This window comes from Coregonus clupeaformis, chromosome 16, assembly GCF_020615455.1.
Source record: "Coregonus clupeaformis isolate EN_2021a chromosome 16, ASM2061545v1, whole genome shotgun sequence".
Lineage (NCBI taxonomy): Eukaryota > Metazoa > Chordata > Actinopteri > Salmoniformes > Salmonidae > Coregonus > Coregonus clupeaformis.
In genome coordinates, this window is record NC_059207.1 from 24,483,520 (window position 1) to 24,723,393 (window position 239,874).

Genomic DNA, 239,874 nt, shown 5'->3' on the forward strand with positions numbered 1-239,874 from the left:
AAGTTCAGCGTTATAGCGCGCTTGAAGTTTAAAGGTAATTTCCAATTGACCCGACATATGCAGGTTTTACCATGAATGCAGTCTCCATGAACAGAGAACATTGCCGTTACATTTCAATCACACTATAGCGCTGAACTTCGGCATTACGGATTTAATTTGGCCCTAAAACAAGGTCATGAATGAGCAGCATTAGGTCAAAATGAAATATGAATATTCTTGGACAAATACAAGGAGATATTTTCTGGAAAGTATCAATTTATTTTTAATAAACAGGACGGACAAACATAAATGACAATCCAGCAAAGCCCCAACCCAACCCACCCTGAAATAAAATACAGGACACAAACAAATTAGGAAATATGCTTCTTGTGGCACATGCAAACTGTGGAATCACTGCCTTACGGTAAGTTTTACTCAAACGTCGCAAAACATGCGCCACATCACCACAATTAGATTCACGCAACTTGGAAGAGAGCTTGATTTTGGCTGCTTTAGGGCACGCCGCTATATTTGACACAAGTTATAATGCGTACCGTGATCTGAATGCAAAAAAATGTGGCATGGAAAAGTGTTGCAGCACAAGTTAAGATGCCAGGTTGGTTAATATAGAATTACAGTGCTTTGCAAAAGTACTCATCCCCCTTGGTGTTTTCCCTATTTTGTTGCATTACAACCTGTAATTTAATTAGATTTTTATTTGGATTTCATGTAATGGACAGACACAAAATAGTCCAAATTGGTGAAGTGAAATGAAAAAAATTACTTGTTTCAAAAAATTCTAAAAAAGAAATAACGGAAAAGTGGTGTGTGTATATATATATATTCACCTGCTTTGCTATGAAGCCCCTAAAAAAGATCTGGTGCAATATAATTAGTTAAATAAAGTCCACCTGTGTGCAATCTAAGTGTCACATGATCTCAGTATATACAGTTGAATTCAGAAGATTACATACACTTACGTTGGAGTCATTAAAACTCGTTTTTCAACCACTCCACAAATTTCTTGTTAACAAACTATGTCCAAACTTTTGACTGGTACTGTAAATGTAGAGATATATAGAGAGAGATATAGAGATATATAAATACACACATACACACAGTATATACAGTGCATTCGGAAAGTATTCAGACCGCTTCCCTTTTTCCACATTTTGTTATATTACAGCCTTATTCTAAAATGGATTAATTTGTTTTTCCTCATCAATCTACACACAATACCTCATGACAAAGAAAAAATAGATTTTTTAGAAATGTTTGCAAATGTATTAAAAATAAACTGAAATATCAAATTTACATAAGTATTCAGACACTATACTCAGAACTTTGTTGAAGTACCTTTGGCAGCGATTACAGCCTTGAGTCTTCTTGGGTATAAGGCCATAAACTTGGCACACCTGTATTTGGTGAGTTTCTCCCATTATTCTCTGCAAATCCTCTCAAGCTCTGTAAGGTTGGATGGGGAGCATCAATGCACAGTTATTTTCAGGTCTCTCCAGAGATGTTCAATTGGGTTCATGTCTCGGATCTGGATATACACACCCTCGCAAGGCTGCCGGCCCAGACGGCATCCCTGGCCGTGTCCTCAGAGCATGTGCAGACCAGCTGGCTGGAGTGTTTACGGACGTATTCAATCTCTCCCTATTCCAGTCTGCTGTCCCCGCTTGCTTCAAGATGTCCACCATTGTTCCTGTACCCAAGATAGCAAAGGTAACTGAAATAAATGACTATCGCCCCATAGCACTCACTTCTGTCATCATGAAGTGTTTTGAGACACTAGTCAAGGATCATATCACCTCTACCTTACCTGCCACCGTAGACCAACTTCGATTTGCTTACCACCCCAATAGATCCACAGACGATGCAATCGCCATCACACTGCACATTGCCCTATCCCATCTGGACAAGAGGAATACATATGTAAGATGCTGTTAATTGACTATAGCTCAGCATTCAACACCATAGTACCCTCCAAGCTCATCATTAAGCTTGAGACCCTTGTTCTGAACCCCGCCCTGTGCAACTAGGTCCTGGACTTCCTGATGGGCCACCCCCAGGTGGTGAAGGTAGGAAACAACACATCCACTTTGCTGATCCTCAACACAGGGGCCCCACAAGGGTGCGCGCTCAGCCCCCTCATGTACTCCCTGTTCACCCATGACTGCGTGGCCAAACATGCCTCCAACTCAATCATCAAGTTTGCAGACAACAAAACAGTATTAGGCTTGATTACCAACAATGACAAGACATTCTACAGGGAGGCGGTGAAGGCTCTGGAAGTGTGGTGCCAGAAAAATAACCTCTCACTCAACATCAACAAAACAAAGGAGATTATCGTGGACTTCAGGAAACAGCAGAGGGAGCACCCCCCTATCCACATCGACGGGACCGCAGTGGAGAAGGTAGAAAGCTTCATGTTCCTCGGCCAACACATTACTGACAAACTGAAATGGTCCACCCACACAGACAGTGTGGTGAAGAAGGCACAACAGCGCTTTCTTCAACCTCAGGAGGCTGAAGAAATTTGGCTTGGCACCTAAAACCCTCACAAACTTTTACAGATGCACAATTGAGAGTATCCTGTCGGGCTGTATCACCGCCTGGTAGGGCAACTGCACCGCCCGCAACCGCAGGGCTCTCCAGAAGGCGAGGTCAGTACAGGTATATCAAAGCTGGGACTGAGAGACTGAAAAATAGTTTCTATCTCAAGGCCATCAGACTGTTAAATAGCCTTCACTAGCACATTAGAGGCTGCTGCCTATATACATATATTAGAAATCACTGGCCACTTTATTAAATGAAACACTAGTCACGTTCATAATGTTTACATATCTTGCATTACTCATCTCATATGTTTATATTGTATTCTATACTATTCTACTGTATCTTAGTCTATGCCGCGATGATATTGCTCGTCCATATATTTATATATTCTTAATTCCATTGCTTTACTTAGTGTGTATTGGGTATATGTTGTGAAATTATTACTGCACAGTAGGAGCTGGAAACACAAGCATTTCGCTACACCCGCAATAACATCTGCTAAACACGTGTATGTGTTAAAGAACTGATTGAGTCACTGCTTGACACCAACAAACGCCCCATAATATCTGTCCTTCTGCCCTCCCTAAATCGTGGCATTGAACGTTTCAGCAGACTTTTAGCCCCCCATAACTGGCTACGAGACTATTGCAGCTCTGTGGGTGTAACATTTATTGGCAATTTTGATACCTTCTGGAAACAAAGCTCGTATTAAAAGGAGGATGGGATCCACCCAAATCATTTGGGTTCCTGGATCCTTTCACAGCATTATATGGCTGCGTTGAGACAATTACTGATCAATGACCTAAGCCGAGCTCAGTTAATCCCTACCATTATGTCACTGAGTGTTCATAATGCTTCAGCAAATGTACATTATCCCAGGGGCGTTGGAAGACACAATATAAGTAACCTAATTTATGTTTAAGAGACCACTGCAAAATTATCAGTTACTATTTATAGGTATGTGTTTGGGTAAAAATAACATTTATTTGTTTTATTCTATAAACTACTGACAACATTTCTCTCAAATTCAAAATAGAAAATATTGTCATTTAGAGCATTTATTTGCAGAAAATGACAACTGGTCAAAATAACAAAAAAGATGTAGTGTTGTCAGACCTCGAATAATGCAAAGAAAATAAGTTAATGTTCATTTTTAAACAACACAATACTAATGTTTTAACTTAGGAAGAGTTCAGAAATCAATATTTGGTGGAATAAACCTGATTTTCAATCACAGCTTTCATGCGTCTTGGCATGCTCTCCACCAGTCTTTCACATTGATGTTGGGTGACTTTATGCCAATCCTGGCGCAAAAATTCAAGTAGCTCGGCTTTGTTTGATGGCTTGTGACAATCCATCTTCCTCTTGATCACATTCCAGAAGTTTTCAATGGGGTTCAGGTCTGGAGATTGGGCTGGCCATGACAGGGTCTTGATCTGGTGGTCCTCCATCCACACCTTGATTGACCTGGCTGTGTGGCATGGCGCATTGTCCTGCTGGAAAAAACAATCCTCAGAGTTGGGGAACAATGTCAGAGCAAAAGGAAGCAAGTTTTCTTCCAGGACAACCTTGTACGTGACTTGATTCATACGTCCTTTACAAAGACAAATCTGCCCGATTCCAGCCTTGCTGAAGCACCCCGAGATCATCACCGATCCTCCACCAAATTTCACAGTGGGTGTGAGACACTGTGGCTTGTAGGCCTCTCTAGGTCTCAGTCTAATCATTAGACAACCAGGTGTTGGGGAAAGCTGAAAAATTGACTTATCAGAGAAGATGACCTTACCCCAGTCCTCTACGGTCCAATCCTTATGGTCTTTTGCAAACCTCAGCCTGGCTCTTCTTTGCTTCTCGTTGATGAAGGGCTTTTTTCTAGCTTTGCACAACTTCAGCCCTGCCCCTAGGAGCCTGTTTCAAACCGTCCTCGCCGTGCACTTCAACCCAGCTGCCGTTTGCCATTATTTTTGTAGGTCACTTGATGTCATCCTACGGTTGTTGAGTGACATTCAAATGAGTTGGCGGTCATCCCAGTCAGTAGAGAGTCTTTCTCGCCCTCTGCCGGTCTGTAGCTTTGTTGTCCCCAATGTCTGCTGCTTGACCTTGTTCTTATGAACCGCCGTCTTTGAAATTTTAAGGATAGAAGCAGCCTGACGCTCACTGTATCCCACTGCCAGTAAAGCCAGAAATGAACCCTTCTTTTCCTCACTCAAAACTTTCCTTTTCAACTCTTTTGAATGGTCAGTAGTTATTTAACACTGTTTTTGCCATCCAGCTGGTCCTATTGCAAGAGGATAGTGATGACCACAGCAGTGGTTTTTATACTTTTCCTCGTTAAATAAGATTTGGTTCATGTGATCACCTAATCAGTACCTAATTCAGTAGAATGAGGTGTGCCTGTGTTGGAATTCAACAGACACTGGAATGGAATGGCTGTCATACATGTAGAGATGCTAATTTAAGAAAAATTTGCAGTAGTCTCTTAATTTTTTCCACAGCTGTAAATTAACGTGGGCTATTTTAGCACTTTTCTCGGATGCTTGATTGTTTTCATTGGGTTACTCCAGAAAGAAGGTTGATTAAGTAATTTACTTGCTAGTAACAGATGACTGAATATCTCTGAAACTCAGTAGATAATACTATTGATGATACAGTGGTAGCAATACATTGTTATAACATTTACAGAAAAGACAGAAATGCCAATGGGGGCATTAAGAACCATGTTCCTGTAAAGCTTAGAGAGGATCTCATGTTAAATACTGTTGAAGTAACATGGTTACAGGTTCATCTGCCTCACCTAAAGCCCATTCTGGTGGGAAGCTGCTATAGACCACCAAGTGCTAACAGTTAGTATCTGGATAACGTGTGAAATGCTTGATAATGTATGTGATATCAACAGAGAGGTATATTCTTTTCTGGGTGATTTAAAAATGGACTGGCTTTCATCAAGCTGCCCACTCAAGAAAAAGCTTCAAACTGTAACCAGTGCCTGCAATCAGTTCAGGTTATCAGTCAACCTACCAGGGTAGTTACAAACAGCAGAGGAATTAAATCAACATGTACTGATCACATCTTTACTAATGCTGCAGAAATGTGCTTTAAAGCAGTATCCAAATACATTGGATGTAGTGATCACAATATAGGAGCCATATCTAGGAAAACCAAAGTTCTAAAGGCTGGGCCTAATATAGTGTATAAGAGGTCATACAATACGTTTTGTACTGATTCTTATGTTGATGATGTAAATAATATTTCCTGGTCTGTGGTGTGTAATGAGGAGCAGCCAGACGCTGCACTTGACATATTTATGAAATTGCTTATTCCAGTTACTAATAAGCTTGCACCCATTAAGAAAATGACTAAAAACTGTTAAATCCCCTTGGATTGATGAGGAATTTAAAAATGGAATGGTTGCGAGGGAAGAGGCAAAAGGTTTGGCAAAAAAGTCTGGCAGCGCAACCGATTGGCAAACATACTGCAAATTGAGAAATCATATGACTAAACTAAATAAAAAGAAGAAGAAACTATACTATGAATCAAAGATAAATGATATAAAGAATGATAGTTAAAAGCTTTGGAGCACCTTAAATGACAATTTGGGCAAAAGGGCAAACTCAGCTCTGTCATTCATTGAATCAGATGGCTCCATTCATCACAAAACCCGCTGATATTGCCAAATACTTTATTTATTTATTTTTATTGGCAAGATTAGCAAATTTAGGCATGACATTCCAGCAACAAACGCTGACACTACACATCCAAGTATATCTGACCAAATTATGAAAGACAAGCATTGTCATTTTCAATTCCGTAAAGTAAATGTGGAAGAGGTAAAAAAAAATGATTGTTGTCTATCAACAATGACAACTTGGATGGAAATTTACTGAGGAAAATAGCGGACAATACTACCACTCCTATTTGCCATATCTTCAATTTAAGCCTACTAGAAAGTGTGTGCCCTCAGGCCTGGAGGGAAGCAAAAGTCATTCCGCTACCTAAGAATAGTAAAGACCCCTTTACTGGCTCAAATAGTAAAGCCAGCGTGTCTATGTATGCGGATGACTTTACACTATACATGTCAGCTACTACAGCGACTGAAATGACTGCAACACTTAACAAAGAGCTGCAGTTAGTTTCAGAATGGGTGGCAAGGAACAAGTTAGTCCTAAATATTTCTAAAACTAAAAGCATTGTATTTGGGACAAATCATTCACGAAACCCTAAACCTTAACTAAATCTTGTAAGGAATAATGTGGAAATTGAGCAAGTCGAGGTGACTAAACTGCTTGGAGTAACCCTGGATTGTAAACTGTAATGGTCAAAACATATTGATACAACAGTAGCTAGGATGGGGAGAAGTCTGTCCATAATAAAGCACTGCTCTGCCTTCTTAACAGCACTATCAACAAGGCAGGTCCTACAGGCCCTAGTTTTGTCGCACCTGGACTACTGTTCAGTCGTGTGGTCAGATGCCATAAAGAGGGACTTAGGAAAATTGCAATTAGCTTAGAATAGGGCAGCACGGCTGACCCTTGGATGTACACAGAAAGATAACCTTATTAATATGCATGTCAATCTCTCCTGGCTCAAAGTGGATTGAGAGATTGGCTTCATCACTACTTGTATTTGTGAGAGGTATTGACATGTTGAATGCACCGAGCTGTCTGTTTGAACTACAGGCATACAGCTCGGACACCCATGCATACCCCACAAGACATGCCACCAGAGGTCTCTTCACAGTCCCCATGTCCAGAACAGACTATGGGAGGTGCACAGTACTACATAGAGCCATGACTACATGGAACTCTATTCCACATCAAGTAACTGATGCAAGCAGTAGAATCGTATTAAAAAAACTGAAAGAAATACACCTGATGGAACAGCAGGGACTGTGAAGAGACACAAACACATAATAACATACACACCATACACACACGTACATACGGATTTTGTGTTGTAAATATGTGGTTGTAGAGTTGTGGCCTGAGGGCACACACTTAATGTGTTGTGAAATCTGTTGTGAATGTTTCGTAATGTTTTTTTTAAATTGTCTAAACTGCCTTAATTTTGCTGGACCCCAGGAAATGGGGATCCATAATAAATACAAATACAAATACCTAACATCGTAACTAACCTATTGAAGTATGAGTTACCATACCCGGTCACATGGATGGCTAACACTACATATTCCGTCTATCACTACAGATTTAGGTAAAACAGCTTTTAATGTCTTCACTTATGGAAAAATCTTCAGAACTATTCAGTATATGGGAATTAAAGATGCGCTAATGGTTTTGTAAAATTTCAGCCAGAAGTTTTGAAAGTAGAGCTCACGAGTCAAAACGGTTCCCCGATAAATTATTTTTTAACTACTATTTTTACTGACTTGAGAGTCATGATTTGTTTTTGAGTGACTGATTCATTTGAGTCGTTCGTTTGACCTGCTGGCCGCAATGAGTCCTACGGCAGGATTTAATATCCGCTCCTCCGGTTCAGCGGCTCCACAGATGTGCTTTGACCAACAACTGTCTGTCATATATGCGCACGGGAAAATAGATCATGCTGCAGACAGCATAAAGAATAATTGATTGCATAGTGCAAAAATGAATGCAATTCATTTATTATTGAATGATATGATGGACACAGCTATGTAGAACTAAAGCATTCCCAGCCGCTGCTCAACAAACTCGAGAACGAATCGTTTCGGGGGGGCTGCAAATTCGCAACTAGACGTTTCAAATGTATCAAGATATAATCGTATTTGTATGCCTAGCAATCAATTGTTTAAAGCATACTTTTACAAGTCTCAGTCACTTTTACAGATGAGCACTGCATAAATACATCAAAGACATTATATACAAAATTACAAATAAGAAAAACACACATTTATCAACATAGAGGTCTCCGATCATTATGAACGGACCCAGGGGGACCCAAACACCTAATTTCAGATAGCTCAAAGTTGTTACACATAAAGTGTGCAAAAAAACTAAAAGCAGCATTACCCAACTCTGTGGAGACCTCCAGTGTTATCCAAGCCTGAGACCGGGTTTGGTAATTTGTAAGTCTAAATTGAATTAATAGGAAGTTTCTGCATGAGTGCTTTGTAGATCAACACAAGAAAATGCTTCTCTCTACATATACAGTAAACAAAGAGGCCCAACTCACTTTGATACAAAACACAATGGTGAGTTCTGAATGAGAGGTTTGTAGAATTATGCCTGTTGAGTATTCAGTTCATCATTCGCCGGAAGGAGGGTCCTGCATGCTCTGGGCATTACTGACTCAAATTAACGAAAATTAGTCGAAAGATTCATTCTTTTGACTGAACGAGTTGAAACTTCCCATCACTACCCCATATTGTGGAATACAGTGGGGGAAACAAGTATTTAGTCAGCCACCAATTGTGCAAGTTCTCCCACTTAAAAAGATGAGAGAGGCCTGTAATTTTCATCATAGGTACACGTCAACTATGACAGACAAAATGAGAAAAAAATATCCAGAAAATCACATTGTAGGATTTTTTATGAATTTATTTGCAAATTATGGTGGAAAATAAGTATTTGGTCAATAACAAAAGTTTCTCAATACTTTGTTATATACCCTTTGTTGGCAATGACACAGGTCAAACGTTTTCTGTAAGTTTTCACAAGGTTTTCACACACTGTTGCTGGTATTTTGGCCCATTCCTCCATGCAGATCTCCTCTAGAGCAGTGATGTTTTGGGGCTGTCACTGGGCAACACGGACTTTCAACTCCCTCCAAAGATTTTCTATGGGGTTGAGATCTGGAGACTGGCTAGGCCACTCCAGGACCTTGAAATGCTTCTACGAAGCCACTCCTTCGTTGCCCGGGCGGTGTGTTTGGGATCATTGTCATGCTGAAAGACCCAGCCACGTTTCATCTTCAATGCCCTTGCTGATGGAAGGAGGTTTTCACTCAAAATCTCACGATACATGGCCCCATTCATTCTTTCCTTTACACGGATCAGTCGTCCTGGTCCCTTTGCAGAAAAAACAGCCCCAAAGCATGATGTTTCCACCCCCATGCTTCACAGTAGTTATGGTGTTCTTTGGAAGCAACTCAGCATTCTTTGTCCTCCAAACACGACCGAGTTGAGTTTTTACCAAAAAGTTATATTTTGGTTTCATCTGACCATATGACATTCTCCCAATCCTCTTCTGGATCATCCAAATGCACTCTAGCAAACTTCAGACGGGCCTGGACATGTACTGGCTTAAGCAGGGGGAACACGTCTGGCACTGCAGGATTTGAGTCCCTGGCGACGTAGTGTGTTACTGATGGTAGGCTTTGTTACTTTGGTCCCAGCTCTCTGCAGGTCATTCACTAGGTCCCCCCGTGTGGTTCTGGGATTTTTGCTCACCGTTCTTGTGATCATTTTGACCCCACAGGGTGAGATCTTGCGTGGATCCCCAGATCGAGGGAGATTATCAGTGGTCTTGTATGTCTTCCATCTCCTAATAATTGCTCCCACAGTTGATTTCTTCAAACCAAGCTGCTTACCTATTGCAGATTCAGTCTTCCCAGCCTGGTGCAGGTCTACAATTTTGTTTCTGGTGTCCTTTGACAGCTCTTTGGTCTTGGCCATAGTGGAGTTTGGAGTGTGACTGTTTGAGGTTGTGGACAGGTGTCTTTTATACTGATAACAAGCTCAAACATGTGCCATTAATACAGGTAACGAGTGGAGGACAGAGAAGCCTCTTAAAGAAGAAGTTACAGGTCTGTGAGAGCCAGAAATCTTGCTTGTTTGTAGGTGACCAAATACTTATTTTCCACCATAATTTGCAAATAAATTCATAAAAAATCCTACAATGTGATTTTCTGGATATGTTTTTCTCAATTGTCTGTCATAGTTGACGTGTACCTATGATGAAAATTACAGGCCTCTCTCATCTTTTTAAGTGGGAGAACTTGCACAATTGGTGGCTGACTAAATACTTGTTTCCCCCACTGTATACATACACTTTTTTTTTAATATATTCACCTTTATTACTTTCCAACCCCACCACCCTTTCCCTAATTGGAGTAAACTAGTGAACAACAATGCTTAGGCCTCTACTTACAGCTTATACTTACTATATACATTTTATGGACACAGTCAATTTGACAATAATTATATTTTGTTTGTTTTTTCTCCTAAACTTCTTCTACTCTCAACCTCTTCGATCATTTTCATGATGTCCATCCGGTTTGCTTCTATATGCCATATCTTTCTAACTGTGCTCTTTCACAAAAGCTCCTGTGGTGGCCGAACAACGATGCTGAGATGTTGTGTTGACAAGGAATCCGCTGACACTGTACTTGATTATAACTTTTATTACATCAAGGATTTCAGCATCAATTTACAGATTTCTGCAGAATCTGGACAGCAACTAACCCAATCTCAAATATGATCACTCTCCTCGTCCCTTTGTTCAAACATGGTATATATCCTATGTAACATAAGATGGCGTGTTTTGAATACACCAATCCCTGGCCTCCACATATCCCCATCCCCACTATCTTAGGGGGCCCCTATAGTAATACTTTCCAGATGTTTCAGCAAAGCAAAGTATAGTTCATTTAACCAACAATATGAAAACCTCAGCCAAAGCTATAAATGTTCAGATACTACATATTTCCCCCCTTCGAGACTAATTAAGTCTCGAAAACAAAAAGAACAGGATTATGACAAATCTTGTGTAACTTTAGCAATAAAACCAAGTTTATGGAGTGTTAACAAATTTTTATGATGTGTAAACTAATTGTTATGGAGTGTAAGAGCGAAAAACCTGTCTGGCAGCTTTCTTTCCAAATATCCATCAATCAATCAAGACAGTAAAATTCTCTAACGGCCCCTCTGCCTCAGGCGACCACCTAAGTACTCCAGATCAATTTATAAATCTTTATCAATGCATTTTAAGCTATGATGCAATCAAATACACATTAAAGCCTCAGAAAAAAATATACAATCAAAAACCCATCCACATTCAGGCTGGTCGACCCATCAGACCCTCCTGTGGATTCTCTCTATCCCTGCCTAGACCCAATATCCCTAAGCGTCAAAGAAAAAACAAAAACATCTGAGGTCCCCACATGTACCCAACAACAGAAAACATCATTCTTCAAAAAATTAATACAGAAAGAATATGACACAAATTATGTATTACACATGTTCATATGTCTATATATATAATTGCAGACACTACACTGCAGCTCTTCAACAGTGTCGACTTTCAATGCAACGTCAATGATGGAATCTGAACATTTCCACACCGTCCTTGTTCAACTTCCTCAAGTCCATTCATATTGTCCATGTTTGAGTATTTGAATCCCACTCTACACATTCCCCATATGCTTTTGGAAGAAAAGAAAAGACAAACCAGTATCTTTTGCAAAGCAACACATGAAAATTAAAACATCAATATCAGAAATTATATATAAAAATTATATATATAAATGAATCACATTCCATTTCCCCCCTTTGATTCATAAGAAAACACTAAATATCACAACAATATGCAAAGATTATGTGAAAATTATCACACAATCAGATATTCAACATTTCCTAGAGTTACTTCAACCCTAGTTTTTGTAACGTTTTGGTCTGACTTTTTTCCCAATTTTTCAAAAATCAATTTCACTGATTTATCCACAAAACTCTTTCCCATTATCTGAGGATATTCGATCGGGAAATCCCCACCTGCTTATGACTTCTTTACACAAAAACTTTGCAACCGACTGAGCTTCTTTTCGCTTGGTTGGACATGCCTCGGGCCATCGTGAAAATCTATCTACAACCACCAGCATTTATCTTTTCCCTTCAATTGGTTTTATCATATCAACAAAGTCGATAACCAACTCACGCATAGGACCTCTCGGTGTTGGAATGTGACCAGGAAGAACAGTCACACCCCTGCGAACATTATTTTTCAGACAGATTGTGCACCTGCCTATGACATAGTCAACCTTTTCAAGCAAATATGGTGCCCAAAAACCATACTCCTTTGTGATCTTTCTCCTAACCTCCCCCCTTGCAACATGAGCTAACCCATGTGCTTCCTTAATCATCAGGCCTAATAGGTCTAGAGGCGCTACTATCAACCCCTCATGGTTTCTCCAAAGACCAGTAGCATCTTTGACGGCACCTCGCTCTAGCCATAACTGTTTGTCAATCGTAGAAGCAGCTTCCTGCATCAAAATCACATCCTTAAGTGTAATTTTGTCTTCCAAGTCCACTCCATGAGTGACCAGAAAAACCTTGCCCAATTTGTCCGCTCCTGTGACGGCTTTTGCAGCTTCATCAGCAGCTTTGTTCCCTTGTGTGACTTTTGACACATCTGTTTTATGAGCTGCACACTTAGCTATCGCTATCTCTTTAGGCTTCATCATAGCATGCAACAATTTCATTATTTGCTCATTATGTTGTATCGGAGAACCATCCGTTCTCTTAAACCCTCGACCTTTCCACACTGCTCCAAACAGATGACATACACTATGTGCATATGCAGAATCAGTATATATCTTCACTCGCTTTCCTTCTGCTAACAAACACGCTTCTGTTAGCCCCACAAGTTCAGCAAGTTGTGCGGACGCAGGCTGTGGTATAACTTCAGCCTTTTCAACAACAAATCCAGTTCCTTGGGCTTTAACTACTGCATAGCCAGCACACAATTTATCTCCCACACGATAACAAGACCCATCAGTCCAATACTCCAGGTCTGCCTCACATAATGGAAGGGCTTGCAAATCTGATCTAAGCCTCTAGTATTTCTCTGCTTCTTGAACACAATCATGTGGCTCACCATCCTCTGAAGTTGGCAAATTCTCAGCTGGATTCATCATATCACACCTCACTAGGGTGACATCTTCCTGCTCTAAGAGCCTATGATAGTCTCTGAGCCTAGGCATAGTCAATGTATATTTTCCATAGTTCAGAAGATTTCTGAGACTATGATGGGTAAGAATTGTTACTGGGTAACCCATCGTAACAGATGATGCTTTGTCATACATTGAATATACTCCCACCATTGCTCTGTAGCACAGTGGTAGCCCTAGTTCTACTTCTGAATAGGCAGTAGAGTAGTAGGAAATAGGTTGAGGATTCGTCCCTGTACCTGTCGGCTGACAGAGAACTGCACAAGCATATTTACCTCCAGTAGAAGTAGACACATATAGCAAGAAATTCTTAGAGTAGTCTGGTAGTGTGAGTGCAGGTGCCTCTTGTAACCTCTGTTTGATCGTTTCAAATGCTACAAGGCCTTCCTGTGTCCATGAAAGATTGCTATGGATTTGACCATTCCCAGTATCCTTAACCATAGCTCTCAAAGGTAACCGTTTCTTTTGGCACTTCTACCAGACAGCCGTCTGGCGTACATTTTATTGTACAATTCAATCTACACAATGCATCTCTTCCCAACAATGCAATAGGTGTATGTTCCTATACCAGTATGGGTATTGTAGTTTAGAGATTTTTATAGCAGAGCTCAATTGGTTCCATAAGAGGAATCAACTGTTTCACTCCCTCAAATCCAATTGTCCAAATCAGTTGATTGGACATAGGGAGATGTGTAGCATCTTCAGGCCGAACACAGTTGAAAGCAGCTCCGCTATCCGCCATCACTTCAAATGGTCGGTTGTTTACTTTCACCTCTATTTTGGGCTTTTCCAGTCCTGATGCTACCAGCTGACACCCCCCTTTCGGATCTTCTGGGCACCTCTAGAATCCTGGCTCCGGGCCCCTATAAGGGTTCACCGGTCCTCCAAATCATCTTGACTAGCCCCTGTATCTTCCTCTGAAATTTCCTCTGGTGTTTCCTCCTGGCCCATTACACTCACGGGCAAAGTGACCAACCTGTCCACAATAATAACACACTTCTGAAGATTGCTGGAAGTATGGATTAAATCTTCCTCCTCTTCCTCTTCCTAAGCCTTCTCGTCCTCTTCGTCTCCAATTCTGTGTCTGTCCGGAAACTGGCTATGGATATGAAACAACTGGTCCCACTAGTGGTGGCTGGGACAATTGCAGTTGGAACTGGTTCGGTTGAAGCTGTAGCAGTGATTGTTGATTTGGTGAACACTGATTCTGCATAATTAAAGCCTATTTCTTCTCCTTCTTCTTATTCTCCACCAGTTGTATTTGATTGAGTTTTCTGAGAGTTTCTTGGTCCTGTTCTTTCTGGTTGTGTTCCTTTTTCCTGTATAGATCCACTTGATGGGCTATATGATCTGTATAGACACCTTTTGCCATGCTTCCAAGTCCAACCACCTCTGCCAGTTTGCTCCTTACTGGTGCGGGCAGCCCCATCTGCAGTTTAGCTCGCAAAATTGACTGCTCTATTTGACTCACATCTGGATCATTTCCAGTAATATTTCTCCACACTTGATGAGCTCTTGACACATAGGCTCTCGGATTTTCTTGTTGTCCTAGTGGGTCAATCAGAATGTTGTCAGGATGCACATTTGTTGGAAACATATCTTTCAGTGCTCTCCACAGCCTATTTCTACTTGCAGCTAACAACTCAGGATCATTCACTGCAGTCTCCATATATCGATTAAGTGCAGCTCTCTGAAAAATGTCTTCCATACCTGGAATCCCAAGGAGATTACCAAAAGTATCTTAATGTCTCCTATGGCAGACTGTGTTCCCACCGTAATTTCTTCCAACTTAGAAATCCAAGGATATGCTCCATCTTGAAGAGTAGGCAGCTTCTCAAGTATATCTGACATATCGGTATTCTGCAAAGGCTTATACTCCAGGTTCTGTCCTCGAATTATCACTGGCATCATCTTCTTACTTGTGCTCCCTTTTCTTGGCCGCAATGTATACCTCCTATCCAATTTTTGGGATCCTTTTTTCAGCAGTTTTTCCTTCTGTATCTTCAGCGTCTTGAGTAGTTCTTCCAATTCTCTTACTTCTTCTAAATTATTTGCCTTATCCAAGCATGATATGCATCGATCCATATCTCTTTCTATTTATTCTGTGCTAGTCATTGTAGGATAAAATCCTCTTGAACATGAAGCACCTTTAATCTCCAAATATTCATCGCTGTCTCCATCTTCACTTTCATCAGAGCTCGGATCTCTTGTATCCTTCTTCTTCCAACTTCCATCACCCCTTCTTTCCGCTCTGGCCAACCTCTGTCTGATCACAGGGTCATATCCACCCATGATCTCTTCTGAATCACTCTGATCATCATCATCATCATCTTCAAATTCCATCCTCCTGAACCTCACTCTACCTTTAGTTTCCAGACATGTCGTTTTCTTCTTACTTTTGGAGTTCGGATTCATCTTTATGGTCGTTCTCTCTCTATTATTCGTTCATCTTCATCTCTGATGCAATAATCACCCTCCTGAATGATCACTGGAAGCTGAGGATAGACGTCCTTAAACTCTACTTCTTCCTCGTAAGGTGGGGGTCTTTTTGTTGAATCCTTATGTGAGAAAGGTGTATTGACTTCTGCCATTAGTTTTTCTGTTACCTTCGCCTCTTTTGCCATTTTCTCTATACCAGGGTTCTTCAATTCCGGTCCTGGAGGGCCGAAACACTTCTGTTTTTTATTTCTACCTGGTAGTTAATTGCACTCACCTGGTGTCCCAGGTCTGAATTAGCCCCTGATTAGAAGGAGAGGATGAAAAACAGAGGTGTCTCGGCCCTCCAGGACCGGAATTGAAGAACCCTGCTCTATACCTTTGTCTCTTTTATCTTTTGTATCTTTTATCAGTTATTGTCCCTCATTTTCAAACAACTTAAGAACATCCAGCTCTCTTTGTCTCTTTTCTTTACGCTGTTCCCCTTTTTTCCCTTCTTTTGATCTGCCTTTATACGTCGACACAAGCACTTGCATTATCTTAATTACTTCTGGGTTAAGAGTCCCTTCCACTGGCCATGGTTGTTCAATGTCAGGCCAACGTTTATTCCATTTTCCAGATAACCTTGCAATACCATTCACTAGAGGATTACTATTTTGTACTACATCAACAGGAGTAATTGCTTTCATAGTTTTTATGTCCTTTATGTCCTTTTTTTTATATTCCTTTATTGTGAATTATTTTATTATTATTATTATTTAAAACTAATTAATTTGTAAACCAAAAAATACTTTAAGCTATGTAGCTTATCTTTCCCTCCTTATTTCATTATATATATATTTTTTATATATAAATATATATATATATAATTATTTTTTTTGCCACTAATCCAATTATTGATAATAACGTCCTCCCGTGGGCTCATAGATTTTAACAATTTTTAAAACGAATGCTCTCTATACAATCATAACGTCCTCCTGGGGGCTCATAGTGTCACGCCCTGGCTCTGGGGACACTGTTATGTTGAGCCAGGGTGTGTAATTCTATGTTTGTATTTCTATGTTGGCCTGAGTGACTCCCAATCAGAGGCAACGAGTGTCAGCTGGTTGTCTCTGATTGGGAGCCATATTTAACTGTCTGTCTTTCACTTTGTGTTTGTGGTTTCTTGTTCTTGTTTGGTTTGTGTTCAACCGTAGACATCACGTTTTCGTCTGTTGTTTGGATCGTGTGATCATTCTAATAAATATAATGTTCGCATTCAACGCTGCGCCTTGGTCTCTCCCTGACGATCGTGACAGAAGAAACCACCAAAACCGGACCAAGCAGCGTGTCCAGGAGCCATCGCTAGCCGATCTCCGTGGCAACCTCGACTGGGTCAAGCCTAGTGAGGAGCAGAGAGGGTGGACTTGGGAACAGTTGAGGAAGAGCTTCGACTGGGTCAAGCCCATTGAGGAGCTGAATAGCGGGAGTTGGAGACAGAAGAGCGAGATTTGGGAACAGTTGAGGAAGAGCTTCGACTGGGTCAAGCCCATTGAGGAGCTGAATAGCTGGAGTTGGAGACAGAAGAGCGAGAGTTGAGCTAGAACGATAGAGGCCTGGCCCACGGGGAGGAGAGACCCCCAGAAATTTTTTAGGGGGGGGCTCACGACGTCGGGGCAGCAGGAGGCCGCGATAGAGCGGTCCAGCGGGTTGGCAGAGGAGGCCGCCACGTTACGGGGGACACTGGTCGAAGAGGGGATGGAAGGTGGAGAAGCACAGCGAGAGGTACTGGGGTGTGTTACCAGTCCGGTCCGGCCCGTTCCAGATCCCGATGTAGGGCCAGTGGTGTGTGTCCCCAGTACGGTCCGGTCTGTTCCTGCTCCCCGCACCAAGCCAGTGGTGCGCTTCGTCAGCCCGGCTCGGCCCGTTCCTGCTCGGCCCGTTCCTGCTGAACTATTTTTCCGTAGTTCCTTTTCCATTCTATTCTGTTATTTTATTCCTTTTTCGTTTAATTTTTTTCAAGCCAAATATCCCTGGGCCCAGTGTTTTCAATTCCTATATATATCCCTGGGCCCAGTGTTCCTAATTCCCGACACTCCCCCCTGTATGCGTTGTTTCCAACGCAAACAACTTTAGAAATTTAGAAAGGATTCTCATCCCACAGCAAATAACAGCAAGGCGCACACACAAGTTCTTAACGGTGCATCCCCCAAAGCGCACACAGCCACACGAACTGACCAGCGCCCAAAGTTGTGAGAAAGCTCACCTTACCTGCCGGCCTCTGTAGCAGTAGTCAGCTCGGAGCCCATGATGCAACGCTGAACAGACGCAACTCGTCCCAAAATCCTCATCGCCAATTTCTGTGGTGGCCGAACAACGATGCTGAGATGCTGTGTTGACAAGGAATCCGCTGACACTGTACTTGATTATAACTTTTATTACATCAAGGATTTCAGCATCAATTTACAGATTTCTGCAGAATCTTGACAGCAACTAACCCAATCTCAAATATGATCACTCTCCTCGTCCCTTTGTTCAAACATGGTATATATCCTATGTAACATAAGATGACGTGTTTTGAATACACCAATCCCTGGCCTCCACATATCCCCATCCTCACTATCTTAGGGGGCCCCTATAGTAATACTTTCCAGATGTTTCAGCAAAGCAAAGTATAGTTCATTTAACCAACAATATGAAAACCTCAGCCAAAGCTATAAATGTTCAGATACTACACTCCCAACCTACAACCTATATACTTATTATGGATTACTAGGAACTGGATTGCTATATTAGGCAGCTCTAGATGCGAGGGGAGAATTAATGTATTTATATTAACTGTAAAGATTATAAAAAGGCCATTCGGTAGCTAGCTAGGTTGAAACTACTGGGGAAGAGCTAGCTTCATAGCTAGCTAACTCCCACCATCAGCTGAGTTCATCAATGTAGCTAATGTTAAGTTTCTAGAAAAATATATTTTCTAGTATATAAACGCAACATGCAACAATTTCAAAGATTTTGCTGAGTTACAGTTCATGCAAGGAAATCAGTCAATTGAAATAAATGTATTAGGCCCTAATCCAGGGATTTCACATGACTCGGCAGGGGCACAGCCATGGGTGGACCTGGGAGGGCATAGGCCCACCCACTGGGGAGCCAGGCCCAGCCAATCAGAATGAGTTTTCCCCACAAAAGGGCTTTATTACAGACAGAAATACTCCTCCCCCCTTAGACGATCCTGCAGGTGAAGAAGCCGGACGGGGAGGTCCTGGGCTGGCGTGTTTACACATGGTCTGCGTTTGTGAGGCTGGTTGGACTTACTGCCAAACTTTCTAGAGCAACATTGGTAGAGAAATGAACATTAAATTATCTGCCAATAGCTCTGGTCGACATTCCCGCAGTCAGCATGCCAATTGCACACTCCCTCAAAACTTGAGACATCCGAGGCAGGACATTTCCCCGCATCCAGGTTAAGGCACCCCATGTCAGTGTCGGTAAGTTATGATTGCACACATCACTCACAGTTACGACGAGCACAGGGTCAAGCTGCAGTGCAGCGCCCCTGGATGGAGAGCATGTTGTGGTACTAATGACATTCTCAAGGGCCCAAAAGTAGGGGAATGTCTTTAGGACATGAACCCAGCAGCCCTCCAGTTGCCAGATCAATTCCCTCCTATTTTCCTGCGCCTGGCCTGGGATTCGAAGCAGCCACCTTTCGGTTATAGGTCCAACTCCTTAGGTGCTGAGCTCCCTATTGATACTATTTGAAGAACTAATACTCCACTCATTTGAGTGGAGAAACCCTATGGACCACAAACCTGTCTACTGGAGTAACTTCCTGTCAGAGAGACCGTGAGTAGAGGGTTAGACAGGAAGCCAATGGGAGGTCACGGGTGAGAGCTTAGAGGTCAGAGTGGGTGAGTTTGTTTAACATGTGCCCCGGGTGGGTGGAGTTTGCACATTTTAGACCATTCTATTGGTGCTTACGTGAAATATCCACCAACCTGGGGCATCGGGCCATGCAAAACTAATTTGCCCAGTAAGAGCAAAGTTACAGACATGAAGATACAACTTGAACCACAGAGTAAGGCCGCCTTCAACTCAAAATGCGTATAATGCAAGTCCGAAACAGCGGTGTGGTAAGGAGAAACACTGCTCTACATTTACAATGGATACGTCTTTGAAACCTTTCTAAAGGACGGTACAACACAACGCTAGGACCTCCCCCAACACACCCCTCTCATTGAAAACCAATGAGTTACTGGGTATTTTACACATCCATTTGTCTGATTTGAAGGCCTCCTTATAGTCCTCAATAATCACCAATTTAATACTTGTTACACGTTAACCTAATCATTCCCAGCTTCCAATTGGCTCATTCATTCATTCATTGCCTCCTCTCCCCTGTAACTATTCCCTAGGTTGGTGCTGTAAATGAAAATGTGTTCTCAGTCAGCTTACCTGGTAAAATAAGGGTAAAATAAAATACAATAAAATAGACTTGCTTGCTCTTTCTTTCAAGCACACTCAGTACTCACTATCAGAGAGGGCTCCTCAGAGGAGGAAGGGGAGGACCTCAGTGAATTTCATAATAATACAAATTATAAAATATTTAAAAAAGTTATTATTTTTAGGTAAAACTATATTAACTATATTCACATAACACAAAATAATTGTTTAAAACACACTTTTGCAATTAAGGTCTACAGAAGTCTCAACAGCACTCTGCAGGGTAACACCATGGTGTAGCCAGAGGCTCATGGGTCTCACCCCCTTCCATAGACTTAAACAGTAATTATGACAACTTTTAGAGTACATCCCCAACCTATCAGAGCTCTTACAACATGAACTGACCAGTTGTCCACCCAATCAAAGGATCAGATAATTAATCTAGTACTGAAAGCATAAACTACAGCTAGCTAGCACTGCAGTGCATAAAATGTGGTGAGTAGTTGTCTCAAAGAGAGAGAAAGACAGAAGTTGAACAATTTTGTACAAATTAATTTCTTCCAAATTGAAGGAGAAGCAAGAGAGAGATAGAGAGAGATTTCATTTTTCACTTTCAGTTTCACTTACAGCAAATGCAGCTAGCTAGTTTAGCCTACTCAAACAGAGGGATGCTATGTTAGCTAGCTGGCTATGACTATCTAACACAATACTGGAACTCTTCCAAGTCAAGGTAAGCTTTTGTTTTTACAAATGTATTGACGCCGGGGCCCGCCAGCGTAAGTGCTAAACTGCTTACTGACTCTAACGTTATTGCATGATTCTAGCGGGTTTACTAGCACGTTAGTTCTATTAGCTATGTCGATGTTACACACACAAATATGTATGGTCATATTTGTTATGTTTTATTTCTTTTTTTTATGTATCATTTTCTAGGCCTCCAAGGTATTTGCATTTAAAGTAATGTATATGATTGCTGCCACTAGGGGGAGCTGTGACGTCAATGGGGAGCGTTAGTGAGATCGTGAGGTCTTGGAGGTGAGTTCTTCATTCTTGGAGAATGCCTACTTCTGAACACTACTAATGTTTCTCCGTCTCATCATTTTACCTTGTTAATTCAGGTAGGTAATGTGCAAAAGTGCAATATGACTCCCTAAATATTGAGGTAACATGGTTAAGTACATAGTCCTTGAGTCTGGTGATGTTTGAAGGAAATTGAAGGGAGTTTTAACCGAGTTAAAAACTGGTTGGTATTTTCCCAATTGTAAGTAATGGGGGTTGGCTAGGTTTAAATGTAAGAGAAAGGATTACGATGGCGTCCGAAGTTTTTGTACTTTTTTTCAACAATGTTTTAGATCCTATTTGTTTTATTTTCTATGAACAAAGGCTCAGTTTAGTTCAGGTAATATATGTAAATATGTGATGTCACAATAAAATGTGTTAATATTTGTACAAAGATAGTGTTCGCTAGCTTACATTATAAGTTTACTTTTAATCCGTCTATCTGCATATTTCAAGACATGGCTTATGAAGGTGCCGTGAGATACCCAATGGGTAGGACTGCATTTCTCTTGTAAATCATTTTGAAAATGTATGCTTAAAAAATTTAATTCAAATGACCCCCCTCCATCGTTAAGACAGTGGACGAATCAAATGTATTATTATCTAAACATTGAAAAAAATTGGGCTACAGAAAGAAACGAAATAGTACAATTTGGCATAAAATATTACAAGCACTGGAGAAATTCAAAGGATGAGGAAGAAGATGTATGTGAAGAAGAATATTATTGTAAGACGGGCAGGCTGGGTGTGGATATGGGGGGAATGTGGGTCTGAGCAAGTGTGATGTCATTTTTTGTAGAAATGTATTTACGTAAATGTTAAGTTGTCTATTGTCTTTGTCTATGTCTGATTTGTAGTGTAAGAAAAATAAAATCGTACAAAAAAGTCATATCAAAACGTGCAAACTACAGTTCGGGTAAAGTTGTAAGGACAAAACATAATTAGCTAGCTAGCTTGCTTTCAAAGATGAGAGATTGCTAGTGAAATTAGTTCATTCCTCAATTCTGCACGTCTGTGTTTAGCAGAGTAAGATTATTTGTATTATTATTTATGGCATCAAATTTGAAAACTAATATTGTAGTCGTCTACATGCCATTTTCTCCTAGCCTAGCCTACCCATCCCAGACCCCCCTGCTTTGCATGGCCACAGAAGTGAAACCATGGCAGGACAGACACCTTCTTCTCCACGGAGAATGCTTGAGAACGTATGTCATTGTCAAGTTCATAGAATTTAGGCTATACATTGATCCATGACAGACAGACAATGTGACTATTCAATAACTCCACCCACTGTGTTTCTGGCGTCAACACATAACAACAATTCAGATTCTCTGAAGTTTGTACAGAAAAATGCAGTGTACTCATTCATTTGAGTAGCTTATTGTGAAGGTAGGCCTATGTCACTGTAAATAACATCATAACTAACACACGCCCAGAGAACTGAGAGAGGATTCTCTCTCTCCCAAAAAATGCAAATCAGGTCACTAACCCTGCCACCTAGGTGAAGTAGAGTAGGGTCAGGACTACAACAAGGCTGGACAATCATGGGTGGCTTCACCTGCGTGTTGATGTACACAGTGGGTAGGAACCCGACAGCACTGTCTTGACTCTATACAGAGAGAGAAAATCCCTGCCTGATTCTTAGTTCTCAGTGGGCTAAACTGTACCGAACAAAAATGTAAACGCAACATGTAGAGTGCTGGTCCCATTTTTCATTAGATGAAATAAAAGATCCCAGAAATGTTCCATACGCACAAAAAGATTAATCATTTCAAATGTTATGCTCAAATGTGTATACTGTACATCGCTGTAAGTGAGCATTTTATCCTTTATCAAGATAATCCATCCACCTAACAGGTGTGGCATATCAAGAAGCTGATTAAACAGCATCATCATTACACTAGTGCACCTTGTGCTGGGGACAATAAAAGGCCAGTGTGCCATTTTGTCACACAACACAATGCCACAGATGTCTCTAGTTTTGAGGGAGTGTGCAAATGGCATGTTGACTACAGGAATGTCCACCATGAGCTGTTTCCAGAGAATTTAATGTTAATTTCTCTGCCATAAGCCGCCTCCAACGTAGTTTTAGAGAATTTAGTAGTACATTCAACTGGCCTCACAACCCCAGACCATGTGTAACCACGCCAGCCCAGGACTTCCACCTCCATACATGCTGAGGAGCATTTCTGTCTGTAATAAAGCCCTTTTGTAGTGAAAACTCATTCTGATTGGCTGGGCCTGGCTCCCCAGTGGGTGGGCCTGACTCCCAAGTGGGTGGGCTTATGCCCTCCCAGGCCTACCCATGGCTGCGCCCCTGCCCAGTCATGTGAAATCCATAGATTAGGGCCTAATGAATTTATTTAAATTGACTGATTTCCTTCTATGAACTGTAAGTCAGTAAAATCTTTAAAATTGTTGCATGTTGCGTTAATATTTTTGTTCAGTATAAAAACAGCTAAATGGTAATGTATGGTCCGGATCCATGACAGACATAATGTCAATTCAGCAACCTACCAATGTGTTTCATGTGTCTAACAGGACTGAGGACTCCTGGGCTGTGTGATGCAGACCAAGGAGGACAGAGGTTGAGCAAGCAGCAATAATGTAATATTGACATAAAGTCCTATCCCACATTGGCATTTCACTTGTTATGGGGGTCCTTATGAGCACCACTGAAATTAGAACCATGTCTGTGCTCTAACGAGCCAATACGTCCTCCTCTCTTGGCTATTAACCAATTACAGTTTGCACATTCTGTTACAGGAACAATGGTGTTATTGTTCTGAGAATACAAGTTAACTTGTGATTTTGCATTCCATACACATCAACAGTGTAATATCTGGATGACGTTTGATAATACTAAGTAAATAATAAGGAACATACAGTAGAATTACATGATACAGTATGTATACATTGTCAGATGTTTATTGATAAGCGATGCATTTGGTACAGATTATGATTTATGATTTGACCATGTGACAGCCTTATTCTAACTGGCTCATCAAAACAATGTGCAAGAAGTTGGGCTATTGTATTAGTAATTAGCTTTATTGATATAAAAGTATTGGTCAACATTCTAGCTAGTGTCCATCATAGTTGTTTTCCTTGGCTCCCTACAAAAAGCTTTAGGGCCAACTGTTACAGTGGGGGAAAAAAGTATTTAGTCAGCCACCAATTGTGCAAGTTCTCCCACTTAAAAAGTTGAGAGAGGCCTGTAATTTTCATCATAGGTACACGTCAACTATGACAGACAAAATGAGCATTTTTTCCCAGAAAGTCACATTGTAGGATTTTTAAGGAATTTATTTGCAAATTATGGTGGAAAATAAGTATTTGGTCAATAACAAAAGTTTCTCAATACTTTGTTATATACCCTTTGTTGGCAATGACACAGGTCAAACGTTTCCTGTATGTCTTCACAAGGTTTTCACACACTGTTGCTGGTATTTTGGCCCATTCCTCCATGCAGATCTCCTCTAGAGCAGTGATGTTTTGGGGCTGTCGCTGGGCAACACGGACTTTCAACTCCCTCCAAAGATTTTCTATGCGGTTGAGATCTGGAGACTGGCTAGGCCACTCCAGGACCTTGAAATGCTTCTTACGAAGCCACTCCTTCGTTGCCCGGGCGGTGTGTTTGGGATCATTGTCATGCTGAAAGACCCAGCCACGTTTCATCTTCAATGCCCTTGCTGATGGAAGGAGGTTTTCACTCAAAATCTCACGATACATGGCCCCATTCATTCTTTCCTTTACACGGATCAGTCGTCCTGGTCCCTTTGCAGAAAAACAGCCCCAAAGCATGATGTTTCCACCCCCATGCTTCACAGTAGGTATGGTGTTCTTTGGATGCAACTCAGCATTCTTTGTCCTCCAAACACGACGAGTTGAGTTTTTACCAAAATGTTATATTTTGGTTTCATCTGACCATATGACATTCTCCCAATCCTCTTCTGGATCATCCAAATGCACTCTAGCAAACTTCAGATGGGCCTGGACACATACAGCAGGGGGACACGTCTGGCACTGCAGGATTTGAGTCCCTGGCGGCGTAGTGTGTTACTAATGGTAGGCTTTGTTACTTTGGTCCCAGCTCTCTGCAGTTCATTCACTAGGTCCCCCCGTGTGGTTCTGGGATTTTTGCTCACCGTTCTTGTGATCATTTTGACCCCACAGGGTGAGATCTTGCGTGGAGCCCCAGATCGAGGGAGATTATCAGTGGTTTTGTATGTCTTCCATTTCCTAATAATTGCTCCCACAGTTGATTTCTTCAAACCAAGCTGCTTACCTATTGCAGATTCAGTCTTCCCAGCCTGGTGCAGGTCTACAATTTTGTTTCTGGTGTCCTTTGACAGCTCTTTGGTCTTGGCCATAGTGGAGTTTGGAGTGTGACTGTTTGAGGTTGTGGACAGGTGTCTTTTATACTGATAACAAGTTCAAACAGGTGCCATTAATACAGGTAACGAGTGGAGGACAGAGGAGCCTCTTAAAGAAGAAGTTACAGGTCTGTGAGAGCCAGAAATCTTGCTTGTTTGTAGGTGACCAAATACTTATTTTCCACCATAATTAGCAAATAAATTCATTAAAAATCCTACAATGTGATTTTCTGGAATTATTTTCTCTCAATTTGTCTGTCATAGTTGACGTGTACCTATGATGAAAATTACAGGCCTCTCTCATCTTTTTAAGTGGGAGAACTTGCACAATTGGTGGCTGACTAAATACTTTTTTTCTCCACTGTAATTCCAAAATCCCCATGTGCTGTGTGTGTGTGTCCTTGGGCTTAATACCCTAAATATTGGATGCTGCCTCGTTTTATGGTGTTTGCTGACTAAGTATTTAGTTAGCTAACTTTAGCAAGTAGATTCCAATCAACTCAGGGTATCTATTAGAATTTATTTCCCAATTAATTTGGTTATCAAGCTACTGGGTTTCCCAAGTTGTTTGGTGCTTACTGGTCAAGCCGGCTAGCTAGCTAAACAGACGGCTCTGCAGTTCATTGCTAAAATAAGTCTCGGAATAGCCAATAACAACACTGGACTGGCCAAGGGCAGCAATTTGACAGTTCGTCCATCACTCCAGTAAAAGAGACCAATCTAAGGTCTCTAGACACACACCCGCCTTTGAGGGGGTCAAGTGCAAGTGGGGGGGGGGGGCTTGAGGTGAGGAGGAGGATTACTTAACATACTGTTTGAAGAGGTACCGTTTCAGATGTTTTCTGAAGATGGGCAGGGACTCTGCTGTCCTAACTTCATTGGGAAGCTGGTTTCACCATTGGGGTGCCAGGACAGAGAAGAGCTTGGACTGGGCTGGATCCGTAGGTGTGGGAGGGCCAAGAGATCTGAGGTGTCAGAATGGAGTGCTCAGGTTGGGGTGTAGGGTTTGAGCATAGCCTGAAACTATAAATCACTGCTAGGCAAATCCCCGCCTTATCTTAGCTCATTGGTCACCATAGCAACACCCACCCGTAGTATGCGCTCCAGCAGGTATATCTCACTGGTCATCCCCAAAGCCAACACCTCCTTTGGCCGCCATTCCTTCCAGTTCTCTGCTGCCAATGACTGGAACAAATTGCAAAAATCTCTGAAGCTGGAGACACTTGTCTCCCTCACTAACTTTAAGCATCAGTTGTCAGAGCACCTTACCGATCACTGCACCTGTACACAGCCCATCTGAAATTAGCCCGCCCAACTACCTCATCCCTATATTGTTATTTATTTTGCTCATTTGTACCCCAGTATCTCTATTTGCACATCATCTCTTGCACATCTATCATTCCAGTGTTAATATTAATTGTAATTATTTTGCACTATAGCCTATGTATTGCCTTACCTCCATAACTTGCTACATTTGCACACACTGTATATATATTTATTTCTGTTGTATTTTTGACTTTGTTTTGTTTTACCCCATATGTAACTCTGTGTTGTTGTTTTTATCGCACTGCTTTTCTTTATCTTGGCCAGGTCGTAGTTGTAAATGAGAACTTGTTCTCAACTGGTTTACCTGGTTAAATAAAGGTGAAATAAAAAAAATAAAAAAGGGAGGGGCAGTTCCTCAATCATCAATTAAAGATCCATTAGCAAATCAAACTTCAATTCAAACTTTATTTGAAGTGCATTTAAAATAGTAACACACTTAAAACAATAAAATGAAAAAACAAGCACAGCAATAAAGCGATCAAATGTTATCAAAGAACATAAAACACAAAGGCATCATTGATTAAAAGCTAAAAAGGCTGGTTGACAAATGGGATATCAACACCTCAAGCAGTTTCACAGTACAATGCAAAGCTCCATATAAAAAACTGATAATAAAATGTATAAAAAGTATGAAAAACGTGATAAAATAGATAAAAACAATGACGCGCCAGATGCTCTCAGCTCGCACTTCTACTTCAATTCTGCTTCCAGGTTATTGGTGTTTCTTAGGTAGATAACGTCAGTGCCTGATTGAAAGTGACACTGTAAATGTGAATAAATAAGTAATGATCGATTGATTTGTGTTCTGTCGGAGCTGGCTAGCTAGCTATCATCGGGTAACTTTAGCTTCTGGGTGGAATGACGCGAGTTAGCCTTTTATGCATTAGCATAGCGATTTCTGCCATCATTAGCACATTAGAGGCTGCTGCCTATAGACATAGATTAGAAATCACTGTCCACTTTAAGAAATGGAACACTAGCGCCTTTAATAATGTTTACATATCTTGCATTACTCATCTCAAATGTATATACTGTATTCTATACTATTCTACTGTATCTTAGTCCATGCCGCTCTGACATCGCTCGTCCTTTTATGTATATATTCTTAATTCATTCCTTACTTAGATTTGTGTGTATTGGGTATATGTTGTGACATTGTTAGATATTACTTGTTAGATATTACTGCACTGTCGGAGCTAGAAGCACAAGCATTTTGCTACACCCGCAATAACATCTGCTAAACACGTGTATGTGACCAATAAAATGTGATTTGATTTGATTAGTCACGAGCCTGTTAGCTAGCTAGCTAGTTGTGAATAGCTCGTGCGGATGGCTGAGCTCATGCATGGCTCACGGCTAGTGTAGCATGCATAATTTACACTGGGGAGCCAGGCCCAGCCAATCAGAATGAGTTTTTCCCCACAAAATGTCTTTATTACAGACATAAATACTACTTTATTACAGACATACAGCATACATTCTTTTCAATCCTTGTCATATGAAGAGAAATTATAGATAAAACCTGCTCATCGGCCATTGGACATAAACATTACACAACAAGTTGGAAATCGCTAATTTAACAATGAGTGGTTTGGAAGGAATCAGTGGACGATTCTTGCCATTCTCCTTCGACCTCTCTCATCAATGTGCTGTTTTTACCCACAGGACTGCAGCTGACTGGATGTTTTTTGTTTGTCGCACCATTCACGGTAAAACCTAGAGACTGTCGCGCGTGAAAAGCACAGGAGGGCGGCCGTTTCTGAGATACTGGTCACTCGTTAGGTCACTCGTTTTGCCCATTCTATCGTTCAATTGATCAGTAACTGAATGCCTTGATGCCTGTCTGCCTGTTTTATAAGTCAAGCCACGGCCATATGACTCACTGTCTGTAGGAGCAATCTATTTTCGTGAACGCGGTGGTGTACCCAATAAACTGGCCACTGAGTGTATATCGCCACACATACTGTCAAACACAAATCATGCAAACTTTAGACGATCTGTATTTGGTATTCTATAGTTAACAGTTCCAATGGTGTGTATAACTAAGTAGGTAAAAACTCAAGACATGTAGCTAAGGCATCTTGATTTTTATTTTCCCTGCACCTACAAGTCAAAAATATAAACAAACAAATGACAATGCAAAGAGAGAATTGTAAACGTATCACACTAGGGTTACAAAATCCCGGGAACTTTCATTCAATTCCATGGTTTTCCAGAAATCCTGGTTGGAGGCTTGAGGATTTCCTGCTTATTCCCTCCTGATTCCGGGACCGCTCCATCCGGGATTTCGCGAAAACCAGGGAATTTATTGAAAGTTGAAAGCATTACAGAGGCTGTTAATATAATCATTGGTAATGAAATCAAATAAAATGCAGCATCCTACAGTCACATACAGAAGCAGATGGAGTTATAGTACAGGGAGGCCCATTCAGACATGCACGTCATGCAGCTCCTCTGTGTATGCAGGGAAACAATGATACATCACACTGTAAACACTCCACATATAGAAAATAGCCAATCATTCAAATGCTACATCTTTTTTTCTCATAGAATATATATATATTTTTATTTTAAGAATAAAGTTCAACATAGATTACTGTACAGGAGCTTGGGATGCTAAATCAAAACCAACATAAGAAACATTGACTGAGACGTCCCCAAAAAAACATACTAACAAAAATGAAAATCACAGCAGAACAATTCCAAGTGTTTTTAATCAAGCACAAACCTAATGAGGGATATGTTTGTTGTCACTATATACAAAAATTCAAATATGTATCTGATTAAATAAATACTACTGTAAATTGCAACTGTCTCGTCACACAAGCCAAGCTACATTTCTGATAGTGCACCCCCGCCCCCTCCCGCTTCCCCCCCATTGCGGAACATCTCCCCTCTGACCCCCTTACTTTGAGTAAAACGTGCACTGCTGTGCATTTGGATAGAGGCTACCCGTGACCCTGTCTAGACATGACCCTGTCTAGACGTGACAGTCAAGCTGCATTTAAATGCAAGTTGAGTTATCATTTTAAATCACAGGCCTCCTAAATGCTAGCCAGCATGCAAAAAATGTGGCTATAGCTATATAAATGATGTAAGTATATTATTATTTATGCTAGCCCGTTTGCAATCCTGTTAGCTTGCTGTCTATAGTTAGAGTAGCTGGCTGGCATCGTCCTCTTTTCCCTTTGCCACTGTTTGCAGAATGCTTAATGGCATTTGAATTAAGCGCAGGAAAATTATATCTGATTACAATGTGGACACAGTAGACATATTTTAAATGTGAGGGAAAATGTACCTGTTACGATTGTAATATTTTGTTGTCTCACCTAGCTATCTTAAGATCCTTAACCGGAAAAAAAATACATTTAAAATATATTTTTAGATAAAAAAATGTGGATACATGTGAAATAATTATTGGCAAATACATTTCAACATATATTATGGGATGTATTAAAAATGTATTTATAAATGTGTGTAAAATATATATCACAATAAAAATACATTCTGAAATACATTAAACAACGTATTTTAGAACATATTTTCACATGTATTTATCAATATACATGTATTTGGAAATGTCTTGTGAAATACAGTATATAACATTTGACTGTATTTGTAAGAAATATATGTTCACATTAAAATGTATGGCAAATATAAAACATTGGCCAAATCATATTGTAATGAAATGGTGACTGTCTTAACAATGGAGCTCTTTAGTATCACATGCACTTACAGTGCATTCAGAAAGTATTCACACCCCTTGAGTTTTCCCACATTTTGTTGTTTTACAGGCTGAATTTAAAATGGATTAAATTGAAATGTTTTGTCACTGTCCTACACACAATACCCCATAATGTCAAAGTGGAATTATGTTTCTTGATTATTATTTTTTTCCAAACTAAAGCTGAAATGTCTTGAGTCAATAAGTATTCAACCCCTTTGTTATGGCAAGCCTAAATAAGTTCATGAGTAAACATTTGCTTAACAAGTCGCATGGACTCACTGTTTAACATTATTTTTTGATTGACTACCTCATCTCTGTACCCCACACATACAATTATCTGTAAGGTCCCTCAGTTGAGCAATGCATTTCAAACACAGATTCAACCACAAAGACCAGGGAGGTTTTCTAATGCCTCGCAAAGAAGGGCATCTATTGGTAAATGGGTCAAAATAAAAAAAAAGTTATTAATTACACTTGATCCAGTGAGTCACTACAAAGTCCTTCCTAACTCAGTTGCCGGAAAAGAAGGAAACCGCTCAGGGATTTCACCATGAGGCCAATGGTGACTTAAAACAGTTACAGCATTTAATGGCTATGATAGGAGAAAACTGAGAATGGATCAACAACATTGTAGTTACTCCACAATACCAACCAAATTGACAGAGTGAAAAGAAGGAAGCCTGTACAGAATAAAAATATTACAAGACATGCATCATGTTTGCAACAAGGCACTAAAGTAATATTACAAAACGTTTGGCAAAGCTATTCCCTTTTTACGTGATGTTTGAGGCAAATCCAATACAACACACCACTTTTCATATTTTCAAGCATATTGGTGGCATCATCATGTTATGGGTATGCTTGTAATCATTAAGAACTGGGGAGTTTGTCAGAATAAAAAAGAAACGGAATGGAGCTAAGCACAGGCAAAATCCTAGCAGAAAACCTGGTTCAGTCTGCTCAACACCACACACTGGGAGATGAATTCACCTTCAGCAGAACAATAACCTAAATCACAAGGCCAAATCTAAAATGGAATTACTTACCAAGAAGACAGTGAATGTTCCTGAGTGGCCAAGTTACAGTTTTGACTTTAATCTACTTGAAAATCTATGGCAAGACCTGAAAATGGCTGTCTAGCAATGATCAACAACCAACTTGACAGAGCTTGAAGAATTTTGAAAAGAATAATGGGCAAATTTAGCACAATCCAGGTGTGGAAAGCTCTTATAGACTTAACCAGAAAGACAGCTGTAATCACTGCCAATGGTGTTTCTACAAAGTATTGACTCAGGGGTGTGAATACTTACGTAAATTAGATATTTCTGTATTTCATTATCAATAAATTTGCAAACATTTCTAAAAACATGTTTTCACTTTGTCATTGTGGGTTGGGTATTTTGTGAAGATGAGTGAGAAAATACATCTATTTAATCAATTTTGAATTCAGGCTGTAACACAACAAAACTTGGAATAAGTCAACAGGTATGAATACTTTCTGAAGGAACTGTATGTCAGTTTCACTAAGACTGCAGAACTGGCAGTGTACAAGTTCAACCTTTATTGACAGAGTACAACATCACACATGAACTGGCATGACACTTTCTCTCATGGGTAGCCCAAAGAGCTCTAACCCAAGGCCACGCCTCCAACACATGCTTCCAGATCCTCGAATAGGCTGCCGCAGCTACAATATATTTTGTCAAAATGTATTTTTATTGTACTTGACACATACCTAAAGCACTAAAATGCATTTAGATGACTACAAAAATTAGTGATTTTTTCATTATTTAATTAAGCTTAAGAGAGGCACTTACTATTGTCCTAAAAATGTTTTACCTATTGAGATGGGAAAATGTGTTGTACATGTGCTCTTTATGACAGAATGTAAAACTTTTGTAAAATCAAATGTTTTACTTTACTCACCATAACAATTAAAATTATATCACTAACCACGTACGCATCCACAGTTTTTTTGCGAGTAAAGTCATACCGTATAAAAAAAATGAAGACAGCGGTGATGGAAACAGGAAGTTTCGGTACAATTTTATGAATGTCGACAAAAAATATGTTCGTTGGTGGGATATTTTTGTGTCTGTAAAATTAATTATGCGAGAAATGGCGGTGGAAACGCCTTTATGTGCAAATATTTATATAAAATAACCATCATATCGAAGTAAACTACACGCAAAGATATGGTGTGTGGTCCTCCCACTATGACTCGGGAAAACATGCAGTTTATTAGGCTACAGATGAAATAACTTATGATGAACTTCACAGGGTGGTGAAAGTGATCTTGATGTTCCTTTCCAATAAATATTGAGGGTCTGATTCTGTTGACATGATGATCAATGCTTGACTGCCGTTTGACAAATACAAATATTTATCCATAAATATTCTTGCTCTTATCCATAATAATCACATAATGTAGACTAGCCTACCAGCACAGCATACCCGCACTGTATCTGCGAGCTGTTGGGTAGAGCGCATGTGCCAAGGCCAGAGTAGGCACACAGTTTTTGTGAGAAAACTATCGGTAGAGTTGAAAATGCAATGGAAACACATTGAACTTTAGATTTTTATTCGGTACATGAAAACTTAAGTGAAAAAGTACATTTTGTGTGCACTATGTTATCACTCACTGATTTTTATCCGCAACAAGTCTGTTTGGTGGAAACACACCAGTGGTGGGAAAATGCAAATTTTGTCTTTATGTGGATTTTAGAATATTCACATGAAAATCTGTCACCAATTGGTTGGAAACCTAGCTAGCACCAAAGTTTTGGCTTGGTGGCCCCAAAAACATTCTCTATTGATCAATACGTAAAGAGTAATTTAAGAATCCTCTGAAGGGACAAACTATGTCATATGCCGAATTAGGAACCACTTTGGCCACCGTGTAGACTAGATGTCATACCATGCATTTCTGGAATTGTCAGGCGTTACATGCATTTTAACAAAGATGTAAATGTATGTACATTTAAGTTAAATATATTGAAAAAAAAATGTATGGGATGAATGCACTCATATAAGTCGCTCTGCATAAGAGCGTCTGCTAAATGACTAATATGTTAAATATATTTTTTTTAATCAAAGTGAAGACGCACTGATGAGTTCGAAATTCCATGATCGGAACACAAGAGCTGCATTAACTGACATGTCTAGACATGGCCTGTATGTAACCTCTAAAGCAACCTCTATCGCTTCATGCAGACAGCTACTGTCAGACTCATGCAGATGACTGGACTAGAACACTCATGTGACCATGTAAAGCCAATGAAGCTGAAGACAAAATTCAATTTTCGAGGACAATAAAGGATTCCCAGCTAGCACATAATCTCCCCATAACGTTCCCTTGAGGTTCTCCTTTGGTTATTTGAAAAATAACTTTCCCACATCGTTCTGGGAACCAAAATTTGTTAGCTGGGTTTTCATTTTTCAATAAGGAGCAAAGTGCAACAGGACCACATATTCATCAAACTGCATAAGGAGTGGTTGTTGTAAAGCTGTGAACAGGCCCTGCTGAACGTGCTACAAGTGTTGCTGTCAGATAAAGCATGGGAATGTCTGGGCCACTTCTCTTTAACCACCTCACTCCATGGCAGTACAATAGTTTTATATGGGTGAATCTCAATTGTATATACTTGATCCCACAGCGATCCTATTAAATTCTATGTAGTTCTAAATAATTACATCCTTGTCATTTCTCCTTGCCTCCTTCCGAGGGGAGGATCTTCTGTTCCAAAGTGCTTTGAGAAGGAGATGAGGATTTGAGGAATCAAGGAATTACAATTGATATTTACCCAATGATTCCATACCATCTGAATGAGCAGATACATTCTTATTAGGGATCTACAACCTTTACCAAAGAATGCCACAGATGGAAATTTGCTAACTTGACAAAGTATTTTAAGAGGGGGAAATACTACTTGTTCATCTGAATTGATTGGCTTTGTTGTTAGAACATATGGAGGACTGGGAATCTACCTATAGAACAAACCGATAATAAAGGCACATTTGAAGTGTCTAATTCTCATCTTTCATATAGACTTGCAAACTACAGAGTTGGCAGAGCTTACAGGACATTAGACATCACAACTTTTTACTGAATGTGGAGTACCGGAATGTAATGTATTCTTTCAGATACCAGTTTGTACCATGTGAGTTCAAGATTAATATTTAATTATTCATGAAGAGCAATTTCAACAACACGATGCTCATAAATGGTAGACTGTTACAAACTAAGCTTTTTAATTTATTTATTTTATTGTCATATACACCTGTTAGGTGCAGTGAAATGTGTTGTTTCAGTTACTGGCCCAACGATCTAACCGCTAGGCTACCTGCCACCCAGTTGGCTACAGTACCTGCCGCCCAGTTTATTTTTTGAGACAGTTTTTGGACAGTAGCTTGGTTGATGAATAAATTCTAAATGAAGCACTACGTTTCTCATTACTAGAGTCAGACTGAATCTTAAAGGGATTTTCTATTTACCACTAACATTACATTTTTGTGTAAATGTTTAATCCATTAAAAGTGTAGCTATACATGTTTAATATGTTTAGTAGTAGTAATGTATGAGTTGATTCCGGCAGGTGTGTTTGAAACTCTACCCCCATAGATTCCATCCGACCCTCCTAATAAAGTGATTTATGATTGGCAGATGGTGATGCATAGTGGTTGTGTAGTCTTCAGAGACCAAAGAGAGTGAAGCATGTTAACATGCAGGAGTCAGGACCAAGGCCAAATAAACACTAAAACGCCATTTAGGATCATGCAAAGTCAAGTGATCACCATTTGGTGTGAAAGCATGGGTGCTTCAAGTCAAGGACATGGCACAGTAAAGCAGCATAGCGTAACATACACAAGTGCAGACACGCCTCTGTTAGAGCTATACATGCTACATTTCATCTCCTTAAGATACACCTTTTACCATTTTTTAAAGACAAAAGGGTGTGTCTCAGTGGCAACCTATTCCCTAAATAGTGCAGTCCTATATGGGGATCAGGGTGCCATTTGAGATTTTCCCAAAGATTGTTCAATCTCCACCAACTCTGATTTGATCTGCTGGCAGAAGGACCATGTTTCATGTCAATGATGTCACGCTCCTGGGCGAGGGATGATGAGGTCACGCAATGACACCTCACTTCCTGTTTACCCTTCCTCGCAGAAAGCAAATTCAAAAGATCACTCCATCATCATCATCTCAAAACAACAAGGATTTTCTCTCTACATTCCTTCTTAATTCTCTCTCTCTCTCTCTCTCTCTCTCTCTCTCTCTCTCTCTCTCTCTCTCTCTCTCTCTCTCTCTCTCTCTCTCTCTCTCTCTCTCTCTGCCATAATCCACTCTCTATCTGTCGTTCATTATCCAAGGTATGTAGGTGTGTTGCCCATATAGAGGGACAGGGTTGCCAGGTTCCCGTTGCTCGCGGTGACTGCCCCTCAGGCCGGTAGGCGGGGCTCTATCTTGAGAGAGAGGTCATAGAGAGTGTCTTCATCCATGATCAGAGTCTTGTCCAACAGGTACTGAGTCACCTAGAGAGAGGGCAGGGGGACACACTGAAGCAAAATAGACTAGGAAAATAGCCATTGGCAATATGAAAAGTGTCTAGTAAGTAAGTAGGCGTACCTTAGGCTGGTGTTCTATCCTGTAGGGTGTCTGCTGGAACTGGCGGATCTCTCGGATGATGTGGGAGATCTAGGAAACACAACATTTTCAACACAGCTCTTCATCACATATCTCAGAACACAATTCAATCAATGGCAGATCAATGGAAACAGCAGTCCTGCGGCTTTCCTGAACGTGTTCATGCTGTATTCTATGGGATGAAAGTGGTTTCACATTGGTATGCAATGTGTGTCAAATAAAATAAAATGTTATTTGTCACGTTTCGTAAAACAACAGGTGTAGACTAACAGTGAAATGCTTACTTACAGGCCCTTCCCAACAATACAGAGAGAAAATACAGAGTGCCTGCGTGTGTATGTGTTTCTGTGTTTACCATCCTCATCTTGGAGAAGTTGACCAAGCCCTCGTCAGTGAAATTAGGTGTTCCTTCCTCGATAAAGGCTAGGTCAGTCAGGTACATACCCAGGTAGGGCACACTGGGAGGGTTACAACTGGGGAAGTAGGAGGGAGACAAGAAGAGAGTTGGGGACATAACACCTCCCTCACTGAAAAGAAAGGACTTGATGTAAGTTTTCATCAATAACATTTGTGTCTCACTTTTTCAGGGTTTCCCTCAGGTTTTTGAATCTCCCTTCAGACGACACAGTCTTCTGCAGCTTGTCCATCAGAGCTTTAGTCTGTCAAAACCAAACACACCTATGTCAAATGTGGCTGTTCTAAAGTCAACAAATAAAAATAATAAAAACTCCTGCACACTGGTAATCTTGATGCTTTCAACAATTTAATGGATCTTATTTAGCAACGTTTCGGTCTCAAACTACTTTCATCAGGGTCTGAAATCAACCCCTCACCCCTACCCCTTTCCCTAACCCCTAACTGTTTAGCTCCACCCAGTCTTCCCAGTCGATATTGGGGAGCTTTCCCCGTTTACACCAATTCGGGCCCTTTAGATCTGAGAACAGATCTTCAACAAAGCGTTATTAGCAAAAAATACATTCAAATGCTCTACCTTTCTCCCAAAGTTTGCACTCGTATACTTCCCTTCATGGATTGAAAAGGAATGGACTGTTGTGAGGAATATGGTAGGAACTCCCTCCAGCCATGCTTGCACCAATCCAATGCTTAAAGCCGATTGACGCGCCCGTGTGTCACACGGTGATGCCATTTTGAATATTGAATAGCTTCCTGTGTGTTTAATGCTAGAGATTTACCTTATTGCAGTGGCTGCAGCCTAATACCCTCTTTCCACCGATATAAAGCTTGTGTCTATTCCATAACATGGGGCTTATGAAAGCTGTGATTTTCTACACATGAGAGGATCCGGACAAGAAAATCATCATAAACCTGTCTGTAAGACCCGAACCGTTTGAGCTACAAATGAATAAGTCACCAATATCAAATGGCGAGACTTTCACAAACACAAAGTTATTTAACGACGCACACAAGCTTCAGGGGAGTCGTCTGAAGGTAACCCAGTACAGGGCTGTAAAAATTGCACAATGTGCATAGGGGTTAAGTACCAACGAAGAAATTAAAATATTACAAAAAATCCCTGAATTTTCTTAAATAGCTCAGATATAGGACAGACACTTCAAAACCTTATTACTTATGATACATTTTTTGACTGTCTGTTTTGCCATGTACAAATGTGTTATTCAATGAGTTTCTGTGGGCTATAGCAGTAAAGGCCAAATTCAATGTTTCATCAAATATTTGTAAAATATATTTTTATATAACTTAAAATCAAATGGTTAATGATCAATTTTATGACCATCTGAAAAAATGCCATATGTTAGCTTAGTAGAAATTGCAATATAAGGGCGAGGGAGAGTGAATGAGTGCAGACCTCTGGAGAAGGTTAGAGAATCAGAACAATTTCCCACCTGTTTGCAGACTTTGGCCCATGTCTTCTTCAACCTGTAGATGGCGCTGCGGTTCAGAGCTGAGGTGATCTCTAAGACTCCATTGTAGTTGTTGAGGCAGCGGCAGATGTCTGCCACAGCTACCCATTTCTCGATGGAGTTGGCCCTGGAGCCCACGTCTGTATGGGTCATGATCTGAGACGCCACCAGGTTACTCATCTAGAGGAGGGGGAGAGGGAAAAAGACAGAGAGAGAGAGAGAGAGAGGGAGAGAACGAGAGAGGGGGTGGGAAGCAGAGAGGAGATCAGTAAAGAGGAGACACACTCACTTTAAGTATAGCCCACTGGGCACAGACGTCAGTTCAACGTCTAGTTTTTATTTACATTTGGTTCAGTTGTCAATTAACCTGAATTCAACGTGAAATCAACAAAAAATGTCACCATGTCATTGGATTTGGGTTAAAAGTTGGGAGGAAAAAATACAAAATGCCCTTAAGTTGATGACTTTTTGAAAATCCAATCAGTTTTCCAGGTTGATTCAACGTCATCACATTTATTTTTTTGGTTGAAATGATGTGGAAAGAAAGTTGATTCAACCAGTTTTTGCCCAGTATGAGGCCTCCAAATAAAGTAAAGACACATTCGCGCGCGCGCGCACACACACACACACACACACACACACACACACACACACACACACACACACACACACACACACACACACACACACACACACACACACACACACACACACACACACACACACACACACACACACACACACACACACTCACACTCACACTCACACTCACACACCCACATACACACACACACACACACTCTCACATCATTGAAGTGCTGGCTGGTCTTCATGATGTAGGGAGTCCTCTCAGACTTATCCACCTTCATCCAGCCCTGCCCCAGGAACTCTCTGACAGAGAGACAACACATACTGATATGAGATCATCACTACACAGGAAACGACATCATCACTTTAGGATATGAGGTGACAGACTCACTCGTAGGGGATACTCCTGAAGACGATGTGGTCCAGTAGTGTGATCTGTTCAGCCAGCTCCATGGCAGACAGAGACTCAAAACACTCTGACCTAGGACACTCCACCTGGGAGAGAACATACACACACCAGCATGAGACATACATACACACACACGTATGCACGTGCTGTACACACACACACATACTCACACACGCAAATACAAACACAACAGCAACATCCATTCAGCTGTAGAACAAAGCGATTCAACAACAAAACAGCCAGCCTATCAGCTCTGACTGACAAGGGTTCAGTGAAAATCTGTACATGTGTGTTCACAGAAAGGAGAAATAAAAGATTCAGTAATTTATCTGAGATAATTAGTTGCCATGGACTCTGGTGGCTGGTGTGAGCTGATTATTCACAATTAACACACAAGGTAATTAAACCAGAAAAAAAAGAAGAAAAAAACATGGTGTGTGTGTGTGTGTGTGTGTGTGTGTGTGTGTGTGGAGTGTGATAGAGAATGAGTTCCAGGCAGAGGTATTTATTTATCCTAATATATTTTTTCCACTGTGAGTATCTCACATCACCGAAAGCTGTTTATGTTTTTCTCTCTCTCCTTTCCCTTCTATATCTCCCTTCTTATTCCTCTCCTTTCTTGTGGCTCTCCATTTTTCTATCTCTGTTCTCCCCTTTCCTTCATCTTTCTCTCTACCTTCATTTACCCTCTTACACTCAATCTCTTTCACTCTGTCTCTGACTATCCTATGGGTGGCCCATTGAAAATTATGGATGTAGCCAATGCTTTTTCAATCTGTTGTCGGATGACAGACAATGGCGGTGATTTAACGTCAAACCATGTACAATATGTCCACCTTTGAACGTATGCAACTCCGAAAGAAGTCGAGATTATTTTAACTTTTGAACGACAAAAACGCACAACGAGTAGGTCATATATGATTTAATCCTTATTCATGTGTCTCAGTGTGGCCATACACTACTTTAGGAACTGTAATGTTGATTTAAAAAAAACAGCAGATGGTGCCTAAATCTCACAGACTGGCAGGCCTATTTATATCAGAGCTCAACTATTGTATAGCCTTAGTACAGATCACAGGAGGCTGGTGAGGGGAGGAAATATCATAATAAATGATGGAATGGAATGGATTAAACACATGGAAATCACGTGTTTGATGTGTTCAATACCATTCCATTGATTCCATTCCAGCCATTACTATGAGCCCTCCCTCCCTAATTAAGGTGCCACCAGCCGCCTGTGGTACAGATCCAACATCAGTTACCCTTCCTAAATCTTAACCTTTAGCACGACCTTAGATCTGCTCTATATCCTACACTGTTAGGGTGGGTTGCACCAACATGGTTTAAATTAATCTTAGATTACACCTAATCTAGACTTTGTAAATCTAGGTTTATAATTATATTATATTTAAGACTGGATTAAGGTTAAATCACTATACACCAAGTCGATATTCACATCATAAGAAGGAATTCCCCTCGACCACGCCCACAAATTGGGGAAAACAAACATTCTTTCCCATTGACCCCCATTGTAAAAGAGCCAACTTCGTCGACGATTTCCAGTTTACAGAAATAACAAATCGTGCCTAAAAGATGCTGTTGCTGTTCAACGTACATGTAGCCAGGTAAAACAAATCCCAACCTTCGGTTCGCAATGCTCCCACATAGGGAAATAGAGCCTGGAAGACCCCTGTGGCTTCAGGCTATTCAGTGTAGGAGAGTGAGAAATGTAGGGACCCGGTCTCCAAGTAGGCTACACTTAGCTATGTGTGTGGAAAACATTTAATCACAGGTAAGACATTTAGCTTGTTTAGTATAGTCTGTTTGTAAATCCACTCACTACTTGTAGCTGTATAGTCAGTTTGTTTGTGTTGTTGGTCTTGGCTATCGTAATGTTCCGGTTGGTAGCTAGCAAGCACTCACTCACGTGGCTGCTAGCACCGTCATGAAAAGGGGCATGAGGGAAGCCCTACAATATAAAACAAATCTAACTAGTGAAAACACTCGGGATAAGTCAATGTTGAAAAGTAATCTTTATACATGTTTTACTTTTCTCAAATGTAGTTATGTAATTGACTAAAACAAGCAGCCAACAAGAACATTTAGTTTGAAAAAGGTCACGTTTTTGACTGGAGCCAATGGGGTGACCTAGGTACAGTGGGGGAAAAAAGTATTTAGTCAGCCACCAATTGTGCATGTTCTCCCACTTAAAAAGATGAGAGAGGCCTGTAATTTTCATCATAGGTACACGTCAACTATGACAGACAAATAGAGAAAAAAAAATCCAGAAAATCACATTGTAGGATTTTTAATGAATTTATTTGCAGATTATGGTGGAAAATAAGTATTTGGTCACCTACAAAATAGCAAGATTTCTGGCTCTGACAGACCTGTAACTTCTTCTTTAAGAGGCTCCTCTGTCCTCCACTCGTTACCTGTATTAATGGCACCTGTTTGAACTTGTTATCAGTATAAAAGACACCTGTCCACAACCTCAAACAGTCACACTCCAAACTCCACTATGGCCAAGACCAAAGAGCTGTCAAAGGACACCAGAAACAAAATTGTAGACCTGCACCAGGCTGGGAAGACTGAATCTGCAATAGGTAAGCAGCTTGGTTTGAAGAAATCAACTGTGGGAGCAATTATTAGGAAATGGAAGACATACAAGACCACTGATAATCTCCCTCGATCTGGGGCTCCACGCAAGATCTCATCCTATGGGGTCAAAATGATCACAAGAACGGTGAGCAAAAATCCCAGAACCACACGGGGGGACCTAGTGAATGACCTGCAGAGAGCTGGGACCAAAGTAACAAAGCCTACCATCAGTAACACACTACGCCGCCAGGGACTCAAATCCTGCAGTGCGAGACGTGTCCCCCTGCTTAAGCCAGTACATGTCCAGGCCCGTCTGAAGTTTGCTAGAGTGCATTTGGATGATCCAGAAGAGGATTGGGAGAATGTCATATGGTCAGATGAAACCAAAATATAACTTGTCGTGTTTGGAGGACAAAGAATGCTGAGTTGCATTCAAAGAACACCATACATACTGTGAAGCATGGGGGTGGAAACATCATGCTTTGGGGCTGTTTTTCTGCAAAGGGACCAGGACGACTGATCCGTGTAAAGGAAAGAATGAATGGGGCCATGTTTCGTGAGATTTTGAGTGAAAACCTCCTTCCATCAGCAAGGGCATTGAAGATGAAACGTGGCTGGGTCTTTCAGCATGACAATGATCCCAAACACACCGCCCGGGCAACGAAGGAGTGGCTTCGTAAGAATCATTTCAAGGTCCTGGAGTGGCCTAGCCAGTCTCCAGATCTCAACCCCATAGAAAATCTTTGGAGGGAGTTGAAAGTCTGTGTTGCCCAGCGACAGCCCCAAAACATCACTGCTCTAGAGGAGATCTGCATGGAGGAATGGGCCAAAATACCAGCAACAGTGTGTGAAAACCTTGTGAAGACTTACAGAAAACGTTTGACCTGTGTCATTGCCAACAAAGGGTATATAAGAAAGTATTGAGAAACTTTTGTTATTGACCAAATACTTATTTTCCACCATAATTTGCAAATAAATTCATTAAAAATCCTACAATGTGATTTTCGGAAGAAAGAAAATCTCATTTTGTCTGTCATAGTTGACGTGTACCTATGATGAAAATTACAGGCCTCTCTCATCTTTTTAAGTGGGAGAACTTGCACAATTGGTGGCTGACTAAATACTTATTTTCCCCACTGTAACCACAGGTTTTTTTCCCCACAGGCAGGACTATAGAGGGCATGCAGCTGACGTACAACGCCTCCTGGCGGCCATGTTGGAAGAGCACCGCATTAATTATTCCAACAACAACAGTCGAGTGGCTACCCCAAACTGCATGGTAACAGTGCCTAAAACTAGTTGATTCATCACCACGGTCATTTTTTGTGGAGTATTTGGCTGCTCTAACAAGGTAAGAAAGACAACAGGAAGAAATATGTTTACAGACTCCCCGCAATCATGAAACACCATTGGTGATACCAATGAGATAAGACTCAAGAACAGTCCGAAAAGCAAAGAAACCTTTTTGCCCATCAAGACCTGAAACCAGACAGCTGTCAGTACAGGGTCTGCTATGATCATCACTGGTAAGTCAAGTCTAATCGATTTTGAGTTTAGTTTAGTTGTTATGCTAACCAGGTGTTAAAAACAACACTACAGTAAATTAGCCAGCTAGATAGCTTGTAGTCTAGCTATTAGTATGTGTTGCGTGAGTTTCAAGTTTTTGGGAAGCTATTTATTTACCATAATAATGCAACTTTATAACAAAGGATTGCATGCCTCCATCATCACATTTGCAGACTATATGTAGTCCACTATTCCTAATGTGATGAGTAGATGGCATAGTGATCCTTTAGGCTATTAATAAGCGTGTAGTGGCATAGGCTTATAGGCTATATCAGAGACGTTTCTTTCCTTTGCACAGGAAAAATGTGGCCTTTGATAAACATTTCATGCATCAAATCAAATCAAATTGTATTTGTCACATTTGTAATTTTTGCATTTGTATTTATTATGGATCCCCATTAGATGGTGCCAAGGCAGCAGCTACTCTTCCTGGGGTCAAGAAAAATTAAGGCAGTTCATACATTTTTTTAAACATTACAAATCATTCACATATTTCACAATACACTGTGTGCCCTCAGGCCCCTACTCCACCACTACCACATATCTACAGTACAAAATCCATGTGTGTTGTGTGTGTATAGTGCGTATTATATCGTGTGTATGCATGTGTCTGTGCCTATGCTTGTGTTGCTTCACAGTCCCTGCTGTTCCATAAAGTGTTTTATTATCTATTTTTTTAATCTAATTGTACTACTTGCATCAGTTACTTGATGTACACTGCTCAAAAAAATAAAGGGAACACTTAAACAACACAATGTAACTCCAAGTCAATCACACTTCTGTGAAATCAAACTGTCCACTTAGGAAGCAACACTGATTGACAATATATTTCACATGCTGTTGTGCAAATGGAATAGACAACAGGTGGAAATTATAGGCAATTAGCAAGACACCCCCAATAAAGGACTGGTTTTGCAGGTGGTGACCACAGACCACTTCTCAGTTCCTATGCTTCTTGGTCACTTTTGAATGCTGGCGGTGCTTTCACTCTAGTGGTAGCATGAGACGGAGTCTACAACCTACACAAGTGGCTCAGGTAGTGCAGCTCATCCAGGATGGCACATCAATGCGAGCTGTGGCAAGAAGGTTTGCTGTGTCTGTAAGCGTAGTGTCCAGAGCATGGAGGCGCTACCAGGAGACAGGCCAGTGCATCAGGAGACGTAGAGGAGGCCGTAGGAGGGCAACAACCCAGCAGCAGGACTGCTACCTCCGCCTTTGTGCAAGGAGGAGCAGGAGGAGCACTGCCAGAGCCCTGCAAAATGACCTCCAGCAGGCCACAAATGTGCATGTGTCTGCTCAAACGGTCAGAAACAGACTCCATGAGGGTGGTATGAGGGCCCGACGTCCACAGGTGGGGGTTGTGCTTACAGCCCAACACCGTGCAGGACGTTTGGCATTTGCCAGAGAACACCAAGATTGGCAAATTCGCCACTGGCGCCCTGTGCTCTTCACAGATGAAAGCAGGTTCACACTGAGCACGTGACAGACGTGACAGAGTCTGGAGACGCCGTGGAGAACATTCTGCTGCCTGCAACATCCTCCAGCATGACCGGTTTGGCGGTGGGTCAGTCACGGTGTGGGGTGGCATTTCTTTGGGGGGCCGCACAGCCCTCCATGTGCTCGCCAGAGGTAGCCTGACTGCCATTAGGTACCGATATGCGATCCTCAGACCCCTTTTGAGACCATATGCTGGTGCGGTTGGCCCTGGGTTCCTCCTAATGCAAGACAATGCTAGACCTCATGTGGCTGGAGTGTGTCAGCAGTTCCTGCAAGAGGAAGGCATTGATGCTATGGACTGGCCCGCCCGTTCCCCAGACCTGAATCCAACTGAGCACATTTGGGACATCATGTCTCGCTCCATCCACCAACGCCACGTTGCACCACAGACTGTCCAGGAGTTGGCGGATGCTTTAGTCCAGGTCTGGGAGGAGATCCCTCAGGAGACCATCCGCCACCTCATCAGGAGCATGCCCAGGCATTGTAGGGAGGTCATATAGGCACGTGGAGGCCACACACACTACTGAGCCTCATTTTGACTTGTTTTAAGGACATTACATCAAAGTTGGATCAGCCTGTAGTGTGGTTTTCCACTTTAATTTTGAGGGTGACTCCAAATCCAGACCTCCATGGGTTGATACATTTGATTTCCATTGATCATTTTTGTGTGATTTTGTTGTCAGCACATTCAACTATGTAAAGAAAAAAGTATTTAATAAGATTATTTCATTCATTCAGATCTAGGATGTGTTATTTTAGTGTTCCCTTAATTTTTTTGAGCAGTGTAGAATAGAGTTACATGTAGTCATAGGCTCTATGTAGTACTGTACACCTCCCATAGTCTGTTCTGGACTTGGGGACTGTAAAGAGACCTCTGGTGGCATGTCTTGTGGGGTATGCATGGGCGTCCGAGCTGTGCGCCAGTAGTTCAAACAGACATCTCAGTGCATTCAACATGTCAATACCTTTCAGAAACACAAGTAGCGATGAAGTCAATCTCTCCCCCACTTTGAGCCAGGAGTGATTGACATGCATTAAACCATGTGAATATATAAAATGTCATTTGGAATGTGTAAAATACAATTGTTTATGATATTGTAAACATACTGAACTTTAATACTAGTTAATACTAGTTGTTGTATGGGTGAAATGAAAAGTATTTTGTCATTGCTTTGCCTAGCCCCATTGAATAAAAAGTATTTCTTATAGCCCAACTATTTTCTTTCTTTTACAATTCCAACACATTTAGCATAGACACCGTAATTGTTGTGGTAGTCTTAGGCAAACCATCTTCATTATCACAGTAGCACCTCCAAGTGCCACTCAGACCTTCTGGGAGAAAAGTACCTGGCATTGAACTAGGTGGTAGTAGTTGTGTGTATGTTTTAAGCTAAGGATTCAATCATCTCCCGCTTCCATACATTTCTCCAGCTAGATTACAAGGGTTGGATTTGCACTAAACAATTTAATGTCAGCACAAGGCATGTACAAAATCCAGTATAATGATTAGCCTCACATACATTGTATCGTTTTTAAATTGAGAACATACAGCTGAACAATATGTAAACAATGTATGAGTTAAGCTATTCTCTGCTTCAGATGCACAATGTCAAGGGCTGCATTGCAAATACCCATAAGGCTAATGCCATCATACTGTAGGCCAGTGGTTCCCAACTCCGATCCTCGAGTACCCCAATTTACCCAGTTTATTGTAGCGCCGGACAAACACACCTGATTCAACTTGTCAACAAATCATCAGGCCCTCTGAGTTGAATCAGGTGTTTGTCCGGGGCTTCAACAAACATGTGTGCTGTTGGGTGTACTCAAGGACTGGAGTTGAGAACCGCTGCTGTAGGCCTATGGCTGCATTGCCGTTGCATGCCAATATCAGCTGCAAAATGGATTCACAAGGCTGATATCCTGAAAAAATAGTGACAATCAAATACAACTAATTGGAGAGCTTATGACTGAACAAAAAGGTAATGTTCATTTGAGAATTCAACACAGAAACAGACAAATTAGAGACATATTCCCTTCCCCTCTTTATTGAAGGATTGTGATCTGTGATTAATCAACATTGACACTAGTTCATCTTGAATAATAGTTAAGTTAACAATTAAAACAAGTTTAAACACTTAACTTCAACGAATCAACACTATTTAATATAATTTCAAAGTGTACAAGTAAGCTAACTCATATGTCAAGACATTTTAGTAACAAGTAGGCTATTATTACTAAAGCATAATTTCAGGTGAACAAAAAAAAGTTAACAACATAGGTTTCGATTTGATTTATTAAGATCCCCATTAGCCGACGCCAATGGTGACAGCTAGTCTTACTGGGGTCCGACATATAACAAAAAAGACATTACAGACAAAATACTTTACAATTTAAATACATTTAAAAACATTAACATGTAGTGTGTATATGCATCAATCAGTTACACATACATGTCAGTCAGTGGAGGCTCCTCAGAGGAGGAAGGGGAGGACCATCCTCCTCAATGAATTTCATTATTATTTTTTAAAACATTAAAAAAGTAATCCCTTTTAGATAAAACTATACTAAATATAATCACATGTCACCAAATAATTGATTAAAATACACTATTTTGCAAAGAAGGTCTACAGTAGCCTCAACAGCACTCTGTAGGGTAGCACCATGGTGTAGCCGGAGGACAGCTAGCTTCCGTCCTCCTCTGGGTACATTGACTTCAATACGAAACCTAGGAGGCTCATGGTTCTCACCCCCTTCCATAGATTTACACAGTAATTATGACAACTTCCGGAGGATGTCCTTCAAACAATCAGAGCTCTTGCAGCATGAACTGACATGTTTTCCACCCAATCAAAGGATCAGATCATTAATTTAGTACTGAAAGCATAAGCTACAGCTAGCTAGCACTGCAGTGCATAACATCTGGTGAGTAGTTGACTCAAAGAGAGAGAAAGACAATAGGTTAATAATTTTAAACAAATTAATTTCTTCCAAAATGAAGGAGAAGCAAGAGAGAACTAGAGAGAAAGATTGTCATTTTTTTTCAGTTTCACTTACTTAGCTAGCAAATTCAGCTACCTAGTTTAGCTTACTGAAATACCCTACTCAAACAGAGGGATGCTATGTTAGCTAGCTGGCTATGACTATCCAACACTGGAACTCTTCCAAGTCAAGGTAAGCTTTTGGTTTTACTAATTTATTGCCACCGGGGCCTGCCGGTGTAACTGCTAACTGACTGTACACTGTAACAATACTGCATGATCGTAGCGGGTTTACTAACGCGTTAGTTCTATTAGCTATGCTGACTATGACGTTACTTTAGCTTATATGGTGACAACAATGTAGGCTATTTGTAGCGGTTTGGGTTGAAAAAGTAGTTTTGCCTGGTCACATACAGCTGATGTGTTGTGCATTAAAATCCAAAAGCGAAGGGAAGAGGTGAGAGAGCGAACTGTGTTTACGCGTGATCAGGGGTGTATTCATTTCGCTGATTCTGTTGAAAAACATTTCTTAAACGGAAGCAAATGGAACAAAACGGGGATAAACATAGTTGAATTTGTCCAATAGAAACTCTCGTTTGCAACTGTTGAGTATATCAGCTAGATGCAGGCAAGAGTGTGCAAGGCGGTATTGAATGTCATTGTCTGTCAACTGTGTCACTGCCATGTGTCACTGTCTGTTAACTCAAATTTGTCTCTCGACCTGTGTGCACCTACGTTGTAAACTTTCATCTATAGGCTAGGTTGTAGCAACCTCATGATGGGTATACGGAACATTTGAATATTATGTAGTAGCTTAAACCTATCGCTGTTACATTGAACTGGGTGAATGGAATATGAATGACATTCATCCAATAAGGCCAAGCTCATGAAAAAAAAATGGTTCCCCCTCACCTTAAATGGCACTGACCGCCACTGACGTCAGTACATACACACAACAAGTAGGTCACATGGGGGAGAGGCGTTGTACCGTGAGGTTTTGCTTTATTTGTTTTTTAAAACCAGGGTTGTTGTTCACTTGCGCTTTATAAGATGGAAGGGAGTTCCACACACTCATGGCTCTGTATAACACTGTACGTTTCCTTGAATTTGTTCTGGACCTGGGGACTGTGAAAAGACCTCTGGTGGCATGTCTGGTGGGGTAAGTGTGTGTGTCAGTGCTGTGTGTAAGATGACTGCAAACAATTTGGAATTTACAACACATGAATGTTTCTTATAAGTGGACCTGGGGACAGTCAGTCTTTCCTCAACTCTTAGCCAAGAGAGACTGGCATGCATATCAATACATACACACAAACTATCTAGGTCAAATAGGGGTGATGCGTTGTGCCATGAGGTGTTGCTTTATCTGTTTTTTGAAACCAGGTTTGCTGTTTTTTGAGCAATATGAGATGGAACAGAGTTCCATGCAATAATGGCTCTATATAATACTGCACGCTTTCTTGAATTTGTTCTGAATTTGGGGACTGTGAAAAGACCCCTGGTGGCATGTCTGGTGGGGTAGGTGTGTGTGTCAGAGCTGTGTGTATGTTGACTATGCAAACAATTTTCAACACTTTCGTGTTTCTTATAAATAGAAGAAGTGATACGGTCAGTCTCTCCTCAACTCTTAGCCAAGAGAGACTGGCATGCATAGTATTAATATTAGCCCTATGATTACACTGAAGAGCAAGATGTGCCACTCTGTTCTGGGCCAGCTGCAGCTTAAGTAGGTCTTTCTTTGCAGCACTTGACCAAATGATTGGACAATATTCAAGATAAGATAAAACTAGAGCCTGCAGAACTTTCTTTGTGGAGTGTGGTGTCAAAAAAGCAGAGCATGTCTTTATTACGGACAGACCTCTCCCCATCTTTACAACCATTGAATCTATGTTTTGACCATGACAGTTTATAATCTAAGGTAACACCAAGTAATTTATTTTCCTCAACTTGTTCAACGTCCACACAATTCATTACCAGATTCAGCTGAGGTCTAGAACCTAAGGAGTGATTTGTACCAAATACAATGCTCTTAGTTTTAGAGATGTTCAGGACCAGTTTATTACTGGGCATCCACTCCAAAACAGACTGCAACTCTTTGTTAAGGGTTTCACTGACTTCATTAGCTGTGGTTGCCAATGCGTATATGGTTGAATCATCAGCATACATGGACACACATGCTTTGTTTAATGCCAGTGGCAGGTCATTGGTAAAAATAGAAAAGAGTAGTGGGCCTAGAGAGTTGCCCTGCGGTACGCTACACTTTACATGTTTGACATTAGAGAAGCTTCCATTTAAGAAAACCCTTGTATTTCTATAAGATAGATAGCTCTGAATTCATGATATGGAAGCATTGTATTTGGCCAAACACAATTCTTTCCAACAGTTTGCTAAGAGCTGGCAGCAAGCTGATAGGTCTGCTGTTAGAATGAGTAAAGTGCGCTTTACCACTCTTGGGTAGCAGAATGACTTTGGCTTCCCTCCAGGCCTGAGGACAAAGACTTTCCTCTAGGCTTAGATTAAAGATATGACAGATAAGAGTGGCTATAGAGTTAGCTACCAACCTCAGTAGCTTTCCATCTATGTTGTCAATGCCAGGAGGTTTGTCATTATTGATCGATAGCAATCATTTTTCCATCTCTCCTACACTAACTTTACAAAATTCAAACTTGCAATGCTTTTCTTTCATTATTATTATTTTTTTTATATACATGAGTACGATGGCTCACTGTTAGTTGTTGGCATTTCCTGTCTGTTTGGCCACTTTGCGAATGAAGTAATCATTAAAATAATTGGCAACATCAAAAGGTTTTGTGATGAATAAGCCATCTGATTCGATGAAAGATGGATTTGAATTTGTCTTTCTGCCCATAATTTCATTAAAAGTACTCCACAGTTATTTTTCCATCATTCTTTATATCATTTATCTTGGCTTCATAATACAGTTTCTTCTTATTTTTGTTAAGTTTAGTCACATTCTTTCTTAATTTGCAGTAATTCAGCCAGTCAGATATGCAGCCAGACTTATTAGCCACTCCTTTTACCCCATCTCTTTCAGCCATACAGTTTTTCAATTCCTCATCAATCCATGGAGCCTTAACAGTTCTATAGCCAGTTCCTTAACAGGTGCATGTTTATCAATAATTGGAAGAAGCAATCTCATAAATTCATCAAGTGCAGCGTCTGGATGCTCCTTATTAATCACTTCAGACCAACAAATATTTTCCACATAAGAGTCACAGCAAAATATTTTGTTTGATTTCTAATACACTATTTTAGGCCCAGTTTTTGTAACTTTGGCTTTCCTGGATATAGCCACTATATTGTGATCACTACATCCAATGGGTACGAATACAGCTTTAGAATAGAGTTCTACAGTATTAATAAAAATGTGATCAATACATGTGGATGATCTTGTTTCTGTAGTGTTTGTAAACACCCTGGTAGGTTGATTAATAACCTGAACCAGATTACAGGCATTGGTTACAGTGAGAAGCTTCCTCTTGAGCGGACAGCTTGATGAAATCCAGTCAATATTCAAGTCCCCAAGAAAGTAGACCTCTCTGTTTACATCACATACACTATCAATCATTTCACATATTATTTAGATATTGACTGTTAGCACTTGGTGGCCTATAGCAACACCCCAAAAGAAAAGGCTTTAGATGTGCCAGGTGAACCTGCAACCACTACACTTCAATAACACTTGACATAAGATCTTCTCTAAGCATTACAGGGATATGGCTCTGAATATACTGTATACAGAAACACCTCCCCATAAGCATTCCTGTCTCTTCTATAGATTACATATCCTTATCCTAATTACCGAAGTGAGTCTCAGAAATGGCTAATATATGAATTATCTGATGTTAGCAAGTTATTGATTTCTTGAACCTCATTTCTAAGGCTACATACATTAATATGGGCTATTTTCATCCCTTTCATGGGTCGCTTATCAGAGATAGACTGTTCTGGCCCCTGTAGTTGGGTTTAAGTTCCTTTAGGCTATCGTGTAATTCCATTGTTGACCACTTGGGGGCCACTGTCCTGTATTGATGTGTGTTGTTCGTTTAATGCGCTAAATCCTGTAGAAGAAGAATTGTTACATTCCAAAATGGTGAAAGTCACACTTTGGCGCTGCAGACGTTATCAAACTCCATCCTTCTTGCTATCATTTTGTAGAAGCATTGTCTGTCAGTAAAATTAATCATAACATATTTGGCATTCAATTCATGATGATATTTTGTACGGCTGATCGTTTTAATGAGATTTATGAATCTTCTTGATGGATATCTGTTCAGTGCATTTGATCTTGATGTTTTGGGGAATTATTTACATCCGATTTAATGCATAATGCTGCATATTTCTGTTTTATGGACATGTATACAAATACATGCTGTGTTTTATTAAGAATATAGCCTAGTCTTCAGCTAGCATACAATAAGTCACATTGTTCTTTTCTTTCTATATTTCAGTTATACTCATTTCAGTCACTATTACTGTACCTATGAAGCGCTGGCAATAAATCATCCTTCAACACTACAGTAGCTGTACCGGCTTTATCTACAGTGGGGAGAACAAGTATTTGATACACTGCCGATTTTACAGGTTTTCCTACTTACAAAGCATGTAGAGGTCTGTAATTTTTATCATAGGTACACTTCAACTGTAAATCCTGAAAACCACATTGTATGATTTTTAAGTAATTAATTTGCATTTTATTGCATGACATAAGTATTTGATCACCTACCAACCAGTAAGAATTCCGGCTCTCAAAGACCTTTTAGTTTTTCTTTAAGAAGCCCTCCTGTTCTCCACTCATTACCTGTATTAACTGCACCTGTTTGAACTCGTTACCTGTATAAAAGACACCTGTCCACACACTCAATCAAACAGACTCCACCCTCTCCACAATGGCCAAGACCAGAGAGCTGTGTAAGGACATCAGGGATAAAATTGTAGACCTGCACAAGGCTGGGATGGGCTACAGGACAATAGGCAAGCAGCTTGGTGAGAAGGCAACAACTGTTGGCACAATTATTAGAAAATGGAAGAAGTTCAAGATGATGGTCAATCACCCTCGGTCTGGGGCTCCATGCAAGATCTCACCTCGTGGGGCATCAATGATCATGAGGTAGGTGAGGGATCAGCCCAGAACTACACGGCAGGACATGGTCAATGACCTGAAGAGAGCTGGGACCACAGTCTCAAAGAAAACCATTAGTAACACACTACGCCGTCATGGATTAAAATCCTGCAGCGCACGCAAGGTCCCCCTGCTCAAGCCAGCGCATGTCCAGGCCCGTCTGAAGTTTGCCAATGACCATCTGGATGATCCAGAGGAGGAATGGGAGAAGGTCATGTGGTCTGATGAGACAAAAATATAGCTAAAGACCCCTGGTGGCATGTCTGGTGGGGTAGGTGTGTGTGTCAGAGCTGTGTGTAAGTTGACTATGCAAACAATTTTGGATTTTCAACACTTTCGTGTTTCTTATAAATAGAAGAAGTGATACGGTCAGTCTCTCCTCAACTCTTAGCCAAGAGAGACTGGCATGCATAGTATTAATATTAGCCCTATGATTACACTGAAGAGCAAGATGTGCCACTCTGTTCTGGGCCAGCTGCAGCTTAAGTAGGTCTTTCTTTGCAGCACTTGACCAAATGATTGGACAATATTCAAGATAAGATAAAACTAGAGCCTGCAGAACTTTCTTTGTGGAGTGTGGTGTCAAAAAAGCAGAGCATGTCTTTATTACGGACAGACCTCTCCCCATCTTTACAACCATTGAATCTATGTTTTGACCATGACAGTTTATAATCTAAGGTAACACCAAGTAATTTATTTTCCTCAACTTGTTCAACGTCCACACAATTCATTACCAGATTCAGCTGAGGTCTAGAACCTAAGGAGTGATTTGTACCAAATACAATGCTCTTAGTTTTAGAGATGTTCAGGACCAGTTTATTACTGGGCATCCACTCCAAAACAGACTGCAACTCTTTGTTAAGGGTTTCACTGACTTCATTAGCTGTGGTTGCCAATGCGTATATGGTTGAATCATCAGCATACATGGACACACATGCTTTGTTTAATGCCAGTGGCAGGTCATTGGTAAAAATAGAAAAGAGTAGTGGGCCTAGAGAGTTGCCCTGCGGTACGCTACACTTTACATGTTTGACATTAGAGAAGCTTCCATTTAAGAAAACCCTTGTATTTCTATAAGATAGATAGCTCTGAATTCATGATATGGAAGCATTGTATTTGGCCAAACACAATTCTTTCCAACAGTTTGCTAAGAGCTGGCAGCAAGCTGATAGGTCTGCTGTTAGAATGAGTAAAGTGCGCTTTACCACTCTTGGGTAGCAGAATGACTTTGGCTTCCCTCCAGGCCTGAGGACAAAGACTTTCCTCTAGGCTTAGATTAAAGATATGACAGATAAGAGTGGCTATAGAGTTAGCTACCAACCTCAGTAGCTTTCCATCTATGTTGTCAATGCCAGGAGGTTTGTCATTATTGATCGATAGCAATCATTTTTCCACCTCTCCTACACTAACTTTACAAAATTCAAACTTGCAATGCTTTTCTTTCATTATTATTATTTTTTTTATATACATGAGTACGATGGCTCACTGTTAGTTGTTGGCATTTCCTGTCTGTTTGGCCACTTTGCGAATGAAGTAATCATTAAAATAATTGGCAACATCAAAAGGTTTTGTGATGAATAAGCCATCTGATTCGATGAAAGATGGATTTGAATTTGTCTTTCTGCCCATAATTTCATTAAAAGTACTCCACAGTTATTTTTCCATCATTCTTTATATCATTTATCTTGGCTTCATAATACAGTTTCTTCTTATTTTTGTTAAGTCTAGTCACATTCTTTCTTAATTTGCAGTAATTCAGCCAGTCAGATATGCAGCCAGACTTATTAGCCACTCCTTTTACCCCATCTCTTTCAGCCATACAGTTTTTCAATTCCTCATCAATCCATGGAGCCTTAACAGTTCTATAGCCAGTTTCTTAACAGGTGCATGTTTATCAATAATTGGAAGAAGCAATCTCATAAATTCATCAAGTGCAGCGTCTGGATGCTCCTTATTAATCACTTCAGACCAACAAATATTTTCCACATAAGAGTCACAGCAAAATATTTTGTTTGATTTCTAATACACTATTTTAGGCCCAGTTTTTGTAACTTTGGCTTTCCTGGATATAGCCACTATATTGTGATCACTACATCCAATGGGTACGAATACAGCTTTAGAATAGAGTTCTACAGTATTAATAAAAATGTGATCAATACATGTGGATGATCTTGTTTCTGTAGTGTTTGTAAACACCCTGGTAGGTTGATTAATAACCTGAACCAGATTACAGGCATTGGTTACAGTGAGAAGCTTCCTCTTGAGCGGACAGCTTGATGAAATCCAGTCAATATTCAAGTCCCCAAGAAAGTAGACCTCTCTGTTTACATCACATACACTATCAATCATTTCACATATTATTTAGATATTGACTGTTAGCACTTGGTGGCCTATAGCAACACCCCAAAAGAAAAGGCTTTAGATGTGCCAGGTGAACCTGCAACCACTACACTTCAATAACACTTGACATAAGATCTTCTCTAAGCATTACAGGGATATGGCTCTGAATATACTGTATACAGAAACACCTCCCCATAAGCATTCCTGTCTCTTCTATAGATTACATATCCTTATCCTAATTACCGAAGTGAGTCTCAGAAATGGCTAATATATGAATGTTATCTGACGTTTTTTATTGCGGTTTTGGAGCAGTGGCTTCTTCCTTGCTGAGCGGCCTTTCAGGTTATGTCGATATACAGGACTCGTTTTACTGTGGATATGCAGTGGGGAGAACAAGTATTTGATACACTGCCGATTTTGCAAGTTTTCCTACTTACAAAGCATGTAGAGGTCTGTCATTTTTTTTCATAGGTACACTTCAACTGTGAGAGACAGAATCTAAAACAAAAATACAGAAAATCACATTATATGATTTTAAAGTAATTAATTTGCATTTTATTGCATGACATAAGTATTTGATCACCTACCAACCAGTAAGAATTCCAGCTCTCACAGACCTGTTAGTTTTTCTTTAAGAAGCCCTCCTGTTCTCTACTCATTACCTGTATTAACTGCACCTGTTTGAACTCGTTACCTGTATAAAAGACACCTGTTCACACACTCAATCAAACAGACTCCAACCTCTCCACAATGGCCAAGACCAGAGAGCTGTGTAAGGACATCAGGGATAAAATTGTAGACCTGCACAAGGCTGGGATGGGCTACAGGAAAATAGGCAAGAAGCTTGGTGAGAAGGCAACAACTCTTGGCACAATTATTAGAAAATGGAAGAAGTTCAAGATGACGGTCAATCACCCTCGGTCTGGGGCTCCATGCAAGATCTCACCTCGTGGGGCATCAATGATCATGAGGAAGGTGAGGGATCAGCCCAGAACTTGTTATGTGGGCAGCTTGTCTCTCCCTTTTCTGTTTCCCTTCCTCCTTGTTTTGTCCCCTCTGTGTCTGTTGTATCTGTATGTGTGTTTGTCCCCTTTATGTGGGTGTGTCTGGAGTGGATCAGGGGGCGTGCTCAGGATCTGCCTCTCCTGTGCAGCTGCGGGTTGTTTCCAGTGATTCCTGCCTACGCAGCTGCATCCTATTCTCTAATCAACCTGCACTACTAATTCCGGGGCATGGCTCTCCACCGGCGCCAGATCGTTGTTCTTACCAGAGCGGTAACTTGGCTCACCAGTAAAGTTATTTTGTCTTTGTCTTCAGCCTGGCTCTCCACTCTCCTTAACCTGTCATTTGTTTTGTCTTTAGTTTCGGACATACCTCCCAACCTGCCTGCCTTCCTGCCTGTCGGCCTGCCTGCCTGCCTGCCTGCCTGCCTCAGCCTCTCCTTCCTCCGGAGCCGACTAGCCCACTCTGTTCCTTTACTTCAGTTGTTTTTGGACTAAGACAATTTTAACTTTTATTAAATATTTTTGTTTCTTCCACTCCCTTTGTCGTGTTTGTTTCTCTGAGTGCTGGGTTGAACCATAGCCTAACAGAACGATCTGGCCATGGACCCAACAGAGAGACAGCACGGGGCAAACGAAGACAGCTTCCAACAAGCTATCCAGGCTCAAGGAACGTTGCTAGGACAGCATGACCAACTGATTCGGACTCTTTTGGAAAATAATCATCAACTGCTGAACCAGGTGACTCAGTTAACTACACAAGTCTCTAAATTGTCTGTTATCAGTTCTCCATCTCTCTCTGACCCCCAGTTTGATGCACCCCAAGTTGGTTCCTCAGACATGATGCAGGCTTCGTTCCATCGGGAACCCCCTGTCACGTCGCCTGAACCGTTCAATGGAGAATTGGACAAGTGCCGGGATTTTTGCTTCAGTGTGACTTGATTTTTCGGCAGAGACCACTGTCATTTTCTACTGATTCCTCTAAGGTACATTATGTTCTGGGGCTGTTAAGAGGGAGAGCTCTGGTTTGGGCTGAGGCTGTGTGCTCAAATCAAACTTTGACTGGATTGACTTTCGCTGATTTTTCTGCTAAATTGAAGACTGTTTTTGACCATCCTGACCATGTGGGTAATTCCTCCAAGATACTTTTTAATTTGAGGCAGGGTTCTAACAGTGTGGCTGAGTACTCTATTGAGTTCTGGACTTTGGCAGCGGACTCCAAGTGGAACAATGTGGCACTTCAAGGAGCATTTCTAAACGGTTTGAATGAAGCCATTAAGGATGAACTGGCTGCTCGTGACGAGCCACATGATTTACATTCTCTCGTTTCCCTGTCCATTAAGCTAGACAACCGGTTGCGGGAGAGGCGTCGGGAGAGAGGCGGTCGGCCGCATCTAGGAGGACGAGTTCCCCAGCCTTCAACCACTCGAGTCTCGCCTCCCCGGAGCCGGCAGCTTCTTATTCCTGATTCCATCCCGAGCACAGAGGAGGAACCTATGCAAGTGGGTCGAGCTCGACTACCTCCAGCAGAACGGCAACGGCGCCTCCAGGCGGGTGAGTGCCTGTACTGTGGAGACGCCACACACATTCTGGCTACATGCCCTAAGCGGCCAAAAGACAAGGCTCGCTCGTAACGGTGGGTCTACTTGCGAGCCCAGAGTTAGATCCTGAACCCATCATTCCCCGATTACAAGTACCTGTAACCTTACGTTTCCAGAGTCAATCCCTGCCACTCTCAGCTCTCATAGACTCAGGTGCAGAAGACAACTTTATTAGCCACCAGTTCGTTACACAAGCTCGTATCCCCATGGAGCCACTACCTACCCCCATTCGGGTCACAGCCCTTGATGGGCGCCTCCTCGCGGAGATAACTCATCAAACCACCCCCGTTTCCCTAGTGATTTCTGGCAATCATTGTGAAAGCATTCAGCTAAGAGTTATGTCTGGCTCAGCTACCTCCCTAATCCTTGGCTTCCCCTGGTTGGCTCTTCACAACCCACAAATTGATTGGACACGTCACACCATTCTCAGTTGGAGCACTAACTGCCATTCAGAGTGCCTTAGGTCAGCGGTTCCCCCCACTAAGTGTAACCCAACTCATCCCTCAGCTCCTCTTGATCTGTCATCTGTCCCCAAAGAATACCATGACTTAGCGGAGGTTTTCAGTAAGGACAAGGCTCTGTCTCTACCACCACATAGGCCTTATGATTGCCCTATTGAACTGCTTCCTGGTGCTCCCTTGCCCTCTAGTCGCTTATACAATCTGTCCCGACCGGAAAGAGAGGCAATGGAGCAGTACATTGGTGATTCTCTGGTCTCGGGCATAATCCGTCCCTCGTCGTCTCCTTTGGGTGCAGGTTTCTTTTTCGTGGAAAAGAAGGACAAGTCGTTACGCCCCTGTATCGATTTCAGGGGTTTAAACAACATAACTGTTAAAAACAAGTATCCCCTTCCACTCATCAACTCTGCTTTTGAACCTCTGCATGGCGCCACAGTTTTCTCCAAGCTCGACCTCAGGAACGCTTATCACCTTGTCCGGATCCGTAAGGGAGATGAGTGGAAAACCGCTTTCAACACTCCACTGGGACATTTTGAGTATTTGGTCATGCCCTTTGGGCTCTCAAACGCCCCTGCTGTTTTCCAAGCCATGGTGAACGATGTTCTTAGGGATTTTTTGAACCGTTTTGTCTTTGTATACCTGGATGATATTCTTGTTTTTTCCAAGTCACCCGAGGAGCATGAGTCACACGTCCGTCAAGTCCTTCAACGGCTCTTGGAAAACAAGCTGTATGTCAAAGCAGAGAAGTGTGAGTTCCACAAACAGTCTACATCGTTCCTTGGTTTCATCATTGAGAGCGGGCAGGTGAAGGCGGACCCCGAGAAGATCCGGGCAGTGACGGAATGGCCCATACCCACCACCCGTAAGCAACTTCAACGATTTTTGGGCTTTGCTAACTTCTACCGTAGGTTCATTAAGGGGTTTTAGTAAAGTGGTGGCACCCCTTACTAGACTCACATCCCCAAAAGTCCCTTTTCTGTGGTCCCCTGAGGCGGAGCAGGCGGTAGGGGTTTTGAAGGAACTGTTTTCCACCTCCCCTGTGTTGATACACCCCAATACCTCTCTGCAGTTTGTTGTGGAGGTGGACGCGTCGGACTCAGGTGTGGGAGCCGTCCTCTCCCAGCGCTCCCCCCACTGACCAAAAGCTTCACCCCTGTGCTTTTTTCTCCAAAAATTGTCACCCACAGAACGGAATTACGACGTTGGAAACCGAGAACTGCTGGCGGTCAAGCTAGCACTGGAAGAATGGCGGCACTGGCTGGATGGAGCTGAACTGCCGTTTGTGGTCTGGACAGACCACAAGAACTTGGCTTACATCCAAGCCACTAAGAGACTCAACTCACGCCAAGCCAGATGGGCCCTGTTTTTTAGTAGGTTTAACTTTATTCTTACATACAGACCGGGGTCAAGAAATGTTAAACCAGATGCTTTGTCCCGCCAGTTTGCTGACCCTTCGGAGACCAGCGAGCCTGAGGCAGTCCTGCCTTCCTCATGCGTCGTGGCGGCTGTTCAGTGGGAGATCGAGTCTCTTGTGAAGACTGCACTTGCCACGGACCCGGGACCAGGTGATGGACCTCCCAACCTACTCTTTGTTCCCGAGACGGTCCGGTCTCAGGTGTTGCAGTGGATTCACACCTCCCGTTTTGCTGGTCACCCTGGGATGAGACGCACGTTGACGCTGCTTAGGAGACATTTTTGGTGGCCTTCAATGGAAACTGACGTTCGGGCTTTTGTGGCAGCCTGTTCAACCTGTGCTCGGGGCAAAGCCTCCCATCAGTCCCCTTCGGGGCTGCTGCTACCCCTCCCAGTTCCCAGCCGTCCCTGGTCCCACATAGCCATGGATTTTGTCACCGGCCTACCCAAGTCTGAAGGTAATGATACTATACTTACCATTGTGGACAGATTCTCTAAATCTGTTCACTATATAGCATTACCAAAATTACCGTCTGCCAGTGAGACAGCGGACCTCCTAGTCCAACATGTATTCCGTCCCCATGGAATACCTGTGGACATCGTATCTGATAGAGGCCCACAGTTTACTTCCCGTGTTTGGAAGGTTTTCTGTTCTGCTTTGGGTGCTTCCGTTAGTCTGTCCTCAGGGTTTCATCCCCAGACCAACGGTCAAACAGAAAGAGCCAATCAAGACCTCGAAGCAACCCTTCGTTGTGTGGCTGCTCAACATCCATCATCCTGGGCCAAACATCTGCCTTGGATAGAGTACGCCCACAACTCCCTCACCACCTCTGCCACTGGTCTTTCACCCTTCGAGGTTACCATGGGTTATCAACCCCCTCTGTTTCCTGCTCAGGAGAAGGAATTGGCTGTTCCTTCGGTTCAGGAGAACCTCCGCCGCTGCCAGAGAGTGTGGCGCGACGCTCGGAAGCGTTGCCTGGACCACCGACAGGAACAAGATGACAGCGGATAGGAGCAGGACTCCCGCACCTGTGTTTCATCCTGGTCAAGAGGTTTGGCTGTCGTCTAAGAACGTACCTCTTCGTACCAAATCACGCAAGCTGTCTCCTCGGTACCTGGGTCCGTTTGTGGTGGAGTCCATCATTAACCCCGCTATGCGTTCGTTTGAAGTTGCCTTCAGCCATGAAGATACACCCTACTTTCCACGTCTCCCAACTGAAACCTGTGTCCTCCAGCCTTTTGTGTCCGCCGGCTGTTCCACCTCCACCTGTTCGTCTCATTGACGACCATCCGGCCTACACCGTCAGTAGGCTACTGGACTCTCGGAGGCGGGGTAGGGGTCTCCAATACCTAGTCGATTGGGAAGGTTATGGACCAGAGGAGAGGTCTTGGGTCCCTAAGCGTTTTGTGTTGGATCCTCAGTTGATCACGGACTTCCATCACGACAACCCTGACAGGCCTGGTGGGTCGCCAGGTGGCGACCATTGAGGGGGGGGTACTGTTATGTGGGCAGCTTGTCTCTCCCTTTTCTGTTTCCCTTCCTCCTTGTTTTGTCCCCTCTGTGTCTGTTGTATCTGTATGTGTGTTTGTCCCCTTTATGTGGGTGTGTCTGGAGTGGATCAGGGGCGTGCTCAGGATCTGCCTCTCCTGTGCAGCTGCGGGTTGTTTCCAGTGATTCCTGCCTACGCAGCTGCATCCTATTCTCTAATCAACCTGCACTACTAATTCCGGGGCATGGCTCTCCACCGGCGCCAGATCGTTGTTCTTACCAGAGCGGTAACTTGGCTCACCAGTAAAGTTATTTTGTCTTTGTCTTCAGCCTGGCTCTCCACTCTCCTTAACCTGTCATTTGTTTTGTCTTTAGTTTCGGACATACCTCCCAACCTGCCTGCCTTCCTGCCTGTCGGCCTGCCTGCCTGCCTGCCTGCCTGCCTGCCTCAGCCTCTCCTTCCTCCGGAGCCGACTAGCCCACTCTGTTCCTTTACTTCAGTTGTTTTTGGACTAAGACAATTTAAACTTTTATTAAATATTTTTGTTTCTTCCACTCCCTTTGTCGTGTTTGTTTCTCTGAGTGCTGGGTTGAACCATAGCCTAACAGAACTACACGGCAGGACCTGGTCAATGACCTGAAGAGAGCTGGGACCACAGTCTCAAAGAAAACCATTAGTAACACACTACGCCGTCATGGATTAAAATCCTGCAGCGCACGCACGGTCCCCCTGCTCAAGCCAGCGCATGTCCAGGCCCATCTGAAGTTTGCCAATGACCATCTGGATGATCCAGAGGAGGAATGGGAGAAGGTAATGTGGTCTGATGAGACAAAAATATAGCTTTTTGGTCTAAACTCCACTCGCCGTGTTTGGAGGAAGAAGGATGAGTACAACCCCAAGAACACCATCCCAACCGTGAAGCATGGAGGTGGAAACATCATTCTTTGGGGATGCTTTTCTGCAAAGGGGACAGGACGACTGCACCGTATAGAGTGGAGGATGGATGGGGCCATGTGTCGTGAGATCTTGGCCAACAACCTCCTTCCCTCAGTAAGAGCATTGAAGATGGGTCGTGGCTGGGTCTTCCAGCATGACAACGACCCGAAACACACAGCCAGGGCAACTAAGGAGTGGCTCCGTAAGAAGCATCTCAAGGTCCTGGAGTCTCCAGACCTGAACCCAATAGAACATCTTTGGAGGGAGCTGAAAGCCCGTATTGCCCAGTGACAGCCCTGAAACCTGAAGGATCAGGAGAAGGTCTGTATGGAGGAGTGGGCCAAAATCCCTGCTGCAGTGTGTGCAAACCTGGTCAAGACCTACAGGAAACGTATGATCTATGTAATTCCAAACAAAGGTTTCTGTACCAAATATTAAGTTCTGCTTTTCTGATGTATCAAATACGTATGTCATGCAATAAAATGCAAATTAATTACTTAAAAATCATACAATGTGATTTTCTGGATTCTCACAGTTGCAGTGTACCTATGATAAAAATTACAGACCTCTACATGCTTTGTAAGTAGGAAAACCTGCAAAATCGGCAGTGTATCAAATACTTGTTCGCCCCACTGTATATGCTAAGCTTAAGAAGGGGACTCTTTTGCGAGGGCAGAATATAGACATAATATGGAAAAGAGCAAACAAAGCAAGATAAAAATATATACATTCAGCAGTCCATTAATCAGTTGGTGTGTGTGTGTGCTGTGGAGCTGAAGCTATGAACCCATAGGCTTGGCTCTCTCATCGCTTCCAGGCTTTTGGGACAATGAGCCTGTCATAGCAGATGTAAGCAATGTCCCCTCGTTTTCTGGCAGCTTTCATGGCTGAGATAAGTTCTTTCTTATTCTGGCGCACAGCTTCAGGATAGTCCTCTTTGAGAAAGATATACATTCCTCTCAAGTTCTTGGCTCTTTCCAGAACAGCTACCTTGTACTTGAACCTCAGGAACTTGACCACTATCGGGCCTGTCACCTGAGTCGGTGGTGGGTTTTCCAGTCCTGTGGGCGTGCTCCACCTCAATCTTCCTGTGGTCCATCTTCAATTTTTCTGAGATAATTTCCCTCACTTTGTACTCAGACTCCGTCCAGGTCTCATGAGGAGATTCTGCAATTCCGTCCACAACAAAGTTTTTCCACCCTATTGTCCTCCGTCACTGTTATCATGGATTCACATACAGAACTGATGTCCTCTCTCAGTGACTTACAGATTGCTGTCATCTTGCCGTTATCCTGTTTGAACTCATTGAGCTGACCCTGGGAGAACTGCAAACTGTTCTTCAGGTCCTGGACCACTCTGGTCAGGTATTCCATTCATTTATTAGTTGACTCCAGCAGTATTTGGACAAAACACTTGAAGCTATTTTCGTGTTGTTGGAACAACTGTTTGTAGAACTGTTTTTGTTTGTTTAAAAGATCCTTCACCGGTGATAGAGAGACACCACTGTCCTCAACGGTACTCCCACTGGCTTGGTCTTTGTCATGGTAACAACGTAGGTTATGTTGATGTCTAGACAGCCACAAGCCCGGGACAATCCGCTCCACTGATCCCTGATCTACGGGGGGAGCAGACTTCTGTTCCAGCCCAGCAATAGCACACTTGATTATTAACTAATTAGGTTTGATACATTGAATCATGTGTGTTAGTGCTGGGCTGGAACAGAAGCATGCACACCCAGCAGGGTTGGCCTGCTCCAATTGTAATAGGTTTATACATTGTGTGTGACTTTTAAACTGTATTTTTGTTCACAAAATGTGCTAACATCCATGGTATACAAGGATGTACCCTTATTCTCTTGGGACATTCATTGGGACCTCTTCATCTGCAGACAGGGTTTTACGGCTCTCTGTATCTGAGGACAGAAAACATCACAAAAGAAACAGGCTGTATTACCCTCAAATTAGGCAGCACTGAATATTATGTTGTTATATCTCTCTGTCCTCAGTTTTTCTCGCTAGGGACTGGAACTGGAGAGTATTTTCATAATGTCCTCCCACAAAGGTACCTGCCCTATCCAGAGAAGCCTACTCTCCCTTCTGAAAGCTGGAACTGCTAGCTAATCCGTTCACCTTCTTCCATGGCTGTTAGTTAGCTACCTATCTACAAATGCATGAACAGTTACAATAATAAATACATCAAGAAGCTAGCTAACTAGCTAATTTGAAGTTAGCAAGCTGGTGAAATTTAATTCACTTAGCTAGCTATACAGTATGTAAAGTTAGCTCACTAGCAAACATTACATTAGCAGCTCATTTGAGTTAACCTGCACACCAAGGTTCTGTAGCAAGCAAGCTAGCTAATGATATCATTTCAAAATATATTTACTTACTTGAAAAGGTTCTCCCACTGCCTCCGTTTCTGAATCCTTAAAAAAACTAAATAATTCCCGAAGTTTCCGGTGGTAGCAAAATGCAGCCAGCCATGTGGACGATTGGAGAACTTCCAACAGACTGACTTTGTTCTTCCAACATGGCGCCTGGTGCGGTTGCTAGGTGATTTGTGACGCAACTGCAAGCCCTCGATGATTAGTGACACGTGTCATAATGGCTTCACCATAGCAATATGTTCTTATTCTATTTCTATGGAAACAAATTAGCACTAATCCTTGCTAGCTTGCTAGATAGCAAAGTGAGTTTTCACTTTGGGCTAATGGTGAAATTAATTGTCAAATTAGTAAACTGGCTAGTTGAGTTTTACAAACATGATAAAACACAGGAGCTAAAAATGTTAATCACAATGAATATAAAGCACATACACTGACATTTGATTAACTTGAAACCTGTTAAACCGAGCGATTGTTTTGTACCAGTTCCGCAGAGCTTAGCCTAAGTGGTCCTACTGGGTTAATTTCGGTCAGAAAATAGAAAGTGATATATCATTTGAAAGCAACAGCACTTGCCTTTTTGGAAATCTAGCTCAAATATTACAGCTGGCAATGTCATACAGTGGGGAAAAAAAGTATTTAGTCAGCCAGCAATTGTGCAAGTTCTCCCACTTAAAAAGATGAGAGAGGCCTGTAATTTTCATCATAGGTACACGTCAACTATGACAGACAAATTGAGAAAAAAAAATCCAGAAAATCACATTGTAGGATTTTTTATGAATTTATTTGCAAATTATGGTGGAAAATAAGTATTTGGTCACCTACAAACAAGCAAGATTTCTCGCTCTCACAGACCTGTAACTTCTTCTTTAAGAGGCTCCTCTGTCCTCAACTCGTTACCTGTATTAATGGCACCTGTTTGAACTTGTTATCAGTATAAAAGACACCTGTCCACAACCTCAAACAGTCAGACTCCAAACTCCACTATGGTCAAGACCAAAGAGCTGTCAACGGACACCAGAAACAAAATTGTAGACCTGCACCAGGCTGGGAAGACTGAATCTGCAATAGGTAAGCAGCTTGGTTTGAAGAAATCAACTGTGGGAGCAATTATTAGGAAATGGAAGACATACAAGACCACTGATAATCTCCCTCGATCTGGGGCTCCACGCAAGATCTCACCCCGTGGGGTCAAAATGATCACAAGAACGGTGAGCAAAAATCCCAGAACCACACAGGGGGACCTAGTGAATGACCTGCAGAGAGCTGGGACCAAAGTAACAAAGCCTACCATCAGTAACACACTACGCCGTCAGGGACTCAAATCCTGCAGTGTCAGACGTGTCCCCCTGCTTAAGTCAGTACATGTCCAGGCCCGTCTGAAGTTTGCTAGAGTGCATTTGGATGATCCAGAAGAGGATTGGGAGAATGTCATATGGTCAGATGAAACCAAAATATAACTTTTTGGTAAAAACTCAACTCGTCGTGTTTGGAGGACAAAGAATGCTGAGTTGCATCCAAAGAACACCATGCCTACTGTGAAGCATGGGGGTGGAAACATCATGCTTTGGGGCTGTTTTTCTGCAAAGGGACCAGGACGACTGATCCGTGTAAAGGAAAGAATGAATGGGGCCATGTATCGTTAGATTTTGAGTGAAAACCTCCTTCCATCAGCAAGGGCATTGAAGATGAAACGTGGCTGGGTCTTTCAGCATGACAATGATCCCAAACACACCGCCCAGGCAACGAAGGAGTGGCTTCGTAAGAAGCATTTCAAGGTCCTGGAGTGGCCTAGCCAGTCTCCAGATCTCAACCCCATAGAAAATCTTTGGAGGGAGTTAAAAGTCTGTGTTGCCCAGCGACAGCCTCAAAACATCACTGCTCTAGAGGAGATCTGCATGGAGGAATGGGCCAAAATACCAGCAACAGTGTGTGAAAACCTTGTGAAGACTTACAGAAAACGTTTGACCTGTGTCATTGCCAACAAAGGGTATATAACAAAGTATTGAGAAACTTTTGTTATTGACCAAATACTTATTTTCCACCATAATTTGCAAATAAATTCATTAAAAATCCTACAATGTGATTTTCTGGATTTTTTTTTCTCATTTTGTCTGTCATAGTTGACGTGTACCTATGATGAAAATTACAGGCCTCTCTCATCTTTTTAAGTGGTAGAACTTGCACAATTGGTGGCTGACTAAATACTTTTTTTCCCCACTGTATATCATTCCTGTAAGATGAAAAATGAAGGCATAACACGCTGCACAAGCCCTGTGCTTTTAAAATGGCTGTGTTCTGTTTTTTTTTGTATCCTTTTGAAATGGTAATTAGCGACATATTTTATTTCAACCCTACGTCCAACCAGCTTCACAACCGCCGACCACGTGTAACCACGCCAGCCCAGGACTTCCACATCTGGCTTCTTCATCTGCGGAATCGTCAGAGGGGGGGAGTATTTCTGTCTGTAATAAAGCCCTTTTGTGGGAAAAAAACTTATTCTGATTGGCTGGACATGGCTCCCCAGTGGGTCGGCTTGGCTCCGGACCTATGCCCTCCCAGATTAGGGCCTAATTTATTTCAGTTGACTGATTTCCTTATATGAACTGTAACGCTGCAAAATCTTTGAAATGGTTGAATGTTGCGTTTAATATTTTTGTTCAGAATAGGATCCATATAAAACTAGGTTTAAAGTTTTTGCAACAACATTAATAGTTAAACCTTGATTTAACCCAGTTTAAGAGTTAATCCATGTTGGTGCAACCCACCCTTAATGTGTTAGTGAATAGATCAGTTTTCAGACAGAGATGAGGGCAGTTTCCCATCCAGTGGAGGCAGAGGGGAGCAAAAATATCCAGCGTCACAATGGTAAAATGTAAACACAACTGGAGACACCCGTCATTTTTGACTACATGTTATTATTGACACGTCAGCGCTAATGTACCTAGCAAATTAGTGTAGAAGCAATTGCTAACTAACTGTAAACAATTGTAAGAATCTTGGCTAACTGTGAGGTGAACAATTCACTTATTTATTTAGTTAACCTATCTGATCAAATACTAAAACTTCTGAAATATAGCTAACTAAGCCAAACACAGTTCTCCTATTAATGTACATTATAAGAGGTTGGCGAGTGACGTGATTGATGGAGAGAGGGGTAGGGGGTTGGACAGAACTCTGACTGGCGTCTCTCTACTGGATGGTGCTAAGGGGTTGGTTATCAGAGGAGGGTGGACACTCTTACCAAGGTGAAGTGTAGTAGGGGACTGCTTCACTTGCAAGTTCAGAAGAGGTATCAGTTCAGTACAAAGGGGGCAGAGTTCACCTGGGCTAAGGTGAATTAGAAAGGAGGGATGTCCTAACTACAATGATCAGCTCATATTTGGTGATGCACAGGTGTGTATTCACTAGGAACCAAACGGAATCAAACGGGACAAAACGGTTAGGGACTAACATGAACTTGTCCAACAAGAAAGCCTTGTTTTCGTTGCAAAATGTGTTCTATTTTACGACTGTGTGCACTAATGAATACACCCCATGTCTTAGATAGAGAGGTTTGTGGGTAAATGAGAGGGGTTGGTGGATAGTGTTGTTTTCTCACCATCTGAAGGATGTCTTCTATCCTCAGCTGGGCGTCTGCTTCCTGCTCATCCAGAGAAAGGGTACTGCAAAAACGTTTAACCTGATTGGTCAATACTAGTCATAAAAATAGATTAGTGATCTACCAAAGTACATGACATGTAATTGTCCAGGCTGCTGTCATACAATTAAAATGTTAATGTTTAACCTGAATAATAGGCTGATAGTGTCACTATCTGTTTGTTTTCTATGTTTTTTGTTCTAGATCGTTTAGATCTATGTTGGCCAGGGTGGTTCCCAATCAGAGGCAGCTGTAGCTGGTTGTCTCTGATTGGGGACCATACTTAGGCAGCCTGTTGGCACCAGTTAGTTTGTGGGATCTTGTTCCGTAAGGTTTGTTTTGTATTAACCTAGGACTTCACGTATCGTTTGGTTTGTTGTTTACGAAATAAAATGTATGCTTATCACGCTGCGCCTTGGTCCGTGTCTTCAGTCGACGATCGTGACAGATAGGGACTCTACCATAGTACACTACATGACAAAAAGTAAAAGACACCTGCTTGTCGAACATCTCATTCCAAAATCATGGGCATTAATATGGAGTTGGTCCCCCCTTTGCTGCTAAAACAGCCTCCACTCTTATGGGAAGGCTTTCCACTAGATGTTGGAACATTGCCTTGGGGACTTGCTTCCATTCAGCCACAAGAGCATTAGTGAGGTTGAGCACTGATGTTGAGCGAATAGGCATGGCTCACAGTCGGCGTTCCAATTCATCCCAAAGGTGTTCAATGGGATTGAGGTCAGGGCTCTGTGCAGGCCAGTCAAGTTCTTCCACACCGATCTCGATAAACCATTTCTGTATGGACCTTGCTTTGTGCATGGGGCATTGTCATGCTGAAACAGGAAAGGGCCTTCCCCAAACTGTTGCCACAAAAGTTAAACGCACACAATCGTCTTGAATGTCATTGTATGCTGTAGCGTTAAGATTTCCCTTCACTGGAACTAAGGGGCCTAGCCCGAACCATGAAAATCAGCGACAGACCATTTTTCCTCCTCCACCAAACTTTAGAGTTGACACTATGCATTGGGGCAGGTAGCGTTCACCTGGCATCCGCCAAACCCAGACTGCCAGATGGTGAAGCGTGATTCATCACTCGAGAGAATGAGTTTCCACTGCTCCAGAGTCCAATGGCGGCGAGCTTTACACCACTCCAGCCGACGCTTGACATTGCGCATGGTGATCTTAGGCATGCTTGGCCATGGAAACCCATTTCATGAAGCTCCCGATGAACAGTTCTTGTGCTGATGTTGCTTCCAGAGGCAGTTTGGAACTCGGTAGTGAGTGTTGCAACCGAGGACAGACAATATCCTCGGCGGTCCCGTTCTGGGAGCTTGTGTGTCCTACCACTTCGTGGCTGAGCTGTTGTTGCTCCTAGACGTTTCCACTTCACAATAACAGCAGGGCAGAAATTTGACGAACTGACTTGTTGGAAAGGTGGCATCCTATGACGGTGCCACGTTGAAAGTCACTGAGTCTTCAGTAAGGCCATTCCACTACCAATGTTTGTCTATGGAGATTGCATGGCTGTGTGCTTGATTTTATACACCTTGTCAGCAATGGGTGTGGCTGAAAAAGCCAAATCCACTAATTTGAAGGGGTGTCCACATACTTTTGTATATATAGTGTATGTGGCCAGCAGCTGCATGTGTGTACGTGTTAGTACATGTTTGTGTGTGTGTGCGTGCATGCGTGTGTGTGTACCTTAGTATATTAGCAGTAGCTTTTCTCTCCTGTGGCAGTAGGTCTGGATCTCTGAGTATCTCCTCTAAGAGATAAATCACTCCCATCTTCAACTCACTGTTCATCTCAAAGTCCTGAACAACACACACACACACACACACACACACACATCAGAGATGCACTTAAGAGATAATGCCAGAGAAGCCGGTGTTTGGAGGATACAGTGCATTCGGAAAGTATTCAGACCCCTTTACATTTTCCACATTTTGTTATGTTACAGCTTTATTCTAAAATGGAGTTTTTCAATACCCCATAAAAATGAAAAACAGAAATACCTTATTTACATACGTTTTCAGACCCTTTGCTATGAGACTTGAAATTGAGCTCAGGTGCATCCTGTTTCCATTTATCATCCTTGAGATGTTTCTACAGCTCTATTGGAATCCACCTGTGGTAAATTAAATTGACTGGACATGATTTGGAAAGGCACACACCTGTCTATATAAGGTCCCACAGTTGACAGTGCATGTCAGAGCAAAAATCAAGCCATGAGGTCGAAGGAATTGTCCGTAGAGCTCCAAGACAGGATTGTGTCGAGGTACAGATCTGGGGAAGGGTACCAAAAAATGTCTGCAGCATTGAAGGTCCCCAAGAACACAGTGGGTGAAGTTCGGAACCACCAAGACTCTTCCTAGAGCGTGCCGCCCGGCCAAACTGAGCAATCGGGGGGGAAGGACCTTGGTCAGGGAAGTGACCAAGAACCCGATGGTCACTCTGACAGAGTTCCAGAGTTCCTCTGTGGAGATGGGAGAACCTTCCAGAAGGACAACCATCTCTGCAGCAATCCACCAATCAGGTCTTTATGGTAGAGTGGCCAGACAGAAGCCACTCCTCAGTAAAAGGCACATGACAGCCTGCTTGCAGTTTGCCAAAAAGCACCTAAAGGCCTCTCAGACCATGAGAAACAAGATTATCTGGTCTGATGAAACCAAGATTGAACTCTTTGGCCTTAATGCCAAGCGTCACATCTGGAGGAAACCTGGCACCATCCCTACGGTGGAGCATGGTGGTGGCAGCATCATGCTGTGGGGATGTTTTTGAGCGGTAGGGACTTGGAGACTCGTCAGGATCGAAGGAAAGATGAACGGAGCAAAGTACAAAGAGATCCTTGATGAAAACCTGCTCCAGAGCGCTCAGGACTTCAGACTGGGGCGAAGGTTCACCTTCCAACAGGACAACGACCCTAAGCACACAGCCAAGACAACGCAGGAGTCTCTGAATGTCCTTGAGTGGCCCAGCCAGAGCCCAGACTTGAACCTGATCGAACATCTCTGGAGAGACCTGAATATAGCTGTGCAGCAACCAATCAATCAATCAAATTTTATCATCAGCGGATATATCCTCCAAACACCGGCTTCGAGGGCATTATCACTTTTATACAACGGGTTACCAACATTTTCAAATAATGATTGACAAATGTTCATTAAAAACATTATTTTGATGAAGTTATTCATACTATTTAATCCTTCCACGAGATATAGTCCCGACACAAATCTAGGGTTGCTACCCAAGCCGGCTGGTCGTTCGTTCTATCGGTTCTGTTGCTAGAGACGCGACCCAGTAATTAAGTATTTTTGTCTAAATGTTCTATTGCCATACTGACTGGCAACGTTCTTATCCCTTGCTTGCTAGCTAGTCAACTACGGCTAACTTACAGTCACGTCAAACAGTGCAGCCAGAATAACAGCAAAGCACCTGCATTTGCATTTGTTTAAGCTGTTTTCTGGTGACATTTATTTGTATACATCCATAACAATGAGCTAATAAATGTGCTCTCTTGTCGGGGCACTGTTGTTCAGAGGAGCTAGCCAACAAAACAGCTAACACAATCACTTCAAACTGAAGCTGGAAAGACTGCAAACTAGCTGCATTCATTTAGTTTGACCTGTTTTGTATTGACATTTCTTTGTATATATCCATAAACATTATGCTTTCATGATTTCGACTGGCTGAGAAAAGCTGCCTGCCTGTCTGTCTCGTCCCGACTCCCGACCACTACACATTTATTACTATGGAACAGCTGGAGATGGAATTTCAATATTGAAACAATGTTGCAAATGTCAGAGAGACAGACAGCAAGGTTTATACAAATCTCTGCTATTGAAAACCAATTGCTAAAAGAAATGGGAGATAATGTCTAGATGCTTTTTACAGTGGAGATCAAGTTTATACATTGTCTGGCTGGGCTGATGAAACAGTTGATTGTGCAGTGAGATGGAACAGAGTAAATAGGCATTTCAACATCATAGCTTTAGCCGGTGGTGACTTGTGGAATAGACACCGGCTGGAATGGATTAGACCCACCCGTTGTATAAACACACACATGCGTGTGTCTGTGTGTTGTCATATTGTTGTTGTCATATCTGAGGTGAAGTTTAATGAATAAACCATACGATTTCATGTGTTGGATTTGACAGACTGTAATCCAGCAGCCGTTACACACACACACACACACGTTTGTTTTACTATCCTTGTGGGGACCAAACAATTGATTTCCATTCAAAATCCTATTTTCCCTAACCCCTAACCCTAAACTTAACCCCTAACTCTAATTCTAATTCTAAACCTAAGCCTAAAAAGCTTATTTCCTTGTGGGGAACGGCGAAATGTTCCCACTTGACCTAACCCTACACTCTTAGAAAAAAAGGTGCTATCTAGAACATTTACATTTACATTTCAGTCATTTAGCAGACGCTCTTATCCAGAGCGACTTACAGTTAGTGAACACATATTTTTTTTATACTGGCCCCCCGTGGGAAACGAACCCACATCCCTGGCGTTGCAAACGCCATGCTCTATCAACTGAGCTACATCCCTGCCGGCCATTCCCTCCCTTACCCTGGACGACGCAGGGCCAATTGTGCGCCGCCCATGAGTCTCCCGGTCGCGGCCGGCTACGACAGAGCCTGGATTCGAACCAGGATCTCTAGTGGCACAGTTAGCACTGCGATGCAGTGCCTTAGACCACTGCGCCACGCAGTGGTCTAACCTAAAAGGGTTATTTGGCTGTCCCCCTAACCCTAACCCTTTCTGGTTTCATGTAGAACCCTTTTGGTTCCAAGTAAAACCATTTTGGGTTCCATGTAGAACCCTTTCATCAGAGGGCTCTACATGGAATCAAAAAGGGTTTTACCTGGAACCAAAAAGGGTTCTCCTATGAGGACAGCCGAAGAACCCTTTTGGAGCCCTTAAACCTAATTCTAAACCTAACCCCTAAGCCTTCTTCCCCCTCAGGAGATATGGCATGGGCCCTCAGATCCCTCAGATCCTCAAAAAGTTCACCATTGACAGCATCTTGACTGGCTGCATCACCGCTTGGTATGGCAACTGCTTGGCATCCACTGCTTGGCATCCGACCGCAAGACGCTATAAAGGGTGGTAAGGATGGCCCAGTACATCACTGGGGCCAAGCTCCCTGCCATCCAGGACCTCTATACCAGGCGGTGTCAGCGGAAGTCCTGGAAAATAGTCAAAAGACCCCAGGCCAAGCCATAGACTGTTCACTCTGCTACTGCACGGCAAGCGATACTTGAGCGCCAAGTCTGGGACCAAAAGGCTCCTGAACAGCTTCTACCCCCAAGCCATAAGACTGCTGAACAGTTAATCAAATGGCTACCCGGACTTTTTGCATTGAGCCTTTTTTTGCACTGACTCTCTTGCACTGACTCTATGCACACTCACTGGACTATACTCACACATACTTACACTGACACTCCAACTCACACACAAAACACACACATACATATTGATGCTACACACACACACAAACACACTTTTATACTCTTCATATAGTCATTGTAAATAAGAATTTGTTCTTAACTAACTTGCCTAGTTAAATAAAGGTACATTTCCACCGGTCTAATGTCCATTGCTCGTGTTTCTTGGCCCAAGCAATTATTTTCTTCTTAATGGTGTCCTTTAGTAGTGGTTTCTTTGCAGCAATTCGACCATGAAGGCCTGATTCACACAACTTCCTCTGAACAGTTGATGTTGAGATGTGTCTGTTACTTGAACTCTGTGAAGCATTTATTTGGGCTGCAATTTCTGAGGCTGGTAACTCTAATGAACTTATCCTCTGCAGCAGAGGTAACTCTGGGTCTTCCATTTCTGTGGCGGTCCTCATGAGAGTCAGTTTAATCATAGCGCTTGATGGTTTTGCGACTGCACTTGAAGAAACTTTCAAAGTTCTTGAAATGTTCCGTATTGACTGACTTTCATGTCTTAAAGTAATGATGGAGTGTCATTTCTCTTTGCTTATTTGAGCTGTTCTTGCCATAATATGGACTTGGTCTTTTACCAAATAGGGCTATCTTCTGTATTCCCCCCCTATCTTGTCACAACACACCTGATTGGCTCAAACACATTAATTCCACAAATTAACTTTTAAAGCACACCTGTTAATTGACTACCTAATGAAGCTGGTTGAGAGAATGCAAAGCTGTCATCAAGGCAAAGGATGGCTATTTGAAGAATCTCAAATATAAATATATTTTGATTAGTTTAACAATTTTTTGGCTACTACATGATTCCATATGTGTTATTTCATAGTTTTGATGTTTTCACTATTATTCTACAATGTAGAAAATAGTGAAAATAAAGAAACATCCTGGATTAGGTAGGTGTGTCCAAACCTTTGACTGGTACTGTACAGTGGGGAGAACAATTATTTGATACACTGCCGATTTTGCAGGTTTTCCTACTTACAAAGCATGTAGAGGTCTGTAATTTTGATCATAGGTACACTTCAACTGTGAGAGACGGAATCTAAAACAAAAATCCATAAATTGTATGATTTTTAAGTAATTAATTTGCATTTTATTGCATGACATAAGTATTTGATCACCTACCAACCAGTAAGAATTCTGGCTCTCACAGACCTGTTAGTTTTTCTTTAAGAAGCTCTCCTGTTCTCCACTCATTACCTGTATTAACTGCACCTGTTTGAACTCGTTACCTGTATAAAAGACACCTGTCCACACACTCAATCAAACAGACTCCAACCTCTCCACAATGGCCAAGACCAGAGAGCTGTGTAAGGACATCAGGGATAAAATTGTAGACCTGCACAAGGCTGGGATGGGCTACAGGACAATAGGCAAGCAGCTTGGTGAGAAGGCAACAACTGTTGGCACAATTATTAGAAAATGGAAGAAGTTCAAGATGACGGTCAATCACCCTCGGTCTGGGGCTCCATGCAAGATCTCACCTCGTGGGGCATCAATAATCATGAGGAAGGTGAGGGATCAGCCCAGAACTACACGGCAGGACCTGGTCAATGACCTGGAGAGAGCTGGGACCACAGACTCAAAGAAAACCATTAGTAACACACTACGCCGTCATGGATTAAAATCCTGCAGCGCACGCAAGGTCCCCCTGCTCAAGCCAGCGCATGTCCAGGCCCGTCTGAAGTTTGCCAATGACCATATGGATGATCCAGAGGAGGAATGGGAGAAGGACATGTGGTCTGATGAGACAAAAATAGAGCTTTTTGGTCTAAACTCCACTCACCGTGTTTGGAGGAAGAAGAAGGATGAGTACAACCCCAAGAACACCATCCCAACCGTGAAGCATGGAGGTGGAAACATCATTCTTTGGGGATGCTTTTCTGCAAAGGGGACAGGACGACTGTACCGTATTGAGGGGAGGATGGAGGGGGCCATGTATCGCAAGATCTTGGCCAACAACCAAGATGAGAACCTCCTTCCCTCAGCCAGGGCATTGAAAATGGGTCGTGGCTGGGTCTTCCAGCATGACAACGACCCGAAACACACAGCCAGGGCAACTAAGGAGTGGCTCCGTAAGAAGCATCTTAAGGTCCTGGAATGGCCTAGCCAGTCTCCAGATCTGAACCCAATAGAAAATCTTAGGAGGGAGCTGAAAGTCTGTATTGCCCAGCGATAGCCCCGAAACCTGAAGGATCTGGAGAAGGTCTGTATGGAGGAGTGGGCCAAAATCCCTGCTGCAGTGTGTGCAAACCTGGTCAAGACCTACAGGAAATGTATGCTCTCTGTAACTGCAAACAAAGGTTTCTGTACCAAATTTTAAGTTCTGCTTTTCTGATGTATCAAATACTTATGTCATGCAATAAAATGCAAATTAATTACTTTAAAATCATACAATGTGATTTGCTGGATTTTTGTTTTAGACTCCGTCTCTCACAGTTGAAGTGTACCTATGATAAAAATTACAGACCTCTACATGCTTTGTAAGTAGAAAAACCTGCAAAATCGTCAGTGTATCAAATACTTTGTTCTCCCCACTGTATATACGCTGGTGCAATTCCGTTTATTATCTATCCTGATTGCCTAGTCACTTTTCCCCCTACCTACATATACATATTACCTCAACTACCTCGTACCCTGCACATTGACTAGGCATATAGCCTTGTATATAGCCTCCTTATTGTTATCTATTTTGTTACTATTTTTTATTTTTATTTGCACATTTTCTTACTTTTTACATTTAAGTCATTTAGCAGACGCTCTTATCCAGAGCGACTTACAAATTGGTGCAATCAACTTAGGATAGCCAGTGGGACAACCACCCTTTTTTTATTTTGTATTATTATAATTATAATTATTTTTATTTATTTTTTGGGGGGGTGGGTAGAAGGATTACTTTTATACTATTCCAGGTATTCCTTGAAGAGGTAGGGTTTCAAGTGTCTCCGGAAGGTGGTCAGTGACTCCGCTGTCCTGGCGTCGTGGGGGAGCTTGTTCCACCATTGGGGTGCCAGAGCAGCGAACAGCGTTCACGGTAAAGTCTACATCTGTTGTATTCGGCGCATGTGACAATTACATTTGTATTTTGATTTGTTTTGACCTCTAAACCGCCTCTACCGCTTCACCCTCACACTCACGCTCTCTCTCCTTCCACCTTGCTCGATCAGACCTCTACAGTACAGTAAACCTATGTCTACCCCATATCCCCCGCATTCCCCTCACTTTCTAAAATATCTCACTGATCTCACCTACCCACATCCCTCTAAAACAAGGGTGTCAAACTCATTCCATGGAGGACCTAGTGTCTGCAGGTTTTAGTTTTTTCCCCCTTTCAGTTAAGCCAGAGACAACCAGGTGTGGGGAGTTCCTAACTAATTGGTGACCTTAATCAATCAAGGACAAGGGAGGAGCGAAAACCTGCAGACACCCGCGGAATGACTTTGACACCTGTGCTCTAAAATCCCCTCTCCTCCCCCAAACCTCTCCCTCCCCTCCTCCAATCCTCTGCCTCTCCTCTCACTCCCCTCTCCTCCAACTATTTAAAAGGTCAGTTTTAATAAGCTCTCTGTCTGTCTGCAAACAGAGCTTTGGCATTATTCAAGAAAAATATATAAAACAGATCAATGCAATTAGTCTAGTAAAGCTCCAAGCAGACAGAACCAACCAATTACCCTGCTAGTCACTTCATTTAGAGACAGACTAAGAACAAGGGAATGCATTGAAGGGTGTATGTGTGTGAGTTTGTGTGGCATTGTCTGGTGTGTGTATGTGGCATTGTCTGGTGTGTGTGTGTGTGTGTCTGTGTTTGAGACCAGTGAAGTGGCGAAAGGGCAGAGAGGTCTATCAAACATAATACCCTAATGAGACAACATATCTATACATCATACACATACAGAAATTGTCCGTAGAGCTCCGAGACAGGATTGTGTCGAGGCACAGAACTGGGGGAAGGGTACCAAAACATTTCTGCAGCATTGAAGGTCCCCAAGAACACAGTGGCCTCCATCATTCTTAAATGGAAGAAGTATAGAACCACCAAGACTCTTCCAGAGCTGGCCAAACTGAGCAATCGGGGGAGAAGGGCCTAGGTCAGTGACCAAAAACGTGATGGTCACTTTGACAGAGCTCTAGAGTTCCTCTGTGGACATGTGAGAACCTTCCAGAAGGACAACCATCTCTGCAGCACTCCACCAATTAGGCCTTTATGGTAGAGTGGCCAGACGGAAGCCACTCCTCAGTAAAAGGCACCTAAAGACTCTCAGACCATGAGAAACAAGATTCTCTGGTCTGATGAAACCAAGATTGAACTCCTCTTTGGCCTGAATGGCAAGAGTCACGTCTGGAGGAAACCTGACACCATCCCTACGGTGAAGCTTGGTGGTGGCAGCATCATGCTGTAGGGATGTTTTTCAGTGGCAGGTACTGGGATCGAGGGAAAGATGAACGGAGCAAAGTACAGAGAGATCCTTGATGAAGACCTGCTCCAGAGCGCTCAGGACCTCACACTGGGGCAAAGGTTCACCTACCAACAGGACAACGACACTAAGCACACAGCCAAGACAACGCATGAGTGGCTTCAGGACAAGTCTCTGAATGTCCTTGAGTGGGCCAGCCAGAGCCCGGACTTGAACTCGATCGAACATCTCTGGAGAGACCTGAAAATAGCTGTTTAGCAACGCTCCCCATCCAACCTGACAGAGCTTGAGAGGATCTACAGAGAAGAATTGGAGAAACTCCCCAAATACAGGTGTGCCAAGTATACCCAAGAAGACTCGAGGCTGTAATCGCTGCCAAAGGTGCTTCAACAAAGTACTGCGTTAAAGGGTCTGAATACTTATGTAAATGTAATAAAAAACTGTTTTTACTTTGTCATTATGGGGTATTTTGTGTAGATTGATGAGGGGAAAAAAAACATTTTTAGAATAAGGCAGTAACCTAACAAAATGTGGAAAAAGTCAAGGGGTCTGAATACTTTCCAAAGTGTGTACAGACCTGGGAGTGTTTTGAGACCCAGTGTCGAAGTACGTTGAGGACTCTGTTAGTAGCAGCTCTTCTGATGATAAACTCCTTATCACATGTCCTCTCTGAGTTATTAAACACTGGTGGAGAGAGGAGAATAATTAGTGTATGTTATTGCTTGCATGTGTGTGTGTGTGTGTGTATGTGTACCTGGGGGAGAGCCATGTCCTGCTGCAGCTGTAGCAATAGCGAAGGCTGAGGCAGGAGAAACAGAACAACGAGAGTTCTCCCCTGACTGGACTAGAGAGAGAAAGAGAGAGAGTGTGTGAGAGAGAGAGTGAGAATAGTTATCCATTCACAAGCACACACAGCATTTCCACCTTGTGCTAACAGAATGTTCCCGGTCCCAACCTTTCTTTCACCATCTGAGCCAATCTACACCTCTCAGCTGCCCTACATATAGACTGCTTTAATGTCATCCAAACAGACTGTTGCATTAAGCCAGGTCCAAGGAAAACTGTTACCAGTCTAACCAACGCACACACACACACACACACAAACAGGAACGTGCACACATATGCTCACACAAACACACATACGCTCACACACACTCACGCACACATGCACACACTGTGGTCTTTGTGGGGTGGACTAGGTGTATCTGAGCTATGTGTTGACCTAGTGCAGAAGTGAAAGCACCAGGGCCAAGGCTCTCTCTCCCTCTCTATGCCCCAGCTGAGTGGCTTGCCGATGAGCAGGGCTCTGCCCTGTAGGCTCCTCTGGCTCTGAAGCTCCAACCAGTGACTTGGGCTTGTTTCAATTAAGTGTGAGTCATAGGGAAATAATCCGCTCGGAATCTGGCCTCACTAAACATTCATTCCACTGAGGATATGTGCCACTGGAATGAAAGCTAACCCAAACATGCTTCAGCCCAAAACATATGCCTTACCCCAAGACACCTCATCAGGTGACTATCCAGGGAAATAAAGAAAAATGTGCTTTTGTCCTGAAAATAAATTCAGATCAATGCAGACACAGACTTCTCCTTTTTCTTTATTTTTCCTGGGATAGTCACCAGTTGAAGTGTCCTTAGGTAAGGAATATTTTTTGGGATATATACCACTGCTTTTCTCCTTACTTTCTCTCATCTTTTGCACTATAGTGGAGAAGATGAGAGAGGAAAGGAGAGAAGGAGGAAGGGAAGAGGAGAGTGGAGTGGAGGAGAGAGGGATTTTGAGAATACATGACATTGGTAATGAGGAGATTTTGTATTTGAATGTATTATTGATCCCCATTAGCTGCTGCCAAGAGAGCAGCTACTCTCCCTGGGGTCTTCCTGGGGCAGTTATACATTTAAAAAACATGACAATACATTCACAACATATTTCACAACATATTAAGTGTGTGCCCTCAGGCCTCTACTCTACTACCACTTATCTATAACACAAAATCCATGTGTACATGTCTGTATAGTGCGTATGTTATCGTGTGTTTGTATGCACGTGTCTATGTTTGTGTTGCTTCACAGTCCCCGCTGTTCCATAAGGTGTATATTCATCTGTTTTTTTAATCTAATTTTACTGCTGGCATGAGTAACTTGATGTGGAATAGAGTTCCATGTAGTAATGGCTCTATGTAGTAGTGTGCTCCTCCCATAGTCTGTTCTGGACTTGGGAACTGTGAAGAGACCTCTGGTGGCATGTGTCGTGGGGTATGCATAGGTGTCTGAGCTGTGTGCCAGTAGTTCAAACAGACAGCTCGGTGCATTCAACATGTCAATTCCTCTCACAAATACAAGTAGTGTTGAAGTCAATCTCTCCTTTACTTTGAGCCAGTAGAGATTGACATGCATATCATCAATGTTAGCTCTTTGTGTACATCCAAAGGCCAGCTGTGCTGCCCTGTTCTGAGCCAATTGCAATTTTCCTAAGTCCCTCTTTGTGGCACCTGACAACACGACTGAACAGTAGTACAGGTGCGACAAAACTAGGGCCTGTAGGACCTGCCTTGTTGATAGTGCTGTTAAGAATGCAGAGCAGCGCTTTATTATATACAGACTTCTTCCCATCCTAGCTACTGTAGTATCAATATGTTTTGACCATGACAGTTTACAATCAAGTGTTACTCCAAGCAGTTTAGTCTCCTCAACTTGCTCAATTTCCACATTATTCATTACAACATTTAGTTGAGGTTTAGGGTTTTGTGAATGATTTGTCCCAAATTCAATGCATTTAGTTTTTGAAATATTTAGGACTAACTTATTCCTTGCCACCCATTCTAAAACTAACTGCAGCTCTTTGTTAAGTGTTGCAGTCATTTCAGTCGCTGTGGTAGCTGACGTGTATAGTGTTGAGTCATCCGCATACATAGACACACTGGCTTTACTCAAAGCCAGTGGCATGTCGTTAGTAAAGATTTAAAAAAGTAAGGGGCCTAAACAGCTGCCCTGGGGAATTGCTGATTCTACCTGGATTTTGTTGGAGAGGCTTCCATTAAAGAACAGCCTCTGTGTTCTGTTAGATAGACATTTACATTTACGTCATTTAGCAGACGCTCTTATCCAGAGCGACTTACAGGAGCAATTAGGGTTAAGTGCCTTGCTTAAGGGCACATCGACAGATTTTTCACCTAGTCGGCTCGGGGATTAGAACCAGCGACCTTTCGGTTACTGGCACAACGCTCTTACCCACTAAGCTACCTGCCGCCCCAGAGAGATAGGTAACTCTTTATCCAGAATATAGCAGAGGGTGTACAGACATAACACATACATTCTTCCAGCAAACAGACTATGATCTACAATGTCAAAAGCCGCACTGAAGTCTAATAAAACAGCCCCAAAATATTTGTATCATCAATTTCTCTCAGCCAATCATCCGTCATTTGTGTAAGTGCTGTGCTTGTTGAATGTCCTTCCCTATAAGCATGCTGAAAGTCTGTTGTCAATTTGTTTACTCTAAAATAGCATTGTATCTGGTCAAACACATTATTTTCCAAAAGTTTACTAAGGGTTTGTAACAGGCTGATTGGTCAGCTATTTTAGCCAGTTAAGAGGGTTTTGCTATTCTTAGATAGGGGAATAACTTGTGCTTCCCTCCAGGCCTGAGGGCACACACTTTTAAGTAGGCTTAAATTGAAGATATGGCAAATAGGAGTGGCAACATTGTTCGCTATTATCCTCAGTAATTTTCCATCCACGTTGTCAGACCCCGGTGGCTTGTCATTGTTGATAGACTAAAAAATCACCTCTTCCACACTTACTTTACGGAATTCAAAATTACAATGCTTGTCTTTCATAATTTGGTCAGACATACTTGGATGTGGTGTCAGCGTTTGTTGCTGGCATGTCATGACTAAGTTTGCTAATCTTGCCAATGAAAAAATAATTAAAGTAGTTGGCAATATCAGTGGATTTTGAATGCATGAGCCATCTGATTCAATGAATGATGGAGCGTAGTTTGCCTTTTTGCCCAAAATTTAATTTAAGGTGCTTCAAAGCTTTTTACTATCATTCTTTATGTAATTAATTTTTTTCATAGTATAGTTTCTTCTTCTTTCAAATAAGGAAATAATAAGGAAGCAGAGAGTAAAGGAGTGACCAAAGGTGTCTGGAAGAGAAGGGATGAGGAGGAAAGAGTAGGGTAGAGTGTCAATGATTGGATTACATGATATGGACACACACACCAGAACTGGGCATAAAATGGTTGTATTTTATAGTTTATTTGAAAATACCACCTTTTCAAATACTCAGTATTCAAATATAGTCTATATAGGAGTTTCAACTAAAAGGCAACTATTTTCTTTGATATTCCACTACAAGTCTCAGAAAACCAAATAATATTTTTAAGATTTAGAAGACCTCTTAAACAACCAAATAATATTTGAAAGTATTTGAATATATGCAAATATTTGGCTGAAGAACCAAAAACTACAACAGTTAGTTGAATTAGTCTAAATATATGAGCATTAGCACATGGTTTGGAAGGCTCTCAGGTATTACTTTTAATATAGCCTAGATTTAAATACATGAGGGACATGGAATCACCTCAACGTTAGAGTAAACCACTTTGCAGCTTCAAAATGACGAACAAATACAGTGCCTTCAGAAAGTATTCACACCCTTGAATTATTCCAGATTTAATTTAAAATGGATGAAATTTAGATTGTGTGTCACTGGCCTACACACAGTACCCCATAATGTCAAAGTGGAACTATGGTTTTACAAATTTTTTGAAATTAATACAAAATGAAAAGCTGAAATGTCTTGAGTCAATAGGTATTCCACCCCTTTGTTTTGGCAAGCCTAAGTAAGTTCAGGAGTAAAAATAGGCTTAACAAGTTATATAATAAGTTGCACGGACTCATGATTTTTGAATGACTACCTCATCTCTGTACCCTACATACACAATAATCTACTTAGCATTCGGAAAGTATTCAGACCCCTTCACTTTTTCCACATTTTGTTACGTTACAGCCTTATTCTAAAAGTGATTGAATAAATGTTTTTCCTCATCAATCTACACACAATACCCCATAATGACAAAGTGAAAACAGTTTCATTTTTAACATTTTTGTACATTTATAAAAAATCAAAAACAGAAATACCTTATTTACATAAGTATTCAGCTATGAGACTCGAAATTGAGCTCAGGTGCATCCTGTTTCCATTGATCATCCACCTGTGGTAAATTCAATTGATTGGACATTATTTGGAAAGGCACACACCTGTCTATAAAAGGTCCCACAGTTGACAGTGCATATCAGAGCAAAAACCGAGCTATGAGATCGAAGGAATTGTCCATAGACGGAAACCACTCCTCAGTAAAAGGCACAGCCCGCTTGGAGTTTGCCAAAAGGCACCTAAAGGACTCTCAGACCATGAGAAACAAGATTCTCTGGTCTGATGAAACCAATATTGAACTCTTTGGCCTGAATGCCAAGCGTCATGTCTGGAGGAAACCAGGCATCGCTCATCACCTGGCCAATACCATCTCTACGGTGAAGCATGGTGGTGGCAGCATCATGCTGTGGGGATGTTTTTCAGCGGCAGGGACTGGGAGACTCGTCAGGATTGAAGGAAAGATGAACGGCGCAAAGTATAGAGAGAACATTGATGAAAACCTGCTCCCGGGCGCTCAGGACCTCAGACTGGGGTGAAGGTTCACCTTCCAACAGGACAACAACACTAAGCACACAGCCAAGACAACGCAGGAGTGGCTTCAGGACAAGTCTTTGAATGTCCTTGAGTGGCCCAGCCAGAGCCTGGACTTGAACCCGATCTAACATCTCTGGAGAGACCTGAAAATAGCTGTACAGTGATGCTCCCCTTCCATCCTGACAGAGCTTGAAAGGATCTGCAGAGAAGAATAGGAGAAACTCTACAAATACAGGTGTGCCAAGCTTGTAGCGTCATACCCAAGAAGACTCGAGGCTGTAATCACCGTACAAAGGTTCTTCAACAAAGTACTGAGAAAAGGGTCTGAATACTTATGTAAATGTAATATTTCCGTTTAGAAATTGAGGATGGATCAACAACATTGTAGTTACTCCACAATACTAAACTAAATTAGAGTGAAGAGAAGGAAGCCTGTACAGAATAAAAATATTACAAAACATGCATCCTGTCTGCAATGAGGCACTAAAATAAAACTGTAAAAAATGTCCTGAATCCTGCAGATCCTATTTACATTTACATTTTAGTCATTTAGCAGACACTCTTATCCAGAGCAACATACAGTTAGTGAGTGCATATATTTTCATACTGCCCCCCTGTGGGAATCGAACCCACAACCCTGGCGTTGCAAGCACCCTGCTCTACCAAATGACGGAAGCAAAAGTTATTCCCCTACCTAAGGATAGTAAAGCCCCCTTTACTGGCTAAAAAGCAGACCAATCAGCCTGTTACCAACCCCTTTGTAAACTTTTTTGAAAAATTGTGTTTGACCAGATACAATGCTATTTTAGAGTAAACAAATTGACAACAGACTTTCAGCACGCTTATAGGGAAGGACATTCAACAAGCACAGCACTTACACAAATGACTGATGATTGGCTGAGAGAAATTGATGATAAAAGATTGTGGGGGGCTGTTTTGTTAGACTTCAGTGCAGCTTTTGACATTTTCAATCATAGTCTGATGCTGGAAAAACGTATGTGTTATGGCTTTACACCCCCTGCTATATTGTGGATAACGAGTTACCTGTCTAACAGAACACAGAGGGTATTCTTTAATCGAAGCCTCTCCAACAAAATCCAGGTAGAATCAGTAATTCCCCAGGGCAGTTGTCTAGGCCCCTTACTTTTTTCAATCTTTACTAACGACATGCCACTGGCTTTGAGTAAAGCCAGTGTGTCTATGTATGTGGATGACTCAACACTGTACACGTCAGCTACGACAGTGACTGAAATGACTGCAACATTTAACAAAGAGCTGCAGTTAGTTTCAGAATGGGTGGCAAGGAATAAGTTAGTCCTAAATATTTCAAAAACTAAAAGCATTGAATTTGGGAGAAATCATCCACTAAACCCTAAACCTAAACTAATGAATAATGTGATAATTGAGCAAGTTGAGGAGACTAAACTGCTTGGAGTAACCCTGGATTGTAAACTGTCATGGTCAAAACATATTGATACAACAGTAGCTAGGATGGGGAGAAGTCTGTCTATAATAAAGTGCAGCTCTGCATTCTTGACAGCACTATCAACAAGGCAGGTCCTACAGGCCCTAGTTTTGTCGCACCTGGACTACTGTTCAGTCGTGTGGTCAGGTGCCACAAAGAGGGACTTAGGAAAATTGCAATTGGCTCAGAACAGGGCAGCACGGCTGGCCCTTGGATGTGCACAGAGATCTAACCTTAATAATATGCATGTCAATCTCTCCTGGCTCAAAGTGGAGGAGAGATTGACTTCAACACTACTTGTATTTGTGAGAGGTATTGACATGTTGAATGCACCGAGATGTCTGTTTGAACTACTGGCACACAGCTCGGACACCCATGCATACCCCACAAGACATGCCACCAGAGGTCTCTTCACAGTCCCCAAGTCCAGAACAGACTATGGGAGGTGTACAGTACTACATAGAGCCATGACTACATGGAACTCTATTCTACATCAAGTAACTCATGCAAGCAGTAAAATTAGATTTAAAAAACAGATACAATTACACCTTATGGAACAGCAGGGACTGTGAAGCAACACAAACATAGGCAAAGACACATGCATAAAAACACACGATAACATACGCACTATACACACACGTACACATGGATTTTATGTTGTATATACGTATGTGGTAGTAGTGTAGGGGCCTGAGGGCAGACACTTAATATGTTGTGAAATCTTTTGTAAATGTATTATAATGTTTTTAAAAAATTATAACTGCCTTAATTTTGCTCAACCCCAGGAACAGTATGGTGATCCATAATAAATACAATACAATACAATACAAGGCATTATGTTTGGCGAAAATCCAACACATCACTGAGTACCACTCTTCAAATTTTCAAGCATGGTGGTGGTTGCAACATGTTATGGGTATGCTTGTCATCGGCAAGGACTAGGGAGTTTTTTAGGATAAAATGAAATGGAATAGAGCTAAACACAGGCTGAATCCTAGAGGAAAATCTGGTTCGGTCTGCTTTCCAACATACACTGGGAGACACATTCACCTTTCAGCAAGACAATAACCTAAAACAAGGCCAAGTATATACTGGAGTTGTTTACCAAGAGAACATTGAATGTACCTGAGTGGCCTAGGTACCGTTTTGACTGAAATTGGCTTGAAAATCTGATCAACAACAACTTGACAGAGCTTGAAGAATTTTTTTAATAATAATGTGCAAATATTGTACAGTCCAGGTGTGCAATGTTTTTAGAGACTTACCCAGAAAGACTCATAGTTGTAATCGCTGCCAAGGGTGATTCTAACATGTATTGACTCAGGGTTGTGAATACTTATGTAAATTAGATCTGTATTTCATTTTCAATAAATTTGCAACAATTTCTAAAAACATATTTTCACGTTGTTATTATGGGGTATTGTGTGTAGATGGGTGAGAAAAAATATGTATTTAATCCATTTTGAATTCAGGCTGTAAGACCAACATTTGGAATAAGTCAAGGGGCATGAAAACGTTCTAAAGTCACTGTATATTTTCATAATGATTGAGACATAATTTAATACAGTAAAACTTGACATCAAGTTCTTATCCATGCGTAGTAACTTTGATATTTACAATAGCAACATGGATGTTACAGAGGACTTTGGAAATTGCTTCATAATTGCACAATAATGGAGTTATTGCATAAGTGGAATAAATAACAATCACTATTCCTCTTGTGCTCTTGTGATTACAAAAACTCTCAGCTCATTATACAATTAAAATGCAATTACCAAAGTCTTATGTAACAACATGCTAATAAAATGTTGCTCCAAAAGTAATTACAGTTTTATCAAACAGGCACAAGAACAGTTTAATGTTAAGTGTTACTGAGAATACTAACAGTATGGCTATTAAGTGTCGAAAGGAAACAAAATATCCCAAAACTGCCTTCTTAAATCAACTACAGCCAAGGTAGGTGGAAAATCATGTTAGTTTGTATTCTGAGTAAACTTTAAAGATGGTATAGTGTGTGTTTGAAATAAGAACACTTGCCCTCAGATGGACAAAGAGGTTTGAAGTGGATTTTGCTAAGCATTCAACTTGCAGTTTGCAATGTTTGCAAATTGCTTAGAATTTCTCAGCAGTATTTTCAGGTATAACTAAATTAATTGCAGCTTTTGAGCTTTTCAATGGCACGTTGAAAGAGTCATACAGAATGTTAATTGGTTTGAATTCATTATTAATGTATTATGTACACATCTGGGGCAATGGACATTTACAGAATGTTCAAAGAAGTATTGTGTAGATCAAATATGACTGTCATATAGATTGGAATAGTATAGGAGATTGTGTTTGCTATGTATTCTATTTATATCTTCAACATACAGTTCCAGATACAGCCCTGACATTAGTTGAAGGCAGCAAATCAAATAGTTTCTGAAAAGTAGTCACTTCCTGAGATATGTATTTAAATATTGTTGAAAAGTCGTTGCTTTCTGAGATCTGTATTGAAATAGTTTAAAAAAAGTTGTCATTTTGGGGGATCTGTATTCAAATAGTTAACTATTTGTACACCCCCCCACACACACACACACCCCCACCCCATTTTTTTTTATAATAGTTACTTTCCACAAAGCACAGTTTAAACTATAGCTGTCCCAGGTCTGACATACAAACACGCACACACACACACTTACCTCCAGGCTGTCTGTAGCGGAAGTGTCTTGGGGTGGAGGGGGAGCGGCAGGGAGAGACTTCTCCTGATTCACTGTTCTGAGGTGACTCTGGGCTGAACTTGTCCATTGAGACAGACTCCAAGACAGCTAAGCAGAAAATGAAACACTATTGTCACTCACACAATGGCAACAACAACGGCTTCATATAGAACAGTGAGTCCTCTTGCCTGGCTGATCTAGCGGTAATGCTGCAGCCTCCAGCACACACATCTACTGTGACGGCATAGATTTGAATCTGGCATACTGCCCTTTGTCACAATCTCTATCGTTCCTCACCGTCATCCTCTATCAGTTCAATAAAATCAGAAAATACCTTTTAAAACAGAAAAGTGAATCCTTCACTCACACACACTCTCTCACACAAATAAATACTTGGAGTACACGGGGAAAATGTAGGGGGGCCCTCAACAGCATTCTGACACCAAATCACTTCCCCGTAACTGTCTTCATAGACCCAGATGACTACAGAACCACTTTAGATTAATCTCCTGTGTGTGCGTCTGTGTGTGTGCAGTGTCCACCCAGCCAATAAGCAATAAGCGATATGCTTAGGAGTGTCAAAATGATTGACACTCCTAAAGATTCGTATAAATAAAGTAGTCAAAAGTTTAGTAATTGGTCCCATATTCCTAACACGCAATGACTACATCAAGCTTGTGATGCTACAAACTTGTTGGATGCATTTGGAGGAAGTTTTGGTTGTGTTTCAGATTATTTTTTGCCCAATAGAAATGAATGGTAAATAATGTATTGTGTCATTTTGGAGTCACTTTTATTATAAATGAGAATAACATGAGAGAAAATGGAAACCTGCATGCTGCTCTTGCTAGTATCACTGTTCTTTATTAAGCTTTACGTATCGGCCTCAAGCGGTCAAAGAGGGGACCAGGAACTACAGCAGGACGCGGTAATTAACCTCTCCGGAAAAAAAACTCACAAGTCTCAGTCTTATATAAGGGCCTCTCATTTGTACCTACATGTACAGACAAATCATTCGATACGAACGTAGATTCGTTTAAATTCTTCGCAAGATTAAACTTAGATGTGTTTTCCCAAAATACTGCTTCTGGCCTAGAAACCCAACAAAGAACTATTACTCATTTTAAGCCTAAAAGCAAATTCTGTCCTATGGTTAACGACTCCTCGATTAATACCTATTGTAGGTTAGTCAAACAAGAAGCTTTGTCTGTATGTACGAGAAAAACTAACCATATTCAGAAAACCTCACCAGGACAGAAGAACAGGCACTCAATTAACTAATGAAAGACTAATCTTTGTTTATCAAACCTGCAGACAAGGGGGGTGCTGTGGTCGTTTTAGACTATGAAAAATACAAAGAAGAGACAACTCAGTAATGAACGTTTATATAGAAAACTGAGTGTTCCTCGCTCAACTTTTTTCATTCAACTTTTTCACCCCGTACACTTTAGTACCTGCATGCCAACAACCGAGCCAGGCTTCCAAGAGCTCAACTCATACAACACTCTCTATAGAACTACTAAAGGAAAGTCCTTATTTCCAGCGTGTGAGTGTGACTCCAATTGTTGGCCAGTACATGCTGTAACTGTATGTTTTGTATCCCCCACGACTACAGACACTGGGGACACGCCCGTCACAGCTCTGAGAGGCTACCCCAAACGCTAAGACGCAGCCGGGCCGGTGCGTAGCAAGGAACAGCCGGCAACCTGCCACTGACAACTGACCCAGCCATCACCCGCCCCTCTGTGCGTCTCTCTTGCTCTCCACATTCAACGAGAGACAGACAACAACACAGTTGGACGGGGCGCTGGTAGGGGCGTCAGCAAAGGCAACGGGAAATGTTTGTTCCCTTGGACTGTCGGCGTTCAGCAGTAAAACCTCATTTGAATCAGCTGGGGACCCGCGTGCTATTAAGTGTATAATCTGCGACATGTTCGTAGTTGTCATGGGGAAAGGTCAGATTGATACCTTCATTTGTGAAAATTGTATTGAACGTGATGCAGCTAAAGAAAGTATTATTACTCTTCATGAAGAAATTAAAATTTTGACCAAGCGCCTTGAACTGAATAAGGATTCCATGAGACTATCGGCATCTTTAAATGCTTCCTATCAAAACATCCAAGAGGATCATAATGGGACCTTCGTGGATTATGATCAATTTCCGCCACTGCTGCTCATTGTCCGCCACTGCTGCTCATTGTCCGTAAATGAGTGCATGTCGGAAACAGAAAGAAGGACAAGAATTGTTCTAGGCGTGCCTGCCTTCTTCCCCCGCGTCCGGACTTTCCAATCGCTTTGAGCGCCTGTACCAGCTGTCGTCTGCCAGGGACTTGGGTGTTCCCTCCATGGCTGTGGATGTCCCTCCAACTACCTCTCCCTGTCCTAGTCAATCAATCGCCTGGGCACAGCCTGGACCACCCAGCCACCCTCCGCTGGGCCATGCTCTCTGGATCAGAGCTCTGTCCCTTTGGCTGTTGTGGCCTGCACACAGCCGGCGTCTCAGCAGCCCTCTTCTCAGGTTAGTTCTGTGGCTCTGGCCTCGCAATCAGCTTCTAGGCACTGTAGAGGCCGGATCATTCCGGCTGTTGTGATAGGGAGTTCGATGGTGAGGCATATACAGTGGGGAAAAAAAGTATTTAGTCAGCCACCAATTGTGCAAGTTCTTCCACTTAAAAAGATGAGAGAGGCCTGTCATCTTCATCATAGGTACACGTCAACTATGACAGACAAATTGAGAAAAAAAAATCCAGAAAATCACATTGTAGGATTTTTAATGAATTTATTTGCAAATTATGGTGGAAAATAAGTATTTGGTCACCTACAAACAAGCAAGATTTCTGGCTCTCACAGACCTGTAACTTCTTCTTTAAGAGGCTCCTCTGTCCTCCACTCGTTACCTGTATTAATGGCACCTGTTTGAACTTGTTATCAGTATAAAAGACACCTGTCCACAACCTCAAACAGTCACACTCCAAACTCCACTATGGTCAAGACCAAAGAGCTGTCAAAGGACACCAGAAACAAAATTGTAGACCTGCACCAGGCTGGGGAAGACTGAATCTGCAATAGGTAAGCAGCTTGGTTTGAAGAAATCAACTGTGGGAGCAATTATTAGGAAATGGAAGACATACAAGACCACTGATAATCTCCCTCGATCTGGGGCTCCACGCAAGATCTCACCCCGTGGGGTCAAAATGATCACAAGAACGGTGAGCAAAAATCCCAGAACCACACGGGGGGACCTAGTGAATGACCTGCAGAGAGCTGGGACCAAAGTAACAAAGCCTACCATCAGTAACACACTACTCCGCCAGGGACTCAAATCCTGCATTGCCAGACGTGTCCCCCCTGCTTAAGCCAGTACATGTCCAGGCCCGTCTGAAGTTTGCTAGAGTGCATTTGGATGATCCAAAAGAGGATTGGGAGAATGTCATATGGTCAGATGAAACCAAAATATAACTTTTTGGTAAAAACTCAACTCATCGTGTTTGGAGGACAAAGAATGCTGAGTTGCATCCAAAGAACACCATACCTACTGTGAAGCATGGGGGTGGAAACTTCATGCTTTGGGGCTGTTTTTCTGCAAAGGGACCAGGACGACTGATCCGTTAAAGGAAAGAATGAATGGGGCCATGTATCGTGAGATTTTGAGTGAAAACCTCCTTCCATCAGCAAGGGCATTGAAGATGAAACGTGGCTGGGTCTTTTAGCATGACAATGATCCCAAACACACCTCCCGGGCAACGAAGGAGTGGCTTCGTAAGAAGCATTTCAAGGTCCTGGAGTGGCCTAGCCAGTCTCCAGATCTCAACCCCATAGAAAATCTTTGGAGGGAGTTGAAAGTCCGTGTTGCCCAGCGACAGCCCCAAAACATCACTGCTCTAGAGGAGATCTGCATGGAGGAATGGGCCAAAATACCAGCAACAGTGTGTGAAAACCTTGTGAAGACTTACAGAAAACGTTTGACCTGTGTCATTGCCAACAAGGGGTATATAACAAAGTATTGAGAAACTTTTGTTATTGACCAAATACTTATTTTCCACCATAATTTGCAAATAAATACATAATAAATCCTACAATGTGATTTTCTGGATTTTTTTTTCTCATTTTGTCTGTCATAGTTGACATGTACCTATGATGAAAATTACAGGCCTCTCTCATCTTTTTAAGTGGGAGAACTTGCACAATTGGTGGCTGACTAAATACTTTTTTCCCCCACTGTATCTGTACCTGGGGCAAAAGTTCAGGATATTACCAGGTTGCTTCCAGAGGCTCCGCGTCAGTCAACGGGGGCTGATACTGTCATGGTTCATGTGAGGTTGAATGACATTATGAAGGGCAGCTCAGAACAGCTGAAGATTAATTTTTAAGAACTGATTGGGTCAGATCTAAAGAAAAGAGAGAGAGAAAAGAGAGAAATGCCAAAGGTGGAGGTGTGGCTGTTTATATTCAGAACCACATTCCTGTAAAGCTTAGAGAGGATCTCATGTTAAATACTGTTGAAGTAATATGGCTACAGGTTCATCTGCCTCACCTAAAGCCCATTCTGGTGGGAAGCTGCGATAACATCTGTGAAATGCTTGATAATGTATGTGATATCAAAAGAGAAGTATATTTTCTGGGTCACTTAAATATTGACTGGCTTTCATCAGGCTGCCCACTCAAGAGAAAACTTCAAACTGTAACAAGTGCCTGCAACATGGTTCAGGTTATCAATCAACCTACCAGCACAGGAATGAAATCATCAACATGTATTGATCACATCTTTACTAATGCTGCAGAAATTTGTTTGAAAGCAGTATCCAAATCCATCGGATGTAGTGATCACAATAGAGTAGCCATATCTAGGAAAACCAAAGTTCCGAAGGCTGGGCCTAATATAGTGTATAAGAGGTCATACAATACGTTTTGTAGAGATTCCTATGTTGTTGATGTAAATAATATTTGTTGGTCCGTGGTGTGTAATGAGGAGCAACCAGACGCTGCACTTGACACATTTATGAAATTGCTTATCCCAGTTACTAACAAGCATAAACCCATTAAGAAAATTACTGTAAAAACTGTTAAATTCCCATAGTTTGATGAGGAATTGAAAAATGTTATGGTTGAGAGGGATGAGGCAAAATAAATGGCAAATAGGTCTGGCTGTACAACCGATTGGCAAACGTACTGCAAATTGAGAAATCATATGACTAAACTGGATAAAAAGAAGAAGAAACTACACTATGAAACAAAGATAAATTACATAAAGAATGATAGTAAAAAACTTTGGAGCACCTTAACTGAAATCTTGGGCAAAAAGGCAAACTCTGCTCCATCATTCATTGAATTAGATGGCTCATTCATCACAAAGCCCACTGATATTGCCAACTACTTTAATTATTTTTTCATTGGCAATATTAGCAAAGTTATATGTATATAGCAAGTATATCTGACCAAATTATGAAAGACAAGCATTGTAATTTTGAATTCCATAAAAGTGCGGAAGAGGTGAAAAAACGATTGTTGTTTATCAACAATGACAAGCCACCGGGGTCTGACAACTTGGATGGAAAATTACTGAGGATAATAGTGGACAATATTGCCACTCCTATTTGCCATATGTTAAATTTAAGCCTACTAGAATGTGTGTGCCCTCAGGCCTGGAGGGAAGCAAACGTTATTCCCCTACCTAAGGATAGTAAAGCCCCCTTAACTGGCTCAAATAGCCGACCAATCAGCCTGTTACCAACCCTTTGTAAACTTTTTGTAAAAATGGTGTTTGATGGTATTTCACAGTAAACTAATTGACAACAGACATTCAGCACTTACACAAATGACTGATGATTGGCTGGGAGACATTGATGATACAAATATTGTGGGGGACTGTTATGTTAGACTTCAGTGCAGTTTTGACATTATCAATCATAGTCTGTTACTGGAAAAACGTATGTGTTATGGCTTTACAGCCCCTGCTATATTGTGGATAAAGAGTTACCTGTCTATCATAACACAGAGGGTGTTCTTTAATATAAGCTTCTCCAACAAAATCCAGGTAGAATCAGGAATTCCCCAGGGCAGCTGTCTAGGCCACTTAATTTTTTCAATCTTTACAAACGACATGCCCCTGGCTTTGAGTAAAGCCAGTGTGTCTATGTATGCGGATGACTCAACACTATACACATCAGCTATCACAGCGACTGAAATGACGCAACAATTAACAAAGAGCTGCAGTTAGTTTCAGAATGGGAGGCAAGGAATAAGGTAGTCCTAAATATTTCAAAAACGAAATGCATTGTATTTGTAATAAATCATTCACTAAACCCTAAACCTCAACTAAATTTTGTAACGAATAATGGGATAATTGAGCAAGTTTAGGTGACTAAACTGCTTGGAGTAACCCTGGATTGTAAAATGTCACGGTCAAAACATATTGATATAACAGTAGCTAGGATGGGGAGAAGTCTGTCCATAATAAAGCGCTGAATCTGCATTCTTAACAGCACTATCAACAAGGCAGGTCCTACAGGCCATAGTTTTGTCGCACCTGGACTACCGTTCAGTCGTGTGGTCAGGTGCCACAAAGAGGGACTTAGGAAAATTGCAATTGGCTCAGAACAGGGCATTACGGCTGGCCCTTGGATGTACACAGAGAGCTAACATTAATAATATTCATGTCAATCTCTCCTGGCTCCAAATGGAGGCGAGATTGACTTCATCACTACTTATATTTGTGAGAGGTATTGACATGTTGAATGCACCGAGCTGTCTGTTTGAACTACTGGCACACAGTCCAGAACAGAGTATGGGAGGTGCACAGTAATACATAGAGCCATGACTAAATTGAACTCTTTTTCACATCAAGTAACTAATTCAAGCAGTAAAATTTGATTTAAAAAATAGATAAAAATACACCTTATGGAACAGCGGGGACTGTGAAGCAACCCAAACATAGGCACAGACACATGTATACAAACACACGATAACATATGCACTATACACACGTGTACACATGGATTTTGTAAGGGCACACACTTAATATGTTGTGAAATATTTTGTAAATGTATTATAATGTTTAAAACATTTTATAACTGTCTTCATTTTGCTTGACCTCAGGAAGAGGTCTTGACAGAAGCTAATGGGGATCCATAATAAATACCAATATAGGTGTTCCAAAGGAATATTAGCTCAAATCTGGAGCAAGTCTTATTAAACAACCTTATCTCAAAACCTGAATATGAATACCTTTGCTCCAAATGTGCCATACATCCATCCCTGTACATTTTGCCTAAATGACACAAACCTAAAACACAAGGCAATTATCCAGGCAGACCAGTGGTCGCAGGAATAGGCTCAATGCTAGAGCCATTGTCGAACTTTGTATACTTTTTTATTAAATCTCATATGCAAGCATTGCCATCACATGTGGAAAACAAGGTCTCACCAATAACGGGACAAACAGTAGACTATATTTTGGTCACATTAGATGTTGAGTCTGTACACCAGCATTCCCCACACGTGGGTGCTGGCAGCCCGAGCACACTACCTGATAGACCAAGATAGTAACGAATTCCCACCAACAAACTTTATTCTAGAGCTGGCTGAATATGTTTTGATGTATAACTATTTCAGGTTTGATGATGAATACTACCTCCATACGAATGGAACATCGATGGGCTCCACATTCGCTCCAAGCTATGCTAACCTTTATGTTGGTCTATTTGAAGAACATTTTGTTAACAATGGAAATGAAAATTATTGAATAAAATCCTGAAGTGGTTTCGATATATTGACAACACATTTTGCATATGGGGAGGAGTGGGAGAAGAGCTGTCAGACTTGTTGACATTCCTCAATGACATTGACCCTAATCTCAAATTCACTATTGAATGTGCCACTAAACGTGTTCCTACCTCGATATGTGGAATGAGAAATCAAATAGAACCCTATTTACAACTCAGTACAGAAAAGAAACAGACAGAAATACTCTGTTACAGGGGGACAGCTTCCACTCAGAGCCATTAAAAAGAGGACTTCCAAGACGTCAGTTTTTCAGGCTGCGCCGTATATGCCACTCCACAGAGGACTATCTAGAAAAAGCAGCGGAGATGCGCAATAGGTTTCTAATAAGAGGCTACCCTCCACAATGCATGGATGAAGCTCTTAATGTGGCACTAGGGAAAACACGAGATGCACTGTTACAAAAAATACCCATTAGATCTAAAGAACACTCAGTAATGTTCACCACCACATATACTTTGAACTCGCTCAAAGTGGGAGATGTTGTCAAGAAACACTGGCATATTTTATCATAGGACCCAGCTTTGCCAGCTGAATTTAAGAACCCACCACTTATTGTATATAGGAGAGGTCACAATTTACGTGACAAGTTGGTCCATGCCAACCACCAGCCACAAAAGAAAATGAGCCAGGCTCTTCTAAGCCCTCTTCCAAATGGTTGCTATAAATGCTGAGGCTGCGCACAGAGCAACAATATGAAGTGTGAATATTTCTGCCACCCACATACAGGAAAAGGGTTCCAAATAAATAGGCATTATTACTCCACCCATGGTATCTAAATGATTAAATGTCCATATGGATTGTGTTATGTACCTCTCGTTCTCTCAAACAGATAATTAGTGAACATAAAAGTTCAATCAGGAGAAACAACAGGGATTATTCAGTCGCAGTACATTTAATGACCAAAAACATGACATTTCTACCTTTAGATTTTGTGGCATAGAGAAAGTCAAGGAGGTGATATAATTAATACTGTGAGCAAAATTGAATGTTTTTGGATTTTCACTCTCCAGACATTATTCCCTAAAGGTCTTAATGATGAAATGTCAATGAATGTTATGTTGTAAATGTGAACATGAACTAATGCCTTGTCGTTAACCTTTTCAGCCTACTCTGACATTTTTATCTTGCACTGTACTTACATTTACATTTTAGTCATTTAGCAAACGCTCTTATCCAGAGCGACTTACAGTTAGTTTTATTTTTCATACTGGCCCCCCTTGGGAATCGAACCCACAACCCTGGCGTTGCAAACGCCATGCTCTGCCAACTGAGCTACATCCCTGCCGGCCATTCCCTCCCCTACCCTGAACGACGCTGGGCCAATTGTGCGCCGCCCCATGGGTCTCCCTCTCTCTTCCAGGTTACTGCCTCCTGGACTCCGGGGAGAATGCAGTCTCCTCTGGGATAGAACAAAGAGCCCCTCGGTTCTAGCAGGCCGTGAGGACGTCTATCCAGTAGCAACCTCTCACTACCTCCAACCCTCCCGTGTGCTGCCATCCTGGCAGCTTTATGGGCCCTGTATGGCTGGTGAGCAATCAGCCCCTTGATTACTGACCAGCCTCAATCAGCCCCAATTAGTCCTGGCCGGAAGACCCGTCGAGACCTGGCACGTCCAGCAGAGGGAGCCACCGCCGCGTGAAATAGACTCCGTCTGTCACCAGGCCTCGAAGAGTCTCCCCATGGTGTCTTGTCCGCAGTACGCCACAAAAGCTAGCTTTTCTTCAATCCAGATGCCCAGATATTTATAAGTGGGGATATGATCAATGAGGGCACCATCCAATGGACATATGCATAAATTATCTGATTCATTTTTACCTGAATTGGAAAATAACATACCTGCATAAAGTACCAATTTCAGTTCAACAAAGGCTTTCTACAAGGCAATAAAGGCAGACTGGAGCTCCAAAAGAGCCTGGCCAACCGTGGGGGCAACTGTGTCATCTGCATACAGGTGTCGTAAAAAAATTTTTTGCATTGAGACCAATATCGTGGTCAAAAGTTTTGAGAAGTATTGGTCTTCAAAAAGTTTGCTGCTTCAGTGTTTTGAGATATCTTTGTCAGATGTTACTATGGTATACTGAAGTATAATTACAAGCATTCCATAAGTGTCAAAGGCTTTTATTGACAATTACATTAAGTTTATGCAAAGAGTCAATATTTGCAGTGTTGACCCATCTTTTTCAAGACCTCTGCAATCCACCCTGGCATGCTGTCATTTAACTTCTGGGCCACATCCTGAATGATGGCAGCCCATTCTTGCATAATGAATGCTTGGAGTTTGTCAGAATTTGTGGGTTTTTGTTTGTCCACCCGCCTCTTGAGGATCGACCACAAGTTCTTAATGGGATTAAGGTCTGGGGAGTTTCCTGGCCATGGACCCAAAATGTCGATGTTTTGTTCCCCAAGCCACTTAGTTATCACTTTTGCCTTATGGCAAGGAGCTCCATCATGCTGGAAAAGGCAATGGTCGTCACCAAACTGTTATTGGATGGTTGTAAGAAGTTGCTCTCGGAGGATGTGTTGGTACCATTCTTTATTCATGACTGTGTTCTTAGGCAAAAAGGTGAGTGAGCCCACTCCCTTGGCTGATAAGCAACCACACACATGAATGGTCTCAGGATGCTTTACTGTTGGCATGACACAGGAATGATGGTAGCGCTAACCTTGTCTTCTCCGGGCAAGGTGTTTTCCGGATGCCCCAAACAATCGGAAAGGGGATTCATCAGAGAAAATGACTTTACCCCAGTCCTCAGCAGTCCAATCCCTGTACCTTTTGCAGAATATCAGTCTGTCCCTGATGTTTTTCCTGGAGAGAAGTGGCTTCTTTGCTGCCCTTCTTGACACCAGGCCATCCTCCAAAGGTATTTGCCTCACTGTGCGTGCAGATGCACTCACACCTGCCTGCTGCCATTCCTGAGCAAGCTCTGCACTGGTGGTGCCCCGATCCCGCAGCTGAATCAACTTTAGGAGACGGTCCTGGCGCTTGCTGGACTGGTCCTCTGTAGCTCAGCTGGTAGAGCACGGCGCTTGTAACGCCAAGGTAGTGGGTTCGATCCCCGGGACCAGCCATAAAAAAAATGTTTTATGTATGCACGCATGACTGTAGGTCGCTTTGGATAAAAGCGTCTGCTAAATGGCATATTATTATTATTATTATTTCTTGGGCACCCTGATGCCTTCTTCACAACAATTCAACCTCTCTCCTTGAAGTTCTTGATGATCCGATAAATGGTTGATTTAGGTGCAATCTTACTAGCGGCAATATCCTTGCCTGTGAAGCCCTTTTTGTGCAAATCAATGATGAAGGCACGTGCTTCCTTGCAGGTAACCATGGTTAACAGAGGAAGAACAAGGATTTCAAGCACCACTCTCCTTTTAAAGCTTCTAGTCTGTTATTCTAACTCAATCAGCATGACTGAGTGATCTACAGCCTTGTCCTCGTCAACACTCTCACCTGTGTTAACGAGAGAATCACTGACATGATGGCACCTGGTTGTTTTGTGGCAGGGCTGAAATTCAGTGGAAATGTTTTTTGGGGATTAAGTTCATTTTCATGGCAAAGAGTGACTTTGCAATTAATTGCAATTCATCTGATCACTCTTCATAACATTCTGGAGTATATGCAAATTGCCATCATAAAAACTGAGGCAGCAGACTTTGTGAAAATTCTCAAAACTTTTGACCACGACTGTAGACAGTAAAAAGTACAGGACGTAAAATCAACCCCTGCGGGACACCTTTTGTAATATCAAAGAAACCTGACTTAACACCATCAGAAGAAACACATTGTGTCCTGTCTATCAGGTAATTTTCAAACCAAATGCAGGCTGCCTGACTCAGACTTTTAACGAATAGAAAATGAATGGTCAACAGTGCGAAAGCTTTCGACAGGTCTATGAAAAGGAAAGCACAATGCTTCCTGTTGTCCATGCTATTTACAATGTCATTTATCACCAAAGAAGCAGCAGATATAGTGCTATGACCTGGCCTTGAAACCAGACTGAAGGACTCTTTAGAATACATTTTGAAGCTAGAAGATATCTTAGCTGAGTGTTGATTAAATATTCAAAAAATTTCGCTAGGCAAGAGAGTTTTCGAGATCGGGCGATAATTATTCATGTCAGAGGGGTCGCCACCTTTGTGGAGAAGAAGCACATGGGCAATAATATGTGTCAATGCTTCCACAATTAGGGGAGCAGAAAACTGCAGCAAGAAAAGATCAAGCATCATCTTCCATCATGCCAACTAGAGGCTGGGAGAAGGAAGAGCAGTCAAGTGACTGACCAGGGTCAATTAAACCACCATTTATTTCAAATAAAAGGCCTGCAGAGATAAAATGTTGATTAACAATAGAACCGCCAAGAAGGTCAATCTGACCGTTTCAATTTTGTAATTTCAATAAAAACCTTGAACCCACCCGTCCCTGACTTAAAAAAAAATATTTGTATTTTATACTCTAGCAGTATGTTGAGATAAATATCATAAAAGACAAAAACTTGTTGAACATTTCACCTCAAAGCGCCAAGACGGTCAAAATGACCGTATGCATATATAACCGTAAAATAGCCGGGTCTCGAGGAGTATCAATAGCCTTATAAATCCATTTAACTAGAAAGGCCTGGCCTCGTTGGACACCCCTTCATGCCAATGTCATTTGGTTGTGTTTATGAAGGTGTTAGGTAACATTAGAATATGAAATGTAAAATATTTGAAAGATAACATTTTCATTAGTTAATGTTACTGTGGGCAATGTTTATAACGACAAAACAAATAATAAAAAAAAAACTACAATGAAGAAAATATCTGAGATCTCAGTAGCCTAAACATCAGTATCCGTCAAGTGTGCTTGTGAATAGTGAAAATCAGCACAAAGGCAGTATAATGAATATAAGTGTCATATGACAGCGGTCAAAAATAGTCTATTATTGTCAGTTATTGGACACATTGTTATCCCTTGTCCTACCATTCCAAAAATGACATGCCCTCCTAAAATGCTCTCTGACATTCTAGTGTTAATATACACAATCACAAATAAATCCATTAATATTTTGTTTTAGGAAGGTTATAAAAAACATGATACATGATTTATTTCAAAAGAACAAAATAGCATGTTTTGAGTTGTATTTATCTGTGCTTAGTAGCCAAGGCTATGGCTGTGCCATGCCAATGACTGCCCTACCACAGTCAACACACATATATTTTACAGTAAGAATATAATGGAATATAACAGACAAAAATAGAAAGGATATTTTTACCAAATGGCTATTGCTGATCACCAGTAGCCTACTCACATTAGGAACTCATATGGAGCCATGGTTATTCCAGTAAAAAGTTATATTTTGAAACCGAGACCATCTGCGAATTGTTTGGCAAAAATAGGTTCATTAGAAACCTTGGAATCTGCTCTTTCTGATAGGGTATAGCAATTAAAACGTCTGGCCTGCATGGACTTCTGTGGGATGATATGGAAGAAGTGCTATTTGGTAAGCTCAGTTCCCTTCGTTGTCAATGCACTTCCCTTCGTTGTCAAAGCACCCTGCACTGAAAATCAGTCTCTTTATTCTCTATTTGACAATTTATAATATTGTCACCCATCAGACTATTGACAATTTAATATTGTCTTTAAGCCACATCTATTATTATTATACAGTGAGGGAAAAAAAGTATTTGATCCCCTGCTGATTTTGGACGTTTGCCCACTGACAAAGAAATGATCAGTCTATAATTTTAATGGTAGGTTTATTTGAACAGTGAGAGACAGAAAAACAACAACAAAATCCAGAAAAACGCATGTCAAAAATGTTATAAAATGATTAGCATTTTAATGAGGGAAATACGTATTTGACCCCCTCTCAATCAGAAAGATTTCTGGCTCCCAGGTGTCTTTTTTACAGGTAACGAGCTGAGATTAGGAGCACACTCTTAAAGGGAGTGCTCCTAATCTCAGTTTGTTACCTGTATAAAAGACACCTGTCCACAGAAGCAATCAATCAATCAGATGCCACACTCTCCACCATGGCCAAGACCAAAGAGCTCTCCAAGGATGTCAGGTACAAGATTGTAGACCTACATATGGCTGGAATGGGCTACAAGACTATCACCAAGCAGCTTGGTGAGAAGGTGACAACAGTTGGTGCCATTATTTGCAAATGGAAGAAACACAAAATAACTGTCATTCTCCCTCGGCCTGGGGCTCCATGCAAGATCTCACCTCGTGGAGTTGCAATGATCATAAGAACATTGAGGAATCAGCACAGAACTACACGGGAGGATCTTGTCAATGATCTCAAGGCAGCTGGGACCATAGTCACCAAGAAAACAATTGGTAACACACTACGCCGTGAAGGACTGAAATCCTGCAGCGCCCGCAAGGTCCCCCTGCTCAAGAAAGCACATAAACAGGGCCGTCTGAAGTTTGCCAATGTACATCTGAATGAGTCAGAGGAGAACTGGGTGAAAGTGTTGTGGTTAGATGAGACCAAAATGGAGCTCTTTGGCATCAACTCAACTCGCCGTGTTTGGAGGAGGAATGCTGCCTATGACCCCAAAAACACCATCCACACCGTCAAACATGGAGGTGGAAACATTATGCTTTGGGGGTGTTTTTCTGCTAAGGGGACAGGACAACTTCACCGCATCAAAGGGACGATGGACGGGGCCATGCACCGTCAAATCTTGGGTGAGAACCTCCTTCCCTCAGCCAGGGCATTGAAAATGTGTCGTGGATGGGTGTTCCAGCATGACAATGACCCAAAACACACGGCCAAGGCAACAAAGGACTGGCTCAAGAAGAAGCACATTAAGGTCCTGGAGTGGCCTAGCCAGTCTCCAGACCTTAATCCCATAGAACATCTGTGGAGGGAGCTGAATGTTTGAGTTGCCAAATGTCAGCCTCGAAACCTTAATGACTTGGAGAAGATCTGCAAAGAGGAGTGGAACAAAATCTCACCCAATATTTGACAGTACATGGCCCCATCCATCGTCCCTTTGATACGGTGAAGTTGTCCTGTCCCCTTAGCAGAAAAACACCCCCAAAGCATAATGTTTCCACCTCCATGTTTGACGGTGGGGATGGTGTTTTTGGGGTCATAGGCAGCATTCCTCCTCCTCCAAACACGGCGAGTTGAGTTGATGCCAAAGAGCTCCATTTTGGTCTCATCTGACCACAACACTTTCACCCAGTTCTCCTCTGACTCATTCAGATGTTCATTGGCAAACTTCAGACAGCCCTGTATATGTGCTTTCTTGAGCAGGGGGACCTTGCGGGCGCTGCAGGATTTCAGTCCTTTACGGCGTAGTGTGTTACATTTACATGTATATTTTAGTCATTTAGCAGACCAGTTGTTTTCTTGGTGACTATGGTCCCAGCTGCCTTGAGATCATTGACAAGATCCTCCCGTGTAGTTCTGGGCTGATTCCTCACCGTTCTCATGATCATTGCAACTCCACGAGGTGAGAGCTTGCATGGAGCCCCAGGCCGAGGGAGAATGACAGTTATTTTGTGTTTCTTCCATTTGCGAATAATCGCAAACAACTGTTGTCACCTTCTCACCAAGCTGCTTGGCGATGGTCTTGAAGCCCATTCCAGCCTTGTGTAGTTCTACAATATTGTACCTGACATCCTTGGAGAGCTCTTTGGTCTTGGCCATGGTGGAGAGTTTGGAATCTGATTGATTGATTGCTTCTGTGGACAGGTGTCTTTTATACAGGTAACAAACTGAGATTAGGAGCACTCCCTTTAAGAGTGTGCTCCTAATCCCAGCTCGTTACCTGTATAAAAGACACCTGGGAGCCAGAAATCTTTCTGATTGAGAGGGGGTCAAATACGTATTTCCCTCATTAAAATGCAAATCCATTTATAACATTTTTGACATGCGTTTTTCTGGATTTTTGTTGTTGTTATTCTGTCGCTCACTGTTCAAATAAACCTACCATTAAAATTAGACTGATCATTTCTTTGTCAGTGGGCAAACGTACAAAATCAGCAGGGTATCAAATACTTTTTTCCCTCACTGTATGTGTGAAATTAGTTTCAATATAGTTTAGGTGTAGTTTGGACGGGCCAGCTGGGCAGACAACGGTTGTCTTACAGTCAGAAAATACACTATTGTCTTATTTTAGTATTTACAGTCTATGCGCTTCTGGATCAATCAATACATTTTCTGACTGATTACAATTTACGTTTAGTGTCCTGAGGTTTCTATGGACCTATGTTAACATACAGTGGGGAGAAGAAGTATTTGATACACTGCCGATTTTGCAGGTTTTCCTACTTACAAAGCATGTAGAGGTCTGTAATTTTTATCATAGGTACACTTCAACTGTGAGAGACAGAATCGGAAAAAAAAAATCCAGAAAATCACATTGTATGATTTTTAAGTAATTCATTTGCATTTTATTGCATGACATAAGTATTTGATACATCTGAAAAGCAGCACTTAATATTTGGTACATAAACCTTTGTTTGTAATTACAGAGATCATACGGTTCCTGTAGGTCTTGACCAGGTTTGCACACACTGCAGCAGGGATTTTGGCCCACTCCTCCATACAGACCTTCTCCAGATCCTTCAGGTTTCGGGGCTGTCGCTGGGCAATACGGACTTTAAGCTCCCTCCTAAGATTTTCTATTGGGTTCAGGTCTGGAGACTGGCTAGGCCACTCCAGGACCTTGAGATGCTTCTTACGGAGCCACTCCTTAGTTGCCCTGGCTGTGTGTTTCGGGTCGTTGTCATGCTGGAAGACCCAGCCACGACCCATCTTCAATGCTCTTACTGAGGGAAGGAGGTTGTTGGCCAAGATCTCGTGATACATGGCCCCATCCATCCTCCCCTCAATACGGTGCAGTCGTCCTGTCCCCTTTGCAGAGAAGCATCCCCAAAGAATGATGTTTCCACCTCCATGCTTCACGGGTTGGGATGGTGTTCTTGGGGTTGTACTCATCCTTCTTCTTCCTCCAAACACGGCGAGTGGAGTTTAGACCAAAAAGCTCTATTTTTGTCTCATCAGACCACATGACCTTCTCCCATTCCTCCTCTGGATCATCCAGATGGTCATTGGCAAACTTCAGACGGGCCTGGACATGCGCTGGCTTGAGCAGGGGGACCTTGCGTGCGCTGCAGGATTTTAATCCATGACGGCGTAGTGTGTTACTAATGGTTTTCTTTGAGACTGTGGTCCCAGCTCTCTTCAGGTCATTGACCAGGTCCTGCCGTGTAGTTCTGGGCTGATCCCTCACCTTCCTCATGATCATTGATGCCCCACGAGGTGAGATCTTGCATGGAGCCCCAGACCGAGGGTGATTGACCGTCATATTGAACGTATTCCATTTTCTAATAATTGCGCCAACAGTTGTTGCCTTCTCACCAAGCTGCTTGCCTATTGTCCTGTAGCCCATCCCAGCCTTGTGCAGGTCTACAATTTTATCCCTGATGTCCTTACACAGCTCTCTGGTCTTGGCCATTGTGGAGAGGTTGGAGTCTGTTTGATTGAGTGTGTGGACAGGTGTCTTTTATACAGGTAACGAGTTCAAACAGGTGCAGTTAATACAGGTAATGAGTGGAGAACAGGAGGGCTTCTTAAAGAAAAACTAACAGGTCTGTGAGAGCCGGAATTCCTACTGGTTGGTAGGTGATCAAATACTTATGTCATGCAATAAAATGCAAATTAATTACTTAAAAATCATACAATGTGATTTTCTGGATTTTTGTTTTAGATTCTGTCTCTCACAGTTGAAGTGTACCTATGATAAATATTACAGACCTCTACATGCTTTGTAAGTAGGAAAACCTGCAAAATCGGCAGTGTATCAAATACTTGTTCTCCCCACTGTAATAAATGCATTCATTTAGCAATTTATTATTAATTATGAAATATTTACACAATTTAAATATCAACGACCGTCATGGCCATTCTAGTAGTTATGAAATTCCGGGTCACCGAGTGTTAAAAGCTTCACTTATCAATTTTTTCTCAGTAAAGATGCTAGACCTTGACACAACTTGCTTAGGCAGGGAGGAAGATGAAGATACATTTCCACACTTCAGTGCATTAACTCTTTTCCAAAATTTAGACGGATCACCAGCAGAGTCTGAGATAGCACTTAGAAAGTAGCATGATTTAGCTTTCTTAATTGAGGATGTGTATCTATTTCTCAATTGGCTGAAAAGCTGCCAATCAGCTACAGAGTCAGTTTTTCGAGCCTTGGTCCTGATTTCTCATCATAACAAGATCTGAAAGTTCTATAGAGAACCAAGGATTTGTTATTTTTTTTTACTCTAAGGCATTTAAATGGAGCATGCTTGTCTGCCAAAGGGATAAAAATAGATTAGAACAATTCTAGAGCTAATTCAGGCATGCAGGTCACATAGAAATGTGATTTTATAGATCTTTCATTCTCATTGAAAGCACGTATAAGAAGCGGTAGATCTGTTCTATGTGAGCTATTTCTATGCTTCCCGTTCTTAAGTTTAGTTTTTGCGTCTTTTACTCGGTTTTGTAGACCAGTTTCAAACAGCTGAAAATACAATATTTTTGGTTTTCGAAAATATATTTCACAGCAGTTTAGATGGTACAATGATTCTCTACACAATGACTGCTTGTTTTGTCACATAAACTGAAATTAGGCGAACTATTCTAATTTTACTAACCAGGAATTGTCAGAGTGATTTCTGCATAGTGCATCTGTGGTCAGTTCATCCAGTGCTATTATTTACAAATGTAAATACCATGAATATGGATACCACCAATGTTTTCAAATCTCTTTGTCACGGATTCAGCCGAGGCTGCCCCTCCTCCTTGCTCGGGCAGGCTTCGGCGTTCGTCGTCACCGGAGTACTAGCTGCTACCGATCCATGTATCTATGTTCGACTTGTTTTGTCTTTATTGGTCACACCTGTTTTCCATTATGTAGTTATGTCTCCCCTATTTAACCCCCTGTCACACTGTGCGTTGTGTGTGTTTGTTCATGTTTCGGCTGTCGTTAGTGTGCGGATTTGTTCCCTCCCTGCATGGAGGTTGTTGTTCTTTCTTTTACCTTCGAGTAAACTACACCTTCTGATTAGCTCTGTGTCCTTCGCCTGACTTCGCCTACCGCATTACACTGACGCCTTGACACTCTTAGAGGGCTGTTACACATAAATATGTGAAGTTTAATGTCAAATATGGTTGCATGACACAAGCCCTGGTATTCTGGTTCTCACTGAGATTTGGCTAAGTGATGTGCTAGACACCTTGCTTAAGCTGATTTGCTTGATCCTTTCTTGCTGCAGCTTTCTGCTACCCTGATTGTGGAATCATTGACCATTTTTTAACCTGCCAATTATCTTGGGTGATATCCCCAGTGTTTGGAAGGCGGCCCATGTGCTCCCTCTCCACAAAGGTTTGATCAATTTTCAGTTTAGATCTTTCCTAGAAATGTATTCCAAGTTTTCATCAATCTGGTTTCAGGCCAAGCCATAGCACCTTCTCTTCTGTATCCTTGGTTTTAAATTATGTGTTAAATTGTATGGTTTTAATGATGTGCTGCCCTCTTCATTGACCTGTCAAAAGCTTTTGACACTGTTGACCACTCTTTATAAATTCAAAGATTGTCTTCAGAAGTGCCTAGATCTGGCGTCATGTAATTGGTTTAAAGATTACATGACAAACAGGACACAATGTTAATTTTTTGATGGTGTTAAGTCAGGGATCCTTAATATTACGAAAGGTGTCCCACAGGGGTCGATTTTAGGTCCAGTACTTTTTACTGTCTATAAAAACAATAATTGTCTATCTGCAAATTGTTTTACATTCACTATTGCGTATGCTGTTGCCTCCACGGTTGACCCGGCACTTTCGGAGCTATAATCTACCTTTATTGCTTTGCAGAAAGCCTTTGTTGAACTGAAATTGGTACTTAATGTAGATAAAAACATTTTAAAATGTATGTGATGATTTATGCATATGTACAGTACATTGGATGGTGCCCACAACCCCACTTATAAATATCTGGGCATCTGGATTGAAGAATAGCTATCTTTTACAAAGCATATTGATGAGTTAGTTAAGAAGTTGAGAATAAAAATGGGCTTCATGCCTCTACGCTAAATAACAGAAAGCAGATAATTCAGTCAACATTCCTGCTGGTTCTAGACTATGGCGATACAATCTACACTGAGTGTACAAAACATTAGGAGCACCTTCATAATATTGAGTTGCACCCCATTTGTCCATCAGAACAGCCTCAATTAATCTGGGCATGTACTACAAGATGTCGAAAGCATTCCACAGGGATGCTGGCCCATGTTGACTCCAATGCTTCCCACAGTTGTGTCAAGTTGGCTGGATGTCCTTTGGGTGGTGGACCATTCTTGATACACATGGGAAACTGTTGAGCATGAAAAACCCAGCAGCGTTTCAGCTTCTTGACACACTCAAACCTATGTGCCTGAAACCTACTACCATAACCCATTCAAAGTGTCACACCCTGGCTCTGGGGACTCTATATGTTGAGCCAGGGTGTGTAGATTCTATGTGTTTATGTTCTGTGTGGGAGTTCTAGTTGTGGTATTTCTATGTTGGCCAGAGTGGCTCCCAATCAGAGGCAACGAGTGTCAGCTGTTGCTGGTTGTCTCTGATTGGGAGCCATATTTAAACAGTCTGTTTCCCTTAGTGTTTGTGGGATCTTGTTCCGTTTGGTTTGTTCCGTGTTGGTTGTTAACCTAGGACGTCACGTCATCGTTTTGTTGTTTTGTTTGTTCTTATTATCACTAAAGATAATAAAGATTAAATATGTTCGTTCATCACGCTGCGCCTTGGTCTACTCAGTTCAACTATCGTGACAGAAGATCCCACCATACCAGGACCAAGCAGCGTGTCCAGGAGCAGGCAGCCTGGACGTGGAAGCAGATAATGGACGGGCAGGGGTCCTGGACCTGGGAGGATATCCAGGCCGGGATGGATCGCCGTCCATGGAGTGAGATGGTAGAGGCGCGACGGAGAGAGGAGCAACGGCGTCAACAGTGTCGTCGTCGGACGGACGAGAGGCAACCCCAAAAAATTTTTAGGGGGGGCATACGGCATGGGCGACGGGGCAGCAGGAGGCAGCTACAGGGCGTAGTAGGAGGTTAGGTGAGGAGGCCACCAGGTTAAGGGGGATATTGGCACAGAGGGAGCAGGAGTTAGTGGTGCAGAGGGTTGAGCTATTGGAGGCGATAAGGGAGAAGGTGAGAATTGAGGCACGGCAAGAGGAACTCGGTAGGCAGCTGAGGGAGCGGAGGGTTATGACGAAACCCAGACCCGCTCCTCACACCAAGCAAGTGGTGTGCGTCACCAGTCCGGTCCGGCCCGTTCCTGCTCCCCGCACTAAGTGGATGGTGCGCGTCGCCAGCCCGGCCCGGCCTGTTCCTGTTCCTCGCACCAAGCCTAAGGTGTGCGTCGCCAGCCCGGCCCGGCCTGTTCCTGCTCCTCGCACCAAGCCTATGGTGTGCGTCGCCAGCCCGGCTCGGCCTGTTCCTGCTCCTCGCACCAAGCCTACGGTGCGCGTCGCCAGCCCAGCCCGGCCTGTTCCTGCTCCTCGCACCAAGCCTACGGTGCGCGTCGCCAGCCCAGCCCGGCCTGTTCCTGCTCCTCGCACCAAGCCTACGGTGTGCGTCGCCAGCCCGGCCCGGCCTGTTCCTGCTCCTCGCACCAAGCCTACGGTGCGCGTCGCCAGCCCGGCCCGGCCTGTTCCTGCCCCTCGCACCAAACCTACGGGGCGCGTCGCCAGCCCGGCCCGGCCTGTTCCTGCCACTTGCACCAAAGCTACGGTGCGCGTCGCCAGCCCGGCCCGGCCTGTTCCTGCTCCACGCACCAAGCCTACGGTGCGCGTCGCCAGCCCGGCCCGGCCTGTTCCTGCTCCACGCACCAAGCCTACGGTGCGCGTCGCCAGCCCGGCCCGGCCTGTTCCTGCCCCTCGCACCAAGTCTACGGTGCGCGTCGCCAGCCCGGCCCGGCCTGTTCCTGCCACTCGCACCAAGCCTACGGTGCGCGTCGCCAGCCCGGCCCGGCCTGTTCCTGCCACTCGCACCAAGTCTACGGTGCGCGTCGCCAGCCCGGCCCGGCCTGTTCCTGCCACTCGCACCAAGCCTACGGTGCGCGTCGCCAGCCCGGCCCGGCCTGTTCCTGCCACTCGCACCAAGTCTACGGTGCGCTGCCGCCAGCCCGGCCCGGCCTGTTCCTGCCACTCACACCAAGCCAGGGGTGCGAGTCGTCAGCCCGGTAAGGCCCGTTCCTGCTCCACGCACCAAGCCAGGGGTGCGCATCGTCAGCCCGGTACGGCCCGTTCCGGCTCCACGCACCAAGCCAGGGGTGCGCATCGTCAGCCCGGTCCGGCCCGTTCCTGCTCCACGCACCAAGCCAGGGGTGCGCATCGTCAGCCCGGTCCGGCCCGTTGCTGCTCCACGTACCAAGCCTGGGGTGCGCATCGTCAGCCCGGTCCGTCCGTTCCTGCTCCACGCACCGAGCCAGGGGTGCGCGTCGTCAGTCCGGCACAACCGTGCCTGGGTCACCGGTGCCTGGTCAGGTACCGGTCAGCTGCTCCACACCGGAGCTTAAGCAATCCGCTCCTACGATGTCCAGTCCAGCTCCAGCCAGCGGGGCCAGACCGGACCAGGGGCGCTACGGGGGGATTATTGGAGGGTGGTGGGCAAGCCCGGAGCCGGAACCGCCTCCGAGGAGGAATGCCCACCCAGCCCTCCCCTGTTTGGCTCATGTTGAGGCGCGGTCGCAGTCCGCGCCTTTGGGGGGGGGGTACTGTCACACCCTGGCTCTGGGGACTCTATATGTTGAGCCAGGGTGTGTAGATTCTATGTGTTTATGTTCTGTGTGGGAGTTCTAGTTGTTGTATTTCTATGTTGGCCAGAGTGGCTCCCAATCAGAGGCAACGAGTGTCAGCTGTTGCTGGTTGTCTCTGATTGGGAGCCATATTTAAACAGTCTGTTTCCCTTAGTGTTTGTGGGATCTTGTTCCGTGTTGGTTGTTAACCTAGGACATCACGTCATCGTTTTGTTGTTTTGTTTGTTCTTATTATCACTAAAGATAATAAAGATTAAATATGTTCGTTCATCACGCTGCGCCTTGGTCTACTCAGTTCAACGATCGTGACACAAAGGCAATTCAATGTTTTGTCTTTCCCATTCACCCTCTGAATGGCACACATACACAATCCATGTCTCAATTGCTTCAAGGCAACAAAAAAGAAATCATTCTTTAACCTGTCTCCTCCCCTTCATCTACATTGAAGTGGATTAAACAGGTGATATCAATAAGGGATTTGTATTTATTAGGGATCCCCATTAGCTGCTGCCCTGTTCTGAACCAATTGCAATTTTCCTAAGTCCCTCTTTGTGGCACCTGACCACACGACTGAACAGTAGTCTACGTGCGACAAAACTAGGGCCTGTAGGCCCTGCCTTGTTGATAGCGTTGTTAAAAAGGCAGAACAGCTCTTTATTATGGACAGACTTCTCCCCATCTTAGTTACTGTTGTATCAATATGTTTTGACCATGACAGTTTGCAATCCAGCGTTACTCCAAGCAGTGCAGTCACCTCAACTTGCTCAATTTCCACATTATTCATTACGATATGTAGTTGAGGTTTAGGGTTTAGGGAATGATTTGTCCCAAATATAATGCTTTTAGTTTTGGAAATATTTAGGACTACCTTATTCCTTGCCACCCATTCTGAACTAACTGCAGCTCTTTGTTAAGTGTTGCAGTCATTTCAGTTGCTGTAGTAGCTGACGTGTATAGTGTTGAGTCATCTGCATACATAGACACACTTGCTTTACTCAAAGTCAGAGGCATATCGTTAGTAAATATTGAAAAAAAGGGGCCTAAACAGCTACCCTGGGAATTCCTGATTCTACCTGGATTATGTTGGATAGGCTTCCATTAAAGAACACCCTCTGTGTTCTGTTAGACAAGTAACTCTTTATCCACAATATAGCAGGGGGTGTAAAACCATAACACAGACGTTTTTCCAGCAGCAGACTATGATCGATAATGTGAAAAGCCACACTGAAGTCTAACAAAACAGCCCCAACAATCTTATTATCACCAATTTCTCTCAGCCAATCATCAGTCATTCCCTATAAGCATGCTGAAAGTCTGATGTCAATTTGTTTACTGTAAAATAGCATTGTATCTGTCACACCCTGATCTGTTTCACCTGTCTTTGTGATTGTCTCCACCCCCTTCCAGGTGTTGCCCATCTTCCCCATGATCCCCAGTGTATTTAGGAAAGAAATTCCACAAATGTACTTTTAAGAAGGCACACCTGGATGTTTGTTCCTGACGCTGTCCGCTCCACGCTCCTGGAGTGGGCCCACTCCTCCAGGCTTGCCTGCCACCCGGACTCCCGTCGGACCCTGGCCTTTGTGCGGCAACGCTTTTGGTGGTCTACCATGATTCCTGACGTCTTCGCGTTCATCGCCCCCTGCACGGTCTGTGCACAGAACAAGACTCCTCGGCAAGCTCCGGCTGGTCTCCTCCAACCTCTGCCTGTTCTTCACCGTCCCTGGTCTCACATAGCCCTGGACTTTGTCACGGGTCTTCCCCCGTCTGATGGCAACACCACCATCCTAACAGTTGTGGACCGATTTTCAAAAGCCGCCTACTTCATTCCTCTCCCCAAGCTACCCTCCGCCTAAGAGACGGCCCAGCTCATGGTGCAGCACTTCCAGTGGACATGGTCTCCGATCGGGGCCCTCAGTTCTCGTCCCAGTTCTGGAAGGCGTTCCGCACACTCATTGGGTAGTCAACCAGCCTGTCCTCCGGTTTCCACTCTCAGTCCAATGGCCAGTCGGAGCGAGCCAACCAAGACCTGGAGACGACTCTCCACTGCCTGGTCTCCGCCAACCCTACCACCTGGAGCCAGCAACTAGTGTGGGTTAAATACGCCCGCAACACCCTTCCCTGCTCTGCCACGTGTCTTTCGCCCTTTAAGTGTTCCCTGGGTTAATAGCCCCCGCTCTTCCCGGAGCAAGAGGAAGAGGTCGGCATACCCTCTGCCCAGATGTTTGTCCACCGCTATCGTCGTACCTGGAGGAGAGCCCAGTCGGCTCTTCTCAAGACCACCTCCAGGTATCGACGACAAGCGGACCGCCACCGGACCCCAGCTACCCGGTATCGTCTCGGCCAGAAGGTATGGCTGTCCACCCGAGATCTGCCCCTCCGGGCGGAGTCCCGCAAACTTTCCTGCCGGTTTATTGGTACAAGATCATTAGCCCCTCTGCTGTTAATCTTCTATTGCCCCGTACCCTCCGTATACATCCCACTTTTCATGTGTCTAGGATTAAACCCATGTCTCACAACCCTTTGTCTCCTGTTACCTGTGTTCTCTGTTTGTCTGTTGCCAGTTCGTTTTGTTTCGTCAAGACTACCAGTGTTTTTCCCCTTGCTCCTGTCTTTCTCAAGTTCCTGTTTTCTAGTTTTCCCGGTTTTGACCATTCTGCCTGCCCTGACCCTGAGCCTGCCTGACATTCTGTACCTTGTCACACCACCCTGGATTATTGACCTCTGCGTGGCCTGACCCTAAATAAAAACGTGCTTGGTGATAACTCAATCATATTGGTGTTAAAAAGAAAAAGAAAAATAACACCTTTGGTAGGTTAGCAATTATATTGCACATTTGTGGAATCATATATTGTACATCTTACCATAGAAGAAAGTGCTTAATCTCATCATAACTTCTCAATTAAGAAACATGCCGTTCTGTTCCTTTTGGACTCTGATCTGGATTACTGACCTCTGCCTGCCCTTGACCTGTCTTTTGCCTGACCCCTGTTTTTGTAATAAACTTTTGTTACTCCGACGCTGTCTGCATCTGGGTCTTCTCCTGAAACGTGATAGTAAACTTCTGGAAAAAATGGTGTTTGACCAGATACTAAGGGTTGGTAACAGGCTGATTGGTCAGCTATTTTAGCCAGTAAAGGGGGCTTTACTGTTCTTGGGTAGCATAATTACTTTTGCTTCCCTCCAGGCCTGAGGGCACACACTTTCTAGTAGGCTTAAATTGAAAATATGGCAAATAGGAGTGGCAATATCGTCCGCTATTATCCTCAGTAATTTTCCATTCAGATTGTCAGACCCCGGTGGATTGTCATTGTTGATAAACAACAATAACTTTGTCACCTCTTCCCCAGTCATTTTACGGAACTCAAAAGTTCAATGCTTGTCTTTCATAATTTGTCAGTATTTGTTGCTGGCATGTAATGCCTAAGTTTGCTTATCTTGCCAATGAAAAAGTAATTAAAGTAGTTGGCAATATCAGTGGGTTTTGTGATGAATGAGCCATCGGATTCAATGAATGATGGAGCCGAGTTTGCCTTTTTCCCCAAAATTTAAATAAAGGTGCTCCAAAGCTTTTTACTATCATTCTTTATATCATTTATTTTTGTTTCATTGTATTGTTTATTTTTTATGTTTATTTAGTTTGACATGATTTCTTAATTCACAGTATGTTTGCCAATCGATGGTGTCACGTCTCCCTCCGAAGCTGCCTCATCTCCTTGTTCGGACAGGTTTTGGCGTTCGTCGTCACCGGCCTTCTAGCCACTGCCGCTCCTCTTTTCATCATTCCATTTGTTTTGTCTTGTTTTTCACACACACCTGGTATATATCCCCTCATCAGTCTCTGTATAATTATTCCCTCTGTTCCCCCCATGTCTTTGTATGTTATTGTTCCACGTGGAGGTGTTGCTAGCTCGTGTTGAGCTGTATGTTACTTTTATTGCCGGGATATGCACCCGTGTGTTTTGTTTTCCCAGTACGCATTTAAGTCGCACTGTATTTGGTTTACGCATTGCTGTGGACTGCTGTATTGGCCAAATAACACTATTCTTTGATTCACACCTCCTGCGCCTGGCTCCGTCCTACTCATCGTGTTACAGAATAACACTCCCAAACAGCATGGAGTCAGCAGGAGCAGGGAATATGCCTGGAGTCATTAAGCGGGTCCGGGAGCATTCCACCATGTTAGCCAGCTTGGGCGAAGCAATGGATCGGGTTCTCCAGGCCGTCCAGCTGAGCGACCGGATCCAGCCACCCACACACCAGCAACCAGGGGTATTCACCTGTCTCTACCGAGGGAATTCGACGGGACAGCTGCCCGCTGCCAGGGTTTCCTCATGCAGCAGGACCTCTACTTCAACACCATCAGCCCTGCTCCATCGGATCGGGAGAAGGTGTCCGCCCTCGTCTCCTGCCTCTCGGGGAAAGCCCTGGAGTGGGCCAACGTGGTCTGGAGTGAAGGAGAAGACGCGTTGGACAGCTACAGAGAGTTCACTCGCCTCTTCCGTGCAGTTTGATCAACCCCCCGAAGAGAGGCGGGCGAGCATCTGTTCCATCTGAGGCAGGGGACGAGGACCGCGCAAAACTTTGCCCTGGAGTTTAGAACCCTAGCATTTTCGGATATAAGTTTCTAATTTAGTGAGGAAGTCATTTTTATTGCAAGTTAAAGCGTACTGTTAGTTAGCTAGAAAACATTAGCTTGCTGGCTCGCTAGCTAATGTTATGTGTATGATCTGTGTAGTAATATTATTTGAATCAGAAACCATTTGCATTGCTAGTTATAGCCTAATGTTAGCTAGCTAACATTGAACCTAGTTTGTTAGCTTTAGCTACCTGCATATTCATATTACAGCTATGACTATGTTTGTATTGGTAGTAGTATGAGTTGGGATTATGCCAGTTCATTGTTTAGCTAGCTAGCTACCTAGCTAGCTACATGTTGTGATGTCACGAGAGGCTACACAGCTTTCAGCGGGATTGCTCAAGTAGTGCAAGGAGACCAGGTTCAACCAAAACAAGGATTTTATTAACGGTCTTGGGAAACTAACGAAAGTATAACACAATACTGTTCTCTGGTGGCTCTTAAGGGTTAACAGTTCAGGGATGTCTCTTCCACATCCAAAATCATAACTCTCCCTCGCTCAAATAACTTTTCCCCAGTCTTACTGTCTTCCACGTTGCAGCGAGTGGCCAACCCAGCAAAACGTCCTTCCAAATGTCCCACACGTATTTCCACAGGTGCATATATCCAAAGGTGAGTATTTCCCAAAGGTAAGTATCTCCAAATCCTTATATTCCTCATGGAAGTGGACGTGCAGCACTCTTGTCCTCCAGAGAGCCCAGGTTGGAGACTGTGTCTCTTCACTTCCCAAACCTTCAGCTCATCAGCTCCTCATTTGTTTCAGCTGCGTGGGAAGATTGGCCATAGAGGGGTGGAGTTCCCGACCATACCAGCAGATGGAGCCATAGCTGTCTGGGTTTGCAGCCACCTCAGGGGGATGTAACGTCCCTCCAGGACACAGCCTCTCGTGACATCACACATCCCCCTCCTCGGGACCGACGTCCTCGTCGGGGTAAAGGCAGCGAAGAAGGCATCACGCCGGGAGAGGGCGTCCGCATTGCCGTGGTGCTTGCCAGACTGCTCTCTCTTCAACTCCTCCAACTCTAGGACCAGGGACTCAGCCTCCTGTTGTCTCTCCTTGAGTTTCTTACTGAACGCATCAGCCTTGGTTTTAGCAGAGTTTAGCTTCTGTTGAGCAGCTTTCAGTTCCTTCTCTCTCTCTGCCTCCGCATTCTTCATCTTGTTCTCCAACACCTTGTACTTCTCCTCTGCCTTCTTCTGGACCTCCTTACTACTGCGCAGGGTCTCCTCACACTCCTCGATGGTCCTGCGCAGCCTCTCCAGCTCCTCCTGTTGCTTAGGGAAGGAGCTCTGTTGGAGTTTAGCCTGGAGGATATCTAACTCTTCTGTCTTCATGTCTAACTGTTGCTTTAACAAACGATACCTCTCAGCGGTCCCCCTCCAGACCAGACAGTTCTTTGTCCAGATTCTGTAGCTCCGTCTCTGTGTCGGTCTGGGCACCTGCCATCCCTATCAGAGCCCGGGCGGGAGTGAGTAACTCGGAGGATTGCACCGGAGCCTTCCCAGGATGAGTCTTGCCTCTCCGTTTCCGAGGTACTCGGGTTATCCTCTCCTGAGACTCTCTCCAGAGTGGGTAAAAGGCTGGGCAGTCTCGTCCAATTAGGACAGGGACGGGGAGGGAATCAACCACCCCCGCCGTCGTGTGTATGGTTCCCCGTGTGCTGGTCATTGTAAGTTCAGTAATGGGGTATTCTCTGGTGTCCCCATGGACACAGGAAACTGGGAGGACTTTCCCCGGGGTCAGACACGTTGGGCCCACCAAATCCTTACGCACCAGGGTGGCCCGGCTACCAGAATCCAGTAAGGCCTCCACATCATGGTGAGTCACAGTTACCGGGCAGGTGGGGGGTCGATCTGGGCCGCCATCTACGACTCCCAAGAGCGAGGCAACACGGTGTGTGGGTGCTGAGCTGGAGGACTCCGCAGTGGGCATAGGTTCATCGGCTGGTTTCCCACACTGCCAGGAGATATGTCCCATCTCCCCACACCGGTAACACTGTCGAGTTTCCCCCTCCTGGTGTACTCTTCTTGGACCCACCTGGTTTCTGGCTCCCCCTGGAGCCGGGATAAGTCCTGACGTGGCTGGGTTCGAGACCTTGGGGTCCTTTGGACGGGTTCTTTTCATTTGTGGTGGGGCCGCACTCCTGGGGTCTTTTCGGGAAGCATTCAGCATCTCCGCTGTGGCCTGGTACTTTTCCACAGCTTCCACGGTCAGATCAGCCGTGGTCAAGGCCTGTTGACTGATGAACCGTTTTGCCTCATAAGGCAGGGCGCGTAGGTAACGATCCACCACAACGGCCTCCACCACCGCCGCTGCTGTATTCCTCTGCGGATCCAGCCATTTCCTTGCGATTCGGACAAGTTCATGCATCTGCGCCCGAGGAGGTTGGTCTGGTTGGAAGGTCCAGCTGTGAAAGCGCTGGGCCATACCAAACTTTGTGAGTCCATATCTGCTGAGGATCTCAGACTTCAGGGCATCATAGTCAGTAACCTGGTCAGGGCCCAGGTCCCGGACAGCATTCAGCGCTTCCCCGGTTAGAAAGGGGGCTAACAGACCAACCCACTGTTGCTTGGGCCAGGCTTCCCTAGTGGCCGTGGCCTCAAATGCATGCAGGTATGCCTCAATGTCATCGGTAGCTCCCATCTTAGATATAAAGTCACTTGCCTTTATTGGGCGGGTATTTTGGACCACCCTCTGTCTCTGCAACTGCAATTCCTCTGCCTTCAGAAGGTTGGCTTTCTTTTGCTCCTCCAAGAGAGCCACGTTTGTTTGCATCTGGGCTTGCTGGCCAGCAACAAGGGGCTTTCAATATGTCCTCCATTTCAGTCGGCGGGGAGCCTACGGCCAGCTTGGAAAACTGGGTGATCAAACCTTCGGTATCCTCCTCTGACATGCACTATTAACGCTTGAGCGTGCCCGTATTCTCCACCATCTGTGATGTCACGAGAGGCTACACAGCTTTCAGCGGGATTGCTCAAGTAGTGCAAGGAGACCAGGTTCAACCAAAACAAGGATTTTATTAACGGTCTTGGGAAACTAACGAAAGTATAACACAATACTGTTCTCTGGTGGCTCTTAAGGGTTAACAGTTCAGGGATGTCTCTTCCACATCCAAAATCATAACTCTCCCTCGCTCAAATAACTTTTCCCCAGTCTTACTGTCTTCCACGTTGCAGCGAGTGGCCAACCCAGCAAAACGTCCTTCCAAATGTCCCACACGTATTTCCACAGGTGCATATATCCAAAGGTGAGTATTTCCCAAAGGTAAGTATCTCCAAATCCTTATATTCCTCATGGAAGTGGACGTGCAGCACTCTTGTCCTCCAGAGAGCCCAGGTTGGAGACTGTGTCTCTTCACTTCCCAAACCTTCAGCTCATCAGCTCCTCATTTGTTTCAGCTGCGTGGGAAGATTGGCCATAGAGGGGTGGAGTTCCCGACCATACCAGCAGATGGAGCCATAGCTGTCTGGGTTTGCAGCCACCTCAGGGGGATGTAACGTCCCTCCAGGACACAGCCTCTCGTGACATCACAATGTCTAAACAAAAGACTCCACTTCGGCCGGATTATAACATGACCCATCAAGTTAGCCAGGTGTGTCTGGGGGTGATTACGGCCATCTATTGTATTTCATGAACATGTGTATATGTCTAGGTCTAGACAATAGTGACCTATCCACTTAGCTAGATGTGGCAGGGGGGAGGGTTATAGCATTTCCTTCACATGACATCATCTAATTGATAAAATATTTATAAAATATTTTCATCTGGACACTTTCTGTTTTTGATATTGCTACTATCAAGTAACCATTTCACTGTACAATTTACACCTTCTGTATCCTGTGCATGTGACAAATAAATGTAGATTTTATTTGAGCGTGTGTTTACCACATGGCCTCACGTGAATTCTTAAAGAGATGGGTGGGGTTAAGGCTTAAGAGGGTGTGAAAGATGCTGAATGGGTATAGACAAAGAAGAGCTCTCCAGTAGGTGTACCTAAACATTCAAGGGCCATTTTCTCAAAAGTGGGGTTACAAGTTTATCAACTTTCAAAGCAGAATTACTTCCCCATTGTTCCTCAACTGCAGTGTATGATATTCCAGTCTACACTTTTATCCAATGTAAAAAACACAATTTCAAATTGTGCTACATAAGACCAAATCGAGGCGGTCGGTCACAAATACTAAACTTTTGACTACTTCATTTATAAGAATCTTTAGGGCTGTGAATAATTTTGACCCCTACTCTTTTCAGATGTATTTATTTATTACTTGTTAAACAAAATCTCTTCCTCTGCAATTGTATTAGAATAAAATAATATAATTTCAACAAGAAAAAATAGCATAAAATAGAGCTTAGTATTTTAATTATTTATTTTATACAGTCATTATTGCTAATATTTATGAAGGGTATCAATAATTTTCGGACCCCACTGCTTCTGTTTTACCATTTAGAAATTGTATTTATTTAACCAGGTTAGTCTCGTTGCGATAAAAATATTTCTTTTTCAAGAGAGAAAGAAAAGCACTTTATGTATCTAGTCCACCCATGTGATGAAGTCTTAAGAATTTCGACAAATTCACTTATAGTGTATCAAAGTAGTCAAAAGTGTAGTATTTGGTCCCATATTCCTCGTATGCAATGACTCTACAAACTCGTTGGATGCATTTGCAGTTTGTTTTGGTTGTGTTTTGGGTTATGTTTAGCCCAATAGTAACTGAATCTCAAATATCTAAAATGCTGGAGTATAGAGCCAAATGAAGACATTTTAGCTTCACTGTCCAAACACACATGTAGGGGAGTAAATACATGTATTTATTTTAAGAACTCAGCCAGGGTGTCAACTCACTGTTGAGAGTTAGAATGGTAGAATACAAAAGGCGGTTTAATTAATTAAAAATGAAAAGCTGAAATGTCTTGAGTCAATAAAGGGGTTGAATACTTGTTGACTCAAGACATTTCAGCTTTTCATTTTTAAGTATTCAACCCCTTTATTATGGCAAGCCTAAATAAGTTCAGGAGTAAAACAAGTCACATAATGTTTAACAAGTGATTAACAAGTCACATAATATGTTGCATGGACTCTGTGTACAATAATAGTGTTTATCATGATTTTTGAATGACTGCCTCATCTCTGCACCCCACACATACAATTATCTGTAAGGTCCCTCAGTCGAGCAGTGAATTTCAAATACAGATTCCACCACAAAGACCAGGGAGGTTTTCCAATGCCTCGCAAAGAAGAGCACCTATTGGTAGATGGGTAAAAAAAAAGCAGACATTGAATATCCCTTTGGGCATGGTGAAGTTATTAATTACACTTTGGATGGTGTATCAATACACCCAGTCACTACCAAGATACAGGCGTCCTTCCTAACTCAGTTGCCGGAGAGGAAGGAAACCGCTCAGGAATTTCACCATGAGGCCAATGGTGACTTTAAAACAGTAACATCATGTTATGGGTATGCTTGTAATCATTAAGGACTGGGTTCAGTCTGCTTTCCACCAGACACTGGGAGATGAATTCACCTTTCAGCAGAACGATAACCTAAAACACAAGGCCAAATCTACACTGGAGTTTCTTACCAAGAAGACAGTGAATGTTCCTGAGTGGGCGAGTTAGTTTTCACTTAAATCTACTTGAAAGTCTATGGCAAGACCTGAACATGGTTGTCTAGCAATGATCAACAAATAATTTGACAGAGCTTGAAGAATTTTGAAAAGAATAATGGGCAAATGTTGCACAATCCAAGTGTGGAAAGCTCTTAGAGACCTACACAGAAAAACAGCTTTAATCGCTGCCAAAGGTGCTTGAAGTATTGACTCAGGGGTGTAATACTTATGTAAAATAGATATTTCTGTATTTCATTTTCAATAAATTTGCAAAAATGGGGGGTTAGGGGGTATTGTGTGAGAAAATAAAATATATTTAATCCATTTTGAATTCAGGCTGCAACACAACAAAATGTGGAATAAGTCAAGGGGTATGAATACTTTCTGAAGGCACTGTATGTCAGTCACTGACAGTCACTCAATTAGCCCATTTACATTTCTTTGTGGGGGATTGCTAGGTAAGGTAGTCTAGCAAGCTATCTAAACCTTGTAGTAATCATGGCCAAATTACCGAATGGGCACACGCCCAGGGGTCCTAACCTGATTTTGTTAAACACTCTCACTCAGATATCATATGAAAATGGCATAAGTCATGTCAAATCTGTAGAATTGCAGAAGATTTGCTTTGTGTGTGTGTGTGTATTTGTGTGTGTTTGTGCGGGAGGGCCTGTCTGTGTGCATTCGTGAGTGTGTGTGTCTGTGTGTAGGTTCGTGCCTGTCTGTGTAGCACTTGGTTGACATAGAGCTATAATCAAAATGTCCACCCCCATCCTTTATCTCTGAATCCAAAGTCAAACATTGGTATTAGTGTGGCGTCCTCACACTGCAACACACATAGACACTGTAGAGGGAACAGGAACACTAATTTCAGTTTGAACTCAACAGAGGTCAAAATCTACTTTATCAGTTTTACGCATAGTAAACATTTACATTTTAGTCATTTAGCAGATGCTCTTATCCAGAGCGACTTACAGTTAGTGAGTGCATACATTTTCATACTTGCCCCCCGTGGGAAACGAACCCACAACCCTGGCGTTGCAAGCGCCATGCTCTACCAACTGAGCTACATGGGACAACTTCTAAAAACAACTGCTAGTAACAACCACAGTTGTTGTAAAAAAATCAATTCATTCATCCATTCACACTCTAGTCTGCTTGTACTGTATGCATGAGTCCATTGGAGCAGGCTGAGAATGAACAGTGTTTCACCAAGTGAGTCTCTCTCATATGGACATATGCCCTGGTATGACACAGAGATAGAAAGAGAGACAGAGAAACAGAGAGCGAGAGAGAGAGAAGGCAACTGTCAAATAAGCCATTAGTAGGAACACCAGCAGGCTGTCCTTTCTCTTCCTCCCTTATCTCTCTCTCTCTCTCTCTCTCCCTCTCTCTTTCAAGCATCTGTTTTGTTAGCAGTCACATTGGCGTGCGTTTCATTCAATTAACCCCTGGGCCACAGGTGGTTCTCTATCACTGACCCTCCGTTCTGGGGCTGAAACAGCCAGGGGGAAAGGTCATAAAACACTCACTCTCTCACTCTCACTCTCTCTCTCTCGTTCTCTCAGACAGACAGACATACGGATTGACAGACAGCCAGACCACAGGCCCTAGCAGGTTGACTGCTGTAGTCTACACTTGTAAATAAACTGACTAAATGCCTGTAATGCTCAGGGAATCCAGTTAGTGTGTGCATCTGTGCTGCATGTGTGTGTTTAGATAGCCCTTACCTCTGCGGATGCTGCGTCTCAGTTTTCCACAGAAGGCGTCAACACGAGGCAGCTCCTGCCCTTCTGTAGTGGGGGAGGGACTCTGTTCGGGGTAGGACAGGGGGAGAAAGGGGGGAAGGGGGGCCTGATCTTGGGGGGTCTTGTTGCCACCTGGAGGGGGCGAGGAGGAGGTGGGAGGGGGAGAAGTGGTAGTGGGGGTCTGGGGGGTAGAGTTTTGGGGGGTGGAGGGGTGAGAGGTAGGGGTGTGGAATGTCAGGGTTTGGGTTGAGGTTGGACTACTGACAGCGGACTGAGAGAAGGAGGAGGGGATAGAGTTGATGTTAGTAAGGTCCAGCCCCCCCACCCTAGCACTGATGGGGGAATGCAGAGAGAGTTTGCGTGTGCGGACAGGAGAGGAGGTGCGGGAGGAGATGGAGAGAGGAGGAGGACCGGAGAACTTGCGGCAGAGACGGGGGGACTTGTCATTGGTGTGATCACCACTTCGGTTGTTCTGATTGGTGGCAAAGAACAATTCCAAAGACCTGAGAGAGACAGAGAGAGAGAGAGAGAGAGAGAGAGAGAGAGAGAGAGAGAGAGAGAGAGAGATGACATTTGCATTGAGTCATTGTGAGGAAAGCATACATCAATACATTGACTGTTTTGAGACAGGAGATGCTATTATCATCATGCCAGGGTGAACAGAACCATCAGAACTACAGATAGATCTATAACTCAGCCTGGGTGGAAAATGGGAAAATAGGTTACATGAAAGACCATGCAAAGAGGTTGAAGAAATGAGTGAGAGTAGTGCTGAGCGATTAGAGCTTTTTGAAGTCGGTTCGGTTTCGGTTCGATTATTAAAAATAATCAAGATTGTCGATTTTTGAAACATGAAATGCACTATGCATTTTGTGGGTTGAATGCTGTAACAACACAGAATAAAAAATAAAAAAAAAGTCCCATAATGATAGTGACTGCTCATGACTGCTTATCACTTATTAACCATCCGTTATTCACATTACTTTACTTTAATAAAATATTTCAGTTGTGTATATTACATTTGTTTTATTTAATGTATTTTATTTCATTCCAAGTCATCTCATCTCTATAGAGCTGCTACCTATGCTGTCTGACAAAATCATTATTTTAGTAGTTCTTTAAAGTAAATAAGGCATACTTACTTTTAAGACTGCTGAATACCAATACCTCAAGAAGCAACTGCTCTCTATGTATCCCCTCTTGATCGCATATTCTTCTGTCTCTTATGTAGCAGGCGCAAAAGAAACACAGACCGGACAAGCAGGCGCACAATGGATTATTGTTATTGTAGTTAATTATCACGTTTTCTTCACTAAACTATGTAGAACATTGGCCTGTTGGAAACTACAACTCCCTGCTACATCGCACAGTTCGGGCATGATCTGATTTACCTCTAGAGAAACTGCAGCGAAATTTACACATTGAGCTCACAGAAAAAAATGAACAAAATGGAATCAAAATAATTGAACCAACGTCAGTCAATAAGTTCTTTAAAAACCAAAAGACAACCAACATTTCTGTTAATCGCTCAGCACTAAGTGACAGAGAGAGAACGAGAGAGAGAGAGAGAGGGTTAGCAAGACAAGAGGAGGGAGTGAGAAAGAGCCCAGTGGTCTTTTACAGACGGAAGATGCTAGAGGGAGGGAGAAAGAGAACTAAGGACAGAGATGTTGAGCGAAGGACACGGACAGGGTCTTCTCTAAAAGGTGCAGTGAAAAGATGCTAAAGTGAGGAAAGATGAGAAAGAGCGAGAGAGAGGGGAGAAGAGGAGAGAACACAAGTGAGAGGCAAAGAGAGAGGTACTTGGATGGGTCCAGGGACAAAAAGAGAAAGAGCAAGGGTTAAAGCAGAGGGGGGAGAGAGAGGCAGGTTGTGTTACTTGGACTGATCCAGGGCTATCTTCCTGATCTTCAGGCTGTAGTCAGGACAGATGGACGTGATGGACAGGCGGTCAAATGAGTGGTACTGTACCCTGTGGAGGGGGGATGGAGAGGAAAGGGGTATAACGGATGGAGGGGTGAGAGAAGGGGATGGGTGAGGGGTGATCGGGTGAGGATAGGAGGGGATGAAGGGGTGAGAAGAGGGGATGGGTGAGGGGGGATGAAGGTAATGGGGTGTGGATGGGAAAGGTGGAGGATAGAGGAGTGAAGGTGTGGACAACATCTACATTTATTTATATATAATTGACAATGATCACAGGACCAAATCCTTTTCATGTTGAAAACTGTACGTGTGAATGCTGTCATTTCTTCGGATGGGGCCACAGTGTCTCCGGACCGCTCCTGTCTCAGCCTCCAGTATTTATGCTGCAGTAGTTTATGTGTCGGGGGGCTGGGGTTAGTTGGTTATACCTGGAGTACTTCTCCTGTCTTATCCAGTGTCCTGTGTGAATTTAAGTATGCTCTCTCTAATTCTCTCGTTCTCTCTTTCTCTCTGAGAACCTGAGCCCTAGGACCATACGTCAGGACTACCGGGCATGCTGACACCTTGCTGTCCCCAGTCCGCCTGGCCTTGCTGCTATTCCAGTTTCAACTGTTCTGCCTGCGGTTACGAAACCCCTACCTGTCCCAGACCTGCTGTTTTCAACTCTTAATGATCGGCTATGAAAAGCCAACTGAGAGACCTGAGCCCTAGGACCATACGTCGGGACTACCGGCCGTGGTGACTCCTTGCTGTCCCCAGTCCGCCTGGCCTTGCTGCTATTCCAGTTTCAACTGTTCTGCCTGCGGTTATGGAACCCCTACCTGTCCCAGACCTGCTGTTTTCAACTCTTAATGATCGGCTATGAAAAGCCAACTGAGATTTATTCCTGATTATTATTTGACCATGCTTGTCACTTATGAACATTTTTGAACATCTTGGCATGGTTCTGTTATAATCTCCACCCGGCACAGCCAGAAGAGGACTGGCCACCCCTCATAGCCTGGTTCCTCTCTAGGTTTCTTCCTAGGTTTTGGCCTTTCTAGGGAGTTTTTCCTAGCCACCGTGCTTCTACACCTGCATTACTAGCTGTTTGGGGTTTTAGGCTGGGTTTCTGTACAGCACTTCGAGATATTAGCTGATGTACGAAGGGCTATATAAAATAAAATTGATTGATTGATTGTCATTATTCTCTGGGGTGAAGTTTCCCCTATGTCAGTTTAGGCTGCTGAGAGGAGGAAGGCTCATAATAATGGCTGTAACGGCACAAATGGAATGGAATCAAACATATGGAAACCATGTGTTTGATGTATTTGATACCATTCCACTGATTCCGCTCCAGCCATTACCACGAGATCCGTCCTCCCCAATTAAGGTGCCAACAACCTCCTGTGCCCTAGGTACAGATCTAGGATCAGCTTCCCCTCCCCCAATACTAACCTTAACCATTAGTGGGGAAAATACAAAACTGACAAAAGATCAGTGTCTAGGAGCAACTTCACACTACAACCTGTTATATACTGTAGGTGTGTGTGTTTGTGGGTTTCTGCTGTTCTTTCTGGTCTATGTTCTCTGGAAATGAGGTCATACAGGAGTTAGCCTGGAGTTAGCCCACACACACCTGCTCTGGACACATGAAAAGGATAGGAAAAGATGCACAGCTTTTCCAGTTGAAAGGGTCATTAGGTCTGGGCAGGAAAATGCATACACACACACAAAACACCGTCTGACATATAAGTCTTTGCCAAATGATTTTTTTTTCAAGCATCTGTTTTGCTAGCAGTCACAAAACACCAATAAAACTGGCTAGAGAGAATAACAGGAGGAATAATGAGGTGAGAGTTTAGAGAAAACTCAACCCTCTGTAACATGAAAATGTGTGTATGTGTGTTCGCGTCTGTGCACGCTTGTCCGTGAATGTGTGCATGTTTTCTCTCTCTTGTGTATTACCTGACAGGTATAGAGGTGAAAGGTTTCTTGTAGATGTCAGCCAGTTTATCCATGACCACGGCAGCGGTAGTGAAGATGCGGTAGGTGTGGAGGAAGGTGTTGAGGAAGTCGATGGAGAGGAAGCGCAAGTCCGTCAGCCTTTCCAGCAGCCGCTCCACGCTGGCGTAGCGAATCTGGGGGACCTTGCAGGAGTTGAGCGTCTTGCTGAAGCAAATGTCAACATCATCTTTATGGAGGCGCATATCAGATCTGATGGACACACACACACACACACACACACACACACACACACACACACACACAAGCAAGCACTGGTGATCTAATCAGTGGGTTGCTAGGATTACTCACACAGAAGTTTTAAGCATGGATAAACACTTAAAGATGCTGTAAGTCATGTCAGAAGCTAGCAGATTAATTACTTACCGACAACAGCTGCAAATTCCAATACAACTACATCACATTATGAAATTCACTTTCCTTGCTTTGTCTAACAACACTATAAATCAATCAATCAAAGGAGTTTTGTGGGTCAGAATGCAGTATTTATTTTGTTTCATAGCACAAACGTTTGCTAGCATGTTTTTCACACTGGCTTTAGCCACAGAGGGGGCAGGCCGGCCCTGGCAAGTGCAGGGGGGTTGCCTAGCCACACACCCCTCGGATGGAGTCAACATCTGCATTGCGCGACAAATTCCCATGATTTGTGAATCTGTTCAGACCCAACAGCTAGCGCGACAGCTAAAATGGCTTTGAAAAAATAAGATTTCAGCTAATAGGGAGAAGCATCTAACAAAATAACCACATTATGGAATTCACTAATCATAAACTATTTACATATAATATAACTTTCGGTACATTTGTGGACAAAATTCTTACTTAGCCTTTAAATGTCCAAAGAAAATAGCCAAGAAATCTGCATAAAAAAATAAATAAACAACACCACCAACTAAGGAGGTTCAGTCAAAAAAGCAGTGGCTTTTACAATAGCTGTGTTAAATACGGCAGTGTTCCTCACTCCTGGGCCTGGAGGAGGTGCAGGCTTTTGTTTCAGCCCAGCACTAACAAACCTGATCAACTATTCATTAATAGTGTGAGTGGTATATTCAGGTATGTTAGTTCTGGGCTGGAACTAAGCCATACACACTGGAGAAAAAGCATGTATGACAGACACACACATGTGTTAAAGTGTATGTGGGGGCGCTTACTTGATCATGTGAGGCACGGTGACTTTGGAGTTCTCCTCGAATACGCTAGTCATCAAACCATTACAGCGGATATTATCGATACACTAGAGAGAGAGGGAAAGGGAGAGTGAGGAGGGGGAGAGTGAGGAGGGGGAGAGTGTCAGTGCAGGTAAGTGCAGCGAAAGATCAATCTAAGCCTCATAATCTGATATAAAAGCAACATTCTAACTAACATGTATCAAAACCCTAAAGAAAAATCTATATTATTATTAAAGCTTTTCCTTTTACCTAATCTTTTTTTAGAATCAAGCAAAGCCTCAGATGAGGTGCAGTGTGTGTGTGTGTATGTAGGGGGGCACACTGGGTTAAAGGGGAGGAGCCAAGCACAACCCAGAGTTTGACCCCTGGGGAACCAACCACCCTGTTTACTCACTGCTAAGCCTCATGGGAAACCCAGAGGGAAACACTGTGCTGTTTGTGGACTTTTTTTATTCGGTTTTTATTCCAAGAAAAAAAGAAAGAGAGAGAGAGAGTTAGTTACCTGGCTGATGTCGCTGGTCCAGGCAGCTTTCTCCTGTCGTGAGGGAGCCAACAAGACTACAGTGAAGGAGGGAGAGTCAGATGGCTCGATGATCAGCTTAAAGTCCAACTGACCGAATACCTGACCACCACTGGACTTCGCTAGAGAGAGGGAAGGGGAGAGGGAGAAAGAAAATTAGAAGGATGGGTCACCTATGGTGACAATGTATTTTGGTGTGACACGAGATAAAGATGATACATGAATAAGGTAAAAGCTGGTCCACTTCATTTACCCCTGTAGTGTGTGTGTGTGTGTGTGTGTGTGGGTGTTTGTGTCACTCAAAGGTCCTTCCCTGGAAGTCTGTGAGCTATAAGAGCCCTCTGTGAGGTTAATGGGTGAATGATGTCATAGGATCAGCATGAGTGGCATTTAAAGGGAAGGCTGTTAGCTGTTTTTTGAAAGGATGTGAGGGTCGGCCAGAGCTTTATTTGTGGACACTTATCTTTTGACACTAATTAACCTGTATGGAGACTTAATGAGCCTGTCTGAGTCACTGCATAAATCTAAAGGACTAGGGTGGGTTAACACACACACTTTACTCACAGTCGTCGTCGCTGGTCTCTGTTTCTTCTATGAGGGTACATTCTATCAGAGACAGGACTCCACCTTGCTGCAGAGAGAGGTCCGAGGTCATTGACTGTTTGTGTGGTTTGTTGTGTGCTTAAAATATGACTCGGTCTCGATTCTCCACTAGGTTCTCTTACACATATTCTCTCATGGATTTAACAATGGTGGAAACTCACTCCACCAATATGATTTTAAATCCAATCCAATACAGTGCACACTTCTGGAAAAGGGTGTGGAATTAAAGCCAGTAAATATGAGCATGTGTGTGTGTGGCTCACCTTGAGCAGGTGCAGCTTGCCTCCTGAGCTGCGTGTGCAGATAAGAAAGTGTTTTGTAAACAGGAAGCACTGTCTCTCTCCTTCCTTCTTCAGAGACAGAGAGCCCAGACGCACCTTACTGAGCTTCCCCCTCTCCACCGACGGCAGCTGAATCAGAGAACCTGGCGGGGGAGGGCAACGGGGGAGAGAGGGAGGAGGGAGAGGGAGTAAGAGAAGGTGTTGAGAGAGAGGAAGAGTGGGGAGAGGTGTGGAGAGAGAGATGGGAGGTGAGTGAGAGAAAAATAGAAATAAAAAATCCTTGTCCAAGCCAGAACTGCCCATCTCCTGTTTCTGTAGCGTGAGACAGCTTGATGTACAAAAACACACCCTGGACAGGACACTAGTTTATCGCAGGGCCTTACCCACAATCAATCTCCTTAATGCTGAATGCCAAGCAGAAAGGTATCAAGTCCCATTTTTAGAGTCTTTGGTATGACTCGACCAGGGATTGAACCCCAACCTTCCAATCACCGGGAGGACAGTCTAACCACAAGGCCACTGAGTTGGACATGAAAAATACTGTTACATAAACAATGGTTTGTGGCATGAGTGTGTAAGTGAATTCTTATGTGTGTGTGCATATACGTGTGTATGTGCACACTAACCCTGTCTGACGAAGGTCTGACTGGTGTCCAGTAGTATATCACAGCCCTCTACAATCATCCTCTCGATGGCCAGGTTCTTACGGATGTTCTCTGTATCACTCACCTCATCATGCATCACCCTAAGGACACACACACACACACACACACAAACATGATATACTACATGAAATGTCTAAGAGGTGATAATTCAGACCTGTATGTTTTGAGGTATTCTTACTCATACACCCACAAATAAACACACACACACACACACACAAACACACAAACCGTGATAGCTCCTCTAGTTTGGACTTGGCGAACTCCAAACTCTTGCGCTCCACATGTTCGTGCGGAGTGTGCGCCAGCAACTCATGCAGGGTGATGATGTAACGAGGAATCTGAGAGAAACATATAGAGGAAGAAAAGAAGAGAGAGGGTGATTGGGAGAGGGGTGAGGTATTTCATTGGGACTTTCTTATGGCTTGAACGTTTATGAGCAAGGCCTCAGATAGGGTTCTACAGGTAGAGATTTGCTAGGTGAGTGTGTACTGTGCCTAGAACACGTGGTATGTGAGGAAGTATGTGTGTGTTTGAGTGCGTGCGTGAGTGTGTGCGTGCAGGCAGGCATGTGTGAATGCATGTGCGTTACCTGGAACATGTGGTATGTGGGGATGTATGAGTTAGTGTGAGTGCATGTGTGAGTGTGTGCATGCGCGCTTGCGTGGGTGTGTGCGTTGTGTGTGTGCGTTGCATGCATGCTGGCATGAGCGTGCATGTGTGTGTGCGTGCATGTGTGCGTTCCTGTGTGTGTGTGTGTGTGTTACCTGGAACATGGGGTATGTGAGGAAGGTCTCCAGCATCCTGCCCTCACAGGCAGCATTAGCCTCATACTGCTTCAGCAGTTTATCAAAGTCTCGGTTCTGTTTACAGTTGGTCAGCACCTGCAGGCTGTACTGGTGGTTCCTCACAAACTCCTGGTAGATGTTCAGCATGGGCAGCAGGATGTCAAACAGGTCCGCTAGACACACACACACACACACACACACACACACACTAATTTATAAACATATTCTACAGCACATGACAGGCTGGTTTCCCCAGACACAGATTAAGCCTAGTCCTGAACTTAAAAGCTCTTTCAATGGAGAATCTCCATTGAATAGAAATACAAGACATAGATAGAGCTCACATATGTAAAAAATAGGGGCCAGGTAGAGATAAAACAATAAATTAAGAACTAAGATTAGATGAGATTAGATTAGCATTAGAGCCTGTTCAGCTTGACCTGTCCCTGGCCATGTCACTAATGTCTCGACACCTTTCCTTTTTACACAACCCATCCCTTACAGGCTGGTCTCCTAGGTGATGCTTATCAGTAGGAATGTTGAGGTTTTATGGGGTGTCAAGCCATTGTCTGTGTATGACGTGTGTGTGTGAGAGAGATAGAAAGTAATGAGGCGTTGTTTCAATAAGATGTGTGTGTGTGTGTGTGTGTGTGTTTGTGTGCCTGAGATAGGCAGCAGTAAGACATCAATTTGTTTATAAAACAAGTGTGCGTCAGCGCTGAGGAACTGACCTTGACGTCAGTGCAAGACTGAAGTGTTTGTCTTGCATTGACTGTGAGTGTGTGTGTGTGTGTGTGTGTGTGTGTGTGTGTTTTGACCAATATCCTCCTCATAACAAAGCTCTTAGGTTCTAGAACTGCAAGACCATTGTGTCCAATGGAGGTCAAAAATGGTTTTGTGTAGATTGACTTCAAATGTAATATGCCGGGTCCCCCGGTCACAAATATGTACAATTTGTATATGTGTATGTATGAATGTGTATATATATATATATATACACTGTGACGTCACGATAGGCTACACAGCTTTCAGCGGGATTGCTCAAGTAGTGCAAGGAGACAAGGTTCAAACAAAACAAGGATTTTATTATAGGTCTTGGGAAATTAACGAAAATATAACAAAATTCTGTTCTCTTGTGGCTCTTTAAGGGTTAACAGTTCAGGGATGTCTCTTCCACATCCAAAGTCATAATTCTCACTTGCTCAGATAACTTTTCCCCAGCCTTACTGTAGTCCACGTTGCAGCTAGTGGCCAACCCAGCAAAAAGTCCTTCCAAATGTCTCTCACGTATTTCCACAGGTGCATATATCCAAAGGTGAGTATTTCCCAAAGGTAAGTATCTCCAAATCCTTATATTCCTCATGGAAGTGGACGTGCAGCACTCTTGTCCTCCAGAGAGCCCAGGTTGGAGACTGTGTCTCTTCCCTTCCCAAACCTTCAGCTCATCAGCTCCTCATTTGTTTCAGCTGCGTGGGAAGATTGGCCATAGAGGGGTGGAGTTCCCGACCATACCAGCAGATGGAGCCATAGCTGTCTGGGTTTGCAGCCACCTCAGGGGGGATGTAACGTCCCTCCAGGACACAGCCTCTCGTGACATCACACATCCCTCCTCGGGACCGACGTCCTCGTCGGGGTAAAGGCAGCGAAGAAGGCATCACGCCGGGAGAGGGCGTCCGCATTGCCGTGGTGCTTGCCAGACTGCTCTCTCTTCAACTCCTCCAACTCTAGGACCAGGGACTCAGCCTCCTGTTGTCTCTCCTTGAGTTTCTTACTGAACGCATCAGCCTTGGTTTTAGCAGAGTTTAGCTTCTGTTGAGCAGCTTTCAGTTCCTTCTCTCTCTCTGCCTCCGCATTCTTCATCTTGTTCTCCAACACCTTGTACTTCTCCTCGGCCTTCTTCTGGACCTCCTTACTACTGCGCAGGGTCTCCTCACACTCCTTGATGGTCCTGCGCAGCCTCTCCCAGCTCCTCCTGTTGCTTATGGAAGGAGCTCTGTTGGAGTTTAGCCTGGAGGATATCTAACTCTTCTGTCTTCATGTCTAACTGTTGCTTTAACAAACGATACCTCTCAGCGGTCCCCTTCAGACCAGACAGTTCTTTGTCCAGATTCTGTAGCTCCGTCTCTGTGTCGGTCTGGGCACCTGCCATCCCTATCAGAGCCCGGGCGGGAGTGAGTAATTCGGAGGATTGCACGGAGCCTTCCCAGGATGAGTCTTGCCTCTCCGTTTCCGAGGTACTCGGGTTATCCTCTCCTGAGACTCTCTCCAGAGTGGGTAAAAGGCTGGGCAGTCTCGTCCAATTAGGACAGGGACGGGGAGGGAATCAACCACCCCCCGCCGTCGTGTGTATGGTTCCCCGTGTGCTGGTCATTGTAAGTTCAGTAATGGGGTATTCTCTGGTGTCCCCCATGGACACAGGAAACTGGGAGGACTTTCCCCGGGGTCAGACACGTTGGGCCCACCAAATCCTTACGCACCAGGGTGGCCCGGCTACCAGAATCCAGTAAGGCCTCCACATCATGGTGATTCACAGTTACCGGGCAGGTGGGGGGTCGATCTGGGCCGCCATCTCGACTCCCAAGAGCGAGGCAAAACGGTGTGTGGGTGCTGAGCTGGAGGACTCCGCAGTGGGCATAGGTTCCTCGGCTGGTTTCCCACACTGCCAGGAGATATGTCCCATCTCCCCACACCGGTAACACTGTCGAGTTTCCCCCTCCTGGTGTACTCTTCTTGGACCCGCCTGGTTTCTGGCTCCCCCTGGAGCCGGGATAAGTCCTGACGTGGCTGGGTTCGAGACCTTGGGGTCCTTTGGGACGGGTTCTTCCCATTTGTGGTGGGGCCGCACTCCTGGGGTCTTTTCGGGAAGCATTCAGCATCTCCGCTGTGGCCTGGTACTTTTCCACAGCTTCCACGGTCAGATCAGCCGTGGTCAAGGCCTGTTGACTGATGAACCGTTTTGCCTCATAAGGCAGGGCGCGTAGGTAACGATCCACCACAACGGCCTCCACCACCGCCGCTGCTGTATTCCTCTGCGGATCCAGCCATTTCCTTGCGGTTCGGACAAGTTCATGCATCTGCGCCCGAGGAGGTTGGTCTGGTTGGAAGGTCCAGCTGTGAAAGCGCTGGGCCATACCAAACTTTGTGAGTCCATATCTGCTGAGGATCTCAGACTTCAGGGCATCATAGTCAGTAACCTGGTCAGGGCCCAGGTCCCGGACAGCATTCAGCGATTCCCGGTTAGAAAGGGGGGCTAACAGACCAACCCACTGTTGCTTGGGCCAGGCTTCCTAGTGGCCGTGGCCTCAAATGCATGCAGGTATGCCTCAATGTCATCGGTAGCTCCCATCTTAGATATAAAGTCACTTGCCTTTATTGGGCGGGTATTTTGGACCACCCTCTGTCTCTGCAACTGCAATTCCTCTGCCTTCAGAAGGTTGGCTTTCTTTTGCTCCTCCAAGAGAGCCACGTTTGCTTGCATCTGGGCTTGCTGGCCAGCAACAAGGGCTTTCAATATGTCCTCCATTTCAGTCGGCGGGAGCCTACGGCCAACTTGGAAAACTGGGTGATCAAACCTTCGGTATCCTCCTCTGACATGCACTATTAGCAGCTTGAGCGTGCCCGTATTCTCCACCATCTGTGACGTCACGAGAGGCTACACAGCTTTCAGCGGGATTGCTCAAGTAGTGCAAGGAGACAAGGTTCAAACAAAACAAGGATTTTATTATAGGTCTTGGGAAATTAACGAAAATATAACAAAATTCTGTTCTCTTGTGGCTCTTTAAGGGTTAACAGTTCAGGGATGTCTCTTCCACATCCAAAGTCATAATTCTCACTTGCTCAGATAACTTTTCCCCAGCCTTACTGTAGTCCACGTTGCAGCTAGTGGCCAACCCAGCAAAAAGTCCTTCCAAATGTCTCTCACGTATTTCCACAGGTGCATATATCCAAAGGTGAGTATTTCCCAAAGGTAAGTATCTCCAAATCCTTATATTCCTCATGGAAGTGGACGTGCAGCACTCTTGTCCTCCAGAGAGCCCAGGTTGGAGACTGTGTCTCTTCCCTTCCCAAACCTTCAGCTCATCAGCTCCTCATTTGTTTCAGCTGCGTGGGAAGATTGGCCATAGAGGGGTGGAGTTCCCGACCATACCAGCAGATGGAGCCATAGCTGTCTGGGTTTGCAGCCACCTCAGGGGGATGTAACGTCCCTCCAGGACACAGCCTCTCGTGACATCACAACACATATTTATATATATACATATATATATATATATATATATATATATATAAACATGGGGGATTGGAAGTGATGCAGACAATTACATTGATGGAAGTTACAATCTATCTGCAAAGATTCAACTGTTTTAATCCTTCGAAACCGCCCCTTTGACCCCCAATTAAGTCACTTCCTGAAATTCGATAGACACAGACAGGCAGACAGACAGACACAGGCAGGCAGTTAGGCAGGCACGCAGACAGACAAACAGACAGACAGACAGACAGACAGGCAGGCAGGGAGGCAGTTAGACAGACAGACAGACAGTTTCAAGTCAAAAAATATATATATATCCTCTTCAGAATTCATTCAAGAATTCATAACAAGGCTCTCTTAGTTTCTAGAACTGCAAGAGGTCAAAAATGCTTTTGGGTCGATTGACTTCAAATGTAACATGCCGTGTTCCCCAGTCACAAATATATAACATTTGGGAAGAGTAAACATTTTTAACCCTTTGAAACCACCCCTATGACCCCCAATTAATCGCAGGAAGCTGAAATTCAATGGACGGCATCATGGGGACACTTTAACGATGCCCTGAGTTTCAAATCTTTACGGTAAGAATTAACCGTTCTACAGAGGATGGAAGACAGTGTTTTTGTGTAACTGCAGGGAGAGTATGAAGGACCATGTTGAGGATGAATTAACACACTTCCTGTTGCCAAAGGAAACTGAACCTCAACACAGGGCATCCCTATAAAGTCACGATTGGTTGTGGGTAAGGACGGTTAGCTAGCTCAATCGCAGTCAACGGGGGCGTCATGGTTATGTGAGGGCTGTAGGTAATGCTTTTCTATGGAAAAAAAGCCTTGTTCTCTGTGGGACCAAGTTTTCACTCTGAATAGTTAATTTCACATGGTCAGATGTAGGCTTGCATTGATCGGGAGGGTCTGTTGAACGATCCAATGCATGAATCTTGCCAATATCACTCAAAAGCACACTAACTCTAGGTCAGCCTACCTTTCTGCCATGTAGTAGGGGGAGGGGCAAAATTAATGTGTCTAGAGTTGAGGCCCCAACTTCATGTCCACATCCCGGCTCAAGCCTAAACCTAGCCTCAAACCCTAACCCTAACCCTAGCGTCATATCAACTTCCGGCCCTACCCTAACTCTAAACCTGACCCTAACCCTTGCTTCATCACCACATCTTGGCTCAACCCTTCCGCCAATGTCACTCAAAAGCACATTAACTAGGTTAGGCTTCAAATGAGACCCACCTTTCTGCCATGTAGTGGGGGGAGGGGTAAATGAATTAACTATCAATTGGATTAAGGTTAGGGTTATGTCCTAGGGTTGAGGCCCTAACCAGGCAGCAGATAGCCTAGCGGTTAAGAGCATTGGGCGAGAAACAGAAAGATCACTGGTTCGAATGCTCGAGCCGACTAGGTGAAAAAACTGTCGATGTGCCCTGAGCAAGGCACTTAACCCTAATGTCTGCTGTAAATCGCTCTGGATAAGAGCGTCTGCTAAATGATGTAACCCTAACCCTATGTCCACTCCCAGCTCAACCGTAACCCTAACCCTAACTTCTTGTCTACATCCCGGCTCAACCCTAACTCAAAGAGCTGAGCCAAGATGTGGAAGGGTTAGGGTTAGGCTGGCATGTGGACATGAAGCTAGGGTTGAGTTTAGAGTTTGTCTGTATGTCTGCCTCCCTGTCTGTGGATATGTCTGCCTGTCTGTCTGTCTGTCTGTCTGTTTGTTTGTAGGTGTGGGGGCTGTCCTGTCCCAACGTCAAGGTAATCCACAGAAATTGTATCCATGTGTACTTCGTCAACACCAGCTGGCTCATTTGGGGACGGCTATAGATGAGGTCCTCTGCGTTCTTCAACGAGTCGACATTACTCAAGGGGCGTCATCTCCAAACAGCGGAGGATTCTCTACCACAAGTCGACCCAGCGAGCCAGTACCCCAGCCTACTCCAGTGCTCCCTCTATTACCTAGAGGTCCATGGTTGCCACGGTTATTTCTCTGCTGACTGGAAGGGCGCTGGAGTGGGCCACGGCCATCTGGGAGAGAGGAGAGGAAGAGCTGGGTTCCTTTGAGGCTCTGTTCAGGGGGGTCTTCGACCAGAGTGCATACTCCAACTACGGCAGGATGGCCAGACCACAGCTGAGTACGCGCTCACCTTTCGGACAGTGGCAGCATCCAGCAGATGGAATGAGCCAGCGCTCCGCACCCTATTCAGAAGAGGATTGTGTGAAGAGATCCAGATGGAGTTGGCGTGCCAAGAGTGTGCAAAGCTGTCATCAAGGCAAAGGGTGGCTATTTGAAGAATCTCAAATATAAAATATATTTGGATTCTTTTTACACTTTTTTTGTTACTACATGATTCCAAATGTGTTATTTAATAGTTTTGATGTCTTCACTATTATTCTACAATGTAGAAAATAGTACAAATAAAGACAAACCCTTGAATGAGTAGGTGTTTTAAAACTTTTGACCGGTAGTGTATATCGAAGACATCCTGGTCTACTTGGCTACCTTGGAGGAGCACATCGCTCACGAGTAGTCCTGGAATGCCTCCTGGCCAACCACCTGTACGTCAAGGCGGAGAAGTGCCAATTCCATCAGGAGGTCTCCTTTTTGGTTTACCAGATCGGCCCGCCACGAGTCATGATGGATGAGAGGAAGGTGGATGCTGTCAGGTCATGGCCAGTCCCAACCACCATAAAGGGGTTACAACGGTTTTTGGGATTTGCCAACTTCTACCGCCGATTCATTAAGAACTTTAGCTCGATCGCCTCTCCTCTCACTTCTCTCCTCAAGGGTGGTCCCCGGAAGTTAGGATGGAATTCTGCAGGTGACGAATCCTTCCGCCTACTGAAGGCTCATTTCACCTCCACCCCATTGCTTAAACATCCAGATCCTATGCTGCCCTTCGTGGTGGAGGTGGACACTTCAGAAGTAGGTGTGGGGGCTGTCCTGTTCCAACGTCAAGGTAATCCACCGAAATTGTATACATGTGCATATTACTCAAAAAAGCTGTCTCCTGCAGAGAGGAACTATGATGTTGGCGATCGGGAGCTCCTGGCGGTGAAGTTGGTATTAGAGGAGTGGAGACACTGGCTGGAGGGCACCCAGGACCCATTGCTCATCCTCACTGACTATTGGAACCTGAAGTACCAAATGAACAGCGAGGCGACTGAACCCACGCCAAGCCAGGTGGGCCCTTTTCTTCACCAGATTCAATTTCACGCTGACATATCACCCATGGTTAAAAAACATCAAAGCCGATGCCCTGTCCCGTCTCTACGATCGGGAGAGGTTCCTGTCTTGAGTGCACCCATAATCCCACCCTCTCCAGTCGTAGCCCCCATGCTCTCGGACGTAGACGTGGACATTCGCCAAGCCCTGGAGAGGGAAACCACACCTGTCACTTCCACTCCCACCCCCGCTCCCCCACTCCAGCGCTCGACGTCACCGGTCTACTAACCACGGTCCTGGCAACCCATCTTCACGCACACCTGGCAACCATAATTATGCACACCTGCGTCTCATCATCAGTCACACCTGGACTTCATTACACCCCTTTTTACCCTTTATATAGCACTCTTTTGTTATCAGTCATCAGGTAATATTGTTTATGTTCTATGTCAGACGCTTCTCTTGTTTTGTATCGCTCCATGTTCGTTATTATTAAAATCACTAACTGCACCTGCTTCCTGACTCCCTGCGTCTACGTTGCACTGAGAACTCCTGAGTGGCGCAGTGGTCTAAGGCACTGCATCGCAGTGCTAACTGTGCCACTAGAGATCCTGGTTCGTATCCAGGCTCTGTCGCAGCCGGCCGCGACCGGGAGACTCATGGGCGGCGCACAATTGGCCCAGCGTCGTCCAGGGTAGGGGAGGGAATGGCCGGCAGGGATGTAGCTCAGTTGATAGAGCATGGCGTTTGCAACGCCAGGGTTGTGGGTTCGATTCCCACGGGTGGCCAGTATAAAAAAATATATATATGTATTCACTAACTGTAAGTCGCTCTGGATAAGAGCGTCTGCTAAATGACTAAAATGTAAATGTAAATGTAAGTCATTAGGAATCTGAGCATGGCACTTTTAAAAGATAGACCTACCTTTCCACCCCAAACAGAGTAGGCCTAACGACGCAGAAAAATGTAAGCTTTAACTATTGGCTACTCTTCTTTCGTAGCTTAACCCAACGAGAGAAGCTCACAAGTGTTTCCCTAAAAGCCTTCTGTTTTTAAACATCTTCTATTGTACAGAAAGTTAATAGCTTAATCAATTGATAGTGACAGAATTAGATTACTTCCCAAGCAAAGCACATGTTTTGTCTCCTCGGCTATAAAGGTTGTAGCTCAGCCTCTGAATGTCAAAGAAACGAAACAATGATATCCCATATGCATCAGAGTCTTTCCTGGGTATTCTACAGCTTGTTTCTAGCATAAAGCTATTTTAATATTCTTCCAAATCTTAAGCTAACAAGGGGTAGGCTGGTGCTTTTTGCCATTTTCTTTAATAAAAGGTAGGCCTATGGCATACCCTCTCATACCCCCTCAATTTGAGTCTTGGTTTTAAGTTAACAGTCCTTCAGTAACACAGAGGTAGGCTATTCAAAGACTGCATGGTGGGTGGAGGAAATCTATGGATATAGCAGCCTATAGCCTAATTTCGTCTGCCAAACAGGTAGGCCTACCTCTTATTGCTTAAATAGCAATAAGCCCTCTTGTTGTTAGGTAAAGTCTAAACAAAATGTTGACGGTTGAAATGAATTATGCCTACTCAAATTTGCCCACTTTCAGCACCATGAGCTGTCCATTTCCGATTGATTGTGCCGCGGCTGCTACTTCAAGTTTCAGCACCACAATGTAAATTACTAAAATCTGTTTTATTGTGAGGTCAATAACTCTGTTAAATACATCATGGGCAAGAAACATATTGTTTTTAATTAAATCAGTTATAGTAGTAGCAAGCTATTAAAGTTGACCTGCGGTCCGGTCCTCCTTCTCATCTTCGCACTCTCCTCAAACTGAACAGAACATAGGCTATTGCCCGCACGCAAGGTCTAATCAAAAACATTTTTCAGAAGAAGTCTTTGACTCTCCTCCTGAACTGCCACTGTAAGCCTACACAGCACAGCCATTGGTTAGGCAGCACACAAAAACTTTTTGATCAGCAAGAGCAGAGCAGGCCGGGGCTCAGGGTTGGAATATCCATTGCAGTGTATAATGCAGCCTAATGTTATTTACACCATCCCAGCTGCTATCTTAGATATATAACTTTGCTCTGTGCTTCTCCGAGCATGCACTTCATAGCCTATAGCATACGGATAATTTGATTGAGACCACACTAAATAGTCTATAGGAGCACTTGATATTGCGCGTCCAGCGGAGAATCAGAGATGAGGGGTGGCATCAGGCACACATCGATATATATCCTAAAAAGCAACTAATTCTAAAACACTGAGAAATACTGAAATTTCATTCATTACAAATTACATGACCCTTCCCTGGACAATATTTTTTAAATGCTAAACACTCCCCTTGATTGAAATTGAAAAAAGCATGACCCACCCCCATTTTCCTCCAGGTAACCCTTCTGTAAATTTCGATCCATCCCTAAACCTAACCTAACCTATGACCTGACACATCACCTTATGCATTACTGCCCACAGTGGCAAGAAGTGACACAAAAACACAAAAACTATACAACACATAAAAGGCTCCTAGCCTCCCACACATACTACTTTCTGTCCCTAACACTAAAACTGAAACGAAATAATATAAAAACGAAATAGAAACGTTTTTATAAAACTTAAACTAAATAAAAACGAGTAAAGTGGATTTGAAAAGTAACTGCAACTAAACTGATTTTAAATAAAAATCTTAAAACTAATAGAAATAAAAACTAATATAAAAACACAAAACTATTATAACCTTGGTGTGTGTGTGGTTTGGATGGTGTATGCGACTGTTGTGTCGGTCTGATGGTATTACGTTTCTGCTGTGTGTGTGTGTGTTTGTGTGCGAGTGCATGGGTGCATCTATGCGTGTGTGCATGCGTTTTGGCGTGTGTGTAATGACAACTTACCCAACACCAGTGTAGGCCAGTTCGCTATCCGGGCTTTGAGTCCTTGGTGGAAAATCTCATGTAGAAACATGATGGTCTCACTGGATATAAAATAAATAAAAAACAGAATATCAAACAGGTTTCTGTATGTGGGTGTGTGTGTGTGTGTGTGTGTGTGTGTGTGTGCATGCATGTGTTGTACCTGTTGAGGAACACACTGCTGACATCATCGTGACTGATGGGAGGTTTCTTGGAGCTGGCAGCCATACGGAGAGGTCTCAGGAAACAGTTAACCAGGATAGACAGCTGGTGGACATACCTAGGATTAGATCAACAAGGATCAAACTAACACTAGGACCCAACCAACAAGGATCAGACACTACACGCTTAGAATAAAAAGGTGCTATCTAGACCTGTACCCATAGGAGAAGCCATTTGAAGAACCCCTTTTGCTTCCAGGTAGAACCCTTTTGGGTTCCGTGTAGAACCCTTTACACAGAGGAGATCTACCTGGAACCAAAAAGGATTCTACCTGGAACCTAAAATGGTTCTCCTATGGGGACAGCCGCAGAACACTTTTGGAACCTTTCTTTCTAAGAGTGTAGGATGCAGAATTTGTTCCAGCCCAGCAATAACACACCGGAATACACGACTTGTGGTCTAATCACACTATTAGTGTAGTCAGGTGTGTTGGTGCTGGGTTCGAATAAATAACAACAGTAAACCATTCAATTCAATCATTAATTCAATCAATCAATCAATAAATCAGCCACTCAATCAATAAACCAATCAACCAATCAACAATCAATCAATCAGTCAATAGTCTCTGTGTGAGTGGTTTTAGGTGCGTACTCTGTCTCAGCCTCCACCATGTTAAAGACGATCTGGTTCCTCTTCCTCATGCTCTCAGCATGGGGAGAACAGATGTAGTCCTGAACTATCAGCTTCCACTTCCTACGGCACAGCCAACCACGCATAAAGCTTTGCACCTGTACAGGGAGACACAGGTTAGAATACATTTCTTTTTTTTTGGTAAGATTTTATCAAATGTTTCTAACAATATAAACAAAGACGGCAGACAAACATCAACGACATCACACCTGCCCAGACCCACGTGTTCCCACGGCATCTACAGTGGGGAGAACAAGTATTTGATACACTGCCGATTTTGCAGGTTTTCCTACTTACAAAGCATGTAGAGGTCTGTACTTTTTATCATAGGTACACTTCAGCTGTGAGAGACAAAAATCCAGAAAATCACATTGTATGATTTTTAAGTAATTAATTTGCATTTTATTGCATGACATAAGTATTTGATCACCTACCAACCAGTAAGAATTCTGGCTCTCACAGACCTGTTAGTTTTTTTTAAGAAGTCCTCCTGTTCTCCACTCATTACCTGTATTAACTGCACCTGTTTAAACTTGTTACCTGTATAAAAGACACCTGTCCACACACTCAATCAAACAGACTCCAACCTCTCCACAATGGCCAAGACCAGAGAGCTGTGTAAGGACATCAGGGATAAAATTGTAGACCTGCACAAGGCTGGGATGGGCTACAGGACAATAGGCAAGCAGCTTGGTGAGAAGGCAACAACTGTTGGCGCAATTATTAGAAAATGGAAGAAGTTCAAGATGACGGTCAATAACCCTCGGTCTGGGGCTCCATGCAAGATCTCACCTCGTGGGGCATCAAAGATCATGAGGAAGGTGAGGGATCAGCCCAGAACTACATGGCAGGACCTGGTCAATGACCTGAAGAGAGCTGGGACCACAGTCTCAAAGAAAACCATTAGTAACACACTACGCCGTCATGGATTAAAATCCTGCAGCGCACGCAAGGTCCCCCTGCTCAAGCCAGCGCATGTCCAGGCCCGTCTAAAGTTTGCCAATGACCATCTGGATGATCCAGAGGAGGAATGGGAGAAGGTCATGTGGTCTGATGAGACAAAAATAGAGCTTTTTGGTCTAAACTCCACTCACCCTGTTTGGAGGAAGAAGAAGGATGAGTACAACCCCAAGAACACCATCCCAACCGTGAAGCATGGAGGTGGAAACATCATTCTTTGGGGATGCTTTTCTGCAAAGGGGACAGGACAACGGCACCGTATTGAGTGGAGGATGGATGGGGCCATGTATCGCGAGATCTTGGCCAACAACCTCCTTCCCTCAGTATGAGCATTGAAGATGGGTCGTGGCTGGGTCTTCCAACATGACAACGACCCGAAACACACAGCCAGGGCAACTAAGAAGTGGCTCCGTAAGAAGCATCTCAAGGTCCTGGAGTGGCCTAGCCAGTCTCCAGACCTGAACCCAATAGAAAATCTTTGGAGGGAGCTGAAAGTCTGTATTGTCCAGCGACAGCCCCGAAACCTGAAGGATCTGGAGAAGGTCTGTATGGAGGAGTGGGCCAAAATCCCTGCTGCAGTGTGTGCAAACCTGGTCAAGACCTACAGGAAACGTATGATCTCTGTAATTGCAAACAAAGGTTTCTGTACCAAATATTAAGTTCTGCTTTTCTGATGTATCAAATACTTATGTCATGCAATAAAATGTAAATTCATTACTTAAAAATCATACAATGTGATTTTCTGGATTTTTGTTTTAGATTCCGTCTCTCACAGTTGAAGTGTACCTATGATAAAAATTACAGACCTCTACATGCTTTGTAAGTAGGAAAACCTGCAAAATCGGCAGTGTATCAAATACTTGTTCTCCCCACTGTATGTAGCCGGTGTAAATGCTCACCAGGTCTTCTTATCCCACATGGAACCTTTTCAGTTGGTTAAGGATAAACATAGTATCAACTAGCCCACTCCATTGTAAGTCATTTTGTACCATTACCCCTAAGATCTTAATAGCATCACACACTTGAGCTCCTGACCCATCCGGAGAGGGCATGGGACAGGTGGGTTCAGTGACATTCTGCTTGCCCAAAACCCACGTGTCAAAGTTGTTCAAGGCCTGCTGTGCTGTGCTGATGTTTCCTGTTGTACATGTGTGGATGATATTGAGATCATCAACATATTTCCACCTACTGTCAACATCCCAGCCTGTGATGTCAATGTCTGCTAAGAAGATGAGAAGGTCCAAAAGAGTTCCTTGAGCCACGCCTTCTGTCAGCTCATGCTAGTCTGAGAGGCTGTCTTGGTATTGTACCTGTTGTTTGTGGCAGGTCACAAAACTGCAAAGCCATGCTGTGAGGGCAGGTCTCTCGTGAACAGATGCACGTAACATAACTGGTATCGTATGGTCTGTCAACAGACTGTGGGATTCGACAACTAAAGAGGAACTTTGTTCCATTGTGCAGATTTTCGTCACTGATCATTTGGATAAATCATGATTTTGCAGGTGTTCGCATCTTTCGAATTTTGTAAGGGGAGGGGATATTGGCCCAGAGACTTGCCGTAACTTGCAAAGAGAGGGGGTGGAGCTACCGCCCTGCTTCCACTCCTCGTTCTAGTATATTTTCTAACACGTCTCCCGCTAGAATTTATTGGAGCATCTGACACAATTACGCAATATTTTAGTTATGGGTTTCCAAGATTAGAGCAAGTCTGACACCCAGTTGGATAAGATGTTCAATGGCCGATAGGGTGGTCGATTTTGCCAAAGGTCTTGGAGAAGTCAGTGGTAATGAGGAGGGTTATGGTGGATGGGATGTCTGATTGCTTGTATAAGCAGTCCAGGAAGATAACAATGTGTGGAATACACACACACACACACACACACTTATGCACACCCCCACATACACAGATTACACACACATGGGCATGCACGCACGCACGTACCTTCTTAATCTTTTTTATGTCTGGGTCTTCATCCTCTTGGTTTACATGGTAAGGCCACATTCTCTCCTTGGTTTTGTTCAGAGCAATGATCTGAGAGACAACAGAAACACAGTAAACTCAACTGTTTTGTGGTACTGTCAGCAGCCTATTGCAAGAAGACCTCACGGTTTTACCAGTTTGACTTCAGATTCAGATGTTTATCCACGTTTCTCCAAACATATTTCAAAGTTGCTCTAAACGTCACATTTTGAAGTGTTTTTGACACCCTGGGTTGCTCCTCCTCCTCCGCATGGTTATTAATGGTTAAAGGGCGACTGCACTTTCTGATTTGGCCCCTTTTTTCATCAATGCTCATTAAGAAATGCTAGTGGCCATGACTGAAGGCAAATAAGAGTTGTCTTGGGTGTGTTTTGATGTGGGTGTTTCTTGGTTGTGTCTTTGCCATTAGATCACAACAAACAAGTAGTGAGTACAGCGAGGTAAGCTAAGCTAGCTTTGCTATGGAGAGAACAACGTTTTGAAGTTGAAGACTTCTCCCATCCTGACTGCCTCGTCATATCCAAATGGTCAGCTAATTCATTTCTATGTGTAGGCTAAAGCCTGCGCTGACCTTGTGTTTAGCCAAGCTGACAGCAGCTAGCTAGCATAGCTTGGTGATAGCTGCAGCTGGCTATCCTATCTAGCTGATATTTCTCTGTCAAATCAGTTATTGCAAGATAGCAAGAGCCAGTGTTTTGGAATGTGTTTCATAAGACATTCACCTTGCTACGAAAGTAGCTTGCAACTTAGTTTCAACGTTTCATTACATCCCGGTCTTGAGTCAGCTCAGCTGTCCTACAACACAGTATTCTGTAACTTGGTAGTTTTGTCTCGTCTCTCCTTATGTCCGCTGTTAGATCTTTCCCGGGAGACAAATCCCAGAACTAATATCCCTACAGGTGTAGGCTACATATGAACATTGCACAAACATCGCCCAGCTTGAGTGTACATACATAATATATTTATTTATTTATTTTAATCAATGGATGTTTTTGTGCTACAAAGACAAAACATTTTCTGCTGTAAATATATTGATGTGCTTATAAAGACAGCATGCCTACACGTTACCTAACAAATCAAAATCAGTTGTGTGTAGAGTACAACTTTAGCTGTCTAACCAGAACTATGGTCTATTTGGCTATCTGACACACCGACATGCACAGCTCTATGGTTGAGGTTCTGTCTTCAAGTCTCCAGTGGGTGATAAAGCCCCTTCCGTATATGTAATGTATTACAGGTTATGGACATGTGCAGTCAGGTGGCAGGAGGGGTGGAGTGCATGACAATCCATCCTGGAGATGACAGAGTTTTTCTCATGGGTCCAGCAGACAGAGTACAATAACTACAGGCAGATGTGAGATGCAGGAGGATGGCACTATTCTCATACTGAGTAGCCTACAGAGTAATATGAGAAGAATGCAATTGCTGAACTTATGTAGATATTCTAAACAAAGTGTTTTGATAACATTCGAGTGTAACAGTTCCATGTATATACAATAAACCTCCTACATACAGTAGGGAAAAAAAGTATTTAGTCAGCCAACAATTGTGCAAGTTCTCCCACTTAAAAAGATGAGAAAGGCCTGTAATTTTCATCATAGGTACACGTCAACTATGACAGACAAATTGAGAGAAAAAAAATCCAGAAAATCACATTGTAGGATTTTTTATGAATTTATTTGCAAATTATGGTGGAAAATAAGTATTTGGTCACCTACAAACAAGCAAGATTTCTGGCTCTCACAGACCTGTAACTTCTTCAAGAGGCTCCTCTGTCCTCCACTCGTTACCTGTATTAATGGCACCTGTTTGAACTTGTTATCAGTATAAACGACACCTGTCCACAACCTCAAACAGTCACACTCCAAACTCCACTATGGCCAAGACCAAAGAGCTGTCAAAGGACACCAGAAACAAAATTGTAGACCTGCACCAGGCTGGGAAGACTGAATCTGCAATACGTAAGCAGCTTTGTTTGTAGAAATCAGCTGTGGGAGCAATTATTAGGAAATGGAAGACATACAAGACCACTGATAATCTCCCTCGATCTGGGGCTCCACGCAAGATCTCACCCCGTGGGGTCAAAATGATCACAAGGCTTGGTTCTTCAAACCAAGCTGCTTACCTATTGCAGATTCAGTCTTCCCAGCCTGGTGCAGGTCTACAATTTTGTTTCTGGTGTCCTTTGACAGCTCTTTGGTCTTGGCCATAGTGGAGTTTGGAGTGTGACTGTTTGAGGTTGTGGACAGGTGTCTTTTATACTGATAACAAGTTCAAACAGGTGCCATTAATACAGGTAACGAGTGGAGGACAGAGGAGCCTCTTAAAGAAGAAGTTACAGGTCTGTGAGAGCCAGAAATCTTGCTTGTTTGTAGGTGACCAAATACTTATTTTCCACCATAATTTGCAAATAAATTCATTAAAAATCCTACAATGTGATTTTCTGGAAAAGAAATTCTCAATTTGTCTGTCATAGTTGACGTGTACCTATGATGAAAATTACAGGCCTCTCTCATCTTTTTAAGTGGGAGAACTTGCACAATTGGTGGCTGACTAAATACTTTTTTCCCCCACTTTATGTGTCTAAATGACGCAGAATTAAAATCACCGGCAACAAGAAAAGCAGCCTCCAGGTGCATGGTTTCCTGCTTGTGTATAGCCTTGTACTGTTCGTGAAGTGCCAGCTTGTTGTTTTTCTTGTCCTGAGGTGGAATATACACTACATGACCAACTGCTCGTCGAATATCTCATTCCAAAATCATGGACATTAATATGGAGTTGGTCCCCCTTTGCTGCTATAACAGCCTTCACTCTTCTGGGAAGGCGATCCACTAGATGTTGGAAAATTGCTGCAGGGACTTGCTTCCATTCAGCCACAAGAGCATTAGTGAGGTTGCTTTGTGCACGGTGGCATTGTCATGCTGAAACAAGAAAGGGCCTTCCCCAAACTGTTGCCACAAAGTTGGAAGCACAGAATCGTCTAGATTGTCGTCGCATGCTGTAGCGTTAAGATTTCCCTTCACTGGAACTAAGGGGCCAAACATGAACCATGAAAAACAGCCCCAGACCAGTATTCTTCCTCCACCAAGCTTCACAGTTGGCACTATGCATTTGGGCAGGTAGCGTTTTCCTGGCATCCGCCAAACCCAGACTCATCCATCGGACTGCCAGATGGTGAAGTTTGATTCATCACTCTAGGGAACACGTTTCCACTGCTCCAGGGTCCAATGGTGGTAAGCATTACACCACTCCAGCTGACACTTGGCATTGCACAAGCTTCCCACAATAAGTTGGGTGAATTCTGGTCCATTCCTCCTGACAGAGCTGGTGTAACTGAGTCAGGTTTGTAGGCCTCCTTGCTCGCACATGCATTTTCAGTTTTCTGGAATTGTCCAAGCTGTTTAAAGGCACAGTTAACTTGGTATATTTAAACTTCTGACCCACTGGAATTGTGATACAGTGAATTATAAGTGAAATAATCTGTCTGTCAACAATTGTTGGAAAGATTACTTGTGTCATGCACAAAGTATATGTCCTAACCGACTTGCCAAAACGATAGTTTGTTAACAAGAAATTTGTGGAGTGGTTGAAAAACGATTTTTAAATGACTCCAACCTAAGTGTATGTAAACTTCCGACTTCAACTGTACCCCTCCCCCTCTCGAGGTCATCCATCTTATTATCAAGAGACTGTACATTGGCCAATAGAATGGAGGGAAGAGGTGGCCGGTTTTTCATTCGCCTTAATCTCACCAAGGCTCCCCCTCTCCTGCCTGTGTTTCGCTGGCGTTTCCTGTTGGATAGCCGAAAATTGGGTCCGAATTACACAAAGAGCCCAGGGCAGATGAGTCTAATTCGAAGCCAACATTTTAGTTCATTGGTTAATAACTGTCGATCTGATGTTCAAAAGTTCTCGTCAATCATAAGAAATTACAGCGGATACATTTAGTGCAAAAAAAGTAAAGATAAACGCCAAAAGAATCACAAAAAAGTTGAGCCGGAGCTCGCAAGACGGCAGCCATACAGTACAGCGCCATATATGAACCGGTGCCCTGGGTGGGCGGGGTTTGCTCATTCTTTACCATTCCATTGGTTCTCCTAAGGAGAGGTCTCCGTCCGGGGCACCGGGCCATGCAAAGCAAACTTGCCTAGTCTTTGCCCAGAAAACACGGTGCCACCAAATGTTAATAGGAAAGAGGGGCATGAATTGTGGACATAATTGTAATCCAAACCCAACCTTCATTTACCTGTTGTGATCCACTCAGGTCCCAAACTCTGTTTTGGACAAGACAGACTTTATGACCAAAATGATCCTGTTTACACTTTGTAGTAAATGTTGACACTAGAATGAATGTTTCTGACTCATATCGATGCCACATTGGCCATTTTCAAAGGGATTGGTTGGGTTTTAAGGGCAGTCACTCTTAAGTTACAGGTTAAAGTTTTTGATAAGGTTACATTTACATTTTAGTCATTTAGCAGACACTCTTATCCAGAGCGACTTACAGTTAGTGAGTGCATACATTTTCATACTGGCCCCCCGTGGGAAACGAACCCACAACCCTGGCGTTGCAAGCGCCATGCTCTACCAACTGAGCTACAGTTAAAACATTAAGTTTAGGCATTCATTACAAATGGTTAAGGTAAGGGCTATGTTTTGGAATATGTGTAAAAAAGTGTCCTTTGGATCTGGAGTCATGGGATTACACCCATCCACCACAACGCCTTAGCGAAACCCAAGTCTACTTGATGGTAATAGCGCTCACTGCTGCCTCTAGTGGCGGGTTTTGAAGGCATTTCCCGAAGTCCTCAGGACATGGACAGACGTCCAATTTCGAAGTCAATCTTGAGCGATCTGGCTGGCCTATAGTGCACTATATGAGGTCTAGGATGCCATTTGGGATTCAGCTAAGATAATAATAGTAGTATAGAACTGCAACAGGAGAAGGGCTCATATGCCAGTGATCATTACCAGCGGGATTCAGCTAAGATAGTAATAGTAGTATAGAACCGCCACAGGAGAAGGGCTCATACGCCAGTGATCATTACCAGAGACTTATACTGAGACTAAGGCTGTGTTTTTACAGCCAGCCCAATTCCTATTTATTGGCATATTTTAACATATCTTAACGTTTTCCCAATGTTCAAACAGCAAAGAAAAACAAATGGAATCTGATCTTTTTAGTTCTGATTTATACCATATAAGTATGTGGTTATCAATTCTGATACAATTACGATTCTCCATTATGCAACCTTTTTTTGTTGTTGCATGTAACCTGCCGTTACCACAACAACCACCACAAAATTTAAAGGAACAGTGATAGGAAGTGTGCATTGTGTCTGCATGCTATGTCAGAGGCTACATCAGTGTGAATGCACAAATATGATATGGGTTACATGTAAAACTGAGCGTGGACAGTCAGACAAAAAGATTGGAAATGAGAAAAATATCTGAATTGGGCTCATAGGATGACCGTGTATACATAGCATATAGTGTTTTGATTTGAAATGCCGGGGCTTGTGGTCGAGGAGAAGTCCAAAGTTAATAATAAGCTAATAATAAGCTAATAATAGGAGGACTGTACTATTCTACTCTGATCTACTGATGAGTGGTGAGCTTTCAGGCGCCAGCGGCTGCAGGGCGATTCACCCAAGTGTGTGCTACTTGTTGGCAGTGGAGGAGTAGCTAGCGGTCATTCTACCTACAAAGTCAATTGGCTATGCTACTGGATGGCTGTGAGGACGTCGTCGACGACAAGGTGCTCTCCTGAATCGCTCTGGACCTGTCTTCTGACCAACTATTCCCCCCTGGCTGTGACCGTCATGCTCATCCATCCCTGTGATCGTGATTCTGCCTCCCACAGCTCGATGCTACCAAAAGAAGCTGCTTCAGCTCCCATGCCGACTTCCTGACTTTGCTTCAGTAACCTTAACAATTCTGGCTTCCTGATATATTTTTATAATAATAATAATAATAATAATAATAATAATAATAATAAAATGCCATTTAGCTGTCACACCCTGGCTCTGGGGACTCTATATGTTGAGCCAGGGTGTGTAGATTCTATGTGTTGTTGTTCTATGTCGGGTATCTAGTTCTTGTATTTCTATGTTGGCCTGAGTGGTTCCCAATCAGAGGCAACGAGTGTCAGCTGTTGCTGGTTGTCTCTGATTGGGAACCATATTTAAACAGTCTGTTTTCCCTTAGTGTTTGTGGGATCTTGTTTCCGTTTGGTTTGTTCCGTGTTGGTTGTGTTAACCGTAGGACTGCACGTATCGTTTGTTGTTTTGTTGTTCGTATTATCACTAAAGATAATAAAGATTAAGTATGTTTGCAAATAACGCTGCGCCTTGGTCTACTCCGTCTAACGATCGTGACAGAAGATCCCACCATACCAGGACCAAGCAGCGTGTCCAGGAGCAGGCAGCCTGGACATGGGAGGAAGCGCCGGGAAAGGAGCTGGAGAGGTTGGCGATGGCCCAGGTGGGCAAAGGGTGGTCCTGGGAGGACATGCTCGGGGGAAAAGGGCCATGGGCTAAGATTAAGGCCCTGGCAAGAGAGGAGCAGCGGCGTCAACAGTGTCGTCGTCGGACGGACGAGAGGCAATACAAAAAAATGTTTAGGGGGGGGCACACGGCATGGGCGACTGGGCAGCAGGCGGCTGCCACAGGGCGATTTGGGAGGTTGGCAGAGGAGGCCGCCAGGTTACGGGGGCCACTGGTCAAAGAAGGGAAGGAAGGTGTAGAGGCACGGCGAGAGGTACTGGGATGTGTTACCAGTCCGGTCCGGCCCGTTCCAGATCCCGACGTAGGGCCAGTGGTGTGTGTCCCCAGTACGGTCCGGTCTGTTCCTGCTCCCCGCACCAAGGTAATGGTGCGCGTCGCCAGCCCGGCCCGGCCTGTTCCTGCCACTCGCACCAAGCCTACGGTGCGCGTCACCAGCCCGGCCCGGCCTGTTCCTGCCCCTCGCACCAAGCCTACGGTGTGCGTCGCCAGCCCGGCCCGGCCTGTTCCTGCCACTCGCACCAAGCCTACGGTGCGCGTCGCCAGCCCGGCCCGGCCTGTTGCTGCCACTCGCACCAAGCCTACGGTGCGCGTCGCCAGCCCGGCCCGGCCTGTTCCTGCCACTCGCACCAGGCCAGGGGTGCGAGTCGTCAGCCCGGTAAGGCCCGTTCCTGCTCCACGCACCAAGCCAGGGGTGCGAGTCGTCAGCCCGGTCCGGCCTGTTCCTGCTCCACGCACCAAGCCAGGGGTGCGAGTCGTCAGCCCGGTCCGGCCCGTTCCTGCTCCACGCACCAAGCCAGGGGTGCGCATCGTCAGCCCGGTCCGGCCCGTTCCTGCTCCACGCACCAAGCCAGGGGTGCGCATCGTCAGCCCGGTCCGGCCCGTTCCTGCTCCACGCACCAAGCCAGGGGTGCGCATCGTCAGCCCGGTCCGGCCCGTTCCTGCTCCACGCACCAAGCCAGGGGTGCGCATTGTCAGCCCGGTACGGCCCGTTCCGGCTCCACGCACCAAGCCAGGGGTGCGCATCGTCAGCCCGGTCCGGCCCGTTCCTGCTCCACGCACCAAGACAGGGGTGTGCGTCGTCAGCCCGGTCCGGCCCGTTCCTGCTCCACGCACCAAGCCAGGGGTGCGCATCGTCAGCCCGGTACGGCCCGTTCCGGCTCCACGCACCAAGCCAGGGGTGCGCATCGTCAGCCCGGTCCGGCCCGTTCCTGCTCCACGCACCAAGCCAGGGGTGTGCGTCGTCAGTCCGGCACAACCCGTGCCTGGGTCACCGGTGCCTGGTCAGGTACCGGTCAGCTGCTCCACACCGGAGCTGAAGCAATCCGCTCCTATGATGTCCAGTCCAGCTCCAGCCAGCGGGGCCAGACCGGACCAGGGGCGCTACGGGGGGATTATTGGAGGGTGGTGGTCAAGCCCGGAGCCGGAACGCCCACCCAGCCCTCCCCTGGTTTGTTTTTGTTGAGGCGCGGTCGCAGTCCGCGCCTTTGGGGGGGGGGTACTGTCACACCCTGGCTCTGGGGACTCTATATGTTGAGCCAGGGTGTGTAGATTCTATGTGTTGTTGTTCTATGTCGGGTATCTAGTTCTTGTATTTCTATGTTGGCCTGAGTGGTTCCCAATCAGAGGCAACGAGTGTCAGCTGTTGCTGGTTGTCGCTGATTGGGAACCATATTTAAACAGTCTGTTTTCCCTTAGTGTTTGTGGGATCTTTTTTCCGTTTTGTTTGTTCCGTGTTGGTTTTGTTAACCGTAGGACTGCACGTATCGTTTGTTGTTTTGTTGTTCGTATTATCACTAAAGATAATAAAGATTAAGTATGTTTGCAAATAACGCTGCGCCTTGGTCTACTCCGTCTAACGATCGTGACATTAGCAGACACTTTTATCCAAAGCGACTTACAGTCATGCGTGCATAATCTTTTTTTGTGTATGGGTGGTCCCGGGGATCGAACCCACTACCTTGGCGTTACGAGCGCCGTGCTCTACCAGCTGAGCTACAGAGGACCATTTTTATTTTAATTGTATGTTCTTTACTTTTGTGTGTGTATTGTATTAATATTTTGAATGGATTTCAGTTTGTATTGACTGCTTTAGTATATAAAAACTTGAGTGTAATAAAAACTTGAACTTGAAATAGTGTAAATAGCTCTGATTACGGCTATAATAGTCACATTAAATGGCAATCCATCGATATTAAATTCTCTGAAATGTGGGGCATTGTCAGGTGTATGATGTGTGCAAAGTGTGTGTCAGGCTGTGGGCGTTTCCACGTTAGATAAGCATCAGACTTCCTCTTCACGGACAATCTCCTGCCACCACACACACACGCCTAACTGTGTGTTATCTGCCTGTGACCGCGTAAGCAAATCATGGCTTAGCTCAGTGATACAGCAGCAGTATCCCACAGGACTTTCACAAAGCCTCTACACACACCTCACTGTGACTGTTAAATTTGAAATATCACATGTGCTGGAAAAGGGCTGGAATCAAGACACTAAATTTAGAATGTGACACTTGACTTTTAGAAAATATGTCATTTATTGGTATTAAAGGTAGACTCAGTGTTATGATGTTGGCACGAGCAGCACTGCAGATATTGAGATGAACGTGAAGCAAGACTTTGTTCTCACACAGTCACACATAGTATCTGCACATGTGCATGGGTGCGCTTCACGCTACTACAATGTTACAATGTAGTAGCTACAGGACCAAAACAGCGGAGAAGTTTAGTCTAGCGCTTGTGCCTCGCCCGATATTGTGTTTACTTCGTGCATTGCTGAGTCTATCTTTAAATCATAATACAGTTTTTAATGCAATGAACTGGAGACAGCAAATATTCTGGGCAGTTAAGTCAACAACAACATTAAAATTGGGACTGGTGAGCTGCACTGTACATTATACCTGAGTGTCTACTTATCAGGAGTTAAGCGTACACAGCCCATCTGAAATTAGCCCACCCAACTACCTCATCCCTATATTGTTATCTATTTTGCTCTTTTGCACCCCAGTATCTCTATTTGCACATCATCTCTTGCACATCTATCATTCCAGTGTTAATACTAATTGTAATTATTTTGCACTATAGCCTATTTTATTGCCTTACCTCCATAACTTGCTAAATTTGCACACTGTATATTATATGTATTTCTGTTGTATTTTTGACTTTGTTTTGTTTTACCCCATATGTAACTCTGTGTTTGTTTTTATCGCACTGCTATGCTTTATCTTGGCCAGGTCGCAGTTGTAAATGAGAACTTGTTCTCAACTGGTTTACCTGGTTAAATAAAGGTGAAATAAATAAATAAAAAATATGAGTGTGGTCTGAGGCCACTGATTTACATAGCACAGACAGACCATGACAGATGATAGCTAACCAGTAACCACTGTTCAGCAGAGAGGCAATTCATACATCCTCACTCACTCACACTGTAAAAAATTGAGTTGTTTCAACTAATTATTATTAAGTAACTGGTTCCACAGCCTTTTTTTAGTTACAGTGCACCCTGATGGCTACATTCCGATTCTCTACCCTTCTCCAGAAGTGTGCACTAGTTCACACCCCCTCAGGCATTTAAAAGCATTGTGCAAGCATGGCTGGAGTGAATCTCCACCAAATTCCTCACACCAGTCCTTTCCTTTTAAACCCATGAGGGGGAGGGAATGAGTCTTTGGGAGAAGTGTAGATAAACGGAATATAGCCTTTCACTCACTCGATCACTCACTCACTCAGTGCTGGTCAACTCTCCTCCATGTTGGTGTGACATGAGTGTGTCCCGGCACAGTCGACCCGGTATGCAAAACCCCACATTCACAACAACACTAACACACTTATGAAGCAGCTGGCTAACACACATAACAACTGGCTAGCTAGTCTTTGGTTTTGGATGGTCAGAAGGGACACTACTTGATGTCTCAGGAAAGGTTCACATTACTGTTACAGTGTAGCCTATGGAACATTCTATCTGGAATGTGACTGTCATGGCTGCCAACATGGAGCCCATTCGAATTCCAAACCTTAACCTAGAGAGCTATGTACTTCTCTTTCTCTGGTCTCCATTAGAGATGGTCATTGAGAGCTATGGTGGTTTGTTCCATTATTCATGAATGAAGAGGAACACAACAAGTGTGTTTCTAATGAGATGGATCATTCCAATTACATGCTAGTACTCCAACCATACATCTCATATTCATGAGAAACACATTTAAATGACTGCATCCCAAATGACACCCTATTTCATACATAGTGCACTACTTTTGACCAGAGCCTTATGGGACCTGGTCAGAAGTAATGTACTGGATAGGGAATAGGGTGCCATTTGGGACAATGCCATGTTCATCTCTCACCTGTAGTCTGAATCTATAATCTGTGATCATAAGACAGAGTGCAGCACACTCTAATGTATTTAATGTTCTCTTACTGGTAAGAGTCACACTTGTTTCCATTAAAGCTCCTCTCTGCCCAGAACTCTGGTAATGTAGGATACATTAGAATAAAATAGATTCTGAGAATGATAAAATACTCTGACCAGCTCTTTATTCATTTCTGTCACGTCTGGCAGTAAAGTTCTACAGGCACAGTACAGTTCTGTTGTGAATGTTGCCTTCTATCAAAGTCAGTACATGTATTGTACATACAGGCAGTGTTATAAGGAAAGCTATGAGCATTTCTAACAGCTGTTAATACTAGCGTTAGGTTGGACCCTGTAGATCCATGATTACCAAACACTAAACTCAGTAAAACGCTCAGTAAGAACTCAACATCCAGTTTCTCAAATCGCTGCACAGTGTTGGATGCATGCACACACACACACAAACACACACAAACACACACAAACACACACACACAGTAGTGTTCATGTCCTTCTCCCAGCTGTCGGACATTAATCTCATCCATCCAGGTCTCACTGACTGTTTACTCCAGGAACAATTAGGACTGTTCATCTAATTATCACTAGCCAATAATTACACATTGTCACAGCGTGTGTGTGTGAGCTTGAGTGTAGGTGTGCTGCATTATTAACGCTGCATTTATCACCCCCAAAATAACCGCTAAAGACCTTTCCCTCAGCTTAGCGAGCAGTCAACTCTACACAAACGTGTGTGTTCCTCTTTTGCATCACTCATTGACTTGCGCTGACTGGTGACTGATCACAGTGTGTGTGTGTGTGTGTGTGTGTGTGTGTGTGTGTATGTATGTGTTTGCAACTTGTCAGATTAGAAATGTCAATAAAGCGAGTGCATATGCCGTCACCAAGGAGACGAGAGGTGGTGGTCTGAAATCAAGGCTGAGAGAGACAGCTCGACAATGACAGAGGGGGAGGAGAGAAAGATTAATAAAGAAAGAGAGAGAGAAAGAGAAATGGAGCTGGAGAAGAGAGAGGACACAACTAAAGATGAAGAGAGGGCAGAGAAGGAAAGAGACATATACAAAACAATACAGAAAGAGAGAAGAGCTAGAGACAGAGAAAGAGGGACAGACAGAGGTAGTCTGTTGTGAGTGCGAGTGTGCTTGTAAGCACCTCTCCTTTGAGCCTCTCTATCTCTGTATCCTGATCCTCCAATTGAGTGCGTAGTTGGTTGGCTGCCACCTTCTCTGTCTCCACAATCTGGACCAGGTGGATGTACTTTTGCATCAAGACCTCGCGCTCAATGATAATGTCAGAGTAGCTGAGGAGACAGACACACAGGGATGATGTCACTGAGGGACCCTGGAGGACAGAAATACCCAATACCGAATAGACCCCGCTCCCAAACCACTAGGTCCTTGTGTATATCTGACAGGACTGGAAAGATATAATAAACAATATTTTTGTTGCTCTATACACAGAGGCAATGAGGGAGAGAGAAAGTAGAAGAGAGGGAGAGCAATGAGACAAACTGTGGAAGGAGGCCTGATAGAGAGAGGATGAGAAGGAAATAGGTTGAGTGGGAGGGAGATAGGTCCTTGGGTGTGTACCTGAAGGCAACTGGGTTCTGGAGATAAGCAGGAGGGGGGTTAAGAATGAGAGATGTAGAACAGGCAGGTCCCATGGCTATGTACAGGTATACCCACTGGGCTCTGGCCTGGTTGTTATGCAGACACAGCAACACACAACCAGCCCCTCCCCATCTCTCAGGAGGGTCTCACTCTCACACACACACACACACACACACACACACACACACACACACAGTACCTGGCCTGTTGGATGGCCTCCACCCATTCATCACATTCATTCTCCTCCTCCGTCCGTAGCTCCAGAGGCTTCTGTCCATCATGGCCAAACACGATCAGGAAGTAGTGCTGCAAGAAGAGAGAGAGAGAGAGAGTGAGTGACAGAGAATGAGCGGCAAAGAGACAGGGGTACTGTAAGTGCCAACACACCTCAACATTCCTGAAGAGCCTAAACATATAGAAGGAGAGGAAACAAGTTAATGATAAACAAATGCGTGGACGCGCTGGCACAAGCACCCACCAGACTGGCTTGGGCTCAGCAACAGTAGAGCCAGGGGTTAAAAGAGTGACCATCAGCTTTGGGCTCACACGTCAAACACACACACACTTGCGCACGCTCGTGCATATGGTTTGTCTGCACACAGACAGACACCCAGAAAGGTTGTGTGTGTATGTTTAGACTGCAAGTGTCTCCTCCTGACACAAACAGGCTGTAACAGGGACACACTCTCCAGGCATGAACTGAGCCAAAGGACATGGTGACATGGAGTCTGCGTCCCAAACGGCACCCTATTCCCTTTATAGTGCACTATTTTTGACCAGGGCCCTATCCATGGAGAGAGTCTGCTGGGTGAGAAAATGATATATTACACTTACATAGCCTATGATCATCAAAATCAGTCAGCCTGCTCTTTTCTTTCACACTTTCTCTCGCTCCCCCTTCCCTCTCCCTCGCTCCCTCCCATTATCCTTGCTGAATTTCTCTATGTATCTGCCTTCTTAGCCTGGTTCCATGGCAGAAATCAGCTGAAGAGGGGTTCGGAACGCTGTGTAAATCATTGACGCCTTGCAACATGTCAAACCAATCAAATGCCTTGCTTGGGCAGAGCTCCAAAGGTGCTCACCAGATTAGTGCCGTAAGAGCAACAGTGCGTGAGGACAGAAAATATCATCAAAACAAGCACTGGTGACAAAACATTTTAGAATGTTTGCAGCACACTGGTTTTCACAGCATTTCTCTGTTATTTCGAGATAAGCTAAAGCTGCAGCAAGAGGGGTGAAATGGCCTACAATGTTGGCCATATCAATATTTTCAATGTTGACATTTCTGAAGTCATATTTGGCTGTAAAGGCTAGCATGAGGGACAAAAAGTAGCTAGCCACAATGAGGTTCGTTTTGAGAAAAGTCAGCTAACCTTGTAAGATACCTAGCTACTAGCTAGTTCAATTTCTCTCACAATTATAAAGCCACATTTTTTAAATAAAAACAGCATAGAAGGTTAGCTGTGTTAGCCCAGTCGTTAGCTCATCCAGGGTCAGCGAGACATAGAGCAACCATGTACTGTCTATCTATGGGAACAACTGCAATCATTTTGCTAGCAACATTGCTGAAATGCATTAAATAAATTGAACCTCATAAAATCTTACCAGTAATGCTCATCTCCTATAGCATAATCGTCATCTCCTTATTTTTATACTGTACCTAAATTACAAAGGTTGGATTTGCACAAAACTATTTTATTTGTCAGCACTTAAAAGGCGTTCACAAAATCTGGTATATGGTTTGCCTCATATACATTGTCTACTGGTATCATTTTAAATTGAGAACATATAGCTCAACATGTAAACAATGTGTGAGTTTAGTTATTCTCTGCTTCAGATGACAGATGCCCATAAGGCCAGTAATGCCGTCATACTGTAGGCCTATGGCTGCATTGGCAATGCATAACACATGATAAGAGCTGATATACTGAGAAAGAGTGACAATCAAATGAAGCAGATTGGAGATCTTACAATTTGACAAAAAGGAAATGTTCATTTGAGAATACAACACAGACACATTAGAGACAAGCCATTCCCTTCTTTATTGCAGGATTGTGATATGTGATTAATCAACATTGACACTAGTTCATTTAGAATAATAGTTGAAACAATTAAAACAAGTTTAAACACTTCACTTCAAAGAATAAACACTTCAAAATGTAAAAATAAGCTAACTCCCATGTAAAGATTAGACATCTTAGTCTAAATAACAATAAATAATTGAGTAGTACAAGTAGGCTATTATTACCAAAGCATCATTTCAGGTGAACAAAAATAAACTCCATACCAGCGGTGGGAAACCTTGCTCCACTGATCCCTGATATACTGGGTGACCAGACCTCTATTCCAGCCCAGCAATAGCACACTTGATTATCATCTCATTATATTTGATCAGTTGAATCAGGTGTGTTATTGCTGGGCTGAAACAGGACCCTGCACACCCAGCAGCAATAGGTTTATACATTGTTTGTGATGTTTAACTGTATTTTTGTATACAACATTTGCTAACATAGGTAGGCCTACACATATAACCAATGGCATATAGGATATACCCTTAGTATCTTGGGACATTCATTGGGACCACTCTTCATCTGCAAACAGGCTTTCACAGCTTTCGATATCTGAGGAGAGAAAACATCTCAAAGAAACAGGCTTCATTTTACTAAAATTAGACAGCACAGAATAATAATATGCCAGAATAAATAGTATGTGCTATTATCTCTCTGTCCTCAAAGCTCCCCCTCTAGGGCCTGGAACTGGAGAATCCTTTCATAATGTCCTCTCACAAAATTACCTGCCCTATCCAGTAGCCTACACTCTCCCTTTACTGACAACTGGAGATACAATTTCACCCTCTTCCATGGCTGTTATCTACAAATGCATTTGGAGATTGTTTTCAATTTACAATGATTACATTAAGATAGCTATCTAACAGGAAGTTAGCTAGCTGATGACATTTAAACTGAATAAAAAATAAGAAGAAACTATACTATGAAACAAATAAAAATGATATAAAGAATGATAGTAAAAAGCTTTGGAGCACCTTTAATGACATTTTGGGCAAAAAGGCAAACTCAGCTCCATCATTTCTTGAATAAGATGGCTCATTCATCACAAAACCAAATGATTTTGTTAACTACTTTAATAATTTTTTTATTGGCAAGATTAGCACATTTAGGCATGACATGCCAGCAACAAACATCGACACTACACATCCAAGTATAACAGACCAAATTATGAAAGACAAGCATTGTAATTTTGAATTCCGTAAAGTGAGTGAGGAAGAGGTGAAAAAATGATTGTTGTCTATCAACAATTACAAGCCACCAGGGTCTAACAACTTGGGTGGAAAACTACTGAGGATAATGGCGGACGATATTGCCACTCCTATTTGCCATATCTTCAATCTAAACCTACTAGAAAGTGTGTGCCCTCAGGCCAGGAGGGAAGCAAAAGTCATTCCGTTACCCAAGAATAGTAAGGCCCTCTTTACTGGCTCAAATAGCCAACCAATCAACCTGTTACCAACCCTTAGTAAACATTTTAGTAAACAATGCTATTTTACAGTAAACAAATTGACAACAGACTTTCAGCACGCTTATAGGGAAGGATATTCAACAAGCACAGCACTTACACAAATGACTGATGATTGGCTGAGAGAAATTGATGATAAAAAGATTGAGGGGCTGTTTTGTTAGACTTCAGTGCGGCTTTTGACCTTATCAATCATAGTCTGCTGCTGGAAAAACGTATGTGTTATGACTTTACACCCCCCACTATATTGTGGATAAAGAGAACACAGAGGGTGTTATTTAATGGAAGCCTCTTCAACATAATCGAGGTAGAATCATGAATTCCCCAGGGCAGCTGTCTAGGCCCCTTACTTTTTCAATTTTTACTAACAAAACCTCAGTGTGTCTATGTATATGGATGACTCAACACTATACACATCAACTACTACAGCAACTGAGATGCCTGAAATGCTTAAAGAGCTGCAGTTCATTTCAGAATGGGTGGCAAGGAATAAGTTAGTCTTAAATATTTCAAAAACTAAAAGCATTGTATTTGGGACAAATCAATCACTAAACTATAAACCTCAACTAAATCTTGTAATGGATATTGTGGAATTTGAGCAAGTTGAGGTGACTAAACTGCTTGGAGTAACCCTGGATTGTAAACTGTCATGGTCAAAACATGTTGATACAACAGTAGCTAAGATAGGGAGAAGTCTGTCCCTAATAAAGCACTGCTCTGCCTTCTTTACAACACTATCAACAAGGCAGGTCTTACAGGCCTGTTTTGTCACACCTGGACTACTGTTCAGTCGTGTGGTCAGGTGCCACAATTGGCTCAGAACATGACAGCACGGATGGCCCTTAAATGTACACGGACAGCTAACATTAACATGTCAGTCTCTCATGGCTCAAAGTGGAGGAGAGATTGAATTCATCACTACTTGTTTTTGTAAGAAGTGTTGACAAGCTGAATGCACCGAGCTGTCTGTTTAAACTACTAGAACACAGTTCGGACACCCATGCATACCCTACAAGACATGCAACCAGAGGTCTCTTCATAATCCCAAGTCCAGAACAGACTATGGGAGGCACACAGTACTACATAGAGCCATGACTACATGGAACTCTATTCCACATCAGGTGACTGATGCAAGCAGCAGAATCAGATTAAAAAAACATAAAAATACATCTTATGGAACAGCGGGTATTGTGAAGAGACACACAGGTAAAGACACATGCATATACGCACACAAACACTAGCACACACACTCTACACCCACGTACATTGTAATGTAGTTGTGTGGTGGTATTATAGATTTTGTATTGTAGATATGTAGTGGTGTAATAATGTTATATGATGTATTGTTTTATCTTCTGTTTTTATGTGATGTACCGTGCCTTAACGTGTTTGGACCCCAGGAAGAGTAGCTGCTGCCTAATAAATACAAATACAAAATACAAATTCACTTAGCTAAACAGTGTCTAAAGTTTAGCAGCTCAGTTGAGTTAGCCTACAAAGTGGCTTACTGTAGCCAGCTAGCTTGCTAGCTAGCTAATAATACATCATTTTTTAAACATTTAAAACATTTATTTACTTACTTGAATAGGTTCTCCCACTGCTTCTTTTTTTTTGGGTCGTTACAAAAACAAAATAATGTGCAATCTTCATTATATTTTCGGTGGTAGTAAAGCACAGCCATGTGGACGAATGGAGTCAAGGAAAAAAGTGTGTTTGTCTCCAGAGCAGTTAAGAACATGTTGTGACGTTTGACTTTACCAGCTTAAATCCACTTTCAATTTCAATAAATATAAAATCGCAGACTGTCGGGCACACTTGATAACTTGAAAACTAGCATGTGAAACTAGCATAGGCAACAAATACCAGGACGGAAAACAGTGACACACATAACACACAGCATCCCTTCTACGGGTGTGTGGGGGGAGGGTTCTTGAAATGTAACATCCAATAAAAATCTTGTCCCAGTGGACCATTCAAACTGTTTTTACAACACAAAATTCTTCAGACCTCCAAGGAAGGCGTGGCAATGACCTGATTGCAATCTCAATCGCACTCCACACTGCCCTTTCCCACCTGGACAAAAGGAACACCTATGTGAGAATACTGTTCATTGACTACAGCGCAGCGTTCATGACGGGCCACCCCCAGGTGGTAAGGATAGGCAACAACACATCTGTCACGCTGATCCTCAACACTGGGGCCCCTCAGGGGTGCATGCTTACTCCCCTCCTGTACTCCCTGTTAACCCACGACTGCGTGGCCAAGCACAACACAACAGTGGTAGGCCTGATCACCGACAACGATGAGACAGCCTACAGGGAGGAGGTCAGAGACCTGGCAGTGTGGTGCCAGGACAACAACCTCTCCCTCAATGTGAGCAAGACAAAGGAGCTGATCGTGGACTATAGGAAAAGGAGGGCCGAACAGGCCTCCATTAACATTGACGGGGCTGAAGTGGAGCGGGTCAAGAGTTTCAAGTTCCTTGGTGTCCACATCACCAACGAACTATCATGGTCCAAACACACCAAGACAGTTATGAAGAGGGCACGACAACACCTTTTCCCCCTCAGGAGACTGAAAAGATTTGGCATGGGTCCCCAGATCCTCAAAAGGTTATACAGCTGCACCATCGAGAGCATCCTGACCGGTTGCATCACCGCCTGGTATGGCAACTGCTCAGCATCAGACTGCAAGGCACTACAGAGTATAGTGCGTACGGCACAGTATATCACTGGGCCAAGCTTCCTGACACCCAGGACCTATATACTAGGCGGTGTCTAGGAGGAAGGCCCTAAAAATTGTCAAAGATTCCAGTCACCCAAGTCATAGACTGTTCTCTCTGCTACTGCACAGCAAGCGGTACCGGAGCGCCAAGTCTAGGACCAAAAGGCTCCTTAACAGCATCTACTTCCAAGCCATAAGACTTCTACCCCCCTCCACACCCTTTGTTTTTACACTGCTGCTACTCGCTGTTTATTATCTAGGCATAGTCATTTTACAAATTACCTGGACTAACCTGTACCCCCTCACATTGACTCGGTACAGGTACCCCCTGTATATAGCCTCGTTATTGTTATGTAATTTTATTGTGTTACTTTTTGATTTTATACAATTGTTTTACTTTATTTTATTTAGTAAATATTTTCTTAACTTTATTTCTTGAACTACATTGTTGGTTAAGGGCTTGTAAGTACGCGTTTCACGGTGTCATGACGCTCCTGGGTGAGGATCAAAGGCCTCACATCAGCTTGGTAAATAGCTGACAACTACCAGACCCTCTTATCCACAGACGAGGGGAAGGGGTGGTGGGCCGGTTTTGACACCTTAACACTCGGTCGTAAATTAGGCAGGAGGGGTGTCTCTCCCTTTGCTCCTCAGTATTTGGAAAAACTATCCCTTTGTTACAGAAGGTTTTGCCGCCCAAAAACTTCAACATCCAACAATGAACACTGGGACAATATATTTCAACATCTGAATGTTGGGAACGATGAGAAATGTAATATAGAAAATTAATTTATATTTTGTGATAGCATTAAAAATGGTATAAAAACGTTATAACAAAAACATTGTAACTTGAAGAGCTTTTACACTGTGTATATCAGGTTTACGTCCTAGAAAATATGAAGGAGGAAGACAATATTTTCGTGAAGATAGGAATGTGATTTTAGCTTTCTAACAAGATCATAGTGATGATGATATTTTGCCTCGTTAACTAGCCACGCCCGAGGAAGCTCAGTGAGCGTGTCAGTATGACGGAAATGCCCCTTTTTACCCAAGGGTATAAAAGATTGAGTTAAGAATTAACATACCAGACCAGAAAAACTCAAGCCACAGCTAAGTTCTCCATTGTTTAAGACCCTAACAATCAACATGAGGTGAAGACGACAAAGTCGCCTCAATAACAATCAATGTTACAGATGAGTAGCTGTTCTAAGTACTGTATCTAAGAAGGTGAATTTAAGTGGGACCATCCTGTTACTCTCTTCAAACCATTGTCTACTACACTGCTCTCATTACCCCACTGGGGATCATCGACACGGCTGATTAGCCGTCCTCAGAAGACCACTTCCAGAACGAGTGAAAAACAGACAACTAAGAAGAAGGACATTGTGACCTCTAGTGGACAATCAGAGCCTTACACCTGAGAACGAAGGAGGGGGCCATACGAAGGAGAAGGCCCAATCGACCCCTTTCCACGAAGGCCTGGGTCCAACAGAGATACACGATGAAGACCTTCAACACGTAAATACATGCATTACTTCTTAACCAAAAGGGATGGCAGTTCAGGGCAAGGTATTAGGATTACTGTGAGAGTATTCCCAAATGTATCCAAGTGTTGCTTCTCTTCCTCTCTCTTTCTTTAACTCTCCATCTTTTGTAACAAGTGTCATATTGTGTTAGTCCGCTAGGGACCTGTCATATTCGTATTAAGTTTCTAATCAATAACCTATACCGTGTGTGTGTGTGTGTGTGTGTGTGTGTGTGTGTGTGTGTGTGTGTGTGTGTGTGTGTGTGTGTGTGTGTGTGTGTATCCTGTGTTATCATTTAGTTTGGTAGTAAATAAATAATGAAATCAATTTGTGTGGTATGGAATGATCAGTAAGACTCGGGTTTGTGCAGATTCAAGAAGTCTGCAACGTTCAGAATGAGACTGATATGACATAAATGATTAATAAGTGACTGTTAACAATATCTATATTGATTACATTTAATTCGGGAGATGGTATCTCGTTAAACAACTTCTCCTGTGGTGCCCCAAATTCCTAATGAGTTAATTGTTCCATGATTAATTTAACCTAGTAACAATAAACATAGTAGGTAATTATTCAATAAATAACAGTCATCACATTAATGAAAGTCACGTCACGACAACGGTAAGGTCTACACCTGTTGTATTCAGCGCATGTGACAAATAAAATGTGATTTGATTTTGGAGGTAAGGCAACGCGAGACTACTGCCTTCCTAACATACTTCCCAACACACAGTGGACTTACATGCACTGGCACACACACAAACACAAACACACACCAGGCATTGAGTGAAGCGGTAGAGGCTTTGATTCAAATTGTCATGTCCTGGGGCTGTGGTTTAGCAGAGAAGCTGCTTTTCTTAGTCGGCGAAGACAAACAGAAGAGAGGACACTACTGACTCCCTCTTCTCCTCCTCCCCCCTCTCTCAGCATAGAGAAGATGCGGCTCCCACATTCTCCTTCTCTACTCCCACTCCATCTCCTCCACCTCTCCCTCACTCTCCTCCTCCTCCTCTCTTTGCACTCCACCTTTCCACCCACTCCAGCTGTCCTCTTCCTTCTCTTTGCCACTCTCCTCCCTCTCATCTTCTCAAATTTGCTCCTCTCCAAAATTCTTAACACTCACCCTTCTCTCTGTCTCTACTCCCCTCCATAAGTGGTACAGGGGGGCAGTGAACCGAACAGAATCAAGAGAACATCTATCCATCCTCTGTTTTCATGTCACCTTCATAAAAGCCTTTACATAAGGCCTCTATAGTGTTCTCCTTCAACCATGATCTGTGCTGTCATACTGCCTCGCTTATAGGGAGAGGACAGATAAAGAGAAAGAGGAAGAGGAAGATAAAGAATGAGAACAAGAAAGGAAGAGACACTAGAGACAGAGAATGAAAGAGAAAAAGCAAGAAATAGAGAGAAAGAGAGATGGAAAGAGTTATAGAGAAAGTGCAAGCGAGAGAGATACAGAGAGACAGATGGGTATAAAGTGAGACACAGCTATCTTACATACAGTATATAATATCTTAACAGAGTGCTGTGCACATTTCCTAACTGTGTCACATCGCCTAACAAAACAATTTCCATGGCAACAAGATATTCAGTGCTTGCATGTGCTGTGTTGCACAGTGTTTTATATTTCTGTTCGTTTACCTCTTGACTATCCATCCCTCTATTTATCTTTTACTTTGAGTACTTTTATATAAGAGAAGTGATGAGGAGAGGACACCCACACAGAGCACGGCCCATAAAAAAATATATATTAAAGTTGATGTCTCACATGATAGAAGTTGCACCATTGATACACTTCAAAAACATACTTACAGAAGTCACAGAAACAAATAATACAGTGCAAATTGTGCATACAATGCATTTCAATAAGCCTTCTTCCAGCAGAGCAATGGTACGTAACAGAAACAATGTAACATTCAAACTTGTTGTGTTATGCTATGTTGCATAACATAAAGGGAGTTTGGGCATAAACACACATTAGCCATCTCCTCTCTGGAGTTCAGGCAAATGCCAGATGGGCTGGTCCATCTTTAGGCTAGTGGGCTAGTCTAAAACAGTGTTTTTTCACAGGATGATAATTATTTGGCTTATAAAAGCCTTTAAGATCCCGAACAGTCATTCTGATTCCCATGTAAAAAAGCTTTTGGAGTGACTAAAACATCACCCATAATATTTTTTCCCAAAAGAAATGCTCACAATTTGATGTCAAACTACCATCTCATGTCAAACTACCAGGAAGCCTGGAAAGAAAGACTGAGTGGGCAGGGAGCTCACCTTGACTGGTGGTTCTTTGAAAACGCCTATGTCAAGCAACATGGACACAGCAAATTTGCTGATACACATAGCAACTCAAACAACATTAAAATTGCATGCAACATCCAATCCTGTCATTCACCACATCATGATTTCACAAATGATTTGTTTATCCAACTGTTAGGCTATTGTAACAGCATCAATATGGACAAAATGTTGGCTGTATAATTTACCTAGCTAGCCCAACTGGAATTGATCAGCACTGTTTACAGTGAGGGAAAAAAGTATTTGTTCCCCTGCTGATTTTGTACGTTTGCCCACTGACAAAGAAATGATCAGTCTATAATTTTAATGGTAGGTTTATTTGAACAGTGAGAGACAGAATAACAACAAAAAAAACCAGAAAAACACATGTAAAAAATGTTATAAATTGATTTGCATTTTAATTATGGAAATAAGTATTTGACCCCTCTGCAAAACATGACTTAGTACTTGGTGGCAAAACCCTTGTTGGCAATCACAGAGGTCAGACGTTTCTTGTAGTTGGCCACCAGGTTTGTACACATCTCAGAGGGATTTTGTCCCACTCCTCTTTGCAGATCTTCTCCAAGTCATTAAGGTTTTGAGGCTGACGTTTGGCAACTCGAAACTTCAGCTCCCTCTACAAATTTTCTATGGGATTAAGGTCTGGAGACTGGCTAGGCCACTCCAGGACCTTAATGTGCTTCTTCTTGAGCGGGTCATTGTCATGCTGGAATACCCATCCACGACCCATTTTCAATGCCCTGGCTGAGGGAAGGAGGTTCTCACCCAAGATTTGACGGTCCATCGTCCCTTTGATACGGTGAAGTTGTCCTGTCCCCTTAGCAGAAAAACACCCCCAAAGCATAATGTTTCCACCTACATGTTTGACGGTGGGGATGGTGTTCTTGGGGTCATAGGCAGCATTCCTCCTCCTCCAAACACGGCGAGTTGAGTTGATGCCAAAGAGCTCCATTTTGGTCTCATCTGACCACAACACTTTCACCCAGTTCTCCTCTGAATCATTCAGATGTTCATTGGCAAACTTCAGACGGGCATGTATATGTGCTTTCTTGATCAGGGGTTCCTTGCGGGCGCTGCAGGATTTCAGTCCTTCACAGCGTAGTGTGTTACCAATTGTTTTCTTGGTGACTATGGTCCCAGCTGCCTTGAGATCATTGACAAGATCCTCCCGTGTAGTTCTGGGCTGATTCCTCACCGTTCTCAAGATCATTGCAACTCCACGAGGTGAGATCTTGCATGGAGCCCCAGGCCGAGGGAGATTGACAGGTCTTTTGTGTTTCTTCCATTTGCGAATAATCGCACCAACTGTTGTCACCTTCTCACCAAGCTGCTTGGCGATGGTCTTGTAGCCCATTCCAGCCTTGTGTAGGTCTACAATCTTGTCCCTGACATCCTTGGAGAGCTCTTTGGTCTTGGCCATGGTGGAGAGTTTGGAATCTGATTGATTGATTGCTTCTGTGGACAGGTTTCTTTTATACAGGTAACAATCTGAGATTAGGAGCACTCCCTTTAAGAGTGTGCTCCTAATCTCAGCTCGTTACCTGTATAAAAGACACCTAGGAGCCAGAAATCTTTCTGATTGCGAGCGGTTCAAATAATTTTTTCCCCACACTGTATCAATCTAGCTACTTAGTTCATCTTGGACAATTTCTGTTAAAACTGTACAGGGTGAGGTCTGGGTACTTGTCATTAAATATATAGACTGTCAGACAATGTTCATATATCATAACTATCAATGATGTCAAGAAGTTTGTATGAATTTTCCATTTGGCATGTCTCTTAATGTAATGATAACTGCGTCAGAGTTTTGGGCAAACCTTCCCCCACTGTTGTTCCATGCTGGCTGAAGACCTAGCTAGCCAGTTACTAGCTAACACCAGACACAGACGAAAGCAGAAACCTATAAGTATCTTTGCCTTCGATGAATAGGGAATGCAGCAGTCAGATGTTGGCACCAGTAGACTAGCTACACTTTATATACAAAAGTATATATTTTTAAATCAAATCTACTGTGAAAAAAAATATATATTCTAAAGGCACTCGCACATCTGAGCAATCTTTTTTTGCAGGTGCATTGTAAGATGAGAAAAAGAAGGAACCCGCACACTGCTCTTGATACTATCTCTGCTCTTGATACTATCACTGCTCTTTAATAAGCTTTACGTATCGGCCTCAAGGCACTCGTCAGAGCTTTTTTGAGCTCCAATCTACTGTACCACCACTACTCAGTCAGTACATCAGTACTTGTGGCTGGTAACAGGATAATATACACTATATATACAAAAGTATGTGGACAGCCCTTCACATTAATGGATTCTGCTTTTTCAGCCACACCCGTTGCTGACAGGTGTATAACATTTGGGCACACAGCCATGCAATCGCCATAGCAAACATTGGCAGTAGAATGGCCTTACTGACTTTCAACATGGCAGTGTTATAGGATGCCATCTTTCCAACAAGTCAGTTCGTCAAATTCCTGCCCTGCTAGAGCTTCCCCGGTCAACTTTAAGTGATGTTGTTGTGAAGTGGACACGTCTAGGAGCAACAACGGCTCAGCAGTGAAGTGGGAGGCCACACAAGCTCACAGAACAAGACCACCGAGTGCTGAAGTGCGTAGCGTGTAGAAAAAGTCTGTCCTTGGTTGCAAGACTCACTACCGAGTTCAAAACTGCCTCTGGAAGCAACATCAGCACAAGAACGGTTCGCCGGGAGCTTCATGAAATGGGTTTCCATGGCAGAGCAGCCGCACACAAGCTTAAGATCACCATGAGCAATGCCAAGAGTCGGCTGGATGGTGTAAATCTCGCCGCCATTGGACTCTGGAGCAGTGGAAACACGTTCTCTGGAGTGATGAATCATGTTTCACCATCTGGCAGTCCGACTGACAAATCTGGGTTTGGCGGATGCCAGGAGAACGCTACCTGCCCCAATGCATAGTGCCAACTGTAAAGTTTGGTGGAAGAGGAATAATGGTCTGGGGCTGTTTCTCATGGTTCGGGCTAGGCCCCTTAGTTCCAGTGAAGGGAAATCTTAACGCTACAACATACAAGGACATTCTAGACGATTCTGTGCTTCCAACTTTGTGCAAACAGTTTGGGGAAGGTCCTTTCTTACTTCAGCATGACAATGCCACCGTGCACAAAGCAAGGTCCATACAGAAATGGTTTGTCGAGACCAGATATCATCAAATTTCATGAAAAACATGATTGACTGTTCGGGACCTTCAAGGAAAGAAAATGGGCCATTGTGTTAGAAATGCCTGAGCCGAATTCTGGTCCCAGTCCGTTCCGGACTCAGTAGCATCCTCCAAAGCTGAAGTTCGATTGTCCAACAGCTCTCTGTCCTAGTGGACGTTGTAGCTCAAGCGTCTGGTGTACATCAATGTTTTGTAAGAGCTAGGGAGAGCCACAAACACAGTTTCAGAATGGTACTTATTTAAACATCAGAGCACTCAGCTCTGTGCATATCTCCTCAGATCAGCTGAGCTGTCACGTCAAGCCCTCAGGGGCATCAGTTTTCTGTAAGAGATTTAATTTACTTCAGGAGAGACAAAGTGTGTGTGTGCGTACGTACATACAGTGGGGGAAAAATGTATTTAGTCAGCCACCAATTGTGCAAGTTCTCCCACTTAAAAATATGAGAGAGGCCTGTAATTTTCATCATAGGTACACATCAACTATGAAGGACAAAATGAGAAAAAAAATTCCAGAAAATCACATTGTAGGATTTTTTATGAATTTATTTGCAAATTATGGTGGAAAATAAGTATTTGGTCAATAACAAAAGTTTATCAATACTTTGTTATATACCCTTTGTTGGCAATGACACAGGTCAAACATTTTCTGTAAGTCTTCACAAGGTTTTCACACACTGTTGCTGGTATTTTGGCCCATTCCTCCATGCAGATCTCCTCTAGAGCAATGATGTTTTGGGGCTGTCGCTGGGCAACACGGACTTTCAACTCCCTCCAAAGATTTTCTATGGGGTTGAGATCTGGAGACTGGCTAGGCCACTCCAGGACCTTGAAATGCTTCTTACGAAGCCACTCCTTCATTGCCCGGGCGGTGTGTTTGGGATCATTGTCATCCTGAAAGACCCAGCCACGTTTAATCTTCAATGCCCTTGCTGATGGAAGGAGGTTTTCACTCAAAATCTCACGATACATGGCCCCATTCATTCTTTCCTTTATACGGATCAGTCCTGGTCCCTTTGCAGAAAAACAGCCCCAAAGCATGATGTTTCCACCCCCATGCTTCACAGTAGGTATGGTGTTCTTTGGATGCAACTCAGCATTCTTTGTCTTCCAAACACGACGAGTTGAGTTTTTACCAAAAAGTTATATTTTGGTTTCATCTGACATTCTCCCAATCCTCTTCTGGATCATCCAAATGCACTCTAGCAAACTTCAGATGGGCCTGGACATGTACTGGCTTAAGCAGGGGGACACGTCTGGCACTGCAGGATTTGAGTCCCTTGCGGCGTAGTGTGTTACTGATGGTAGGCTTTGTTACTTTGGTCCCAGCTCTCTGCAGGTCATTCACTAGGACCCCACGTGTGGTTCTGGGATTTTTGCTCACCGTTCTTGTGATCATTTTGACCCCACGGGGTGAGATCTTGCGTGGAGCCCCAGATCGAGGGAGATTATCAGTGGTCTTGTATGTCTTCCATTTCCTAATAATTGCTCCCACAGTTGATTTCTTCAAACCAAGCTGCTTACCTATTGCAGATTCAGTCTTCCCAGCCTGGTGCAGGTCTACAATTTTGTTTCTGGTGTCCTTTGACAGCTCTTTGGCCTTGGCCATAGTGGAGTTTGGAGTGTGACTGTTTGAGGTTGTGGACAGGTGTCTTTTATACTGATAACAAGTTCAAACAGGTGCCATTAATACAGGTAACGAGTGGAGGACAGAGGAGCCTCTTAAAGAACAAGTTGCAGGTCTGTGAGAGCCAGAAATCTTGCTTGTTTGTAGGTGACCAAATACTTATTTTCCACCATAATTTGCAAATAAATTCATAAAAAATCCTACAATGTGATTTTCTGGATTTTTTTTCTCTCAATTTGTCTGTCATAGTTGACGTGTACCTATGATGAAAATTACAGGCCTCTCTCATCTTTTTCAGTGGGAGAACTTGCACAATTGGTGGCTGACTAAATACTTTTTTCCCCCACTGTACATACGTACGGACGTGCAGAGAGAGGCAGAGAGAGAGAGAGAACAGTAAGGAAAACAGAGTAAAGGGGGGTTTAATCGTTAATTGAGAGATCTGTGTTGAGCCTTTCTCCTCTCTTTCTTTATAATAGTCTAGAAGGGTCTGTTCATACTGTGTTCTTTGTCTCTCTAAAGACCATGTTCCTCATCACTTGAAACAATTACACAGATCTGGGGAACAGAGATGCCACACAATGAGAGGTGGAGACAGATAAACACCCTCACAGAATGAGACACACACACACAAACAAAACAATTGACATGCACACACATTTAGACAGACACACAATAAAGAATGGAACACCTTTTTGTTCTGATTTTAAGCCAATCATTATAATCCCCCAGCGTGAGAATGAAAGAAGAGAGAGAGGGAGTCGGCACGATACATGAAACAATTAAACTCATCCTGGCTCCTCACACACACACACACACACACACACACACACACACATGGTGACAGAGGTGACATGACAATGACATCAGGGTGATGAAAGGTTATTTTCTTAGATGGAACAGGTTGGAGCTCTGATTTGAGGTGTTCATAGATATATGGAATAGAAAGATGATGACCAGAAATATGATTTGGTTCCAGAAATATCCAACAGTTATCAATATTTAAATAAAAGGGAAATTCAATCAGCTCAGCTGCCCACTGATGATGTAAGACTATTATCATCCCTAGGGCAGTTCGGGCAAATGCCAGATGGGCTGGTCCATCTTTAGCCCAGTGGGCCCGTCTAAATATGGGGTTTTAGCACAGAATGACCATAATTTGGCTAATAATGGGGGCCTCAAGGAAAAAAATGGGCCCGTGTGTTAGAAATGCCTGGGCCGTTTTCTGGTCACAGTCTGTCCCTGTGGTTAAGTAGAGTCTGGTTTAGACATTGGAGAAGATGAGACCTGGGGACACAGTCTGTCTCATCTACACCTGCATGTGTTTTCTCTCTCAGTCTGGTAGTACACATAGGCCTACACACACACACACACACAATTTCCCAGGTCTAAATAAGTTGCTAATTTGAAAGAAAGAACAAAGCGCAAGCAGATACTGCGGTTCCCAAGAAGTAAAATGAACACACACAACACCAGCCCTCCCTCCCTCCCTCCCTCCCTCCCTCACACTGATGGCTGAGTTATTGTTTTATGCCAGAGTACCTGCAGGGAGAATTACAATGACCAGAACCATAACAGAGAAGAGCACCATCTGTGTGTGTGTATGCATGTGTGTGTGTTGCCAGAGACAAACAAAGAGTGACAAAAATCTATAAACTGGGGTGAGACGTACTTAGCCAGCTAGATAAAACATAATGTTAATAACAACCAGCTGTGTCTGTGTGTACGCGCATGCTTGCACGTGCATGCGAACGTGTGTTTTGTGAGTGTACATTTTCCACAGGCAAAAGCATAATCTATAACATGGATCAAAAACAGTATGCAGTACATTTTATCTTTTTTATGAAATCAGCATGAGCTGTTAAAAATATTATTGGCCACTATCAGAGCCAGAGCAGAATTAATAAAACAATAAAAGGTCATTGGTGGGGAGAAATGTTCTGGAGATAATTAGACTAAAGGGGTGTGTTAATTTTTTCCACTCAACACTCCTCTTTACCAGGCAAACAGGGCATTCTAGGGGCATAATATTTACACACTTATGCATGCTCCAGGGTGAAATCTCCCCTATATAGAGATCTAGGGTCAGCTTCCCCTCCCCCAATCCTAACCTTAACCATTAGTGTGCGAAATGCAAAACTGACCCAAGATCAGCATTTGGGGCAAGCTCATCCCACTCCCTATCTCCTAGAGTATGCTAAATGACTCTAATCCAGGGCTCTCCAACCCTGTTCCTGTAGGATTTCGCTCCAACCCCAGTTGTAAATAACCTTATTCAGCTTATCAACCAGCTATTTATTAGAATCAGGTGTGCTAGATTAGGGTTGGAGCGAAAACCTACAGGACGGTAGCTCTCCAGGAACAGGGTTGGAGAGCCCTGCTAATCTGTCAATATATATTTTTTTTACTCCAAATCTACTGCCCACCACTACTCAGTCAGTACATCAGTACTTGTGGCTGGTAAAAGGATAATATACACTATATACACAAATGTATGTGGACACCCCTTCAAAATTGTGGATTCGGCTATTTCAGCCACACCCGTTGCTGACAGGTGTATAAAATCGAGCACAGCGCCATGCAATCTCCATAGAGAGGGCATTGGCAGTAGAATGGCCTTGATGAAGAGCTCAGTGACTTTCATTGTGGCACTGTCATAGGATGCCACCTTTCCAACAAGTCAGTTCATCAAATTGTTGCCCTGCTAGAGCTGCCCTGGTCAACTTTAACTGCTATTATTGTGAAGTGGAAACGTCTAGGAGCAACAACAGCTCAGCCGCGAAGTGGTAGGCCATACAAGCTCACAGAACGGGACCGCCGAGTGCTGAAGCGTGTAGCGTGTAAAAATTGGCTGTCCTCAGTTGCAACACTCACTACCGAGTTCCAAACTGCTGCTGGAAGCAACGTCAGCACAAGAACTGTTCGTGGGGAGCTTCATGAAATTGGTTTCCATGGCCGAGCAGCCATGGGCAATGCCGAGCGTCGGCTGGTGTAAAGCTCGCCACCATTGGACTCTGGAGTGATAAATCACACTTCACCAGCTGGTAGTCCGACGGACTAATCTGGGTTTGACGGATGCCAGGAGAACACTACCTGCCCCAATGCATAGTGCCAACTGTAAAGTTTGGTGGAAGAGGAATAATGGTCTGGGGCTGTTTTTCATGGTTCGGGCTAGGCCCCGATTCTGTGCTTCCAACTTTGTGGCAACAGTTTGGGGAAGGCTCTTTACTGTTTCAGCATGACAATAACCCCGTGCAAAAAGGGAGGTCCATACAGAAATGGTTTGTCGAGATCGGTGTGGAAGAACTTGACTGGCCTGCACAGAGCCCTGACCTCAACCCAATAAAACACCTTTGGGATGAATTGGAACGCAGTCTGCGAGCCAGGCCTAATCGCCCAACATCAGTGCCCGACCTCACTAACGCTCCTGTGGCTGAATGGAAGCAAGTCCACGCAGCAATGTTCCAACATCTAGTGGAAAGCCTCTAGTGGAGGCTGTTATAGCAGCAAAGGGGGGACCAACTCCATATTTTGGAATGAGATGTTCGACGAGCAGGTGTCCACATATTTTGGTAATGTATTGTATTATGGATGGAACTCTAGAGAATAACTGGATGTTCAGGGTTACTGTCACTCAGAACTCCACACAACACAACAACACAGGTAGCTTAGTGGTTAAGAGCGTTGTGCCAGTAACCGAAAGGTCGCTGGTTCTAATCCCCGAGCCGACTAGGTGAAAAATCTGTCGATGTGCCCTTGAGCAAGGCACTTAACCGTAATTGCTCCTGTAAGTCGCTCTGGATAAGAGCGTCTGCTAAATGACAAAAAAAAAACACACACAGTAGAACACCTTCCTAATAATTTGTTGTATTGTATTTATTAACTATCCCCATTAGCTACTGCCAACATTAAGGTTAAATACACAATCAAAAAATATGACATTACATTTCACAACACATTAAGTGTGTGCCCTCAGGCCACTACCACATATCTACAATACAAGATCCATGTGTACATGTGTGTAGAGTCCATGTGTTAGCATGTGCATGTGATTTTAGATGCTGAATAAAATATGAAAATACATTTTTTCCAGATGTCAAAAATAGATATTTTACAGACGTTGAAAATATTTTTTTTTCTGTCATTGATTCTATTGGCAAATTTCAACTGCACATACATTCTCAATGAAGTAAGCATTATTATGTCACCATAATACTTTTTCAAGCCTCTTAATTAATATAGTAAAGAGGAGCCAACTGAAGATTGCAACAGAATATTTATTACTGCTCCAATCTGTCACATACACTTATGTTAGCTTTATCAAAAGCTTTAAACCTTTACTCCACCTTTACTCCACACACAGAAACGCATTGAAAGCTCTCCCTCACCCCTCCATTTGGCAAATCTGACTCTATCCTCCTGATTCCTGCTTACAAGCAAAAACTCAAATAGGAAGTACCAGTGACGAGCTCAATACGGAAGTTATCCGAAGAAGCGGATGCTAAGCTTCAGGACTGTTTCACTAATACAGACTGGAATATGTTCTGGGATTCATCTGATAACATTGAGGAGTTTACCACATCAGTCACCTGCTTCATTAATAAGTGCATCGATGACGTCGCCCCCACAGTGACCATCCACACTGAGCTTCTGCTTTCAAGGAGCGGGACACTAATCTGGACGTTTATAAGAAATCACGATACGACCTCCGACGAGCTATCAAACAGCCAAAACATCAATACAGGACTTAGATCGAATCCTACTACACCGGCTCTGACACTCAACGGATGTCGCAGGGCTTGCAAACTATCACACATTACAAAGGGAAACCCAGCTGCGAACTGCCTACTGATGCAAGCCTACCAGACGAGCTAAATGCCTTCTATGCTCGCTTTTAGGCAAATAACACTGAACCATGCATGAGAGCAACAGCTGTTCCAGACGAATATGTGATCTCGCTCTCTGTAGCCGATGTGAGTAAGAGTTATAAACAGGTTAACATTCACAAGGCCGGGTTACCAGAACGCGTACTCAGAGCATGTGCTGACCAGCTGGCAAGTGTCTTCACAGACATTTTCAACCTCTCCCTGACCCAGTTTGTAATACCTACATGTTTCAAGCAGACCACCTTAGTCCCTGTGCCCAAGAACGCCAACACCATCATTAAGTTTGCTGACGACACGACGGTGGTTGGCCTGATCACCGATGACGATGAGACCGCCTATAGGGAGGAAGTCAGTAACCAAGCATTGTGGTGTCTGGACAACAACCTCTCCCTCAACATCAGCAAGACAAAGTAGCTGATCATGAACTACAGGAAACACAGAGCGGGTCGAGAGCTTCAAGTTCCTCAGTGTCCAAATCACTAAGGAATTATCATGGTCCACACACATCAACACAGTCGTAAAGAAGGCATGATAACGCCTTTTCCCCCTCAGGAGGCTGAAAGGATTTGGCATGGGCCATCAGATCCTCAAAAAGTTCTACAGCTGCACCACTGAGAACATCTTGACTGGCTGCATTACCGTTTGGTATGGCAACTAATTGGCATCTGACTGCAAGGCGCTGGGGCCGAGCTCCCTGCCATCCAGGACCTCTATACCAGACGGTATCAGAGGATGGCCCTAAAAATTGTCAAAGACTCCTGCCATCCAAGTCATTGACTGTCCTCTCTGCTACCGCATGGCAAGTGGTACCAATGCACCATGTCTGGAACCAACAGGACCCTGAACAGCTTCTACCCCCAACCCATAAGACCGCTAAATAGTTAGTTAAACAGTTAACCAAATAGCTACCCGGACTATCTGCATTTACCCTTTTTGCACTAACTCTTTTGACTCATCTCATAAGCTGCTGGTACTGTTTATTATCTATCCTGTTGCCTAGTCACTTTATCTCTACCTATATGTACATACTGTATCTACCTCAATTACCTCGTACCCCTGGTTGGTACTTACCCTGTGTATGAAGCCGTTATCATTACTCATTGCGTATTTATTCCTCTGGTTATAATTTTTCTGTTATTTCTAAATTGTTCTCTTTGCATTGTTGGGAAGGGCCCGTAAGTAAGCATTTCACTGTTAATCTACACTTGTTGCTTACAAAGCATGTGACAAATACAATTAGATTTGATTTAAAACTGGCAGAGATTTAGTATTTAGTATTTATTAGGATCCTTCTCTTCCTGGGGTCCAAACAGGGTTAAAACAGTTACATCACAACAAAACACAACAACAGCCTACATCATAAATAAAACAATACATCATACAAGACAGTATTACTCTAACATAAAAACATGTACAATATAAAATCCACAATATTACAATGTGTTTGTGTGTGTTTGCGTATGCTTGTGTGTGTGTTTGTGGTCATGTGTCTGTCTCTTCACAGTCCGCATTGTGCCGTGAGGTGTTGTTTTATCTGTATTTTTAAAATCTGATTTTACTGCTTGCTTGAGTAACTTGATGTAGTCATGGCTCTATTAGTACTGTGAGTCTGTTCAGGACTTGGGGACTGTGAAGAGACCCCTGGTGGCATGTCTTGTGGGCTATGTATGGGTGTCTGAGCTGTGTGTTAGCTGTTTGAACAGACAGCTTTCAATACGTCAATACCTCTCACAAAGACATGTAGTGATGCAGTCAATCTCTCCTCTACTTTGACCCAGGAGAGATTAACATGCCTGTTATTGATATTAGCCCTCTGTGTACATGTAAGGGCCAGCTGTGCTGCTCTGTTCTGGGCCAACTGTAGTTTGCCTATCTTTTTTTGCAGCACCATGTCAGTTTACAATCTAGGGTTACACCAAGCAGTTTAGTCTCCTCAACTTGGTCAATTGCCACATTATTCATGAAGGCCCAGATTCTGACTAGGGTTAAGCGTGCAAAACAGTATGCTATTCACCCACTATTCGTTTGAAGTGTAGCGCAAATAAATGAAGGTGTGGCAGCGGTGTGTCTACAGATATGTCATATTCTGACCTTAATTTAATTCCCTAATAATTGCCCCACCTTTACGCGCAAGGAAACCATTAATAAGGTCTAGCAAACCTACCGGTTCCAAGTGGAAAAAGCATCTACTTCATTTTTTTCAATAGAAATAGCACCATTCTCGATGCACTGTAATTTACAACTTGATAACATCTATTGATAAAAGATAGGTCAATTAGTAATCCGTTTGGAGAAGGGGATTGTAAATACACATAGCAATTGTTTTAGATTATTTTTCCTTATGATCCCTGGAGACAAATGTGAAACCAGCCATGTGGAAAGCAAACTGAAAATCATATCAACATGACATGTATTGCGGCCCCTTTTCCGCAGTGAAATAGGTTATAAATAGCTGTGCCGTTTTTCAGAATAATAATTGTGTGCCCTCATAATTTGCGTGGATGAAATTTGGAGACCCAAACTATAGGCTTCTGTAGGCTGAACCTGCCAAGTTGATGTATGCGCTTTAGAATGTTTTGATTATATGCCCGGGACTTTCTCAGTTTTATTTTACAATTTGTATCATGTTAAATATTAGCTACTATTGGGAGCCACCGTCAGTACATACATTTATTTTTGCATCATTCCACTCCGTTTACCTTTGTTTCCTCTGTCACTTCCTTGTAAATTGTTCCTGAGGGTTTCTAGCATTAGTGGATCATATTAGGCTAACATTGTGCAATAATTTAGGACAGTATTGCCTACAGTAACAAACGAATGAAAATGTTATTATTTTCTTTTAAATACTTATATTTTGTATGTTACCTAACACCTTCATAAACACAACCAAATTACATTGGCACGAAGGGGAGGTCCAATGAGGCCAGGCTTTTCTAGTTAAATTGATTTATTAGACTGGTGGCTATTGGTACTCCTCGAGGCCCGGCTATTCTGCTATTTATTTATGCATACGGTCATTTTGACCGTCATGGCGCTTTGAGGATGAAATGCTCCGAAAGTTTTTGTCTTTTATGATATTTCTCTGAAAGTACTTATAGAGTGTAGTCCCCTGTAGCTCAGTTGGTAGAGCATGGCACTAGCAACGCCAGGGTTGTGGGTTCGTTTCCCACGGGGGGCCAGTATGAAAAATGTATGCACTCACTAACTGTAAGTCGCTCTGGATAAGAGCGTCTGCTAAATGACTAAAATGTAAATGTAAATGTGGCTCCTCAATGTCTTTTTAGAAGGTTTAGTTATATTTTAAATACACATATTTCGGAAAAGTCAGGGACAGGTGGGTTCAAGGATCTTATTGAAATTAAGTTATTGAAATTACAACATTTAAAACGGTCAGATTGGCTGTCTTGGCAGTTTTAGTGTTAAGTGTAGCAGTGATTTCACTAGCTGTGGTATATAATGTTGAGTCATCAACATACATAGACACACAGGCTTTACTCAATGCTAGTGGTAGGTCATTAGTAAAAATAGAAAAAAGTAAGGGGCCAAGACAGCTAGCTACATTGATGTATGTCAAACCTTAGCTGGTTTATGTTAGAGAGGCTTCCATTAAAGAACACCCTCTGTGTTCTGTTAGAAAGGTACGTCTCGATCCACGACATGGCAGAGGATATAAAGCAAAAACACATTTTCAGCAGCAGATGATTGATCATGTCAAAAGCTGCAATGAAGTCTAAGAAAACAGCTCCCAAAATCTTCTTACAGTATTATCAATTTATTTCAGCCAATCATCAGTAATTTGTGTTAATGCTGTACATGATTTTCAAAGTAGTCAACCTACAGAATAAACCAACAGACCACTTCAACTACAATAACATTCTCAGTGATGTTTACAGACATTTTCTTTCTTTCTTGCTATGACTGTAATATGCTGTTGTTTATCTAACTTAGTTGAATGCACTGACTGTAAGTCGCTTTGGATAAGAGCATCTGCTGAACGACCAAAATGTAAATGTGAAAAAAAACGAACACTTGCAAAGCATGCTGGGTATTATTCGAATGAGTTTCGCCCCCAAACAAGTAAAATGTGATCAGTGCGTACCAGATCCATATCTATAATATAATAATATGCCATTTAGCAGACGCTTTTATCCAAAGCGACTTACAGTCATGCGTGCATACATTTTTTTGTGTATGGGTGGTCCCGGGGATCGAACCCACTACCTTGGCGTTACAAGCGCCGTGCTCTACCAGCTGAGCTACAGACCACCATATCTGAACGAATCATAGATGTCTAGGCTGTTTCACAAGGTTTAACATCACATTACACTACGGCACAGTTTAGTACAGTAGAGCACAGTAGAGTACAGTATGGTACGGTATGGTACAGTACAGGAAAGTCAAGTTGTATTCAGTAGAGTATAGTACAGTACAGTAGAGTTTAATTCAGTAGGGTACAGTAGAGAACAGTAGAGTACAGTAGTATAGTATAGTTTAATTCAGTAGAGTACAGTACAGTAGAGTTTAATTCAGTAGAGTACAGTATAGATTAGAGTAAAGTAGGGTAAATTACAGTACACTATACTTTACTTTTATTTACTTTACTGTGTACTGTACTCTGTTGTGCTCTACTGTACTGTATTGTACTGTACTGTGCTGTGCTGTGCTGTGCTGTCCAAACTTGTGAAACACAGATGTCTATGATTGATTTAGATTTGGTCCGGACCGGACCAAATCTGAACCAATTATAGACGTCTATGTTCGGCCCAAATCAAGGCCGGTCCCAACCGGAACAAATCTGAACCAATTATAGACGTCTATGTTCGGCCCAAATCAAGGCCGGACCCGACCGGACCTAATCTGAAACAAACAGACTTCTATGATTGGTTTAGCTCAACATCCTTGTACATTGAAATCAAGGCCGGTCCGGACTGCACCAAAGAAAGAGAACAAAAAAAGACGTCCTGTCCAGACAGGACCAAAAAAAGACGTCCAAAAGATGTCGCCGTCGGTGGGCAGTTTATTTAGTTCCCTATTTAGTGCACTATATAGGGAATAGGGTGCCATTTGGGACACACCCTTGCAGTCTGCTTCTTACCTTATTTCATGGTAACTAACTCCGTCAATCTATAACCCCTACTGACACACTAGCCAAACAGGATGCCAAGACAGGGCCAAATCTTGGCGCCCCAAAAAGGCTAGAGTCGGTCCTGTGCCAAGAAAAGAGGCAACAGTCAGTGGCCAAAACTTTGTCCTCTGAACTCAGAAGAGCAGTTTATGATTGTTGTTTAGGGTTGGCAGAGGTTACAGCTAACAGGCTGTGTGCTGAGCAGAGCTGTTACAACTGCAGGGGGTTAACATAGAGAATTAATTAAGCTGCAAATCATAGAGAACACACACATGCGCATGCACGCACAAACACATAGACATGCACACAAATACACAATCCAGGAAATGAGTTTTAACACCACTACTGTAAAAATACTGTAGAAACCGGTCTCATTTTACACAGTCAGTAGAGACAGGGTGGGTAAATCACCCCTCTGCTCTCTGGTAGTGATCCACAGAATACATACACACATATACATCATTTCATCATTCGAAGACATTTTCAAATGTTCTGCTCTCTCACCCAAATCAGAACACGTACTCTGTTAGGAGATAATGCGGAAATATGCTGTGTGCATCCCAAATGGTACCATATTCCCTATATAAGGCTCTGGTCAAAAGTAATGCACTAAATAGGGAATAAGGGAACCATTTGGAACGCAGTCAATCATCATCATCATCTCTGGATTATGAATTATGTGGATTACCCACAGAGACAAATGCTCCAAAATAATGAGTAGAAGAGCCTGTAGGGAGAAGAGACTGTGTGCGTGCTTGTTGTGCATTTGCCTGTGTGTATGTACTGTGTATGTTATATTGTGGGAACATATTGTGGAAACATTTATTAATAATGTTTAGATATCTGGACCCTTTCTATCTCCTCAAATGAATCATGTTAGAGATTGATAATAGTGTGTGTGTGTGTGTGTGCGTGCGTGTCTGATCATCAATACAGAGAGACACACAAACAGTGTGAGACCAGCTGATCCGTCTCTGTAGATACAGTACCACTGAGACCAGAGTGAGTGCTCTTCACACATCATGTGTCTACATCTTTTGGAGTGCGTGTGTGTGTGTGTGTGTAGTATGGCTCTGTGAGGGGGTGTGATTTAGAATACTGCAATTTGCTACAGACTCAACCCACTGCACAGACAAAATAGAGAGGAGGCGTCAAATCTCTCTCTCCCTCCCTCCATCCATCCAGACCTATGCACAGATAATGAATCCATGTGTGTGTGTGTGTGTGTGTGTGTGTGTGTGTGTGTGTGTGTGTGTATGGTAACACATGGCAACATGGGTACATAGAGAGACAAAGGGGTATAAATAACCCCAATGATTGGACCACAGCTGCACACAGAGAGAGAGTAAGAAAGAAAGAAAGAAAGAAAGAAAGAAAGAAAGAAAGAAAGAAAGAAAGAAAGAAAGAAAGAAAGAAAGAAAGAAAGAAAGAAAGAAAGAAAGAAAGAAAGAAAGAAAGAAAGAAAGAAAGAAAGAAAGAAAGAAAGAAATACCTATATTGGCCCAATAGTTACACCATGAAAAGCACAGACTTTATTTCAATTTAACAGATCTAGAAAATTAGAAACACCCCCCCACATGCCACAACCCTACAAAACTCCCCCAGACAGTTCATCAGCCCCCCATATACAGTGCATTTGGAAAGTATTCAGACCCCTTGACTTTTTCCACATTTTGTTACCTTACAGCCTTATTCTAAAATTGATTAAATTGTTTTTCTCTCTCATCAATCTATAGACAATACCCCATAAACACAAGCAAAAGCAAAAATATAACAGAAATAACATATTTACAAGTATTCAGGCCCTTTATTCAGTATAATATAATATAATATGCCATTTAGCAGATGCTTTTATCCAAAGCGACTTACAGTCATGTGCGCATACATTTTTACGTATGGGTGGTCCCGGGGATCGAACCCACTACCCTGGCGTTACAAGCGCCATGTTCTACCAATTGAGCTACAGAGGACCACGACCTGTACTTTGTTGAAGCACCTTTGGCAGCGATTACAGCCTTGAGTCTTCTTGGGTATGAGGCTACAAACTTGGCACACCTGTATTTGGGGAGTTTCTCCCATTCTTCTCTGCAGAACCTTTCAAGCTCTGTCAGGTTGGATGGGGAGCGTCTCTGCACAGCTATTTTCAGGTCTTTACAGAGATGTTCGATCGGATCCAAGTCCGGGCTCTGGTTGGGCGACTCAATGACATTAAGAGACTTGTCCCGAAGCCACTCCTGTGTTGTCTTGGCTGTGTGCTTAGGGTCGTTGTCCTGTTGGAAGGTGAACCTTCGCCCCAGTCTGAGGTCCTGAGCGCTCTGGAGCAGGTTTTCATCAAGGATCTCTCTGTACATTGCTCCATTCACCTTTCCCTCAATCCTGACTAGTCTCCCAGTCCCTACCGCTGAAAAACATTCCTACAGCATGACGCTGACCATGCTTCACCGTAGGGATGGTTCCAGGTTTCCTCCAGACGTGATGCTTGGCATTCAGGCCAAAGAGTTAAATCTTGGTTACATCAGACCAGATAATCTTGTTTCTCATGGTCTGAGAGTCCTTTAGGTGCCTTTTGGCAAACTCCAAGCGGGCTGTCATGTGCCTTTTACTGAGGAGTGTCTTCTGTCTGGCCACTCTACTATAAAGGCATGATTGGTGGAGTGCTGCAGAGATGGTTGTCCTTCGGGAAGTTTCTCCCAGAGTGACCATCGGGATCTTGGTCACATCCCTGACCAAGGCCCTTCTCCCCCGATTTCTCAGTTTGGCCGGGCGGCCAGCTCTAGGAAGAGTCTTGGTGGTTTCAAACTTCTTCCATTTAAGAATGATGGAGGCCACTGTGTTCTTGGGGACCTTCAATGCTGCAGAAATGGTTTGGTACCCTTCCCCAGATCTGTGCCTCGACACAATCCTGTCTCGGAGCTCTATGGACAATTCCTTCGACCTCATAGCTTGGTTTATGCTCTGACATGCACTGTCAACTGTGCATTATATACACAGGTGTGTGCATTTTAAAATAATGTCCAATCAATTGAATTTACCACAGGTGGACTCCAATCAGACCTCTACAACAGCTAAGTGCGTAGTTAGATGCTTTTTTGCCCTCCCCGTCACTTTATACACAGAAGATATTCGCTAAACATAGAATCACATGGTGTATCCGTCTCTCTGTGACCGCCTATAACTTCAGAACAAAGTTGACTACAAATACAAAGTTGCCAAAGTCTTTCCAGTTGATACAAACAAGCGATATAGAAAAATATTATTCAAGTGAAAACCGAGATAACTGCCTTAAAATATAAACAGTTGGCCTATTTTAATCATATTGAAATACATTTCATGTTCAATCAATTGAGTTATATATTGCTACTTGTAGGGTAGGCTACTGTCTGTAATTTGTCTCAATACATTTCATGATGTGTAGCCTAACATGTGTAGCCTAATGATAGGATCCAAAGAAAGGGTGATTTAAATCACAACAGTGATTTAATGAATTTTTATTGATTAAGCATTAGAATTAGCCACGTCAATATTTGCAGCCATAGGTGGTAATATTTCTCTAGGAGCTGATCCGTCTGATCCGTCGTCAGTATTGTGAAATAACACTGTTAAGGTAAGATTTGAATGGAGAAAGCTGATCCAAGAGCAGCGCTCCCTTTCTTCGGATCCTATCAGTATCAACACATGCTCCAATGATGCACTTAGAGACCATTCTCTCTGTGTAGCGTTTTGGGCAACGCATGTTACATATTTGGTCGTTGTAGGAAAGATGCATCGTTAAAAAACTTGTAAGCCTAAGTTCCATCGCTATCGGGAAACCGGGCCCTGGTCAGGTAACAGTGCATATGAAGGATAGAAGCATTTGACTACTGAGATGCACCCACCCACATCTCTCCTTCCATTGGTCTTCCTTTGCATAATATTCTCCTCTTCTACCACTACATTCCTTCCTCCCTCTCTCTTATCCTCTCCTCTTCCCATCTCTCCTCTCATTTTCCTCCTCCCTATCCCTAGCCTGGACACAACAAGATGGCGCCTATGATGGTAACCCTGTTGCTAGCTCCCAGCCAACTTTGCAGTCTTTTGTTCATTTTAGTGTTATTTTGTACTTAATTTGCTCAGAAAGTTTGTAGTATTATTTATTATGACTGACAAGCACTTTTGGACATCAGATCAGTGATTACTCACCACAAATTAGACTTTCCAGATCTGGATCCTTTGTCTGGATTATCCGAAGCAGTTCCATTTATCACGGGAGCCCACCCAAAAAGATGCCGCCGTTGAAGGGGTAGGAGAGCTGGCGTTCTAGTCAGACTAAGGAGAAGGGCAAACCACCCTCTCTGCTCCCTGGTATATTACTTGCTAAAGTACAGTCTCTGGACAATAAACTATGCAAGTTTAGAGCACGGATTTCCTACCAGAGAGATACGAGAGATTGTAACGTAATCTGTTTTACTGAGACTTGGCTAACGGGGGAGGTACTTGATATGGCTATACAGCCTGCAGGGTTTTCTGTACATCGCCCGGACAGGAAAAAAAGTACTTTGCAGGAAGAACAAAGGCGGAGCAGTATGTTTCATGATCAACAACTCATGGTGTGATTGTCGGAATGTAAAAACTCTTAAGACTTTCTGTCCCCCCCGACCTGGAATACCTCACGATCAAATGCAGACCGCATTATCTCCCCAGATAATTCACAGCTGTTTGAGTCACGGCTGTGTACATCTTCAAAGAATTACACAGGACTTTCAACAAATTGGAAACAGCATATCCTGAGGCCGAATTCGTTGTAGCTGGGGACTTTGACAAAATAAATCTAAGGAAAGTTCTCCCCAAATTCCACCAACACATCTCTTGGCTCACTCAGGGGGAAAATATGTTGGACCTTTGTTATTCTCCATTCTGACTGTGTGGCCAGACATAACTCCAACACCATCATGACGTTTACTGGTGACACAACGGTGGTGGGCCTGATCGTCGTCGGCGACGAGACAGCCTACAAGGAGGAGGTCAGAGCCCTGGCACAGAGGTGCCAGGGAAACAGACACTCCCGCAACGTCAGAAAAACCAAGGAGCTGATCGTGGACTACAGGAAACAGGGGGAGGAGCATGCCCCTATTGTTATTGAAGGGGCTACAGTGGAGAGGGTAAAAAGCGTCAAGTTCCTCGGCGTGCACATCACAGCTCAACCCCAGGCGCCTGAAGAAATTTGGCATGGACCCTCGGGTTCTAAAGAAGTTCTACAGCTGCACAATCGAGAGCCTGGCAGTGTTTGAGGAAGGCCCAAAAGATCGTCAAGTACTCCAGGCACCTGAGCCATGGACTGTTCACTCTCTTACCATCTGGCAAGCGGTATTGGAGTATCAGGTCTCGGACAGCTTCTACCACCATCAGACTGCTGAAAAGCTAAACCTAGATGTCTCCCTGTACAGACCTGCACCTTAGAGACTATTTGCACCGGAGAGAATATATGCACTGACTACCCACACTTTCAACCCCTTCACACAAACAAACACCCATAAACACACACACACACACTCAGAGCTCACACAAGCACACTCACATACACAGTCAACGCTGCTGTTCTACTATATACTACTGATTCCACTACCCACTTTATATTTGTAAATACTGTCCATTATTACTATGCATACTACCACTTCTATTACTTCTACTACTTGTTATGTTTTACTTGACTCTTTTCATTGTTATTATTGATTCATGTATTGCATTGTTGAGGGAGCTAGCGCAAAAGCATTTCGATGCACCTTTTATACCTGCTGTGAACTGTTTCCATTTCTTCTCTCCTCCTCCCCCCTCTATCCTACCCTCCTCTTTCCATCTCTTCTCTCCTCCTATCCTACTCTTTCCTCACCAGTTTAGCTATAGCTGTCCAGCTCTTGCCTGGGGATGGGCAATTAGGACCAGTGCAGAGCCGAAAGGGAGGAGTTATCATGTCTGGTTATAGCCAGGGGCAAAGAGATAGGCATTTATGACTCAGCCCTACGCGCATGCATACGCATGCGCATGCACACACACACACACACACACACACACACACACACACACACACACACACACGCACACACACACAGACTTCAACTGAGCCCGACACAAGGCTTTAAAAGCCTTCTGCAGGAGGCATAGGCCTACTCCTAAAGGCTTTAAACATCAGCCTTTGTCATCTATCTCCCTCTCTCCCCTCTATTCAATTGCCTCTTTAATGAGTGTGTGTGTGTGTGTGTGTGTGTGTGTGTGTGTGTGTGTGTGTGTGTGTGTGTGTGTCACCACAAAGGCTCATAGCACAGGAACATAATCGATATGAAGGCAATGATTAGTTGATGCCAAAATCTAATAACATACTGCACCCATGGCTTGTGACTGAAATATAGATAGTGTAGCAACTGTCTCTATTCCATAAGATTATTAGTTCATGTTTGATAGAGCCTGAAATGAGTCAATGATATGTTCGCATTCAACAGGTTTCCCTACATGGAGAAAATGTCATTCAAATGACTCACACACATGAAAATCTGAATGTGGACAGCAACTGTCATTTTGAAATCAGTGAAAATAACATTTTGCTGCTAAACCACAGGGTGTAGGCCAACATGAGAATGTTAGGAAGAGAACTGTTCACACTATAGGAATAGGTTCGCAGTCCATGCAGACATTGTACCTAAATGGCAACAAGACAATACAGTTGTCTTAAATTTTTTTTAAAGGATTGACAATTTGAATACTGCATAAAGCCAATTTTGTGCCATCATCACTCTCATCCTTTCAATGTCCACTTCACCATCCTCTCTTGTTCTGATCGTCTACTTTACTAGACTACTTTACCTCTCCCTTTCTCGTTGACCGTAACCCCCCTCAGACTGAACGCTCTGGGCGGCTCTTCTGAAAACAGATTACCGGTTTCTCAGTTTAGGCTGCAGCGAGAAAGTTTGGCAGCCACAGACAGGCACACAGATTGCGTAAATCTCTCTCTCACCTGTTTGTCGAGGGTCTCTTTTCCCGCAGTGGAGACCTTGGGAGCAGGCACGCTCTCGCAGGTGCAGCCCTCCAAGAGGTAAATCCCCGCGGGCCGCACGCTCTGCTCGTTTTCGAAGTAAAAAAGCACGTTTTGGTACAGCGCAAAGAACTTCTCGTGCCACCTGCTGTTCTCCGTGGTCTTCTTGCTCAAATAACCGCGCTTGGTACCCTCCTTACGCGCAACCACTGAGAGGAACAGAGCGTGTCCCTCATTATACCTGACACTCTTTTGCATTTTAATTTCTTCCTTTTTGGTTTTTATAAAACCGTGTGTAGGTTATTGAACGCGAGACCAAATCCGCCGGTGTGTGTAAACTTTCCCTTTCAGTGCACGAAGAGGGAAAGTGGTTATCATCAAGCTGAGCGTCGAGGTGCACGGGGAAGTTGCCCCGCCAAAGTGAGAGCTATTGCGGGGAAACTCATATTCGACTTCTTAAACCCACGTACGATCCATGTCCACCTCTGCCAAACTTTGAAAAGGAAGGTAGACAAAATCCCAGATGGAGGAAAGAGTAGGCTATGAGATGCAGAAAAAGGGAAAGGTTATTGTTCGCAAAGCAGACAGGGGAAAAGCCTTTGAGAGGACAAACGGTGTGGTCGAATCACAGCCGAGATCAGCAATAATCCGCTTTGACACGGTTTAAAGACACCGCCTCTCTCTCTCGCTCTCTCTGTACACAAAAAAAATGCTGGGTAAAAAATGTATTTGGTACGCCGGCGCTGGGTAAATATTGGACACAACACATGCTGGGTTATTTTGACCGCTGCCAGTTGGGTTGTGTGAATAACCCAACATGTTGGGTTGTTGGGATTACCAAAACAAGGGTTAATTTAACCATTAGTTGGGTTTTTATTCACATTCATGCTGTGTTGACCCAGCAGCTGGGTGTTTTTTAATGTAATCCATAGACAGGTTAGCTGACATTTTTTTATTTTACTCATATAGCAGATACTCGTAGGGTTACGTGCCTTGCTTAAGGGCACATCAACAGATGTTTCACCTAGTCGGCTCAGGGATTCAAACCATGGACCTTTCGGTTACTGGCCCAATGCTCTTAACCGCTAGGCTACCTGCTACCAATGTCACGAAAATGATGCGCACGCTTCAATAGGGGAGAAGTCTGTGTTGTGATTCTGGATGGTCAGATAGCTAGCAACAATGACAAGTAGCTGCCATGTGGGGAAATGTAGGCGGCTCATTTCATCTAGTTAGGGGTTCAAGCCAGCGAAGCTGGGTGAAACCCTAATGTATTTGTTGGTGTTGATTATTAGGGATTCAGCAGTGAAGTTGGTGAAACCCTATTGTATTTGTTGGCGTTGATTATTATTGTTTTCCTTCTTCTATTGGTATAAATAAAAATAAAATCAAGAGTCTTGGAAAATATTGTGTTTGAGGATGTGCATCTATAGATGCTATATACCAAATTTGGTTCTGTAGAAGAATATGTTTTAAAGTAGTAAACATAATTGAAAATGGTCCAAAAATTATCAAAAGCATATTATATTGCATGATCAGTTTGATTTTGAGTTTTTATTTGGCAGGCATGGTAAGGAGTACAGAAGTAGCTCCTCCGGTGAAGTGTCCAATTTATCCTGATGGTAGCACAGTGGCCCACAGCTTGAACCCTGGCCTTGCTGCTTGCAGCTATATTTATTATTATTAGGGGTTCAGCAGCGAAGATGGTGAAACCCTATAGTGTTTCTTCTGGTTAGGGGTTCAGCAGCAAACTGGTGAAATCATACAGTGTTTCTTCTGGTTTATTATTATTAGGGGTTCAAGCAGGGAAACTGGTGAAACCCTTTATTTGTGTTGGCATTCAGTATTATTATTATTCCTTTTCTTCCGTAAGGCAAAATGCAAATTCCTGTGAGATGGTAATGACTAGAAAGGTGCAACTTGGCATGATGGTAAAGGCCCATGGGCCACGCCCTCTCATGCAATGCAATGCCAGTTTGAATTTTGTGGAAAAACACTTAAAACGCCACTTCTCTGGCACCGAATGACCGATCTGCACGAAACTTGATATGTGGCATCTATGGACAAAGTTCTCCCAACTCAACATTTTCCAGATTAGTACCTAAAACAACATGTCTGCTATTGACCAATAAGTATTCATGTGTGCGTGGTCTGGCACATAAATGCATATTTGTATTTATTATGGATCCCCATTGGTCTATAACAGTTAGGATCAGCTTGATCTCCCCCTTTAAATAAAGAATGCACCATGGCTGTCTTCCAAAAACTGGGAACCTCCCCAGAGAGGAGAGACGGGTTAAAACGGTGAGAGATTATATGGGCTGCAACCATCAAGAAGAAAGGGTCACGTTTAACGAGCTTTAGCACCTCAGACTCAGTGACTGCCTGCAGGAAGAAGCTGTGTAGCGGTGCAGTGGGAAAAGAGGGAGGAGCATCAGTGCGAGTTGCATTAGAAGGGCTGGGAGATGAGGAAATATAATAATTATAAAATAATATTGGACTGGCAAGGAGGCGTGGCTTAGTCAAATAGGAATCCTGACTTAATGAAGTGGTGATTAAGCATGTCCCAGTTTAGGTCACCTAGCAGGACAAATTCAGACTTAGTGTATTTGTATTTATTATTGATACCCATTAGCTGCTGCCAAGGCAGCATCTACTCTTCCTGGGGTCCAGCAAAATGAAGGCAGTTATAATTTTTTTTAAACATTACAATACATTCACAACAGTTTTCACAACATATTAAGTGTGTGCCCTCAGGCCCCTACTCTACTACCACATATCTACAACACAAAATACATGTGTACGTGTGTGTATAGTGCGTATGTTATCGTGTGTTTTTATGCATGTGTCTTTGCCTATGTTTGTGTTGCTTCACAGTCCCTGCTGTTCCATAAGGTGTATTTTTATCTGTTTTTTAAATCTAATTTTACTGCTTGCATGAGTTACTTGATGTGGAATAGAGTTCCATGTAGTCATGTCTCTATGTAGTACTGTGCGCCTCCATAGTCTGTTCTGGACTTGGGGACTGTGAAGACACTTCTGGTGTCATGTCTTGTGGGGTATGCATGGGTATCCGTGCATTCAACATGTCAATACCTCTCAAAAATACAAGTAGTGATGAAGTCAATCTCTCCTCCACTTTGAGCCAGAAGAGATTGACATGCATATTATTAATGTTAGCTCTCTGTTCTGTTCTGAGCTAATTGCAGTTTTCTTAAGTCCCTCTTTGTGGCACCTGACCACATGACTAAACAGTCGTCCAGGTGCGACTAAACTGTGGCCTGTAGGACCTGCCTTGTTGATAGTGCTGTTAAGAATGCAGAGCAGCGCTTTATTATCGACAGACTTATCCCCATCCTAGCTACTGTTGTATCAATATGTTTTGAAACATGACAGTTTACAATCCAGGGTTACTCCAAGCAGTTTAGTCTCCTCAACTTGCACAATTTCCACATTATTCATTACAAGATTTAGTTGAAGTTTAGGGTTTAGTGAATGACTTGTCCCAAATACAATGCTTTTAGTTTTTGAAATATTTAGGACTAACTTATTCCTTGCCATGCTTTGTTAAGTGTTGCATTTAAAAAAGGAAGGGGCCTAGACAGCTGCCCTGGGGAATTCCCGATTCTACCTAGGGCTGTTGCGGTGACCATATTACTGCCACACCGGCGGTCACGAGTCATGAAGGCATTCAAATTCCACATGACTGTTTTGTCACTTTAGTTAGGCTTCTCCAAGCTCTGATGCTGCTGCTGTTTAGTAGCCTACCAAATGTACCCAACTGCCTGGTACTCAGCACTCTATTGTCCCTCTAATCACTCTGACATCAATGCAAATGTATTCTAAAATCTAATCAAACACTTAATGAGAGCCCATGAGCTCATGTTGCGCAACATTTCTATAGGCTATGCAACTGCGGGAGAAAACAGAGTGATGGCTGCTAATAGAAAGAGGAGGATCCCATCAGCTTTCTATAGGCTAGGCCTACTATATTTATTTCTCAACTGTCCTAATATTAAGCACATTGCTTATATTTACAACAGGAGTATAGCCTACCTGGCTGGCATGAAAATAAACCACGGGGAAAAGCAACCTCCATTTTCTATTGAAGTGCATAGATGACATGTATTCTTTCCCCTGCCCCTGTTTCGATACAGGATGTTTTGCTAGCACAGATTGGAATATGTTCCGGGATTCTTCCGATGGCATTGAGGAGTACACCACATCAGTCACTGGCTTCATCAATAAGTGCATCGATGACGTCGTCCCCACAGTGACTGTACGTACATACCCCAACCAGAAGCCATGGATTATAGGCAACATCCGCACTGACCTAAAGGGTACAGCTGCCGCTTTCAAGGAGCGGGACTCTAACCCGGACGCTTATAAGAAATCCTGCTATGCCCTCCGATGAACCATCAAACAGGCAAAGAGTCAATAGAGGACTAAGTTTGAATCGTACTACACCAGCTCTGACGCTCATCGGATGTGGCAGGGCTTGAAAACTATTACAGACTACAAAGGGAAGCACAGCCGCGAGCTGCCCAGTGACACAAGCCTACCAGACGAGCTAAATCACTTCTATACTCGCTACGAGGCAAGCAACACTGAAGCATGCATGAGAGCATCAGCTGTTCAGGGTGACTATGTGATCACGCTCTCCGTAGCCGATGTGAGTGAGACTTTTAAGCAGGTCAACATTCACAAGGCCGCAGGGCCAGACGGATTACCAGGATGTGTACTCTGAGCATGTGCTGACCAACTGGCAAGTGTCTTCACTGACATTTTCAACATGTCCCTGACTGAGTCTGTAATACCAACATGTTTCACGCAGACCACCAAAGTCCCTGTGTCGAAGAACACTAAGATAACCTGCCTAAATGACTACTGACCCGTAGCACTCACGTCTGTAGCCATGAAGTGCTTTGAAAGGCTGGTCATGGCTCACATCAACACCATTATCCCAGAAACCCTAGACCCATTCCAATTTGCATACCGCCCCAACAGATCCACAGATGATGCAATATCTACTGCACTCCACACTGCCCTTTCACACCTGGACAAGAGGAACACCTACGTTAGAATCCTATTCATTGACTACAGCTCAGCGTTCAACACCAAAGTGCCCTCAAAGCTCATCACTAAGCTAAGGACCCTGGGACTAAACACCTCCCTCTGCAACTGGATCCAATTTTTTGGGGGGGCACACGGTGTGGACTACGAGGCAGCAGGAGGCCGCGATAGGGCGGATCTGCTGGTTAGGAGAGGAGGCCACCAGATTACGGGGGCTATTGGTTCAGAGGGAGCAGAAGGAAGGTGTAGAGGCACAGCGAGAGGTGCTGGTTAGGCAGCAGAAGGAGCGGGGGTTAATCAAGGAACCCAGTCCTGCTCCTCGCACCAAGCAAGTGGTGCGTGTCGCCAGTCCGGTCCGGCCCGTTCCTGCTCCCCGCACCAAGCCAGTGATGCGCGTCGCCAGCCCGGCCCGGCCTGTTCCTGCTCCTCGCACCAAGCCAGTGGTGCGCGTCGCCAGCCTGCCCCGGCCTGTTCCTGCTTCTCGTACCAAGCCAGTGGTGCGCGTCGCCAGCCCGGCCCGGCCTGTTCCTGCTCCTCCCACCAAGCCAGTGGTGCGCGTCGCCAGCCCGGCCCGGCCTGTTCCTCGCACCAAGCCAGTGGTGCGCGTCGCCAGCCCGGCCCGGCCTTTGCCTGCTCCTCACACCAGACCAGTGGTGCGTTTGTCCAGTCCGGCACGGCCCATGCCCGTTCCACCGGTGCCTGATCCGGTACCGGTCAGCTGCTCCACTCCGGAGCCAGAGCAGTCCGCTCCACCAGTGCCTGATCCAGCTTCCGGTCAGCTGCTCCACTCCGGAGCCAGAGCAGTCCGCTCCACCAGTGCCTGATCCAGCTTCCGGTCAGCTGCGCCACTCCGGAGCCAGAGCAGTCCGCTCCACCGGTGCCTAGTCCAGCTCCGGTCAGCGGCACCAGTCCAGACCATGACGTCAGCCCCTCTCCAGGTTCGGGGTCTCCCACACCAGGGTCCAGACAGGGCCTGGCGTATCGTGGGAGGAAGGAGAGGGGAAGTAGCGCGCCGAGGTCCAGACCAGACCAGGGGCGCAACAGGGAGGCGGAGAGTGAGAGTTCGTCACGCCCCGAGCCGGATCCGCCTCCGAGGGGGAATGCCCACCCGGCCCCAACCTGTTATGTTTATGTTGTGCGGTCGGAGTCCGCACCTTTGGGGGGGGGGGGGGTACTGTCACGCCCTGACTCAGGGGACTCTTATATGTTGAGTCAGGGTGAGTGTATTCTTTGTTTGTGCATATTCTATGTGGGTTTTCTAGGATGTGTAGTTCTATGTTGGCCGGTGTGGTTCCCAATCAGAGGCAGCTGTCGCTCGTTGTCTCTGATTGGGGATCATACTTAGGCAGCCTATTGGCACTAGTGGGTTGTGGGATCTTGTTCCGTATAAGGTACGTTGTTTGTGTCTACCATGGACTTCACGTTTCGTTTATTGTTTTGTCGAGTGTTTATTAAGTTTGTAATGTATGCATATCATGCTTCGCCTTGGTCCGTCCCGTCTATGAACGAACGTGACACTATGGAAAATATGGGAAACCAGTCCTGCTATTCATAGCAGACTTCGAAAAGGCATTTGATAAAGTACGACTGGGGTTTATATATAAATGCCTGGAGCATTTCAATTTTGGAGAATCTCTTATAAAATGAAAAGATAAAAATATAAAAGATCTTGCTACCATGGAAAGGTAAATGTCACACCCTGGCTCTGGGACTCATTATGTTGAGCCAGGGTGTGTTCATTCTATGTGTTTATTTCTATGTTGGGGGTTCTAGTTTGTTGTATTCTATGTTTTGCCTGAGTGACTCCCAAGCAGAGGCAACGAGTGTCAGTGGTTGGCTGGTTGTCTCTGATTGGGAGCCATATTTAAACTGTATGTTTTTCCCTTTGGGTTTGTGGGTTTTTGTTCCGTGTTCGGTCATTGATACCGTTGGACGTCACGAGTCGTGTTTTGTTTTGTATTTTGACGCTTTAACTAATTAAAGTCATGTTTATTCATCACGCTGCGCCTTGGTCTACTCCTTACCTCGACCTTGACAGAAAAACCCACCATGCAACGACCAAGCAGCGTGTCCAGGGGCAGCCCTTGGGCTGGACATGGGAGGAAGCGCCGGGAAAGGCCCTGGCGAAAGAGGAGCAGCGTGTCCAGGAGCAGGCAGCCTGGACATGGGAGGAGATATTGGACGGTAAAGGGTCCTGGACTTGGGGGGAAATCCTGGCCGGGATGGATCGCCGGCCATGGAGTGAGACAGTGGAGAGGCGACGGAGAGCGGAGCAACGGCGTGATCAGGGTCGTCGTCGGACGGTCGTGAGGCAACCCCAGAAAATTTTTAGTGGGGGGCACACGGCATGGACGACGGGGCTGACGGAGGAGAAAAGGGGGCGGATCCAGAAGGCCACCAGGCCAGGGGTACACCGCCCTGTACGTCCTGTGCGGATGCCTCACACAGAGTGTGTGAGGGTAGGCTTTCAGCCAGGACGGGTGGTGGCCGCTCTTCACTCCAGGCCTCCTATCCGTCTCCACAGCCTGGTTCGGCCTGTCCCTGCTCCACGCACCAAGCCTACGGTGTGCGTCGCCAGCCCAGTCCGGCCTGTCCCTGCTCCACGCACCAAGCCTACGGTGTGCGTCGACAGCCCAGCCCGGCCTGTTCCTGCTCCACGCACCAAGCCTACGGTGTGCGTCGCCAGCCCAGTCCGGCCTGTCCCTGCTCCACGCACCAAGCCTACGGTGTGCGTCGACAGCCCAGCCCGGCCTGTCCCTGCTCCACGCACCAAGCCTACGGTGTGCGTCACCAGCCCAGTCCGGCCTGTCCCTGCTCCACGCACCAAGCCTACGGTGTGCGTCGCCAGCCCGACCCGGCCTGTTCCTGCCACTCGCACCAAGCCTACGGTGCGCGTCGCCAGCCCGGTCCGGCCTGTTCCTGCCACCCGCACCAAGTCTACGGTGCGCGTCGCCAGCCCGGTCCGGCCTGTTCCTGCCACTCGCACTAAGCCAGGGGTGCGAGAAGTCAGCCTGGTAAGGCCCGTTCCTCCTCCACGCACCAAGCCAGGGGTGCGAGTCGTCAGCCTGGTAAGGCCCGTCCCTCTTCCACGCACCAAGCCAGGGGTGCGAGTCGTCAGCCTGGTAAGGCCCGTTCCTCCTCCACGCACCAAGCCAGGGGTGCGCGTCGTCAGCCTGGTGGGGCCCGTTCCTCCTCCACGCACCAAGCCAGGGGTGCGAGTCGACAGCCTGGTAAGAACCGCTCCTGCTAAGTCCAGTCCTGCTCTAGCCGGCGGGGCCAGACTGGACCAGGGGCGCTATGGGGGGTGTATTGGAGGGTGGTGGTCAAGGCCGGTGCCAGAACCGCCGCCGAGGAGGTATGCCCGCCCAGCCCTCCCCTGTTTTGTTTAGTTGAGGCGCGGTCACAGTCCGCGCCTTTAGGGGGGGGTACTGTCACACCCTGGCTCTGGGACTCATTATGTTGAGCCAGGGTGTGTTCATTCTATGTGTTTATTTCTATGTTGGGGGTTCTAGTTTGTTGTATTCTATGTTTTGCCTGAGTGACTCCCAATCAGAGGCAACGAGTGTCAGCGGTTGGCTGGTTGTCTCTGATTGGGAGCCATATTTAAACTGTATGTTTTTCCCTTTGGGTTTGTGGGTTTTTGTTCCGTGTTCGGTCATTGATACCGTTGGACGTCACGAGTCGTGTTTTGTTTTGTATTTTGACGCTTTAACTAATTAAAGTCATGTTTGTTCATCACGCTGCGCCTTGGTCTACTCCTTACCTCGACCTTGACAGTAAATACCTGTCAATTTGTGGAAAAATCACCCTGATTAACTCTTTAGTATTATCCCAGTTTACCTATTTGCTTATGGTCTTGCCTACGCCTAGCGAACAGTTTTTTAAATTATATGAGAAAAAAAGATTCAATTTTATTTGGAACGGCAAGCCAGATAAAATTTAAAGGGCCTATTTATATAATGAATATAAATTCGGAGGACAGAAATTATTAAATATTAAAGCATTAGACCTATCACTAAAAGCTTCAGTCATACAAAAGTTATACTTAAATCCGAACTGGTTCTCAAGCAAATTAGTAAGATTGTCTCACCCAATGTTCAAGAATGGCCTTTTTCCCTTTATTCAGATTACAACCACTCATTTTCAGTTATTTGAAAAGGAAATCATCTCCCAAATATCACTATTTCTAAAACAAGCCATAGAAAGTTGGTTGCAATATCAATTTAATCCTCCAGAAACGACAGAACAAATAATGCAACAAATATTGTGGTTAAATTCAAATATACTAATTGACAAAAAACCTTTATTTTTTGACAAAATGTTTAAAAAAGGTATAATCTTTGTAAATGATATCATCGGTAGGACTGGTGGAGTTATGTCGCACATGCAGCTAACAAAAACATATGGAAGAAGTTACTCTGGTCAAATGAGACTAAAATTGAGCTTTTTGGCCATCAAGGAAAACGCTATGTCTGGGGCAAACCCAACACCTCTCATCACCCCGAGAACACCATCCCCACAGTGAAGCATGATGGTGGTAGCATCATGCTGTGGGGATGTTTTTCACCGGCAGGGACTGGGAAACTGGTCAGAATTGAAGGAATGATGGATGGTGCTAAATACAGGGAAATTCTTGAGGGAAACCTGTTTCAGTCTTCCTGAGATTTGAGACTGGGACAGAGGTTCACCTTCCAGCAGGACAATGACCCTAAACGTACTGCTAAAGCAACACTCGAGTGGTTTAAAGGGAAACATTTAAATGTCTTGGAATGGCCTAGTCAAAGCCCAGACCTCAATCCAATTAAGAATCTGTGGTATGACTTAAAGATTGCTGTACACCAGCGGAAGGAATCCATCCAACATGAAGAAGCTGGGGAGTAGTTTTGCCTTGAAGAATGGGCAGAAATCCCAGTGGCTAGATGTGCCAAGCTCATAGAGACATACCCCAAGAGACTTGCAGCTGTAATTGCTGCAAAAGGTGGCTCTACAAAGTATTGACCTTGGGGGGTATTTTTTTAAATGGCTTGTAGGCTATGTGTCAGAAGATGCTAAATGTGTTTATGTTAATTAACGGTCAATTACCATTAGACCAACGTTTATTTGCTTGACAATCACCAGCTGACGAAATTTCATGACCGCCACAGCCCTAATTCTACCTGGGTTTTTTACTAAGGGTTGGTAACAGGCTGATTGGTCGGCTATTTGAGCCAGTAAAAGGGGCTTTACTATTCTTAGTTTGGGGAATAACTTTTGCTTCCCTCCAGGCCTGAGTGCACAAACTTTCACTTTTTTTGTAGGCTTAAATTGAAGTTTACTAATATTGCCAATGAAAAAATTATTAAAGTTGTTGGCAATATCAGTGTGTTTCGTGATGAATGAGCCATCTGATACAATGATTGATGGAGCGGAGTTTGCCTTTTTGCCCAACATTTAATTTAAGGTGCTCCAAAGCTTTTTTAAATCATTCTTTGTCATTTATCTTTGTTTCATCGTGTAGTTTCTTCTTCTTTTTATTCAGTTTATTCACTTGATTTCTCAATTTGCAGTATGTTTGCCAATTGGTTGTACAGCCAGACCTATTTGCCATTTATTTTGCCTCATCCCTCAACCATACCATTTTTAAATTCCTCATCAATCCACAGTGATTTAACCGTTTTTACAGTAATTTTCTTATTGGGTGCATGCTTGTTAGTAACTGGGATAAGCAATTTCATAAAAGTATAGCGTCTGGTTGCTTGTCATTACACACCACGGAACAACAAATATTATTTACATCAACAACATAGGAATCACTACAAAACGTATTGTATGACCTCTTATACACTATATTAGGCCCAGCCTTTGGAACTTTGGTTTTACTAGATATGGCTGCTATATTGTGATCACTACATCCGATGGATTTGGATACTGCTTTCAAACAAATTTCTGCAGTATTAGTAAAGATGTGATAAATACATGTTGAAGATTTCATTCCTGTGCTGTTTGTAACTAACCTGGTTGGTTGATTTGATAACCTGAACCAGGTTGCAGGCACTAGTTACAGTTTGAAGCTTTCTCTTGAGTGGGCAGCCTGATGAAAGCCAGTCAATATTTTAATCACCCAGAAAATATACCTCTCTATTGATATCACATACATTATCAAGCATTTCACAAGCTATCCAGATACTGACTGTTAGCACTTGGTAGTCTATAGCAGGTTCCTACCAAAATGGGCTTTAGTTGAGGCAGATTAACCTGTAGCCATATTATTTCAACAGTATTTAACATGAGATAGTCTCTAAGCTTTACAGGAATGTGGTTCTGAATATAAACAGCCACACCACCTTTGGCATTTCTGACTTTTCTTTAGATCTTATAACCATGTATTGCTACCACTGTATCATTAAAGGTATTATCTAAGTGAGTTTCAGAGATTGTCAGAATATGAATGTCATCTGTTACTAGTACATTATTGATTTCATGAACCTTGTTTCTTAAGCTACATATGTTAATTTGAGCTATTTTAAACACTTTTAAACATGCTCAAGTTATTTATGTTAGTGCAGGGTGAGCTACACACAGTGGACTTCCTGCTAGGGCACACCACCTCAGTGCTAACAGTATAACTCTTGTTCATAGGCATATGATTACTGCATACAATAGCTGTAGGATCAGCAGAAGCATTCAGGGCAGTAAGAGGGACATGCGTAAATTAGGTTACCTACATTGTGCCCCTGGGATAATGCACATTTGCTGAAGCATTATGACAACTCAGCGACACAATAGTAGGGATTAAATGAGCTGGGGCTAGGAGAGAGTTTAGGGTCGGTAGGGTACAGGCTGGTGCTGATGGTGGACGGTAACACCAAGCAACAGTCAACAAAGAGCTATTTGAAAGATTAATGCTTAATGCTTAAAACCAGCAAGTCAAATTGTTTGGGGACAGACTTTGTGGAGACAACCGAGCACTGAAGGTGATCCTTGGTAAAGATTGCCACTCCACCACCTTTGGAAGATCTATCTCGTCTAAAAAGGTTATAAGCAGAAAGGTTAACATCAGTATTCAGAACACTTTCTTAACCATGTCTCAGTAATGACCAACACATCTGGATTGGAGCTGTGAACCCACACTTTCAATTGATGAATTTTAGTAATAATGTGCAGAAAACTCAGGCTTTTATGAGAGCAGAAATCAGTGAAGCAAAAATCATCAGAACACAAGTCAGAATTGGGACTAGCAACAGTAAATTGGCCAGCTATCATCAGCAGTAATAATACAGTGAGGGAAAAAAGTATTTGATCCCCTGCTGATTTTGTATGTTTGCCCACTGACAAAGAAATGATCAGTCTATAATTTTAATGGTAGGTTTATTTGAACAGTGAGAGACAGAATAACAACAACAAAAATACAGAAAAATGCATGTCAGAAATGTTATATAAATTGATTTGCATTTTAATGAGGAAAATAAGTATTTGACCCCTCTGCAAAACATGACTTAGTACTTGGTGGCAAAACCCTTGTTGGCAATCACAGAGGACAGACGTTTCTTGTAGTTGGCCACCAGGTTTGCACACATACAGTGGGGAAAAAAAGTATTTAGTCAGCCACCAATTGTGCAAGTTCTCCCACTTAAAAAGATGAGAGAGGCCTGTAATTTTCACCATAGGTACACGTCAACTATGACAGACAAAATGAGAAAAAAAAATCCAGAAAATCACATTGTAGGATTTTTTATGAATTTATTTGCAAATTATGGTGGAAAATAAGTATCTGGTCAATAACAAAAGTTTCTCAATACTTTGTTATATACCCTTCGTTGGCAATGACACAGGTCAAAGGTTTTCTGTAAGTCTTCACAAGGTTTTCACACACTGTTGCTGGTATTTTGGCCCATTCCTCCATGCAGATCTCCTCTAGAGCAGTGATGTTTTGGGGCTGTCGCTGGGCAACACAGACTTTCAACTCCCCTCCAAAGATTTTCTATGGGGTTGAGATCTGGAGACTGGCTAGGCCACTCCAGGACCTTGAAATGCTTCTTACGAAGCCACTCCTTCGTTGCACGGGCGGTGTGTTTGGGATCATTGTCATGCTGAAAGACCCAGCCACGTTTCATCTTCAATGCCCTTACTGATGGAAGGAGGTTTTCACTCAAAATCTCATGATACATGGCCCCATTCATTCTTTCCTTTACACGGATCAGTCGTCCTGGTCCCTTTGCAGAAAAACAGCCCCAAAGCATGATGTTTCCACCCCCCATGCTTCACAGTAGGTATGGTGTTCTTTGAATGCAACTCAGCATTCTTTGTCCTCCAAACACGACGAGTTGAGTTTTTACCAAAAGTTATATTTTGGTTTCATCTGACCATATGACATTCTCCCAATCCTCTTCTGGATCAACCAAATGCACTCTAGCAAACTTCAGACGGGCCTGGACATGTACTGGCTTAAGCAGGGGGACACGTCTGGCACTGCAGGATTTGAGTCCCTGGCGGCGTAGTGTGTTACTGATGGTAGGCTTTGTTACTTTGGTCCCAGCTCTCTGCAGGTTATTCACTAGGTCCCCCCCGTGTGGTTCTGGGATTTTTGCTCACCGTTCTTGTGATCATTTTGACCCCACGGGGTGAGATCTTGCGTGGAGCCCCAGATCGAGGGAGATTATCAGTGGTCTTGTATGTCTTCCATTTCCTAATAATTGCTCCCACAGTTGATTTCTTCAAACCAAGCTGCTTACCTATTGCAGATTCAGTCTTCCCAGCCTGGTGCAGGTCTACAATGTTGTTTCTGGTGTCCTTTGACAGCTCTTTGGTCTTGGCCATAGTGGAGTTTGGAGTGTGACTGTTTGAGGTTGTGGACAGGTGTCTTTTATACTGATAACAAGTTCAAACAGGTGCCATTAATACAGGTAACGAGTGGAGGACAGAGGAGTCTCTTAAAGAAGAAGTTACAGGTCTGTGAGAGCCAGAAATCTTGCTTGTTTGTAGCTGACCAAATACTTATTTTCCACCATAATTTGCAAATAAATTCATTACAAATCCTACAATGTGATTTTCTGGAAAAGAAATTCTCAATTTGTCTGTCATAGTTGACGTGTACCTATGATGAAAATTACAGGCCTCTCTCATCTTTTTAAGTGGGAGAACTTGCACAATTGGTGGCTGACTAAATACTTTTTTCCCCCACTGTATCAAGAGGGATTTTGTCCCACTCCTCTTCGCAGATCTTCTCCAAGTCATTAAGGTTTCGAGGCTGACGTTTGGCAACTGGAACCTTCAGCTCCCTCCACAGATTTTCTATGGGATTAAGGTCTGGAGACTGGCTAGGCCACTCCAGGACCTTAATGTGCTTCTTCTTGAGCCACTCCTTTGTTGCCTTGGCTGTGTGTTTTGGGTCATTGTCATGCTGCAATACCCATCCACAACCCATTTTCAATGCCCTGGCTGAGGGTAGGAGGTTCTCACCCAAGATTTGACAGTACATGGCCCCGTCCATCGTCCCTTTGATGCGGTGAAGTTGTCCTGTCCCCTTAGCAGAAAAACACCCCCAAAGCATAATTTTTCCACCTCCATGTTTGACAGTGGGGATGGTGTTCTTGGGGTCATAGGCAGCATTCCTCCTCCTCCAAACACGGCGAGTCGAGTTGATGCCAAAGAGCTCCATTTTGGTCTCATCTGACCACAACACTTTCCCTCAGTTCTCCTCTGAATCATTCAGATGTTCATTGGCAAACTTCAGACGGGCCTGTATATGTGCTTTCTTGAGCAGCGGGATCTTGCGGGCGCTGCAGGATTTCAGTCCTTCACGGCGTAGTGTGTTACCAATTTTTTTCTTGGTGACTATGGTCCCAGCTGCCTTGAGATCATTGACAATATCCTCCCGTGTAGTTCTGGGCTGATTCCTCACCGTTCTCATGATCATTGCAACTCCACGAGGTGAGATCTTGCATGGAGCCCCAGGCCGAGGGAGATTGACAGTTATTTTGTGTTTCTTCCATTTGCAAATAATCGCACCAACTGTTGTCACCTTCTCACCAAGCTTCTTGGCGATGGTCTTGTAGCCCATTCCAGCCTTGTGTAGGTCTACAATCTTGTCCCTGACATCCTTGGAGAGTTCTTTGTTCTTGGCCATGGTGGAGAGTTTTGAATCTGATTGATTGATTGCTTCTGTGGGGTCAAATACTTATTTCCCTCATTAAAATGCAAATCAATTTCTAACGTTTTTGACATGCGTTTTTCTGGATATTTTTTTTGTTATTCTGTCTCTCACTGTTCAAATAAACCTACCATAAAAATTATAGACTGATAATTTCTTCGTCAGTGGGCAAACGTACAAAATCAGCAGGGGATCAAATACTTTTTTTTCCACACTGTATCAGGGCACGGCAGAGGACAGGGAGAGCTTTGCAGTGATTTTTTATGACATTTGAATGTGCATCAGACGGCAACAAGATCTTATTGTACAGCAATTTCATCAGGTAACATGAATACAAAGCCGGCGAGAGAGGGTTAGAATAGGATGGGAGGCCAAGAGTCTGTGTAACCAATAGAGAGTCAGAGTCGCGAATGTGGGAACAAACATAGTCTGTTCCACAGTCGGGTAAACAAGCAAGTTCATAGTCAACAAAGCGCGCAGGAGTCATGGAGCAAATAGCACGGCTTGGGGCTAGCCATTGTAAGTTCAAAGAGTCACTCGCACAAACAAAATAACGTGAGCTCCCTATGAATCCAGTAGGCTATAAAAGTTTGAGAGAAAATAAATAAAGAGTAGGCCTATGCTAGTTAAGTGCCTCTGAACGGGGTTTGGTAGTAGATGCTAAGTGCACTGGTTTGAGTGTGTCAAGAACTGCAACACTGCTTGGTTTTTCACACTCAACAGTTTCCCGTGTGGTCCACCACCCAAAGGACATCCATCCAACTTGAGGCTGTTCTGAAGGGGGTGCAACTCAATATTAGGAATGTGTTCCTAATGTTTTGTACACTCAGTGTATTTTCCAGACTAGTTAATCAAACAACATGGAAACTACTGGCCAATAAACATTCACATGGGCGTGGTCTGGCACATAAATGAATATAGATCAGACACGGATATTCGTATTGTAACAAAACTTGGTGCACATGTTCCAAACATAATCAAGACTCAACATATGCTATCACATTCAGATTGACCACACGGTGATGCTATAACAGGCACACTTATATATCTCTTGATCTGTTTGACTCAGAGTGATGATATTTGGCACACACACTCAGGGAGGTGAGTCTAGCTAACCTATGGTTGAGTTTGGCCACATGGTGGTACTGTTAGACAGGAAAAAAATGTAATGCAAGCTTATTGGCTAATAGCGTCCATGTTGTTTTAGCAAGACTCTTAGGAAAATGTGCGTCGATAGATGCTACACACCAAATTTGGTGCTGATCGGTCCAGCGGTTCTGGAGAAGAAGAGGTTTACCTCTTTCCTGCCCGGTGGAATGTTCAATTTCTTAATGGACCATGACCTAGTTGTCCATAAATGAGAATACTTTTCTGGTGTCAAACCATATATGAAAATATGATCCATATTTTGAAAACTGAGAAACAGCTCTTTCAAATGATACGATATACAATAGCACCACATCAATCAAATTGTAATCAGTTAAGAAAAAACACCTGTGAAAATGAGTATCTTATATGAAAATCTATGCTTTTCTCCTAAACAACTGCCATGCCATTTACAAAACTTAGTCTTCATTATTTTGTAAGGATTGATCATCTGAAATCAGAATAGAAACACCTTTTATTGTGAATGAGTTACATAAGTATTCAGACCCTTTACTCAGTACTTTATTGAAGCACCTTTGGCAGCGATTACAGCTTTGAGTCTTCTTGGGTATGACGCTACAAGCTTGGCACACCTATATTTGGGGAGTTTCTCCCTTTCCTCTCTGCAGATCCTCTCAAGCTCTGTCAGGTTGTATGGGGAGCATCGCTACACAGCTTTTTTCAGGTCTCTCCAGAGATGTTTGATCTGGTTTAAGTCCGGGCTCTGGCTGGGCAACTCAAGGACATTCAGAGACTTGAAGCCACTCCTGCGTTGTCTTGGCTGTGTGCTTAGGGTCATTGTCCTGTTGGAAGGTGAACCTTTGCCCCAGTCTGAGGTCCTGAGCGCTCTGGAGCTGGTTTTCATCAAGGATCTCTCTGTACTTTGCTCCGTTCATCTTTCCCTCGATCCTGACTAGTCTCCCAGTCCCTGCCGCTGAAAAACATCCCCACAGCATGACGCTGCCACCACCATGCTTCACCGTAGGGATGGTGCCAGGTTTCCTCCAGACGTGACGCTTGGCATTCAGGCCAAAGAGTTCAATCTTGGTTTCATCAGACCAGAGAACCTTGTTTCTCATGGTCTGAGAGTCCTTTAGGTGCCTTTTGGCAAACTCCAAGTGGGCTGTCGTGCCTTTTATTGAGGAGTGACTTCTGTCTGGCCGCTCTACCGTAAAGACCTGATTGGTGGAGTGCTGCAGAGATGGTTGTCCTTCTGGAAGGTTCTCCCATCTCCACAGAGGAACTCTAGAGCTCTGTCAGTGACCATCAGGTTCTTGGTCACCTCCCTGACCACGGCCCTTCTCCCCCGATTGCTCAGTTTGGCCGGGCGGCCAGCTCTAGGAAGAGTCTTGGTGGTTCCAAACTTCTACCATTTAAGCATGATGGAGGCACTGTGTTCTTGGGGACCTTCAATACTGCAGACATTTTTTGGTACCTTTCCCCAGATCTATGCCTCGACACAATCCTGTCTCTGAGCTCTACGGACAATTCCTTCGACCTCATGGCTTGATTTTTGCTCTGACATGCACTGTCAACTGTGGGACCTTATATAGACAGGTGTGTGCCTTTGCAAATCATATCCAATCAATTTTATTTACCACAGGTGGACTCCAATCAAGTCATAGAAACATCTCAAGGATGATCAATGGAAAGAGGATGCTCCTAAGCTGAATTTCGAGTCTCATAGCAACGGGTCTGAATACTTATGTAAATATGTTTTCTGTTTTTTATTTTTAATAAATTTGCAAAAATGTAAAAAAAAAAAAACTGTTTTCGCTTTGTCATTATGGGGTATTGTGTGTAGATTGCTGAGGATTTTTATTTATTTAATCAATTTTAAAATAACGCTGTAACGTAACAAAATGTGGAAAAAGTCAAAGGGTCTGAATACTTTCTGAATAGCTGCACTATTAAAGCTGATCTACCCCCTAAAAAAAAAGTGTAGAGAGGTAGGACCTGGGGACAAAACTTTGTTCAGGGACATCTTAGAGGAGTACAGGAGCCATTTGGTTAAGGACACAGCACATCTCTACACTAGCAAGGCAGCCTGTACTGGATTTAGCACTGAACTAATTACATCTGTAGTAGAACAGAGCACACACATATTTGACTTGGCCTATGTTGTCAACAACCTTACAGTATTCAGATTACAACATGGAAGAGAAATTCTCCACATCATCAGTGAAGTTTTTGGTGACGTTGAGGGCGTACAGCCTACTTCCCACCAGATAGCTTCGCTGAGCTAGATGCTAATTACATGGGTTACTTTGATGAAGAAGATGAGGACTTTGAGATGGAAATAACACAGCAGCTCCGACTCCAATCTGGAAAAGATCGACACAGTACAATAGATAGTAACTAAAAAGTCAGCAGTTTGGAAGTTGTTACTTCCTATGAAAAGGGACACTTACACAAACATGGCACCACTGGTCAGCAGTAGGCCACTAGAAGTAAGCTGTCCGTATGCCACTGATTAAAACTGTCATAACTGTCGGTGGTGTTGTTTGATTTCAACTGTTAATATTATGGCTTTTTTCAAATGATGAATTAATCAAGAATAATAAATCAAAGTTAGATTTTTACTTTGTTACAGTAGACAACTGAACAATGATACATGGACAGCTATAGAGATACAAAGTTATACGGATAAATACAAAACTTAAATAAATACAAATACAGATCAAAACATTAGTTGGTGGACACTACACGACTTTCAAAATCGAAACATCGCTGAGCCTCTCACATTAAACAACAGTCTTTCCTGTAGTTTTATTCTTGCCAATGTAGTGGCGCGCACACTAAACGATCTGTCACAGACGGGGTGTCACACACTACAAGATTCTTCACTTGGTCGTGAGGATTCTCGATACCACGCTGTCGCACCAAAACAAAAACGAACCGGGACTTTGTTTGTTACGAGACGTTCAGGACAGTGGCAAAAAAAAGATGGAGCTCGACAGTGAACAGCAGCTGGCCACACTTGTTGTGTGTGCAGTGAAACACAAGAAAAAGACGCAGAATTTGGGTGAGGCCGTGGTTGGGGAGACACAGCCAGTATGGATTGTCTGTTCTGCAGACACAGTTGAAGGTAAATAAAGCCCAATGAAAATAGCTAGCTAGCCTGCTAATTTATGTTTTCATGTAGTATGGCCTAATATCACTCACATAACCAATAAAGAGTACAGTTGTTCAACATGGGCCAAAATCCATGACATTATTTGGCTTGCCATGTTATTGGCCCATTCTATAGCATAAAACAATTAATGGTTGTTATGGCTACAGCACCAATACAAATTCCTGGCAATGATTGTTGCAATAAAATTATCTGATTCTGATTCAGGATCTTTAACTCTAATAGGGCTACGTTGTGCTCTGCCTTCACCTAGACTTTCCCCCCCACTTAATAGATGCATGATAGGACAGGGTTTAGGGAGCTTCTGCGGATGACCTCAGACAAATTTGATTTCCTACTGGGGATTGTGCTGTGATGGGCCCGGGTCTGGTTGAGCTGTGCTGAGGCGGGTCTGGTTGAGCTGTGCTGAGGCAGGCCTGGTCTGGTAGAGCTGTGCTGAGGCGGGCCTGGTCTGGTAGAGATGTGCTGAGGCGGGCCTGGTCTGGTAGAGCTGTGCTGAGGCGGGCCTGGTCTGGTAGAGATGTGCTGAGGCGGGCCTGGTCTGGTAGAGATGTGCTGAGGCGGGCCTGGTCTGGTAGAGCTGTGCTGAGGCAGGCCTGGTCTGGTAGAGCTGTGCTGAGGCAGGCCTGGTCTGGTAGAGCTGTGCTGAGGCGGGCCTGGTCTGGTAGAGATGTGCTGAGGCGGGCCTGGTCTGGTAGCATGGGAGAGAGGTTGTAGGGGGAATTGAAAAGGGTGATGGGAAGGGCAGTGTGGCTGGCAATGCTCCAAACTCTGCACGGGGCCTCTTTGACTGTGTACGGCTTTGGCATAGCTCAGTGTATCTGCATGCAGTTCCTGGGAGAGAAGTGGTGGAGGGTGGTGTGGGGGGCAGTGTTGCTGGCTGTTCTCCAGGGAGTTGGTGGCTGTTCTGTTGATCCGGTGAGGTGGACTGGCCACCCAGAGCAACATCCTTTAACGTCCTGGCGAAGGTGGGGACTGCCTCTTTGTACAAGTGTACATTGTCATAAAGACAGTCCAGGCTGATGGTGGGATGGTGTGTCAGGTGCAGGTTGGGCCATAGCACACAGTCCCGAAGAGAGGCTGTACTCCTGAGTGGCGCAGTGGTCTAAGGCACTGCATCGCAGTGCTAACTGTGCCACTAGATCCTGGTTCGAATCCAGGCTCTGTCGCAGCTGGCCGCGACCGGGAGACTCATGGGCGGCGCACAATTGGCCCAGCGTCGTCCAGGGTAGGGAAGGGAATGGCCGGCAGGAATGTAGCTCAGTTGATAGATCATGGTGTTTGCAACGCCAGGGTTGTGGGTTCGATTCCCACGGGGGGCCAGTATAAAAAAATATGTATTCACTAACTGTAAGTCGCTCTGGATAAGAGCGTCTGCTAAATGACTAAAATGTAAAATGTAGGCTGGCATTTACCCTCTGGATGGTGGCAGGGTGGAAATCTCTCCTCTGGAGTAGAGTACATATGACTAACTTCGCAAGGGGGAAGATGGTGGAGGCCCTCTCTATCACTCCCCTTAGTGATGTGGTCACTCCTGTTGGGCATGCAGGTCACTGGTCCCCATGTGAATGATGATATGGCTTGCGGAGCAAAGCTGAGCCACAGTCAAGAGCTCCATTGCCCTCTCTGTTGTGGGGCACCATAACTTTGACACCTTTTTATTCAGGAAAAGTTTATTCTCTAATATAAACTTTCCATTTGAGTTAATATAATGTCTGGTTTCTCGTGAGGTCTGTGGGGGATGGCAGGAGTGATGGGAGTAATTACAGGCCGTGAGATGGGGATTGAGGGGGTCAGCTGAGTTGGTGCATTGGTTGGTTGAGTTGGTTGGTTGGTTGGTTGGTGGGTTCTGATTCAGCTGTTGGCCTGGTCCTGGGTTTTTGTGGGACTCTTTGTAGAGTGGATGGTGGTGGCTGAGATACTCCTGCCTTAGCTCATGTAGCTCCGTCTGCAGATCGTGTATGAGGCTGGTGTTGACTGTGCTGGACAGTTCCTCTCTAAGTCTGCACACTTTCATCCTGAGAGCCTGGTTGTCCTCCTCAACATTTTTCATTGCACACTGCAGCTCCCGGATCTCATCCCTTTGCTGACGCACCAGGCTGATCTCCTCCTCTATAAGATGCTGTGGGACTGCAGGTGTCACGTGTGAGAGAGGCATACTCAGGGCTGTGTCTGCTGCAGGCGAGGGAGGTAGAGGGACACTGGGGACTACATGCTGGGGCACAGAGGGAGTGGAGGTTGCTGTATGTAGTGACAGTGGAGAGGATTTAAGTTCAGCAACAAGAGGTTTATTTGGTCGAAGTAGTGGACAAATTTATCTAGACTGGCCTCTGAACCTTGAACCATCACAGTGCTGTTATTATAAATATGAATGTTACATTTGGTGGTGGAATCAAGTTGTCTCATTGTTCTGTTTTCTGACATTTTAAGTTAATTGTTGGTCTTGTGGAGAGCTGTGAGACAAGCATTACGATAATCCTTGTAGAACAGAATGTCTCCTTTTATTTCCTTGTTCGTTTTTAGGATGAAGTCTGTCCTCAGAGTCTCTGGGGATTCTCTTATCAATTTATTTTTGAATAGATTTTTTCCTGACTCACTTGTAACATTTTCAGGATACGTGATGGCAAGGTCTCTGAAACAATGCTTAGAGAATGCATCCATCTTCATCTCCATGGTGACCTCTTTAAACAATGCACTCTGCTCTAGAATGATGTGCATGTGCCTCTTAATGAAAGCACTTATTTAAATAATGCACCTATAGATAAATGCACTTTTTAAACAATGCACTTTTATGAATAATACAAATAAATATATTAAATGTGTTTTTCAATTAAACAACACATTACACATAAATTAAGATACTCTCTCAATGTTCGGACTGTTTCTACCTCCTTTCCAAGTGCTTGTTTGTTTATCTGAATGCTTGTTTCCCTATCAAGGCCTGAACTATCCTCCTGAAATCCTTCCTCTTTTTCCTTTTTGGTTTTGTGTTTATTTATCTATGTCCTAATTCTTGTTGTCCCTGTTGGGTTTATAGTCCCCCTATCCCATTCCTTCCTTGTGTTGCCTGATGATTCAGCAGATGAGTCTTGCAAGAACCAAGTCGATGAATCTCTCAAAATCTCGCCAAACTATTTCCACAAAAGAAAAGTATCTTCCAATTCCTCTAGATAGGCAGAACACGGCAATGCACACAAAAAAAAGTGTTCACATATAATACTTTTTGTTTAAAATTGTAATTTAAGGAGGAGCTCTTCTTAAGTGTTCAGATAGGACTACATGCAAGAAATATTATAAAACTGTCTTTATGCCAATAAAATTGCACACCCCAAGGTTATGTGTTACATATACATGATGTGCTAGATATGTTTGTTACTTACACTGGTCTCACTTTGGTGGTTAATCACATATTTGTTGAGGAAATCCAGGTTCCTCGAAACCCAACAAAGCCTGGGTGTCAAAGCTTTGTTCCCACTCCCACTTGACTTTGGTTTTAGCAATCATGTGTACTGTGTTCTGAAAGAGGTCTTGACCTCCTCAACTGAAATAAAACAAAAACAAAAAAACTTTACCAAAGGTATGGTCAATTGATTTACATGCATGAAAATTATATGGATACGTTTCCTATTATGTTCCCTCTGTGTTGTTAAGTGTTCAATTCAAGGCGAAGAGTGGGCAATTGGGGCACAAACATTTTCATTGATTTATTTAAATGGCCCATGGTAGGAGTGGCATTGACCGTGACATTAAAGCCTGTAGCGAACTACATCCATAAGTTTCTAAAATGCCTGAAAGTGTTCTCTTTGACATGCTGTTCTTCCTTTTACATGGCAAAAAGTTGTGAAAAGAAAATAGAAAGCAACCTAATGTTAGCTAGTTTTCTCACCTGGTTGTTGAAGAGCAGTGGCAATGTCTGTCCAGCTCTTTTCTTTTTCGGTCCGGTTATGGTAAATCTCAGAAGAGACATCGAACAGGCACTTATGATCTTGCCCTAGTTCCACTAGCCTCCCTTCCATCTCTTGTGTTCACATAGACCGTGGAGCTCTTTTCTTCGAAGCCATGTTGTTGTTTTTTTTTTATGCTACGCTAGCTAGCTAGCCTGCCAAGTAGGCAGCAACATGGGGATTTTGTCTCCAATCTCAAAAACTTGATGGTCTGACTAAGCCGCCCACATCCCCATCTAGGCTGGCATCCAAGTTGTTTAAAATCAAACTGGAACATTTCTCAATTTCTTCAATTTGGACCTCATCCACCCCCACAACTCACTGTACTTCACTTTTGAGAGAAAGTTTCTGTGAACTCTCTGCCTGGTTGGGTTTTGAACAGCTCTGCCTCCCTGACAACCTCCACAAGGGCTAGAATGTCCTCAGTCTGGCGAGAAGCATGATGGATGCCACTAGACTTTGAAACCTCTAACTCAGCATCTGTAGTGTCCATCAAGTCCTTGAGGACACCATTGGACTTGCTAATCCTGTCTGCTGCTTGCTCAGTCATGTTTGGACCCAACAAGAAGTTGTTGAGTTTTTCCAGGTGTAAATCAAGGCGGATATTATTTTCCTTCCCATTCCAGACCCTGTCCCAGGTAAGACTGTGTGCCAACTGAGGGGAAAGACTGGCATTGACTTGCAAGGTCAGTAGAAGGGTACTGTAGGCATATTGGCTATGACCATATACCTTGTAGAACAACAGAGCTACAACATCTCCCCATCTCACTCCTTCACTACATCCTGCATGTTGGACAGCAAGAAGACAAAGCTGAGTCTTGTCTCAGTATGTTGTTATTTGTGGTCCCCCTCACTAGACCTGGTTGCATCTGCCACTGAATCTACTATCAAGAGAAGAAGCCTTGTGAGGTATCGGTCAGTCAAATGCAGGGGTCAGTCACATGCAGGAACCAATGTTAATAATGAATCATGAATAATGTAAATCATGCTTTTATGACTTGTTTGTGTAGCAGTATATAAGAACTGAAAGGGAACGCCCTTTTCAGAGTTTTCATCAAGCTTGGATTGAGTTTGTGAACCTCTGTGATAATTAAGACTGATTCATTTACATTGAGTTTGAGTCCTTAGTGGTGAATTTCCACTACAATTTTGGCATCGCGAACTGGGTTTTTGATCTTCTTGATGTGATCCATCAGTGAAAATCTGAGAGGGAACACCGGTGGCGCATTCTTCGGATGGCGTAAAGGGAAATTCCCCTCTCACTAAAAGAGGACGAGGACCCGCCCGTAACAGACCTTCACTGTGGGACCTGTCTGGGAGGAAACACAACATCTATGAAACCTAGAAGGACAACTCAACTGATTTCAGTAATTCAGTTTAAATGAATTTGTATAAAAATTAAAATAATAATAAAACTAAACATAAAATGAAGAAAGGTACCATAGTCTTAAGAGAAGGCTATAGCTAGTCTTAGAAGAAGGCTAGCATGAGGGCAGGAAAAGCCCCACTGACAATTGTCTGTAGGCATTAATGAGAAGTGTCTATGTGGTCTGAGAGCCACTGATACTAGCACAAGGTGTAATTGTAGGCATTTATGAGAAGTGTCTACGTGGTCTGAGAACCACTGGTAATAGCACAAGGTGCTATTTTATATGTATAGGAAGCGGCAAGACTATAGAGTCTATAGAGACTTTAGCATTTATGACTATAAACCATAGAGACTGAGAGTGTAGTGTAATGGCTAAAAAAAATTGGTATGGGGTACTGGACCAAACAGAAGACTGGACAGGATGGACAGATGGAGATTTCCCTGCTGATGGGACACTGACTTGAACTTGAAGAGAAAGAAGGACAAAAGAAAAAGAAGAAGCCTGGCTGGCATTTCTCCAAAGGGAACCCTTTCATGGGGCCCACCTTGTATCTGCCACTGCCAAATCCTCCACCAGCAGACAGAGATGGTGTGCTCCCACCCCATCATAACCCACTTGGGGGTGGGCCTGTGCCAGGTGGAGGAGCCATGGGATTAGGAGCTGTTGGAGGAGCTGCAGAAGGTACTGGAGCTGAGTACAGAAAGCAACTAGCCAAGGCAAGAACCAGAGCAAACGAGCAGATAGAAAAAGAGGCAGAGGCAGAGGTAGAGGCAGAGGTAAAGGGGCCGCTGCTGGAGCTGACGGAGGGAGAGACTGGAGCTGCTACAACTGTGGGAAGTTAGGGCATTTCTCAAGACACTATCCTAGAGTAGGAGGTGGACGAGGGGGCTACCAAACATAGGATGAGGCGGAAACAGAAGGAGAAACTAATGAAGAAAACAATGATGGAGAACCAGAAGAAACCTGTAAAATTCTAAAATTGACCACTTATCAACCCAAAACCCCCTTATTGACATTGTAGTTAATAAACATATAATACAAATGTTGGTGGACACTGGGGCCGCGGTTTCAGTGTTGAAAATATCTGCTCTGTCTGTCCCCCCCTCAAATAAAACATTGCACACAGTTGGAGCATCTGGAATTCCCTCTGAAGAATGTTTGACTTTTCCCCTGGATGCAGAGTTGGGAGAGGGCAAATTCCTATACTCCTCTGCCTGCCCAGTACATTTATTAGGAAGAGATTTGATGTGTAAAATTAATTTATCTGTTGCCTATACTGAAGAAGGATTGTCATTGGGCTCGAGAGAAAATTGAATCTTCCCGTGCCTGATGAACTGTTACTATGCCTGGCACCTGAATGATCAACATGTTGAGGGAGAGCTGAGAGAGCAATCCCTCTCTTCCCCGTTGCATGGGAAGTGTCTGAACACCTACATTGTACTGCCGCTGTTCCCTCATGCGAAGAAGACACTGAATACCAACAGAGATTGTCAAATCAAAAAGAGAAAGTTGAGATGACCATGAATGGGATATACATTTTACATTTACATTTTCGTCATTTAGCAGACGCTCTTATCCAGAGCGACTTACAGTAGTGAGTGCATACATTTTCATAATATATTTTTCTTCATACATTCATATACAGAGGAGAAGACTTTGTAGCAGCTGGAGTGTTACTGACGGCTACTAAGATGAGTCTGTATGAAGTCCCTGGCTCTGTTCCCCATTGTAGCTTATCAAAAGCTCCTGGAAAACAATGGAAAGATGTGGGTATTTGGATGACAAAAGTGATGAACCAACTGATTGGGTGTCCTGGGAAACAGAGGGAAAGTGGTCAGCTTCAACAGCAACTTTCTATTCCCCATACTGGGCTACTGCCTGTGGTATTACAAGATAATTCACACATTGATTGGCTAAAATATATACCTGAAGAACAGTGGGCTAAATCAAAGACCGACATTGTACACATTAAAGGAGCTGCGGCGGTTGTGGTCATTCCAAAAACCATCCACAGACCTTACAAAGCACATTACCCTCTTAGCAAAGAAGCCGAAAAGGGTATCATTCCCATTCATAGTGCGTTAGATGAAAGAGGCGCTCTGGTTCCCTGCCCGAATTCGCCCTGTAACACACCAATTTTACCTGTTAGGAAACCATCTGGTGATTATCGTTTTGTGCAAGACCTTAGAATAGTAAACGATGCTGTACATGCTAGAGCACGCCTGGTGCCTAACACTGTTACCATTTTATCCCAGGTGCCTCCAGGTAGTTGTTTTTCAGTAATTGACGTTCTTTTCTCTTCTCTTCTTTTGATGCTCCTGGAGGGAGTATTTTGGTTCAGTATGTTGACGACTTGTTGGTTTGCTCACAATCAGAGGAGATATGTCCCGAGGACACTTGGGCATTGTTGATTTCTTGGGCAGAAAATGGTCATACATTTTCCCCCAGTAAGATGCAATTATGCCGGAGCTCCGTTAAATATTTGGGTCATGACATTACTTCTGAGGGTTGCGCCATCTCCAAAGATCGATTAGAGGCAATTAATTAGTTCAACCACTGCAAGATTGTGTTTATGGGGGAAAGATGGAGGCGAGTGAAGTTGTGGTCTGGACAGATGAGTCGTTCTGATATTGTGGCAATGTCTCCTCTAACCGTACATGTGCCCCATGCTGGGCACGCAATTATTAAACAGGCGAGAATGGCTCATTTGACGCCTGCGAGTCTGCTAGACTATCAGAACATTCTGTTGACAATGTCCCATGTTACTCTGAAATTATGTACAATTCTTAACCCTTCAACTCTTCTCCCTACAGCAGATGCCGGTGAAGACCCTGACTGTGATTTAGCTATTGAAGTTGACTGTAGCCCTAGGTTGGACTTGAGAGACACCCTGTTAGACAATCCGGACTTTAAGTTATTTTTATATGGGTAATTAAAAAGGGCTGTTGTGACTGTTTTGGAAACTGCTCGACTCCACTCACACTTATTGGCTTGAACTATTTGGCTTGACTAGAGCTTGTATTTTGGCAAAGGACAGCTCTGTTAACATTTACACTGACAGTAGATATGCGTTTGGTGTAGTGCATGATTTTAGAACATTGTGGAAGAATAGAGGGTTTTTGACCTTGTTAATAATGTTGACGATTTGTTGGTTTGCTCACAATCAGAGGAGATATGTCATGAGGACACTATCTTAGTAATTTGAAGAAGCTAAGGCTTCAGTACAAGGTCACATGACGAACAGAGGGAGTGAGCCTTTGAACGGATATTATATTTGAGACACAAACAAGAAATAAGACAAAAAAACAGAAAACTTGAGTGTGCATAACTATTCACCCCCTCAAAGTCAATACTTTGTAGAGCCACTTTTGCAGCAATTACAGCTGCCAAGTCTCTTTGGGAATGTCTCTATAAGCTTGGAAGATCTAGCCACTGGGATTTTTTCCCATTCTTCAAGGCAAAACTGCTCCAGCTACTTCAAGTTGGATGGGTTCCTCTGGTTTACAGCAATCTTTAAGTCATACCACTGATTCTCAATTGGATTGAGGTCTGGGCTTTGACTAGGCCATTCGAAGACATGTAAATGTTTCCCTTTAAACCACTTGAGTGTTGCTTTAGCAGTATGCTTAGGGTCATTGTCCTGCTGGAAGGTGAACCTCCGTCCCAGTCTCAAATCTCTGGAAGACTGAAACAGGTTTCCCTCAAGAATTTCCCTGTATTTAGCACCATCCATCATTCCTTCAATTCTGACCAGTTTCCCAGTCCCTGCCGATGAAAAACATCCCCACAGCATGATGCTGCCACCACCATGGTTCACTGTGGGGATTGTGTTCTCGGGGTGATGAGAGGTGTTGGATTTCCGCCAGACATAGCGTTTTCCTTGATGGCCAACAAGCTCAATTGTAGTCTCATCTGACCAGAGTACCTTCTTCCATATGTTTGGGGAGTCTCCAACATGTCTTTTAGCGAACACCAAATGTGTTTGCTTGTTTTTTAAAAGCAATGGCTTTTTTTCTGACCACTCTTCCATAAAGCCCAGCTCTGTGGAGTGTACAGCTTAAAGTGGTCCTATGGACAGATACTCCAATCTCCACTGTGGAGCTTTGGTGCTCCTTCAGGGCTATCTTTGGTCTCTTTGTTGCCTCTCTGATTAATGCCCTCCTTGCCTGGTCCGTGAGTTTTGGTGTGCGGCCCTCTCTTGGCAGGTTTGTTGTGGTGCCATATTCTTTCCATTTTTTAAATAATTGATTTAGTGGTGCTCCGTGGGATGTTCAAAGTTTCTGATATTTTTTTATAACCCAATCCTGATCTGTACTTCTCCACAACTTTGTCCCTGACCTGTTTGGAGAGCTCCTTGGTCTTCATGGTGCCGCTTGCTTGGTGGTGCCCTTGCTTAGTGGTGTTGCAGACTCTGGGGCCTTTCAGAACAGGGGTATATATACTGAGATCATGTGACACTTAGATTACACACAGGTGGACTTTATTTAACTAATTCTGTGACTTCTGAAGGTAATTGGTTGCACCAGATCTTATTTAGGGGCTTCGTAGCAAAGGGGGTGAACACATATGCACGCACCACTTTTCCGTTATTCATTTTTTGAAACAAGTTATTTTTTTCATTTCACTTTACCAATTTGGACTATTTTGTGTATGTCCATTACAGTTGAACTCAGAAGTTTACATACACTTAGGTTGGAGTCATTAAAACTCGTTTTTCAACCACTCCACACATTTCTTGTGAACAAACTATAGTTTTGGCAAGTCGGTTAGGACATCTACTTTGTGCATGACACAAATAATTTTTCCAACAATTGTTTACAGACAGTTTAATTCACTTATAATTCACTGTATCACAATTTCAGTGGGTCAGAAGTTTACACACACTATGTTGACTGTGCCTTTAAACAGCTTGGAAAATTCCAGAAAATGACGTCATGGCTTTAGAAGCTTCTGATAGGCTAATTGACATCATTTGAGTCAATTGGAGGTGTACCTGTGGATGTATTTCTAGGCCTACCTTCAAACTCAGTGCCTCTTTGCTTGACCTCATGGGAAAATGAAAATAAATCAGCCAAGACCTCAGAAAAAAAATTGTAGACCTCCACAAGTCTGGTTCATCCTTGGGAGAAAGTATAAACACCATGGGACCGCGCAGCCGTCATACCGCTCAGGAAGGAGACACGTTCTGTCTCCTAGAGATGAACGTACTTTGGTGCGAAGAGTGCAAATCAATCCCAGAACAACAGCAAAGGACCTTGTGAAGATGCTGGAGGTAACAAGTACAAAAGTATCTATATCCACAGTAATACGAGTCCTATTACGACATAACCTGAAAGGCCGATCAGCAAGGAAGAAGCCACTGCTCCAAAACCGCCATAAAAAAAAACTGATTGCGGTTTGCAACTGCAGATGGGGACAAAGATCGTATTTTTTTGAGAAATGTCCTCTGGTCTGATGAAACAAAAATAGAACTGTTTGGCCATAATGACCAACGTTATGTTTGGAGGAAAAAGGGGATAGCTTGCAAGCCGAAGAACACCATCCCAACCGTGGAGCACAGGGGTGGGAGTGCTTTGCTGCAGGAGGGACTGGTGCACTTCACAAAATAGATGGCATCATGAGGAAGGAAAATTATGTGGATATATTGAAGCAACATCTCAAGACATCAGTCAGGAAGTTAAAGCTTGGTCGCAAATGGGTCTTCCAAATGGACAATGACCCCAAGCATACTTCCAAAGTTGTGGCAAAATGGCTTAAGGACAACAAAGTCAAGGTATTGGAGTGGCCATCACAAAGCCCTGACATCAATCCTATAGAAAATGTGTGGGCAGAACTGAAAAAGTGTGTGCGAGCAAGGAGGCCTACAAACCTGACTCAGTTACACCAGCTCTGTCAGGAGGAATGGGACAAAATTCACCCAACTTATTGTGGGAAGCTTGTGGAAGGCAATGCTACCAAATACTAATTGAGTGTATGTAAACTTCTGACCCACTGGGAAGTGATGAAAGAAATAAAAGCTGAAATAAATCATTCTCTCTACTATTATTCTGACATTTCACATTCTTAAAATAAAAATCCATTTAAATTACAGGTTGTAATGCAACAAAATAGGAAAAACGCCAAGGGGGATGAATACTTTTGCAAGGCAATGTATGTACCGAATTTCATGACTTCATGACCGGTGTGCGGAGCGTGAGCTTTCAAAGTTTGCATTTTAAATAATTTGTTATAGCCCACAAAATGGCCAATTGGCATGGTATTTTATGAGAGGGTGTGGCCCATGGACCTTTACCATCATGCAAATGTGCATCCTCCTAGGCCTTATTATCTCACAGGAATTTGTATATTTTCAGAAAATTGCCAGAATATATATAATTATTATAATTAACACTAGAACCGGAAAGACGGTCAATCTGACAGTTTTTAATTTTGTAATTTCAATGACTTAATTTGAATAAATACCTTGAACCCACCTGTCCCTGACTTTTCATAAATATGTGTATTTTACACTCCAGCAGTACTTTGAGATAAATATAATAAAATACAAAATCTTTTGGAGCATTTCATCCTCAAAGCGCCATGACGGTCAAAATGACCGTATGCATATTTAACGGTAGAATAGCCGGGCCAATAAGTACCAATAACCACCAGTTTAATAAATCATTTTAACTAGTAAAGCCTGGCCTTATTGGACCCCTCTTCGTGCCAATGTCATTGTGTTTATGAAGGTCTTAGGTAAAATGTGAATACAAAATGTAAATATTTCAAAAAACAATAACATTTTCATTAGTTTGTTACTGTAGGCTATGCAGTGCATTCGGAAAGTATTCAGACCCCTTCATTTTTTCGTTACAGCCTTATTCTAAAATTGCTAAAATTGTTTTTTTCCCTTCCACAATACCCCATAATGACAAAGCGTTTTTAGATTTCTTTGCAAATGTATAAAAAAAAAAGTAGGAAATATCACATTTATATACAGTGGGGGAAAAAAGTATTTAGTCAGCCACCAAAAGTTCTCCCACTTAAAAAGATGAGAGAGGCCTGTAATTTTCATCATAGGTACACGTGAAATAAAATCCAGAAAATCACATTGTAGGATTTTTTATGAATTTATTTGCAAATTATGGTGGAAAATAAGTATTTGGTCACCTACAAACAAGCAAGATTTCTGGCTCTCACAGACCTGTAACTTCTTCTTTAAGAGGCTCCTCTGTCCTCCACTCGTTACCTGTATTAATGGCACCTGTTTGAACTTGTTATCAGTATAAAAGACACCTGTCCACAACCTCAAACAGTCACACTCCAAACTCCACTATGGCCAAGACCAAAGAGCTGTCAAAGGACACCAGAAACAAAATTGTAGACCTGCACCAGGCTGGGAAGACTGAATCTGCAATAGGTAAGCAGCTTGGTTTGAAGAAATCAACTGTGGGAGCAATTATTAGGAAATGGAAGACATACAAGACCACTGATAATCTCCCTCGATCTGGGGCTCCACGCAAGATCTCACCCCGTGGGGTGAAAATGATCATAAGAACAGTGAGCAAAAATCCCAGAACCACACGGGGGGACCTAGTGAATGACCTGCAGAGAGCTGAGACCAAAGTAACAAATCCTACCATCAGTAACACACTACGCCGCCAGGGACTCAAATCCTGCAGTGCCAGACGTGTCCCCCTGCTTATGTCCAGGCCCGTCTGAAGTTTGCTAGAGTGCATTTGGATGATCCAGAAGAGGATTGGGAGTATGTCATATGGTCAGATGAAACCAAAATATAACTTTTTGGTAAAAACTCAACTCGTCGTGTTTGGAGGACAAAGAATGCTGAGTTGCATCCAAAGAACACCATACCTACTGTGAAGCATGGGGGTGGAAATATCATGCTTTGGGGCTGTTTTTCTGCAAAGGGACCAGGACGACTGATCCGTGTAAAGGAAAGAATTAATGGGGCCATGTATCGTGAGATTTTGAGTGAAAACCTCCTTCCATCAGCAAGGGCATTGAAGATGAAACGTGGCTGGGTCTTTCAGCATGACAATGATTCCAAACACACCGCCCGGGCAACGAAGGAGTGGCTTCGTAAGAAGCATTTCAAGGTCCTGGAGTGGCCTAGCCAGTCTCCAGATCTCAACCCCATAGAAAATCTTTGGAGGGAGTTGAAAGTCCGTGTTGCCCAGCGACAGCCCCAAAACATCACTGCTCTAGAGGAGATCTGCATGGAGGAATGGGCCAAAATACCAGCAACAGTGTGTGAAAACCTTGTGAAGACTTACAGAAAACGTTTGACCTGTGTCATTGCCAACAAAGGGTATATAACAAAGTATTGAGAAACTTTTGTTATTGACCAAATACTTATTTTCCACCATAATTTGCAAATAAATTCATAAAAAATCCTACAATGTGATTTTCTGGATTTTTTTTCTCATTTTGTCTGTCATAGTTGACGTGTACCTATGATAAAAATTACAGGCCTCTCTCATCTTTTTAAGTGGGAGAACTTGCACAATTGGTGGCTGACTAAATACTTTTTTTCCCCACTGCTCAAAAAAATAAAGGGAACACTTAAACAACACAATGTAACTCCAAGTCAATCACACTTCTGTGAAATCAAACTGTCCACTTAGGAAGCAACACTGATTGACAATAAATTTCACATGCTGTTGTGCAAATAGAATAGACAACAGGTGGAAATTATAGGCAATTAGCAAGACACCCCCAATAAAGGACTGGTTTTGCAGGTGGTGACCACAGACCACTTCTCAGTTCCTATGCTTCCTGGCTGATGTTTTGGTCACTTTTGAATGCTGGCGGTGCTTTCACTCTAGTGGTAGCATGAGATGGAGTCTACAACCCACACAAGTGGCTCAGGTAGTGCAGCTCATCCAGGATGGCACATCAATGCAAGCTGTGGCAAGAAGGTTTGCTGTGTCTGTCAGCGTAGTGTCCAGAGCATGGAGGCGCTACCAGGAGACAGGCCAGTACATCAGGAGACGTGGAGGAGGCCATAGGAGGGCAACAACCCAGTAGCAGGACTGCTACCTCTGCCTTTGTGCAAGGAGGAGCAGGAGGAGCACTGCCAGAGCCCTGCAAAATGACCTCCAGCAGGCCACAAATGTGCATGTGTCTGCTCAAACGGTCAGAAACAGACTCCATGAGGGTGGTATGAGGGCCCGACGTCCACAGGTGGGGGTTGTGCTTACAGCCCAACACCGTGCAGGACGTTTGGCATTTGCCAGAGAACACCAAGATTGGCAAATTCGCCACTGGTGCCCTGTGCTCTTCACAGATGAAAGCAGGTTCATACTGAGCACATGTGACAGGAGAACGTTCTGCTGCCTGCAACATCCTCCAGCATGACCGGTTTGGCGGTGGGTCAGTCATGGTGTGGGGTGGCATTTCTTTGGGGGGCCGCACAGCCCTCCATGTGCTCGCCAGAGGTAGCCTGACTGCCATTAGGTACCGAGATGAGATCCTCAGACCCCTTGTGAGACCATATGCTGGTGCGGTTGGCCCTGGGTTCCTCCTAATGCAAGACAATGCTAGACCTCATGTGGCTGGAGTGTGTCAGCAGTTCCTGCAAGAGGAAGGCATTGATGCTATGGACTGGCCCGCCCGTTCCCCAGACCTGAATCCAATTGAGCACATCTTGGACATCATGTCTCGCTCCATCCACTAACGCCACGTTGCACCACAGACTGTCCAGGAGTTGGCGGATGCTTTAGTCCAGGTCTGGGAGGAGATCCCTCAGGAGACCATCCGCCACCTCATCAGGAGCATGCCCAGGCGTTGTAGGGAGGTCATACAGGCACGTGGAAGACACACACACTACTGAGCCTAATTTTGACTTGTTTTAAGGACATTACATCAAAGTTGGATCAGCCTGTAGTGTGGTTTTCCACTTTAATTTTGAGGGTGACTCCAAATCCAGACCTCCATGGGTTGATAAATTTGATTTCCATTGATAATTTTTGTGTGATTTTGTTGTCAGCACATTCAACTATGTAAAGAAAATAAGATTATTTCATTCATTCAGATCTAGGATGTGTTATTTTAGTGTTTCCTTTATTTTTTTGAGCAGTATATATTTTACAGTAAGAATATAATGGAATACAACAGAAGAAAATAGAAAGGTTATTTCCCCAAATGGCTATTGCTGATTGTCACCAGTAGCCTACTCGCATGAGGAACACATACAGAGCCACGGTTATTCTAAGAAAAATTTATATTTTGAAACAGACATTCCGTGCAATTTGTAGAGTTGTTTGGCAAAAATAAGTAGGTTCATTAAAAAAACATGGAATATGCTCTTTCTGATAGGGTATAGCAATCAAAATGTCTGGCCTCTGTAGGATGATATGGAAGAAGTGCTATTTGGTAAGCTCCGTTTCCTTCTTTGTCAATGCATGCTGCATTGACAGTCTCTTCATTCTCTATTTGACAATTTATAATATTGTCACCCATCAGACTATTGTCAATTTAATCTTGTCTTTAGGCCACATCTATTATTATATGTGTGAAATAAATTCATTTCAATATAGTTTAGGTGTAGTTTGGACGGGCCAGCTGGGCAGGCAACTATCGTCTTATAGCATTTACAGTCTATGCGCTTCTGGATCAATCAATACATTTTCTGACTGATTACAATTTACATTTGGTGTCCTGAGGTTTCTTATTACCTATTTTAACAGAACACAGGCATTAATTTAGCAATGTATTATTTATTATGGAATGTTAACACAATTGAAATAACAACGGTCAGAATGTGTTAAAGCTATTACCGAGGCCCACTGTGCCACCACCAGGACAAATTTGACTCATCGCCCTAGGATGAGCTACTTCTGTACTCCTTACCACGCTTGGCAAATATCAGAACTCCAAATCAACCAGATCATGCAATATGCTTTTGATGTATTTAGGATTTTAAAAATATGATATTGACTCATTCTTCTCCTGGACCGCTTGACCGATCGGCCCCTAATTTGGTATATATCATCTATGGATGCACGTCTTTAAACGCAACATTTTCCAAGGCTCTAGCTAAAACAACATGAGCCAATGAGCTTGCATGAATGTTTTTTCCTGTCCAACAGCGCCACAATGCGGTCAAACTCAACCATAATCTACAGGTTAGCTAGACTCACCTCCCTGATCGTGTGCCAAATGTCATCTCTCTGAGTCAAACAGATCAAGAGATATAAATATGTGCCCATTTTAGCGCCACCATGTGATCGATCTGAATGTGCTTGCATATGTTCAGTTTTGACAGTGTTTTGACAGTGCATATGTTCAGTTTTGACAGTGTGCCACCATCAGGACAAATTGGACACATTGCCCAAAGAGGAGCTAATTCTGTACTCTTTAGCATGCTTGCCAAATATCACAACTCAAAATTAAAACAGATCATGCAATATGCATATTTTGGACTCTTTTTTATGATGTCAAATCAAATGAAATGTATTTGTCACATACACATGGTTAGCAGATGTTATTGCGAGTGTAGCAAAATGCTTGTGCTTCTAGTTCCGACAGTGCAGCAATATCTAGCAAGTAATATCTAACAGTTCCACAACAAAAACCTAATACACACAATCTAAGTGAGCAATGTCATTATCAGAGTGCCATAGGCTAAGATACAATAGATAGTATAGAATACAGTATATACAGTGAGGTAAAAAAGTATCTGTCAATCTCCCTCGGCCTGGGGCTCCATGCAAGATCTCACCTTGTGGAGTTGCAATGATCATGAGAACGGTGAGGAATCAGCCCAGAACTACACGGGAGGATCTTGTCAATGATCTCAAGGCAGCTGGGACCATAGTCACCAAGAAAACAATTGGTAACACACTACGCCGTGAAGGACTGAAATCCTGCAGCGCCCACAAGGTCCCCCTGCTCAAGAAAGCACATATACAGGGCCGTCTGAAGTTTGCCAATGAACATCTGAATGATTCAGAGGAGAACTGGGTGAAAGTGTTGTGGTCAGATGAGACCAAAATCGTGCTCTTTGGCATCAACTCAACTCGCCGTGTTTGGAGGAGGAGGAATGCTGCCTATGACCCGAAGAACACCATCCCCACCGTCAAACATGGAGGTGGAAACATTATGCTTTGGGGGTGTTTTTCTGCTAAGGGGACAGGACAACTTCACCGCATCAAAGGGACGATGGACGGGGCCATGTACCGTCAAATCTTGGGTGAGAACCTCCTTCCCTCAGCCAGGGCATTGAAAATGGGTCGTGGATGGGTATTCCAGCATGACAATGACCCAAAACACACGGCCAAGGCAACAAAGGAGTGGCTCAAGAAGATGCACATTAAGGTCCTGGAGTGGCCTAGCCAGTCTCCAGACCTTAATCCCATAGAACATCTGTGGAGGGAGCTGAAGGTTCGAGTTGCCAAACGTCAGGCTCGAAACCCTAATGACTTGGAGAAGATCTTCAAAGAGGAGTGGGACAAAATCCCTCCTGAGATGTGTGCAAACCTGGTGGCCAACTACAAGAAACGTCTGACCTCTGTGATTGCCAACAAGGGTTTTGCCACCAAGTACTAAGTCATGTTTTGCAGAGGGGTCAAATACTTATTTCCCTCATAAAAATGCAAATCAATTTATAACATTTTTGACATGCGTTTTTCTGGATTTTTTTGTTGTTATTCTGTCTCTCACTGTTCAAATAAACCTACCATTAAAATTATAGACTGATCATGTCTTTGTCAGTGGGCAAACGTACAAAATCAGCAGGGGATCAAATACTTTTTTCCCTCACTGTACATATGAGATGGGTAATGCAAGATATGTAAACATTATTAAAGTGGAATTATTAAAGTGACTAGCGTTCCATTTATTAATATAATATAATATAATAATATGCCATTTAGCAGACGCTTTTATCCAAAGCGACTTAGTCGTGCGTGCATACATTTTTTGGTGTATTTATTAAAGTGGCCAGTGATTTTCAAGTCTGTATGTAGGCAGCAGCCTCTCTGTGCTAGTGATGGCTGTTCAACAGTCTGAGATAGAAGAGGTTTTTCAGTCTCTCTGTCCCGACTTTGATGCACCTGTACTGACCTCGCCTTCTGGATGATAGCAGGGTGAACAGGCAGTGGCTAGGGTGGTAGTTGACCTTGATTATGTTTTTGGCCTTCCTGTAACATCGGGTGCTGTTGGTGTCCTGGAGGGCAGGTAGTTTGCCCCCGGTGATGCGTTGTGCAGATCGCACCACCCTCTGGAGAGCCCCGCGATTGCGGGCGGTGCAGTTGCCGTACCAGGCGGTGATACAGCCCGACAGGATGCTCTCAATTGTGCATCTGTAAAAGTTTGTGAGGGTTTTAGGTGACAGGCCACATTTCTTCAGCCTCCTGAGGTTGAAGAGACGCTGTTGCGCCTTCTTCACCACACTGTCTGTGTGGGTGGACCATTTCAGTTTGTCAGTGATATGTAGGCAGAGGAACATAAGACTTTCCACCTTCTCCACTGCTGTCCCGTCGATGTGGATAGGGGGATATTCCCTCTGCTGTTTCCTGAGGTCCACAATCATCTCCTTTGTTTTTTTGACGTTGAGTGAGAGGTTATTTTCCCTCACCTCCTCCCTGTAGGCTGTCTCATCGTTGTTGGTAATCAAGCCTACTACTATTGTGTCGTCTGCAAACTTGATGATTGAGTTGGAGGCGTGCATGGCTACGCAGTCATGGGTGAACAGGGAGTACAGGAGGGGGCTGCGCACACACCCTTGTGGGGCCCCAGTGTTGAGAATCAGCGAAGTGGAGATGTTGTTTCCTACCTTCACCACCTGGGGTGGCCCGTCAGGAAGTCCAGGACCCAATTGCACAGGGCGGGGTTGAGACCCAGGGCCTCAAGCTTGATGATGAGCTTGGAGGGTAGTATGGTGTTGAATGCTGAGCTATAGTCAATGAACAGGATTCTTACATAGGTATTCCTCTTGTCCAGATGGGATTGTGCAGTGTGATGGCTATTGAATCGTCTGTGGACCTATTGAGGCGGTAAGCAAATTGAAGTGGTCTAGGGTGACAGGTAAGGTGGAGGTGATATGATCCTTGACTAGTCTCTCAAAGCACTTCATGATGACAGAAGTGAGTGCTATGAGGCGATAGTCATTTAGTTCAGTTTCCTTTGCATTCTTGGGTACAGGAACAATGTGGCCATTTTGAGGCATGTGGGGACAGCAGACTGGGATAGGGAGAGATTGAATATGTCCGTAAACACACCAGCCAGCTGATCTGCGCATGCTCTGAGGACGTGGCTAGGAATGCCGTCTGGGCCGGCAGCCTTGCGAGGGTTAACACATTTAAATGTCTTACTCACGTCGGCCACGGAGAAGGAGAGCCCACAGTCCTTGGTAGCTGGCCGCGTCGGTGGCACTGTGTTATCCTCAAAGCGGGCAAAGAACTTGTTTAGCTTGTCTGGCAGCAAGACATCGGTGTCCGCGACGTGGCTGGTTTTCCTATTGTAGTCCGTTATTGTCTGTAAACCCTTTCACATACGTCTTGTGTCTGAGCCGTTGAATTGCGACTCCACTTTGTCTCGATATTGACGTTTTGCCTGTTTGATTGCCTTGCGGAGGGAACGACCACTCTGTTTGTATTCTGCCATATTCCCGTCACCTTGCCATGGTTAAATGCGGTGGTTTGTGCTTTCAGTTTTTCGCGAATGCTGCCATCTATCCATGGTTTCTGGTTAGGGTAGGTTTTAATAGTAACACTGTGTACGACATCTCCTATACACTTCCTTATAAACCCACTCACCGATTCAGCGTATACGTCTATATTATTCACAGAGGCTACCCGGAACACATCCCAGTCCACGTGATCAAAACAATCTTGAAGCGTAGATTCCGATTGGTCAGACCAGCGTTGAATAGTCCTAAGCACGGGTGCTTCCTGTTTGAGTTTCTGCCTATAGGAAGGGAGGAGCAAAATGGAGTCGTGGTCAGATTTGCCGAAAGGAGGGCATGGGAGGGCCTTGTATGCATCGCGGAAATTAGTATAACAATGGTCTAGTGTTTTTCCAGCGCGAGTGCTACAGTCAATATGCTGATAGAATTTAGGTAGCCTTTTTCTCAAATTTGCTTTGTTAAAGCCCCCAGCTACAATAAATGCAGCCTCAGGATATATGGTTTCCAGTTAGCATAAAGTCCAGTGAAGTTCCTTGAGGGCCGTCATGGTATCGGCTTGAGGGGGGATATACACGGCTGTAACAATAACTGAAGAGAATTCTCTTGGGAGATAATACGGACGGCATTTGATTGTGAGGAATTCTAGGTCAGGTGAACAAAATGACTTGAGTTCCTGTATGTTGTTACAATTACACCATGAGTCGTTAGTCATGAAACATACCCCCCCACCCTTCTTCTTCCCACAGACATGTTTATTCCTGTCGGCGTGATGTACTAAGAACCCAGATGGCTGTATGGACGGGGACAGTATATCCTGAGAGAGCCATGTTTCCATGAAACAGAGTATGTTCAATCCCTGATGTCTCTCTGGAAAGCAACCCTTGCCCTGATCCCATCGACTTTGTTGTCTAGGGACTGGACATTAGCGAGTGATATACTCGGAAGCAATGGGTGGTGTGATCCCATCGACTTTGGGAGCGCCAGAACTGTGCAGTCAAGAAGATAACCTTTGTGTCCGTTTCATTGTATTACTACAGGTATGTAATAGCACGTTTAAACTTTCTAATGTCGAAAGAATATGTCATACCATGTTTGGTAACACATCCGTTAAGGTATTATCACGTTTGGTAAAGGTTTGATGTGTTAGTTTTGTGTCAAACCGAGTAAGTGAAAGAACGTGATAAAAACTATTTTACAAGTCACATAGCTAGAGATTTTTCGTTTGTCTGAGTGAATGTACATAATTTTCTAATTTTAGTTTAATAAATAATCAATTTATTTGACATTACTGAGTTCGTTTAGCAAATTATTACTTTTGTGTAAAATTCTCATGCTGGTAAAATGGCGGCTACTCTCGGTCAGCGTCGACGGACTTAAGTGAGGACAGTGCGGGTGCATCAGAGAGACAATTTCACGGTCGCACTACTGTTTTGAAGCTGAATGTAATGATTATCAGTTTTCTACATGTGTACTAATATTCAGACACATTCACTAGTTGCTGTCTTTATCAATAAATGTTGCTATGGTGTGAACAGGAAATACAATTGTTTTTTGATTGAAGTAATACAGTGAAGACAAGGTTCTTCAGGAAATTAGCACACAGTGCTGTCTAAAACAAACTGTAACCTTGTACTAAATGGATTTTGAGTCATGTATGCATTTATCTACTATAGGTTACTGTAGTAGCTAAATACAATATACTTATGCTAGCCAACGTTTAATTATTGCTGCGTTATGAAAGGAACTAGACACGGACACGAATGATCTGTTTAGTGTGTTAACACAATATTGGTAGTCTGTTGTAACCAAGTATTGGTGCTAAACTGTGTGTTATTGGATGCTAGCATGCTAGTTAGCTATGGTGTCATAGTTAGGCATCGTGGGCTGTTGTGGGTAGTTACTGTAGGTTGGCATTGTCTTCGGTGTAGCACGAAGCTAGCTAGCTAGCCGTTTTTCGAACAGAGTCAACACAGTAGCCATTGTGTGCTGTACTGTGGCAGCTAAATACAATATATTTGTGCTAAGCTAGCCAACGTTTAATTATTGCTGCGTTATGAAAGGAACTAGACACGGACACGAATTATCTGCTTAGTGTGTTAACACACTATTGGTGGTTTGTTGTGACCAAGTGTTGGTGCTAAACTGTGTGTTATTGGATGCTAGCATGCTAGTTAGCTATGGTGTCATAGTTAGCTAGCTGAATAAAGTGGGTTGAGTCTACTCCTTTAAACATTGAACCGCTGTGGTTCACAACAATTCTGATTTCTAAAGGTGGAAGTTGGGAGAGTTTTTTGCTTGGGTGGTTCAGTGAAACAATTATAGTTTCTGAGGTGGAAGTTTTGGTGAGGGAGGCCCTGCTCTCTCCTCTTCCAGATGTTTAGTTCATTTCATTCTGATCTCCTCTGCATTATTGTAGCCATTTGCTACAGCCTGTCAACTATGCCTCTGCCTATCCCTGTTCTCTCCTCTCTGCACAGGCTACACAAACGCCTCACACCGCGTGGCTGCTGCCTCTCTAACCTGGTGGTCCCTGCACGCACCCCACACCTGGAGTTCCAGGTCTCAGGCAGCCTCTGGAACTGCCGTTCTGCTGCCAACAAAGCTGACTTCATCCCAGCCTATGCTAACCTCCAGTCCCTCGACTTCCTGGCACTGACGGAAACATGGATTACCACTGAAAACATTGCTACTCCTACTGCTCTCTCCTCGTCTGACCATGTGTTCTCGCATACCCCGAGAGCATCTGGTCAGAGGGGTGGTGGCACAGGAATCCTCATCTCTCCCAAGTGGACATTCTCAATTTTTCCCCTAACCCACCTGTCTATCTCCTCATTTGAATTCCATGCTGTCACAGTCACTAGCCCATTTAAGCTTAATATCCTTGTCATCTATCGCCCTCCAGGTTCCCTTGGAGAGTTCATCAATGAGCTTGACGCCTTGATAAGTTCCTTTCCTGAGGATGGCTCACCCCTCACAGTTTTGGGGGATTTCAACCTCCCTATGTCCACATTTGACTCATTTCTCTCTGCCTCCTACTTTCCACTCCTCTCCTCTTTTGACCTCACCCTCTCACCGTCCCCCCCTACTCACAAGGCAGGCAATACGCTTGACCTCATCTTTACTAGATGCTGCTCTTCTACTAATCTCACTGCAACTCCCCTCCATGTCTCCGACCACTACTTTGTTTCCTTTTCTCTCTCGCTCTCCTCCAACACTACTCACTCTGCCCCTACACAGATGGTAATGCGCCGCCGCAACCTTCGCTCTCTCTCTCCCACTACTCTCTCCTCTTCCATCCTATCATCTCTTCCCTCTGCTCAATCCTTCTCCCTCCAATCTCCTGATTCTGCCTCCTCAACCCTCCTCTCCTCCCTTTCTGCATCCTTTGACTCTCTGTGTCCCCTATCCTCCCGGCCGGCTCGGTCCTCCCCCTCCAGCTCCGTGGCTCGATGACTCATTGCGAGCTCACAGAACAGAGCTCCGGGCAGCGGAGCGGAAATGGAAGAAAACTAAACTCCCTGCCGACCTGGCATCTTTTCACTCCCTCCTCTCTACATTTTCTTCATCTGTTTCTGCTGCTAAGGCCACTTTCTACCACTCTAAATTCCAAGCATCTGCCTCTAACCCTAGGAAGCTCTTTGGCACATTTTCCTCCCTCCTGAATCCCCCCTCCTCTCTCTCTGTGGATGACTTCGTCAACCACTTTGAAAAGAAGGTTGACGACATCCGATCCTCGTTTGTTAAGTCTAATGACACTGCTGGGCCTACTCACACTGCCCTACCCTATGCTTTGACTTCTTTCTCCCCTCTCTCTCCAGATAAAATCCTGCGACTTGTGACTGCAGGCCGCCCAACAACCTGCCCGCTTGACCCCATCCCCTCCTCTCTTCTCCAGACCATCTCCGGTGACCTTCTCCCCTACCTCACCTCGCTGATCAACTCATCCTTGACCGCTGGCCATGTCCCTTCCGTCTTCAAGAGAGCGAGAGTTGCTCCCCTTCTCAAAAAACCAACACTCGATCCCACTGATGTCAACAACTACAGACCAGTATCCCTTCTTTCTTTTCTTTCCAAAACTATTGAGCGTGCCGTCTTTAGCCAACTCTCTTGCTATCTCTCTCAGAATGACCTTCTTGATCCAAACCAGTCAGGTTTCAGGACTGGTCATTCAACTGAGACTGCTCTTCTCTGTGTCACGGAGGCTCTCTGCACTGCTAAAGCTAACTCTCTCTCCTCTGCTCTTGTCCTTCTAGACCTGTCTGCTGCCTTTGATACTGTGAACCATCAGATCCTCCTCTCCACCCTCTCCGAGCTGGGCATCTCCGGCGCGGCTCACTCCTGGATTGCGTCCTACCTGACCGGTCGCTCCTACCAAGTGGCGTGGCGAGAAGCTGTCTCCGCACCACGTGCTCTCACCACTGGTGTCCCCCAGGGCTCAGTTCTAGGCCCTCTCCTTTTCTCCCTATACACCAAGTCACTTGGCTCTGTCATATCCTCACATGGCCTCTCCTATCATTGCTACGCTGACGATACACAACTAATCTTCTCCTTTCCCCCTTCTGATAACCAGGTGGCGAATCGCATCTCTGCATGTCTGGCAGACATATCAGTATGGATGACGGATCACCACCTCAAGCTGAACCCTGGCAAGACGGAGCTGCTCTTCCTCCCGGGGAAGGACTGCCCGTTCCATGATCTCGCCATCACGGTTGACAACTCCGTTGTGTCCTCCTCCCAGAGTGCGAAGAGCCTTGGCGTGACCCTGGACAACACCCTGTCGTTCTCCGCTAACATCAAGGCGGTGACCCGCTCCTGCAGGTTCATGCTCTACAACATTCGGAGAGTACGACCCTGCCTTACACAGGAAGCGGCACAGGTCCTAATCCAGGCACTTGTCATCTCCCGTCTGGATTACTGCAACTTCGCTGTTGGCTGGCCTCCCTGCCTGTGCCATTAAACCCCTACAACTCATCCAGAACGCCGCAGCCCGTCTGGTGTTCAACCTTCCCAAGTTCTCTCACGTCACCCCCCTCCTCCGCACACTCCACTGGCTTCCAGTTGAAGCTCGCATCCGTTACAAGACCATGGTGCTTGCCTATGGAGCAGTGAGGGGAACGGCACCTCTGTACCTTCGGGCTCTGATCAGTCCCTACACCCAAACGAGGGCATTGCGTTCATCCACCTCTGGCCTGCTGGCTCCCCTTCCTCTGCGGAAGCATAGTTCCCGCTCAGCCCAGTCAAAACTGTTCGCTGCTCTGGCACCCCAATGGTGGAACAAGCTCCCTCACGACGCCAGGACAGCGGAGTCACTCACCACCTTCCGGAGACATTTGAAACCCCACCTCTTTAAGGAATACCTGGGATAGGATAAAGTAATCCTTCTACCCCCCAAAAAAAAAATTGTAAAGTGGTTATCCCACTGGCTATAGGGTGAATGCACCAATTTGTGAGTCGCTCTGGATAAGAGCGTCTGCTAAATGACGTAAATGTGCCCTTGAGCAAGGCACTTAACCCTAATTGCTCCTGTAGGTCGCTCTGGATAAGAGCGTCTGCTAAATGACTAAAATGTAAAATGTAAAATGTGTGCGCCTCTCCTAAGTCTGACTAGAAGACCACTCTGGCTCCCTCTCCTCCGGCGGAGTTGTTTTGGGTCGGCCTCTGGAATCAGTTCAAATGCCCTGGGTGGTGCAACAAAGGATCCGCTTCGGGGAAGTCATATTCCTGGTCGTAGTGCTGGTAAGTTGACTCCGCTCTGATATCCAATAGTTATTCCTTGCTGTTTGTAATAACACTTAAGATTGTCTGGTCTAACAATGTAAGAAATAATACATAAAAAACAGTGTGATTTTTTTCCTGTAAAACAGTGCCCCCATGCGGCCAATCTGAACCATACGTTACAGATTAGCTAGACTAATTTCCCTTAACTTGTGTGTCAAATTTAATCACTGAGTCAAACAGATCAAGAGATAAAAATGTGCCCATTATAGCGCCACCGTGTGGTTGATCAGAATATGCTTGCATATGTTGAATCTATACAGTGTTTGGAACATGTGTACCAAGTTTGGTTACAATACGAATACCCGTGACTGATTTATAGGCATGTATGTGCAAGACCACACCCATGTGAATGTTTATTGGTCAATAGCGTGTTGTTTTAGGGACTAGTCTGGAAAATATTGTGTTGAGTGATCTGGGTCCATAGATCCCACATGTCAAGTTTCGTGGAGATCGGTCATTCGGTGCCAGAGGAGTAGCATTTAAAGTGTTTTTCACAAAATTCAAAATGGTGGAAAATCCATCATGGCGGACCTTATGGATACTTGAGGCAAATATGTTCCTTGTGAGGAGAGGGACCTACGTACCGAATTTCATGACTCTAGGTCACACGGCATGCAAAGCGTGAACTTTCAAAGTTTGCATTTTCAATATTTTGTTATAGCGCCACCATGTGGCCAATTGGCATGGCATTCCATGAGAGGGTGTGGCCCATGGCCCTCAACCATCATGCAAATTTGTATCCTCCTAGGCTTATCTAACGAAAATTAGCATTTTTTTCCACAAAATTGTCAGCATAGGTATAATAAATAAAAATAATAATGAACCAGAAGAAAAAGAATAGGGTTTCACAAGCTTAGCTGCTGAACTCCTAATAATAATGAACGCCAAGAAATACAATAGGGTTTCAGGTAGCTTAGTCGGCTCAGGGCGGCAGGTAGCTTAGTGGTTAAGAGTGTAGTGCCAGTAACCGAAAGGTCGCTGGTTCTAATCCCCGAGCCGACTAGGAGAAAAATCTGTTGATGTGCCCTTGAGCAAGGCACTTAACCCTAATTGCTCCTGTAAGTCGCTCTGGATAAGAGCGTCTGCTAAAATACTAAAAATGTAAATGTAAAATGTAAAAAAAAAAATCACCAGCATTGCTGCTTGAACCCCTAAATATAGCTGCAAGCAGCAATGCCTGTGTTCAGGTATGGGCCCACTGTACCACCATCAGAAAAAAAAAGTACACATTGCCCTAGGACAAGTTACTTCTGTAGTGTTTACAATGCTCACCAAATATCAGAACTCAAAATCAAACTGATCATGCAGTATAATGTGCTTTGATGTATTTTGGACCATTTTCAATGATGTTGACTACTTTAACATACACGGAACCAATTTGCCTCAAGAACCCATGATGGATTTTCCACCATTTTGAATTTAGTGAGAAATAAAACTCAAAAAGCTACTCCTCTGGCACCGAATGACCAATCTGAACAAAATTTGATATATAGCATGGACCAATGTTTCTCAACGCAACATTTTCCAGACTAGTACCTAAAACAACATGGCCGCTATTGACCAATAAACATTCAGATGGGCGTGACCTGGCACACAAATGCATATAAATCAGACACGGATATTAGTATTGTAAAAAAACTTGGTACACGTTCCAAACACTGTCAAGACACAACATACGCGATATAATGGCCATTTTATATCTCTTGATCTGTTTGACTCAGAGTAATCGCGCACACGCTCAGGGAGGTGAGTGATAACACTAACCTGTAAAGTTTGGCCACATGGTGGCGCTGTTGACAGGACAAAACTTGAATGCAAGCTCATTGGCTTATAGCGGTCATATTGCTTTAGCTAGACTCTTGGAAAAGGTTGCGTTTGAAGACATTCGTCCATAGATACTACATACTGTACCAAATTTGGTGCCTATCGGTCCAGCGGTTCTGGAGAAGCATACGTTTTAAAGTAGTCAACATTATAAAAATAGTCCAAAATACAGTAAAAGCATATTGCACGATCTGTTTGATTTTGAATTTTGATATTTGGCAAGCATGGTAAGGAGTACAGAAAACATAATTAGGGAAATATTTCAAATTTGTCCTGATGGTGGCAAAGTGAACCCACAGCTTGAACCCTGGCATTGCTGCTTGCAGCTACATATTTTTTTTATCTTGTTCTTGATACCATGTTTTTTTGTGTGTGTTTTGACTGATGTTACGTCTATGCTAATATACATTTGCTAGTTAGCTAACCAACAACTGTAACGATGTATTTGAGAGACAAGTGCTCATTGTGCAAATGTATTTGTTTTGAATAAACATTGGAGGCTCAACATAGTTTACATGTTGTCAACAATCTAAGCCAACCCCTTCTGTTTTGCCCCATAGTTGCGCACTCGTCGGTTTAGTGGCTAAACAACCAACCCATCCATAGGTCACTTTCAGGAGGCTTGCCTTATTAGGGGCGTGGCTTTCAGATAGTTACTTTGGCCAACTGTGAGAGTAAATGTAATTTCATTGTCATCGTGTTAAGTTTGTACACATACAGTGGGGAGAACAAGTACTTGATACACTGCCGATTTTGCAGGTTTTCCTACTTACAAAGCATGTAGAGGTCTGTCATTTTTATCATAGGTACACTTCAACTGTGAGAGACGGAATCTAAAACAAAAATCCAGAAAATCACATTGTATGATTTTTAAGTAATACATTTGCATTTTATTGCATGACATAAGTATTTGATCACCTACCAACCAGTAAGAATTCCGGCTCTCACAGACCTGTTAGTTTTTCTTTAAGAAGCCCTCCTGTTCTCCACTCATTACCTGTATTAACTGAACCTGTTTGAACTCGTTACCTGTATAAAAGACACCTGTCCACACACTCAATCAAACAGACTCCAACCTCTCCACAATGGCCAAGACCAGAGAGCTGTGTAAGGACATCAGGGATACAATTGTAGACCTGCACAAGGCTGGGATGGGCTACAGGACAATAGGCAAGCAGCTTGGTGAGAAGGCAACAACTGTTGGCGCAATTATTAGAAAATGGAAGAAGTTCAAGATGACGGTCAATCACCCTCGGTCTGGGGCTCCATGCAAGATCTCACCTCGTGAGGGGCGTCAATGATCATGAGGAAGGTGAGGGATCAGCCCAGAACTACACGGCAGGACCTGGTCAATGACCTGAAGAGAGCTGGGACCACAGTCTCAAAGAAAACCATTAGTAACACACTACGCCGTCATGGATTAAAATCCTGTAGTGCACGCAAGGTCCCCCTGCTCAAGCCAGCGCATGTCCAGGCCCATCTGAAGTTTGCCAGTGACCATCGGGATGATCCAGAGGAGGAATGGGAGAAGGTCATGTGGTCTGATGAGACAAAAATAGAGCTTTTTGGTCTAAACTCCACTCGCCGTGTTTGGAGGAAGAAGAAGGATGAGTACAACCCCAAGAACACCATCCCAACCGTGAAGCATGGAGGTGGAAACATCATTCTTTGGGGATGCTTTTCTGCAAAGGGGACAGGACGACTGCACCGTATTGAGGGGAGGATGGATGGGGCCATGTATCGCGAGATCTTGGCCAACAACCTCCTTCCCTCAGTAAGAGCATTGAAGATGGGTCGTGGCTGGGTCTTCCAGCATGACAACGACCCGAAACACACAGCCAGGGCAACTAAGGAGTGGCTCCGTAAGAAGCATCTCAAGGTCCTGGAGTGGCCTAGCCAGTCTCCAGACTTGAACCCAATAGAAAATCTTTGGAGGGAACTGAAAGTCCGTATTGCCCAGCGACAGCCCCGAAACCTGAAGGATCTGGAGAAGGTCTGCATGGAGGAGTGGGCCAAAATCCCTGCCGCAGTGTGTGCAAACCTGGTCAAGACCTACAGGAAACGTATGATCTCTGTAATTGCAAACAAAGGTTTCTGTACCAAATATTAAGTTCTGCTTTTCTGATGTATCAAATACTCATGTCATGCAATAAAATGCAAATTAATTACTTAAAAATCATACAATGTGATTTTTTGGATTTTTGTTTTAGATTCCGTCTCTCACAGTTGAAGTGTACCTATGATAAAGATTACAGACCTCTACATGCTTTGTAAGTAGGAAAACCTGCAAAATCGGCAGTGTATCAAATACTTGTTCTCCCCACTGTACATTTTCCTTGAATATGTTTTGCACATTATAATTTGTAAAATAAAATTAATATTATTATTTACATATTGCAACAACAAAAAAAGTGGAAACTATCCCAACATTGGGATATGCATAGGCTCTTAAGGAACTCATACACTTGTGTAAGCCCCATTAAAGCTACAAATGTGTCAATGTACAACCTTAACGCGATAATACAACAGAACAGCTGAACCGGCATGACATTTACTCTCACAGGTGTCCAAAAAGCCTCGCCCCTACTAAACCACACCTTCAGTCTTCTGATCTGACCCCATATCTCAATAACCCAGCATCAACAACCCAACCTTGCTCCGTTTAAAGAAAACAACCCAAGTGACCCAATGCCTGAAACCCAGCATTTGGGTCATCCAAACAACCCAGCATTTTTTGGAATGTAGTAGGCTAGAGTGTGTGTGCGAAGGTGCAGCACAGTTTAGGCAGTCGAGTCGGTGGAATGAAAGGCTGAGTGCGTGTAGTAGTAGGCACACTGCCTCTCCAAGGTTTCCGCTCATCACCATTCTCTCGAGTAGCCTACCCTACTGTTGCATGGCTTACACAAATTCTCTAGCTCAGTCAAAAATGGTCAACCGCACTATATCATAGGCCTACATACAGTACATGCTGCATTTCATATTTGCTGCAAACTTTAGTAACACTTTACCTGACGCCCAGCGTCATGACAGTTATAGCCATGTCATAATACTGTCACGACATATTTAGACCTGTTGTGACATATATTGAGTTATTTAATGACTTTCTATGGCTGGTTATTTTTAAAAAACATTTTTAGTCATTTAGCAGACGCTCTTATCCAGAGCGACATACAGTTAGTGACTCATAACCAGCCATAAAATAACTTACGACACCTACATAAGTGTCAAAACCTACCATACAAGGCAAAAACATTCCATTACACCATAGCCTACGTGTCAACAGAATGTTTATGTTATATATATATTTTATTGACCATATTCAATTATCATTGTAATTGCACACACATTGATGTCAGACATGCACCTACCCCAATGCTCGGTTTCTGATGACTTGGATGAATGCAGGAGCAGATTTCAGGAACAGGATAAGACACCCGCTTTTTGACTGATTACTGATATAAGGGCATGTACGTGATAGGCCTTTCTGGCTTATATGATTATGATGGTTAAAATGCTTCTTGACAGTGTCATAAAGTGTATTTTCTTAGTCCAAGTAAAGTGACACGATGGTCATAATGCTTCTTGTTATTTAAAATATGATGAAAAAAAACATGACTGTAAAGAATTCATTACAACAAAGGATTTAAGAAAAAAACTTTCATACGCAAGGAAACTTCTTGGCAGAGAAAAAAAACATTT

The 239,874-nt window shown here is 43.5% G+C and overlaps 1 protein-coding gene across 1 annotated transcript; it reads right to left on the reverse strand.

The window, feature by feature from the left end:
- Positions 1 to 36,055: 36,055 nt before the first annotated feature.
- rasgrf2b (Ras protein-specific guanine nucleotide-releasing factor 2b) lies at positions 36,056 to 189,850 on the reverse strand. Its single transcript, XM_041900513.2, has 29 exons — positions 189,132 to 189,850; positions 157,427 to 157,533; positions 156,770 to 156,917; positions 144,708 to 144,797; positions 141,767 to 141,903; positions 141,117 to 141,233; positions 140,936 to 141,015; positions 130,596 to 130,789; positions 130,060 to 130,169; positions 129,793 to 129,911; positions 129,149 to 129,309; positions 128,847 to 128,913; positions 128,265 to 128,404; positions 127,745 to 127,827; positions 126,540 to 126,788; positions 122,935 to 123,172; positions 122,652 to 122,850; positions 88,062 to 88,187; positions 78,974 to 79,063; positions 78,797 to 78,903; positions 70,044 to 70,156; positions 68,304 to 68,367; positions 39,278 to 39,381; positions 39,105 to 39,189; positions 38,281 to 38,478; positions 36,995 to 37,074; positions 36,771 to 36,888; positions 36,398 to 36,466; positions 36,056 to 36,303 (listed from the first exon to the last, which is right to left on the reverse strand). Exons 1-29 carry the CDS (start codon positions 189,405 to 189,407, stop codon positions 36,211 to 36,213), a joined length of 3,762 nt encoding a protein of 1,253 aa, XP_041756447.1. The 5' UTR covers positions 189,408 to 189,850; the 3' UTR covers positions 36,056 to 36,210.
- Between the last annotated feature and the right edge of the window lie 50,024 nt (positions 189,851 to 239,874).

What these genes read in the sequence shown, in the direction of transcription:
- rasgrf2b (XM_041900513.2), bottom strand. Translation starts at nt 189,407, where the DNA reads ATGCAAAAGAGTGTCAGGTATAATGAGGGACACGCTCTGTTCCTCTCA. An exon ending in AAACTAGAGGAGCTATCACG is followed by an intron (nt 129,912 to 130,059) that starts GTTTGTGTGTTT and finishes GTGTGTCCTTAG; the next exon opens with GGTGATGCATGATGAGGTGA. An exon ending in TCAGACCTTCGTCAGACAGG is followed by an intron (nt 129,310 to 129,792) that starts GTTAGTGTGCAC and finishes CTCCCCCGCCAG; the next exon opens with GTTCTCTGATTCAGCTGCCG.